The sequence below is a fragment of the Parasteatoda tepidariorum genome, chromosome 10, assembly GCF_982258835.1.
Source record: "Parasteatoda tepidariorum strain Cologne lab strain chromosome 10, Ptep-v5.0, whole genome shotgun sequence".
NCBI lineage: Eukaryota > Metazoa > Arthropoda > Arachnida > Araneae > Theridiidae > Parasteatoda > Parasteatoda tepidariorum.
In genome coordinates, this window is record NC_141764.1 from 97,619,337 (window position 1) to 97,907,694 (window position 288,358).

At 30.6% G+C, this 288,358-nt stretch overlaps 1 protein-coding gene and 1 long non-coding RNA gene across 2 annotated transcripts; both read left to right on the forward strand.

The window, feature by feature from the left end:
* Positions 1-50,632: 50,632 nt before the first annotated feature.
* On the forward strand, positions 50,633-217,225 carry LOC107442456 (calcitonin gene-related peptide type 1 receptor). The gene is made up of 15 exons (XM_087153455.1): positions 50,633-50,729; positions 157,748-157,850; positions 161,854-162,026; positions 164,819-165,012; positions 165,882-166,007; positions 170,406-170,500; positions 171,767-171,858; positions 179,357-179,507; positions 190,262-190,412; positions 195,719-195,779; positions 197,310-197,376; positions 204,041-204,126; positions 205,259-205,397; positions 208,037-208,078; positions 216,802-217,225. The coding sequence occupies exons 2-15, from the start codon at positions 157,773-157,775 to the stop codon at positions 217,036-217,038; spliced, it is 1,692 nt and encodes a 563-aa protein (XP_087009581.1). The 5' UTR covers positions 50,633-50,729; positions 157,748-157,772; the 3' UTR covers positions 217,039-217,225.
* A 40,627-nt stretch (positions 217,226-257,852) lies between these two features.
* On the forward strand, positions 257,853-258,521 carry LOC139426336 (uncharacterized). Its single transcript, XR_011637582.2, has 2 exons — positions 257,853-258,211; positions 258,295-258,521. It is a non-coding gene; the product is annotated as an uncharacterized LOC139426336 (long non-coding RNA).
* The last annotated feature ends 29,837 nt before the right edge of the window (positions 258,522-288,358 follow it).

The window sequence follows — 288,358 nt, forward strand, 5'->3', positions numbered from 1 at the left end:
ACGAAGGCGAGAAAGAATTACATTTTAACGAATACGATGTGCGATAAGGGGCTGCATTAATCAACTTCGCGTTAATTAACATTCTAACTTATGTGGAAAAATTAGCTCAACTTTAACCCTACAATTTGCTCATAAGCGATCAGCTGGCGCTGACTTATAAGTCGCATGTGTGGATATCCTTGATCTTCTTCTTGAAGTATAAGTACCCAATTAGCCAAGATTGATTTAATTTACATAGTTAAAGAGTTACGTATAAAAATGTTTATGGAAATTTGCATAGAATTTCATAAAACTAATATACGTTTAAATCTTATGATTAAGTAATAAATTACACAACTGTGCAGAAAACACTAACAACACATAGAACGCTACACAACATTCATAGAACTAAAAGACGTATAGTGCCGTAAGGATAAAAAAAAATCCAATTGTTTTGTATTTTTTTCTTCGAGATGATTTCACTGAATATAAATGAAACAAAACACGTTTTTAAAGTTCAGCTCTGTTTCATCTGTTTAAATTTTTCGAAATAATTTATAAATATTTGTAATCATATGAAGCAAATAATTTCATATCTATTTACTTGAAGTTATCTATTAAGTTTTATCTCCTTACGCTAGAAAGTGCAAAACATTTAGTTTCATAAAAGGGTTGCAAAAGCTTTACCTAAAGTCATAGTCGATACTTATTAACAATGAATTCGAGCATCAATGCAACTCTAGAACGAAAGTTGTATTTAAAATATTTGTTCAAGATCTATTCTCTAGAGTGGTGCAAGCAAACATCTAGTTTTCATATTGAAGAACGTCACAGAAAGCGACGAAATATTCTTTGGATGCAAAAATCTCTTGGGCGAGTTTAATTAAATATATGTTTACGTATCTTGCAAATCCTAATTACAATTCAAACTTTAGTCTCAGATTTATTAATGAATCTAATTTATCATTATAATTTGTTGCACAATTGTAACCAATAACCAAATGTTGTATCGGTTGGAAAAATCAAACAAACGTCGTTAAGTTCTAGAAAAACAAACATTTATTTATCAACTTGAAAAAAAAAACATTATGACAAGTAATAATAAATTTATTCTACGTTTGCATGGAAGAAAGATTTCAACATAGTGCTTAGTTTATAAGGAAATGATTTTTGCGCGAAGAACTATGGAAACAGTATTGTGTATATCTATACATCTTTTTCTTAAAGTATTGTTCATCGTCCACCGACACATTTTCATTGACTAAAATAAAATCATTTTCTTGAAATTGTGGAGACGGAGGATACCGTTTCTTCTTGGACTTAGTTTTCTTGGTCAACATGATTTTATGATAGCATTTTCGTTGCTAAAGCTTAAGAAAAAATATTTTGGGGGGCATTTTACATCTAAAGCTAAGTAAAGTAAAGCATTCAGCTGCCCGTTCTGGTCACAGGATGTCATGGAGATGAAGGCTCTTCAATTTCTCGACCAACGGTATGGTTGTGGCAATGTTGTCAGCACTGTCTACAGACCGCCTTTACTTCCCTGATAAGTTGGTACCCATCGATGCAGGATGGACTTCAAGCCCCACTACGTGGGATCGAACCCTAGTTCTTCACAATAACAGTTCAGTGCTTTAACCACTGGGCCATCTAGGCTCACACTTAAAGGAAATGAAGCTGTTAAGTAATTATCTTCTGATAAAAGGGGTCGAGCACTTGAGCTAAATTATTTCACGTGCTCCATCGAAAACACTGCTGTTTGTAAAACGCATCCTGTAATTCCAAGAAGGCAAGTGTCAACACCAACATCTGTTTCCATCTGTCTACATTAAAATTTCACTAAATTCATATTTTCTCTCGAAATATTTTTCAAATCCGACGATTAAATTCCATGACTTTTTATTTGTAATGAATTTTCTTATCAAGTTAATGTTACAGATGTAACTAAAAACTCATTTTCTCGTTTAAACTATGTTAATTTGTGAACTAAATTCTTTACACCTATCATCCATTAGAAAGCTATTTGTTTAGGTGAATTTTATTTGAAGAAACTTAATTTGGGAATCAGTTTTGCATCTTACAAATTCACAATAAAACTTAATTGTTCTACTCCAAAAAAATATTGAATTATCAAAAAACGTGATAGCATAATAGTACTATCGAAAATGAAAAGAGAGAAAATAGTAAACATGGAAATACATAGACATTGATACATATAGTATTGTTATAATTTCGCGGACAAGGGGTGAAGTAGGTATTCAAAAATTGCCTAAAACATTCTTAACGTCATACATGAACTGAAATGTTCTTAATTTTAGAGAAGTACGAGTTTAAATTTAGGTACAAAAATGATTTAGCTTGGGACATATTTTGCTAATAAATTAAGCATGTAGAAAAATGTTAAGGGTGAAAGAATACAAATTTGTAATTAATTTGTTTGTAAAACAAATTGTTTGTTGACTAAGAAAATTCTGGAGACCTGTGCAAAGAAAAATCTTAGTAACACCATTGGATGAGTAAATCTGGAATACGTAATATGCTTAGCGCTAAAATCTCAACGACAGAGTCTGCCTTTAATTCAACTCCTAAATTACTACAATACAATGAAAGAAATAAGTAATAAATTATGATAGCATTGCAAAAGTTATTTTCTCGGAATAATTTAATCGAAATCCATTTATTTAAAATAGACGTTTTAATCCCATTTCATTCATGTATTTGTTTCGACTTAATTGAATGAATGTAAATGAATCAAATGTTTCTGGTTTTCGTTCTGAAAAGAGCAAAAAATATCATTTCTTTTTAAGATTTCGGAATATCTTTCTGTATATCATTTATTTTTAAATCGAAAAGAACCATCTCCGGGGGCATTTATTTTATGAACGGTTTTAGTTTACATAAAAGAAGTTTTCCATTGCCCGGGAATTTTTCGCTTTGTTTTCTTTCCATTTGTTTTACCTCTATATTTATTATCGATTTACATAACTTGAAAATCGTCAAATACACATCAAAATCACAAATATTTTCTTCACGGGTTTCTATTTTTTTCTAGATATGAAAATTGTTACGTAGTATATTTATTTATATATATTTACTTGCATATTACATGACTGTAATCTATTTCATATATGCATATGGAATTATTGTAATGTGTGTACAAGAGTATCTATATTTAAAGCCTTTTTTCCTAACTTGTTCTTTCCTCAGAACTTACATATAATTAAACGCAATGAATCTCAAACTAAGTCGTTTTGTAATTATATATTTTGATTTCTTATATGGAGTGACTTGTAATGAAAGAGGTTCGATTTTGTGCCGAAATTTCTGTTCGATGTCCTATCAAGTTTAGAAATTTTTAAGTAGAACATTAAAATAATAATTTCTTTTAGCTTCTACTGTGGAATACAGCGATCAAACCTGAAATGTACTGGTTATTAACTCTATTGAATATTTATGCTTCTCTTTTAACTGTTTTTTTATCAATTTCATATCCATATATTAGGGATAATTCAGAATCCCAGGGAAACTCAAAAGTAAACATTTCATCTGTAGAATTATATGCAAATCACAGAAAGCCACCAAGTGGCGCCGTTCTTACATCACAATGACAAGAGTGTATGAGAGTATAAAAGGAATAGTGGTAAAGAAATAAAATTATTCACGAGTGTTCTGTAAGCCGCTAAGTACCCATAACCGAATAGTTATGACCTGACGACGCATGTGGATGATTTTTTATGTGGTAGAATTATCACTCCCTCTGGAATGCCAGCGTTCTCAGATGCAAGTCACCATCTTTTTTGTTTTTTATATTTTGCTTAATAAATGGGCTTTATGAATAAGTCACGTTTGTTTTGTTTCTGAACCTTTATTTGCCGGAGCTGGCATTATCCTTAATTTGTGGACCGAGTGTAAGGATAAGGTTGTAGTATACACTTTACTTTTTTAACTGTTTCAGAGCATACATTATTTTGGCGTAACATGTCCGTTTCTGGATCGATTTGTAGGACATCAAGTCCTACAAATCAATTTAATTTTGATCATCATTTAGACAAATTGAATGACTCACTCTAACAGCGAAGCTCAACGTGATCAATTGAAAAAGTAAGTTTTCAACAAAGATTAGATAGGTTCAAGTTTCGCAACTCACAAAAAACCTTTTACAGCTCGGATAGGATGTACTATCAACATCAATCACATTCTGCAGAACAGGCATTATGTGTACTTGTGTTGGTCTCCATTTTACAAATCTTTTTAAATGGCTAAATGGAGATTAAAAAAAAAATACTTAGATCAGTTCTTTTTGCCCATAAAGATCGAAAGTTAAGGAAAGTGATGTCTTTTAAATGCCAGAAAACTGACAAAAAGTAATGAATTAAAATGAAGGCAACATGCAATAATTAAAATTATAAATACGTATTAAAAAACATTAAATCCTATAAATAAAAAATTATTTTTCATTTTTACCAAAAAAAAAAAAAAAAAAACGAGACTACTTTTCCAACAGCTCAGTACATATCCATTCGTTCGTTCGTTGTAGTGGAACTGGGCGTCTGAGGCCTTACGGCCCTTTTCCCATTCATCTTGAAGTTAAACTTAGAGACATACATGACAAAATTAAAGTTTGGGGAGCAAATGGAGTTCTTGAGAAAAGAAAAATGGCACTTTGCCATTATTAGGCAATGACAAAATTATAAGTAATAAAAATGTACATGAAAAAGGTAAAATTAAAGTACAATGGGAAAATAAACACTAATGAATATTTACAGTTTGGAAATGCATACAAAAGGGGGGCGAGTTAAAGGATTGTGAGGATGTGTGTATATGTGTAAGTAAATGTGGCTCTGTTAAGTAGAGACCCGGCCGTCAGTGAGTGTTTGTGTTGTTAAATGTTAGTATGATATCAGAAGTGTAGAAGTGTGCAATGGGTCGAATTTTTGCATCCTCTTTGAGTCAGTACATATCCAGTTACAGTTGCCACTAATATGTATGTATTATGATAATAATAAAAGTGGTTCGTTCATTTTAGTTTTATTGGGTATTTACTTCGTATAATATGTTTTTAAATCTAAACATGTAAATAAATAAGCCAAATTTTAATGAAAGTGATGTTATAATAACAATAAAAGGAATTATGGAGGTTGAATGTTAAGTCAATACAAAAACTGAGTTATCAAACAAAATTACATCTCAATTTATAATTATTACATTTCTTTATTACATTATTCTTTAACTGGTTTTAGATGTACTTATTTATCAGTAAACCCCCCAAAATAATTCATATAAATTTAAAAATATATGATGAATATAACGTTTTTAACTGGTAATTTCAAAAATGTATCTCTTTCTGGCTAAACTGTCTGACTTAAAACAAATTTGCTTTTTTTTATTAAATTGTTTTAGGTTGTTGAAAAGAAATTACCTCATCTAACATGTGTCTGTGACATCTTTTCTAGAGTAATCGTGTTTTATAAATTCTATTCTGGAAAGAATATTACATTTAAGAAACCCAGTCGGTAAAATCAATTTACAAGCATAATTCCGAAGTTTTCAATTTCTTCATAGCTCTTTATCAATTGATTTCGTCCCTCTTCAATTTTTAGAATTAAATTTTTTGAAAAAAAAGAGGAGCAAAGCTAGTATTTTATTAACGGAATGGTGCGAATAGTTTTCGATTTCAAATGAAATTTACTGAAATATTTTTGAATTCAAGAAATAGTTTTATATTCAGAATATTTATACGATTTGTGAAATGCAGAAAATAATTTACTGAAATAAATAGTTTAACAGTGTTTCCTAAGTTTCAAAATGTCTATGACCTTATAACTGATTAGTTTATCTTTATAGATTTTTGTTTTAATACTTCTTTAAAAGAAAACTAATAGATTTATATTAAAAAAGTGAAAATTTAAAAAACTTTATTTTCATATCCACAAAAAAAGAATATTTTTGTCAGATATAAAATAAAATACGTAGGGCGCATTACTTTCAAAAGGCGTGTTGGAAGAATTCTTAGTGGTGATAGAAGTTAATTAAAGAAGTGATACGCCTATGGGTTCATTTCGTTCAGATTTCCAAGTTCGGAAAAAGTGTGAAGTTACCTAAAAACACGGCCATAGTCGTTTTTAATTTGTACAATTATTTGCTTTTTACATCAAACGGTATGGCTTGGCATAGATCAAGATAATCAGCGACCTTTACTAATTTGCCGTAAATATTTGGGGATATTTTGAATTTAGGGACTCGCGTATACGTCATCAAAATGAAAATATCTCCATCATACATCCCAAATAAAATAGTCTGAAAATGTCTTTTCATATTATCACCAAGTTTTTGAAACACTTTGGTAATGACGTTTTTATCGTTAACCCTATTTAGGGCTGAATCTGTAAAGAAAAAAAATCATTACTTATTCTAAATATTGTGTCAAATCTCATTATAAATCATTCAATGAACTTAAATTTAGTAATTGTGTATAACCGCAAAAAAAACTTGGTTGTGACGCACAACAAATATTCTGACTATGATTTTGGATCTAAAACAAGATAAGTAAATAGTTTTTAAATAATTAAACCAAAAAAGACATAACTTACTTTAACAGCTTAACCACCTCAGTTATTTGTGTGAGAAATATTTAAACACATATTTGTTATACCTCCCTGCTCACTACCTCCTCTATGCTAACTATCACATACGCTTTTAAAAAACTGCGAAGCTGAATTTAAATACAGTTATTTATACTATTTACATATTATGGTAGAGAGAACTGCGTTGAGATTAATTATAGCTATTTATATATTATGGTTGAGAGAGCTGCGTTGAAATTAATTATAGCTATTTATATATTATGGTAGAGAGAATTGCGTTGACTTTTATTATAGATATTCATATATTATGGTAGAGAACTCTCTCTCTCTCTGCGTTGACTTTAAATATAGATATTCATACTATTTATGTATTACTGTAGAGAGAATTGTGTTAACCTTAAATATAGATATTTATACTATTTATATATTATGGTAGAGAGAATTGCGTTGACTTTTATTACAGATATTCATTCTATTCATATATTATGGTAGAGAGCTCTCTCTCTCTGCATTGACTTTAAATATAGATATTCATACTATTTATATATTATGGTAGAGAGAACTGCGTAGACTTTAAATATACATGTTTATACTATTCATAGATTATGGTAGGGAAAACTATCTTGATTCTGCAAATTAAATCCAATAAAGAAACACTGGTGCGACCATTTTATTTTCATTTTTAGGGAAAGGAACTCACCTTTTTAAAAAGAAGCTAGGTATAAATGGGTTAGAACTATAGAACGTTGTTGTACTTAAAAGCAATGGTTGGCAAAAGTTGTAAACATTCAACATCGTCTAGCTTAATTCATACTTTTTCATCAAAAGAAAAAACAATTCGCCATAATGTGAGGATTACCGTTAAATAGCTTAAATTAAATATCACATTTTAAGCCTATCACTATTTTCTAATACCTGTATTGGATATATATGTAAAATATCTGTTTATTTTTAGAAATATATGTCAAAAAATTGGTCAAAGGAAAGGTTAAATTTAAAAATATTAGCAATTATTATAATAATAAAAAAATAGGATGAAGTTTTTTTTAGTTGCGAACTAACAATTTGGAATATTGAATGAAATACTTTTAGAATCTCTAAACTTTTACAATAATTAACGTTATTTTTAAAACATCGAAGCCCGTAAAGCAAAAAAATATTTTAACATGGGCGTAAATTCTTAAAAGTTATAAAAGAACACGGCTAAACTTAACAATATAAAAATTCTAGGGAAGTCATTCAGTTATGTAATGACAAGAGAATTAGGAAATAAAAATGTGAAACTCGTTCAATTTTTCTAATACAACATTTTTCTATAAGTTCGAAAAATAATGAGAATTTTACAGCAATGTTTATAACGCTAGATTTTTCTTTTGTCCTGAATATATTGGGTGTTTTAAAATTTAGTCTTTGTTTATTTTTTGAATAACGCTAAAAATTTTTAAATATAAATTTTTACTATTAATTTACCTGGAATTCTGTTCTTGACATGTTAGGATATGTTTCAGTAAAAACATTTCTCAACGATCAATGAGAAAAAAATTAAAGGAATCTTGTAGAATTTAAAAAAAGACAACAAACTTCAGCATAAAAAATTATATTTTTGAGCATTTGTGCAAAAATTTTAATTATCTTTAAACCGTTAGCAGTGTAGTAAAAAAAATGGATCCTGATGTTTTGAGATATCGTTTATAAGGAATAGGGCTGGTCCCCTAATTTATTGCCTTGGGGCACACTACTTTTCAAGATATTACTGTTTGAGGACTAGTAAACTTTAACAAAAAAATGCTCTATTAGAAAGATAAGATTCACTTAGTTTAATTAAAGGGACTTGGAGGGATAGCCTGTATTTTGTCGGGAGGTGTGGTTGATGGAAGGGCCATGTGGTGAAGATCATTCGCCATCTGCTTGTGCTAGATGTTGTATATCTCCATTCAAATGAAAAACACAGATTTTTGTAGACGAAGGCATTTATTCAACATTTCTATTTCATTTCGGTTTTGAGAAACATGTTCATTTTAGTAAGCGGCTCATCAATGCACAAGAGCCTAACTGCACCACGTGCATGCTGGATCCTCCCTGTGTGCTCCAGGGAGTAGATAGTAATTTAATTTAAGTCATTTGAATAATAATTGTTTTCTTGCTGAATTTACCTGATGCATCAAATAATTAGGAGATAAGGAAAAACTTATTATGGTAAAAATCAATGATTAAACTCTAGAGCACACAGGGGGATAAAAAACAAAAATTATCCTGCTGCTTAAGAAAGCAACCAACTATTCGAGATCCACGGGGAATACTGGTCTATCTCCAAAAGATAGCGTCCCCTCCCTAGCGGTTTGAAGAATCTCTAAAGACGAGCTATGAGTCGAGCCCTAGAGATCCTGCAAAGGCAATGAAGAGGGCGCTCCTGTTGGAGACAGCCCAGTAGGAAAAGTAAACATTGTGGTGATCCCATGATCACACCACAGCCTGGTAGGCACGTTTGGTGAGAACGGGAGTTCGATTCCAGCCGGCCGAAGACTCCTCGTGTAGTAAATGAAGATGGTGCATGTTAAACCCGTCGTGTTCAAAGCCCTCCATGTTCCCATAATAAATCAATACAAATGGGGGTACTGAATTGGAGGATTGATCGTTCTCTGGTTCAGGTTAAAATTACTATATGTGGACGAATGAATGGATGTATGAATGGGTCCGCCCTATAAACGTGTGAGACGTATGGGTGCATCAGAATTCGAATTCTTGACCATACGGCGCCAATGGAAAACAAGAACTATTGCCCCCCTCCCTCTGCCTTAATGGTCGACGAAAACTACAACTACTGGGAGATTGAGTGAGTAGAGTTCATAAATGAGACAGTCAATCTACAGCTTATCAAATGCTTTTTCACGATCTAGGAAAATTGCTCCAGTATGCTTTTTATTTAGAAACTCCTCGTGAATTAAATTCTGCGATTCCTTAAAGTTGGCGGCATGTTGAAAGTTTTGTTTGAAACCTAAATTGCTGGATAGTGATAATGTTATTGGTGGTTTAGTAGATTCTAATTCTATTGAGTATGACTTCTTTAGTATGACTTCTTTGCGATTTTACTTATGGAGGAGAGCAGGCCTCTTGGTCTATAATTATTTACTAGAGAAGGATCTTTACCTGATTCAGGAAGAAGTCTAATCCCCGGTTTTCCATGATTTTGGATAGTAGCCATGTCTGAACATTTCGTTGATAATTAAAGTGAGGAGAAAAATAAATTCAAGGAGAATTTTTTTAACCATATTGTTATTGATAGCATCTTTTCCCGATGATTTTTTATTCTTTGACTTTTTGGTGGCTGTTGTGATTTCATCTGGTAGTATGTTTCCCTGCGGATGATAAGGGGGGGGGGAGTTAATCGATAAGTTCGTTAATTGTTTGAACTTTTCAGTTTATATGTTGGACCCCTTCTTTATCGTAGCTAAGTTGTGAGATTAAGCTTTCCGCGATGAGGCTAATTTTATCTTGAGTTGAATGTAAAGTTAGGTTATAGTGCTTTGGATCAGTTAGAGGAGGGAAGTAGCTTTTTTTCGAATTTATTAACTGCCATTAAGATGGACCAGTCTTCTATGTTTAGTTTTTTTTTTTCTTTTAAAATTCGGCCCATTTCTCTTGTTGGAATTTATTTACTTTGGTTTTTACTGTCTTGTTGAGGATTCTAAATGTTCTTGCCTGGTGTGTTGCTAGTTTTTGCGGGCCCTGTTCCTGCTAACGATGTGCAGCGTTAATAGCAGCGGTGAGTTCATGTAGTCTATTGTCAATATCTCATCTATTAAGTACTGGTATGTGATCAGACGAGAGTTCATCCAATGCATTAGAGTGGACACTAAAATTAAAGTTTCAGTAAATACCGAAATCTATAGTATTGACTAACTTGGGGTCCAATGAGAGTATCTGGATAAACTATATCGAGATTGGCCTTAGACTTTTGCCATTTCTATTAGCTTTGGGAAAGTTCCAGTCTGGGTGTTTACAGTCTCCAGCTATAATGTATTTTGCTGTTGAGGCTTAATAATTTTTCTAAATCAAGTGAAGAAGTAATTTCGGCTTTTGGTTTGATATAGATAGAGCTTATGAGATAATTGGAGTTATTTAGATTATTGTCCATAACAGCAGTTTTACAGTGCCTGGGGAAGGTAGTGGTAACATGTCTATGTGGGATATAATTTTTAATGAATATCCCACTGTCCTCTGTTACTATTGCTTCTTGGGGTGTGGTAGAATGAGTAGTTGCTAATTTTTAGTGTATCGCTGGTCTTAAGTTCCGTTTCTTGTATCAATAAGATAACAGGGCTATGTTGATGGCCAAAAAGTTTAAGGTCGCTCATTTAGGCGTTCCAGTGGCAAATGGTTAAGTAATTGCGTTAATTTTGTTGCTTTTGTTATTTCCTTGGTTATTTGTATGTAAAATTGGTTAATTATAGTAAATAATCGATTAAAGGTTTTTCCGTCTTTTCAATATTGAAGTTAATGGTTTTAAGGTCTAGCCTAAAAATGTTTTCTAAGCTTTTAACAAACCTGACTAGTTTGTTCTAGGAAATCTAATTTGTTCTAGGGCTTTATCGTTTTTATCATCACTTAGGTGTTTTCAATTTGTTTCCTCTACAGTAGTGGGGGGAGATCCGGAGGGGGTAGGGTTTGGGTTCAACCGTAACCTAGACACAGCATAGTTTTGTTAATATGTAAATTTCTTCAATTTTATTAGTTTTTTCCAGGTGAATTTGAAGAATAGTTGGGGAGGGGGGGATTGGTCTGATGACCATTTTAGTTGGTTTGCTTTTTTTACTCTAAAATTAAGAGCTGATATATATTCAATCTCTTCTAGGGATGTATTTATGGGGATACCTTTAGCGTCTACTTTAAACAGTCTTTTCTTTAATTGTGGGATAAGAACAAAGTCAATATTATTAAGTATTTTCAAAGTCAATATTATTTTGTAAGGAATTTAGTTAACATACAATGGTGGTCTATGGATTTGACCTAAGCTTTAATATCTTCTCTTGTGGCTTTAAATTGGATATTTGCTAACCACTTTAAAGATATCATTACTTAGTGTTCTAACACTTGAGTTGGTTTTCATAATAATATTATAAGAACTATTTTATCATTATTACAAATAAAGAGATTGTTAACAGGTTAGGAGGGGGTTTAATTCGACTGCTTTTTGGCCCTTTTTGCTTCTCTAATAACTTTAAACCTATGTTCTAAATATCGATTTTGAGCAGCTGTGTTCTTTTTAAATTCTTTATCTTTGATTAAGCTCAGGGTTAGATTCATCTTTTTTTGCTTTTTTACAATTGTAGAAACGTTGGAAATATCTTTATTAACGAGAGCCATAAGGAACTTAGGATCATTAGTTGCTAGATTATCGTAAAGGTTTTGAAAACCACTGCTACATAGTTTTCTTTAGTATTGAACTCATTAAGAATATGCCCTTCATTATATGAATCATAAGTATCATATACGGATGCATCTGCTGAAACAACACATTTGTTGATAAAAAGACTACCTGAATTGTTTGAAACTGGTCTTATATAAGGGTGGTGATTAACATTATGAATAAAGTCAAAATATTTGATGCACCAGTAGTAAAATTTGGACTTAACCGTCTAAGTAGATGATCTTAGCATTACTTTTCGCAAGGTTTGTGGTGAATTTATTCTAGTAAAGGTAATGTTAATTCTGGATTAGAAAACATCAAAAATAAAATATACACAAAAAAATAACAATTATGCTCAGAACCTAAATCATACATAAAGAAATAAACTATTGCTGTTTGTCGTATCTTACAAGCATTATTAAATATGTTTTTTTGATGAGCTTCATTAATTTTTTTGTATGGTAAATTATTTTTTTATTATTTTTTCAGGAATTTTTCAAATACATCATATAATAGACCGTTTTTTCTAAACAATACAAAAGCAGTTCCGAATTCTTCAAAGGAAACTAACATAAAAAAGAGGAGGAATGTTTTTTTCTTTCTATTTGCACCAAAGCGTATAGATGCAAATATCTATTGAAATAAACTAAATGGCGGAAATAATTCTTTTCTTATGTATATATGTGGTTGTGTGATAAGTATTTTTTCCAGACTATATAGAATTTCTTTTCTTTTGCAAATAAAACTTCCTACATCAAAGATAATGAAATGAATGTGATAAAAACATCCCTCGGTAAAATAAAGCAGAGAAATAAATATTTGAATTTAATCTTGTAACAAAAGAAAAGAAAAACACTCTTTTACACATTTGATGATTTTAGTCATGAGAATAGATTCATTTCTATAATGAGTTTAACTTAGACTAGTAAGATTTGTTTTCCGGCTGAATTGTTTATATTCTTAAACGGATCCATATCATAATGTGTAATTAAAAGAATAGTAAGAAATTTGGATAAAGTGTAGAGTCGGGAGCCTTTCTGATATTTGGCAATTTTTTCGTTTTATTTAAAAATAAATTGGGTACCTAGGTCGGCCTCTAACCCATACATCATGAAGTAGAACATTGTATGAAAACATTTTGAAATTTGCAACATTATGGTAGCAAGAAAATAAAAAGAAAAATGACATAAAAATTAAATTAAAAAGAAATTACATGCATTGTTTGAAATTATGGTTGTGATTTTTCTTTTACATAGTGATTAATTCTATTGGAAAATATTTCTATTAATTTATACAGTACATTTCAAGATTATTATTTAATGTTTTGAAAGTTCTATTGAGTTCAGAGTTTGTATTTTTGATTTTTCAGTTGATCAGGATGCACTGCAGGTTGACACACAGTTGATGAAGTACAGGATGAATTGAGAAGATTGATGATTTGTGCACTATGATGATCTGATTTTATTTTGAAAGGATGGATGATTCAGAAGCTATTTTGAAAAAGTGTTGACAGCTGGGGTAGAACCTGGGATCTTTGAAGTTGTAGGCGGGTGCTCTGTCCATTCGGCTATGATTGTTTGTTTCTATTTTTGTTGATAGTGATGAAAAGAGGCATCTGATGTGTAGAAGGCTGCGATAGATCTGAGGTGGGAATCTTTATTATAATTTTCATAGGAGAGGATCTGGTTGAAGTTGGCTGCTTTACATTCTTCGGCTTTTTTGTAGAAGTCTGCGTTTAATTTATTGATGTATTCGGATAGGAGAGGAATTTTGAGATCAATATGAATATTTTTGTTTCTAATGAACCAACGGGCGAGGGTGATTTTTCTGAGGATTTTATTTTGACATTGATTTAGTTTTTTCATGAGGTGATCAGGTATTGTGGCCCAGGCAGGAGAGGCATATGTTAAAATTGGTCTGATCATACTAGTATAGAGGAGTTTTTGGTTTTGCAAAGATATATTTGGATTATAAATCAGTGGTTGTATAATATTTGTTGCTGCTATTGCTTTCTCAGTGATGTGTTTAATGTGGTCTGCCCAGGAGAGTTTATTATTTATAATTAATCCAAGATATGTAGCTTTTTTGACTATTGGTATGGGGGTATTGAGTAATTTCGGTTGACAGTTTTGCTGGATTCTTTTTCTTCTTTTTTGTATGATTAGGATTTGTGATTTTTCGGCGTTTACTGCTATCTTCCATTTCATGCACCAGTTTTCTATTTCTATTCATTGATCCTGTAGTTTTAAGAGTGCTAAGTTTGGGTTTCACGATTTGATTATTATTCCGGTATCGTCTGCATAATAAGCTGTGATGCTGTTGTAATCTTCTCTGTTTATGGGGAAATCATAAGTATAAAGAATATAGAGAATAGGTCCCAGTATGCTGCCCTGAGGGACACCCGCTGAGATACTTCTTTTGGTTGATTTTAGATTTTGGCAGTGATGGGCATCATTCACGAAAATTTTATTCGTGACTAAATTTATTCTGAATGATTATTCATATGAAAATTTAGTCATTATTCATCATTCATTATGCAAATGTATAAAAATGTTTGAATAATGATTGATGAATAAACTCATTAGTCATGACTAATTTTTCTGAATAAAATTTTGAATAACCAGCGAAAAATGCAATCAATATATCTTTGTCTATAACGAGATGCAAAACATCGTTTGCTCTTAAACGTCTTATTTTAGGAATTAAACTATAAAACTAAGACAAGTATGAATATTTATTTTAATTTTATTTTAAATTACTCCATCGTAACATAGTTGTGCTAAAAAGTAGGTTTATAACAGTTTAGTTAATTAAGTTCATTTTAAAAGTTTGTTCTAAAATCTATAAAACACAATTTCTTATAGTTTTTGAAAACAAACGATAATCTTATTCTAAATTCTTAAATAAAATTTTAACTTAAAAAATTAAACGCTTTTTTGCCATGTAACCATTTCTCAAAAGTATGCATTATGTGAGACAAAATTAATTTCCTCAAACATTATATAAATATACTTGAAAAGGATTAACGTTTTATACATAGTTGTCATAATCGTAGTCAATTAGAGTATTCCGTGCCCATTTTTGTTGATCAGTGAAATTATTCAGTTATTCTTGACTAATGAATAAAGGATACTGAATAAAGAATAATGAATGATTTATTCTTTATTCAAAATATTTCTGACTAATGAATAAATCTTTATTCATTATTCAGATTTTGAATAATTATTCTTCATTCTTTATTTATTATTCTGAATAACAAATGCCCATCTCTGGATTTTGGAGATTGACCTGAAAAGTTCTATTGGTGAGATAACAGGATAGTAGCTTTATGATGCCAGGTGGAAAGTTAAGTTGTATAAGTTTGCATATTGCTCCAGTATGCCAGACTTTATCGAATGCTTTAGAAATATCAATCATGATAAATACTATTGCTTCTTTATTTATTAGAGATCTGCCTGTGTACTCTATTATTCTTAGTAGCTATTTGGTTGTATCAAGTTTTTCACGAAATCCATATTGTTCATCTGGTAGTGCGGTTAAGAGTGGTGTTTATTCTGTTTTAAATGATTTTTTCGTAAATTTTACCTATTATGTTTAGGAGGCTTATTGGTCGATAACTCTCAGGGCAGCTTGGGTTTTTGTTTTTCTTTAAAAATAGGATGATTGAGGCATTTTTCCAGATGGTTGGGAAGTAATTATGGTTTAGGCAGCTGTTTATTATTTATTTGTAATTTTGCTGATATAGTTGGGTGGAAGTAACTTGATCATCAGATTTGTTATACCATCCTCTCCTGGTGCTTTTCTGTTTTTTAGTCTGCCGATAATGTTAAGGATTTCATTATTGTCCGTTGGTTCAATAGATTCGTTTGTTGGATGTTCTTCATGGAATTGGTTAACTGCTTCAACTATTATATTGTGGTGATTCATATCTGTATTTGTATTTGGTGAAAACTGGATTTGTAATGAATCGGCAAAAATTTCAGCTTTTTCTTTGGTGTCATAAATGAGTGTGGTTGGTCCTTTGATGGGTCTGTTGATTTGAGGTTCTGTCCTAAAGGTTTTGGCAATTTTCCATATTGATTGATCAGAAGTGCATAGAGAGGCGAGCTTATTTTTCCAGAGTTGGATTTTGTATGTTTTGCTTTGTTTTTTAATTTGCTTATTTAGTTGTTTCATTTCTTGCAGGTATATGGGGTCAGCTGTTCTTTGGATTGTTTTTCTGTAATAGTTTCTTAGCCTGATGATATTTTTTATTTCTGTTGGAAGTTTGTAACGATGGGCTATTTTGTTAATTTCGGAGGTTGCTGTTTTGTATGCTTCAGTTATTTCTTGCTGTAGTTGATGTTTATGGTTTTCAATAGTGAACTCGTCTTCCAGGTAGGGTGGGTTACTATTATTTGCTGTGAGCATGCTTTGGTATAGATTCCGGTCAGTTTTGAGTTTTGGTTTTTCGTAATGCTGTGTGGATAGTTCAATTGATATTTGTAGAGGCAGATGATCGGAGGATAGCTGGTCAAGTGTATAGGCTACTATGGGAACTTGGAGATTAGTAATGGCAAAGTCAAGAATATCAGAGCTGTTGGTTGAAATATATGTTGGGCTGGTTGGTGCTATGACTGTCAGATTATTTTTCAGAACTTGTTTTCTTAAGTGATTTCCATTGTGGTTGGTGGTATTGCAACCCCATATTGAATGTTTGCTAATAAAATTTCCGACGATTATTGTTGGTATATTTGAAGGAAAGAGAAGTTGAATATCATGATCTGTGAGCTTGTTTTGTGGAGAATTGTAGATACCTGTTATTTTAATATTTTGATTTTGGTGGTTTAGAAGTATAGATATTTGCTCGTATCCTCTGTCTGTAGTTTGGTTATAGGTAGTGATTATCAGACTGTTTTTTGCCAGCAGCGCTACGCCTCCTCCTCTATTATTTCTGTCACATCTATGCACTCTGTAGTTAGCTATTGAAAGGTTGAGTGTTGGGTTTAGATGTGTTTCGGTTATGATAATTATATCTGGGTTGTAGTCGAGGATGAAGTTTTTGAATTCATGTTGTTTATCTAGGATTCCGTTAGCATTCCATATTATGAGATTGAGGGTTGGTTTTGTTGTTGCTTTAATATTCATCCTGTTCTATATCTTCTTGTTCTCGGTTTCTGTCGGTGAGGTTTGTCATTTTTGTTTTGAATATTTTGAATAATTTCATTCCCTCGTCGTTCTGCACGAAGTTAACAAAGGACTTTAGTTCTGTAATTATTGCTTTTGCTTCTTTGATTTCATCTATGTTCATTGTTTGGTTGTTTGATTTTAGTGTGTCTGCATATGTGGTGAATTGAGCATTGGTGGGTGGATTATTTTTTCTGCGAGATATTTGATTGATCGGGTGTTTGGCACATTGTTTGAAATTGGCTGGATGTGGTCTGCCGCAGTTGGCCCAGGTCGCTGCTGTTCCGCGCGTTTTCTTACATAAATATGTTAAATGCTCCTGACCACATTTGAGGCATTTTGGCGTGTGCCGACAGGATGCCTGCACGTGATTGAATTGCTGGCACCTGTGGCACTGTATATAGTCTCTGCGTCCTCTGTAACTTGTAACAGTAACAACGAGGTCGATGAATCTTGTTATGACGTCAATTGGTGTCATATGGTGACGTCAATTTGTTATTTTCTTCTTCTTTCAGTTGTTACACCATTCAAAATAAACGCAGATGAAATTATTTAGGCAGGTTCACAGGTTTTTATAACCAATCTTCTCCACATTCTTCCTAATGTGAATGATTAGAATTTAAAAAAAGAATAATGATTATTAACAAAATAAACAGCAATAAGAATCTAATTTAAAAAATACTTTTATTGTTTTAATATGTAGCGCGATTTCTTTTATTTTATTTTCTAATAAGCTTTGGCAAGTGACAAAACTATGTTATCCATGTCTGGATCAAAACCTACAGGTTAGAACCTCTGCTTCATTTGATACACTGAATTTGGAATCACGTGTGAATCAATAATTAATCCAAATGACAAGTAACCAGCAATAAATAATTAAATCATTGTTGAATGATTTATTACAACTTTAAAAATTCAAGGAATAAATTAAAGACTTTTAACTTGGCTTTATAATCTAAATATTGATACTCTTATCATCAAAAGCAAATAAGGGAAGCTGTTATATATTTAGAGGAGAGCTCATTGGCTTCAACTAATATTTGATTTTCTAATAAACTAAATGTTTCAAAGAACTCCAATTTACCCTTCTGTGTACTCATTAAACACATTTAAATAATTAGTTGAAATGGGATACGCTTTAATATTATTATTTTATTCCTCGAGCTTACGTCAAAACTATTTCAATCGGAGTGGATTGCTCAGAAGGAATGAGAATTATTTGACTGCTCTTGACATACAGGCGCAAATTAAGAAACCGGCCACCCTGAATAACTTTTAATCTAATGATCGAATCTTCACGTTTTAGAACTCAATCTTAACCGTTCAAAGGGTTGACTTTAAATGTGTTAATTAACTAGCGCAAACGATTTTTAAGTTACGGAATCAGACATAAAAACATACTTTCGCTTAGCGTGCCTTTTTTCCGACAGATTCGGATTTCTGACCTCCAAAATATGGAATTAATATAGCATATCCTAATAATTTGGCCTGGAAAGCGCTTGAACCTCTTTACGTTAATTTTACTTATTGATTATTACGCTATATCTCGAGAACTTTTTAAACAAATTGAAAATTTTTTGCAAACATTTATAAAATTCGCTTGTCGAAAGATAATTTCTTCCAAAAAATAACTTTTAGTGACTATTCATCATTTAAATTCGTGTTGAAAGTCGAAAATGGTTAGAATTATAAATTTTTACATCATTTTAAAGAATGCAATTGTGTATGGCAAGATACAAAATTTGAGCGAAATTGGTCGAATAGTTTCTGAGAAATTTAATTAAGAAGTAGTACTTTTAAAATTCCATTTCTCAGGAACTATTCGTTCGATTTCGCTCAAATTTCCTATTTTGCCAAAAAAAAAATTGCATTCTTTAAAATGATAATAAACTTTTTCCGACGTATTTAAAAAAAATGATAAAAAAAAACTTATTTATTGAAAGTTATTTTTTGAGTGAAATTATCTTTAGATAAACGAATTTTATAATGATGTAAAAAAATTTTCCAATTCGCTAAACTGTTGGGGCCATGTTTCCAAGTTTGCCGCTACTACTATATTTTGGGGGACAGAAATCCGAATCTGAAAAAGGCATGTTTATTCAGCGAAAGTAAATTTTTGTGTCTGGTTTTGTAACTTATAATATCGTCTGCACTAATTAATTAGCATATTTGAGTTAACACCCTAGAACCAAGAAGACTCTAAAACCCCAATAATGTAAACAAAGTTTTTTTTTAATATGCTTATAAAAAAGCATAGCGTCAGTTATTAGCCAAACTAGCCAATCCCTTTATCTTAAAAGAAGTCAGCTATTCGCTACAATAACTTAAATATGACATATTTTTAAATCCATATTTAATAGAATGCTAGTTATAACCTATGAGAACTTCCTTAATATTCTTGCTTAAGAACAAAAGCTAATTATAAGCCACATTAATCCTTAATACTCTTATTTATTAAAAGTATGAGATAGGGTAAGATATTACCTTCGATTCTTTATTCCACAAAGTATAAAACATAAGCTGGTAGGATTATTACTATTTTATTTGGTTGTAATACTTGTTGAATTATTCTTTCCAACGCCTTACTTAGCAGTTTCTCCAAGAAAACTTCTTAAGCGAACTTTAGCGATTTGGTACTCCAACTCAGCAAAAAGAGAAAAGACGATAAAATAAATAAATAAAAATATTGCATTTTATTCTGCGAAACACGTCTGAAAACTCAAAAGAAAGCAACAATAAATAAATACTCGAAGGACATGATTATTACATTCCATACGCTTTAAAATGTGTTTCTCTAAATTTGATAAAATAAAGGCCTTCTATTTGTCTCATTGGATAAGTGTTTATATATTTCTTATATTGAAAGTTATATGTTATTTGTTTCTTAAATTTGTTCTGATCTCTTTTAAAACACTTTGTTTGGTTCAGCATATCTTCTTTTTTTTATCTTGTGCTATTAAATCATTCTAGTTTTCTAAATCTGTTTAAAGTAGATAGTTAAATAGTCTGCTTAAAATAGCTTTAAGATTAGTTTTTATTTATTACTAGGAGGTTTAGCCCCCTGTTCACGAATACTCACCAACTGGCTGATTGCTTCGCAATAATTGCTGTTTCTTCTCATGAAACAGTTGAAAACATAAATTATTTTTCTAAGTAATCATTTTTTGAAATAACACTTAAAATTAAAAGTACCTCCCAATTAAAAGTAATTGAAAGTACCAATTAAAATTAAAAGTACCCTCTAGATCAATAATGTTTAGATGCTTTTACAGTTGAAAAAATATGATAAATACATCTACAATAAAATAATTTAAACACATCCTTTCTTTTAATATTCTGGAATTCTTTAATACTCTATAGGCTCAATAATGTAAATATTTAATGTTCAGGTATTTTTTAATACGCTATAGCCCCAATAATGTAAACAAATGTATAAAGTTTCTTGACCTCATTTGAGATTTCAAGTTGTTTATCTTTCATGAAGTATTAAAGAAAGCGTTGCAGCAATGAAATAAATTTATTTAAAGTTTTATCAAAGATTTCTTGGAAAGCTACTTCCTCTGTGCTGAAAGTAATCCGTTCGGAAATCCATACCCGAGAGTCTTTGATTCATAACTGGTGCCATTCGAACTTTCATCTATCAAGAATTTGTATAATTGTCTACCAAGAAATATTTCTACTAACACGACGAAATAAATTGGCACACTCAGTTACTATTTTCATTTAAAAAGTAATCTTCATCATCCACTATGCTTAAAAATTTTATCATCTGACTACGAAATACTTTTTAATCAGAGGCCATCCTCAATTCTGACTTACAATCCGTAAATAGGAATTGATTGTCCGAAGAAGCAGATTTCATTCAATTTGAAATCGAAGATTTTTCTGATTTATCGTCATCTGCTCTGTTTACAACTTGGCTCACTTTTCGACTTCATACCTAAACTAAAAAAACTGGTAGTAAATTAGTTCATAAATTTCCTTAGTTCTAGAATTTTAAAAACCACAGCTTTATCATTCCAATTTTTAATATCCCGGTTAGAAATTCTCTAACAGAAATATCTTTTTTAAATAATTGGAAAAGTAAATTAAATCATCTTCAAGAAATTTTTCTAGCAGTGTTTTAGTTGTGTCGAAACACTGAAAAGCTTATATTATTGACTTATTCGGTAACCAAACAAAGCAACTCATCACACATGCAATTTTCTATACAAGTTTTTTGCCTATATCGTGCATTATATAAAATCTGTAACTCTATATTTACAGGTGATTTAAACATGTTTCTTACAATGCGGGGTTTTCAGAGAAAATACATCCTACAAGTTCAGTACTCAACTCTGAATGAATACCACCTATTTAGCTCTCCAATCGAATACTTTTCCGCTTAAGTTCATAAAAATTAGATATTTTTGTCAGATTCTAGGGGCTGTTTGCAGATTATGCAAAATCTCATCATTGCGTGACAGTTAATCATAATTAGTTTTTTAGATATTAATATTAATGGAATTAATATTAATATTAATTAGAGATTTTACACTCTTGCTTTTCTGGACACGGTGAAATATTAGAAAATGAAACAGCCGGATTTCACAAAAAAATCCTTGCACATACTATCTAAATAAGCTTTTTCTACTTTCTGAAGTAATTATCTCAGTAATTAATATCTATACTACTAACTGACAAACACAAACTAATGATAAGCTACACAAAGTCAAACCCTTAATTATCCTGCGTAAAATATTAAGTTGCTCCAGAAAAATTTGAATTCTGATAAAAAAGATTATGCATTAGCATTACAATATTTGAGCATAAAAAACTTTCATAAACCATTAAGCTTAAATACATTTTAACATAGTGTTTAACTAATATTTTCCAGTGACGTAGATATTTTTAAGGCGATTTTCCTCACACATCTGTTTTACTTAGTGAGACTTCACGTCTTAATCTTATAAGTATATTTCCAAATAATCTAAACCGGGCTTTTATTATTGATCAAGTGTTAGGCACGGTGTAGTCTTTTTGGGCTCAAGAGCCAAAATCTTAAAACTAAGATACATGGGGTGTTTTTTAAGTAAGGGCCGTTTGAAAATAAAAGCGAAGCGAAAGAAAAATTTCAAGAAGCAAATTCAGTATCTATATATGTTTCTCTATTTTTCAACATAGTTGCCAAGTTTGTTTACATACTTATCATATCTTACAAGTAGATTTAGAATACCCTCTTCATCGAAACCTGCACCGATAACCAAGAGGACACAGCCATTTTCACATATTTGTATGGTTGTAGAGGTTGCAACCAAAATGCTGTTTTAAATATCGGGAAAGATGAAATTCGCTTGGGGGGCAAGGTCTGGGCTGTAGGGAGGGGCAGATCAAAACTTCCTAGCCGAAAGAGTCCAATAAAGCCGGATCTGAGTTGCGGAGAGAGTCATTGTGATGGAGTGAAAAAATTCTTTGTCAGCATGGTAGTTTCGTAAACATCACAAATCGGCCGGTATATAAATTGGAGACTAAAAACTCTTCATTGACCGTACCTCGTACAGCTCTGACGGTTTGCAAATCTGTGACAGTTTAAAGACACAGAACTGACAGTACAGGTTGCCTACACCGTTGGAACCGAGGACAAGGAATACCGGGACACAACGTGGCGACTCACTCTCCACCTATTAGTGTACGAACAATGAAACGGCCTTTACTTAAAATATATCCCTCGTATTTTTGAAGGATCAATAACACATTAAACACAAAGCTAGTAAATTTTCTCAGAAAAAAGATGAAGTAAGTTTATTTAAATTCAGCGTAGGATATTTTCAGTGCACTTTTTGTTTTGAAACAGAAAAACTATATTTTCAACACTATAGTTAGCAATTAAATTTTAGTGAACTAAAGAAATTTGGAACCTAAAATCATTAAAAAAGAGAACGGTTTAAAAAATAAGTGTATATTTAGGTACATGTATGAAAACCCAAGTGAACAACCGCTATGCAATGTGTTTCCCTAAATTTGATTAAAAAAAGGACAGATTTGTTGCATTAGATAAGTTTTTTAATATTTTTTCCATGAAAAGTCATATGTTTTATTATTCAAAAGAGGTCGTACTAACGTACTTTTACGATTACTTTCTTTCTAGAATCTACATACTCACTGTTTTTACCGACTTTCTTCCTATTTTAATCCAATGTAGTTTTACGATTTTTTTTTAAAGTTCGTATTAGAACTTTTCATGAGGGGTAACAGCGAATTGAAAATTTGCTCTGCAAATTTTATTAAAAACAAGACGAAATTTTTTTATCTTTAATTTTTATATTTGAACATAGAAAATACTAAATAGTTATTTCATCTAACAATTCAATTGAAAAAGGGGTTGGAAAAGTATATTATTAAATTAAAATCAATCATCTTTGCTTCCTAAATTCATAATTAATATAAAATTATTTAACTCGTAATGTTTTTTTTTTTTTTAAATATTCTTTAGAATACGAAAGAATTTAACTCACACCTAAACTAATGAAATTCACAAAATCTCTTAAATTAACACGAGTATAAAATGTTAAATCTCTCTCTAACATATGAATAATTAGGTTTGGAATGAGATTTCAAATGAGATTTTGATTATCCGAAGCAACTGGGAACGGATATACATCGTATATATAATATAGTTATTTTTAAAAACCAAGTTCTTTTTTATCGTTAAAAGGTATTTAACTTTAAGTTTCATTTAATAAATGTGTTTTTGACAAAAAGTTAAAAAGATATATTTTATTAGCATTATTGCCAAAGATATTAAATAAACCATTTGTATATAGCATAAATATCGTCAGCTGATTTCTTTTACATTCAAAATTGATTTCATATATTTGTATTTCTCTGTAAAGGTTTTTTAAAAATTGCCATTATTGTTGTAGATCATTAAGACAAAGGGTGCTATTGTTCTTGTTTTCCAGTAGCGCTATCTATGGTCAAAATTTCCGCTCCTGCCACATCCATACGTCATACCCGTTTATAGTGCGGACCCATTAATTCATCCACAGACCATAACTTTGACCTAAACCAGCTAACGATTAATCTCCAAATTAGAACCCCAGAGGTATTGTTTTGATGTGGAGGACTTTGTGACCCGACAGATTTAACATGCGCCAGTCACCATTAATTCCAAAGTTCGTAGTTTTTGGTCGGCTGGATTTGAACTCTCGTTTTTACGAACGTGAGTCCGGAGCCCTGCCGACCAGGCTATCCCGGGCTTCAATTTCCATTTCCACTACGATATTATGTTGTTTTTTTGGCACACATAAATTAGCATTCTTCCGTATAGCAGAAATGGAAACTATGGCGATAAAACTAAAATACACTTTCAATAATAAAAAGATGGAAAAAAAATTACGAAATTTACAATTTTCAGATTTTTACAGCAAAGTCAACTAACAAACGTTTTATTTTTATTCATATGAAATGATAAATTCTATGTAGTACTGCGAATCTTTTTACTTTCAGGGCCTCATGTACAATAACATGCTATTGAAATTGCTAAAAAGAAATAAATAAGAACTAAGTGCAAGCGTTTAAATAAAATCTTCTATCAAAAAAAGCATTGTATTTCTAATATGTTGTAATTATCAGAGTGATGTGATGATTTATTATGTATGAACGTATAACAAATATTAAATATATATTGCAAAAAATACAGAGTATCGTTAGAATTGAAAATACTTAAAAATAAAGTCTAAATTCATTAGTGGTTAATGTATTTCTATAAAATTATGAATTACAGAATTCTACGTTTTTCTGAAAAAAGTTTTTATTTTGCAACTGATTGTTTTTTTCATCGTTGATAATTTTACCAATAAGTTCTTTTTTCTAATTTTTTTTTTTAAAATCTACATTCAATTAATTATCCTACCAGTATCGAACGTTGACCTATCATAATAAAATAATAAACTTTCAAAATCCTGCAAATGATTCAAAACAGTTATGCAGCCACGACAGTTTTTAAAACTTCTGCCTATCATCCAAGTAGAAACAAGGAAGCTCATAAGACTGTTATGTGTTGTAAATCAAATGTTAAAAGGATCAATTTAGCTCAATAATCTGCTTGGAACACCTGATAGAAGTTATATGTCCCATAAGGTTCGAAAGGTTTAACCTAAAAATGAATATAACTTTCCTTTCTAAATTATATCGGCACTTTTAACTTTAAATAAGGATGCTATTTAGGACTGTCCTTTATTGGGACATTCATTGCCTCATTCAATCAATGAATTGTATTTGGAAATGTCAAAGATTTAATCAGAGTAATTAATTAGAAACCACATATACTTGTTACGCTAGTTACTGTTGTAATTAATGATGAGAGTCATTAAGTTAATGCCTTTTTAAAGGTTAAATTAAAAAAATGCATTGTAGTTACTGAGTTAAAAACTTAGACAATCCTTAATGGACGTAAGATAAAAACAATTTATCGTAGTTTAAATTAGTCGAAATCGTTAATGCTGAAGAAATTATTTTAACTCGCTCAGTTTAAAGAGTAATTTACATTACACTTTGTATTTAATTGGGTATTAGAAACAAAAAAACATACGCGTAAGAAACAAAAAAAATCTGTTTATAGGCTAATGGTGCAAAAAAATGACTCAGTAAAAAATATTTTTTTAATTTTTATTTTGCTAAACAAAAATTATTAATACAGCATTTATTAGGTTATTTTTTTTCATGAAGAAACCCAAATAAATGAAAAATATCCACTCCAGAAGATGAAAGTACTCCAGGATTTGGGAGAAGCTAGCTTTCATGGAACACTTTTTAATAGAACTCACAATTTTGTTAAACGGAGAGCAAAACCTCACACGGTTAGTCCCACGGTAAGGTGATTATAACCCATGATCCGACTCTGAGAATACTTTACGTCAGTGGTCAGTTTATGGTTAGTGGTCAGAATTTGTATCTACCAGCCAGTGCTGCGATTCGAGCCAGTAATTTCGAGCCAGTCTATCCCCGCAGCCAGTTATATCTGATATGGTAAAATGATATCTAGAGTAAAGAGTGATGTGTGGTAATTTTGATAACAGGTTAATTGTGACTAGCGTCAATTTTAAAAATCTTTCCCTAGTGTGAGTTCAAATAATTCGAAAATACTGGACAAATCTTCGAAAAACAGTTTTAACGCATGTTGATTCAAAACGATATCAACTGTCGTAAAGAATGATTTTTTTAGTCATTGCAAATCAGTTTCTAACTGAATTCATGATAGCTTTTGCTACTTTTGATTATTTTCTGTTTGATTTTCTGTCAGACGGAAACTAAGAAGTCCAATCCTACCTCATACATTGGAAGGCAAACGAGTTTCGTTCTTGGTTAACCATCATATTATTAAAGTAGCATTTTCCATCAGGGAATGATGGAAGTTTGTTGGCATAACAAACACCATGAACACATAATGGAAAATGTTGGATGATGGTGACCATCGTGAACCATCGCATTGAAACCAACATAAACCATCAAAATTTTTTGATTCGACTATCAAGAATTTTGACTTGGGGAATGTTAGGTCAAGTTTAGCCTATCTAGAGTCAGCGTTGTCTATCATCGTTATTAGTATTCTCAGTATGTTTCTGTTTTTACGGATGGTTCAAAATCTCCAGGACACGTCTGATACAGCTGAATGAACGCTCAGTTATATTGTACCTGCCATTTGCTCAGTATTTACTGCTGAAGCTGGAGCCATTCTCATATCTCTACGACTTATCTCGTTGCCTATATTCTGACAGCCCAAGTGTTTTGCGTCAGCTAGGTCATGTTAACATTCTGATATGAAAAATCATATATGACAGTTTACCACGTCTTTGTGGCAATAACTCTGGGACTTAAACACCAACGCTGCATTATCTGGGTTCATAAGAATTTGCAAAAACTGAGAATAAGGCAGTGATTTTGATAATTTTCTTCTAGAAGGAATGTCGCGAAAAATTGGTGATTTTTAAAAACGTTTGCTAACATTTAAAATAGTTAAGTTATTTGTGCATTCTAAAGCCCAAATAATTCCTTATGGTAAGTAAATATATTTATTTTAAAATCATCGCTTTGTTTAGATCAGTGGTTCCCAAACTTTTTTGACCCATGGACCCCTTTTTATAGTCAAAACTTGCCACGGACCCCAAGTGAAAAACTGCATGTATATACGGTATAAAAATTACAAATTAAAAAGAAAAACATTTTGTTGAAGAACTATTTATTGAAATTATATCTTTTGTTTAAAACGAATTAATGACTTGGATGAACGTGATGATATTTTAAGAGTGTACTTATGTCCGGCTCAATGTTTTTGAGCACTAATTTCTAATCATTTATTTATTTATTTATGTTTTTTTTTGTGATGAGTTCATTACGGCACTGAAACTGAGAGAACAATATCCTCTTCTCAAGTTTTGTTTATACAGAAAAAGTTTTGCAACAAGCGCTGTTTTACAATTTTAATTTTGATTAAATTTAACTATTCATCTTGTAGTTTCAAATTAGTTTCGTTAAGTTTGGCAAATGTACTGAAAATACATTCGCTGCAGCTTGTTTTAAGTTAGCCAGAAAGCATCGGTATCTTCCTTCTATTGCCGGAGCACCATCAGTAGCTACAGAAATGATATTAGTCAAGGTAATAGCTTTTGATTCAGTCAATAGCGTTTCACCTTTCGTATCACTTTCCAAACCTTTAGCAAATAACAATTCTTGGTAAAATTTTTATTCTTTTACAAATCTTACATAAGGTAAAAGTAAAAGCTTCGTTTCCCGGATAAGTGCACTCGTCGAGCTGTATAGAAAATTCAGATATTTTTAAGTACTCACACAAAGAATTTTCTACGGAATGAGATATTTTCTCAATCCTTCTTTGTACATTAATATTACTCCGTGGAATTCTTTTTACAATGTTAAAAGCTGGTTTGTGCAACCCGGTGAGTATTCTCTCACTTACAGCTAGTAAAATAAGTTCTTCAATAGTGTGAGGCTTTCCGGACTTTGCAATCATGTAATATATAGAAACTATGAGAAACATGCTATCCATTGTCACCTCGCTTAGATGTTGTCCCTATAAGTTGTTGCAGTGACGGTATTTCTAGATATTTTTCTTTGACTGTTTAAAAAATAGTTAAATCTTTATATTTTTTGTCAATATGGATTTTAATCAATTGTTCGTTAAGCTTGGAATGTTTCATTGAATCACTTGTTATAGTTATATTTTATAGAAGACACATAGGTAAAGTACTATTTCCTGGTGAAGAAATAAAGACATACTTGAAATATTCAACACTGTATTTTCTTCGACTCATTCATACTGTTATCTCTTAGAAAGGGAACAAAAGATATAAGAGAATTTGTAAATCTACTGTTCAATTTGTTACAAACCACTGTAAATAATTATAAGCACCCACCTTTATTTATAGTTTACTTAGGACGTAAAAATCGCTACTATTTTATTTATCTTAATTTCTATAATAATAAAAGCCAATCAAAGTTTTATTATTTTATTTTAAACCTCACGCGGACAATTTTTTTATTTTATATTAAACCTCATGCGGACCCCCTGACGCTGTTTAGGGACCCCTAAATCAGTTCTTATTTTTCACGGACCTCCTGAATGGTACCACGGACCCCAGGGGGTTCATATGGACCACTTTGAGAAACACTGGTTTAGAGTGTGATTTTCCTTGCGATTTGTGAAAAAAACTAGGTTGATGTCCAAGAGGGAATAATGTTTTCCGATACCAAATCTGGTGCTAAAATCTCTCATATTAGAACATGTGAGTTGTTGTTACTTAACCTCCTCTGGCCTAAGGAAGTCAGACCAGATCTATGAACCCGTTGACCTGAATCAAATCGAAGACCAAAAGAGGAGTAGAGTAGATGTGAGACATATGTTTATGGTAATATAGTTCCAGATTCCATAATCTATGGTTCTACAGAAGAAAAATGTATTTTGCTGCAACTTGAAGCAGCTTCATTTATTACACATTTTCCTAATACTTACGAATTTTTTTAAAACACTATAAAATTTAAATAATTATATTCATTGATTTTTTTTAAAAAAATATAAAAACCATCGTAAGATAACTTACAAATAAGATGTGTAATAACATGTACACTGCTAAAAAAAAATGAACGGACCACCCTGAATAACTTTTGATCTATTGATCGGATCTTTACGTTCTGGGATTCAATCTTAATGGCTCGAGAGGGTGATTTTTAATATGCTAATTAATAACTGCAGAAGATATTTTAAGTTACGAAATCAGACTCGAAACAGTACTTTCTCTGAATAAACATGCTTTTTTTCTCGATGGATTAGGACTTATAATTTAGGGGGTAGCCGCAATCTGGGAAATAGGGTCCCAGTAGTTTGGTCAGGAGAGCGCTCCAAAGTTTTGACCCCTTAATGTTAATTTTACTTTTTGCGTATTTCACTCTATCTCCAGAACTTTTTACGTGAATTGAAAATTTTTTGCGCAAAATTATAAAATTTTTTGCATAAAATTATGAAATTCGCTTTTCCAAAGATGCGTACGTACGTGCCTAAAAAGGTACGTTTAGTCAGAGAAGGTATGTTTTTGTGTCAGATTTCGTAACTTCAAATATCGTCTGCACTTATTAATTAGCACAGTAGAGGTCTTCCCTTAGAGGCATTAAAGTCTTAATGGTTCGAGTCCTGGAAAATGAAGATCCGATCATTATATCAAAAGTTATTCAGGGTGATCTGATTTTTTTTGCGCACTGTACCTAATATAAATAAAACTAGTGAAACTATCATATTCGTTTGACTAGTTTATCATTTCGATTTGGCTTTAGATTAATTTTTTTATAATTGTATTTCCTTTTTCATAAAATCTGATTGATCTTGTAGCTTAGTTTTATTGTATGAACATGTTTATACCAAAAATTAATCTTCTAAAACTGTTATTATAATAACTTTACAGGTGCGATGAATATTCAGTTATTACCGTACATCCCGAAATATAAGTCGAACTTTATTTTAGATTTTGATCATTTTATACATAGCCAGTAACATAGACAGTTAATTATTTTTTTCTACATATTAGAAGTTTAGTCTCTTTAAACATTACTTTATAAATGAGATATGAAACATATCGAATAAAAAAAAAGTCTAAAGTGATTATAATTACCCCAACAGACCTTCATACATCTAAGTTGATAATCTAATTAATTTTTTTTTCTAGATCAACGTACGCACATCAATAATATCATAGCATTAGAAATCATTTGAAAAAATGGTGTAATTACACTTTCACTCCCGAGTCACACGAGCTCATAATATTTTTGAGCATTTTACTGACCTCTATTAAAGCCATACATAATAAAATAGCTGCTGGCACATTCATAGAAACTTTTTCACACCATAAAGGCAACTTCTCTCCTTCATAGGTCCAAAAGTACTTACTTTTTTTCAATATTTACTCTGCATTTTATAATTAAAACGTCCATGTTTAGATGAATGTAGTATTGTAGATATATAAGAATTACATTAACATATATAAAACTATAAAGTTTGCCAAATTTGTCGCCAAAATCAAATGAAAAAATAATGGCCCAACGACAGCAATATTCCCCCAAGTTTTGAAAAAAAGAAAATAATTATTTATAACCTTTAATGATTTTAAAGAATCCACTTAGTAATAAATCTTTAGGTAACTGTATGCATGTAAACCAAACAATTACCCAGAGAAAATTTCCCTAATAACTAATACTTTAAAAATAAACATTAAGTAAATTACTTAAAAAATATCTATTTTAGGACATTTTATACTTTATTATGAAACAAGATATCTTAACAGGATATTTCATCAGCGCAGACATTCTAGCAGCTCTTCATCGAAAATGCCCGGATTTTTTAGCATTTCTATAAAATTATATCATTTATCGAAAGCAAAGGTCATTAAATAAAAGAACATAAATAAGTTGACTCTTATGAAATCGGAACAATATTAATGCAAGTTTGAAACAGGACTTACTTTAGAATTAGTTATTCACGGTAGATGTTAAAAAGATTGTAACTGCTCCTGGCTATGTCGTCGCATCGTTTATTTTTACGTGAATGTTAATGATGACAATGGATGAAAGAAAAGCCAAAAAAAAAAACTCGGTTTTCTGCTCGAATAAATAAGGGATTTTAAATTCGGAGATCCTAGTTTCCTGAAAGAATTACCAGATCATATTACATTCCAATTATAGAATAAAATAAAACTTATTTTTTTCATTACTTTCTTTCCTTGTGCTGAAAAATTGTTTTATTAATTTAAAGAATATCTTGAATTAGTTAGAGTAGTAAAATAGGAAAATATAAAATAAAATTTAACGTTCACCATAATAATTTTTGCTCTAATTTAAGGCATGTATAGCATTAGACAACTTATATTATCTTTTAAATTTCTACATTGTTAGGTCTGAGAATGGTAGGTGCAAGTTAAAATGAAAAGAATAATTACTGTATTAAAAAACTAAATGAATGGAGAAAAGGCATTTATTTGTACAGGAGAACCGTTTTAGCGTTTGGATAAAGAAGAAAACTCCAAGAATTTTGACTCTTGCCTTTGTATATCCTTTCCATCGCATCTCGACCAGTGACCAATAACTGAAGGGTCAAATAGACATCGGCCAATCAGAATTACGCATATGTTTGCTTACTCTCAAGTGCACAAGAAGCATTTTTTTCCCCAAGAGGTTCACAAGAAGCTGCACTCTCACGATAAGCTCGGTAAACTTAATACAGCTCTTACTCCAAGTGCTCAAAATCCGGTGAACTTAACACAGCTCTCCCGGCCTTTCGCAAATACGGCAACTAGTGGTATCCATTAATCGAATTCTATCACTAATAAAATTCTGGTAGGAGAGTATTGTGGCGTAACTACCATTACCTATTGCTACTATTCCATTGAATCCTTTGATAGATGACATTGTTGATATCACCTTTACCTACACCGTAAAAAATTGATATTGTTAATGATGCCAGTGATGATTAATTAATTTTAGCAATAGGTACTTCTAGTATTGTGTTAAATGGTGGTTGTAATAGATACTAAATATTATATGATTAGTGCCTAGATACGTATTATGGGTGTTGGGGAAATAAGTTTCTAGCCGCCCTTATAAAGAAAATAAAAACCGGAGAAAATTGTTGATTATGGTAATTTTTAACCGCTGGGAACTGAAATCGAGCAGTAGCGTTAACCGAAATGAAACTGAATGTAATTAAACTTAATCTGGATGGAAGGAATTTAAAAAAAAACATGTTTTGCTTAATGTAATAACGTAAAGCCACTAAGAAGGACATCAAATAATAATAGACAAGAGAAGTCGGAACTCTTTAATTTAATGATTCATGTCGGTATATGTCTTTCAGTTTTGTGGGCATGATTCCGTAATGTAAATCAATACCGATTTATTGTTTATTTACTTTTTTCACCCAAACGAAGATCGGGTATTCAGCTAGTAGTTTAATAATATTGTATTTTCACATAATATTTTTTCATTTATTATTACGAATACCATGATTTTAAGTTGTGCTGGTTTTGTTTTCTTCAACTAAACTTTTCGATTTTTGCAATAACCAGTTTTGAAATTATTTGAAAACGCATCTGAAAAAAAGAGGTTGATTGAATTATTCATAACGAGTTTCATATGCTTTTTTTTGGGGAAACATTCTGTGCGACCGATATAAAATAAGTTTTTAATAAAATTCCTGCTTTCAAAACAGTTTTGCAAAATATTTATACTTTTTTAACTAAAATTTTTTTTAAATGTTATTTTTTTTCTCAATAGGAATACAAGTATGTTGGCTTGGCATAATAAAGAAATGTCTAAAATACCTATGATGAATTAATTAAAAAAAATTCATTTACGAACAATGGCACTAATTCATTTTAAAATGTGAAAATAGGTGAAAGAAATTGCAGTTTAGTTTGTTGAAATTAACATCACCGAATAAAAATATTTGTTCTTTTGAAAAATATAACTAAAAATCATATAAATTTTTAATTAAGAAAAAAAAACTAAAAATCATATCAACTGCTTTACGGTTCAAATTTTCTTTAGTAACATAATTTATGTAATGAATTTCATTCAGTAACATTATCTTTTTTTATATGTTTGTCACAGCATATATTTTTTCGAACATTTTGACATTAAATTCTAAATTCAACTATATTCTTTTGTTAAAAGCATACATTGTTAGAATTTTCCTTCTAAAATTTCAGTAAAATAATCGGCAGCATTCTGTCCATCTAATTAACAGTAAAGTTTACGTTAAGGAACATCTTTTAAATAACGGTTTTAAAACCGCTTACGACAAGTATGGTTGAAAAAACCGTGAATACAAAACTATACGGTTTTTAACCATTTACAACTAGCATGGTTTGAAAACAGTAAAATCGAAATTTAGCTGAACATTGGAGCTAGGCTTTTCGTTAGGACAGGGACATTAGAGTTGTTGAGCTGTGTTTTATCAAATGAACCATGGAATGTGGTTTAATTAGTTTATCTGGTGGTTTCACCTATTGTAAGAAATAGGAAATACTGGACTTTTTTGTGTTAAGCAGCTTTATGGTGCTGCCATCTATGCGTGAACGAGAGTATCATATTCTAATAGTCCAGGATCACTAATTGGGGAGTGTAGGACACTGAAAACTCTTTATGTGTTGAAGGGAATGTTGTGGTGTCAACGCTGGTATTCGAACCCTCATTCTGTCGGTCATGAGATTGACAGATTAGCCCTCTAGAGAAATAATATGTACTTAGCTACAAGGAACTAAGTGGCTTTATGGTGCTCTGGTTTATCACATATTAGGTGAAAGCAGTAAAACGGTTTTTCTCACAGTTATCTGTTTGAATACCATTATTTAATGATAATTGACTTTTGTTTGAATATGGTAAAATAATTAAAGAAATTGTTATTTAACAACTTTTCTGAGAAGTTTCTTACAGTATATATGTTTTACTGTTACAGTTTTTAAAGAAGAATATTTATGTTTACTCTTTTGGTAAACGTGCATTTTAAGCATATATGTTTAATATATGAAATATTTTTGGACCAATATATTAAATAATTTCATACGTCATTTGACAATATCGTGAAGTCCTATAACATTTTTAAAAGTGAATTATCGAATTTCCTTTTTTAAAGTTATAACTAAAATGGATCAGTTGTCTGAAATTCAATGGAGGGTAAGAAAAATTCTTTTATTTATTCGCTAGATTTCACAATGATAAATTAAATGAACTAATATAATGCTTATAAAATCATTGATTTATCGCTGTAATATTTTTCCTTCTTTCTGTTGTAGATCCTTAAACGCTGGTGTAGGATCAAATCTGGAACTTCTGGCTCATGGGTCGAATCATCATTTTTCCAATATTTATTTTCCCGATCATTTTCCAATACTGAAATTTATATTTTCTACTCGTTATTTGAAATGGTATTGATTGTCAGCCGATATATATATCACGAGGTATTAACTTGGAGGTTGTTAAAAGATGCGCTTATTTTATCTGTGTTAGATATAAATTTCGTAGGTTATAATATCATCATCAGCTATTTTTTAAACATTAACTTACTTGAACCTTAAGCTTTCTAAAATGATGTATGGAAATATAAAAAAATGAAATGAAATAAATTTCAAAACTACGATAATAGGAAATAGTTTTATTTTTATCTGAATTTGAAGATGCTCCACTTGTAGAATAAATTTTTATCAACTATTAATATTCACCACTTTACGTGTTTCATACAGAGTTCACTGTTTCAGATAAGTGACCTTTAATATAAATAAGTAAACTCAAATAAAGCAATTTTCTCTTTTTCAGTTTAATTGAAAAACATAGTTTTAAAATTTGGTACTTGAGTATTATCCAGTCAACCTTTTCGTGTTTTGGGATTATCCATTCAGCCATTTTCGTACGTTGGGATTATACCCGTAGATCATTTTCGTACTTTGGGATTATCTCGTCGACTATTTCCGACAAACCCGATACTATCGCCAAAAGGTAGCTTCTGCGCCAATAACAGCAAATTTTATCATATTTACTGTGTAATCCTTCAGTTAGTTTGCTTTAGAGTGTTGAAATATACTGTTTTTTTTATAGATGCAAAATGATTCGAATTTGAGTTTTGCCTAGCACCGAAGAGAGTGCAGTTTCATATTTGCAGGAGTGTGGAATCATCGCGGATCAGAAACACCGCCAAACTACCCGTATTCGTATTTAAACGAATTTATATGACGGCGACTGCACGAGGATAATGAATTGTTTGTTTACGCTTTAAAAGCTATCAAGGATTTATGGCCGCCGAAATGACTTATATGGTAGAATAATAAATTCAAGAATAATTCAATGAGCAAATATAAAAAAAATAGAAGGTTTTACTTAATTTTGATTCTTTTTATTACACTTTTTCATTACGTACATTTACATTTTTTTGTTATTATTATTATTATTGGATAAAATAATTGTGTTTAGAATGATTTTGGAAATTGCTTTTCATTATGATGGCGCTAAAGGATTTGCGCATTTTCGCGAGCAATGACAGGTCGGCGGGATAATCCCAAAGTACAAGTCACGAAGATAATCACGAAGTACCTAACATTTTTATTTTTAATTTAACAGATTTTTATTTAACAGTAATTTTACTAGATTTTTTTCCTCCCTGTACTAGTAAACTGTTTAAAATTTCGATTGACAATAAATGCCGTTCTGCAAAAATATGGTGATGTAACTGGGCTTTTAATATACAAGGGTCCCTCTTCGTTTGAAGCTTCATAGTTTTGCGTCATAAAATTTATATTCTCTTTTACATTAAAAAAAAGTAAAATATATTAAACTTTTTTTATATATCAAAAGAACCGGTCATATCAGTTTTAGAAATAGGCTCCTGACTTAATTTATATTAAAACTGACATTTTACTTAACTAACGATTGAAATTTTAATTCTTCGAAGTGGAGTATTAACGATCTTGTGAATCAAAACATTTATAAGGAAAGAAAAAAAAATACACGAGTATAATGGGATGCACAAAACAAAAATATCTCACTGTTACAATAAAATAGATAAACAAATAATCAATAAAAGTAAAAGAGGAGTACGAGAAAGATTTACATTTTTGTGATGTATTCAATTTAATTCACTTTAATTAACATTCTAACTTATGTGGAGAAATTTAGCTCAACTTTACCACGCTATTTTGGTTATTAACTAGATATTCAGCTGGAGCTGGCGTCATTGGTCACATGAGTGGGTGACATGTCTGTGAAATGCTAGTACCCAATAATAGATTTTTTTCAAAAATACCCTTTCGTCTGTATCAAAATATAAATACGCCGCATTCCTGCTCTCTTTGACATTCCGGTTCTCTTTCTCATAGTGCTATTTGAATACAGATTCAATTGAAATCTCGCAGCAATGTCACAACACTCGCGGCAAGCCTAAAACCTAAGCCTAATTTATCCAACGATGCTTCGCCATTACATAAGGGTTAAGATTAATGCTTTTAAAATCTTGTTGGAAGGGGAAATAAAAATATACATTCTCTATTCATAAGAATGGTAATAAGTATAAAGAATTTAATCAGAAAGTATCTCTTAAATTTATAATATGAAAATAATTTAAAAATGCGAACTGTTCAAAAGAAAAAGCAGCTTGGATTACTTATTAGTGTATGTTAGTTGCGAACAATTTTTTTTTGTAACCCACATTCATATATATTTATTTCATTCATATTTCTGATTCTTTTATTCACATAGTCCGCGGTTATATATTTGAAAACAGAAAATTTCATCAGAGTTTGATATCTCATTCTAAATAGTAAATAATTATTTTTACAAATTCAAATATTTAAATTCTTTTTTATTTCGTAAACTTCTTTTGACATTTCATTCTTTTCTTGACACTTCAGTTAGTTTATCGTAATAGCAGACGATAGAATGGTTATTAAACGATAAAATGATTCTTTTATTCACATAGTTCACGGTTATATATTTTTTCCGTTAAAGATATATTAAAAAAAATGTTTGAAAACGATAGAATATTTCATTAGAGTTTGATATCACATTCATAAATAGTGAATAATTATTTTTACAAATTTAAATATTTTTTTCTTTCATAAACGCCTTTTGACATTTTATTCTTTTTTTGACACCGCAGTTTGTTTATCGTAATTGCAGACGAAAGAATGGTTATTAGACGATAAGACGATTCTTTTATTCTCATACTCCACGGGTTTTTTCCCGTTAAAGCTATATATAAAATTTTTTTAGAAACTATGAAATATTTCTTCAGAATTCGATATCTCATTCATAAATAGTCAAAAATTATTATTTTTAAATATGTAAACTTTTTTTTTCTTATTTCATAAACGTTTTTTGAAATTTTATTCTTTTCTTGACACCTCAGTTTGTTCAACGTAATAGCAGACGATATAGTGAGTAATATTGTTATTTTATGTTAAATCGTTTAAGTATTAAAAATCCAATCTCACGATATCTAATGTTAACATTTAAATAATTTGCGAACAGGTGTAACCACAAATAGTTCTTTAAAGGATTATAGTAAATCTAATATCGAATGAGCTAATATTTAATGGGGTCGAAGAACGATTGATTAATTAGATATCTGGTTGATGTGACATTGAGTAATAATTAATGGAACACTTTAATAGAAATAAAAAACTAGCCATTGCATTCATTTAAAAATACGAAGAGTAAAAATATTTACATCGGCTCTTTTAGTGAAAATGAATTAACTGATTTATTTAATTAAATAAGGATTAGGAATGATTAAATATGAAAGTAAATTTGTGAAATAAAGGGAATTAAAAAGCTTGGAAATATGGAATGCCTATAATGGGCTGACTCTGAGTTCAAATATTCTGCTTGCAGTAAATCCTTAGCGAAGTTTAGAGTCAATAAATTTTTTTAACAAAATGCCACTTTCACGAATCGTTGCGCAGAATGCAGTTTTATTAAATACGGATGACTCTAGAAATTAAATTTACAAGAAGCAAAAATATTTAATTTAAGCCACGTGAGTTGTAAAAGTTTATTATCCTCGCCAACGAGAATTTTAGTAATTAAATTGATTTCCACATCAGTACATTCTTTCGGAGGAAAGAATGTGTCGTTAGGATTTTAAGGTTGCCAATACCACCGCCACTTTCAGAAAAATTAATAATCATTATGTCGTTAAACTTTGAGTTTAGTAAGAGTATATTTGTCTAGTAAATGCTCTATTTTTAACACTAGAAATCCTTTACGCCAAATGTCAGAAAACGACTAAAAACTATTTTCATTCACAATTGAAATTTACGGTTTAAGACAGTACAGCGTGACGCAAGGAAAAAAATATTTCTTCTTGAAAAATTATTATTGAAGTTATACTTCTTATGCGACTTCCAACAAGGTTGCGTTAAACGTTTAACGTTACACTTTTATTGGCCGGGAAATACGTGGTAGGATCCAGTTTTCCCTCATTCATTTCCATATTGTTTTAGTTCTCACTAGCATAAAAATAATAAAAGTCATAAAACTATTCGCGATCGCAACGCTCGAGTACGCCCTCTATCGGGAGCCTGTAAATATCAGACATTAATTTATCACGTTTTCATTTAGTTCCATCCAAATCATCGGCCATGACGGACGCCATTTTCTTAGCAGCAAATAAAAATCAAAAGTTCCCTAAGGAACAGTTGAAGAACTTGAAAAAACTAACCAGAACATGCCAAACATTGAAGCAGAACACGCCAAGCATTTGAAGAACAATTTCTCAATAATTTTAACCTTTCTATTACCAACAACATAACTTACAATTTCATGATCACTTGCTGTTACAGATGTGTATATTACGGTAAAATAATTTTTTCTGTCTTCAATTCATTACAAATTAAAATGAAGTCAACATTGCTTTCGTCATTCCAATAAAGAAATGTGAATTCAGAACGTCAAGAACTGCAATAGTTATAGAATTCTTCTTTGTTATAGAACAGTATATATTTCTGTATCTATATAATTCGGAAAACAACAATAAAGAATCAACCAAATTACTTGAAATAGTGTCATTTGTGCTGATGATTAATAAATTTTTTTATCGTTTTCTTGGTAAGTATTTCTTAGTTTTGAAAGAATAGATAATTTCAACTAGAATTCAGCTGTTCTGTTTTTAAGCTACATATTCAAATTCATATCGAGATCTTACAATTATAAAATTTTGATGTGTGGTATGTTATCTAAAAGTAATAAAGGGATAATCTATGCACATATTATTTGAAAATAAAACTTTCAAACAAAGAACATTTCATTTGGAACTCTACGGATTTATAAAGAAGGTAAGTGTTATGATTTTTATAATAAAAAAATTAGCTTGTAAAACTTTTTTTTTCTTATTTGATGATAGTTCTCTACAGAATGGTTTCTTACGTCTGATTAAGAAGTATAAGAAAAGAAACTATATGAAAGTTTTTATTTCAATGTAAAGAATTCTTAAAATCGTTTTTTTATCCTAAGAATTCGTTATTTTCCGTTTTATAGTTTATAATTTTTTGATAAAAATTGTTGTCAAAATACTTTTTTGAAAACATAAATGGTATAACATTATGTGTTTATGTATACTTTTTGCATATTCTAATGTTTCAAGTAATATGATTCAGAAAAGTATGAATAAAAATTCGGTACTTATGTATTAACGCCACAACAGCTACAGATTTGGCTGTTTTTAAGTGCCGCCAATCAACACCTAAAATTTTTGTGACAAGTCATAAAACGAAACACTTTATTTAAAATCAAAGTAGTTTATCGGATTTCGGTGGACAATGGGCAAAATATTTCGCTCCAGAAAAAATAAAATTGCATCTTGTTTTATTTTTGGCAAATCCCAAAGACGCATTTTCGTAGCACTAAAAAATGGTAACAAAAAGTGAAGAACAAATCATTTTGGAATTCTTCTGATTTATGAAGCAGGTAAGCGTTAATTTTCATAAAATAAAAAATTTTACTTTTAAGTAGTTTTTTTTCTTGATGATAGTTTTCTATGGAATGGTTTTCTACTTCCGATTATGAATCAAAAAAGAAAAAACATGAAAGTCGTTTATTTTAATATAATGAATTTTTAGAATTGTTTTTCTTATTTTTATTTTTTTGTATCGTAAGCATTCTTTACTTTACGTTTTTCAGTTTCCAAATAATGATTTTTATTAAAACTTAAAATTTTTTGATAAAATTACTTGTCAAAAAACTTTATTTACAAAATTAAATTACATAAAATTATGAAGCCTATGTATACTTTTTGCTTATTTTAATGTTTGAAGTAATATGATTCTTAAAACTATGGAATGTAAAGTTTAAATAGGCCTTTCAGGTTATATCATTAAATTTAGTAAAACTATTTCTCAGGCATTAGGTTTTAACTCTAATAAGAAGATACATATTTTTTTCTGTTATCTTCTGTTTACAAATATTTTTCAGATGTGTTTTGGATGTTCCTTCTTTAAAAAAAAGAGATACCATCTTGTTTTCGGTTGTATAAGAAAGGATATCAAACATTTTTATTTTTTAAATTTAATACGCCACATTAAAGAAGGAACGTTACAATGCTACACGCGACATTAAAGACGTCTCCAGTGTAACTGAATGACGGTTCATATAGAAATCGCAGGTATGCGTCTCATACAACAACGCCCCCTATAGTTCGTTGCGATCGCGAATTGTTTTTCTATAAATATTTTTTCAGTTTTATTTGATACACTTACAATTTAATAGGATAGTATTTTTTATTTTCAAATTTAGTGGATAACAATAGGGTATACTATAGCCTACGTCACAGGTCGTGTTATTCCTACTAAATTTAACTAGTAAACAGCATTTTCTGCGAACCTGATTTCTAGCAACAAGTAAACATTAAACGAAGTGTGTTGTTATAAGTCGCTACTCGTCAGGTTGGAAATGTATTAGCCTAGTTCCTTTTGAAATAATTTATTTTGTTATTTTATCCAAGTTTATGAATTTAGTAAACATATTTAAAACTCAGCTCATTAATTAAACTAAAATGTAAATATTATTCCTAGTACAATTTTCGGAGTGAAAGTAGTTGTATTTTTTTCATATTATACCCAATTGTAAAAAATGAGTGAAAACAATCCCACGGACAATGCGACGGACTTAAGGTTATGTCAAGGTACGTCTCTTGTGAATATCAATTGATTGTTAGGTTTTCTCTTTTGAAATTACATTATGACGCATTCACATACATTATTAATAAAAATACATTTTCCAGGGCGAGACGATGAGGCAACCACAAGCCCTTCCACTGGTTCAAGAGGACCACGAGGGAAAAATGCACAATATTACCGTTATTACAGAGCACAGAAGCGAGCGGAGCAAAAAAAAGAGTCGTTGAATAGAATTAGTGATCCTTCTACGACTGCTGATTCTTCTACAATTAACGTCGCAGGTTACGAAGTTTAACTTCTTCCATTGGGAGGGACTCCACGCACTATTTTTTTTTATTATGCTTTTTTTTTTAATATGTGTGTTGAATACAGCGAGTAGAAGATTAAAAATTATTGATAAAAAAATTTTCAAAAAATTATTTTATTTTTACATAATTATTAAAAAAATATTTTATTTTTTTGGAGCACTTTACGATGTAGGTGTAAAGAAATAGAAAGGATTTTTTTTTGGAAAACTGCTGATTTCAAAAGTAGAAAAGAAAATTTAGTCTTTGTTTAAAAGAAATTTAGTAAAAATTTAGTTGAAAATTCCGAGCCACGTTGCACCGAAAATTGGTATTCTTTTGCTGGCTACATAAAATGGAGTTCAATTTTACTACATTTTGCTATTTTCACTAGTTTCTAAGGTCAATAGAAAGTTGCACCAAGTAGATGTTTTGAGGAAACAAAACACCTATTTTCATTCTTTTTTTTCCATATAAAAATAGAGGACGGTTGCACCATTATTAGGTATTTTTAAAGCCCTCAAATACAGGCCAAGGTTGGCCTGTATTTGAGGGCTTTAACAAAACCATTAATCATAACAAAAGGCTCGTAACAAAACCATTAATCATAAGTAGGTTATTTTATGACACACCTCTAACTATTTTTACCATCAAATTTAAAAATGACAGCCTAAAAGAAAGGGACTTTATTTAATGCAAATAAAACGTTTACTTACCTCAATAAGTTAATACTTAAAACGACATGCATGAGTCGATCCGATTCACCGAGATCGTCGTAACAACAACATGGCGTCGTAAACAAATATCGTTCAGATTATGGTCACCATCAAAGTTTTGAGTCTTTTACCAAATTTTGGTGCAGTCAATTGCACTATGGAAGTATTTCTTGATCATACTTCCCAATTTATGGTGTAACAAAATAAAATGATCTTTCATTTAACTAAACTTTGGGATAATAAGAAACTTTGCACCAAATGCTGGTTAAATAATTACCGAATTTTTTTACAGTGTAGAAACAAGTATTTTGTCGGACCTAAAACGAAAAGTGTCGGGAGCATCACTTTCGTAATTTTTATGAAATTGATGTTTATCACTTTCGCAACAAATATTAATCAACCCCAAAATACTCCATTTTTAAAATGATAAGCGCTTTGCTTAACGATTTACGATGGGCAAAATTAGTCACTCAGTCTGTGTTAAAAACATAGTTCTTAAAAATTTTATTTTGTTTATTAATAATTATGTCACTTAGTATAAATTAATTAATAGTATGTTGTAAATATTGTTAAAGCACATAGTAATCACATTACTGTTTCGAGTAAAAAATAAAATTTTCTTCGTTTCAGTGTGGTTCAAAAACACATTTTTAAAATTTTTTTATTATTTTTTTTATTTTACTGTCCAATATTTAAGTCTTTCTTTAAATTTTATTTTTACTCAATTTTTACGTATAAGGGATTTTTTCTATATAAAAAAATGACTCGAAAATTTGATAACCATAATTTTATTAGAGCTCGAAATGAAGAAGATTTACCATAATTTAAAATAAAACTATGGCAAATATAATGTTCTGTCACATCATTCATAACTAAATTAAAAAATGGTTTGAAGTTCTAAACTTTCTCGATTCACTTCAAAGAACAATCGTAAATTGTTTGAATTAGTATTTTATTCAAACTATTTCCTATATATCATTGTACATTTAATCTGTATTTAAACATCCATTTAACATTGTTCACGATTTAATTTACAAATGCAATATCTATTCAAAAAGAGAACTGATAAGTATTGCATTTAAATCGCACCATTTGTTGCAGAACCTTAATTAAAAGCAAGAATCAATTTCTCAATTTAATTAAAGGCGTCTCTGTTTACTTAACTTATGTTGCAATATTTGACTAATGCAAATAAATATATTTTTATAGATTACTCAAATACACGATTTAATTTTGGTTGCTATTAAAACTTTTAATTATTTGATTTCTGGAGCGTACCAATGAAATGACTGGTCTGGAAGAATTAGTTGAAACAAAAATGTTTGAAACAGCGTTTTGTTTTTATTTTTCATTGGAAAATAACGCTTTGCTTAAAAAAATACTATACTGTGCAAATTAATAAGGACGAAGTGAAAAATCGAATTAGTTTTAAATAACAAAGGTTATATCCAACAAAAGATCAGATATACTTTGTGGTGTGGAGACAAAAGTAAAAAAAGAGAAAAAAAAAAAAAAAAAAAACGGGAATAAAGCACAAATGAAAGTACATAAATATCTAGGGGATAGTCGGGTAGCCCCGCTCACTTAAGGAGTATTGCTTATATTTCTGTATAATACTGAGTAATAATCAACATTTTTGTATGTTTCTATTGTTTTATCATCTAATTAAATAATGCAAAAAGAATAAACCAAGAAAAGAATAGTTAAACTTAAAAAAATAGAAATTTAAAAAAACATGTTTTTCAGCTCTTTTCAAAATGTGTCGGGTAGCCCCGCCCAGTTACAAAAATTATTTTTTTGACTGTTTTTTCAGGTGTAAATGAAAGTGACTAATGTATTGACAATAGATGAACCTCATTTATCATTTTTATCACAAACTTATTCTATTTATTACATATTTATATACTTTAGGTGAATTCTATCATTTAATAACAATCATTTAATAACAACAATGTTTGTTGCTAAAAATGCATATAACATTCAAATTTGAAGCAATAAAATAATAATCTTTGCAACCGTACATTTATCGACGAAATAAAATTGGGCGGTGATACCCGACATTCCCGAAATCCAATTTTTTTGTAAATTTGTAATTACTCGAAAAATTTTTCACATATAGACTTCTTACTTTGTGCAAATTAATCTTAACACTACATACTTTAATGCTGTATGTATAGAAAAAATTATTTTTTTAGTATTAAAATTAAAGTTTAATCTAAACATTCAACCAATTTTTCTTAATTTCATGACTACTGTATTCAACATATTTTCAAAACTATTGTTTACCATGTTAACATCTGCATAAATACTTGAAACTTTGAAAATAGTCTTTTTTTAATATAACAATTAATGTCCGATGGTCCCCTTGACTTGAAAAAATATTCTGTACATATGAAATTGACAGTGGGCGGAGGTACCCGCTGGGTGGGGCTACCCGACTCTCCCCTATATTATAGTTTCGGTATTACAAATAAGAGCCTACTTCAATGTCTAAACGTCAAAATGAAGGTGAACGTTTAGTCTCAGAAACTCAGATTTCTTCAGCATCCAATTTAACGTTTAGACACTGAGCAAGATTCTTGTTTACCCAAGTCAGAATTTTACATGGTTTTCCATGGATGGACCAACATAATCTTGATAATGACCATCAATATTTCCATTCTGAACCATTATATTCCTGATGGTAACCAATATAAGTGACCACCACTCCAATATAGGACTTATTTATGATGGTCCAACATAAAAATAAGAATTATTTTTGATGGTTTGTTCATGTTAAACCATCAGAAATTTCCATCACAGTTTCTTAGAAATCAAATATTGTACCGATCATGTACAATCATCACCCCAATGTAGGAATTTGGACTGATTTATGATGGGCCAACATAAAAACAACAACAATTGTTTTGATGGTATATTCCTGAGAACCAGCAAGATTTCCCTTTAAAACATCATGGAAATGCATAGTTGGAACCATCATGGACCATCACGGACCATCATGGATTTTATTGGTGTATGAGAATCAAACTTCTATTGATGGTTAACCATCATAGTATTAAAGTAGCATTTTCCATCATGGAATGATGGAAGTTTGCTCGCATATCAAAAACCATGATCGCATAATGGGAAATGCTTGATGATGGTAACCATCAAATGATGTTGGACCATCATGAATCGCACCGAAACCAACATAAATCATCAAAATGATTTGTAGGGACCATCAAGAATTTTGACTTGGGTATAGAACTGAAAACTATAGTTAATCCATTTATGTGCGTTTTTTATATTCACGTTTTTTTTTTGTTGCTTTAGTTAACAAATATACTTTAGTATCTTTATATACATTGATTATATACTTTTGATCTGTCTTTATATACTTTTGATAGAAATGAACTCTTGAATACGTATTTTCTAGGACTCAATTGATTATTGCAAATTCTTAATTTCATCGTTGCGTGGAAACAAACTAATATGACGTCATTTATCATGAGTTAATTTGCAGTGCAGTTCATCTTACCTAAACTAATCTCCAAAATATTCTGCAAGTTTTCGATTGAGTTAAAGTTTGGTCAGTTTTGATGAAAAGCGAACAATATTATTTTTTTTCTTCATTTAAGCCTCTTGATTATATTTGAATTCTGAGAAGGGGTCAAATCATGTTGAAATGTCACGTCTATAATTTCCGCATAATTTTCTAATTAAGTTTCATGTCGTGATATGTATGTGTAATTAGTTTAATTCAACATAGTATCAAAATTAAGTCAAGTGTAAAAAAGACCTAAATTATAAAACTTTAACTATTTTGCATATGCAGTTACAACTAACATGAGCTAAGTTCCTTTGCGTGTAGACATTGGAATCATTGGATATTGGGATCGATGGCGTGATTGATATTTTTAAGTGTAAGGTAAAAATGAAGTTTGAAACTTTTCGCTCGGCCTTTCGTAGTCCTTAACTCCAAAAACTAATCAGTAATTTTGTTTATTTAAAATTGTCAGATTAAAAAGTAAGTAATTTTAAAACGAATATCAGATTCGTTTTAAAATTAGGTTTTCCACATAAATATTGAATATAGAAATAAAACATTTAAGTGGTTGTAAAAAACGCCAAATACATTATACTCGCTACAAAGTTTATATTTAGGCTTTAGCAAAGCTACGAAAGCCTATAAAAAAAGTAGTGTTTTTGAAATTCAACAGACTTTACTTAAATTTTTTATTTCCTACATAAAATTAGATTCCTTAACGAATGATAACGAATGATAACACGAATATGATGATAACCGAAAAAATGATAAACGAAATTCAATACCTTACGACTCAAAAATTTTTGGCTATTATTAAATGAAATTATAAAAAAGATAATAAATATTTGCTAAATTTTTTTTGCTGCATAGAATTATCTTTGGATAAAAAAATGGTGTAATTGTGTGGAAGAAATGTTTCAATTCGCTTAAAAAGTTCTCGAGATATGGCGAAAAACATAGAAGACAAATTTAACATTTAGGGCCCCAAACTTTGGACCGCACTCCTGACTAAATTATTGATACCTTATTTCCCAGATAACGACTATTCTATATTTTTTGGGGGTCAGAAATCTGAACCCGTGAAAAAAAGGTATGTTTTCTCAAAGAAAGTACGTTTTTGAACCCGAATTTATAATTTAAAATATCGTCTATACTAAGTTATTAGCATATTTGAACTCAAAAGTTATTCAGGGTGGTCCATTTTTTTGCGCACTGTACTTAAGCATCTGCTTACATAATTATGTAAAAGCTGTACTGTCTCAGTTTACTTAACTATTTAAAATTTTTGTGATTTTACTTAAGTTTTAGTAAATAAATTATATGTTTTGAGTCATTATGGTTTTCAGAAGTATGGTTACATGATCGAACCTACATATCTCAATAGTGATGTTTAAAAGGAGTTGCACATATTTCAGAAAAACTGCATAATGCTATTTTGAGTAACAAATTCTATAATTAACTTCAAAACGACAACATCTTCCTTCATACTGAGGAAGAGCCTCATAATTTATAACTTAAAAAAAAAATACCAATATTAACTACATTTGGATTAATACTAATTATAACTTAAAAACATACAATTGGTTTATATAAAGAAAACTGTTAAATTTACTGGAAAAAAAACTGCCTGCTGGTGTGGCAGTATAAAATCGCTTATTTCACAGATAAATACTCTTATTTTATTATATTCTCCGTTATTTAAAAAAAAAAAAAATAATTTACTACACGCGATGATAATATGAAACACGCGACTGTCATTAGTATAAAATTAATAAAAATATCGCGCCATTCACCTTCTTAGTAGGTGTTATTTTTATCTGATAATTATATTAGGGGGATCGGAGAGCAATGTCGTTTCCGCGCATTAAATCGCTAATCTTAAAAACCAATTAATTTTTTTTCGTTCCATTTCGATTCATTTTCGATCCGGCATTGAAAGGTTGCTTCTAACGAAGGTGAATACATTATTGATTAAAAATAAAATCTTGATAACAAATATGAAATGCACCGAAACGATATCACTTTCCTATCCCCCTAATATTTTCTGACAATTATAGTATTATGTTTTTTTATAACTACATTGTTATGTTTTCATTAGTGATGAGTAAAAGCTGAAGATTAAAAATGATTCACACATCCATGTTGTTCAGAGATCCGGGAACTCTGCTACATGCCGAATCAAATCATATCCGAAATGTTTTCTGTAAAAAACCAACTTAATAATTGTAAAAAGCATTATATTATTTTTGCAAATATTTTTTCTTCCAAATTCAATCCTTTCATACTTCAAATAAATATTTTTAATCAGTTTATATATCATACCAGTTGCTGTATCATATAGTAACGATTTGTAGATTTGTTTTATTTTGTAATACAATTAAAGATAACTAAATATTCACTGTAGAATTCCAAAAAATAAAGAATAATTTAAAAAATGCATTATCTTGAATTTTCTTGCTTAGTTCGCAAACCACTTATAATTGGATACAATTGTTTACCTACGTTTGAGAAATATCGATCAGAAATTTTCCAATAAGTTTCCATTTCTTTATAAATTATTAGGTACATGACATTTATTATATCCTTTGCCATCGGATAAATTATTTGTCATTAGAAAATATTTGTCATCAAATTTAAATCCATTTAATTTATTGCATAATTTCCTGAAGTTAGAAATGACAGCATTCTCAAATTTAACTAAATAAATTACTACCATTAATATATCTAACAGTTTATTATTCTAACTTACAGAGAGATTTTATAAACACTTTAAATACATGATTAAATTGTAATTTTTGAAAAATATTTTAAATATAATTTTTATTTAAATTTTTTATCATTATTTTAAGTTTAATATTTTTCTCTGAAGGTTTATTCTCTAAACATTTTATATATTTTAAAATTACTTATTATTTATAATACGCGTATTTCTCATATTGTTAGCACTGCGTTCCAACGTTAGTTAAAACATTGGTTACTTTATGCTGGTCGATATCAGAATAACAATATCGTTAAATGTAGATATTTCACTATATTTATCGAATTTAACAAATTTATATTATTTTACATTTGTCGATATTTCCATTACCCAAATGAAATTCAGCACCTTTTACGATATTATCGAACTTTCGCTGTACCGTTATCAATAATAATCGATACATCAATAAAAATATATAATCATATACGATATTAATCAATGTCAATTATTATCGTGTATGCAATATTTATTATTAATGTGTGTGTTAATGATATAAAGAGATAATACTTTTTAAAACAGCATTTTCCCGATGCTTAAAAACATCGGAATTTCACAATATATTGGATGCTCCAGTCAAAACTATTGCGAACCTAATTACAATAATAAAGAATAATAATTCAACTTAAAACCGGAAGCAACCGAGTGTAAATTTATGATTAATAAAATGCGGCTTAAATATATTAGTACATCCTGCTGCAGCATTTCCGCAATTTAATTTTAATTATAGATTTCCCATGACAAAATGCTACCTATTACACTCGGTTAACTTCAAGTACACCGAGTTAATTGTGAACTCGTTGAAATGATGGAATGAAGTAATGAGCTAATAGATGCAATAATTGTTGGTAAGTGAATAGATTATTTCAGCAATTACAAACTATTGCATTGCAAGTCATTATTTCCAAAATCAATTCAGAATAAACATCGGTTAAGTCACAATGAATTTTCATTAATAATATTTACCCGCTAATTCCAGTTTATAATGCAAAATTCATTATCTTTGTCAGTTTAAAAGTTGCTTATGGGAATAATGAAACAAATACGGTTTCTTTAAAATTCAACAATTTTGTTGATAACATACTGATTATTCTTTTTAAGTAAGGTAAAGTGGTAAGTTAAGATAGGTTTTTTGGTCCCATGACACCGAAATGCAAAAATGATATTTTTCCATTTTATTTCAGATTAAAATTAGTTTATAGCACCGTATAAACGGCTAATGGAGATGATATAATGGAGATAACAATATAATGGAGATATATATAAAGTCATACTTTTGACACGCAATAGCCAAACTAAATAAAACATAAACAGTAAACTAGGTTAGTTATATTATTATTGTTCAATTAGTATATAATTTGCAAAATATGTTTTTAAAAGCACCTTATCGTACCAATTTCTATTTACACTGAACAGTTAATTTATTATTTATATAAATTAATTGAAAAATATAATGATGAGCACGAAACCTTCGATAATACACTTACGTTTAAACTCATTTGATAATTTCTTTTATTACCTAAGAGTTATATAAGAAACCACACTAAATGAATGCATAATATTTTAGATCAAACAAATATACATAAATGCATTTGCGTAAATGCTCATAATGAAAATGGTAGAAACGAGATAAATATTTCTGAAATTTTTATCTTAGAAACTATGAGCAATTTTTTTTTCTGCCATTCCATTCTGCAACGTACTTATTCATGTTTAGACTGATTTAAATAACTTATTTTTCTTTTATGTTTATCTTTTAAGTTAGTTTTTCTTAGTTTATAGAATATATCATTCCATAAACTATACAAAATTCCATAAAAATACAAAATCATCTCAATTAGGTGTAAGATAATCTCGATGAATTTAATCATTGAACCTTTTTCTCTTTTTATTTATTTCATTCCTCAAATTGAAGTTATCCTCTTTTAGATCATCCAGATATGATCCGCGCATCTTGCGCTTCTCTATCACGTGTTGATATCCCTTTGCTCCGCCTACTTTACGGAGAGTCCAAAGACTCTCAGAACAAACTGTCAGTTCTTACCTTGCAGCTCTGAGGGAGTATATAATTCACAACTTATTCGAAGATAGTCCCTATTTTTCTCCACTTACACTGTAAGTCAGAATATTATCAGGCTTTACTTATTCCTATGGTTAATTTTTTCTTCGTAATAACATTTCAAATAACATTTCTATTGCAGTATATTTTTCTTCTTTTATATATTTTAAGCTTTTTTTCTAGCGGTTATGCTGTTTAGATCTTATGTTTTGTTGCACAAAAGTTAAGGCGTTGAACTGTTAATAATTATTAGCAATCTAGCAATGTTCCATAAATAGTTCCTGCTTACTATATTTTTCCTTGATAGATTATGGGTCAAATTATTATAAGACTAAAGCTATAGCTAAAAAACATTTAGTATCTTTCTGATCAAGTAATTTTTTATTTTATATTTTAAAAATTTTTTTTCTAGTGGATTTGCTGTTTATATCATATGTTTTATTGCACAAAAATGAAGGTGTTGTACTGGTAATGTTAAGCAATCTAGTAATGTATTTCCATTAATAGTTCCTGCTTGCTTTATTCCCCCCTCCCTCATAGACTGGGAGTCAGATTATTATTTAATTAAAATGAAAACTATTTCTAGAGTTAAAATATAATTTTTGCATACAATGTAAATTACAATGTTTGTAATTTCATATTATTTAAACAATACTTTTAGCGTTATCATGTATTTCGTTGCAGCAAATTTAATCCGTTGTTCCGGGACTAATTATTATCAATCATGTTATGCATTTCATAATAAGTTCGTGTTTGCTACATTTTTTTTCCTGATGTAATGCAAGTCAGAATAATATTAGACTGTACTGCTAGGGTAAAAATACAATTTTTTTAAAAATAATATTTATAACAAAGTAAAAGTTTGCATATATGTATATTTTTAAACTTTACTTTTCACGGTTATGCTGTTTTTATCATAAATTTTGTTACATAAAATTTAAAGAATTGTATTGCATCGATGTATTACATTGCATTACATTAAGGTATCACATCAATCGATGTGATACATTAGTGGTAGATCAGTGACCACTTAAAATTAGTTAAGCCATTACTACGTATTATGTATAAAACAAATCTAACGTTTTGTTTTAATTGTTTTCCTTGTACATAATTTTTTATTTCAGTAAAAAAAAATATTTTGTAATATGTTTACCATTTATAACATAGTGCGAATATATAAAAAATAGTTTTATTCTTATTAATGAATAAAACACAGAGAACTATAATTTCTAATGTTCTCTAACGGGGAATAGTATTAGACAATTACAAAATGTTTTTAACGGAATGTTATTAACAGGTGAATAGTGTTAGACAATTACAAAATGTTTTTAACAGAATGTTATTAACAGGTGAATAGTATTAGACAATTACAAAGTGTTATTAATGTTAATGTAACAGAAAAATCAAACTGTTAGAAAATTTATTTCATCGTCAGAATAAAAATTTATGTCATGCCAATATTAGCTTGATAATAATACGCTTATCAACAATATAATCAAAATGCTTATAATCAATTATGTTGCATGCAAATATTTACTACTTCAACAGAAAAATCATTTTAAAATATGTTTACCATGAATATCTTAGGGCAGGGGTGGCGAACCTTTATGCACAAACGTGCCATTTTTTCTAAAAAAATGTTTAATGAGATCATAGACGTGCCGTCAAATAATTTTGACTTCGCGATTCTTGGGAAAATAATGATACAAAGTATCAACTCAAAACTCTTTATTTACTATGAAAAAAAAACATTTTGCAATGTTTCAGTTATACGCGTAGTTCAACTTAAGGCAACATCGGTGTGACTTCTGTTGTTGTAGATAAGATGACAAATAATTTATATTAGGTTGTAAGATGTTAGTTTAAGCAGGACTGTTATTTTTTTTTTTACTAGCCATTTATTGTTAGCTTGTTTTTTATGGTTATTAATTATTTTTTGGCATTAATTGTTAATTTTTTTGTTAATAACTGCCGATTTTGTTTCTTTATGAGGTTTAATTTAATTGTTAATATGCTTCATAGTGAACTGTGTAATCTCTGGCGAGCCCGAAATATTGTGTCGCGTGCCATTGGTTCGCCATCCCTGTCTTAGGGTGAATAGATATATAAATTTTTTTTATTCTTTTTAAAAAATACTGCACAGAGAATTATAATTTCTAATTCTCTCTAACGGGAAATTGCGCTAGAACAGAAAAAAATCTAATTGTTAGATAACTTATTTCGTCGTCTGGTTAAGCATTTATAATAAATCACTATTAGCTTGATGATGACATAGTACACTGTTTCTGTTTGGAATATTTATTACAACTGCAAATAAAATAATGCCGACTTAGCAAAGGAGCAAGTGGCACTTATAAAAGTTTTCAATTTAAGAATGTGTAACCATTGCGTGCAAGGGAATATCCAAAATCCTTTATACTATTTCTTAAAAATTTTAGTGGTGGCTAAGAGGATTTTATTTTTATAAATAGTGTGGAAAAAACGTTGCTTGATGGAAAAATATTTCATGCAGTTAATAAAAAAGAAAATGGGAATATAATTCTTATCCAAAAATATTAGTAACTGACTCAAAAGATTGAGTTATTGCTTTTATGGTTTATGAAAGATATACAATTCACTTCTTTTTAAGTTTAAGTATTTAAGATTAATTGGTTTCACTGAACTTTTTGATTGGTTTCAGAGAGCTTGAAGTAGCCATTACTTTTCACAATTGACCAGTGGTCAAGTTGATGAAGAATGTCAATTCTATCAGCATTCACGCTGAATATATTTAATGAACTCAATTTTAACTTTTATTCCTCTTTTGAAAACTGTTGATTATAAATATTATAGTACATATTTAACTATTAGAGTGTAATATTTAATTAAATATTCTGTATCAAACTACTCCGTATATACTATCTCTAAATTTCACCAACCTTATAACCGTCGTTGAACAGTCGACCCAAAATTTTGAGTTTACGACTACTTTTGATGGAAGTAACACACGTTTGTGTTACATGGAAAAGGAAACCACGAAAACCTCCCACAGTTAGCCTGACGACTCTAACCCATGAATCGTCTACCACTGAGGATATTTTACGTCAGCACTGTGGTCGGTCGGTGCGAGCCGGGTGCCCAAGTCAAATCGACGAGATCGCTGAGATTCGAACCCGGTTCACCTCACTAAAAGAACGAAAGCTTTATCTCTCGCACCACCACTGAGACCCTACCTTAAGACCCTATAATATTTTGTTTCATGACCGTCGTTGAACAGCCGACCCAAATTTTCGGGTTCAGGATTACTAATGTTGAACTCCGTAGCCTTGTAATTTTGAACCCAATCCGGAAGACAAGGGAACTCTGGATCAAGTTTTGGGAGAAATTTGCCTTCGTGTTAGACGTTTTGATGGAACTAACCCGGATTTGCGTTGCATGGAAAGGAAAACTTCTCCCTGTTATCTCGACGGCAAGGGGACCATGATCCATGACATGTCAACCATTGACGATATTTTACGTTAGCCGTATGGCTGGTGCGAGACGGGTGCGGAGTTCTTACCTACCAGCTGCCGCTGGCACTCCAACCTCTGGCACCTCATTCGTTGGCAAACTCTCTTTCTTCTGAGCCACAGCAGCTCACTTGCGTATATTGGACAAACTATTAAAATTCGACTCAACTTAAGGGGTTGAAAGACATGTTCAAAATCGGAGCATTAAACGATCTTTTATCACCTCACATAGCCATTCTAATCATAGGTTTGAATTTTTTTTGGCTCAAACCATTCAACACTGCTCTGCATCTGCTGAGTTTGATTTCTGAGAATTATTCCCCATTTTGAAAAATTTTAACAATTTACCCAATAATCTTTCTAGCATCCCATACTTTAGAATAAATATTCTAATATTAATAATCTTATTTTTTGCACCCTTGAGTTTCCGCCTAAACTCCAAACTCCTGTTCTCTATTTGAATGATATTTCTTTGTAAATAATAACGACTAAACAAATGAAAAATATGGGCCGGAATAGCCTGGTCGGAAGGGCGCTGGGCCCATGTCTGAGAGTTCATGGGTTCGAACCTTGCCGTCCGAAGACTCCCCGTGTAGTAAATGGTGGCTGATGCACGTTAAATCTGTCGAATCGCAAAGTCCCCCATGTTCCTATAACAAATCAATACCTATGGGGGTACTGGATTGGAGATAGATCGTTCTCTGGTTCAGGTCAAAATTGCGACCTGTGGATGAATGAATAGATGTATAAATGGGTCCACCCTATAAACGGTAGTGGCAGAAGTCGAATTCTTGACCATAGGTAGCTCAGCTGGAAAACAGGAACAATCGTACCCCTCTGCCTGAACAGGCATACAAAAGTAAGCAAGCAAGCAAATGAAAAATATATATCCTAATAATTTTTTCTAGTTAAAATATTACTTTTTAATACAAATTTGTGCTTTTTTATGTGACAATCACATAGTCGCTTTGGTAAATGTTTGAAATATATACTAGGTCAAGTTAACTGCCCGGTATACCTTACAATAATGTTTTTTTTTTTTTAAGGTTCATTGTCACATCTCAGCGGATTGCGCCTATGGTTTTCTAAATTCTGGTGGACTGCGCTGTTAAACTTCTACCCCCCTTTAGAAGGGTTGGTGTACCGCTCTTAAAGCAACCCTTGTGACCACCATATTGTAAAAAAAATTCTGATAAAATCGTGGCCCCGCCAATAATGTGCCGTTGCAGTGCGTAGTTGGGATAGAAATGCCAATTAGTGTTCCTCCATTTTTTGGTCAATTTTCAATTGATAGTTATTTTTTATGTGTTGTAAATTTTTTTTATTTCTACAATTTTAAAATAAAAACTATATTTAAACTACGATTATTTTTTGCTGTTCCTTATAAGGGGACAAGGGCTTTCAAAGCCTTGAAAATCGGTCTAAATTATTATTAAAACAATGCGATTTTTTCAAGTATAGTATGCCTCCTTGTAGCCTTAAGTTGCTTAAAAAGTAAAAGTACTGCGTGCAATACTTGCTGTTTTGCTACAGACTTGAAATACCTAATTTTAGATAAATTGGAAAACCTTACTTTAAAGTGGTTACATATTAATTAATTTTAAAACAATTTTAATGAATCTATAATAATAAAATTTAACATAACTTCTGCATAATATTAAAAAAAATATGGACATAAAATACTTGAATTTTTATTTTAATATCTGCTTATTTTAATGTCAACAATATTAGAATAAGCAGTTTTGTACTTGATTTTGTAGTGTTGATTAGCGCTGTGGAATCGATTGTTGAAATGTTCGAATCCGAATCCCCACTTTTCCTGTAAACTTGACTCAGATTCCGATCTATAATCAATTAAAATTTCCTTCAAATTCCAGTAAAGAAAGAATTGTTAAAAAATCATCTTTTATATTTTTTATAATGCAATTTAATATTATTTAACTGATAATTTGATTAATAATCAGACATTCTAATATTCTAGTGCTAATTAAAAATCTCTATCTTTGTTCTATCTATTTACTTTGTTGATAATTGAGAAAATAAGCAGATTTATATGATTTTAATGTTTTGAGCAAGTCTGTAGAAGAGCTGTTGTTTGGTAAAATTTAAAAGAAAACTATTTTATTCCTACTCTTAAGCAGTCTCGTGAATGGAACTGTTTCCCAATTTTTATAAGACACTGAGTACTACATTTATACAAAATAATTTGTTTCAAATTTTATCCGGACTGCAATATCTCAACTTTAATCCAGCATAACTTGGCATAATAGATTTTGATATAAAATTCTTGTCCAGGTAGAAACTTATAGCCAAGATAGTGTTTGATTTTTATATATTCAACCTCCTCACATGTCAATGAAAAAAGAGACTTACATAAAAGCACAATCATTAGGAGTGGGGGTTATAATTGAAGTAATTTGTGTGCGCAGTCCACAACTGCCCATACATTTGCCCTCCACTCCTAACACTGATGTTTCTCCTAATCTATCCTCAGCAGATATTAAAATATCGAATAAATAAAATAACGTCAACGAATAATTTAATATGAAATCGGATATATAGGAAAAATTTCGGACATTCACCAAAGTGACTAGGTGATTGCTGACATTCACCCCTGAAGGTCGACATTCTCTTGATTTCAGTCACTCACGGGAACATGCTCATATCTCTTTCAAGGAAAAAGCGTTTTTCTAATACCTTAAAAATGATGCAATTATCCTTCTAAATTAATAATGCACCTGTTTTAATTTTTATTTGTTTATTTTCTCTACTGACACGTTTAACTGTAATCTTGATCTGGGTATACTTCGTGCTGCGTACGAGTAAAGCAAAAATACACGCATAAAGCAGAAAGGAAGTATCAGAAATGGTTTATTTCTGTACCTTTATCTCTGCTTTATTCATGTTCTTTTTTTTATCAACACTGATCATATTCATTTGTTCTAACTATACCTTGAGTATTTCTAATTATTTTATTTGTTGCTTTACATGACGTGGTTTTGTTTCCTTTCATTTTATATATGTTTTAGTGTTCTTGCCTTGTATAACATGCTGATTTAGTATTTGCAAAACATTTTTTCAACCTTGATCATATTCATTTGAGTCTACTGTTCTTTGAGTATTTGTAGTTCTTTTATTTGTTGCTCTATACGACGTAGTTTTGTTTCCTTTCATTTCATAAATTTTTTTGATGTTCTTGCCTTGTAATACATGCTGATTTAGTGTTTGCAAAACAGTTTTTCAACCTTGATCATATTCATTTGAGTCTACTGTTCTTTGAGAATTTGTAGTTCTTTTATTTGTTGCTCTATACGACGTAGTTTTGTTTCCGTTCATTTCATAAATTTTTTTGATGTTCTTGCCTTGTATAACATGCTGATTTAGTGTTTGCAAAACAGTTTTTCAACCTTGATCATATTAATTTGAGTCTACTGTTCTTCATTTCTAAATTCACTACTTGTTGCTTTATATAATGTGGTTTTATTTTCATTTATTTTATATATTTTAAGTGTTATTATCTTTCATTAAATGTTGACTTAGTATTTGCAAAGAAACGTGTCATATTTAGAAAACACACATTTTCTCGGTTTAGTAGACAACTAACAATTTTCTTTTCTTTTGTTTCTATACTTCTGAAGTGGACTTCTTTTCCAATTATTTCATATGAAATTCCTATTTAGATTTCTTTTAAACAAAATGTTTTCTGTTGCCACAAAAATTAAGAATATCAATTCTTTAAAATCTAAAAAATATTTTTTAATGTCTCATGGGAAATATTTTAGCATCTTTTGTATAGCACAGCAATATAAAAAACTCAAAACAATGCATGTAATTTACAAAAGGTCACGATTATCCTCTATATAATTTATTAAGCTTTTATAATTATTAATATTAAATTTGAATTAAAACTCTCCACTCTTAAATTTAATTAAATTGATGAATGGAAGGGAGGAACAATAAAAAAAAGAACACTTTACGTCAAAGAAAACTCCTACGTCTTGCTGCAATACTTGAAAAAACGAAGTAAATGATACTGAGGAGAAAAAAGCATTCCTTTCATCTGATTAAATTTGAATAATAATGATTCCTGAGTTTCGCAATTGCTACAATAGGATATTAAAATAGTAAGTATAGATCAAATGTAATTAATAACTAAACGCATACACTTGGAAAAAGTAATTAAATTTCTTAATTTTACTTAGTTGATATCTTTTTTTTTCGGTTTGAAATGAATAAGTGCTGAATATCATATTAGTATTTTAACGTCAAGATTTTTAATCGTTTTCGTAAGAAGAGAAAAATTTCTTTCATCAGTAAAAAAAAAAAAGATTTTTTAGGTAAGGTCATATTTAAACTGAATTATAAAATTTAAGCTATCATTTATTAAATCAAATTAAGAATATGCAAGCAGAAACTAAACAAAGATATATAGGACGAAATGACCATTTATAGTTTTCAGTTTTCTTTGCTTTATATAGTTTCAATAGTTGTCGTTTTCTTTGACTACATTGTTTTAGATGCTTTCTAAACACATAGTTTAATTTTGTGTAAACGGTGCAAATCGTTGATAATTTTGCAATAGCTATTTATTTTTTTAGAATACGAAGCTAAAAATTGAGTCTTTCAAAAAATGCTGTAAAAATATTAATCAGAAATTAAAATGCATTTAAAGATGTCTTATCTTTCTGCAATATTATACTGTACCGAGCTTAGGAGTTCGTTTCGATTGGAGATAAATGAAACAGTTCTTAGGGGATTGAGAAAATTGATTAGTGGAATCTTCCAGAAAATACAGCTATTTCTAGCATTCAATTACAGCTCAAGTAACCGTGTAGTGCACGACAAATCACGCGCTTTGAAAGATGTAAGAAGCTTCAATGCGCTTGCAGGTCAGAACACTATTAAAATCATAAGCAGACTAATAATCTCTGCACACTATCACAGTCACAAGCAGACTAATAATCTCTGCACAATATCACAGTCACAAGCAGACTAATAATCTCTGCACACTATCACAGTCACAAGTAGACTAATAATCTCTGCACACTATCACAGTCACACGCAGACTAATAATCTCTGCACACTATCACAGTCACAAGCAGACTAATATTCTCTGCACACCAGCACAGTCACAAGCAGACTAATAATCTCTGCACACTATCACAGTCACAAGCAGACTAATAATCGATGCTTTGCGAGGCACACTCCTATTTTTATAGACTTGACGAATGGAACTAGCGACATGATTCTATACAATTCTCGCATAACTCAGTAAATATTGGTCCTATCACTTTGAAACTATTTTCGAAGTTTCTAGAACTATATTTTTGTCTCCAAAATGGTCCCCACGTCGGTAAAAATGTCGCTAAGCCGACTCTCTTATGTAAGAAAGGCGTTATATTCTAACTAAAGACAGTTAGAATTCTACAACTTTCTTACAAATGATCAAATTTTTTTGAGTAATTTTATTTTAATTATTAATGATCTAATTTAACTGCTTATTTTGGATCTGAGATATTTAGCCTCATAACAAAAGAATATTCACAAAATTATACACATATATTCATGCATACAAAATTATATAGAGTGTAAATAAAGCAGTAGCAAATTCTTTATCCTTTATCATTAATAACCATTTGAAGGGCACATATTCAACGGAAGCATAAAGGCGAAGAAAGTTATTTTGTCCCATATTTGTGCTAACTCTTTCGTTAATTCTTCAACTGTCTCCTTCTCTGCTCTTACAAGCTTATTTTTAAGTTATTTCAAACAAACTCTCCTGTGGGACTGAAATCAGGGGATGACTCAGACTAAGGTTGTTTTTCAAAGGCTTCGTCGTAACATGAAATGATGCTTTTTTGCGAATAAAATGCTATTTTTATAACTGCTGTGAGTTTGCAACTGTTACTCATGACCGTTTGGTCAAGTTTAGCCAAAGCCAACGTTGACTACGCTTATTTTGAATATGATGCAAAACATCAATATGGAGAGAAGCCACAGATTTGTGAAAATAAAAAGCCTTTGTGGTCTAATTTTTTTAATATTTAAAAACTTACTGGGGCTCATAAAAATTTGCAAAAACTGAGAATAAGGCAGTGATTTTAATAATTTTCATCTAGGTGGAAAATTTTGAGAAAAAGTTTATAACAACTTTCAAAATAATTAAGTTATTTATCTGTTCTAGAGCCTTGATAATTCTTCACAAAAAGATTTAAAATCATCGCATTGCTTCAAGTTGAAGACACTTAAGCTATGTTTTGTTTTTATTCTCCTTGGTGACAGAGCTTCAAAAAACAGTGTTAAAACACTAATTCCATACATTTTGTGGCTTATCTGGAAGTGTTAGGCCTAGTATGGCTGTCAGAGAAAAGTGTTTCCTTAATGGGAAGGAACTTTAACTAATTGTTCATAACTCCAAAATAATAATATTTTCTTGCTAAGAATGATATTCTATGCTTATCGTTTGCTGAGAAAATGAGAGGTCCTCCAAATCCTGGTCTTCTTTAAGTTTCTTCCTTATCTATTAGACGTTTTTTTTTCTATATTGAATTATCTAGCTCTGTTCTTTCCCATCATTTCCATCAGTTTTCGGAGGACATGAATAGCCACGTTTAAATTATTATGTTTTTTTTTCTCTTTCGGGCCTGAACACAATACTCAACTCAAATCAAATTTTTAAAATGAAATGTAACAAATGTTGATTTGTATTGAATGATTATTTTGTCGATCTCAAGAGTTCGTAACTTTCCCGGCTCTTTTCTTTTGCATTTGGTATGGCATTTTGATAACATGATAATTCAACAACAACTAGATAACTACCGGTGTTTAGGTGCACCTGTATGAAATCACCCAAACACGATTTAATACTAACTAAATCTTCTTAAATTTGTCTCTAAATTTAAACTTGTTGTGCTTTTAATATTAACTGATTTTGTTGGTGATTATATTAATCTACTATAGCTATCAGATTTTTATCCTGAATATATATATAACCAAAGAGTTACCAACCTTGAAAGAAAAATAGTTGTGATTTTGATAACTCATAAGACAAATAGTAAAAGCTCGATGTAACGAGTGCTGGCGACATAGTGCAAGATTTATTCTTGATCTTCTTTTTATATCTATTTTAAAAATTAAAGTTTTGTATTTGCAACAATAAACTAGCTTTCACGACAATTCCATCAGCTATTGAAAATTATTAGTGCATAAATATAGTTAATTTTATTACGTTATAATCAGTATTTTATCCGTTTTTCTATAAGTTTAGTTATTAATGTATATTATTGAGACGTACTGATTTTCAAAACATTACCAAACTCACTAAAATGTATAAGAAAATAAATAAGTATGTGGATTTCACAATATTTTTTCATTTATGTAGTCGAGTCCCAGTTTCTTTCATTTACTGCAATCTGCCATTGTTTGCCTTAATGACTTGGCATTATTTCCCAGCACGCTGGCGCAAATAGCCATTTTAGCTTTCGAGCCAATAAACTTCGATGCAGGCTAAACTAGATCAGTAACTTAACTCTTACGTATCAGACTGTCCCTAATATCCTAGATTGAATTGTCACAAAAGCAAACGTAGTTCTCTAGAGAAAGTCGTGTTCTCCATATAAATAATTGTCTGAATCAATAGTTTTGCTTCTGCTTTATCGAAACCTTATGGAAAATGAGAATTATACATTTTTAAACTATTTTATAATGATTCATCACGAAGATGAAAAATTTAACAAATTAGTTTTACTTATTCAAAAGTATTTCCATTTGCATTTTTATGAAAAGTAACTAAAAGTTAAAGAACTTTAAATTATTTAAAAACAAAAAATTAGTTTTCTTCTGACTTCGTTTCTGAGGCAACTAATAACGTCTATCTATAAAACTTCAAAATATAAAATTTCTTTATATTTCTTAATGTTTGAATTCAGTGTGTAATATTATCTAACAAAAAACGAAATTCTTTGCTTCTCAAAATAAATAACACTTTCTGGAACCACTAGAGTTGAGATATTTGACAGATTAAATTTAGGAACCTTGAAAAATTATGACAATCAAGTTACGTTTTGAACCAGCTGACTAACTGCAACACGCACACAGTTTTGCTACATGATGACGTCTGAGGAGACACGTGGAGGTTAACGCGACTCCTAAAATAAAAACATAATATTCAAATAGAGAGATGATCTAAAATGAGTAATTAAGTTGATTAAGAATAGAAACAATTAACAGAATGCCAGCCATAATTAAATAATAATAAATTTAATAAAAGGATAACAATTAAGGTTACAAGTTAAGTTCTAGATTAAACATCGTGGCGGACAGGTTGTCCCAGTAATATACACAGGCGTCGTCACAGACCGAACTGAGAAGAAAAACAGGTGCAGTTAGGTCTGCAATCGTGATTGTCCTTATCGCCAACTGGCGACGTAAGTTTGCCACATTTCGGCGTTTAGCTTGAAATTGGCTTAAAAGCAGCAGCCGCTGCATACTCCCTCCGCAGTGTAACGGTTAAAAATGGACATACCGTTGAGGTCTACGAATTGTTCTACCGGTACGAGTTGTGTTGGCTGGATCAATCGGTTTCACTGTCTCTGAGTTTTTTGCAGGAACGGTTGATTCAATCGACTCGACTGGAGAAGGATAAGTATGTTGATTAGTCTCTTTGGGCAGGAAAGCTGGTTTAAGCCTGTCTATGGAAATGGTATACTTTTTCCCCTTAAGTTCGATGTCGAAAAGTTTGTCACTTCTTTGCAGAACTCTATACGGACCATCGTACGGAGCTTGGAGCGTCGTGTCTGACAAATACATGTGAGCAGTCCTTTAAATGGGGATGAACAAATATTGTTCTGTGTCCATGACGAGACATCGGGGCTGGTCTCACATTTTCGAAGTGGGATTGCAAGTCCAGGATGAGTTGATTTTGGGAAGCACTGGTCGGTGACGGAACGAAGAGTTCGCCAGGTAGTCTGAGAGGTCTTCCATAGACCAATTCGGCAGTTGTGGCTCCTAGATCCTCTTTAAAGACTGCACGGAAACCTAGTAGCAATGTAGGTAGAGCTGAAGACCACTGCTCGGTATTATAGGCCTTCAGGGCTGCCTTTAGTGGACGATGAAACTCCTCGATTAAGCCATTTCCCTGAGGATGATACGGAGAAGTCCTGATGCGTTTGATGCCTAGGAGTTGTGACAGGGCCACGAAAAGTGAGCTTTCGAACTGCCTGCCTTGGTCAGTAGTAACACGGACAGGACAGCCAAACCTGGAAATCCAATGAGTAAAAAAGGTCTTTGCAACTGTGTGTGCAGTTATGTCAGGAATAGGGACAGCCTCTGGCCACCGAGTAAATCTGTCGATCATAGTTAAACAATAGTAATTCCCGTTGGATGGTGGAAGAGGACCCACAAGATCCAGGTGTACATGCTCGAATCTTTGTGACTGGTCTAAAAAATCACTTACTGCAGATTTTGTGTGGCGAGTTACTTTTGATCTTTGGCATGGGACACATTGTCTAGCCCATTCTGCACAATCTTTACGTATGGACGGCCAAACAAATCTAGATCGCATCAATTTTGAGGAAGCGCGAATCCCAGGATGGGATAAATTATGTAAAGTAGTAAAAACTTTTTTACGAAATATTTCAGGAATGTATGGCCGGGCTGTGCCAGTTGATAAATCACAATAAATTGATTTACTACAATCAGGCAAGGTTATTGCTTTAAATTTTAAGACGTCGGAATTTGTCAATAAATCATTTAGTTCCTCGTCGGTTGTTTGTGCCTGTGCAATTTCGTTATAGTCGATTGTGTTGGGCATAGATATTGCTTCGATTCTCGATAGTGCGTCTGCCAAAACATTATCTGATCCTTTTATATGATGAATATCGGTCGTAAACTGAGATATGTAATCTAATTGTCTCGCTTGTCGCGGAGAGCAATTATCAGAGCGCTTTCGGAATGCAAAAGTTAGAGGCTTATGATCTGTGAAAAGAGAAAATTCTCGCGCTTCAAGCATATGTCTGAAATGTTTGATTGCCGCATAAGCTGCCAATAATTCTCTATCGTATGCGCTATAAATCTTTTCAGCTGGGGAAAGTTTTCGAGAGAAAAAAGCAAGTGGTTGTGCATCATTGTTAACTATTTGCGCTAAAGCCCCTCCTATTGCGAAATCCGACGCATCCACGTGTAAAATTAATTTGGCATTCGGTTTAGGGTGCGACAACAGCACAGCGTTTGCAATTAATTCCTTACACTGTTTAAAATCATTATTAGCTTGATCTGTCCATTCAAGTTTCGTTTTGTCTTTCTTTTTGGCTCCTTTTAAATACGCCGTCAAATGTATTTGATTTTGTGCTATATTCGGTAAAAATCTACGGAAAAAATTTAAAATTCCTAGAAATCTTTGAAGTTCATTAACGGTTTGAGGTTGGGGATAATTTAAAATTGGTTTGATTTTGTCGGGTAATGGTTTTGTACCATCTTGAGAAATAAGGTGTCCTAAAAATGAAATTTCAGGTACACCGAAAACACATTTGGAAGTTTGTATAGTTAATCCATACTTGTTCAAACGATCAAAAACCAAACGTACGTGTTTTCTATGCTTTTCTTCAGTTTCACTGAAAATTAAAATATCGTCGAGATAAACGTAGCAAAAGGAAAAGTCACCAAGAATTTCATTCATAAATCTTTGGAACGTTTGAGCTGCTCCACAAAGACCGAAGTTCAGATAGGGAAACTCAAAAAGGCCAAATGGTGTACATACCGCGGTTTTCTGTACATGTTCCGGGTGCACTGGTATATGAAAATATGCTCTCACAATATCGAGTTTTGAGAAAATTTTCGCACCATAGAGAGAGTTTGAAAAGTCCTGTATGTGCGGGATTGGGTAACGATCCGGAGTTGTACACGCATTTAATCTGCGATAATCTCCTACAACACGAATACTACCGGAACTTTTCGGAACCACGTGGAGCGGAGAAGACCACGGTGACTTGGATGGTCGACAAATTCCCTGCTCCATCATGAATTGGAATTCTTTTTTAACGGATTCGTATAATCTAGGGTTTAATCGCCTAGGCTTACAATGAACGGGCGGTCCGGTGGTTTCTATATAATGCACAGTACTATGGTTAGAATCTTTTAGTTTTAATGACAATTTAGTTAAATCTGGGAATTCTTTTAACATTTTATGATACTCCGATTCTCCGGAGATGAGTTTAATTGAACTAATAGGTTTAGGTTGGGCAAACATACCCTGTATTTCTAACTTAGTTACACTGTCAACAAGTTTTCGACGTTTTAAATCAACTAAGAGGCCAAAATTCTCTAAAAAATCAGCACCTATAATGGGTGTTGGAATAGTTGCAATTAAAAAATGCCATTTAAAATTTCGTCGAATACCCAGATCAACATTGATTAATTTTGAGCCAAAAGTTTTAATTTTCGTGTTATTTGCAGCGTATAATTCCAAAGGCTCAGGTCTTAATTTTTTAGATACCTTAGGCGCGGGGATACAAGATACATCGGATCCAGAATCAACTAAAAATTTTAAATGAGAACGTTTGTCGTAAACATAAAGGCGACATGAGTTTTTGGCTATCGGGATTGCAGTCGCAGACACTTGTTTTTCGATAGCCGAATCTAGTTTTCCGGGTTTTTAGTTTGATTATAAGCACAAGGCTCTCTGCAATGTTTTGCACGAGCGCCAAATCTGTTATGGTAAAAGCAAAATTTTGGGTCGCCTCGCGATCTTGAAGGAGTTTGATGTCGGTAGGGAGATTTGTTATATCGTGATCGAGACTGATCTCTATTACGCTCGCGAGATAATCTCTTAACTTCTGCACTCAACGAAGCTATCTCGTTTCGCAAAACGCTTATTTCAGACGGAGGATTGCGCTGTGAGCTTTCCGTAGTGTGTTGCCCAATAGCAAATACGCCAGTTTCTGTCGGAGTCGTACGGACTTCTGAAATTTTGTCGGCCATTTTGGCTAAATTGTCCAAAGATTCAGAGCTAATTGATAAGATTGTTTGAATTTCTTGAGGCAGTCTCTGAAACCATAAAGTTTTCAAAAAATCATCGTTGACGCTTTTACCCCCTAATTCGCGCATTTTTCTCAATAAATGGGACGGCTTAACGTCTCCAAGATGCAATTCAGAAATTAATTGGCGAATTTGTTCGTTTTCCGAAGCAGAGAATTCGGCTATTAACCGGTCTTTCAAAGTGTTGTATCTATCCGCAGCCGGTGGCGCAAATAAAATATCGGACACTGAGGATAAAGTTTCAGGATCTATTGATGAAACGAGGTAATTATATTTCGTTAAATCATTAGTGATTTTAGCTAGCTCAAAATTACTCTCTACCTGAATAAACCATAGTTTAATTTTTGATTTCCATAACGGGGGAATTTTTACTGAAAGATGGGAGACCTGAGATGCATTTGAAGAACGTGCAGCATTATCTGCATCATTAACCTGCTCCACCACATTCGGCATTATTTTAAAGTGTTAGGGCAGCAAATAAAATTAAACAATTTGTATGATGTAGTGATAAGCGCAAAGATCAAATTAAACTCGAAAATAATGCAAATACATTTACTAAAAATGGTAAAAGGTTTAAATAATTATTGCAAATGAAAGTGATTTTCAAACATTTCGGAAGATAATGCAGTATGATAGCAGACTCCGTACATGCCGTAGATCAATACTAACAGTAAGTTTAAATCAAAGATACTAGCAGTAAGTTAAATTAATACATTAATTTAAACATATTAAAGCAACAGTAATTTTGAAAAGACCAATCACAAAAAGACAACAGAAATTCGATAACATACCCTTAAAATATCCATGTGTCCATCCATCCATATCTCCTTGCAATCACAAGTTTGTAAATAAAAAAGAATTTCAAAAAATAACGCTAAATTTTAAATTTAGTTCTAAAGGAGCAAAAGTTATTAAAAATTTTAAGCTGGTCTTCGCATAAATTTAGAAAGATTGCATAGATTCAAAGCCGGGTCACCAGTGAGGAGACACGTGGAGGTTAACGCGACTCCTAAAATAAAAACATAATATTCAAATAGAGAGATGATCTAAAATGAGTAATTAAGTTGATTAAGAATAGAAACAATTAACAGAATGCCAGCCATAATTAAATAATAATAAATTTAATAAAAGGATAACAATTAAGGTTACAAGTTAAGTTCTAGATTAAACATCGTGGCGGACAGGTTGTCCCAGTAATATACACAGGCGTCGTCACAGACCGAACTGAGAAGAAAAACAGGTGCAGTTAGGTCTGCAATCGTGATTGTCCTTATCGCCAACTGGCGACGTAAGTTTGCCACATTTCGGCGTTTAGCTTGAAATTGGCTTAAAAGCAGCAGCCGCTGCACGTCCTTTTGTGCAGGTTTCAAACTAGAACCTGCAACGTGGCGCAAATGCATTTCTTAAACTTCTCTGAGACTGATTTTAGAATCCATAAGAACCCACAACTCCTCTTTTCCTTATAGTTTTTTCCCGATAGACTTGCTTTAAAAGAAAGTAAAATGTTTTTGAGGTTATTTTGGGGTTGACAGCTGTAAAAGAAATACGCCTGTGGTAGAAAATAAGTTTATGTTTTGTACCAAAAATAACCTCCTTAGTAAACCTCAATTTCACCTCACAAAATCATCCTCATATATAACTCAGCAGTACTTTCCGTTGAGATTGGGTGAAATGATTTACACCTCAAAAATACTTATTCACTTGAAGTGTAGAAAAAATTAACGTGTACACCTCAAAAATAATATCTCTGAGCTGGTTACTCTAAAGTAGAATTCCAACAACCCCAAGTGTAACTAAAACAACTTCATACACCTTGAGAGGTTGATCTTTTAAGATGGTTTTTGAAGTCAACTTCAAATAAACCCTAAATCAACCTTGACGCCTCGAAACAACCTCAAAATCTCATTAATTTTTTGTGAGGGTTAGTTTATACCACAGTTTATCTCTGTTACTATGATTGTATACTGCTAAATGTATAGCCGATATGAAATCTTATTACATAAAATTCCAGTCATTTGGTTAAAGCATTGTTTAAAGTCTATTGTTTAAAGCAACGATTCCCAAAATGTGTTTCCCGAAATCCTAGCGTTGAAATGCTTCGGTGAGTTAGAACTTTTATTTTAATATAATTTATTTAAATGTAACTGCAGTAATGAGTTTTGAAACCTGTATTCAACCAATTATAATAAAAACCAAACAAATATTAAGGATACGCATGTTAGTACAAAGAGTACTTCATCAGGGGACACACTACTGCCATATTTTCGTTTCAAATTGTGTTTCTCTGGATGTTTAATTTTATTTTGAGGTATTGTATGCAGTATTTTGTTTATTACTACAGGCAGGCCTCGAGGCACAGTCAGGTTTTGGTTTAATCACTGACAACAGAAAGGCTCCAGAATGGCATGGCAGTGTGTCCCCTGATGAAGAAGAACTGTTTGTTTAACATGCGTATCTTTAACATTTGTTTGGTTTTTTACTTACAATGTTTACCTAAGACTATTTTGGTTGTAGCTGCTTATAGCGCTTTCCATTTTGACTTATTTTACTTAAAGTCAAGACTTTATTTTTGTTTAATTCAATTTGCATTCTTATATTAGATATGTATTTAATCACTAATTCATTAGGTCAATTATTTTAATGTAAATATTCAAGTATATTGTAAATTATGTAAATATTCAAGTATTACAATATATTTTAGTCAGTATATAGTAAGTATATTTTATACCTAAAAATAACAAAATTTAGCAACATGAAAGAAAAAATAATTCCAATTACAATATATTAAATAAATTACGAAAAGAAATTGCAATTACAAACAATTGCAACAATATTTCTCATTGAACTTTTCAATATAAATGAAATAACTAAAAGAAATTCAATAATGAAGAATTATGTTTCTCTGATAACCATTTTCACAACTGAAACTGTTTTTTGTGTGAAAAAAATAGGAATAATTTCAATTAATGCATTTACTTAAAAATACAGCACCAGACTAGAGGTCGTTCCAACAATATCTGATGTAAATTAAATTGCCTGATAGAAAATATTAACTCGTTCATAAAACAATTAAAATATTCATTTTTCACAATAAATATTTCAAAATTAATTTGGAATCTTTTTTGGTTAGTATATTTATAACTGCTAATGAACTTTGTTTATTAGTAGCTATGTTTCTAAGATTTGCTTATTTAATACTTTATTAGTCAGGGTTACATCAATTGAAGCTCAATCTTTTACGGTTCCACAGTAGAAAAAAAATGGCAATGGCTAGTTTAATATACTGGTAAAGCGGTTAACAGCTCAAACAGTTTGTATAAAAAGATGTTTGCAGCGATATTGCAAAAAAAGAGATAGTTGGTAGTTTTCAAAAATATAATTTTTTTTGTTTCTATAATAACTACTTGCTAATAAATAGTGGTAAAGAAAATAAATATTCCAAAAAACGTCTCTAAAGATTAAATTGAAATTCAAAAATAATGTCAATTGAATTAATTTGACAACACAAAATATATTGAAAGTAGTTTTTTATTTATTAATAAGTAAAAAAATTGAACAGAAAAAGTATAGTTTTTGCAGACGTGAAGAATAAATACCGGTTTATAATTAAATGTTACTCCATGCATACAAATATATGGATGAATATTCAGATTACAATCTTCCTTTTTTTTTAAAAAAAAGAACATAATTTTTTGAGCGGAGAGTTATATTAATTTTGAAACAATAGATAAATGAATAAATTATTTCTTCTGAGATTAAAACTTAGCCATCATAATTGAAGAAATTATTGATTATGTTTTGTAATATGTGAAAAAATATAATCAAATATCTATATTCTAAGAATATTTTAGGTTTGGCTGTAGGTAAAAATAATAAAATTTAAAAAAAAATAATAAAATAAAAAATATTAAATTACTTTTGTCTAGTAGTTTAAAAATGGGAAAATAAATTTATTTTTGTCGGAACATAATGAAAAACGGGCGTGTCACTATCGAAAAACGAAGAAGGGAGTTTTCGGGGGTGAAAAGTTAATTACAAATGATTACGAATCTCATATTTTTCGTTTTTTATGTAACAAAAGTAAGTTTATCGCTACTTTTTTCGTCTACTTGAAAACACAGATTTTAAAATTTTTATTTTAATATTTTCTTCTTTTTGTTCTGCATTAGTTTGTTCGTATAGGAAAACGGTCTCTAAGTAAAAATACCTCATTTGGAGTTGAAGAGTGGTCGAATTTTTCATTTCATTTTATTTTATAACAGTCGTTGAACAGCCGACCCAATTTTGGGATTACGACTACTAATGTTAAACTCCACAGCCTTGTAATTTTGAACCTGATTCAGAAGGCAAGGGAACTCCTGGTTCAAGTATTGAGGAAAATTTACCTTTGTGGAGGACTTTCTGATGGAAGTAACCATCATCTGCGCTATATGGAGAGAAAAACGACGAAAACTTCCCATGGTTAGCCTGACGACAAGGTACTCAAACTCAAGATCCGTCTACCACTGAGGATATTTTACGTCAGCACTATGATTGGTGCGAGCCAGGTACGGAATTCATGTCGATCAGCCATGACTGGGATTCGAACCAGGTTCACGTCATTGGGAGGTGAACGCTCTATCCCCTCAGCAATCACAGCTCTCGAAATTTAATTTAATTTTATATTTTATAACCGTCGTTGAACAGCCGATCCAATTTTTATGGGTTTACGACTCGACTACTAATGTTCAACTTCGTAGCCTTGTAATTTTGAACCCAGTCCAGAATACAAGGGAACTAATGGATCGAGTATTGGGAGAAATTTGCCTTCGTAGAGGACTTTTTGATGGAGCTAACTCGAATTTGCGTTACATGGTGAGGAAGATCACTGGAACCTCCCACGGTTAGCCTAACGGCAGGAGGACTCTAATCCATGATCCGTTTACCACTGAGGATATTTCACGTCAGCACTGTGGTGGTGCAAGCCGGATGCGGAATTCGTATCGACTGGGATTCGAACCCGTCTCACCTCATTGGAAGGCGAACGCTCTATCCTCTGAGCAACCGCGGCTCTTCGAAATTTAATTGGAAAAATCTCTCTATCACAGATACAGAAGCAAGTTAAAGAACTGTTTTTCATCATCATGTATCTCGCACGACAGCTCGGGGTAAGCCAAGGCCTTCCGCTGAAGATTCCACGAGAACAACTTATTCTTTGACATGAACTGACAGTCTTTTCTCCCCATCGCTCTAAATTCTGATTCCACAGAATCGGACCATCTTTGTTTTTGGCATTCCTCTTTTTCAACTAATGAACTGCTTTGACACATAAACTTTTTAAGACCTTGTGCCATTAAATCTTACATTCAATTCAATTCAATTCATAAACTTTTTAACTGGAATTTTTCCCTTCCATTCTCGTAATACGAGAAGGCCGGTTCAATCATTTAATTTTAATACTTTTAATAATATGGCTTTAATAATAGGCTCTTTAATAGAACGTTTTTAAAAAAAAATATTTCGCAAACAATATTAACTGACTGTCTAAAGTTCCTTCTAATTTAACTTAACAAGTTCTTCTGTTAAAGTCTTCAAACATATTGTAAAAAAAACATGCATTAAGCATATAAATTTTAATATTAGCGTGTAGCAAAATTGCTGAATTCGCGTTTTTACTTATATTCTACTACATCTTCTAACTATAGATCAAACGCATCTAACTATAGATAAGAATTTTTTGCTAAGCAACCAAAACTAATATAGAATTTAGAATAGAAAAGCTACAGGAATTATTAACTCGTCTCAGTTGCTTAGCAGCAAAAATGACTGTATTCGGATTTTCGAATAAGAATTTTTTGCTAAGCAACCAAAACTAGTATAGAATTTAGAATAGAAAAGCTACAGGAATTATTAACTCGTCTCAGTTGCTTAGCAGCAAAAATGACTGTATTCGGATTTTCGAATAAGAATTTTTTGCTAAGCAACCAAAACTAGTATAGAATTTAGAATAGAAAAGCTACAGGAATTATTAACTCGTCTCAGTTGCTTAGCAGCAAAAATGACTGTATTCGGATTTTCGAATAAGAATTTTTTGCTAAGCAACCAAAACTAGTATAGAGTTTAGAATAGGAAAGCTGCAGGAATTATTAACTCGTCTCAGTTGTTTAGTAGCAAAAGTGACTTAAAGTGACTGTATTCGGGTTTTCGAATAAGAATTTTGCTTAGCGACCAAACCTAGTATAGAATTTAGAAAAGGAAAACTACAGGAATTATTAACTCGTCTCTGTTGCTTTGCAGCGAAAGGAATTAAATTTTATAACTGCGGAGTGTCCCCTTGTCAGTGCAGTTTAGACATTTTAATTTTTCAAATAAAGCAATGACGCGAGTAAAGCACAATTGAAGGTGTATTATTTTACAGTGAAGAAAACAAAACAGAATTAGTAAAGCACGAAGGTACATAAAAGGAAAAAACAGCGTGAAATTGTGCTTTTTTCTCTTGTTTTATTTTACTCTCATGCAGCATAAAGTATATCATATCCTCAATTGGATTATAACATCTCACTTTTTCCTTCAAAATTGCGTTTTGATCAAATTTGGTATTCACACGCTATGTTTTTTCATTTAAGAAATCACGGTGCATAATTAAAGTACAGAGTGGAAAATTGCTTTGAATTGTTGTTATAACATGTATACGTTGAAAATAAAAAGAAAAAAAATTGTTCTTTGCCCTGATTTTCTTATCCATAAGCTACTAAATAGCAAAATTAAGTTTCCAACATTTATTTAAATTATTTGCTCTCACGGCATTTTAATTTGCTGTCGAAAGAGAAGCTTTCTGAAATTAATCATCAAATTCTTGTTGCCAATAATTTTCGAAATCTTCTTCTAGTAAAAAAAAAAAAAAAAAAAAACTAAGACTATCGCTTAGTATTCGGTGTGATCTTCAAATTTAATTACTTGGCAAAGCATTTGTCCGCAAGGTTTCAAATATATCGTTATCTATAAATCCCCAACATGCTTTTAAATTATTTGCTCTCTCGGCGTTATAATTTGCTGCCAAAAGAGAGAAGTTTTCGAACATTAATCGTGAACTCATTGTTGCCAATATCATTCGGATTCTTTTTCCAGTCAAAAAAAACTTAAGAAAAAACTTAGTATCCAATGAGATCTTCAAAATTTAATGACTTGGCAAAGCATTTTTCGCACACTTCCAATTAGCGTAATCTATAAATCTCTAACTATCATTTGAAATAATCGCTCTCTCAGCGTTTTAATTTGCTGCCAATACAGAAGCTTCCTAAGTCACCCGTCAACTCTATGTATCCAATAGCAATCAGAGAAACTCCCTCTAGTCCAATAAATATCTAATACTGCTCCCATCCTTTGAGATTTTACAAATTCGATGACTTGACAGAATTTTGCTTATAATTTAACTGTAATAATTTTTCAAAACTGTCACAAGAACCTTCTTCCACTTAAATATCACAATGCGGACAAAAGAATACGATTTGAAGACTCTCTGTTGAAGATTCTATTGTTATAAAAGCTAATAAAGAGTAAAATACTACATAAAAAAGTATTAAATACTAAATGTAAAAACATCGAATGGTATTCATAAAAAAAGTATTAATGTATATAATGTAAAAGTACAATACGGTATAAAAATACAAATAACAAATATTTGTGTAATCTCTGTGGGTTTACATTATTGAATTATAAAGTATTTAAAATGTATAGAATTAATATTTATAGCATAAATATTTATAATGGAATATTTTTCAAGTTTTAACTGTTATTCAAAAATATCTTACACATTTAATCATACCATTACTACTAGTAATAATAGTAAATTATAACACTTCGTTTTTTCATATAACATTTGTGAAAAAGGTCTAACAATTAACTAATTATATTTTTATTAATGTTAGTATTGAATTATTATTTTGTATTTATTCATACAATTTCCTTTGCTATACGCAAAAAATGTGTATTCTTCGAGTGGTTTGCTTTTATTTCTAATTTGATTTTTAGCTTTTATTTATTCTTTGTTTTTATGCTTTGCTTTGTTAATTATCAATTTTATTAGCGGAATAAAGATTTTTTATCTGGATAAATTATTTAGAATATTTTGCATTAATTATATGAAAAGAATTCTTTTAAATATTTCAGCTCTAAACGTAAGAATATTTTTATCGAAATATATTTTTGATGCTTATTTTTAATGTGCTAATAACTATTGTGATAATAACTGTTAATATTTTTATTCCTAAAGTTTTTCCAAAAAAAGTGATTTTAAACTCTACAAGAGTTTATTTATAAAATGGATTATATTACTTTCATTCCTATTTTTTCTTCTCCTGCCACATTTTTTAGGCGCATATACAGTAATGTTCGCCAAGAAAAATAGGGAAAAAAATTTGATTTATAACAAATTATGGTTTGAAAAATATTTAATTAGAATACTCAATTACGAAGATTTTATCTTCATCGAATTATTTACTTTAGAAACGTCTAAAATTAAATACCCTTTATATGTGACATTTGAATTTTAATGAGTTGCATACCAGATTAGTCATTTATGCAAGCAACTGTTTTATCAAAGGTAATAATACAAATAAACCCTTGCCCCTACATCAGGAAGTTAAATATAGTTCATGATGGTTCTCATAAGAATATAAATATTTAATTATTACTTTCGAATTAGCAATTTGTAAACTGATTGAAAACAATGAATCTATATAGCAGTAATGTATTTAATTGGTTTTTGAAAATCGTTTTAAGTTGTAACAACATGATTAATTGAGTTAGAATTAAAGTATATTTAAATGGAAAGTTAAGTAAAATTTATTCATCAAGGCTATATTTGGCTTCTACTCATATACGTAAATGGAACCCCCGTGATGAATTAGTATAAGTTTCTTCCTGAGCAGATGAAGGTAGTTAAAATCGCCATTTTCTACTAATAGGAAGTTTATTAAGAAATTGTAATAATTTACAATAGGGTTCCCCTCTCATTTTGGGCGAATTTTATGATGCCAAGATTGGTACCAAAAATTAGTAGATTTCTGTTATGTTTTTTTTTTAACCAAATCTTTTCAAAACAACCAAAACATTAAACTAAATGCTTTAATATTCAGGTTAATTTATTAACAAAATAATGACAAACAAGAATAACAAAAAATTAATAACATAAACAAGAAATACATTTACTAAACATTTTATCATTTAACATTTACTTTAATGTATGAACATACGTACAAAGAACATCGATATAAAATGGTTAAATATGAAACAGAGCAAAAAATTTTCAAATAGGAAACAACGCACACCTTACCCTATATCTCAATTAAAAAAAAAATTTTTTTTTGCCATGAATCTACTAAGTCTATCTATCTAAGACCAACATATTGATAGCAAAAAAGAGCAAGTATTGGTAAAAAAATAACGATGGTCAAAATTTGGAAATGAATCACTATATATAAAATTGAACCAAGAAACCAGTCGAAAAACGGTAAACAAAAGTTGAAGTAACCCGAAAGTGACGTCAGTTTAAGTAGAGAATGTCATAATAACCAGAAACGGAATTTCAGCAAAATTATACAATTGAAACTTGTCACTAAATCAAAAGTATACCGTTATCAATTTTTTTTTTGTAAAATTTTATGCTTACAAGATTGTAAAAATTTTATGGAACTAAAAATTTACTCGATTTATCGAAAAATACTTCTACAAATGCTTCGGTTCATTGACATGGTACTTCGAAGCTCTATCTCCTAGGAAAATTGAAACGTCACAGTTTAAGTGCCTTACACTCGAAGCGAAGCTATAATTTTAAACTATATATAATCTTGCCGTGATATGGGCTTTAGGACGAACAAGTGACTTAAATATTTTAAAAGTTTAGTTAATGATGATTGGTGCATGTTAAATCTATCGGGTCACAAACTCCTCCATTTTTCCGCAACAAATCATACCTCTGGGGTTACTGAATAGGAGACGGAAAGTTCAGGTCAAAATTACAATCTGTGTACGAATAAGTGGATGTTTGAACAGGTCTGCCCTATAAACGGGATGTGACGTATGTCTGTGGCAGAAGTCGAATTCTTGGCCATAGATGAGTCCACTGGAAAACAAGAAGTGCACCTCCTTTGCCTCACGCGATAACAACAACAACATTCTAAAAGTTATTAAAATATTTTTGAAAATCGCTGATTTGACGATATTTTTCCACCTAATTGACCAACTGATGAAGCACTGCTTTTTTCTCAATTTTCGCAAATTTTTATAAACTCAGCATTGGAGTAAATTTTTAAATATTAAAAAATTAGAAAAACAAACTCTTTTCATTTTGCCATATCTGTGGTTTTTCTCCATATTAACGTTCTGCTTCATTTTCAGAAAAAGCATTGACAGTGTTGGCTATTGGTTTGTTAAACTTCATCTAAAAGTTATAAGTAACTTTTGCAATGTCACAGCACAATCACAAAAATAGCATATTATTTGGGGGAAAGTATCATTTCATATGGCGGAACTTTTAGAAAGCAGCCTTATACCCTACTTGATAAATAAATTAAAATATTTTCATTTCCTGCATATTAAATATTGTTTATAAACTCAACAAAAATATGATCAATGTGTTACAGATCTATATTAAATCTTTTACCTCGCTGTAACTTAATGAATTTTAAATTACATGCTTAAATTAAAATTTGTTTCGCAATAAAAGAAAATTACGATCGGTGAAATATCTTAAATTACTTTTTATTGTCTGTACGTATTTACTATTCTAACTCCTTCGATTTATTAAAGTGATTTAAATATTTACAATTAATTGTTTCTGCATATAAGCCATTTTTTATGATCTAAGTACTAAAGATATTTTTTTTTGAATAGGATTTCTGCTTGTTTCAAATTTCCGCATACTAATTTCAAACGTTTCTAAAAAGATATTATTTGTATGCTATAAATAATTATGAGTTTCGAAGCCCAAACTGCGTTATAATTATTTGTAAACATTAACTATTACGTAGACTAGAATCTATAATTTGTAGGATATGGGCTGTTTGATGTATAGAGTCGTAATTATGCAGGTCATGAATTAAATATACCGAATAACTTCATTAATTTTACAAAATGTGTATTTTGTCATGAATTGTTAAATCAGGAAGAGAGAATTAACAAAGTCAAGGAGCTACAAAAATAAAATCTATTGTATTAATATTCAAAAGAAGTTTTTTTCAAGCATGATCATTGATCGCAAAATCATTTATCGTTTTTTTTGATCGCATTTTAATCATTTATCGTTTTTTTTTGTTGTTTTAACGAGCAAGAAATCCTCAGTTCGCTTAATTTTGAAATTAAATTGGGGTGTAGGAATTATAAATCACGTTAGTGCAAATCGCAAATTGAGAAGAAAAAAAAACTAATTAACACTAGATTGCCGAAGGAAGTCATTTTGACTGCTTTTAATTTCAATTAGAACAACAATGATGTATATAATGATACAATTTCTTAGAATTTTGTACAACATGTAATTTTTTTATTGTTAATATTTAGTAATAACTTGTTATATAACTGTAAATAATATAAAAGATATTAAAAATTAATTTTAATCAAATTTCTTTACACATTATTTATATATTTACAATCCAGTAATTTTGACTGCTTTTGGGCAATATAGGTATATACTAAGTTTCAGTCTTTCTAGTGTTAAGGCATTTATGTTGTGTCCTAAAGCCATTCGGTGCATTTGCCATAATTGCTGCTCAAGCAATTTGCCAATTCATAGACACAAGGCTTCGATTTTGAGCACTTCAATCGAGTCAATGAAGATTTTGTGATAATAATTTGGTATATTAAGCTTCTTTAATAAGTAAATAATTGGGTATGGAATATTTTTTCTAATTAAGAATTTAGAAGTTCCTGGTAATAATTAGGTATTCAGTATGATTAGCATTTGTCAATGCTTGTAGCATTGATAGAACAGAACAATCTTGACTGGAGAATGGTCGTCCAGTTCTGCTTTAAAGAGTGATGCATAGTTAGATATTCTAAATATGTTTGAATTGATTACACTGTTTTTTTTTTGCATGTATGGTAGTTTTTATTTTACCTAAATTGGATGTGGTGATTTCAAATTTGCAATTAGTTTTGTTCCTAAGGATACAGATGTTTTTAAAAATTATATTTTTGATTTAGTTTATTCTTTTGTCTGAATATACAAGTTTATAAAGAACAGAATGGTTTATGCATATATGTTACCGTGAATGACCGAAATCAAGAGAATGTCGACTTTCACCGGAGAATGCCAACAACCACATAGTCGCTTTGGTGAATGTCAGAAATACTGAGGCCACTATGAGACAAATATTTACATTAGAAGCAAAACATTTAAGAAATCTCGCCCCATTCTAGTTGTGTATTCCTTTAAATGCATCTATATATATATATATATATATATATATATATATATATATATATATATATATATATATATATATATAAATCGATTTTATTGATGTACACATTTTTGCCCTTAAATTTGTGTGTATTTGTATAGCCATTTTTATGTCTTCAAATGTGCTTTCTCTTTCATAGTTTGGATAGGTGATACATGTTGCTTTGAGATACTGTATAATGAGCTGATCAGCATCACCCAAAAGCTAAAAATAGCCAGCAATAGTAGCAAAAAAGCATTAAAATGCTCAATTAATTATCTACCAAAGAGAAGTCTCCCTCAGTGACAACACTAAAACCTTTCGGGTAGAGAATGAAATTACATAACTTCCTAGAAATGAGGGCAAATATAGGAAAATAGGAATTAAAATCATACGGATGGGAAAATCTCCCTCATTAACACACTATTAATATCCCATATGTACAAGAATTTGTTTCCGCTCTTTCATTTATATACAAATTTTGAGTGTTGAGAATTTCCGTTATCTGCCTCCAATTACTTAGTCTTTTTTATATTTTAGTCTAATAAATTCAGAGTTTTTCTTCAGAAAAACAAATATCCAAGAATTTTTTTCTTTTTTTACATAATGTTTGATTACGTTCTTAGGAATGATACTGTCCTGTGTACACCTTCCTCTTTTCATAGGGAAGTGGGGGTGGTTTGAAGGGAAGAATTGAATTTCATCTAGAAAGGAAAGTAAGGCGTGTTTCTATCAAGTACAGAATTGCACATTTTTAGACATAAAACCCTTATAACTTCTGAACTATTGATCTGATCGTCTCGTTATTGTTCTCTTTCGATTTAGTATGGAAAAAAATCAGAAACAATAACTCACTTGCCTGTATAAATGATGTACTATTCTTTCCCCCCAAAATCCCCACCCCCATTACCCCTAAAAAAAAGAAAAAAACGTACAGGGGGAGTAAGGTAGTTATCAGCAATTGTTTATGATGATATTGCAAAGCTTCCTGAGAAAAATAATCCTGGGTATTAATTTTTCCGAAGAAAGATCCTTTTTTTTGCTATAATTACTAGACTATATTAGCAATTATTAGAACTGACGAAAATTCACAACATTCTTTGAATTTTTTAACAAAATAAAATTAATATTTAAAGAAACTCGGATTCCCTCAAATATTAAAGGAGTTACTTTATCTTCAAATATATGGAGTGAAATAGCTGTTTATAGTTAACATAATTAATAGAAAAAATTAATAGATTACTCAATTAATAGAAAAATTAAGTATTAAAAAAAATTCAAAATTGAAATTTTCATGTCTTTGTAATTTTTGTATCATAAATAACAAATAGCAAAAAAAAATTTTTTTTAATTTTATTTTTTGCAATTCTAATTTAGCGTTCATAGTATTAGCAAGGGAAAGAAAATAGTTGTGCAGCTTTTCCACTAAAGTACTTACGCTTGTTTTTCAATTGCACGGCATAAATAATGAATTTCTTTTATGTTATCAAATATGTGGAATACCTTGCAGGTAAATAAAAGAAATTTCAGATCTTGTTACAACTGGATACATTTCTCAAAGAATTCCAAGGTAGTTAAGTTCCCTGAAAAACTCATTCGATTGCAGTTTAAATTTAGAAGCTAAGGTTGGAGTAGCTGAATTTTATTACAATCAGAAATACAAAGTATCGAACTGGTATTTGAAAGTAGCTCGTTCTCTGATTCTTTCAAGTATATATTCGATGATATTTGACTTACCGTATAAACTAATTCTATCGTACATTTTCTTTTTGATTCAAATTCGAATCTACAATGTGATGCGATGAGACGGAATTGTAAAAATGAGATCTTTTATTTAAAAAGATCGAGTCGAATATTTTCTTCGAAATTTAGAATTTTGTTCTCAATGATAGTGCTAAGCCACAGAAAGACATGTCGCCCTAAAAACATATGAGTTTGAAACTCGATATATTTTTTCTGACTCGTTGATTGATTGTAAAAATATCAAATCAAAAGAAAATTCATATTTTATTTTTTAAAAAATTTATTCTATTCATCAAAGCACAGTGAGAGAAAAAAAGACATCTTCCAGGATTTGTTCTAGTATGTGAATTTTCAGGTACTTTGTTCAAATCTTAATATCTTAAAGAATTAATCCTAAATACGCTATAGTCTGTGGCAAGTTAAGAAAAAACCATTATCCCTGTAGGGAGAGCTTGTTTGCATTTAAGTGCCCGCCAAACTAATGCCGCTAACGTATATCAACATCTCCAACTTTTAAAACTGCATAGCTTTTTTTTTGCTTGCATTCTTATTAGCAACAATAATCAATTAACAAGTAATAAGAATTAATAAAAATGATATCTAAAAATCGTAACAAATATACGTTTTTCTGTTCGCATTTAAACTGATGAAGAAAATAATTAATTCTGTTTCTTGCAGACGCTTTTCTTATACAACAAACAAAAGTAAACATTCTTTATCTCGTATGTGATTTGCTAAGAGCTTGTCGGCATAAGACGCTCCATTTTTAGTGGCCCAATCAAAGCTAATGCTCTTGCAACGTCATATAGTTTTTTTCATTTTTTTTTTCCTCGAATGAATGTCATCCTCATTCATCGAAATATGTCGCCAAGTCTAGGACTTTATGAAAGACTACGGAATTATAACACTTTTTTGTTAATAATTCTATCATATATATCGTAAGAGAGCTCGAATTAAATTTCTGTCTGGCGTGGTTAACTTTTAAAAGCCTTTATATTACTTTAAATGCATATTTACTCTATGCAATCGCATGATTACATAATTCCTCTGCACACAATGTTCTTTTCGTAACTTGCAATAGTTGCAATTAATTATCAGAAAAAATTAGTTATTTTCTTTTATTCTATTTTTTTTTCCATGGGTCATGAAACCTATGAATCTAGTTTTATCGGCATCCGTTTGACAGAAAGGACCCTATATATTAGGTAATTTGAATCATTATAACGAAAAAATAATTTTACATTGTCTAATTGTTCTTTTAGCAATTTTGATAGTTTTGAGATACTTAAGTGCTTAAGGTCCTTGTCATCGAATGTCGGCTAGTATTAGCAACATAGGTTTTACAAGTTGCGGCCATTTTAAAATGGCTATTTTGTAAAAGGCGTGTAATGCCATCTCAAAAATAAGTGAATGAAAATAAACAAAGCATCAGCTATTCTTAAAGTGATCTGTTATTTTGTTACCTTGCTCCGAATGAGAAAGATCATTTGCAAAATTGGTATTTCATTATGTGGAGTTTTGTAATAAAGGTAGATAGAATTCAAATTTGGATAAGTATAAGATAGCTAAAATGTAATTTTATGTATATAATTTAGTAATTTACGTTTAACTCCTTTGCCCCTAGTTAATCTTATTTTGTTTATTTTGTTTAAAACACTTTGAAACCTGTTATAATACTTTGCTAGTTTAAAATACCTATTTGTTACCACGAGTGCGTACAGTAATTTCGCGCAGTACATTCGCAGTTTCTGTGTAATTACTGCAAATATCAGTGGCCATTGCTTTCTTAGAATCAATATATATATATATATATATATATATATATATATATATATATATATATATATATATATATATATATATATATATATATATATATATATATATATATATATATGATCACCCTTTTGAAATGTGGGGAAAAAGGAGTTCGAAGGAAAAATGACCAGGAATTGCTGGGATTTGCGAGTCTCGATTATGGCCAAAATGCCACTGAAGTTTACTGTTCCATACTTCCGTAAGCAGGGGTTGCTTTATGGAGATTCATCTTCACTTTCCTCAGGGGTATCTTGACTACAGAACAAAGGAATAATTTATGTTTTCTCTTACCTATTTTCAAGACAGCTCTGTCGTTTTTTTTCTCTTGTCATACGAATGTATATTTAATACACAGGAGGCATAAATGTAAATGATTATATATATATATATATATATATATATATATATATATATATATATATATATATATATATATATATATATATATATATATATATGCAACATTATGAAGGAATTGTCAGAAATTTACGAAATTTGTTGCTCATATTACTGATAGTGATTGAAATAAACAATCAAATTTATGAAACGAAAAAAAGAAGAAAGTTGAAAATCAGTATTTTATGAGCCAAATGCTCTGAGCTATGTGAGCCAGTTCATGTCGTAGCATTGAATCAAACAGATTCTGAATGTAATCTTGGAAAACGGCATTTCATTGCTTTGAATTGACGCCCAAGTTCAACCTTAGTGTATGTCTCATCATCTGTAGGAGCGAGACGTCGATTGATGAAATACCAGGCATGCGCAATAGGGGACATGTCTTAGAAATAAGCGGGCCATGAAAGAAACAATACCTGCTGTTGACTAAAAAAGGCTTATGAAGATTTTGCAGCATATGCACGGGCAATATCTCTTTACAGCCCTTTATATACGTATGGAACAAGCGGTTGATAAGGAGTCGGTTCTCGTTCCAAGCATACGCAATCGTGTTTTGTAATTCTAAACATTTGCATGTCTTATCTGACCTCTTTACATTTCATGTAAGTTTGATTCAATTTGCATAACTCCTTCTCTTGGCTTTGCAGTTTTTGCAAACATGAGTATAAATCAACTTCAAAATCTGAAGTATAGAACTCTAATTCTTATAACAAGTTTGGATCTCCAGAAGAAAGAAGTCCCGACCTGCTTTAAGCAGTATACAGCTCCTGGCCAATTTATTAGACGCACTATACGATTCTAGTTAAAGTCTTAATTACCAAGTGTTACTATACAGATTTATTGTTTTTAGGTGACTGAAACCGGTCTGTACTTGTTTACGCTCGTGTATTGGTTAAATAAATTCGACGGTTGGATAAATTACACAATATATTACATAAATATACAATACTTATTATATCGTGTATTATATTATAATAATTAGACCAAATTATTAGGTGCACTGTAGTTTTTTAATAACTATATGTTTTGCAGCAGTTTATATACAATACTTTTATAGTTGGTCATACATGTGATGAGTTTTTATTCAGGAGATTTTTTTATGTACTTCCTATTTGCATTTAATTTTATATATTACATTATGATGCTAACCAATTGATACACGAATGTTAGCAGAAGTACAAACCGGTTTCATGGCTGTAAAAACAGTAAAGCTGTATAGTATCACCTGATATATAAGATTTTAACTAGAATCGTATAGTGCGTCTAATATTTTGTCCAGGGGCTGTATACTGCAACCCACAAACACAAATATCACTCTCAGTTTTTCCCATAAAAAGATTTAAACATTATTTGTATAATATATTGTTTGTTTTGAGGAAAAATATATCTTTCTTCAAAAATATGCAGTTTTAAAGTATTCTTAAAATTTTCTTAGATTATTATTAAAGTTGAATAGAATTATAATCAATTTTCTTAGATTGTTATCAAAGTGACTGAGTTTTTAATGGAATATACGTATTTGCGAAGGAATTTGCAAACCTACAAATGAAAGAATCTCTCCGAATTCCTTTTTATTTGGAAGAAAAGGAATTCTTTTAAACTCAATACAACTGTATTTAAAATACGAGAATAAAAATGAGGTGCTTTGAACCAAAAAAATTATTTCACTCTAAATTAAAGTTATAGTGGTTTGTGAATAAGACTAGGTTTAGGGATGAAAAAGAAGAGAGATATTTTTATCACCTTTATTTTTTTATTCGCCTTTCCAAAGGGCAATATACTCATGACTTTAGCTCTATTACCTTAAAAATCTTTGAGAACAATTTAAGGAATTTAATGCATCATTTAAATTTCTTTTTTTTTTAACATTGAATTACTTATTTATAAGTAAATTATTCATTAAAATATTTTATCTAACTGATTACTTTTCCCCTGCTAACATTCTCATTTATTCAGAGATTATACTGTTTGGCAGAAATGAAAGTGAGGATTTCAAATATTTGTATTTTCGAAACTATTGCAAATATTATGATTGACAATACTATCATACCATTGTAGATATTACTATGCTCCTAGCTTTGCTAATTCCTTTTATTTTATAAATTTGCATTCATATATAAATATTGCTAATCCCTTTCTTAATAAACAAATAAGTTAATTAATTTTTATTCAATCTCATACAATGAGCCGATGTCAACTTCCATTTTTTAATCTTTCAGTGCGTAAGAGCTAACTTTTTACTTCAATGCAAGTGTTTGAAACGCTAGTAATTATTCAAATTAATGAGTGTTTAAAGACTATTAATTATTCAATGACACGACAACCGGGTTTCAAAAATCTATTTTTAATCCTTCGCTCTTCAACCACAACAAGCATTAGCATATTCGATATTAGAGTTACATTTAGCAAGATTTTTGGAATTATGCTTAAGTTAATAAACATTAACATAAAATATCACAGGGTTCATTGACTTGACTTTTGGTAGTTTTTATTTTCGATAGTATACTTGTAATTGATCTCTTCTTGTATTTAAAAGTAATTTCGAGTACTTTTACTTTGTGTCCGAGTAGTGGATCGGTTCTCCGTAGATCACCAAGAGTGCAAACCCGTTTCAAGAACTTCTTCTGTTGTGCTTCTAACTGTTGTTTTTCCCTTTATACACTGGAACCACACCTCACCTTGGAGGACTGGTTTACATTATGTCTATGGAAGCTAGACTTCTTCCCCTATGTATATTTTTTGGTATAAATCCCCGTTACCGTAAAGTACTCGACCTTGCACTCAGGTCCTCAGGGGTATGAAAGTGAGGGAGCCATCCCCTCTGCAGAGGATCAAAATTGTGATGACATGTCTTCGGATCATTTTCAGGGATTTTTCCCAGACCGTTGCTTGTAATCCATTTTGCAACTCTAGTGTGGTGTAAATGAAATACAATTACTACTATTTTAACTTTGTTTCACATTTTTATAGTTTCCCGTCTTACTGTTGGTCCTACCTGAAGGCAAACTAAAGTTTGAAAATCTACAAATATATGTGATTGAAAGGGAGGAAATAATATAATTTATCAACAAAATTACAACTAAAAGGATATCGTTGCATAGGGGAAGACTGATGAACGAATTTAACAGCTTATAAAAGTTACAGTTTTAGATTCCTACTAGTGAAGTGAAACTGGATTTTGTGTTTTATTGCGAGCTACACATATTTCATGACAACAGTATTCAGGACACACGCGAGACATTCGCCACTTCGCCAAATGTAATAAAATCTTCAATTTTGCGAATAAAATTATGTTAGGACGAAAGTATTGGCGAATGATTTTTTCCACTGGAAAGAAAAATATATATTTTACTCGATCCACAAAATTACTTCAAAATGAATTTTTCTAACCAAATAAGTATTTTTTATTCGAGTACAGTAATTCTCGGTGGATTCGCCACACAACCAATTAGAATTGGGTGCAAATAATATAAGCCTGAAACAGATTACTGTAAAATAGTTTTCTACGGGGAAAAAATTAATCATAAATTTTTTTTTAAGATTTGCATTTGTCGAAGACTTTCGAAAATTGGCGAATGCGTTTGATCTTTGGCTAATTTACTAGCTAATAATTTGAAATCTTTAGAGCGGACACTGAGTATTATGTATTTTTGAGTCACAAATTCTGCATTAAACTTCAGTATGCCATCAAAATATTCATAAATATACACAATTAAGAAAAATAAGTTAAACTAAACGCAAATGCAATATACAAACATTCACTGCAGTGTCAATCCTGATTGTCCTGCTTGCTGAGTGGTCACCTATATCATCGCACGCCAAACTTCGGCGTCAACTGCAGCTGAATCTATTTCGTTTTGATTTCGAAGTGCACTTGGTCTGGGTGTCACGAGGACAGAAAATGTGTTTTTATTGTGCTCTTTAAACAAAAATGCGAATATTTACTGATACTATTTTAATGATAGAATTTATAGTTCATACATTCGTCAGCAGATGGCTGCAATTTGAATAATCTGTCTGATGTGATTTTAGGTTTAAAGAATACATTAAAATTTTTTCTTCATTTCTTGTATTTTTTTTAGCTATATCCGATTTGAAACTTTAATAAAAATTTATAATATAATATAAATTTATTTGATTGAAAAAATATTAAAATATTCCTAATTTCACAGTTATTGAATTTTGAAGTTCAATGGAAATAAATGACATACAATCGAAACAATTGAAGACAATAAACCATAAGAATGCTTCTGAAAAACAATTAATTTTGTGCAAGTATAATTAAAACATAAGGTTTGTTTGCACTCCTGCGGTGTTGAGGGCCTCATTCTAAGTTTAACGTTCGAAATGTGACGAAAAGTTTAATCAATTCTGTTATTCTGGAACAAGGCTGAACTGATCGTGACTTTGACTGTTTTAAAAACGCTAATGCTGATAATTTACGCCAAAACTTTTGAACCACTGTCGTTTGCAAATTCGGAAATTGTTAAAAGGTTACCTGATTTCAAAAGAAAGAATTAAACTGATTTGTTTTAAAGAATTGATTATCATTGCACATTTTTATTACGTTTTTTGATAGCAGATTTTCTTTTCTTTATAGAAGTTTTATTGTAGACTGATTGTTATAGGTCAGATTGTTATAGTCTAGTTAATTTGAAAAGTAAAGAAAAAATTGTTGTTTCTAAATTCTAAATTTAAAGAATTGAATTAGAGTAAAATAATGAAGCGAAAGTAGAAACAAAGGCCATTTAAATAAAATTTTCCAAAATTCAACTAGAAAAACTATAGTTGTAGATAAGAATTGTTATTTTATAAAAAAATACTAGTGTTTTGCAATAGACTTTAAAATAAACTTAAAAATAGTTAAATGAAATAAGCATCAACAATTTAAATCAATGTATTTTAAATCAAATTTAATAAAATTAAATCATATTAAATTTTCTTTTTTAAGCTTAAAACAGCAGTCACTTATAAGAATCTATAGACATTCATAAATATATTCTAAAGAATTATGAAAATATATACAGCAGAGTCATGCGTTTAGTTGCCATACAGCAGCTATTGTAAACACTGTTTTTGAACAAATGTTATTTAGAGAAATTGCTGGAACAATTTAAAATTTTTGAAAATAATCTTTTTTCAACTACACTGAATGTTTCACATGAATGGTAGTCTCTACCATCGTTCATATTTTAAATATAAAAAATAGAAAAATACCATTTTCTAGTATAAAATATATATTTCAGACAAATTATTAACATTTAAATTGGGTTTCTATTTTTACTGTTATTTATAACAGAATCACGAATCATTTGCAAATAGCACATTCAAGCTGCATACAGCTTGAATGTGCTATTTGCACTTTCAAGCTTGTCTATATGTGTGGTGCGCCAATCGGACTCAAATGCAATGAGATAGTTTATGGAATGCAATACTCAGACATCGCTCTAAAGTTAGACTAAAGGGTCAAACTTTTTTTCAAGGTAAATCTAACACGAATGCACGCAGCCATAGAAATTGGTTATGATGAATTCTTAACGTTAACTGCAAGGTTGAAAAATACCTTTCATAAAAAAGAGTAACCTCTTAAAAAAATTTTTATGCAAATTCTCTAAACTTATCTATTAAAAACGAATAATAAAAATTGCATATTGTTTAGTCTCATTTTTCACTTATATCATTTTTTTATCTGAAAGATAAAAAAAATTAATAAAAAATTTCTTAATTCATCAATCTGCATTTTTCACAGAATATATTAACTAAAAATCAATATTTATAAATCGTAACTAGTTTAGAGACAACTATTCTGTTCAATTATTATTTTGTATAAATCTAAAAGTCAAATTGAATGCACAATATCTCTTAGAAGCATTTATTATCATTTTATATAGCTATAAGCTGAAGTTCAGTCATTAAATAATTGAAACTCGTATCTATTTTTATTTTTTAGAATACCGTTAATTACATAAAATGGTTTAAATCATCAATCAATTGATGTTGTTAAATAATATACAAATAATAATTTGTATACCCTTACATAAGTTATGGGCTTTTTTATTCCACCCTTTCCCCCTTTTTATTACGTAGATTGTTTTAGGATTATAGTAATGATGTTCTTACTTCCTTTATCCGTATTTATATAAAACAATGAGCCAGAAAAAATACTAACAATAGTAGAATAACACCAATATATGATCTTTGAGGAGGGGGTAAAATATGGCAAATTATCTATGGAAAATAAATTATTCCGTTAACATCTCTTCTGTGCTCGGATTGCTTAGATGTTTAAACAATTTTTTGTTTAAATCATAGAATTTTATTTGCTATAGCTAAAACTAACATTATAGGAGCCCTAACATTATAGAACTAACAAACATTAAAAAAAATAGTTTCAGAAGTAAAACAATTCAAAAACATAAATGCGTAGCAATTAGCTGACTTTTTAAAATCGAAAGTTACTATCAATTTTTTTTTATTGTTCTAAATTAAAAAAAACAAACATGGCAAATTTCCAAATACAAATATAACTGTATGAAAAGTCGCAATTAAAAATGAACAACCATATGCATTTTAATAATTTATTTATCTCTAATTCAGACAAAGCAAGAAAACGTAACAGCAATATGTAACTTTATATAATTCTGCCAATTATTAATTATAATGTTTTCGAAAGAAAGATTAAGTCAAAATATGAAGGTAAAAAAGTCTGGAAATGTAAATATAGCTTGTTTACAAATTGCAGACTACTAACTGTTCTGAATCGTTCGCGAAGTCACTTTACCGATTTAACTCGAAAAGTTGGCGATCTTTTGAGGTCGCCAACGCCTCAGGAATACAAACGAAGCTATAATCTAGAACACTTACATAATATGCACTATTCACTTTTAAGTTCTCAATTCTTTCCAACTTATAGCTCAGTTTGTGTCAGATTTACGTCGAAAATGCGAGAAATTTTTAACCTTTAACAAATTTTTAAACTTGAACGCTTACTGTTTCATGCTTATGACAGGTCTTGCGTTTAATATTTCAATTCTTTGTTACCTACGCAAAAAAGAAATGAGGACTTTCTTTGTAACCGTGCAATATATATACAGGGTGTCTCAGTTAAGCGTTTCAGAACTTCTAAGAGGGGTAGGGGGCATCCTGACGACTCGAAATCATATAGCAATGTGGGGTCGGAAATGCTTTCCTGAAGCGGTGACGTACACAGAAGCACCATAAAGAAAAGAGACCGTAAGTGAAAAATCGCTATAATAATGCATTGAAAAAACTATATGGTACATGGGCCAAAGTTAGTGTTCGAAGTTTCTGCCACCGGCTACAATGTACACCTCACATCTCCGGCTCATGGACATTCGAACATTCTGCAATACTCCAGGCATACCTCGCAGGCAGCTACTGCGATTCTTGCGACCAGCATTATCAACAGGGGTGTCATAAACCAGTGTTTTTATATGACTCCAGAAATCAAGACATGATCGGTCGGGTGACCGAGGAGGCCATGTAATTTTTTCAATGTATTATTATAGCGATTTTTCACTTACGGTCTCTTTTCTTTATGGTGCTTCTGTGTACGTCACCGCTTCAGGAAAGCATTTCCGACCCCACATTGCTATATGATTTCGAGTCGTCAGGATGCCCCCTACCCCTCTTAGAAGTTCTGAAACGCTTAACTGAGACACCCTGTATATATATTAATGACACGAAGTCTAGTGCTGAACTAGATCAGTGCTCCACTATCATTTCAATCACCCGCTATCATTCGTATATATCTGATTGATCAGTGATAGTTTTTCAGTGGACAAGTAAATGAAATGACGTCAGCTTTGACATCTCTATAGATAAAGATTAAGTTATCGATATCAATCAGTATTCACAGAAATTTTTGCAGCAAGAGTTTTTAATTAGAACTTTATTGAATTGTTAAACTCAGAGTTTTTAAATACATTTTTTTGTTTAAATTCATAAAATAAATATCTGTTATTTTATACTGTAAATGTTCATTTTAAAGAATGCTTTTTTATTACTCTATTTACTTTTAGAATATGAATAAAGATACTACTTTTTTACACTTTCGAAAGAATTTAGCTTAAGCAATTAAACTCTTAGAATATCACCGAAATCTAAATAAATGCATGGTATTTACTTATTTATTTGTTTCGGAATGGGAGGGGGGAGATTTACTAGCATAGGTAAAAACGAGATATAAGGCATAAAACGTTAAGAACAACAAAGATAAACAGAGAAAAAACTTAACGTTGGGTGAATAAAGCATTAAATATTGGCACGAATAACAATTTCATGCTTTTAGGAAGTAAATTAAAAATTAAAAAGAGTATTCGGCAAGTGCAAAATCTTCCCACCACACGACAACATCCTGAATTTGCATTTTTTGAACTTAAGTTCCTTGATAGTAATTAAAGACTTCATCTTTTTTTCTTTCTTCATCTTCACAGAAATAATGCTACATAGTTTCAGCTACTGAAGATCGTGAAGAAAAGAAGAAAAAAACGGCACGTGAATTCTATAAGACTATTGACAAACTCTGTTTTAAGCGTAATAGGTTAAAACTTCCCCCAATGAAGTGCTTTAGTTAATGAAGGAACTCATTAAGATCTCCGCATCTTCGCAGTAATTGGGCGCATTTTCTAAAACCATTTTCACAAGCCTTGAAGAATGTGCCAATTTATTAATGCTGGCACGAACTACTTAATGCATAAAAAATAATAATAAATTTCGCTTTCAAACAAGAGGAAAATAATAGTTTACGAATATTGTGAGAAAATTTCACATTTTTATTTTACTTTATGTTTTTGCTTTGTTTACAGCATTATAAGTTTTTTCAAATCATGTACATTATTATATTTAATAACTTAACTAAAAGCATAATGAATTTTACTCGTGAATTTTATTGATGTTTAGCACTACATAACATAATTAAAGTTGCATTTTGAGTGTTGCAGAAGTTATTGATTTTGTGGCTAAAACGTTATCGAATGAAGAAAATAAAGAACCTGAAATTTCTTTTTAAGCAATAAATTACAGTAAGAAATTTAGTTGAGTAACGATAAAATTTTACCGGAATTAAATAAATTACCAAAGACTGTTACAGGCTGAGTTAGGGATCTGTCTCTTTGAAACCAAATATTCGAACTACCGAATCACATTTTGTTAACCTAACCGTACTTACTCAACGTTAAAACAGATAAACAATTTAGTAGAAATAGACACCTAATACTACTTGGAGTGATTTTTAAATTCATCTTGATCTGTGTATTGAGGTAAAACAATGTAGTAGTACTTCACGTTGCACTAGATTTGCACTATGGGCTATAGGTGACGGTCTGGGAAACATCCTTAAGGATAATTCGAAGACATTCAATCACAGTTTTGACCTTCTGCCGGGATGGCTCTCGGTGATCTACTACATATATTCAAAAAACTGTGCCATCACCGTAAGACAGAGAGCATTAGTTCATTGATTATTCAAAAATAAGGAAACTAAATTGAGCATTGAAGAATGGAGAATTAAGATTAATTAAATGATGCGAATAAAACTTGTGAAACGTACACTGTCTTTCAAAACTTGTAAGTTAAAACCAGTTTTCTTGTTTGTTGTGAAAGAAATTTTTTCATTGATTGATCAATTATAATTTTAAAATTAGATTTTACGTCAGACAATAGAATTCGCAAATAGTGGTATCTAGTTTTTCCGTGAATGCATAAACTAAAAATGAAATAAAATACACTGAACTATGGTTATTGTTGAAAGGTAATCGACTTGACAATCGATTGTTCGACTTGGTAATCGATTGTTTGACTGACTCCTAAGTGGATGCAACCCCTACAATAAGAGGGAACTTCGCCAAACTCACCCTTTGGCACACTTTATCGATGTTTTTGTCGCACTTACTGTTTTGGGACTCCTTACTCTGCATCATCCCTATTAATTCAAAAAATTTTAAAATATATCTAAAACAATAAATAAATAAATGAATTTTAAAAAAACATTGCGTGTTTGAAACTTAAAATTTCAGCTGGATGAATTAAGATGGAAGAATAATGCGTTATGCCCTAACCCGAGTGGTAAGGTGGCTCGGCATCATTGATACACCTATTGATACTATTTTTAGGTGTATCATATTAATTAGAGTTAAAAATCGATTACACAGATTAAAGTTAATTTAAATTTAATGCTTGAAAATGTCTTGATTTCACATTGATTCCATAACATTAAGTAACACAAGTGGGGGGACAAGCTAAGATCACTCACCAGGGCGTCATGTCTCCATCGATTCAACCTTCGTACTCCAAATGGATGCAACCCCTACAATAAGAGGGAACTTCGCCAAACTCACCCTTTGGCTAACTTTATCGATGTTTTTGGCGCACTTACTATTTTGGGACTCCTTGCTCTGCATCAATAACACTGAATGGAACAAAATTGAAAGATAATATGCGGGACTTTTCAGTTCAAAAATGACATAAGTCCACACAGAAATAAGTTCTTGTTAATCAAACCACTGTCTTAATTCCGGGACACACTGCAATAAGCTTAAAGTTGATTCCCCCGCTTTGTCCCGTATGGGACGTATGAAGACTGTAAACTACCAGATCAAATTACGATAAAAAGAACTGGCACTCAGGTTCCTGGTACCTTTTACAGTAAAATCGATTTTTACTGGAGCATGTTACGGTAAAAAAATTCTGATATACCGTATTTTTTACAGAAATATACCGTAAAATCACTGAATTACTCTAATAAAATAAATATTACTCTAAAAGGGTATTATTTTATGGTAAAAGTAGATTTTACGGTAAAAAGGATTTTACGAATAATGCACCCAAAGAGAATTTTTTGAATTTTTTACAGTAAAATTAATATATTCCCAAGCAAAAAAGCATTTTGTAAATGTGTATCTAAACCTGAAATATTTAGGAATATAAATACATCGATATAATTAATTTATATTCATAGAACACCTGCATAAAATTATAACGTCTGCTTTTTCTCCGACGTTGAATCATTCATAAGAAAATTCAGACTGATTGAATAAGTTTTCATGCATTTTTTTTAATCAGCCTAAATCTGATTATTCTTATTCTAAAGAGACTGTAAAAATCTTGAAAAATAAGAAGCTAAATAGAAAATACGGAAGATTTTTCCTAATTAGCCTGGCATATGGCAAAATGAAAGGGATTTTCGCAAAGAACTGAATTTTTCTATTTATCTACGAAATATATTAAATAAATTATTTCTTTCTAAATGTAATATCTCTTCTTTGTTTTAATTTGCTTTAATATAAATCTTTCCTTATTTCCATTTTTTATTAAACTTTTCCACAGGATAAAGCCTATTTAATCCAGTAACAGGAAATCTAAAATTAAATTATCCCAAAGAATAAATTGCTTTTTATCAAAACTAAATAAAAGGATTTGAATAAAAATTCTCGCAAAGGAAAATGAAATTTCTTGGTTAAATAATAACACAATCAAAACGTGGGAAATTCTTAGGAGATTTAGGAAACAGTGGTTAATTTTCCTTTTTATTCAGTTAAATAATTAAATAGAAGAAATACAAAACATTTAAAATGTCGATGTATCAAAATTAAATTAAATTCATTAGAAATAAATATTTTTCGCAGAAAGTGGTGATCTTTTCAGAATTAAAAGAAGCACCCAGAAGATTCGAAGTTTTATTACATTTCCTATTTTCACCTAAATCTGTTCTCTATCTGGATATGTACAATAAAAAAGAATTATAAGTAATTAACGTAGAATTAAAAAAGAATTATAAGTAATTAGCAAGGGTATGATACATAATATGATTAGTTTTGAAATAAGAGTACTTTTTTACATTCTAAAACTTAATAAAATTATGTTTTGATAAAAATTATACCTTTATTAGAGTTCTTCTCTCGAATTCATCAGAAATTATCTTAAAAACGAAAATTAATAATAAATATAATCAGTAATATTTGTAATTGGTGATAACTAAAGCCCGGAATTTCAGGCAATAAAAAATGCAAAAATAGGCAGGCAAAAAGGCATTTAAAAAGTTTGAAATAGGCACTTAAAAAAGGCGCTTAAAATTGGAGCAAAATGGTAGTTGGTAATGCCTAAAAGCCCATATAGGTATCCAAGGTATAAAAAAAGTTGCTAGAAGTATCCGGTATACCTACATATTCATTTCACTCGATTGTCGTAGCAGTAGTACAAAAGAAGTGGACATAATTGCACAAAAAAAACCCCTCAACTGCGTAGGTGCGAAATAAAAATTGAAAACTCGTACTTACAATAATATTGTATGCAGATTTATTCTGATGATTGGTTGTTGTTGCACATCACAACTAGATGCTTTTTCAAATTTTCAAAAGAGAAATTTTGTCTCCTGTCAGTCAATATAGTTTTAAACAAAGAGAATGATCTTTCTACTTAGACAGAAGTTATGGGCGCGTACCTAAAACAACTTGCCAAGGTAGGAGATATGGTAAGTTCAACTGTAGTATCACCAGAATGTACTTTTGCAATGTCCTTGATGCATTCAAAGTCTGTATTTGCAGAGATGACGTTTTCACATTTCTTCCTTATTATGTCACCAGATGGTCCAGGCACAGACATTAGTTCTTCAATAGTATTGTCGAAAATCTTTAGTGACTCGGACAAAGACATATTTCTTTTTTCCATGTGTTCAATAGCTCCAGGGAGATTCCCAAAATAAGTTGAAATAAAGTCAGTTCATTTTTAATTTTAGAACTGCTAAGCAGATTTTTACTTTTTCTTATGGATATTGCCTCTTCATCCGAAAAGCTGGTAAGGACTCGAGTAACTTCCTCAAAATTTGTGCAGTAGTATGAGACTGCTGAAATCCATGTTCCCCATCTCGTAAGGATCGGTTTAGGAGGTAATTGAATGCCTGGTGCAATTTCTTTGAACACTTGAACTCTTGAAGGGGCTTTCACAAATACTTTTTTCACACTAGAAGCAAGCGAGTCTACCTCAGGATAGAGACCTCTTACTTCCTCTGCTATCCTGTGCAATGCATGAGCAAGGCACGTTAGATGGATCATATTAGGAAATAAAACTTTTAAAGCATTTCCAGCTTTTTTCATGTAGGAGGCTGCATCTGTAAGAAATAATAGCACTCTTTCATGCTCAGTACCATTTGGCCAAAGTAAAGCCAGTGCATTAGTGAACAACTGTGCAATTGTAGTACTGTTAGTCTTTTGCAACTGTTCAGATGTCAACAAAAAGATTTTATGTTTTTCAAATGGGTCCATAACACCAACAATAACATTCGCAGCATATCGTCCAGTTACATCTGCCGTTTCATCTATAGATAGCCATATGTTTTTCGTTCCGATTTCATTTTGAATAGTTTTAAGAACTTCGATATAACAGTCATCTAAATAAGTTTTCCTTAAGGTTGATTCACAGGGCACACTTTGATTCGTATACTTTTATTTTCAAGTTTCCACAGCGGAATGCCGGCATCTACAAATGATCTGCATAAATCCATTGCAAATTCCGATTTGCGAGAAGATAATTGAAAACAGGTGGGAATCAGAGTCGGTGTTTTCCCATCTTTTTTTATCTTTTGCTGTTTTATGCTTAGATGTCTCCAAGTGCTGAGATATAAAATACTTCTTCTCAAAATTTACTGACTTCTCGCATGCCTTACAAAACAGAATGCTCCCATCAGTAGAAAACACATCCGACCCAAATTCTTTTTCAAAACTGTCCAGTTTTTTGCTTGTAAAGGCTTTTACTTTAGGCATTTTAGAAATAACTAGTAGTACTAGAAAACTTTTTCGTGCTCCTGCTACAATGTGCTCAACCAGCTTGGTGAATTCGTTTTGTAGATAAGAGAGCATACGAGTTATTTGATGGTGTAGGCTATATGGGCCGTAAGTAAGAATACATTCTATTGACTGTAAGTAAAAATAACTATCTTTTCACTCCCTTTCTCTCTCTCCTTGCAAAGCGCATCGGGCGAAGGTGACGCCACATTTTCTGACGCCACGACGAAGGTGACGCCATGAAGAGACGGAGAGAAAATATTAATAAGACAAAAGGAATAAAGTCCAAATCTCTATAAATGCATTACAATACGTCGGATGACAGTCAACCATTTCTGCACTTCAAAATTTCTTCATTTTGCGTTTATGCTCGGTCAAAAGCACAAAAAGCTTTGCAGAAAATTTTTTAATTAGACAGAAATAGGCATTTATGAACAAAAGGAACGAAAAAGGCATTTTCAGAAGAAAACGTTTAAAAAAGGAAGAAAAGGGCATTTATGGCATTTTGCCTGAACTTCCGGGCTCTAGTGATAACGTTTCAAAAAATTTCTTTTGAAGGATTTGAAAAATAAGAAAAAGTTAAAGTTCAAAATGTAAGCTTACTATTTAAGAACTCTAACTATATAAACTAGCTGCAGCCAAAGGTTGGTCTATGGACCACCAATGGTCCGCTAGAGTTTTTTTTTCGTCCTTGAAAGAATGGTTAACGAAAAAGGATTTCATCCTAAAAGCGGAATTTTATTTTAAGAACGAAAACAAATTATCTTAAAAACGGAAAATAAAAATAAATATAATCAGTAACATTTGTAATCTACGTAGTGTATTAAAAAATTCTTTCGAAAGCTTTTTCCCAAGGAAAAGGGAAAAAAATACAGTTTAAAATGTTACCTTTGCTTCACTTTATTTACGTCGAACTAGAGCTGCACAGAGGACTACGGGCGACGATCTGGGAAACATCCCTCAGGATGATCCGAAGATATGCCATCACAATTTTGATCCTCTGCAGAGGGTTCGGCTCCCCTACGTTGGCATCCCGAAGACCTGAGTGCGAAGTCGAGCACTTTACGGAAGAACAGTTTAACGAGGACTGATACCGCACACCCTTGGTCCCAACGCAGGCTGATCAAAATGGTCACCCATCCACTTACTGACCGCAGCCAGTGATGCTTGACTTCGGTGTTCTACTGTGAACCGTGTCTTTACGATCAGTTCACTGCGAGACAGCTTCACTCGATGAACTTAAACTGTATAAACCAGCTATAGCCGAAGGTTGATCTATGAACCACGGGTTTTTCGCTGGAGTTTTTGTTTTGTTTTTGTTTTTGAAAGAATGGTTAACAAAAAAGGATTTTTGCCGTGGTAAGATTAGTCAAGTTTTTGCCTTTTCACTGATATCAAGTTTTAAATTTACACTTATTCAATATTATCTCTTTTAGTTATTAAATAAACCTTATTCATTATCATTATTTGACTGCTCTTTCTCATTGGTGGTTGCCATGTTAAATAAAAATTTAGTAGAAAATTTACGTTGCACTTTTTTGAAAACTTGTCTCCTCTAAAAACCACCAAAACAGATAAATTTTGTTTTAGTGAGAGACATTTAAACACGCATTTTAATTAGTCGGTGAACTTTACATCACCTACAAAAATGGAGTAGTGGTCCTGGAAATTGAATATTTTCTGGTTGGTGGTCCGAGAGGATCAAAAGACAGGAAATCGTCAATATATACTATTTTGCCGGAAACAAGACTGTCTTGACTTTAAATTGGACACGTAGCTTAAATATAAAAATGCTTAACAATCATAAATCTGATGATATTTTTTCCGACTAGTTGATAAGCACTTAAATAAATGAATAATTTTTAATGTTAGTAAAAGGTTACGACCTCAGACAATGCTGAGTTGGAACAACTTATCATACATTAAGAAATTAGGTTACAGACTATTTTCATTTCCAAACACTATGCATTTTCTTCCTTACGATATGGAACCCCCATTTTCATAATTACTAGCATTAAAAAAGCTGAATGGAAGTGGACAAAACTTCAAATTAACAGTCATGAATAACAGTTAAAAAATCACAGTAACAAAATAACATATTATTTGCTAAAAGGCTTTATATTTGAAGCCTTTTAGAGAATATTTATTCCTAAAAATTTTTTTTTTTTTTTTTTTTTTTAATGGCGGGCACTTGGAGCTATTGTCCATTGGCCACAGAAAGTGCCAGAATTGCTAATTCTCTTTTCGTTACCCAGTGGGCACCTGTGGCGAAGCCACGGCGGTGGAACAGCGTCGCCCACGTCACACTACCACAACCCGTTTATAGGGCGGGTCACATTCACACATTCATTCCTAAAAAAATTCACAAAATGAATAATTCCTTCGAAAATAAATTATTTTTTTCTTCTTTATTTTTGGTAAAAAAAACCCTCTGTAGAACAGCCTTAAGGATAGTTTTACCAAGCTATTTCATATGAAAAAAAAACAGTTTCAGTGCTATAAAATTGAAACAAAATTTTAATTTCCTCAATGTAAACGATCTTGCTAAAAATAATTCATTATTCTTGACAATTCTTCTTAAAGCATAAGCCTTTTTTTAAAATTTTAAACCCTTTCTAACGCACTCTGTCAGTCCCGCAACACTAAGACTAAAAATATTACAAACCACTAGAAAAGCAAAACTATTTGCTTCTAAGCGGTCACCGATTTTAAAACGTTTACCGATTTCACATTATTATTTAAACAACTAAGAGCTAAATTACGTTGCTTCAATAATAACGTATTGTCTAAAGCAGTGGTCCCCGATTTGTTTCCGCTACGGAACCCTAAATAATCAACATTTTATCTGCAGAACCCAAGCTTTATAAATTAGGTTTAAGGTAATTGTGAAAGCTATAACCCATAAAAAACTATTTTTAAAATATTTAATTAGAGGAAAGAAGATTTTTCATCGTTTTATTATTAATAATCTTAAATTAGATTTTACGTCCGACAGTCAAATTTCCAATACTTCTACTGTATTTAGTATAGTAATGAATTTATTTTTTGCGTATATAAATAAGCTGGAAATGAATAAAATAAGCCGAATTACGGTTTATTTCGAAATGAAAACTTAAAAGAACTTCGATAAACGTTGAAAAGGACTATTAAGAAAGCATATTTCTCTATTAAAGAATTGAGCTATTTTATTTGAAAAACGCGATAAGAAATCCTTATGCAATATTTTATGAATGTCATAAGTTGTTCAATATATTTAGAAATTTCATATTTTCCTTTAAAAAAATACTATTTTTATTTCATTGTCATTTTACTTGAAATAATTTTATAAAGGCTACCGTAAGATTAAATAAATTACGAATTATATGTTGGATCTAATTATAATCAGAAATTTTAAAACTCTCTACGGAACCCTTTTAACGCTTCTACAAAGCTTTAGGGTTCCGTGGAACACCTTTTTGGAATCACTCGTCTAAGGTCACAATTACGAATGTAATGTCTGACTAAAATTTTCCATCGAAACTTAAGTTCCGGAAAGGGTTAAAAGAATCGCAGATTCGGCGAGAATTTTATGATTGATAATAAATTCTTCTTAACAATTTAGTTATTAAAAATACAAAACGTTATTGTATTATTCCATTGCATAGTTATTTACTGGTTAAATATTTAGTGTCTGTCAAACAAATAATAATAAAATCCCTTGTATCCTAATTAGTATGTACCCATATAATTTTTCTGAATAAATTTAATATTTTTAAAGTCTCTCCTTGTTATCGTTTTAAAGAGCAGTTATATAAATTTTTCGACTCAAAAGTCTTAAATTATGTTACAAATTTTTATTTTTCATAACATGTTTCCAAATTTAAATAATCCCTCACCTGTGTTCAGAGATTTATTCTAAGATTTTCGTTTCGATCACAGAGCTTTTGTTAGGTTAAGGTTTATTTAAAAATCAAACTTAGATGATATGAAATGTCGCCGATAAGTTCTTTTGTTATAAAAATGATTACAAAGGCTGATATTTACGGTGTTTTTGAAATTTTCGTATTATAAATGTTTCTGCATTTGACATCAAAGTAATATATATGTATCAATATACAGCAGTTGAAGTTTGCGATCCCCAAATCTATAGACTTTTCTTTTTTTGGAACGAATAGTAACAAATACCGAGCTTTGTAAAGTATTTGATATATATATATATATATATATATATATATATATATATATATATATATATATATATATATATATATATATATATATATATATATATATATATATATATATATATACACTAGCTGACCCGGCAAACGATGTTTTGCCATATGAATTATTTCTAGAGTATGAAAATATATCTTATTTATTGTAAATGTGTGCGTATGTGGTATATGAGTGGAAGAGGCATGGAGCGCTGTGAACGATGACGGAATGTGAAAGTAACAACTCACCAAATAATAATTTTTTTTAAATTTATTGCAACTTTTTTTTAAATAAATTTTATATACAACGAATTCTGAAAATATTAGTCAACAATATTAATCTCTTAGTGCAATGGAGTGTACAATATTTTTTGTCATTCCATCATTAGCTAACACAAATAAACTGGATGGTTTGCCCACTCGAGAGCATGCCACGTATCTGTGTGAAAAACATGGTGTGCTCAAATCTAAGACGCAAACAGACATTGTTTGGCCTTATCATTGCGAATGCCAATCTAATGTGGAACTGAATGCGTTTAAATTGAATTGGCACATCTGTGGGGGCATAACAGGCATAATAGGGATTGGCACATAATAGGGATTCGTGGAAGTAATATACTTTCATCCCGGAATTTGTCATTTAAAATAATGACTTCGATAACGTTGTTCATTAATTTTTTTAACGACTAATCGCGTGCCGTTGCACAGCCAAGGTGGGTTCAAATTACGAAGCAAAATAACCGGAGATCCAACTTTGAGTACTAAATTATGCGGTGATATGCCAGGTAAATCCAATGAATTTAAAAACTCTGTTGGAAAATTTGCAGCTTCAATGGGATCGCAAACTGCATCAACGGATTTGCATGTCACCAAGTTACCTGGCAATAACTGTTGCATCTACAGATTCAATTCGTTGACGTCCACATTTTTTGCTGCTAAAATCGCCCTTTCTGCCAGCCAGTCATGATAAAGGCATTGCGTGTGTACATCGGGAAATATTAGGCTAATGAGAGCATCTTGTGAATCAATGATTGTGCAGAAATCGTCCGGTAATTTAAGCATCCAGTCTCATGCTTAGTAACTTTTCCATCACCGATATCTAACAATTGTTTTGAGAATGTTTCAGCAGATGGATCTTGAAGCATTTGGACGCGCATATTTACTTTTAGTAGAACTTTTTCAACATTACGCCAAAGTGGAGATGATTTTAAGAAAGCATTGATCTCCTCAGCGTACATTAAACGCGGAATGTTTGTCTGAAATCACCTGAAAGGAGTAACAGACTGCCGCCAAATAATTTGTCATTATTTTTTAATATCTTTCAATGTCCTGTTCAACGCCTCAAGCGATTTTTGTGTGCCATAGTGTAATCATCCCAGATGATAATTTTACAGTGTTTTAACACTGTGGCCATAGAAGAAATATTTTTTATGTTGCACACTGCATCTGGGTTGTTTTGAATATTTAGCGGCAGCTTAAATACTGAATGAGCTGTTCTGCCTCCATCCAATAAAATTGCCGCAGTGCCAGATGATGCAACGGCCAACGCGATGCCATTATTTGATCGAATTTCACCGAGAATTAGCGAAGTAATTAATGTTTTGCCAGTTCCCCCTGGTGCTCCAGGAAAAAAATCCACATTGTCCTGCTGAAACTGCGAGCTTAATGCGGTCATAAATGTTCCTTTGTTTCTCATTCATTAGTGGAACATTGCGAGTAACAATCGCTGCCATTTCTATCGTATTGTATTGAAGTTCACGATTCATGTCAGTGTTTAATAAATCAGATGCACTTCGATTTGGCGAAAGCATACCAAAATGACTGAGTGGCAATTTGGCAATAATAATGCAAAGATCCTCATTAGCAATCAGTGCTTCTTTGTACATAGCATCGCTGAATACTATCGTTAGATCGTTGCAACGTGTGCGTTATTGATACCGTATATCATCAGTTATCGAATCTTTGTGATATTCTCATAACGTTTCTAACGGGCCGGGAAACATGTGGCTAATACTATAGCAAATAGTAGACAATTTTGCTTTGCAGTACAGTTCAATGCTGCTTCAGCAAGCATACATTCCCACTGGTTGTCGTCTTCCAGCAAGCCGAGTGCAAAGCATGCATTGTTATATGCTTTGGATGCTGATTTCCATCGACTTTACGCATATCTTGAAATGACAATGAGCCGGTGTAATTAACCAACAACAGTCGAAAATAAAAGCACTTAGTCTGCCTTGGATTGACTGTAAATATTCTCCCCAAGGCGTTTGATTTGAATAAATCGGGACATGCATCAACCGTTGTGCCTTGCTTGTGGTGTGTCCATTTTTTTTGAACCCATGTGAAATAGGGTGGTACTTCTGAGTAGAGTAATGTTCGTGCAAAGACGCCAAAAGCATCCGTACGATTACCCAATTCAAAAAATTTGGTGAGTGTAGTTTTTGGTGGATTTATAGTTCGGTCAATCGCTGTCTCGTTCGTGAAATATACGCTCTGTGTTGAGAATCGATTTAGTAGTTTTAATCGTAATCGTAATGTATTTGTTTTTATAAAAATAATAACCAGAATCTGGGTATTATGACTGATGTAAGAAGTAATAAAGAAAGGTTGTTTTGTTTTTATTGAGAACTAAACGTTTCTTTGCGTTGATTTAATTATTAATTTCGCCTTCATTGCTGATAATTTAGGCCTCGTTCGTGAAACGAAACATGGCGTCCGTGATTTAAAAAGAATTTCTGCGATTAAGATTGGAAATATTGCATTGTTAATATAACGATTTGTGTTAAGCCTACTCTGGAATTTAAAACTGAAAATGGCCGAAGAGAAAGAAAATGACATTGCAAGTAACGTAGAAGATTTGAAAAAAAGCAAGAACACAGTTACGCCGTGCTTTTACTACTGCTTGCAATCAATTTGCTAAGTTAGAAGAATCCGAAAATATTGAAAGTAAGGAAATATTTACTATTTATAATAAGATAGTTGATAAATCGACTAGGTTGTTTGATTTGGATTCTCAAATAAGTTTGTTAAGTAATATTTCTGACGAAGAATTTGATTTAGCTGAATCTTATAGAGAGAAATTTATTGAAGTGAAAGTATTTTACGATTCTTATGTTCAGAAAAATTTTGATGCCAAGTCATGCGATGTACAGTCAATAGTTGGCGCAAATTTAAAGCTGCCAAAAATAGTTCTGAAAGAATATGAAGTTGGTCCAAAAACTTGGGTAGCATTTTGGGGACAGTTTTCTCGCATTCACAATGATAATAATTTAAAAGAAGAAGATAAATTCCAATATCTATTGGCGTCTATTAAGTCAAATACGAAAGCAAGAGATATCGTTGACAGCTATCCACCATCCAAAGAAAATTATTTGAAAGTAATAGAACACTTAAAGTCTCGTTTTGGAAGGACAGATTTATTGATAGAAGTTTACATTAGAGATCTTTTAGCTTTAGTGCTAAATCGCCAAAATGTACGGCTTGCTGAACTTTATGATAAATTAGGTTCGAATTTGAGATCGCTGGAAACATTGGGGGTGACCACAAAAAATTACGCAGCAATGTTGTACCCGGTTGTAGAATCATGTTTACCCGTTGAAGTTCTAAAGGCGTGGGATAGATACAGATTAAATGCCAAAATTGGCGAAGAAGAGATGATAAATCTAACTAAAGAAAATTTGTTGGAAGCGTTAATGTCCTTTCTCTCTCATGAAGTAGAAGGTGAAGAACATAGGGTTTTAGCGGAAAATGGTTTTGGGAGACAAAAATACAAACAAGAAGTAAATAAACCATTTCAACAGGACGATCCAACAGCCGCTGCTTTAATATCATCACTTCCTGATAAATCGTTCGGAAAAACTGATTGCATATTTTGTCATAAACCTCACAATACCAAAGATTGTCGAAAAGCTTCTGATTTGAGTTTGGAAGAAAGGAAAAAAGCAGTTAAGCAAGCAAAATGTTGCTTATTATGTTTAAAAAAGGGACATTTTTTCCGAGATTGTAGAAGTAAAGTAAGGTGTTTATTGTGCAATCAACGACATTATGTGATATTGTGCCCTAATTTTAGCAAAGGATCCATGAATTCCCCTGACAAGGAACAAAGGCATGAAGAAGAAAATGCCACAGCACTGCTTTCTTCTCAATCGTCGCCAAGAGAAATTTATCTTAAGACTGTTATGTTAAGACTTCGTAATGATGGTAAAGAGGTTTGTGTTCGATCTTTATTAGATGATGGATCACACCGTTCATACATCGAAACTAGTTTAGTTAAAGAATTACATCTTCAATCTTCAGGTACCGAAATACTTTCGCAAGGTTTGTTTGGTGGAGGAACAACACCTGCTGCTAAGCATAAAAAATATAAATTGACTATAGAAGGTTTAGACGGAAAATGTTCTATGCCAGTTACATTCCTTGATCAGTCAAAAATTTGTACGGCATTACCTAGAATTCAAGATGAAAAGCTTATTTCCGAATTATCTTCCCGTGGGATAATTTTATCTGATGTAGGTAGAAATGCGTTGCCTATAAGAATCCTACTGGGAGCAGATGTCCTTGGCAGTATTTTAACAGGTAGAGTAGAAGTTTTCAAAACAGGGATAACAGCCATAGAAACTACAGTTGGTTGGACCATCATGGGTCTTGGAAAGAAAAAGGAAGTTTTCAATATGGTATCGTTGGCATTGAATAACTTTGAGTTGCATAACATTTGGGATTTGGAAGTTTTAGGAATAACAGATCCAACAGAAGTGCACGAGAAAAGAATGCTAGAAGAAGACACACTGATCCATTTTCAAGAAACTCTGAAGGTTAATAATGAAAATCGTTACGAAGTTACACTTCCTTGGTTGGTAGGACATCCACCCTTATACAACAATCGTGAAGTAGCCGTATCTAGACTCCGTTCTGTAACGAAGAATATGGTAAAAGAAAACACATTAAAATCATATAGCGAAGTTTTTTTGAATTGGAAAAAAGAAGGAATTATTGAAGAAACTAAGTTATCGGAAGTAAAGAATTCAGTCTACTACCTACCACACAGACCAGTAATTAAGTTATCAAGCGCAACAACGAAAATACGGCCTGTCTTTGACGGTTCATGCAAAACTAAAGGTGGTGCTTCATTAAATGATTGTCTTAGTACTGGACCAAGTTTGACACAGCAAATTCCTCCCTTACTAAACAGGTTCAGATGGGGTGCAAAGGGAGTTACTGCCGATATTAAACAGGCATTTTTGCAGATAAGTGTAAATCAAGTAGACAGAGATGTATTGCGATTCTTGTGGTATAAGGATTCTGATTGTTCAACTATCGTCGAATACAGACACTGCCGTGTCGTTTTTGGAATTACTACTTCTCCTTTCCTACTGAATGCAACGATACTACATCACCTTGGTCAGGAAAAATTTAAAGGTAAAGACATGGATTTTACAAGAAGTAAATTAGAAGACGGCTTTTACGTGGATAACTTGGTTACCAGTGTGGATGAGGAAGATCAGTTTCAAATTTTAAAAACTCAAGCAATCGAGATAATGGCCGCTGGGTGCTTTGATTTACGATGTTGGTTTTCTACAGGCTCTTCCGTAAATCCGATTCAGTCAGTATTAGGACTTAAGTGGAATTGTGAAACAGATGAAATATCATGTATTTTCCCTAAAACAATTGCTGACCTGAGTCCTTTACCGAGTAAAAGAATGTTACTTTCAGTAGTAAACAGCATATACGACCCAATAGGATTTTCATGTCCTGCAATGCTCGTACCGAAATTGATACTACAAGAGGCCTGGAGAATGAAATTACATTGGGACGAAGAGCTTCCCGAAGATCTTAAAGTGAGGTTTCTTAGGTGGGCAAAACATCTTGGTCTGATTGAACAATGCACTCTTCCAAGAAGAATGTTTAGAGGTAATGTCGATGATGCAACTTTACACATTTTTTCAGATGCATCAGAGAAAGCTTATGCTTGTTGTGCATTCTTGAGATGTAAAGAGCAAGGAGAAGTTTTTGTAAATTTGGTAACTGCAAAATCTAGAGTGATGCCAATGAACCGTCCAACGATTCCAAGAGCAGAATTATTGGGAGCTGTCATCGCTGCTCGGTTGCATAAATCTATTACAGAATCCCTGAAGTTGCCTCTTAAGACATTTTTTTGGAGTGACTCTATGGTTGTGTTGGCGTGGATAAGGAAGCAAGAACCTTGGAATACATTTATCGGAAATAGAGTAAAAGAAATAAGAAAGCTGACGGATATCAACGCATGGAGACACATACCAGGAGAGTTAAACCCTGCCGATTTACCATCACGTTCTTGTAATTGGTATGATCTTTTACACCAGAAATGGTGGGAGGGTCCTTCGTGGCCACGACAAGATGAAGAGTCATGGCCGGTTACAAATTTGTCTTGTCCGGAGGAAGCGCTGAAAGAATGTCGAAAGATAGTAACGAGTGCAGCAAATGTTCAAAGGGAAGTGGTCAGTGACAGATTTCTATATTTTTCGAAATATTCTATGATAGTGCGGATGGTTGCATGGATGCTCCGTTTTTGTGTCAACTGTAGTAAAGTTCGAGAAAATATTAAAGGAGCAATTACCAGTGAAGAATTTCAAATTGCTGAATTATGCCTGATAAAGATGATTCAAAACGAGTGGACGGATGTGAATAGGAAGAAGTATGAAACTTCTATGAAATTTTATGAAGAACAAGGTATATTGAGGGTCAAGACCCGTCTTATACTTGGAGAAGACGATGAGAACTTTCAATGCCCTATTGTTCTTCCTGATCATGAAATAACTCGGCGTTTGATTGAATATACACATAAGATCCTAAAACATGCTGGAGTTCAGACCCTTTTAGGATATTTAAGAAGCAGGTTTTGGATCCCCAGAGGACGGAGGATTATCAGGGAAATTATTTCAAAGTGTATTCCCTGTAAAAGACATTCCTCGAAACATTCGACTACGGAGAGAGCGCCATTACCAGTCGATCGTATCCAAAGAATTGCTGCGTTTCAAGTCGTCGGGGCAGATTTAGCTGGCCCTGTCTTTCTGCGAGGACGTATTAAGGCTTGGATTATTTTATTTACTTGCGCGGTGTACCGTGCCGTGCACCTTGAGTTAGTAACATCATTGTCAACCGATACCTTTATTCAAGCATTAAGAAGATTCATCGCTCGTAGAGGGAGATGCAGTGTAATATATACGGATCAAGGAACAAATTTTATTGGCACGGCAAGAGCGCTTCAAAACTTAGACTGGGAAGTTATTCAAGCAGATTCTACAGCATCTCAAATAAAGTGGAATTTCAATCCCCCAAGTGCACCGTGGTACGGTGGATGGTGGGAACGTCTTATTAGAGTTCTCAAGGATCTTCTAAAGAGAAACCTTGGCAAAGCAAGTCTTAACTATGAAGAGATGCTTACTATGTTAGCTGAGTGCGAGAGTACCATCAACCAAAGACCTCTAACCTATACATCTGAGGACCCTGAAGAGCCAAAGTCTTTGACTCCTTCCCATTTCTTGCGTGAAGTTACCACACCATTACATTGTGACACAGTCGATCTAGATCTGATTGATGGCAACCATTTGCGAAAAAGGCTGCGCTACCTGCAAAAGGTACGCGATGGTTTTCGCAAGAGATTCCAAAAAGAATACTTAGCCGCTTTAGTGAAAAATCCTGAGGAAAAACAACGCTACAAACTAAAGGAGGGTGATATTGTACTAGTGGGTTCTAGTAATTCCAAAAGAATTGACTGGCCCTTAGCACGAGTTGAGGAGTTAATCTCAGGCAAAGATGGAAAACACAGAGTCGCTCGGTTAAAACTGGCTCATACTACCATTATTCGGCCAATACAACGACTTTATCCCTTGGAAATACGTTTCGAGGACTTATCAGTTCCCCCAAATAATGAAACGAAAATAAGTAATGAAGGTGTCTTTGATATCTCTGAAGAGCCTCCTGAAATAAAAAATACACGAAGTGGTCGTCAAGTAAAGATGCCCAAGAGACTAGATCTTTGACTGAAAAGACACTTTTTCTTTTTTTTAGAGAGTTTATGTCATAAAGTAAATTTTAAACTAATTTATAGATTTCAGTTAAAGTACTTTACTTCAGTAACAGTTGTTTCTCTCAGTAGTTTGTTTATATTTCTCACTAACGTTTCCCCCTTTTTGGTTAACTTTATATGTTTATTAAGTTTTGTCTTGATTAAAATCAATACAAAAGGTGGGAGTGTTGAGAATCGATTTAGTAGTTTTAATCGTAATCGTTATGTATTTGTTTTATAAAAATAATAACCTGAATCTGGGTATTATGACTGATGTAAGAAGTAATAAAGAAAGGTTGTTTTGTTTTTATTGAGAACTAAACGTTTCTTTGCGTTGATTTAATTATTAATTTCGCCTTCATTGCTGATAATTTAGGCCTCGTTCGTGAAATGAAACACTCTGACCGTTTTCAAGATGGACGGCTAAATGAATAACGGTTGGATCCCGTTCATTAATTGGGAAACCAAAGATACGCCAAACAGCTTCATTGGAGCTGATGTACCGGCCTATTTGGTACAGCGTTATTTCATCGTTGTTATTCACTGGAAGAGCAGTCACATTGGTATTTTCAACTCGAAATACTGCTATATCATTGCCTTTATTCACATACTTGCAAATATATTTGATGCTCTTCTTTTAAGGGCATGCATAAGTATTAGAGTTTAATATGACTTGTTGCAACGTGCATGAATATTATTTTTGATTTATTATGTTTCTATGTCTAGTTTGGATCCGAATACAATTAAATGAAGATATATTTAAAATATACGTTAAATCTGTCCAAAAAATGAAAAAAAATTAGATATAAACCATTTTCGAATCCTTCTGAAGGTACACAGAAAATTTCATTTAAATCGGTCCAGCCGTTTAGGAGGAGTTCAGTGACAAACACACGCACAGAAGAAATATATATATAAAGATATATAATAAATAAATAAATACAAGAAAACACTAAGAAAGTTAAGAAAAACAATAAGTTTCATTTATTGCGCTTAAGCTGCAAGTAAACAGCACTCATTAGATAAGTTCAAAATGAAGAATAAAACAAAGAAAAATTATAGATATATGAAAAAAAAGGGGTGGGAAATAATAAGTAAAAGAAATAACAAACAACATTTTATTAAAAAAAATAAAAAAAAATTAAATGTTAATTAAAAAACCGGAAAAAAGCCGGAGAAAAAAGATATAATCTTTTCTTCAGCCCACACGATTATATCCGCAAATCAGAGTGCTTTCTGATATTGTATCAATAAAGCCAAAGCAAAATATATTAATACAATAGTGTGAGGAGCACTCAAATTTTTTTTTAATAAAATAACTACAAATAAAATAGATCGTAAAAAGTAAAAATAACATGAAAAAACAGATAATATATATATATATATATATATATATATATATGTAACATAAAAAGCTTTTATTAATCTTTTTATGTTAGTTTCTTTGCTATAAAACAACTCCTACTTTATTACTAATTAATTATTCTATTCCAAATTCTTTCTCACACTTTTAAAAGCCACATCCTGTTCTTAAATCTATTTTTGGCTCAACTATGCATTTAATTAAGAGCAGGACATATCTCCCTATGCTCTGTGTGGGAAACGCTAGATTTCTTTCATAAACCAATAGTAATCCTTATCACTTCCCTTTTCCCCTCAAATATAACAAAATAGAGGGAAATTCCTTTGCTACTTTTCCTAAGATAAAAACTTAAGCACACAGTTTTTGAGTGCGATTTTGAGCTCCGCCTTTGCTAGAAAATGTCTTAAATACACTATGTGAAGTTAATAAAATATTTTTTGCCTTCCAACTGCTATCTGCGTGGCCTAACATCACTCACCATGACTGCTACCCTTTCAAGCCTAGCAGGATAACTTTTGCAGTTAGTTTGGCACTTTTTTTTTTCACTGGCTCCATTAAAAAAAAAAAAAATGCTTTTTTCAAATAAGTAAAAAATATATAAATATAAAAGGAAAGAAAATAATCGAATGAAGTTTTAGGAGATGCCGGCGTTGCTCGTGAAACAGATATCCTGACTAAAAGAATGAGAATTTCGGGACTTTCCTTCATAATGGGTCCAGACGTTGCCTCTATCGTCGTTCCGGAATCGCCGTTAAAGAATTGATGTCTTCGCTGTTTTGGTTTCGTTTTCGCCTACCGTGTGTTACCATCAACAATTAGCTTCTTGCGGATTTACAGCAAGTGCTTGCTGTGTTGCCCTACTTGCTTGCTGCTTGTCGGTCTCATTGAGGATTGATAAAGGTTCATCATATGATCGAATTGATTTCGTTTTCTGGCGATTTTCTCGAGTGTTCTGTGTTTCCTTGAACGGAAGATGACCAAAAATGTGATCTCAAGTGGTAGCTATGATTCCGCTCGCGTGTGCGCGTGATTCATCAAATATTAGAAGTGATTTATTGGTGATTAATTACAGATGTGATTGGTATTTACTCTCAAAAGTTTAAGTTTTTAAACGTGAATACTTTTGAATCATTTACGCTCATATATTGAAATAGGAACATATAATTTTATGTTTATTGTTCCAAATATTTATTCCGGTAATATTATATTTATCTATTAATATTTATATTTTGATAATAGTTCCATTTATTGATGCTATTATTCAATGGTTTATAATATTATTTGTTTAAATTAAATAATGATATTAAAATTTAGTGCTATCACATATTTTTTTTCCACTTATGATTCAGTATGATTATAGTTTTAATTATTATTTAAGGAATCACTTTTTATATTGCATTATATATCACAGTGTATAATATATTGATTGTAGAAGTAAAATTTAAATTTTTATTTTATTATGGTGTTTAAGAAAGCAAAATATGTGCTATTCATAAATTTAACTTTTTCTTCTTCTAAATGTTATATTTAGTTAATGAAATTTATTTTGGTTATTTGAATGCGGAGTGGAAAAATTACAAATTAAAGATGGTAATCAAAAATAGTGCAACAAATAATTTTGAAAATCAATACAAATTTTTCAAAATTAGAATTTAAATGAAGTTAGACTCAGAAGGTTCAGGCATTTCCATTAACAGATCAAGTTTATTAGAGAAAGAGTCAAATCCAACATAAAGTGACCAAACCACAAATTGACAATGAATAGTATCCGGATACACTCAAAATACATTCAAAATAAAAATAATAAAAGTAACAACTACCCGATGGTGACTAAGAAAACTATCTTGTTAAATACTAACACAGGTGGTACTTTAAAAATAAACCCAACAAATATTTTAGAAAAGTTATGTGTCCAAAAAAAAAAAAGAAAAAGATAAATGAAAACAAACAAAAAGTAATTTGCAAATTAACCTAACTTGCACTTCAAATTAAAAATAAGGAAAATAGCTAGGTCAGTCAAATTTTAAAAAACTGATTTACCTAATACCATATTGAATTTGAAAGCTTTGTTTTGGATTTCAATTAATAATGAATTGTGTTAAACGGGTTGTAATGTAAATTCTGAGAAGACTGATCACCTTTTCTGATTGTAAAAGCAATTTGTTCTCACACATTTTTTTTCCTGAAATCCTGGTTAATGTTTGCAATAAAAAAAAAAAACCAAAAAAGAAAGCAGAGAGAAAAGAAAGAAAAAAAAATTCAAATCTAAGAAAAACAAAAAGAAAGGAAGAAAATAAAAATTTGGGCATAAAAAAAAAAAGAATAGTAAAAAGAAAAATGTTAACAAAGTGAGTTTAAAGAAAAATAAAATAAAAAATAGAATTAAAAATAAGGATTCAAATAGCAAAACTGAAAATAATTTTGAATTTTCAAGTGTTCTTGAGACTGATTGTGATAATGTGGGGCCGCATTGTCAAAATCATGTTGACGGAATTATGCAAATTCAAGATAATGAAAAAAATTTCCATCTTCAGGAATTTTAAGAAATTTTGCAGATATTTTTGCTAAAAATAAATAGTATATAGAGACAATAAAAGTTGAACCTCAAAGGGTAAAATAACCATCAAATTTACCAGTGTCAATTTTGTTTTGTTTCATGAAAATAAAATTAAATACCAAATATGACAATAATACACATAGTTCAATGGAACATGTGGACCCCTTTTTTCTTCTGGAAGATCCGACCTTTCAAATTTTTTTCTTAAAGTTCAACGTTTACCCAAATCTAGTAGGATATGGGAAGATAGTAGTTTTTGTATGTGGTGAAAACCAAAAAAATAAATATTTATGCATCTTGTTGAATCTAGGATCTTCCAGCACATTATTGTTGAGAATAGGGACTGTTTTCCTCCTTTTGGGGAATACAGCCCCTAATCCAACAAAACAATTTCCCCTAATAACACTGAAGTCTTAAACTTCAGATTAAAGACCAAGTGTCAAACTTTTTATTATCTCATTGAAATAAAAATACTGAAGCCTTAAACTTCAGATTAAAGACCATTGTGTCAAAAATTTTTTTAGATTTTATATTGAAAATTTTTTTGATAAAAAGTGTCAATTTGTATTTTTATATCTCATATCACTTGCATTTTCATATTTTTGTATCTTTCTTGTTATTGAATATGAATATTTACATCTTTTAGGAAATTTTTTATAGATTTTCTTGTCTTAAGTGAAAAGTTTATTTTAATTGTGTTAGTATGAGGAATAACTTTATTTACTGTGATTATAAAGAAGGACTGAAAAAACTTAATCACAAAAAATTTTTGAAAATTTTAGATCTAACACTTCATTTCGATAGTAGCGCTACTTCAAATTTTTTTTTCTTCCTCTAACACTGTATGAAATTTTTTTTTACATAGTGTGCAAATGTGTTTTTTTTTTCATTATAATTCATGTTACTTTATATCTTGTTGATATTACAAATATTAGTATTAAATTTTTTAATTGTGTCATCATAAGGAAAGTTTTGCAAAGGGATAATTTAAAAAATTTTTAGATATTAGTCAAAATTTTTCGGCGAGGGGGGATGTAACATAAAAAGCTTTTATATATTAGTATTAAATTTTTTAATTGTGTCATCATAAGGAAAGTTTTGCAAAGGGATAATTTAAAAATTTTTTAGATATTAGTCAAAATTTTTCGGCGAGGGGGGATGTAACATAAAAAGCTTTTATTAATCTTTTTATGTTAGTTTCTTTGCTATAAAACAACTCCTACTTTATTACTAATTAATTATTCTATTCCAAATTCTTTCTCACACTTTTAAAAGCCACATCCTGTTCTTAAATCTATTTTTGGCTCAACTATGCATTTAATTAAGAGCAGGACATATCTCCCTATGCTCTGTGTGGGAAACGTTAGATTTCTTTCATAAACCAATAGTAATCCTTATCACTTCCCTTTTCCCCTCAAATATAACAAAATAGAGGGAAATTCCTTTGCTACTTTCCCTAAGATAAAAACTTAAGCACACAGTTTTTGAGTGCGATTTTGAGCTCCGCCTTTGCTAGAAAATGTCTTAAATACACTATGTGAAGTTAATAAAATATTTTTTGCCTTCCAACTGCTATCTGCGTGGCCTAACATCACTCACCATGACTGCTACCCTTTCATATATATATAACTAATAAAAGTTCACTCTCAGAAATAAAATTCTCACTTTTAACGACACATCAATCCTTGGGCAGCATTTCGCTGGTTTTGAGAATCACTTCGTTACGAAATGAATGTGTCGAATGGCGAACTCTCAAATATATGACGAAAACGTTTCCTTTACTCGAAACTTCATTTTAGTGCATTCATTTCAACGTAGAAATTCCAGAATGGCGAAACTAGAATAAAGACTGAACAACCGAAAATGAAGCGACGAACTAAATAGAGTGGCTTGTATGGTGGTCTGGGAGTTGGCCACGAAGATCTATTGTTCAAATCCCGCTTTGGGCATGGGTGTAAATTGTGTCTCTATTTTATCTATCCTTTTCGTGCTGTGTCACCTATAAGTTCTTTTATATTCTTTGTATAAAGTGCCCACGTTGAAATGATTATTAGAAAAGTTAGATACATGAGGCACTACGGAGCTTTGTTTTTTTTTTATTTTGAAAAAAATTAAAAAAAGAATGACGAAATATTTCTTTTATTTTGACGGAATTCGTTTCTTTGGAGATGTGATGAGAGTTATTTTGTTACTTTGGCAACATTTCCTAATTATATTTCAACTAAAAAACGACATGTTAAAAATGGATTTGTTCTCTCAATTACATTTTAGCCAATGACAGATGCCAAAAGTGGTTTTCTCCCCCAACTGCATTTCAATTAAAAAAACGTGCTAAAATGAATTCGTTTCTCTGTTACATTTTAGTCAACGATAGGTACCGAAAGTTGATTTTATTTTCAATCACATTTCAGAAAAAAAAGATGCTGAAAATGGATTTGTTTCTCAGTTACATTTTAGCTAGTCACAGATACCGAAAGTGTTTTTTTTTTTTTTCAATTATATTTCCATTAAACAAAATATGATAAAAATGGATTCGTCTCACTATTACAATTTAGCCAATAATAGATACCGAAAGTAGATTTTATTTTCAATTACATGTTAGACAAAAAAAAACATGCTGAAAATGGATTCGTCTCTCTATTACATTTTAGTCAATGACAGAAACGGAAAGTGATTTTTTTTTTCAATTCCATTTCAGTAAAAAAAAAAAATGGATTTTCTTTTTTGTTACATTTCAATAATTTAGAAACTCTGAAAGTAAATTCGTTTTTTTATTTCAATCAATGAGACACTCTGAAAGAACGCTGTCATATTCAAGAAAGGAATCTGTTACAGCTGTTATCTAAAAAATGAATCATTGATCCACTCAATAAAAGGAACAATTAATGTGTTCAATATGAAACCGAGATATGTACCAATGCAATATATATTTAATTTAGTTTTATATCGTAACAGTTGTTTCTGCTGTTGTATGAATCGTAAATAAATAGAGTTAACACTAATAAAAGCATCAATCAGTGATGTTACCATACATCGATTGAACTCCATTACAATCAACATTGATTTGACACACTACCAATTTCAAATGACTAATGACCAGGAACAAATGCTGAAAGTCAAATGATTGGGATTTGAGGACTAATTTCCAATTTATTCTCTTCCATTTACAAAATGTATGCGAGTTTGATGGTACGTCCAAAATCCTTTTATATGGACAGCAGTTGCTTTATGCGGGTTCAACCTACTCTCAGTTCCCCCGAAACAGCTTTTACTATAAATCATTCTGAAAATCCGATTCAATGAGATTCTTAATGCGATGATAATGACATTTCTTGAGTTAAACCACGCATTAAGAGCTTTGACTTAGAAAGTCGTCTTTTAATGAAATTTATGTCATCGGTTTCATGGATCAATCGTATATCTCAGATCAAAAGTAGAGGAAGATTCGTTTCACGACCATTGGTCAGCCATTAGCATATATTAATACGTCTGGCTATTGTTTAATATCCGGTTGCCAAAGAAAATGATTAAATGCACCCATAGAAGATTTTCAGCTTGACTTATTAAATTAAATTTAACTTTCAAAATTTTAAAACTGAACATAGAACGTAATAGATATTAAAAGTTTGTTAAAAATTACTTTTATATAAAGATGTTATATTTATCTTTTTTTGGAATTTCACAGGTATTTTTAGTAATTTTTAAAACTATAAAACACTGGCTTTAAGTTCCTGTCGATGTTAGTATGTTTTATATTGGAAATAATTCTATATCTTTAACTATTTACTGCCATTTTAAGGCCATATGATTTTTGATCTAAATAAATATCTTCGTATAATTTCATATTAATATCATGTTAATATTTTCATATTAATATTGGCTGTAAAAATGAATAGTTAGTCAAAATGCATTGAAACACGCATAAGTGGAGCGTTACTTTTGTTGTAAACTTATAAGGGGGGGATTACTGTTTATTTTATTTTTCAATATTTTCTTATACAATGTATTCATTTTTATTATCAACTAGTTCAAATTCATTTCCTTGTATGGATTAAACATCGCTAAATATTCAATCAATCAGAACTGATTAGCCCTGTAAAGTGATGCACAAAACTGGAAGGCACCTAACTAAAAAGCCATCAGAGATGTCGAGCGTATGGCATGCGCGCTACTTGGTGGCACGCGCCAGTTATATCGTAATGACACACGTTATAATGATTACACACAGGATATCACGATCATGATATACCGTGACGCACGAGAAGTACAGTGTGCAAAATGATAAACGAACCCATCCTGAATAACTTTTGATCTAATGATCGGATCTTCAAGTTCTAGCCCTCAATCCTTAATGCTCGAAAGGGGGACTTTAAATATTCTAGATAATAAGTGCAGACAATATTTTAAGCTCGGAAATCAGACACAGAAAAGTATTTTCTTTGTATAAGCATACCTTTCTTACGACGGTTTCGGATTTCTGACCTCCGAAATATAGGTAGTAGCCTCAATCTGGGAAAAATGGTCTCAACAGTTCGGCCAGGAGAGCGGCTCAAAGTTTGGACTCCTTAAAGCTAATTTTCCTTTTTACGTAATTCGCCATCTATCGAGAGCTTTTAAGCGAATCAAAAAAAAATTTGCACAGAATTATAAAATTTGTTTATCTAAAAATCTTGCAAAATATAGCTTTCAGTGAATATTTATTATTTTTTAATATTTTATATTATAATTAGACTGAAAAATTTTGAATTGTAAAATTTTTTGAAAAACACTTTAAAGAATGCAATTTTACTTGTTAAATTACAAAGTTTAGGCGAAATCGGTCGAATAGTTTCTGCGAAATTTAATTTTAAAAAGTCAAATTCTTAAACTAGGTATTTAATTACTTTTATTCATTAACATTTTTTGAAAACATTAAAAAATAGCCTCCGATGCCTGAATCCATCAAAGAGTTTCAGGATTGAGGGCTAAAATTGCTCCTTTCACCCTCTGTCCACATTTCGAAACCCTATGGTTCTAGAGTTATAAGAGACACACACTGTAAAAAAAAGTCCGGATCAAATTATTGTAAAAAGTACCGGTAATCACAGTGAGTGATGGGATTATTTTATCGTAAAATCTCGTTTTACCGGATCATGTTAAAAAATCTGACATACCGTAATTTTTTCAGTAATAATTTCTGCAAAAAAATCACTGAATCACTCTAATTAAATAATTATTACTGTAAAGATGGATTTCACGGTAAAATCAATTTTATGGATGTTGCACAGTAAGTCCCAGTACTTCTTATCGTAATTTGATCCAGAATTTTTTACAATGCAAACACAGACACACAAGCATTTTAATTATTATAGATTAGAATACATAAATTTAAATTTTATTTTCTTAATATGCTTTTATAACTAGATTACTGTCTTATTTAGCAAACAAGTTTTCTTTATATGTATCACAAGAACGAGGTAATGCAGTGATTTTTTCTTCTTTATTTACTCGTTTTATTCATCAAATTTAGTTTACAACATGATTTCACTTCTTAATACCCGTTAGTCCGATTAGTATCGTTTAGTTTATTTCGTAATTTCGCTCGGTTTCGTGGATAATATTGTTGTCTTAATTCAATTCACAAACTTCTGTATAGCAGACTGCAATGTTCGATTTTTAATTTCAACAACACAGTAAGGTTCATTAATTTATTTTGTTGTCATTTAAAACTTTAATTGGTTGCTGCTCTTTATATTCAAAGATTCAATTACGACAGATTTGAAGCTTTAAGTGATTGATAGTTAAATTCAATTACAACAGGCTTCCTACTACCATATTAAATTCGGTAAATCTTGTAAAGAAATAGTTTTTAAGACTGTATAGGTATAGATTGTAGTTGATGAGTGTTGCACTTTATGGAATAATAAAAGTAAATACTATGAAAAAGAAAAGTAAATACTAGAATGAATTACTGCTTGATTAAAAACTTCATTCGTTTCAAAAATATATAAATTGGAAATAACAGTCGACACGTTTCAAGCACTCAAAAACAGGAGCCCATTTTTAAGACTTGACTAAGTCGGACTTGAATGAGAAGAAACAAAAGTTATCTGAAATGTAAAACGTAAAATTGCCAATTAAAAATGCTCTGGAATCTTGATTGATTCATATGAATGATGATTCCCTTGATAACGACATTAGTTCCTGACAACCTCTCCATAGCACCTGGAAATGTATTTTACCCTAATTTGCCCCTCTCAGATACTGAGGTTCTTTCTACTATTGCTTATCACCTTTATTTTTTCATTGTTCGTTGGTAACTTTAAATTTTATATTTCAAATCTTTTTTGTTTCTTCTTTTTCCCGTCTAACAAGTTCTGAAAATGAGCGCTTGTTTTTAAGCACTTAAAACATGTCGACTGTTATTTCCAATTTGCTTATTTTTAAGGCGAACGGAGTTTTTAATTAAATAATATCTTACCCCCGCAGTTTCCTGAAATTAATTATTTAATACAATATGAATTATTGAAGCTTTCAATTTTATTTGGATTAGCTTTAAAAGGCGAATTAAATTGTATGTAAGGTTAAAGTAAAAAAATAACTCTGACTAATGACCCATAACTCATTAAGGTTAAAAAAAGGTTAAGCGATAGAAAAGAGCATGTTTGCGAGAAGACGGAACTGAGGAAACAGCTGTTATTGACTTAGCTGTTGTTAAATTGTCTTAATATATGTCTAGCAAACATGAATGCTTTTATAATGTATTTATTGTAGAAGTTGTTGTTATAAGAATGAATATAAAATTTAAAATTGTTTTAAGTTTATTACAATACATAGAAAAAATTTTATTTCATCATTTTTCTGATAATTATAGCAGAGTTAATAAAATCGTTTAATTAATCTATTTTCTTATTGAGAGTCATATATTGATCGAAATCGTTTAATTCATCTATTTTCATTTGAGAGCCATGTTAAAAAAATCATTCATTTAAGAGCCATATTAAATGAAATCGTTTAAGTCCTTTTTTTTATTTTGAGAAGCATTTTTAATAAAAATTTTTTATTCCTCTATTTTCTTTTTGAGAAATAATGAAATCGTTTAATTCCCATATTTTCATTTTGAGAAGCCTATCTAATAAATTCGCTTAATTCATCTGTTTTGTCTTGAGAAATTAATGATTTATGTTTTAAAATTTAATGATCATAATGATTAATGTTTTAAAATTTAATGAATATAAAAATAAATTTACTCATTGTAAATGCTTGCATTTACATAGTCATTAAAATGAATTAACATCTGAGGGAATTTGTTATTAACATTAATAGGATTATAAAAAAATATTTTATCTATCATATTTTTAACGAATTTTATATTCTTGTATGTTGCCTATGTTCACAGTTCAATGACCTTTCAAATTTGAGAAACTGTTTGAAATAATTAGTTGAATTTTTTAATGCATATTTTCTTTATTTTTGTTACTAACTACTTTTTTTTAAAATATTGCTTGCTTTCCTGCTTTTTGTCCCCGTTAAGTTATTTTCCAGAATTTCATGAAATAGCGACGCTGTAATTTTTGACACAAATTACAATTTTTTTAAGCAATAAATAACTAACAATGTTTTAGTACATCATGTAAAAACTTAAAGGCATACTTTCTTGCATAATTGTGCTATCACGCATAAAAAAGTCTTAATGTCCACTCTGGAAGAAAGTATTATCAAAACTACCAGATTGTGGTAAAATTTTCCTCGTTATATTTCTATGGGAACACCAAAAAGCTTGGTAATTTTTACGGAAGTACTTGTAATGTTTTTGGTAAAATTAAAAGTTAAATATTGTTTTGTAATTTAAATTAATTAAAATAATTTAAATTTGGATATTTAATCATGATACCTTTGAACATGGTATAACAACTAGATTTATTCGATTAAATTTACTTTTTAGTTTCTATTTTTATACTAAATGAGTGGTAATAGGAAATATGATTTCTAAAAACCAGAATTTACGGTAATCAATATTCATATAAACAGAAATATTAGCATGTAAATAGTATAAGTACCATTTATTTTGGTTTTGTTAACCAGAACTATTCTTCTACTAGAAACTTTATTACCGTACAGTACGGTAATTTTTACCAGAATTTGTTTCTCTATGCATAAAAATTCAACTAAAATTAAATGCCTCTTTTGTGATGGTTTTGATTGAGTCAGCTAAATTTACTGTTGTTATGATTGCTTGATTCGCAAAAGTCTTATTCGTCTTAACTATTTTTAATACACAGAATTAAGTAATCTTTATATTTACGTTTTTCTAAACTACGTAAGAATTATCAATGGTATGAAACAATTTAATCGTTCCTATTATTTATTAATATTACTCCTTGATAATAATAATTGATATGATTATCAAAAAATGAATAATGTTTTTTTTAATAGTGATGGCAAATTTGCATTTAATTTTTAAACTTGTAATATTCTAGTTTTTCTTATCCTGAATAATGCAAAGCCTTGTTTTCAGTAATACGTTTAAAAATGATAAATTAGTCATTGGAGGGCAATTTTTGACGTAAATGCGATAATGACTTATTAATATTATTATTATACTTATTATTATAAGTATTTAGAAGAATTAATAGCCAACTCATGAATTTCTTATTATTTTGGCGAAGTTCGTTAGTTTCTAAAATTTACCACTTACATTTATAATTTTATGGAGGAAGGATATGCTCCATTGGCGATTCATCCTTTTTTTTCAAATGCTTGTTTTTTCACCGTTTTATCTTCATATTTTTTAAAATTATCACAATTTTTTATTTTATCACCATCTAACGATCATTAAAAGAAAATGAAAACATTAATTTCCCTTGATAAATATTTCATTCCCACTATATTCTATTTTGCTTTCAATGCATTTTATTCGAAACGTATCTTTAACGTAAAGCATCATCCACCTACGTCATCCTAACGTTAAAGAATATGTATTTTTTCAATAAATTGATTTTTTTAAAATGTAAATTCAGAATTTATCAGTATATTCCTTTTTCAGCTAAAATTTTTCCACCAACAACAAACAAATTATTTTTAACCATTAATATATTGAGAGTTGTCACTGTTTATTTTAAACGCTGCTAATCAAAACCTAAACAATGCTTCATTTCAATATGTTCCAATTTCCGTATCTTATCAGACATATTAAACAGTAAAGTAGTTTTATACAAAACATTATAACTGAAAATTTAAACAAAAACTATTAACAAATTTAAAATAAAAAATTAAAAATAACCGAAATTAATATTTTCGTTCCTGATATTAATAGCTGAAATATTCAACAATGAGTTAAAAGCCGCAAACTATTCCGATTACGAAAGTATTTAAATTAATTTTTTATTACAATTAAATTTACAAATCACAGAGATGAATTTCCACCGTTCGCCATTTTTTTTCTCTTTGATATTTTTCCTTTACGTAATCAAATGGATTTTTAAATTGGAATTTACATTTTGGCGAAGGATTTTGATAAGTAGAAAATCCTCGGAAGCGAGTTTTTGAAAGCATTCATGGCTTTGTCAAATTGAATTTATTGTCTTCCTAAATATCTTTCTTTTTTAAATAGCGTCTCTTTAAGCTCCCGTCAAAAGACCTTTTTATATTTTATCTTTACAAACTGCTTATATGTAGGTAGCACACGTCTCTCGTTTTGTGAGGAAATCTAATTACTTGTCTTTGATTTTTCGGGAAAAATGCGTGCCTCCAAGAAAATTGCAATAGGAACTTCATTAGGAGAGTGCCTTAACAATGTTTATTGCGGGACTATCGTGTTGATTAGATTGGATTTCTTTGTCTTATAAAAATGAACGGACTTTAATTGGGATAAAAGTTAAATTAAACGCTATGCGGTAAATTACATTCAACAAAAGTTATCTTCTTTTTTTTTATAACTAATTAGGTAATGTTTCTATCAATTTTAATTTAAAATTCGTAAAGCGTTTTTTGGTTTTAAATGAAAACCTAAATAATTCTTTAGGATCAGTAAAATTTAAAAACCATGTGGGTTGGATATTATAAAGTTTATAGTTAGTTATTTTAACTATCATAAATTGTGAATTATAATCGCGTTGATTAGAATGGATTTCTGTGTCTTACAAAAATGAACGAATCATAAATTGGGGTGAAAATTAAGTTAAATTTAACAGTGAAATAATTTATGTGTTGAATTACGTATCACTGGACTAATTTTTTTACCTCATTATTTAAAAGTTCCAATAGTTGTAACTTTTAATAACTAATAAGTTTAATTTTTAATTACAAATAATTTAAGACCAATAGTAACCGACCTACCCCCGAAGGAGTTTGCGGATAAGGGTTTCACCCGTTTGCACGTAAACTAAACACTACAAGACTACCGAAAATTACAAATAATTTAAATTAAATTTAATTTAATAAATTAAAAAATAATAATTTTAACTTAAATTCGGGATTCATATTTTTTTTTCTGTTTAATGAAAACCTTAGTACTTTATTTTGAAATGTTTAGCATTCAGGATTGTTGGCGAGTTTTGAAAAATCTTAGATATCTTAAAACAATTTGTTTCAGACATTGTACTATTGTACTCAGACATTGTACTATGAGACATTGACAATTTACTAGACATTTCTGCCCATCAGAAACTGTAAAGGAGTACCATTTTGAACATAAATAGCATGCGAAAGTTTATTTGTGTATATTAGTAAAAACTAATAGAATAATCGGTGTATATTACACTGTTTGAATTTTCCTTCCGGTATTACAGTAAAATTACGGCAGTTATCTGTCCATCTGATTAACCATAAAGTTTATGGTTAAGAAATTTTTTTTCCACTTTCGCGGTTTTGAAGCCATTTACTACTGGTGCCATTTGAAAGAAACCGTGAATACAAAACTATTCGGTTTTGTAACTATTTGCATCTAGTATAGTTTCTGAACCATAAAAATGAAGGGGACATTGAAGCTCTGGGGATGCTGTGCCATTTATGCGTGACTGGTAGTTTCGTATTCTAATGGCACAGGGTTACCGATTATAGAGTGAAATATACTGGAAACTCTTCATGTATTAATGAAAAAATATTTTAATATCACCACTGAGATTCGAACCCCTGTTCAGCCAGTCATGAGATAGATCTATTCCCTCACAGCAACAGTATGTACAACCCATCTGCACGGAACAAAATGTCTTTATAAGTTAGGCCTGGTTGGCGCGGATAGAAATTTGTTTGTTTAACCCTATAAGGAAAAAAAAAACAATCACTAAACGTTTTTTCTCAGTCTTGACAATTTGAATAACATATTTTTAATGGTTATTTGACCATTTTGGTTGCATATGGTAAAACAACAATTAAATAAATTACCATTTAACCATTTTCAATTATAAATTTCTAACAGTGTAGAAATAGCTCTGAAATGTTTTGATTTATAATAATATTAAAATTTATACATAAAAAATTCTTATCAAAACAAATTATGATGATAATAATGAATTAATAGTTTTTTAGAACAACTGTTTATTCAGCTTAAAAGAAATTCTTACTCTAACCTTACAACAAAATCCATAACTTATAAAAGCATATTCTATTATCTGTTATGTCACATAAAATAAAGGAATTGCTTTTTAGATTTATTTATTTCTAGAACGTTTTTAGTGTCTGTCATCACAAAATATCGATACTGTTATAAATTGAAAGCTTTTATTTGAAAGGTATTTATGATTAAAAGATCACGTCCTCTTGTTGCTCCTGCACTTACTTTTTGTTCGTGGAAAAAAACACTTTTGGATATATCGTATTAAACCGTAAAACGATGTACGGTCGCTCTAAATATACATTCTGAAAGATGCATTGTAGGTTTTTATAAATGGAATTAGATGACAAGTAGTATTTTTTTCCCTCTCTGACATTCGTGGAATTTGCATCGATTGTCAAGAGCATGCATTAAAGAAGTTCGAAAAATTGACACATTTATTTTAGAATAAAGTTTTATTCCTTAACCTTTCATTCACTCTTTCATGTCTAAATTACAAAATATGTAGTTTATATTGGATGCTTTTATTTTGATAATTATTTTTTAAAAATTGAATCGGTTTGAATTTGATAAAAAGTAAATAAAAACGTAAATTTAAAAATTCTTTTATTAAAAAAAAACTTTTGAACTTTGCGCACATTATATATTAATCATTTAATATTCATTCATAGAATTGCATGATTTAATTATATAATAGCATGAACCAAACAGTGAACAGCGCGCATTACACATTAGTAATTTAATATTCATTCATAGAATTGCATGATTTAACTATAAAATAGCATGACTTAATCAGAGAATAACGTACATTATACATTAATAATTTAATATTCATTCGAAGAATTGCATGATTTAATTATAAAATAGCATGACCAATTCAGAGAATAACGTAATAAAAACAAAAATTCTCCATTCGATAATGATCCTCGTTCATATTTAATAGAATCAAAAGGGATTTGGAGAAATGTTCTAATCTTAAAATAAATTTAAACTCTTCCTGCAAATATGTTAGTCAATTTTTGTTCACTCAGAGAACAATATGTTGAAAAGAAGCAATTGCATGACACCTCCACCATTCGTAGATATGGAGTTTTCCGAAAAAGTCGCAATCTTTTCTGTAATAAATCGGTGTTAATAATATCTTTCATAATTGGTAATATCTTTTATGTATTCAAGTTACTACGTGTGGTCCCTCCATCGATTTTAAGGGTTCCTTCATATGATCAACTATGAATCACGTAATCAGTTGAAACCACGGAGAAGTAGCTGCAACTGTTGACAAGAAGTTAGGATTTAATTAGTTAACAGGAGTTGTTGCAAAACAAACCATGGCACCCCATGGCATATTCTACACTTTTTGCTGTTTCAGTAACCTATAGTTGTCAGTGTCTATATTTTTAGCCAAGTGCTTGTAAATTTTGAACCTAGATAATGCAGCGGAGTTAACTTTTGTAATATAAAAAAATAGGTAACTTATCATTTTTTCAAAACTATGGCAGTTCTTCATGTTGACATTGCGCCATTTTTAGAATTAGATAAAAGGACACTGTCTAAGAATAGGATTACTCGGCTAAGAGTAAAATTAACTTTAACGCTTAGGATTACGCACGTAAGCTTATATTTTAAAATGTTGTACTCAATATAAATTTAAAAATGTAATAAGCAATTTTAAATTTTACTTTCCTTTTATAGATTCAGTAAGCCTAAGACAATATTTTGCTCTTTTGAATCTATACTTTCTTATTTTTACAGTTTGTACCACTATAGAGAGTGCAGTGGATCTTTTATGAATACTGTTTGACAAAAATCATGACGTTTCGATTCGCCAAGACATACGATACAAAGGAAATAATTTAGGTGAAATTATTTCTTATGCTTTATATTTTTTTTTTGAAATGATTTTGTATATAGAGAGAATTCATTATTCATTCAAATATATTGTTTTTGAATACCTTTACTACAGAAAGTTCTTTGAAGTGAAAGCACAAAATGCAGAATAAAAATTCATATTAAATATTTTTTTCTCCTAAAGAAAACAGGATATGAAATGTTTACGAATTCAATATTTTCTAATGCATGTTCACTTTGCAATATTAATCATGTTTTTGGTAATATTCTAGTAGTTTCTTTCTAAATATTTGAATATTTATGTAAAGAAATGCGACTTTCAATTTTCTCTCTCTTATTTTTAGCATAATCTTCCTAACTCATAGGATAGATTTGACGTATAATACCCAAATGGGGAGAAAGTTAAATAAATGGAAAAAAGTGTCGGTACTCCGATAAAAATAAAGCACTTGAATAATGGCTTCTCATTAGTTATTTTTAAGAGTTTGGATAAACTTTCTGACGTAAAATGAAGATAATGACTAAGATTTTCAAAACATCAAATTTTTCATTGCCATTCTGAAACGCGATTTTGTACCCTAACGAGTTTTTTTTTAAAAAAAAATAAGTAAATAAATAAATATTGGTTGTTAAGTACGGAAAACTGTACAATATTGTAAAACAAATTTTGTGTTTTTACAAATACTTATTTTCAGTTAAAAGCTAGGAGACAGTTAAAAGCCAGCAGTTAAAAGCCAGCCATATACTTTTATAAAAAAGCTGGGAGAAAAGTTTTGTGAAATCTGCCACTTAGTGTGGTGGCATATAAAATCTAGGCAAAATATATTATACTATATTACTATTATATATATTACCACTTAAAAACTTATTTCGCATTAAAAATAGTTGTTTTACTGAAAGTGATATAAAGTAATTACATTCAGAAATGTGCACATGTCATTCTATGAATGAATTATTGTTGTTGTCGTCGACCATCAAGGCATTTGTGGCTCTTCTTGTTTTCCAGTGGCGCCATCTATGATCAAGAATTCAACTTCTGCCCAACCCATACGTCACACCAGTTTATAGGGAGGACCCATTCATTCATCCACAGATCGTAATTTTGACCTGAACCAGAGGACGATTTATCTCCTATCCAGTACTCCCAGAGGTATATTTTGTCATGGGAATATGGAGGACTTAGTGACCCGTCAGATTTAACGTATACCAGTCACCATTTACTACATGGAGAGTCTTCGGCTGAGCGTATTCGAACTTCCGTCCACACGAGCGTGAATCCAACACCCTGCCAACCAGGCTATCTATTACACATTCTATTACTCATTCTTAATGATTCAAACGGGTAATCTCAAATATGCTAATTCGTTAGTACAGACGATATTTTAAGTTTCAAAATCAGACACAAAAATTTACTTTCTCTGAATAAACATACCTTTATTTTATATATTTTATTTAATATTGCCTTTATTTAATATTTTTTCGAGATGGACTCGTATTTCTTATCCCCAAAATAAAGAGGGTAACAGCTATTTGGGAAATAGGGTTCCCATAGGTAGGTTGGTCAGGAGCATAATCCAAAGTTTTGAACCTATTAATGATACTTTATGCGTCCAGCGACCCAATAAACAGGTCACGGTCATATTATGTCCTAATGCATTTTTAATTCAATCTTTCTAGCACTTGATAAATTTTATGAATGATTACCGATTATAGAAAATGTAAAATTAAAAGAAAGGTTTTCGTAATCCGATAAAAATAAAGTACTTGAATAATTATTGCTTTATTTTTAGGAATACATTTAAAATGACGCTTTTTATGTGGAATGTTTTCCAATCATATAATAAATTGAGGTAGCAACAATTTCATTTGCTAGGCTGCCATCTAGAATATTTATCAGTCACATAATACAGTCGTTTGGGGTTACTTAAGTGACTTTTCAAAAGCAGACATTAGTCAATGAAAGAACATTTATTTCTTGACCAGTTATAATGCTTGGGTCTAGAGATACGCTATGTTTTCACTAATGTAAATTTTCTAAAATATGTAGGTTTAAGACCTAAAATAAAACATTACGGCTTAAACATTCCTTTCATAAAGATAGTAAATAGAGTCATGCGTAAGAATTCGATTCTTGATTCATGCTAAAAATAGAATGACAAAAGGCTAAATTAATCAAAGAATTCGCAGAAAAAGGAAAAACGTTTGATCACAATGATCAGATTAAGACTCAATCTTAATCGTTCGAATGTCCAGCCGTTTTCGCTTTCCCCGGCGGATTTTTGATCCTCAAAATATGGGGGGTAGCCGAATTTTAGAAAATAGGATACTAATTTGGTCAGGAGAGCAGTTGGAAGTTTAGTCCCCTAATACTAATTTTACGTCGCCATATCTAACCTTATCTAACTTTATTTAACCTTATCTAACATTACTTACATCTAACTTTTTAAGCAACTTAAAAATTTCTGCACGCGATTTCAAATTTCGTTTATCCAAAAATAATTCTGCTCAAAAAATATATTTTAATAATTATTTGATACTTTTAGTATAAAATAACAAATTAATTCGACTATAATAAAGTAATAGCTCAACTATTATTTAAAAAAATTAAATTAAATATTAAATAAAGTTTAATTATAGTCGAAAATTTCTAATTGCTAGGTAGACTTATATTTTTATTATTTTAAAGAATGTAATTTCAAATGACGAGATATAAATTTATAAGAAATCGGTCAAATAGTTTTTGAGTTACAAAATTTTAAAAAAGTCGTTTCAGTTAAAATTCCATTTCACAAGAACTATTTTACTAGAACTATTTTATTTAGAAGGCTATCAACTCTGTTTTGAACTACTGTCTTAAAAGCAACTGCATATTCTACAGAGTTAGGGAGTTAAAAATTCAATTTTTTTTTAACATTTCCGCATTTGTCTCAGCAAAGAAATGCATAAAAAATGAAATTCTACTTTTTCTCTTAGTCTGTAGTTCAAATATGCTATAATCATTTGAATCAGTCTGTAGTTCAAAATGTGCTGTAATCAGAAACGCTCATGAAAAATTGCAGACAGTTATTTTAAAAACAACATGAGATATCGTGTTTAAAGTGGTGTAAAATGTGAAAAACTCTGATTTTGACATAAAAGCATTTAAAGACCTAAAAATCACTAATCTATCCACTGTTATCACCTTGAAACAAAAGCTGTTATAACTTTGTAAATAATTGAAATAGTATATTTGGAAGGCTAAGAGAAATTCTAAATTTATGATAAACACAATTTCAAAAACATTTGACCAAAATTATGCTTTTACACTAGTCAGATATCTTAATGAACTAAACCTTAATCGATCAAAACGCTGAAATCGACACACCTCATACAAGGTTCATAAACTTATATTTAAAACACACAAAACGTTGCTAAATTATGAACTTCAACGCTTGAAAATTGGCAAACTCAGCACATAGTTGTTAAAGTCAGCTCCCGAAATTTATCCATCAAAATGTGTTAATTACCTCACTAGAACCGTGGATGACCCTACAATTAAAAATGAGCTAAATTTGACAAATGTGTGGACTCATATTATGCAGTCCTTTCATTCATTCATTGGTGCAAAAATTAATACTTAAAAATTTTTCATCTTACTACTTTCTAACGTATTATTAAAAGTAAAGTGTTATCTACCAAAATAAGGTGAATTTAAATTATTTGTTACATAAAGTATTAACTATTCTTTTTCTCAGTTCTAAACAAGAAACTGATATACCTATATCAGTTAACTATTGAAATAATTAACACTATATTTTCGAAATATATTATCAATTTACTCTTGTAGAAAGAATAATATAAATATTAAGTATAAATATAATATAAATATAAAATATATAGAACAATACATGCTACATTATATCGATATCTATTTAGTTTTATTTTGTATTCTTTTACAATACTAATGTTGTATTCTATACAAGATCTATGTTACAAGACACTTATTAAAGACACACGACACAAGTAAATTTGCACAAAAGTTGAAAATGCAGTATCAGTTACTGTTGACATAATTGATACTGTATTTTCCAAATTTTGTGAAAATTTACTTTAATAGAAAGAAGAACAGGTATGTTTGAAATACATGCTGCAATAAATCACTATCTATTTAATTTTATTCTTTCTTTTAATAATAATTTGTTTTTCAAATATAACAAGAGATTTGTTGCATTATCAGTTACTGTTGAAAGATTTGATGCAGTATTTTCCAAATATTGTATCAGTTTTCTGTAAAAGAAAAACTTATGTAAAATATGCGAAATGCATGCTACAATAAATCTTTATTTCCACATAGTATCCTTGTTTAATACGAATTTGTTTCGTAAACAAGATAAATGAAACAAGACACTTGTTGCATTATCACTTACTGTTGAAGTAATTGACATTGTATTTTCTTAATCAATTTACGTCTGCAAGAAGAGGAACAGGCATGTTTCAAATACGTGCTACAATAAATCAATATTTATTTAATTCTACATTGTATCCTTTCTTAAAGCGAATTATACTGGATAAATGTAACAAGACAGTTGTTGGTACATTATCAAGATACTCTAAAAACCGTAAAAATATTTTTGAAGAATGCGAAATCAGAATTGAAGGACTGATTCGGAGCACTTAAACAATGGATACTCTCAACACAGTGAACTTAATACATTTATTTTTATCTTGCGCCCGTTCCATTACAAAAACATCGTGAACAATTGCTTTGATTTGTTTCTTTCAATCATTTTAAAAGCTTTAATGTTTTCCAGAAGAAAAAGAAAACATATGATCTCAGCAGTTTGAAATGATATTTCCTTCGAAAAATAAAAAAAGAAAAGATCCTTTTGATGAAAAGATATTAGTCAAAAGAAAATATGTAAATTCTGCAATACTTTCAGAACTTTAAACTATATCGAAGAAGAGATATTAATTTTGTCAGATGTTTTTTTGCTGTTGTTTTTTATTGAAGCAAATATTTTTAGTGCTGCAAAATATATTAAAGTTTTACTTTATGAGTTTTAGTGTCTTCAAGATATGAACGAATGATGTGAGTTTGATATGATATGAATTTAAAAATATCTGTTTTAAATATATAAGTAACCTTATGTTTTCAAACTAATTTATAATTGGAATTTGTGTCGGAAAATAAGGTATTGTACTAGGACTAGCTGCAATGACAACCACCTTAGTCACCTTTCAAATTATAATAGATCCAATTGAAATTAATTCTAGTAGATAAAGATAGATAGAGAAATATCTGAGTTTATGGTGAAAAAAAGACTTTTCCGTGAAAAAGACTTTTTCCCTCGACCTATTTAATAGACCAATTTTTTTAAAATTTTATTTTATGACCGCCGTTGAACAGTCGACCCAATTTTTGGGTTTACGACTACTAATGTTCAACGCCGTAGCCTTGTAATTTTGAACCAATCCGGAAGACAAGGAAACTCCTGGATCGGTAGCCCCAGAGGTATTAACTTGTTATGGGAACATGGAGGACTTTGAGACTCGACAGATTTAACGTGCATCAGTCACCATTTACTACACGGGGAGTCTTCGACCGGCGGGGACCGAACCCACGAACTCTTGGACATGGGCCCGGCACCCCACTGACCAGGCTATACCGGCCGCGACTTTACATATTGTCGACTCCCGGGCACTTCTTTGGCACCGTATTTTGAAATTCGCCAATCTTATATTCGCCAAGTCGGCTTTCAAATTTTCTCGCGAAAATCTTCGAATATTAATTCGCGCATGTTTCACTTACGACATACGATTTAAAAAACGCATGAGTGAACATGAGGTGTGAATAAATTTAGCTGCTTTAAAAGTTTTTGTGTATTATCATTCTCTTTTTATTCGGACTTCCTGAAACACATATTTATTTCTTACTTTTTTATTTCCTTTTTAGGATAAAGTTTTGTTGTGGTTGTAGGATATATGAGTAGGGTATAGCTTTTTAATTATTTTTATAAATTTATTGCAAATAATTTATGGTGTCTTTGCCAAGTATGTGGACACAATATTCAATAATGCAGAAGGGTTTTGTACCTTATTGTTTAGTTTTTAAAACGTTTAATTTAAGTAACTACACAATTTATGAGTTTTAAGCATTTTCTTTTTATATACGTGTAATGAAGAAGAGATTGTTGCTGTCAGCTTTATGCATGAATTTATTCTTTTTTACTTTTCTGACATTGATATCTATGATTAAATTTGATGACATGATTCCCATTTGCAGTGCCAATAATATTTGCGTCCAAAAAATTGTACTTAGATTTGACACTTTTTTGTAAATGTTATGTCCCAAACGATAAATTCCTTCATACGTATTCCTTCATGAGTCCACAGCTTTGGTAGCCAAGACTTAAAAATTTGTGGCAGTTAAAGTATATTTATGAGGTGAACACAATTTTGATTAAAGAAAACTTTTTATGATTTGTAAAATAAGAATATAATGTAAACAGTAAGCATCAACTTTGACATTCTCATATCATAACTGTATAACAATTTAAGGACAATCTGTTTATTTATTTCTGATTCATTAAAGATAAGATATTGAGTCAAATAAGAGACCCTTAACAATTTTTAAATTTAATAATTTACTTTAAATAAAGAAAGTAGTTTTAAAGCAATTGGGTTGAAAGGTTGAGGACTTACACTTTTCTCAAAAAAAATTAATCGATGTTACGATAATAAAACATACAAATAAACGATACAAAACTCAGCAAAAGTAAGATTTTTATTATCAAATAAGAAACAATTATTACCATTCTGCAAGGAACAAATAAAATAAAATAGGTCATACAGTTTTCAGACACACAGACTGCATGACAATCTGAGAATAAATATTTGAACTTTTGAAGCAAATTACATACAATAAAAGCTATTGTGTAAAAAAAATTAAAAAACAAGTTGTTACAAATGAGACTATTATATGATTCCAGCAACTAAAAAATTCTTTTGGAATTTTAAAGACTAATGAATACTATTAAATAATAACAGAAAAGTTTTCTGTGTCTCTTTTGTCTCATTTTTGAAGCAGAATATAAATCAAAATACACATCTCACTTTTTCTGATTCTGCTTTTCTCTGAATCGTTCTTATTAAAATAGATGAATGGTGTTAAATTACGTTACCTTAAGTTAGTAAATGTGTTTTCGCACTTAGGAGGAAAAAAGGCCTAATTTTAGATTGACAATAAATGCAATAATTTTAATAGTATTTTTTCCATATCTTATTTAGAAGCCCAAAAATTGAATAAAAAAATTATAAAATATATAGACCAATTGTTGAGTTATAGAATCTAATAAGCTAAAGTTGTTATAAAATTATGAATAAAAAGTGACAAGATGGATAAGTTATGAAATTAATGAAGCATAGAATGAAAGGATAAATATATATAGCAAAATATATGATAATATTAATTAGGAAACAATTAAAACGAAGGTGAGTAATTTCAGATATATGCAAATAATAGTGATAGAAGCAAGAAAAATGGAAAATATCGGAATTTTCCCTGACAAATTTAAGAAACATTAAAAAAAGTTAAGCAGCCACAACTTTAAGTTTTAATAAATATGATTTGATGTTATAAAAAATAAATTAACTATGCGAAAATATGAACTGAGTATGTCAGAGATTTGTTTCTTTATGTCATGGCTTTACTAAAAATATTTTTTCTCCTTGTTTTCATAATAGCACGCATTTTACAGAAAATATTTGAACAAATTTAATGAAAATATTTTCAAATTTTTTTAAAGACTCTCTTATGAAGGAAATATTGTCAATAAAAAGTTGTTTAGTATAAAATATATGCAATTTTTTTAAGTTATTGTAAGCATTTTGAAGAATACATATTTTTTCCAAAATAGAAGCAATTGAAAAAACCTGGTAAAAATGAAGGAAATGAAAATAATTATTTTTCAAACTGCGTAAAAATTTTTTAAATAGTTTTATCTTTAAAAATATGTACATTTAATAATGTGATGATTTATATAGGGGATTATTTTTTTAAACTTTGTTTATTAATTAAGATATTCAAAAGAAATTGATTATTCTGAAGATATAAATATTTTATCACTCCAGATTTTTATTTAATATACAAGAATAGTTTCTATTTGAAATTTTTTTTAACCGAAATATGTATGCAAATAACTGAAATAATTGTGTGTATGTAAATTTTTCTTCCTCTTTCTTTATAGAAGGACGAATTATTTTGTTCTCGTTATTTGAATTTTTCCAGTCTTAAACGAGGATAAAATTTTAACTTAATTCAACAAGCAACTTTTAAAAATATCCATGAGCGCGAAGATTCGTTTATGACTTTTGCGAGTGCTGTATTGAGGCGAGCGTAGGGTTGCCTCTGAGTGAGGGTTACTAGATAAGGCGGTGAAACAGTTGACAAATAAAACCGCGGCGAGTGGAGGTGCCCGGGAGTCGACAAGGTGTAAAGTCGCATACCGGCCTAGTAGCGACAATTTAATTTTACATAGATTAACTAGCAGCGTTACATTACAGACTCAAAGGATGGACATCGACAATAACAGTACAATATAAAATAGCTAGTCACGTCACAGGTATCTTTTTTTTAAATTATTTATTTATTTATGTATTTTAATATTTTTTTTATTTTTTACATTTAACATAAATGGCCATCACGGGTAGCTGAAAAGCTCCGGACTCACTGTCTATCCCCAGGGACTGGGAGCAGGGTCAGTGGTGAGGCGTGTGTAATGATCAAACACGTTGACTGCTATTGTGAGCCAGTCCGTGCAGGGGCGTACGCAAGGGGGGGTTTACGGGTTTAAACCCCCCCCCCCTTGAGCTCAGACAAAGTGAATTTACAAAATAATACAGACAAAAATAAAAATTTTAGTAGAAATTATGCGGGTTATTATTTTTTAAGACTATATATTTTTATTTGTCTTATGCCTACTTTTTTTTTCTCACGGTATTTCTCAGAATACTGATAAAACATTTACTATAATAGGGTTGTATTTTTGAAACCAAATTCACGTGATACTGTTACGGGAGAGCCCCGATCACTGGATCCTTTCTGACCTGCCAGTCGCGATAGTTTTCGAGACTGGCTGGCATTCGCGAGATCTGGAATCCTAGACGTTCTGTCGTCTTTGAGACAATTTGAGAATTTTGTAGATGCGGCTAAAAAAAATTATATGAAAGGGGGTTACATTTATTTTCGATTTTAGTCAGACTAAGAGTTATCTCTGCCGCTTGTCCTTCGGAACTTGTTTCTAAATCTGTTTTGTTTTGGAGACTCTGTGCTCGTTGAAGTTATTCATTCTAGCTCGAAACTTTGAGATCGTAGCTTAGTGGATATTTCTGTGCCAATATATATGTATATAATTTTGCTGTTCTTGGATCTTTAGGATGAAACGCAAGAATTTAACAATTTTTAATTACTTTGAGAAAAAATCACGACCTGAAATTAGTGAGGTGACAGCATCTAGTACCAATGTAAGTTTTTCTGTTGAACAGAAATGTGATACTTCCGTTGAAGAAAACGTTTCTAGCGTAACAGAATCTGATGCATGTGAAAGCGGCCCTCAAAGTGTTACTTCCCACCCACATGACATTGGACTTTTTTCAGAAGATAATACATGCGAGGATAAAAAACTGGATATACTTAAAAATGTTTGGGAACCAAATCCAGCATTTGTTTTTCCTGAAAAAGGAAAAAGAAAATTGAAATTTCAGTACAAATGGCTTTATCGCTGGAAATGGCTTGCATATTCAGAGGTTAAGGGTGGTGCTTTTTGCAAATTTTGTGTACTTTTCACCACAAGTGGTGCCGGTTCTGGAAAGCAACCTTTAGGCCAACTGCGCAATGTAAAATTTGACAACTGAAAAAATGCTGTAGAGCGATTTTCTGAACACGAGAAATGTCTTTATCACAAAAAATCGATCGAAACTGCTGGGACATTAAACGATATTTTATTTGGAAAGATGAAACCTGTGGATGAACAAGTTGACAGTGCAGCAAGCAGAAGAAAATTAGAAAATAGAAAAAACAATACTCCAATCATTGAAACCATCCTATTTTGTGGAAATCAAGGTCTCGCTCTAAGAGGACATAAGGATTCGGGAATAATTGCTGGACAACCAGGTGAAGAGAACGACGGAAATTTTCGGGCATTGCTTCGTTTCCGGAGTAAGAACGATTCGACTCTTAAGAACATTTTACAGTCAAGCAGGAAAAATGCTCAGTATACCAGCCCTCGATTTCAGAACGAAGTTATGTAGGCTTGCAAAATTTTAATCCTGCAAAAACTAGTCAGCAAGATTAATGATGCAACTTGCTTTTCCATTCTTGCAGATGAAACAACTGATATTGCAGATATAGAGCAATTATCGTTATGCGTTCGATATGTCGATAAAGAAAATTTTAACATCACCGAACAGTTTTTGCAATTCATTCCGGTGCATGACTTAACCGGAAAAGCAATAGCAACAACAATATTAAACCAATTACAGTCTATGAAAGTTGATATAAAAAAGTTACGTGGGCAGGGGTACGATGGTGCTGCATCAATGAGTGGAAAAATTAATGGTGTACAAGCCCACGTAAGAAGTATTGTCCCATCATCACTCTATGTACATTGCTCTGCTCATAGCCTCAATTTGGCTGTATCAAATGCATGCGAAATAACTGGCATTAGAAATTGCTTAGGGACAATTAAAACATTATACGACTTTTTAAATACGCCAAAAAGACAGTATGTCCTATCTTCAGCAATAGAGGAGATGGAAACCAGCTCTAAGAGGGAGAAAATTAAACAGCTATGTGCAACCCGTTGGATGGAAAGATACGACTCAGTAACCGCTGTGGTGGAACTTTTCGAGCCTATCGCCGAAACACTACAAAAAATATCAGAATGGAAGGATAAGTAATCAGCTACCCAGGCTAATTCTTTACTGTGTACAGTATCTAATTGTTAGTTCGTAATATCTCTTTTGTACATTTACAAAGTTTTCACCATAACAATCCATCTCTGTAGATACCTACAAAAAACAAGCACAGATTTGATAGAGGCAGTGAGTCTTGCAGAAGATGTCATTAAAGATCTAAAATTAATGCGTGAAAATGCCACTGAAACATTCTCTGAAATATTCAGCTCTTCTTCTCTTATGCTAACAAGCATTGGATCTTCCACTTCCATGCAAATCCCTAGAATAACAGGAAGACAGAAAAATCGCGATAATTTTCCCTCATCACCGGAAACACCGACACCTCGACACCGGAAACATATTTCAGAGTTAGTGTTTTTATTCCATTTATAGAAAATTTTATAACACAATTAAACTTAAGATTTGTATCGCATCGTGATATTTTGAAAGGATTTCAGTGTCTTCTACCTGCCGATCCTTTCATTTGCCAACCTTCAAACATAAAGGCTTTTGAAGCATTAGTGGAATTTTACGCTGGAGATTTGGATACCTGTAAAGAAAGCCTTAAGTCTGAACTAAAACTCTGGTATAAAAGATTAAAAAGGATTAGTGAAGACGGAGGTAGTGTTCCAAAAACTGCGGCGGATGCTCTTGGAATGTGCAATAAAGATATAACACTAAACATTTTCAAACTCCTAGAAATATTGGTCGTTCTACCTGTTTCAACGAGTGCAAACGAAAGATCCTTTTCGACTTTGCGCCGTTTGAAGACTTATTTACGCAACTCAACGGGAAATGGATTGGCGCTCTTAAGCATTCATAGAAAATTTACCCCAGCTGTCGAAGACATTTTAAACGAACTTGCAAAAAAACCCCGTCGTTTGGATATTACAGTATAAATCAATAAATTTTTAGCGTGTTTGTATACTGGTTTAATTCCCTATTTGTTGGTAAGTCATTTTTTAGTTAAATTCATTGGTTTTCTATGGAATATTCACATTTATATGGTTATTATTTAGGTAGCTGTTACAGTATGAGTAGTTTTTTCTGGCTTGATTTATTCCTACTTTTTAATAAAAATAAAATATTTTACCTCTTATTATAAAAAAAATTATATTCTTAAACTTAAAAAATAAAAACAAAATTTAACTAAACAATGTTGTCTAAATAAAAAGTCAAAATTGTCTAGCTGTCTACATTAGGGAAGTAATAGTGCTTTATTACATACTCGAATTTCTTTTAGTAATTTCTGAAAATTATGAACCCCCCCCCCCCTTGAAAAAATTCTGCGTACGCCACTGAGTCCGTGGTTGATTGTGTGGTATGTATGTTTTGTTTATGTTGTGTGTTTTACTAAACCTATTTTTATTATGAATAGTAGTTGAGGCAGTGTTTTGGCTGATCATGATATAGATTAGTGTATTATTGTTTGTGCGTTTATCGACAGTTAAACCATCTCTTGTTTGTGAGGATCGAGCTTGTGGTTTTTTTTATTTTTTTATTTTTTACTTTTTTTTAATGGACCAATTCCTTTATTCCTTAAGACGAAACATATAACGGATTTATTTTGCAAGATTTTCCTCAACTTTTATTGAGGAGCACATCGATTTTGGGTCACTTGGATAATTGCTCTCTAATAATAATTAAATAAATAGTGTGCCCTCTTCCCTGACCTAATACCTGTTTTTATTCTCTCGGCGACGGCATTAGAAGACGTCAGGATAAAACGATAGGATTGAAGAGGGTACATTGGGGGAGAAGTTATAGAATATCTGATTTAAATTGACAATTGAATAATGTTTATTTTCTTCGATGATTGCCAAACTTCATCATCAAAATTTTTTGAAGCACTACTTCTCTGGAACTACCAATTATTCTTTCAACAAATCACAACTTCCTTAATCAACAAAATTTTATGATGAATGGGTGCTTGCGTTTTATTTATGTATACAACATGTTATGCCCATACGTTCTAAAGACTATGAAGACTATTGAAGAGCTTCAATATTTTCACACTCCCCCCAGGAAAGAAAAATTGTGTCAGATTGCTGATTGCCATGGAACAATTTTGGGTTTACAAGGGACTTTCGGAAAGCGTCGATATGCCTCACCCCGTGGTGTTCTAGATTGTTTTGTCGGTGATTTGCTCTCACCCCTCCACATTCAAGGAGAATATTCATTATGGCTTGGATCGAAATATCTTAGAATAACAGAACATAAATTATTAGTTAGTATTTTTATCTTCTTCTGCCAACTTTTTTTGTTGGTGAAAGAAAGTTGTTTTTTTTTAATTGTATTTTATAAATTTGAGTTTTAAATAATTAATGGATAATATTTTCGCATTTAATATAAGTAATAAATCTATCATCAAAACAAAATTTCTGTTGAGGAAAAATTATATTTTCATTTTATTTACTAGTTGTACTATGTTTTAATTTTTTTTTCTCTCGTTTCAAATGCGTACTTGATTTTATATTTAGACTTGCTTTGAAGATATCGTTTTATGTGAAAAATGAAAGGTATTCAAATGAAGTGTCAAATAGATTTTCATGATTTTTACTCCAAATGTTTCACAGGAGTTTTATTCGACGAAATTGATATTAAATTGGATTCATTGTTTTTAAATTTTTGAAATAATTTTTTTCCAGTGTGCTCAATATTTTCTAAAAAGTAGTATGGATTTTCTAATGGTATTTATATTGATGATTATTGATATTATTTATTTTGATCTGTACTTTTGATTTAATAGTATTTTGTTTTAGTAATAATTAGTGCTTAAATTGCAAAGATAATTATAGATTTTGATTATAATTTTTGACAATTTTTTGTTCATCCTTAATGTTTTAAATGATAATTTTTAATATATATTGAGCTTACTCACATTGTTTAAAAGATTTTTTTTATTTTAACAATTTGAAAATATTTTAAAAATGTATTACAATTATTAAAAATAATTTTAAAGGATTTTTTTCTTTTCATTCAAATTATTATTTCAATTACCATAAAAAATTTTGGGGGGAAATATTTTTTAATTGTTTGTATATTGTACATTATAGAAGCTTTTATATTTTTTTTATTTGATCTTATGCTGTTTTTCTTATGTGAGTTTGATCATTTATGACTTTTACAACTCTTCATTTGAGATGTTTAAATTGATATAGTCAAAAGGTGCGTGGACATAAAATGCCGAATAATTTTGAGTATTTAAGACTCGCCCCACAAATCATTCTGATTGTAGTTTAGTGCTCAAAACTCCACTCTTTTTCTTATTTTCACACTGTTTCTGAACAATTTAAATTTAAAATGCTGACAAAAAAGTGTAAAAATTAGAGCAGTTTTGGACGATAGTTATTATGAAAATAATTAATAGTATTATATAAATGATAAGTTACGAAACTAATTATTTATATAATTCTATCGACAATTTTAGATGCATTTTGAAAAGGAATATTACTGTTTTAGTAAGAATATAAATAATTAATTACAATTATTATATTAAACATTACATTTTAAAAATTTGGATTAGTTTTATGAACCATTTCTTATGGCCACATTTAATTTTATATTGGGTTGTAACACAAACCTTCAATTGGATATTTAAAATTATGTTTTATCGAGATTAAATGCATTATCTTTATTTTTCCTGCCTTTTTTTTAAACAATGTGATTTTGCTTGCATTTGAAGAAGATGTATCTACGTATAAAATAATAGAAAATTTGAATACTGAAAAATTTATTTGAGTTGAGTAAATTTATTTGTTTTACGTTTGTTTTTCGAACAGTCTTCGCTTGTCTTTTTTTTTCACCAATCAGATTTAAAGGTTTTATTATTTCAAATCGTTTTAAATAAATTCTCAAGGAATCGAATTAAAAGTAGGAAAATAACTCAATTTACAAAAGCTTTGTGCGTCTTTTGTACGATTTGTTCAACAAAGGGAAATTATTTGAAATAATAAGATCTACGTTTTTAGTTTCAATGTTTTTAGACGTGGAAAATAATACTTATAAATCTATTTGTCTTTCATAAACCAAAAATTTATGTATTGCAAATGTGTGTTGTTTATCACTACGATTTATTTTATTTTCGTTTTTCCGATGTCTCGTTTCAGTTTGCTTTGTATCGGTTTTTATTTAGTTTTAGTTTTTGATGTGACGTGGTCTTACGTATTAGTTGTTTTCTTCGATTTTCCTGAATTGTTCAAAAAATTTTTCTTCGCTTTATTTTCCATTTATCTACGCTGACTTTGTATTCCCTTGGTAGGACGTTTTTCTTCTGGATAGAAACTATAAGAAAATAAAGTCTTTTTTCTTAGTCGAAACTAGCTGACTGTTGACAATTCTTGTGTAAAACAAAGTGATTTTACGGGTTTTATTTCCTCACTAACAATAGCTTAGGTACAATTTATATCGGATTGAAAGAACTTACTTTTTTATTTTTCGAACAGATGTTTAAAACGGTTTACTCAGACCCATACAACGTATCATTAAAATATATAAAAGTAGTTATTCGGTTATTTGAGCACAGAAACAAATGAGGGTTTGTGGTTTTGAACTCTCAAAAAATTGCTTCAGCTTAATAGCAGTATCTTGAACCATTAAACGATCTAAATTCGCTTAATAAGGAGTTAAATTTAATTATATATATTTTTTTTAAAATAGATATCTTAAACTTTGATCTGTCTTAAATGATTCTTCGATTGTCATTGATTCTATCATAAACTTTGAAATAGATATCTTAAGCTTTGATTTATACTGACATATCATTAAAATATATATAAGTAGTTAATCGGTTATTTGAGCACCAAAAGAATTAAAGTTTTTGGTTGTGTACACTCAAATTGCTTCAACTTTAAACAATACTAGCAGTATCTTGAACCATAAAAGAGTCCAAATACACTTTAACCGTAAAGTTAAATTTAATAATTTTTATGTATTTCTCTAATTTTTATTTGTTTCATGGATTGCTTTGACTCATACTGATTTATCATTAATATGCTTAAAATACAAAACGATTACTTAACGGTTACTGAAGAACTGTATCAAATACTTAAGAGCCAAAAAAATTACGCTAAAAAAATTGCTTCAACTTTAAGAGAAATGATAGTATCTTGAACTATTAAATTATCCAATTTCAATTCAACCGTAATAAGGTTATAGAATTGATTCTTTTTTTTTTTTTTAGAAAATTATGCTTAGAATGGTTAACCCTAACGCATGCTGAAACACCAGTAAAATATCAAAAATGAGTTATTGGTTATTTGAAAAACAGTACAAAATGTGCAATAGTACAAAATGTGAAGTGGGCTTAGCAGATTAAGGGATAAGGAATTATTCTACACGTGGTGAAACTTGAAGGTTTCTTGCATTTCTTTACAATGTTTGTGAAATTGCTGTCTACAATGCTTGAAATGTTTTCAAGGAATAACTTCAATAATTACTGCGATTTCATTCTCGTGTTTCTTGAAAAACTACTAATTAGTACTTTGCAGGTCAAATTGTCCCTAATTAATAAAATTCAATCTCTAAAATCTAAGAAACATGTCTTTTAATGTCACAAAAAAAATATTACTAGCTATAAGAAATGTCAGAAAACAATTTGTTGATGTTTTGTTGACATTTTTCCGTCACGTGATATACTATATACGTTCTACGCCAAACCCTAACTAACAATGATGGAACAAAAAATTTTGAAACAGGTTATGAGATGATGTGTATTATATTTATGTCATTTCTTTATTTTCTTATTATTTGCGCTCTTGCGCAAGAATAATCTGTAATATGTTATTATACTGTACTGTAATATTGTCACTGCGGTTAATAAAAATAATAATAATAAAGAAAAGGGAAAAAAAATTAATCTCAAAAAACTCTTACATATTGTATTTTCCTCAATGTTCAACAAATCACTTATATTAAAATAACAACAATTTCTTATTGATCCCAATTTTTTATTGATCTTCAAATTGATCCCAAATGGCGGCTTTAGGTAAGCCCAAAATTCAACTGTTCTAGTCTTAAGAGTAAAGTATCACGAAAACTCTCAAAAAATTGCTTCAACGAACCATAAGACTGGTAACTGGATCCATAAAACTGACCAAACCTCAACAGTAATAAGGAGTAAAATTTAATCACTTTTATTTGCTTTTGAAACAGATGGTTTAAATTGTTTACTTTGACTTATAATTATAAAATACCCATTAATTATTTAGTTACCAAAAAATTAAACAGTTAAGGTTCCTATAAGTCTTCAAAAATAGCTTCTATGTAGAACCATTGCAGTATCTTGAACCATAGAACCGTACAAAACATTCTGAAACCGTAATAAGGAGTTTAATTGAAATACGTAAAAACGTATACTTATACTTATACTTTAAATACGTATACTTATGAAATACGTATACTTATAAATTGAACCATATAGTATTTCATATTTTATTTTATAACTTTCGTTGAACAGCCAACCCAAGTTTCGGGTTTACTACTATTAATGTTCAAATTCGTAGACTTGTAATTTTGAACCCAATCCAGAAGACCAGGGAATTCCTGTTGGGAGAAATTTCCTTCGCGGAGGACTTTTTTGAAGGAACTAACTCGCATTTGCTTTATATGAAGTGGAAAATCACGAAAATCTCAACGGTTAGCCTGACGGCATGAGACTCTAACCCATGATCCGGCTACCACTGAGGATGTTTCTACGTCAACATTGTGGTTGGTGCAGGCCGGAGGCGGAATTCGTATCGAACAGTCGTCGTTGGGATTCGAACCCTGCTCACTTCATCGGAAAGCGAACGCTTTATTTCCTGAGTTGACACTGTTCAACCATATAGTATTGAGTAATTTAGAACGACTAAGTTGCATGATAGTTTTGTAAAACTTTTGCACCGGTTACAAAATTTTTTCTGGTTTTAGTTCAACGCTTTCTAAAAGTGCGGGTAGAGTAGCATTAATAAGTTTTCTAAAAATTTGTTATTTTAATTCAGTTATCATGGATTTAGATTTGTCACTTGAAATATTAACGATTGTATTTTGTCCAGCAATTGAAAAAAGAGTAACATAAGTACTTCAAGAGAGATTTCGAGGAAAGTGATTTAACAAGTATTTCTTTCTATTGTTAATGTTATAAACTTTATTTTAAAAAAAAACTGCTCGAGCAAAATTTAGTTTTGAAGGAAACTGTTTTCGAAACAAGTAGTTAATTAATACAAAACTGCCAAATATATAAAAATCTTAGTTTTTAATTTTTGTCACTTATATTGAGTTTTCTATCGCACGGCTGAGTATGTTAGCTGAGCATGGTTGTGCCTTACTCTTGTGCAATCAATTTTGTGATTGAAAACTTCATTCAATTCAAAAATAAATAATTAAATTAAAGCAGAATAAAGTTTTTAATCAGGTAATGTCATACCACTTCAGTTTCTTAGGATTATTTATTCAATTTTGTGTTTATTTAAGAAATTAAATGGGCGAGGAAAAGTTGAAATCATAAAAACCTCTTAAGAATTAAAAATAATTTTTATTTGCTTTTAAAACCACATCATTTGTTTATGAACATTAATTATGAGTCTGTTAACTAAATATTTATAAGTGTTTCTTTAAACTTTAAGATAAAATAATTTGGAATATTATTAAGAATAATTATTTTAGTAAGAACAAGAATTTTGACGATAATCAAAGAAAAAAAAATCTAGGAACAGCCGAATTCACAAAAGACCTTCTTCTTAAAATCCTTTGTGAATAATTTCCCGAAATAAATTAAAGAATAATAATATTCTCCGCAGAATGAAGAAAATAAAGATCATGAGTAAAATGAAGATCAGCCTTTGCTTCCTTCCTTTAATAGGATTTAAGGTGGACCACCGAAAGACTTGTCTCGAATTAAGAATAGACAAGCAATTAGATCAATAATTAAGGCTGCCTTCTTCCTTACAGCTTGACATTTTCACTTTCAGGTTATAATAAAAATAACCGCTCCAGAGATAGGGTGAAACGTAAGCTTTATAGATCAGCTGCCTCTTCTTGTTGACTTTATTAATGATAAACTCAGTTTCTTAATTCTATTTCGAGTAATAAAAGACGGGATAAAAGTAGACAGTATGCGTAAGATAGGGAAAATATAATCATTGCCTTGAAATATCGATATGAACGATGCATTATTAGTTGTTTTAATGGTGTTTGGAATTTAAATTTTCATTCACTTAGAACAAAATAGTTGAATTATTTTTTAGTTAATGTATATACATTAATCTATACATCTATACATAATAATAAACGCGGCTGTGTGTGTGTGTGTGTGTGTCTGTAATCACAATATATCGCCCCAGAAGCCTCGCCCGGGCACGAAACTCGGCCCATAATTGTGTTTTGACATAATAAAGAAGTATTTTTTTTCTTTTTCAAAAATTTTGATTAGTTATTTAGTTATCAGTCATTTTGTAAGTCTATGCTTTTCGTCTGCTTTTTCGTCTTCAAAGAGCCATATTCAAAAAACTATTAAAAAATACATATACTTTTCCCCACTCTTATAAATGTATGCTAATGCGAACCTCACAATTGAAATATTAATTTTCGACAACTTAAACCAATAATATACGAAGGAATTAATAATTTAACTGTAAAGTTCGCATTAGTTTACATTTATTAAAGTGGAGAAAAGTTTAACTTTTGTATTAAAAATGTGGCAGCATATTCGATACGTAAAAAGAACGCTTCGCTTTGATATATTTGTCGCTGTTCATAATTGTTATAATAAGTTTTTCTTCTTCTTTCCACGCTCTATTTTTTTTTTCTTAAGCGAAGACGATAATTTTTATAGCGATATTGTAGTACTTTGTACAACTAAAAATTCTTTTCACAACACTTTAAAAATATTTACTTTATTTTCTTTATATATACAGAGAACAGTCGGCAAGGAATTCGATTAGGTTGAAAAACATTTCGCTAAAAAGGAACGAATTCCAAAAGAAAAAATAAACAACTTAAAGAATAAAAATGCTGATGCCAGCCAATGTTTTGAAAGTTAACTTAGAAATAACAAACCAAACGATGTTAAATAACAAACCAAACGATGTTCACAAAATGACGTAGAAAGCGCAACTAGATCAAAATTATACAAGCACAACTAGATCAAATTATAATACCTGAGTGCTTGACGTAACAGATATAGAAATAGAATTTGATACCATAAAAAATTATATAGAAATAGAAATTGATACCATAAAAAATTTATTCGTTTTCGTGTTCTTTTCATGTATTTGGCATTTTAGTTTTTTTTTTCTTAAGCGTTGTAGCTATATAATTTCAAACATCCTCAAGAGCTATAACACATTTGCAGCAGAACTGGATATGAAGACAAAATTGCAGGACAGAAACAGTTCAATTGTCCACTAATCTTCAGATTTCCTGCTATGTTTTAAAAAACTTTATTTGTGAAAACCTTCAGCGTGGCGGACAGCTGGCCGCCTTAGGCGGCTAGTTAAAAATATAATAAGGTCGGGATAGCCTAGTTGGTATGACTTTGAACTCTTGTTCGTGAGAATGTGAGTTCGAATCCCGAGTCTGCCCTGTAAAACGAGCTGTGGTGAGTGTGTGGCTGAAGTCATATTTTTGGCCATAAATGGTGCGACTGAAAAACAAGAAACGCTCCCTCTGCCATAAGAATTCGCTTGATTTCCAAATCAGGCTAGCAGATAGTGTCAAGTAGCATAAGTAACAACAGCAACACAATTATAATACATTAATTAAATGCATATTATAAATATTATACATTAATTAAGTATATTAATTAAATACAATAATGTAATCCATTATATACACTCATTAAAAATATAATATTATTTTGCATATGTATATACGTTAATTAATGTATGTACATATGTAAAAATTATTATTATTTTTTAATTTCTGCTATGTAGTCTAAAGATATTTTGATTTAAATAGTACTGAACTTTCTATTATACTTACATAATTGTATGGATTAATGAGAGGGAAATACCGTTACAATACGGTAATTTCAGTAGAATATTTTTCTCCGAGCGGTTAAATAGTCAAAGAGTATGTGGAAAATGTTAAAAAATCACTCGAGATTATGGAATTCGTAAAGTTGACTGCACGGATCTGATTTGAGTTACATTCCTCAAAACTTTTACGAGGGAATAATTTTGTTGAACGAAATAGAATTTTTCTATTTTCTAATAAAAAACAGAATAAAGTCTACGAACCGAATTTTGTTTGGAGATGCGCATATAGATGTCCTTTCCAGATTGTCTCGTGATCGTCCCCCTTTTTCATATCTCTGAAGAAGGTGACATTGGTTTCGAAGATGATGTGAAATTGTGCAAATGAAAATAGATAAGTTACGGAAATCAATAAATAAAATTAAATTCAATAAATATAACTTATTTTTCATTTTTATTTTAAAGTTTTTATATTTTAAAAACTAGTGAGTAGAATAGTTAAAGGAATCGGAAGGAATCAGAAATGATGTTCTTTATTAAAAATGTTCAATCAGTAATTCTAAAGTGTTTATTTAGTCTACTCTGTTAAAAATTTATTGGAAAAAATGATTGGAAAAAAAAACGGTTGTAATTTCTTGAGAAAATTTTTTTATTTTTATTTCTTATTTTACCATACCCAAACAAAACAGTCAAATTACCGTAAATTATGATGATAGTTTGTTAACTGGTTTCAACTGATGCGGTTAAACAACCAGAATTTTATCACACCAACTAGGCCTACTTAATTAAAGTCACTAATTTCCTTGGAACTGCTTACACATTATAGCCGAGAGTCTCATGACTGACAGACTGGGGTTCGAGTCCTAGCGTCGACACCACAAAATATTTTCCATTAACCTCAACACATAAAGTTTCCAGTGTCCCTCACTCTGCAATGCTCAATACCAAACGAAAAGCCCAGATTCAGGTAAATTTCTTTTTTATGGTTTTGAAACCGTGCAGGTTGTAAAAGGTTAAAAAGTCGTATAATTTTGTATTTCATAACCATACTAGTTTTAAATGGTTTTAAAACCTTAAATATAAAAAGGTTCCTTACCGTAAACTTTAGCGTTAATTGGATAGACAGATTGCTGGCGGCTATTTTACCATAATTATAAAATAAAAAGTAATAATCTAGCCACGAGCCGGAATGACTTAGGGGATAGAGAGTTCGCCTACCAATAAGGTGTACCGGGTTCGAAGCCCAGCGATGGCTGGTCGATATGAATTCCACATCCGGTACTGCACCTAACACAGTGCTGATGTAAAATATCGTCAGTGGTAGACGGATCATTAGAAGCCCTTTACCGTTAGACTCACTATGGGAGGATTTCGTGACTTTCCTCTCCATGTAACGCAAATAAATGATGGTTAGTTCCCTCAAAAAAGCTCTCCAGGAAGGTTGATTTTTCCCAATGCTTGATCCAAGGGTATCCTCCTCTTTTGGGTTTGGTTCAAAATTATAAGGCTATGGAATTGAAGATTTATGGTCGAAAACTCAAAATTGGGTAGACTAATCAACGCCGGTAAAATAAAATAGGGAGGTGAAATGACTCTCTACTTTTTTTGTATAATACTGGATCCGAATTCTCTTAAGGAAGGCGGCTCCTTTCACCGTATGTTGTAGGGGTGTTGGGACTCCTGCAATGCTACTACATTTCCTAGACAAACTAGCACCAGTCTTTGTTTGAGTTCTTCGATCTACTTATGCTTGAACTGTATTAAGTGTGGGATTTAGTGACACAAGTATCATAAAAGGATAAACGAACAAGTGTTTTACTATAAATTTAATAGAAACAATAAAATTTCACAATTTAAATTGTTGCATCTTTATACATTGTTTTTTCCTATATTTGAAATTCTAATTCATTTGTGTTCCTTATTCAAGCTTATTTTTCAGATGAATGGGAAAAAAATTAAAACTTTCTAGCTAACTGAGCAGCGCCAAATAAATATAAGTCAAATAAAAAAAAAATGATAAATAGAAAAAGATAAAAGAGACTTGCATATCGAAATATTAAAAAAAAAAACTTCTTGAGACCGCGTTACGCAAGACAGGCTGAAGAATGTCTGAATGAAAAATAAGCAAGTAACAGATTTATATAAAGGTTTGCCAAACCAGAAAATAATTGAGTTTTGCTTACGAAAGCAGAAAATTGGGTAAAACACAGTCTGTGGATAGGTAGTGACAATTTGTCTGGGCTGTAAGAAAATTTACTTTATAAAAAAAGAAATATCTACTCTAGACATTGCTTGGAGGGCAAGTCTTTCAGAAAGTAGACACGATTACATTTATTTTTCTTCTGAAAAAGCATTTCTTTTTGTTTACACCACTTTGTGGCATTGAGACAAAAAGTATTGTTTAAAAAATAGCAGCGAAGCTGCAAATTAACACATTCTTTTGTGAACGAAAATAGTTAAATAGTTTATGCATCTGGAACATATTAAATGGTAAGGCTTACCAATATATGATGAGTTAAATTTTATTTTATTTCGCAGTGTTCCCAACTATGAATTCTATCAATGTTTTAGTGACATTATATTTTAGTATATTTGAATAGAATTGACCATGGAAAACCATTGGTACATAGCTTCCAACATAAAAATTTCTGTAGATTTTTCAAAATAAAATAAATTTTAGGCTAATTATTAGGTATCTAAAATATTTTGGACATAAAGTATTTTTAAAACCGATAAAAATACTGAAAAAATACACTTATAACTATAAAATCGAAATCATTGCAATATTTTCCAATTAAGCATCTAATCGACTTGATGCAAACAATTGAACATCTAATAGAGTTGAATCTGAAATGTTTACATATGTTAATTATATTATTTTTCAATTAACAATTGTGAATAGTAATAAGTTATGAATTTATTTCCTGATAGTTTAAAATATTGTTTTATAACCGTCGTTAAACAGCTGACCCAATTCTTTATTTATGACTACCTTTGTTCAACTTAGTAGCGTTGAAATTTTTAACCCAATCCAGAAGACAAGGGAACTCCTGGGTCAAGTATTGAGAGAAATAACTCCCATTTGCGTTGCAGGGCGAGGAAAACCGCGAAATCACGGAAAGCCTGACGGCAGGGGGACTGTAACCCATGACCCGTCTACCACTGAGGGTACTTTCAGTCAGCACTGTGATCGGTGTGAGCCGACCACAGTGCTGACTCGAATTCGCACTCGGAATTTGCATCGATGGCGAGCACACTAACTCCTGAGCCACTACGGCTCTTAATATATGGTTTAATTATTTCAAAAATAGAGAGTTCTGAATAAAAAAATTCTGATATTTATATAACACAAACTCAAAATTAATTACTATCAATACGGTATTTTCAATTGTTTAGTTTACCAAACTGATCAAAGCACCTGTTTAGAAAAGGATTTTTCTTTTCGAAAACTTTAGAAATGTTTCTAAAATGCCAAAAGTCAAGAGAATTCGATAGAGCCGGTAAAATCGGAGGAAACATGCAAAATCCTGTCTAGTATTTCCATTCTAATATTTTGATAAATTAGCTTGCAGAAGTATATCCATCCAATCAATCGAAATTTTACGGTGAAGAACATTATTTTACCTTTGCGGTTTTGAAACCGTTTACAACTAGCATTGTTTTAAAACCATGAATACAAGAAAATTGTTTTAATTATTTACAACTAGCATAATTCCTAAAAGTTATTCAAGATGTGTTCATACTCTCTTCATATCAGTTAAAGTCGACCGTTAGTTTAAATTTAAGTAGGATTAAGTTGCAAGATAATATGGTTTGCACGTATAAAATAGTTTGCAAGTATATGTATAGCATGGACTGTTCATGACAAAGTATCATAATGTTTGCGCAAAATTAAAACCTGAGGCATTACTGTAAATCTAGTTTTATAGCTCCATCACTAGTAGAGGCTTATAACCCATCCTGCTTTATCTAGGGAAGTAAAGGTGGCCAGTGCGTAATGATAACCACATTGTCTACTTAGACAACCACTTAGACATTTCCGATTTAGACGACAACTGGTTTTTTGTGGAAATGTTATTCGTAAAAACATCAAAGTTTCTTTCTTTTTACCGATTGAATATTGTTCGAAAATTTCTCAACAAAATGAGTTTTATGAAACCGAATATTTTGTTTAAGACTACTGTAGATCAGTTAACCTTTGACGCTGATGGGCAACGGTTTCCTTTTTATATATTTTTCTGACGCTGCATTTACAAGCAAAAATATATTTTCGATTTTTTCTTTAATTATAAAAAAACAGCCTAATAGTTATGTAAATAATCTGTTACATTATTGGAATTATATATGAATTAAAATATAAAATCAAAAACAGTAGCTTGAAAAGTTGTTTTTTATTCATATTTAAAGATATATAGATAATTGATTTTGGAAAAATTAAATAAATTTCAATGATGAATAACTGTTTCTCTTAGATCTAAATTACTCCAAATAAGTGCAAATTTTTAAAATCGTTGTTTGGAAGTTAAATGTGTTTGAACGACTTTATCTTTAACGCAAAAAAAGTGACCGGCATATGCTATATTTCATAACTAACTTATTAAAATGCTAAGTATAATGTTTTACTTATTTTGACCAAAATTAATAGAAACAGTATGAAAAATGTGTTTAGAAAAACACTCTGTCAAAAGGTTAAGAAAAATGTCTTCTTTATTTTAACATTTCCACGGTTCATAGTACATAAAAAAGTATTCTGATGATTTTGCAATGAGTAAACTTTCTTTGAATAAAGAAACTGAATGTGGAATAAGATATTATTGAATTTAGAATACGATATTATTGAACATATAAGGAAACAAAGGGACTCCTCCAGACTTAGCTCATAGAACATAAGACCCTTAAGGACAAACATACCCTTAATCTATCTGATTTTTCATGTTTGTTTGATGCACTTTAGAAAAGAAGTAGTTTTGCAAACAGTATTTCATTTGATGTCTTCATATGTTGCTATATTTACATTTTTACCAGAACAAATTCAAAAAATATTGTCAAAATATGTACGAAGAACTAAAGTAAAGCATTTGGAAAAACTTCAAATATTTGTCTTACTGTTAAGACTTCAAAAATTTCTTCAAATATACCTGTTTTAAAGTGCTAAAAGCATTTTTACAATATTTGATCGCATAGTTTAGGGGATTCACTTTTATTGGATAAATTGCTAAGATATTTTGAAGAACTCAGATCGAAGTATTCAGAGATTGTATTATTTATCTTAATATAGAATTAATATGGAATTTGTATGGGCCATTAATTTGAAGGAAAAAAAACAGTTATGGACATGTTATACACTGTTAGAATTTTCATTCTAAAATTACGACAAAATAACCGGCAGCAGTCTTTCCATCCGATGAACGGCAACGAACATTTTTTAACTTTACGGTTTTGAAACCGTTTACAACTAATATGGTTATAAAATAGCTCGGTTATAAAACCATAACTACAAAACTACACCGTTTTTTAGCCATTTATTACTAGCATGGTTTCAAAACTGTAAAAAAAATTACCAGGACGTAAGAGCTAGACTTTTTGTTAGTTAATGGGCGTTAAACACAAGTGCCCGATTAGTGCAGGACACACAAATCGGGGAGTGCAGGAGACAAGAAACTCTCCATGTGTTGAAGGGAAGGAAGGAAATATTGTGGTGTCAACACTGAGACTTAAACACTTTTCTGCATGGTCTTGAGACGGACACATTAGTCCTCTCGGCAATAATACGTGCGCAGTTGCAGGAAACTAAGTAGATTTATCAGATGGGCTTAGTTGTGCGATAAAGTTCTGGTTGTGTAGCCGTATTAGGTGAAAGTATTTAATCAACGGCTTTTCTCACAGTTAACAGTTTGATTACCTTATTTATTGTTATTTGACTGTTTTGTTACAAGTAAAATAACAATGAAATAAAATGTTATGCAACCATTTTTTTCCGAGAAATTTCCAACAGTGTATAACTATCCACTTAGTAAGAATGGAAGAAGACCGTATTGTGAAAAAGATTTTTGATGCCCGGCCGACAGGAACACGTAGAAGGGGCAGGCCAAATCTCAGATGGCTAGATACCCTGGAGAAAGATTTATCTATATTAAAAATAAAGAATTGGAAGTCCATTGCCAAAAGAAGGACAGCTTGGAAAAAACTACTGGAGAAGGCCAAGGCCCATCCTGGGCTGTCGAGCCAGTGAGGAAGGAAGGAAGCATAACTATCCGGATTTGCCTACCATTCAAGTTGAAGCAAATGTATATTTCAACATTAAGTTTATATAATAAGTTTGACTTGAAAGGATTTTCGAAATGATTGTTAATGGCACTCATTGTTTCTGGGATAATCTGGTTTCCACAAAATTAATCAGTTAAGTTTTGACCCTACTTTTTTCCTCGGTTTTAAGATTCCTGCTTTTCTTTCTGACGTCCAAAAGAAAAAAAAAAGGGTAATTCTTAATGGGTTTGTTAATGTAAATGTTAAGCAGTTTGTGTCTGTGCAAAATTGATCCCTGAAGCCCGGCTTAATGTTAATGCTATTGTCCCGCAGGGATTGGTAAATGATCTGATATATCCTATATTTTGAGTCATAACATCAAGGTGGATGTTTTGGCAATAAACAGTTATGTTTCTTTCCGAGCCGAATATTTGTAATGTTGTTTTCCCTTCGCTTTATATTTATTTCTTTTTGTCTTGGCCTAGGTGGAACATGGAGTATATTATTCACTGGGAATATGTATTTGTGTACAGACTTTCTTTATTTGTTATCATCGAAGTGTGAAAATGAGCTATTCTACAGATTGTCCGCCTAATATCCAGAATTACCAGGAGATACATATAGTGTCAAACTTTTTTTATATTTCTCAAATTACATACACTGTAAAAAATTACGGTACTAACAATAAGTAAAGACACTTTTTGAGAATCATCCGTAAAATCCATTTTTACCGATAAATAGTATCCCGCAATTTTTGCAGTAATATTTATTTAATTAAAGGAATTCAGTGTTTTCTTCGGTAATTATTACTGTAAAATCTATGGTCTATCAGATTTTTTGGTGTCTAAAACTTTAAGATAAGAATGGATTTTAAGATGAGTACCGGTAGTTTTTACCGTAATCTTTAACAGTGTAGGTAATATCAGCAATCTTCAAATTACCTCTCAGGCATTCGAAAGTGGAATTAGCTTGAACAATCGCAACGTTTCTATACACTTAAATTAACGTAATGCTACTTTTTCAGTTTTTCACAAGTCGAGTTATTACAATCAACAGACTATTTGATAAAGATAATCATCACAGAGATGCCAACTGCTCCGGACACGCCAAAATAATTAAAAAAACGGTAAATAACTACAAAGTAAATATTGCAAATATTTGACTATTTTTTCATGCTTTTTAAAAGGCATAGCATGATAGAAGTACTGTAAAGTGGTGAATTATATAAGCCTATGAATTATTTAGAAATAGTGGTGGATAAAAATTGACTAAATTAAATTTATTAAGTCAAGAATCACAATTGATAAACTACCACTTTAAAATATTTATTTGCTGTCCGGAGCAAGTTGGCATCTCTGTCATCAATCACTTTAATACAAAGAATCAAACGGTTTAGATGGTTATCACAATTAACCGCTTACCTGATTATCCCGAGATAACTCGGTACGCATATATTGCAAATATTTATCATCCCGAGAAAACTCGACATTAGCAGAATTTGTCTGTACATTTTGTTTTATCACGTTTTTACGCTGTCATAATCTGTTGTGATGGGAAGTTTGCCAAGTTTTATTTGGGAGTTATGATGTTGGATTGTGGGACTGCACACGTGTTTTGTGCGATTGTATATACAGTGTGTATACCTTCACTGACGTTTGAAAAGTATCACTTTGTTTTGTCCCTTGTTTTAAGAACTATCATACAAAGACTTAGATTGAATTTTTTTCATTCCTCCGAAATAACTCGCGATAGTGAACTGATTTTAAATTAAAGGTTTCTTACGCATACAAAAATTCAAACTTCAACTTAAGTTGTTATTGTAGTTCATTTACGTCGCACTAAAGCTGCTCAATGGGCTATTGGCGACGTACTGGGAAACATCCCTGAAGATGATCCGAAGACATGTCATCCCAATTTTGATCCTCTGCAGAGGGGATGGCATCCCCGCTTCGGTTGCCCAACGACCTGCAAGCGAAGTCGAGCACTTTACGATAGAACAGTTTAACGAGGACCAATACCGCACACGCTCGGTCCCTACGCAGACTGATCCAAGTGGTCACCCGCACACTGACCGCAGCCAATGATGCTTGACTTCGGTGATCTGCTGGGAACCGCGTCTTAACGATCAGTCCACTGCGGGACAATTTCAACTTAAAACTTGTGTGCATTATGTTTTGTTTTAGTTCCTTGTATTTATTAATAAAATTAAAAAATATGCTGATTTTTTTCCTTCAAAATAATTGGTAAAGGAAGTGGTTAAGGGAATCAACATAATGTCCTTTATTTACTTTTAAATATCTAAAGAATCAAGTCAATAAGTACAATCAAACCACTAAAAATTTTTTCGTAGAATGAGAGAAGCTAAATTTATCGACATGGAAATCATTAATATACACATTTCACAGGAAAACACTTGAGTCAACAATTTGACGAATTACCCTAGTTAATCTGCAGATTAGTTAGATAATGTGCAGATCAGGTTCTTAAGGTGTCTTTTTTTATGTAAATTTGCCTTTTTTTCTTCCCATTTATGACAAAAACTACATTGACTTCGTTATGATGCACTGTAAAAATGGATACTCAAATTTCACGAAACTTTCTTCGCTTCTCACGTTAACGCTTCCAAGTATATACTCATCACAAAAACTTCGTCAAAGTGACGAAATATTTTTACTTTATTTTATTTTATAACCGTCGGCGAACAGCCGACCCAATTTTGGGTTTACGACTACTAATATTCAACTCCGTAGCCTTGTAATTTTGAACCCAATCCGGAAGACAAGAGAACTCCTTGTTCAAGTACCTCACATTGAAGAAAGAAGACCTCAGCACGGATCAATTTAGTTGTACGACGTAACGAACACGACCTGCGTAGCGGATGCAAAATAAGAAAGATTTCCCTATGTTTAGGCTAATAAGCTGCGCAGTGGTAAATACGAAATGGATCATTGCGTTTGGAAATTTCTTGTTTATGGTTTATGTTATGTCTTGCTCTAACCCGTGCTGATGGCTGCTTTGTTCTAGAGATTTGAACCTAAACAACACAAAAAGGGTAGACAGAACAGAGAGGTAAATTGCACCCATTCCCAAAGTGGGACTCGAACCTGTGATAGTCCTAGTTCAACTCCATAAACTTGACCACTCTACTGGTCGGCTTGTTCTTTCACTTTATTTTCGATCGCCTAGTCTTCATTCTAATTTTGTCCTTCTAGTTAATCTCCCACAATGCACTATGATAAATGAGGTTTCGATTTGAGGAAACATTTTCGTCATATAGTTGAGATTTCGTGTTTTGTCACAAATGTGATTGCGTGACGAAATGATTCTCAAAATTAACGAAATATAGCTCAAGGATTGCTGAATCGTCAAAATTTAGAGTTTTATTTCTGAGAGTTCGCACCTTACACGAAGTACTTGGAACAAATATAATGAAGTCAAATCTTCAAATTGGTCAGGAGAACATTTCGTGGAAGTAAGCACCATGCATTTTAAAATAAGCGAAAAGATAATTCTGTAACTTGTAAGTATAAATTAACTTTTAAAGTACCTATCCTGAAACAACGCTAATCATTAAGTTAAATACAGATTAAGAATTTCAGTTTGAAAAAAAAATGTGACCTATCACTATATTGCCCTAAACGTTTTGTACGTAAGGGAAGGAAATGTAACTAAAGAGTATTTATTGTACTTACATAAACATTTTTTGATGCTCGTAGCACATCGATTGCATGCTCGTAGTACATCAAAAATCAATTTCCTCAGATATTTCTTGGGGAAGCTTTTTTTTTAAATAGCAGGAAAAAAATAAAACGTTAGAAAATCTTTCCTTCTCTTTAAAAAACACAAATACACTATATTTTATGTCGTGAATTTTGTCATCTGACTGCCTGAAACTGCAAGATAGGTATTATTTTTGAAGATTTATTGTAAAAATGTGATACATAAATCATATCTGGAACTGAATGTTTAAACACTTGCAACGGAAGTTTAATAACAAATATCATTTTTTAAAAACTGATTTACAGCTATTTCAGATTTAATATTTTGTTTATGTTCTTTTAGACTTTTCCATCATCCAATCATATGAAAAATTGTTTAGAATGATGATGTTAAGAGTTTGTAAAATAAAATGTTGCTCTTGGGGTAAAATATCTGTGATACTTTTAAGATTTTTAATAAATTTATACTATTCAGCATAACTATTATAGTTAACTTAACTGGATAGTACATTTAGACATTACCGATTCCATAAGTTTTGTTTAAGTCAGTTGTAGGCCTTGTTGACAGGGAACTGGACTCACGTTTGTGAGAACAGTAGTTCGAATCCAGCAGATCGAAGAATCCCCGTGTAGTAAATGGTAACTGGTGTACGTTAGATCTGCCGGGTCACGAAGTCCTCCATGTTCCCATAACGAATCAAAACCTCTGGGGTACTGAATTGGGGATTCTCTGATTCAGGTCAAAATTACGATCTGTGGACGAATAAATGGCTGTATGAATGTGTCAGCCCCATAAACGGGTGTGGCGTATGGGTGCGGTAGAAGTTGAATTCTTGGCCATAGATGGGGCCACTGGAAAAAAGGAAAACAGGAACAATCGCACCCCCTCTGCCTTAACGGCCGATGACAACAACAAGTCAGTTGTAATAAAAGAAAAGACATACTTACAATAAACAGTTACTATGTATTTATTGTTTTTCTTTCTTTTAGATTTTTGCAAGATATCGTAATCAGAATGAATCCTGAACTGAGTTTTTATAATTGTAGTCGGAGTACAAAACTGTTGCTGTTTCTTCTCCTTTCAGGAATTGAAGTGAGTAATACTTCAAAAATTCCGTTTGCTTTAATGAAATGTTTGTTTTCAAGTCCAAGGATAATTTTGTTACGTACGAAATTTCATTAAATCACATTTACGACGTTGATTAAATAAATAATAAATTACGATTTTAGTTCTGTTGATAAATTACGAAATTTTCCAAGAAGCGGAAAATAAATACTGACCTTTTATTTTGTGTTAGTTTCTGGCGTCAAACTTATTATAGTGGTCATCAAATTTTTTTTATCATGTGTAAAAAAATTTATAAGTTAAATATAAAATATATAGAATTTGTTTTGTAATTGAAAATTGGTTATTGTTGATTGAAAAGTTAGTTATTTTTGATTGAATTACTGTTAATTGAAGAGCTAGTTATAAAATAAATAGAAAGATCAATAAAGTTCTCGTTGAAAACTGGTTAACTTTGTACAAGAAATGAATAAAGATAAATAATGATAAAAAAGTACTCATAAAGCCCCATAAATGTACTAGAATTTTAGTTTTGTTGTGTAGAAGTTTCTACATTGTTGAAACACTACATGAAAGAGACGCAGTTACACAATGTTTCCTTTCTCCTTACTTTTGTTTAATTTCATTTTTCACGCTTTTAACCCCCCCCCCCCTCCTATTTTATGGTTCCGTTTCTCATTGTAAAAACTCTTTTGCAATTTTTTTCTCCATTTTCTGAGTTTTTACTCTTTTATTCGGTGTTTCGATTGTGAAGAATGTTCTTAGTTAAGAAAAAAAAGATACTAAAGAAAGCCTGTTTTTGCTGTATTTTATGAACTATTTTTAAACTTTTTAGATTTATTAATATTAAAAAGCTGATTTCGAAACTTCTCAAAGAAAACCGCTATAAAATGCATCAGTTAAAGTTTTATATCAATGTAGGAAAAACATATTTGAGTGTCTTTAAAATATTACTTTAAAGAGTGTTATCTAAAGCACTAAATGGTCCAAGTAGGAGCCTCCATAAAATATTGCATTTGTTAATCATTCTTTCTCCCGTTTATGTAATGAAATGGAAAAGTATTAAATAAAAGTATCGATCGACGTTAAAAATGTAGTTAACATATTTAACGAGTCATAAAATTTGTCTTTTTAACATCGTCACTCGTTTCTAAAGATAAAAAATAAGAATCCCAAATCTATAGAATAATATGAGATTTGTAATTAAGCCGATCATGTTTCATAGATCTCGCACATGTAAACGCCACTTTTTTCGTTTAATTATCTTATTTTTGTAAAACATTTTACAAGCACGCGTTAATGAAACAAAATTTTTAAACAGCTAGCTGAAGAGGGAAAAAAAATTGTGTGACGGTTTAATTACTACCTTATCCATTTTTATTATTAACATCGTGTAAAAATCGAGATAAAAAAGGAATAAAAAAAAATTATTTCATTTTATTATCAGTGATTACCAGTTTCTAAATGTAATGAAGTGTTCACTTCTTTAAGCGTTTTTATTTTGAATCAAATTTAGAAAATGAAACAACTATGGGTTGAAGTTTCGATAAAATATATTTTAGTTGAAGACACGAAAAATAATGCGATCTTATGTTAATTGAGAGGAGCAGAATGAGTTTTAAAGTTAACGAATTTTTAACAATATTCGTTATATGCAGCACATATGAATTTTTAAGTTCCAACCGAATTTCCCAGGAGATTAATTATTTTTACTAAACTAAGCGCGACAGTCCATTTAGGGTCAAGATCTACTGTGCCCATCCCAGTTTTCTTGACCTTGAGTTCTGGGATGCAAGAGTAGACATTCCAATTGTGTGGTTAGAGCCGTGATGGCTCAGGGGATAAAACTTTCGACTTCCAATGAGGTGAAAAGGATCGAATCCCGGCAATTGATTCGGATACCACACCCGGCTTGCACCGACCACAGTGCTGACGTAAAATATCCTCAGTGGTAGACGGGTCATTGGTTAAAGTCCCTTTGCAATCAAGCTAACCGTGGGAGGTTCTAGTGGTTTTTCCTCACCTTGTAACGCAAACGCGGGTTAGTTCCCTCAAAAAGTCATCCACGAAGGCAGATTTCTCCCAATACTAGATCCAGGAGTTCCCTTGTCTTCTGGATGGGTTTCAAAATTACAAGGCTACGGAATTGAATATTAGTAGTCGTTACCCAAAGAATTGAGTCTTCTGTTCAACAAGGGTTACAAAATAAAATTTCTCCGGAAACCAATTTTTTTTTACGAAACAAAGCGCGACAGCCCATTTAGGGCCAAAGCCAATTGTGCTTATCATAGCTTTCATGTCCTGAGTCTGGGGTGCAGGAGCAGATATTCCGATTGGGTGGTCAGTCGGACGTGGAACCACCTGTGTTTAGTTCCCAAACCTTTTTATCAATCCACTGGAGGGATGAATTGATTGGTTGTTCGGTTTAAGGATAGAGCCCAGAGAGCACGGAGCGATACCACTCAAGCACAGGTCCTCACCAATTTTTTAACATACGTTAAAAAATGTACACCCATTAGCTAACATTTGAGCTAGAAATTCGAACTATGTAACGAAATGTTAACCCGAGGTATTAACTAGAAGATTGTTCGCCCATCCTCTAAAAAAGCTTATGGCCAAAAAAAAAGTTAACTTTTGAGCTTGGAAACCAGTACTCGAATTTTGCATTGAAACGTTAACCATTTGAAGAGAATCGTTAGTCCACACACTACAGAATGTCATGGCCAAAAACTATTAAACTAACTTTTCAGCACTTCACGAAGCCTATACGAAGAATATACATAGGGGAAGGATACCAGATATCGTAGACATATTGTAAACTAGTCCCACAAAGTATTAGAGGCACATAAGCTGAAGTTCGCAAAACAGGGTTTCCACACTCCTCTCCTCCCAGCCTCTACTGGGGTTGGTACCTGAGAAGAACATTTCTTTCTTTTTATTTATTATTGGCCCGCTCTACATTTTTACACTATTGATAAACGGTGCTGTACTGGTAATAAAGAGGTTCTTTTGAAAAGCCATTTATATCATCCGTGGTGATTAAATCTGCTAACGCATTTTGACATAGAAAGAAAGAATGAAATGACTGTTGGCGGGAAGCAGCGAACCTAGCAGTGAATGTAGAGTAGTTCAACAACTCGTTCACAGGTGTTGTACTGTAAGATTGACTGTCATTTTGCTTCGTATGCATTGCTTTGTGAGGTGCATCTTAGTTCAAATGAAGCTCTGCAAAATCTGAGCATGTTTGTTTGCATAGTTTGACCCTGTAAGTTGTTTTTCTAGTATAATGCGAGCAGTACCGAGCAGTTGTCGGCGTTTGTTACGAATTCTAAGATTTGGACTTAATAATTAATAATTAAACAAAAATATTCCCTGACCTAAAAATTATTGATCAATTTTCCAGGATCTAAGGCAAGGAATTTGCTACGATGACTCTATGGCAAAAGCACTGAGGTTCACACATTGTAGGGGTAACAACGGTGTTTAGAAAATGTACATGCGCAAAAAACAAAAAATAAATATATAAACGGACCAACCTAAATAACTTTTGAACTAATGCTCGGTTCTTCGCATTCCAGGAGTCAATCCTAATGGTTCGAGGGGGTGACCTCAAATATGCTTATTATCGCAGACGATATTTGTAGTTACGAAATAAGTCATAAACCGTTATTTCTCTGTATAAACATACCTTTTTTTCAACGGATTCGTATTTCTGACTCTCAAAATGTAGGGGATAGCCGCAGTCTGGGATATATGGTATTCATTGTTTGGACATTAAAGCGGTCCAAGATTTGAACATTTAATCGGTACTCCGAACACTGATGTTTCTCCTAATCTATCCTCAGCAGATATTAAAATATCGAATAAATATAATAATATCAACGAATACATTAATATCAAATTGTACGAGGCAAATATTTTGGACATTGACCGGTGAAAGTCGACATTCTCTTGATTTCGACCATTTGCGATAACATATCTTTTATTTATAACCAGTCATAAAAATGAATAATGATTTTTGTTAACTTAGATTCTGATGTGTGAAGGTGAAAGTAATATTAGTCTGACTATAGAAGAGGAAAATCAGAATGTTGCTTGTCGAACAGAACGTCGTTCATACCTTCCCTACGACCAATACAAAATAGATACATGTGCGAGGTGCTACCATTACATGCCGCACAATTCATTCAAAAATAAATTTAGGTAAGTATTTTTAATCATCCCTCGCATTCTAGTGTAACGATTTAAATGCATTTTTTGTTTACTTGGTAAGGGATAATAACGTGAACCAGTGGTCAATGTACTTGAGAATGTCAGAAGTATGTTTATCTGACATAATTTTTTTTCCTTTCATTACTTGTGAGAGATGGGATAATACATCAGTTCTTAAATAAAAGATTTATTTTTCCAATAATCACCCGGATATTGACATTCGGGAATCAGAAGTGCAGATTTGTTGACCACTCTTTCAAGGACACCATAGTAGATGAGCCAACGTTACTGCCACAGTAAGAACGACATATAGTGCAGAGAAGAGAAGGAAAGAACATCCTTGCCTTGTCAGGAATTCTAAACACGGGACCTTTTTAACATGAGGTCACCATACAAGCTGTTCGTCTCTTAGTTAAAGGAACTGGAGTGTTTTCAAAACATCTTTATCTTGTCTCTAATATTTATGATTGTATTCTTAAAATAGTCACATTTTTGGAAGCCGAATTTTTTGATAACTTATTTGCGGTCATGCTTTTTGTAATCCTTTAATGTAATTTTAGTTCATTTCATGAACAAGAGATTTGTTAAACAGTTTAGTGCCCTTTTCATTTGAGAACCTCAGACATGAGTAAACAAAACATTTTATACAACTTCTGTTATTACTTTGAATTGGGATATCATATCCATGTACTCTATTTAAGTTCTTAAATACGTGTTTTCAGAACTTCTTTTTATTTTGATTCGGCATTTTCAATTGTGTTCTAAAAATAGTCACATTTTTGCTAAAAAACTTATATATTTCTATAGTGTATTTTTGCTCATGTTTCTAATGATTTCTGGGTCATGTTTTTAATGATTTCTTGTAATGATTTAGTTAACCACTCGACAGTCTTCTAATATATACACTCTTTGTATTGTAATCATTTATTCAAGGTCTATTCAAATTGAATTCTGTCACATTTAACTCTTGCTGTATTTTCAAATAAATTTATACTAGTACAATGCTCATAAAAAAGGACTGTTTTGAATAACTTTTGATCTAATGATTGGATCATCACGTTCTGGGACACGATCATAATGGTTCGAAGGAGTCACCTCATACATGTCAATGCATTAGTGCAGACGTTATTTTAAGTTACGAAATCAGACACAAAAACGTACTTTTTCACCATAAACACGCCATGTTTTTCAACGGATTTCTGACCTCCAAAATATGGCCGGAAATAGGGTCCCATTAGTTTGGTCTGGCGAACGCTTCAAAGTTTAGACCCTTTAATATTACTTTTATTTTTTGGGTATTTCGCTATATCTCGAGAACTTTTGAAGGAAATTGAAAACTTTTCCACACAATTATAAAATTTGTTTTTCCAAAGATATTTCGATGTAAAAAATAAATTACTCTTAGTAAATATTTATTATTTTTTATCATTTTAGTAAAGAATGGTCAAAGAAATTTGAATTCTTTGGAATAAAATTTTAGCAACATTTTAGAGAATAATTTTATATAGTAAAATACGAAATTTGGGCAAAATCGGTCGAATAGTTCCTGAGAAATCGAATTTTAAGTATCTGACTTTTTTGAAATTCGATTTCTTAGGAACTATACGACTGATTTTGCTCAAATTTTGCTACATAAAATTACATTCTTTAAATGAAAATTTGAATGGAAAATTGTATACCTTACATTTCAATTTTTTTTCGATCATTCTTAAATAAAGTAATGAAAAATAATAAATATTTAATGAAGTTTACTTTTTACATGGAAATATCTTTGAATAAACGAATTTTAAAATCATATGTGTAAAACTTTGCTAATTCGCTTAAAAAGGTCTCCAGATATAGCGAAATATCCAAAAAGTAAAATTAGCATTATGGAGTCAAAACTTTGGAGCTCTCTACTGACCAAACTATTGGACCATACTCGCTACCCCCTTTATTTTCTGAATTATATAATCTATATAATCCAAATCCGTTAAAAAAAAAAAGTTATGTTTAGTCAGAGAAAGTACGTTTTCGTGTCTGATTTGGTAGCGTAAAATATTGTCTGCGCTTCTTTTTTTAGCATATTTGAAGTCACTCCCCTCAAACCATTTAGATTCAGTCTCAGAACGTGAAGATCTGATCATTAGATCAAAAGTTATTCAGGGTGATCCTTTTTTTTTCTCGCTCTTTTTGTTATCGAACTATGTCATGGATAAAAATTAAGAAAATTTAGTCAGTGGTTCGCAGATGCCGTAATTAGGAGATATTCCTGTTTTGGTCCTAATATACATGGTAAAAGATATAGGCCAGTACCCGATTTTTAGTGGTGCGTTTACATTTACTTGTCTTGATTAGATTTTAATTTTAAAAAGTAATTAAAGTGAATTTTTATTTAAACAGAGAACGTGTTATGTTCACAATTATGATATATGCAATTTTGAGATCAAAGCAGATTGCTTCCCCTTTACATTGATTTCTGGAGTAAGAGACCACTCAAAATTTATTTTATGGTGATCCATGTCAAATTTCAGTATTCTCAGACAACGGATACCACCGTTAACTTTCGGATCAGAATAAACTTTAACGGTACTCTGGCGAAACCTATCACTTTGTGGATGTGTAAAGTAGCACCGGGGAAAACATCGTGATCAATAAAAGCATAAACGATTTAAAAGTTGAATTTAATTTGTACAGGACTTACTACAAAAAGTCTCTTTTAGGTTTTAAGGACTGAGTCCAATTTTCATAAGAATTAAACTGCTGTAGATGGTATTGAAGAAATGAACGCTTGTATTCCTTAGGTACAGATGGCAACTTTTAGGTCTCTTAAAAGATGACGTCACAAATAAATCGTTTGAAGCGGACCCTTTTAATGCAAGCACGGCCATACTGGAATCATTTTCCGAAGAATCATTTATTTACAAATGGAGAGGATGTTGCGTAGCTGCTATGGAATGTTGCGAAAGGATGGTTTCCATGCCAACATTAGTTTCAGGTACCTGTTCTTACATTGTTTTACCCTAAAAGAATACATAAAACATTCTTGAAAACAAAACTATATTGTAGTAATTGTACAGATTAGCTTATAAAAAGAATTTTTTAACGTATAAATGAATATATTTTTACAACCCTTTTGCAAATTTATTTTATCATACTTTTGTGTAAGAGTTGCTAGAGGACTGGAGCTTTCTGTTCGCTGCCGCACACCAACTCCGATGATTGCGCTCAATAATTATTTCTTGGCACAAAGATTTTTTCCTCTTAAAGTTGAAAATATTCACTTAAAATATTTTTAATATAAACAATCCTTTTTGCTCATGCGTTTGCCCTCATGTTTAAACATTTTCCTAACAATAATTAATTAAAAGTGAGATACTCTTATAAAAATTTCAATTAAAAATATTAGGAAAACAGATTTCATATGCAGTAAAAGCTCCAAGTTAAAGCGTCCAGCTCAAGGGACACTCTAGCCTGCACGCCAATTTATAAGTACGTAGTAGTGTGATTTACACCAAAAAATAATAATTATAAAATGGTTTACATAATTTATATTTTAAACTGTAGCGTAATAAGATAATATGGAAAAATGTGTTGTACCATAATATTTTTATATTATATAGAGCTGAAAGCTATATTTCTTAATGACTTGACTTTATGGCTATTATTCTGCATAGCACTACTTTATTTATCTCGGCATAATGTTATTTTTATATATTATTAATGGAACTAATTTAAAATTCAAAAATTCCTTTCTTAAAAATGTTATTTATTCCTTTAAAATTCCTTGTTTTTTTTTAAAAAATTCTGTTTAATTATTTTATGATCAAAGAGGTTTGAAAAAAGTATTTTTTTTTTCTTCTTCAGATTCTGCTTATTGTCCACGTACATGGGACGGATGGCAGTGCTGGGATGACACACCAGGGGGTACCACGGCCGTGAACGTTTGCGCTGGGCACATTTATTTTTTAAATGAGCCTCCATCATGTCCAAGTGAGTGTTTTTCCTCAACGTATTTGTCTCACTCCAGGTAAAAATCATCAAGTTCACATTGCATAATTTTGTAATAAAGACAGTGGACGCGTTTCAGTGTTTTGGAAACATCATCAGTACAAATGAACATTGCATTAATTTATGGAATAATTATTTGATTATCCGTTCGTCCAGAAATTTTATCAAATGAGCATTTTCCTCTTAAACAGAAAAAATCACATTCGTGCTTAACATCAAAACTTTATTAACATTTCATTACGTGCACGCCGCCACACTACGTTCTGCTATAGGGTAAGACGTTCTGCTATAGGGTTACATTATTTTTTTGTCGGCTTGGCGATGCTTTTATTTGCCACAGAGTAATGTATTTATATTTATAGTGGTAGTTACGCCACAAATTCTTTTGGGTGGACATGACTGTCTTCTTGCACACTTGTTTAAAATTGAACTAGGCTATTCTCCTAATTGTATTTTATGTAACTCTAGACATCCTATCCACTGGGAACATTTGGACACATGCACTTCAATGTATTCACTTAACTCTGTTGCACAAAAATACTGAGAAGCTAGATGGCCAATGGCTTAGTTGCTAAACGTCTGGAATTTGTAAATAAACAAATTAATTAATTAATTCTTCTAGGTATTACAGTGTTATAATATTTCTGGCTGCATTTTTTTAAAAAGGAAGAGGTTTAAATATGCATCGAAACGTAATTACTATTTTTATTGTAGTTAATCGAATTCTATATATTTATTTTAAAATTAAATATCTTGAAACGTTATTTGTACCTAAGATTTTTAGATTTCAAAGAGTTATTTGGCTTTGTACATTTGTATTGAATAATTTGTTTTTTATCCTATACTAATGAGCGCGATAATTATTTTTATCATAAGTAGCTGTGCTATTTTTCCATATAAAAAATCGCGTATAATTTTCATTTATTTCCTAAATAAAATCTAAAAAAACTTTCTAAATTTTTTTTTTTTTGCCCTTTACTTTTTCAACTTTTTAATAACTTATATTTTGCTTTTGCATATTTTTCTATTGAAATGGTTTTCTATCTACAAAAGCACGGAAACATTATTTTTATTTTATAAAGTTTGGACACCCTCTTTACATCAAGCTGTTTTATAAACCTTAAAAATAATATTTATCTGTCTTTTGTCCTCAATGATTTTAGACTTATAATAGTTTATATTTAAATTCAATATTTCAAACAAACATAACTTAAAAGTCGATGTTAATACCAGTTTGATGCATTTTGGTTTCTATTTTGAATTATTTAATACACTTTCATAAAATCCTATAATTAACCCTTCAATCTACTTTATGAAATCCTAAGACAAAATTTTATCTGTTTTTTGTCCTCAATGTTTTCATATTTTAAATAATTAATATTTAGTTTGAAAACTCGGAACAAAGTGCGTTACGGTAACTTAAAATCGATGTAGAGGCAACTTGCACCATTTTGATTTCTATTACAAACGTGAACTTCGACCAACTATAAAACTTAGATCGAACGCTTCAACAAGCGCATTTAAACTATAGCAACCTAATTTACAACATTCAGATAACCGAATGTAGGTAAATTGTACCCCACGAGAGAATGCCAATGGTTGAAACCAGATAGCGACTTGGAAAAGCCATAGAGCACGTTTAATGAGAGTTTCGCACAATATGTTAATTAGGTTTGTATAGGAAGGCAAGGCTATAAAAGCGCACTTTAATGACGTTGTTTAAATTTGTAACTTTACTAAGTATATCATAAATGGTATATTTCATCCATTCGTATGTTTGCTAGATGAGTAAAACTCGCAAACTTATCGAAAGAAAAAAGCTTGTTTCTGAATCCTTATGCTTTAAATTCTACAGAACACTATACGGTCAGAGTGTACACTGAGAGGGGTTCTGAGGTTACAAATTTATTCTTTTTTATTTCTATATATATATATATATATATATATATATATATATATATATATATATATATATATATATATATATATATATATATGGTGTCTCAGTTAAGCGTTTCAGAACTCCTAAGAGGGGTAGGGTGCATCCTGACGACTCGAAATCATTTAGCAATGTGGGGTCGGGAATGCTTTCCTGAAGCGGTGATGTACACAGAAGCACCTTAAAGAAAAGAGACCGTAAGTGAAAAATCGTTTTAATAATACATTAAAAAAATTATATGGTACATGGGTCAAAGTAAGTGTTCGAAGTTTCTGCCACCGTCTACAATGTACACTCACATTTCCGGAGCATGGACATTCGAATTTCTCCGGCAGCTACTGAGATTCTATCAACCAGCTCCTCAGCATTGTCAACAGGGGTGTCATAAACCAGTGTTTTCATATGACCCCAGAAATCCAGACATGATAGGTCGGGTGACCGAGGAGGCTCATATAATTTTTTCAATGTATTATTAAAACGATTTTTCACTTACGGTCTCTTTTCTTTATGGTGCTTCTGTGTACATCACCGCTTCAGGAAAGCATTTCCGACCCCGCATTGCTATATGAATTCGATATATATATATATATATATATATATATACTATATATATATATATATATATATATATTTATATATATATATAATATATATATATATATATATATATCCTTGGTTCGATCCTTGGGCCGGGCAAGGCCGACTCAGCCTTTCATCCCTTCAGTGGGGTCGATAAATGAGTACCAAGCATGCTTGGGAACTAACACTGGGGGTTCCGCGTTCGGCTGACCACCTGACCGGAACATATGCTCCTGCACCCCAGAGCCCAAGGTCAAGAAAACTGAGATGGGCACAGTCGGCCTTGGCCCTCTTAATGGGCTGTCGCGCCACTGAGTTAGTTAGTTTATATATATATATATATATATATATATATATATATATATATATATATATATATATATATATATATATATATATATATATATATATATATATATATATATATATATATAATGAGCTCTTTGCGATGTACTATATCTTTTAGGGCATAAATTGATATTTAACTCTCAATCTTTACGATTCGCCCGAACTTTGTTCCTAGTGTGTATGTGCAGTTAAGAAATACCCTGCATACGTTTTTAAAATTGACGAAAAACTTTTATAATCACTTAAGGAAACAAGCGTGTGTATGATGATTTTAAAAATGATGTAGCGAAAAAATTTGCCTAGGCTTAAGAACAGACAAATAGCTTAAATACTTTAAAAATTATCAAATTTTTGTAATATGACTAATCTGGCGCAAGAATTACTAACCTGGATGAATAATTATTGAATAATTTTCAACTCTTGTCAATTTCTGTGAACCCAGATAATTTAACCCTGTAGTAACGTTTCAGGTATTAAAAAGTTAGGTCACAAGTACTTTTAAAAATTTTTTGTTTTTGAAACAGTGACTTTTCTTTTATTTTGCGGCGTTAAAGATCTAATCTCACTCTGTTACAAAGTCATAGCAATTATAAAAATTGCATACCGTTTGATCTTCGTTCGTTGTTTGCTGAATCTAAAAGAAGATGAAGCTTGACGATCACAAATGCAGCATAGATTGTAGAAAACTTAACATAGCTTACTTTGCTTTAAAACAGCTTTAAAACATAATAGTTGCAGATTTCAACAGCATTACAGTTATTTAAACTTTTCTCGCTGTAAACTTTGCCTAAATCTTTCTACAAGAACTCAGTCAAACTATCACTTTCTGGGATACAACTTTCAAAGAACAATTGATTTATTATGTTATTAATCAATGAAATGTTTATTAATAATATAATAAACAACAGTTACGTAAATTAAAAGGTACTGACAAACTTGGTAAGCTTTTGGTATGAACAATGGAAAGTTATGTAAATTAACTGATAATTTATTAACACATAAAATATTTCCAACATTATTTTTAGCAAATAATACGCTTATTTCATAATAATTTTCAGCTTGTGGAGTGCTTTATGTTAAGACTTCTTGAAAAAGTCTTAATTTTTGAAGTCCATTTGTGATTACAAAGGAATTTTATTTTATTTTTTTTATATCCGTCGTTGAACAGTCTGTCTAATTTTTGGATTTATGACTACTAATGTTCAACTCCGTAGCCTTGTAATTTTGAGCTAATCCAGAAGACAAGAAAGGTCCTGGATCAGTAACTCCAGAGGTATTGATTTGTTATGGGAAAACGGAGGACTTTGCTACTCGACAGATTTAACGTACATCAGTCATCATTTACTACACGGGGAGTCTGTCTTCGCCGGCGGGGATCGAACCCCCGAACTGTTGAACTTGGGACCAGTGCCCTACCAACCACGATATTCTAGCCGCAAAAGGAATTTTATTAGCTTTTTCAATGCAAAATGTCTATCAAATCTACCCCTGTATATATATTTTTTTACTTTTAGAGTACGCTTACAAAGTATGTTGGCCAAATGGAACTTGGTATGAAAATTACAACAGACGAGAATGGACAAATTATACGAAATGTGGAAGAACAGATGTAAGCAGATATATTATATGTTTTTTTAAATAAATTTTATGCATCACTAAAACACAATCGTCTTCAGAATTGCTACACTCATATCAAAATTTACTAATATGACCAATTATAGGAAATGTGGAAGAACAGATGTAAGCAGATATATAATATATTTTTTTATCACATTCTTCTTTAGAATTGCTATGTTTATATCAAAATTTACTGAAAAACAACATCCCTATATCTCAGCATTTAAAATAGTTAATAAATGTAACCCAATTTCTAACTAAATTCTTTAATATTTTTCCTTTTTACTTCTTACCATACAAATGATTAGTCTTCACTTTTTGGTTTCTAATTCGGAATAAGAATTACTTAAAATATATTTTTCATGGGAAAAATAATAACATGCGATTGTTAAATTGTTATAGTTTACTAAACGCTTTTATCCTGTTGTTATTGTGGGCTATTAAGGCAAGGAGTGCAATGGATATTGTTTTCCGATGGCGCCATCTATGGTCAATAATTCGATTGCTGTCACAACCATACGTCACACTCGTTTATAGGGCGGATCCATTCATTCATTTATCATAGATCTTAATTTTGACCTAAACCAGACGTAATAATAAACTTTAGTATGATATATGTCTACACATAATTAATTGTGTTATAAAACTGGTGTAAACTACATTTATTAATTTTTCACCAGTTTCATAATACTATTTTTCGCTAAAAAATTGTTAAGCGGGGAGTTTCTGACTTTATTTCTCAGTTCAAAGAGGGAAACGGAGAGCAGAAATTATCTCTGTGTTAAAAGACTTCCCATGTTATCACATACGAATTTGAGCAACATAGTATTTTAGGTCATGATTTTATAAACAAGAACTTGTCAAAAATTTTAATTTTTAGCAATTTCTTTTTCACGTTAACGTTTTTTTTTCCTACAATTTCCTATTATGTTAACAAAAGTCGTACCCCATCTTTCGAAGATTGGTGTCAGACGGTGAGATATAACTTTTAAAAAAAATGGCGTAATGTCACAATAACTCTTCGATAATGAACTTGTCATACTGAGATAAACAATGAATATTTATTCTTAGGGATAGTTGGATCTGGTAGGCATTCAAATAATAGATACTGCAGGATCGATTATGGTTACAATATTTGAAAAATTGAAAGTTTAAATGGATTATGAAATAAAAATTACAATTGTTTTAATTAATTTTAGCACGAAAATAGTTCTCTTTCAATTATAATTTTTTTGAAATGTGTATTTTTGTTATTTAGGAACACAGACGCCAGCTGTACTTTCATGTTGCTACTTATTCCATATCTGTCATTTCTATGGTGCCTGCTCTTATTATATTCTCAGTATACAAGTAAGAACTAAATAAATATTTATCTAACGAAATAATAAACAACTATATATAAAAATTTAATGACAGTGTTGCAGTTTTTCATTGTTGTCCGTACATTTTCATTTGCCAGAAAAATCACATGGTAGGGTGCAATTTTCCCACATTAATTTCCATAATTCTTTGGTTGTCATCAGCATAAAATAATAGTGTTGTAGTTTTTCATTGTTGTCGGTACATTTTCATTGGCCAGAAAAATCACATGGTAGGGTGCAATTTTCCCACATTAATTTCCATAATTCTTTGGTTGTCATCAGCATAATGTTTCAGTTTTTCATTGTTGTCGGTACATTTTCATTGACCAGAAAAATCACATGGTAGGGGGCAATTTTCCCACATTAATTTCCATAATTCTTTGGTTGTCATCAGCATAATGTTTCAGTTTTTCATTGTTGTCGGTACATTTTCATTGGCCAGAAAAATCACATGGTAGGGTGCAATTTTCCCACATTAATTTCCATAATTCTTTGGTTGTCATCAGCATAATGTTTCAGTTTTTCATTGTTGTCGGTACATTTTCATTGACCAGAAAAATCACATGGTAGGGGGCAATTTTCCCACATTAATTTCCATAATTCTTTGGTTGTCATCAGCATAATGTTTCAGTTTTTCATTGTTGTCGGTACATTTTCATTGACCAGAAAAATCACATGGTAGGGGGCAATTTTCCCACATTAATTTCCATAATTCTTTGGTTGTCATCAGCATAAAATTCATAAAAGTCATGGAAAATACTTTTTTCCTGTGAAATAGTTTTGTATCCCAAATTTAAAAGTAACCTGTAATATTTCTTTACTTATTTTATTCCGCTATTATTACGTTTTTGATTTTGATTGTTTTTTATGAGTTCAAAACTAAAAGAATATCTTTATTCCACCGTAATTCTATAATATTAGCTTATTTCACGACATTTTAAAACAAACTTATTTAAAGCGGTGTTTATACAGATGAATCATTTTACAATTAGTATCTTTTGGTGTAAATTAAATGAATACGCTATTATAAATTATCGTAAAAGAGATTCGTTCGATGATTTAGAACTTAACGATCAGCTTTCCCGCATAATGTGATCTATGCAAAAATTGCATTTTAATATATCAGTCTGTTTGGTAAGCGAAAATATTAAATGACGCTTGTGAACTCAGCAAATTTGTATTCACCTTTTGTTATTACTTTTAATTTCAAATATTATTTTAATAAACGGATGAAAAGCAAAATTATTAATGTTCACGAATAGATCTTGATAGATAAGAAAACATGTGAATGAAAAGCGTAAGCCAAAAGAATTCATTTATTTGTGTTTTAAATTTCGAAAAAATAATATTTTATGCCAAGAAAAAACAATTATTGCGAAGCCCTCTTAAGGTTTAGTGAGCGAACAGGGGACCTAATTATGTGTGCGATGAGTTTTATTTGAAAAATTATCGAAAACTGGGGATGTAAATTTTTTTTTACAATCAGAAATTGGTTGCTTAGCAACCTAGTAAAATTAAGCACTCCTCTTTTGAATTAGTCAATGGGTTATCTTAAAATATTTATTTGAGCAGGCGACTTTTTTTGGCGGTTTACTGGACTATCGCCAAATATATAAACCTTTATTGCGGCCCAATTTACCACCCAATTTTTTTCAAATTTTGTCTACCCCCCTTAATTCAAGGGTCTAGATTCCAAATATGTAAAAAAAATTACATGTTTATTCAGAGAAAGTACGTTTTTGTGTCTGATTTCGTAACTTAATTAATAGTTAGCACTAATTAATTAACATATTTGAGGTCACCCCCAGGAACCATTAAGATTGACACTTAGTTCGTGAAAATCCGATCATTAGAACGAAAGTTATTCAGGGTGATTCGTTTTTTTTTTGCGGACTGTACAGTTAGTGATAAATTGCAAAATATGAAGAAAATAGGTTTCCATCTTGAAAGAACATGATGCAATGTAACTAGCGATAGTTATAATGCTGGGGAATAAATTTAATATGCATTGAGTTGAAAAAAATATACAGTCCCTGGCCAAATTATTCGACGCACTATAAGATTCTATAGAAAATCTTAATTATCAGGTGATACTATAGAACTGTGTTGTTTTTACGCGGTTGAAACCGGTTTGCACCTGTTTACGTTCGTGTATCGATGGGTTAACATTGTAATACCATGCGTTAAAAATAAATACAAATAGGAAGTACGTAAAAAATCTCCGGAATAAAAACCCATTACATGTATGTTTAAATATAAAAGTATTGCTTAGAAACTAGTGCGAAGCATTGCAATTATTATAAAAACTACAGTGCGTCTAATAGTTTGGTTTCATTGTTATAATATACTAATATAATACCTGATATAACAAATATTCTATATTCATATAATATATCCTCTAATTTATCCGATCGTCGAATTTATATTATATATAGTCCAATTTAACCAACTGATACACGAAAGTAACCAAGTGCAAACCGGTTTCTGTCGCGTAAATATAACGAAGCTGTATAATATCACCTAATAATTAAGATTTTACATAGAATCTTAGAGTGCGTTTAACAATTTGGCCAGGGTTAGTAAATCATAAATGTTCTGATTCGAAAGAGCTCTAGAATGCGCCCTATTGAGATAGCATTTGAACTGCGGACAATTCAAATGGTATATTTAAAAGTTAATAGAATACTAAACATTTTAGTTTAAAATTCTTCTGGTAGGTGGGCCGGGCCCATAATAGACATAAATACACATAATAAGCGTCATAAATGTTAAATTATATGAAAAAATAGAATTGAAATTGCTCAACATGTCCCTCTTCATGTTTTAGAATGCGCTTTAATTCCAGAACTATATTTTACTCATCGGTTACTGAATTCTGCTGGTTCTGATAGAATGATTTTTTAAAAAAAAGCTTTTCATTCAATGTTGGCATACAGAGCTGAACACCAAATAATAATAGAATCCTCATTTCTTTTTTACCTCTAGGGTATGGGTAATAGCATACTTTCCAACTTTTATTTTGTCTAAAAATAATTTTTCGAATGGTACTATTATAGTACCGACTAATGGTACCGAATTAATGGTACCGAAGTAGTACTAATGGTATAAGATATATGAAAATTGCCATTTCAATTGTGGACAAATACATTTTTAAATTTTACCTATGCTTAGACATACCAATGCGTGATTTTTATGTATATATGTGTATATTCTTAATTTATTCATATGTAGTGACAGTAAAAACTATTTTAAATTAAATTCAGAAATTCAAGAATGAATTAATAGCGAAGCAAAAGTTTTCGTACCACTTTCAATTAAAAATAAAATCTTGTGAAAATTCGGAAAAAAATGGCTGAAAAAAAAAGGAAAAGAAAAGAAGCTTGCTCCAAAAGAACAAATCACATTTTCAATACAAGCAAATAATTACCGTTTAGGTTAAAGTCTCATCTGTCAGAGGATTTTTGTACTAAAATATTTATTTAATAACCCGCAATTGGAATTATCTATAATTCACATCTTCTCTTATTTGGACTAATCGCGTTCTAAAGCGTTCGAACCGGGAGATTTCTTTCTTGCTATACTTTTGGATATACGTTTATTTTGTAAAAAAAAAAAGTTAGCAACAAAACTGAGATTTTAGTTTCATCTAAAGTCTTACAGTTGACTACTTTCATCATTTTAATAAATTCAGACAAAAGATCAGGTCTAAAATTTTCAAATTGCCGGCAAAAACATCATGGAGGATACACATTATTTTTTTTTTCAAATGTAAGTGAGCAAAAAAAAAAAAAAAAAAAAAAAAAAAAAAAAAAAAAACAGAAAGGAAGGAATAAAAAACGGACCTCCCTAAACAACTTTTGATCTAATGATCGGATCTCCCCGTTTTAGGACTCAATCTTAAAGGTTCGATAGGGTGACCTCAAATATGCTAATTAATGAGTGCATACTTTCTCTGTATAAAACATAACTTTTATTCAACGTATTTGGATTTCTGACACTCAATACATTGGGGAAAGCCGCAATCTGGGAAATGTGGTCCCCATAGTTTGGTAAGGAAAGCAATCCAAAGTTTGGACCCTTTAGTGTTAATTTCACTTTTTGGGTATTTCGCCATATTTCCAGAACTTTTTAAGTGAATTGAAGAATTTTGCACGCAATTATAAATTTTGTTAAATCCAAAATTTATTCCAAAAAAAATTTTTTTAATAATTTTTTTTTTATTATGTCATTTAATAATAGTTGAAAATATTTTGAAAAATAATGCATAAACATTTTGACGCAATTTTAAAGTATGTAATTTTACATGGCAAAATATAAAATTTGAGTGAAATCGACTAAATAGTTCCTGATAATTCGAATTTGAAAGAAGTTGTACACTTAAAATTCGGTCATTCAGAGTGGTCCGTTTTTTTTATTTATTTTTTATTTGGCGCACTGCATGCAGTTTAAGGCAAATACACTCTATAACAAAAAAATCGACGCACCAAAAAGGAGTTGTCCGATTGAAACGGAAATTGGTGGATAGGAAGACAATGTACAGAATAGTAAATGATTAGAATTTCAGAACAATTGAATTATTTATTGCAGAGTTACAGTAACAAGTTCAATAAGGTGTTGATCCGCCTCTAGCCTGGATACAAGCTGCCACACGGCGTGGCATAGACCGATAAAGCTCCCGGATGGTCTCTTGCGGTATTTCCTGCCAAATTCGATCCAATTGTCGAACGAGATCATCAACATTCCGTGCCAGATGCAATCGCCTTCCCATCATATCCCAGACATGCTCAATAGGAGAAAGATCTGGTGATCTGGGAGGCCAAGGAAGAGTTTGACAAGCTTGCAGACAGTTCATAGCAACACGTGCCGCATGTGGTCTGGCATTCTCCTGCTGAAAAACAAGTCCAGGGCGCTGCAAAAGTAACGGTGGCAAAACAGGTCTTAGGATGTCGTCGACGTACCGCTGTGCAGTAAGTGTACCTCTAATGACGACCAAAGGGCCCCGCCTGTCAAGGGAAATGGCACCCCAAACCATAATGCCTTGCTGAGGGCCGGTGAGGCGTGCAATAGTGAAGGCAGGATCCCCCCCCCCCTCTGCCCTGTGCGTCTCCAAACACGTCTTCGATGATCGTCAGGACACAGTTGGAAGCGGGATTCCTCGCTAAAGACTATACGTCCCCAGTCGGCATCATCCCAGCCATATCTGTTCAAAACATTCAAGCATACGAAATTTCAAAGCAATCGGATGATTGCTTCTTGGTGCGTCGATTTTTTTTTGTTATAGAGTGTACTATATCCCATTAATAATTCAAAGCATAACAAAGTGATAAATTTTAAAATAATCTTCTTTAATCTCTCTTTTTTAAAATAATCTTCGAAGCATTAAATAAAATACATTTCAAAATATTTATTTCTTAAGAGGAATATTTTTGTTAGGAAGGAATAGAAGCGATTATTTTATCTGAAATGATCATTACTAACGCTCAAATATTGTTCTAAATCGTTTCCGTTTAAAAATATATGCTTTTCTGTTACTGAAATATATTTTTAGACTGCATTACTATAATCTAATTTAACTAAATGGCTTCTTTATTTCTCTCTTTGGAGCAGTTTAAAAGGAAATAGAATAATTGCTGCAATTGAAACAAACTTTGTAATGATTGCAGTTTAAAGCTTAAATTTATTTGCTTTAGATTGCAACAGAAAATAAATGGTTCAATTATACGATAACCATCTTGCAAAGGTATTGCTTTAAGAGTGAATTGATATAACTTTCATGATTTTAAACTTGTTAGAGTTTTTACTGTATGTATATATTTTCTCGCGTTCATTATGCTATTATTATGCTATATATTCAAGCTCATTATGCTACATATTATTATTATTTTGAACAGAATTATTTGGGTATCATCTTTGTAATCAAATATTTACCTTTTAATCAATTGCTATCTTAACTATTATAGTTTACTTATTGTGCCATGAAAAATATGTGAAAATGCGTAATTTATTTTAATTTTTTTTAATATTATAGTTAAACTAAAATGACTTAAACTACTGCGTATTAAAAAATAAAACTTATTGTCAGTATAAAGTAGTAAAGCTTTAATAGAAAGCTATTTTATAAATTAAGAACATTTTCACGAAGTACATGAAAAAAATAGCCGTAATGAATTAACGGCAATTTATTTTTAAAAAAAAACTAATCAAATTACTAAAATGCGGGAATAATGTTCTATAGTTTTCAGGACTGTTCTGAATGTGATTTGAAGTTCATAGCGATTGTTACGAAATGTAGTAACTATTCAAACTAATAAAAAAAAATCTATTAGTTGAAAAACTTACAAGTCCTGCAAATAGTTTATTAGAAAAAAAAACTGAGGTATAATTTTCTCTCTCGAATTGTTTCTAAGCATAAGTGCGAGATACAATAAGATGTGTTTTGCGTAAGCAAATTTTGGGTTGTCTAACTGGCCTGTCACATGAGAGTGATGTTAAGAGATATAAATGATATGAGGCATATCGAGCGTTATTTTTTATAACCGTCGTTGAGCAGTCGACCCAATTTTGGGTTTACGATTACCAATGTTCAACTCCGTAGTATTGTAATTTTAAACGCAATCCGGAAGACAAGGGAACTCCTGGCTCAAGTATTGGAGGGAAATTTGCCTTCGTGGAGGAATTTTTGATGGAACTAATTCACATTTGCGTTACATGGAGAGGAAATCCACGAAAACCTCCCACGGTCCTTGCATTCTGGTATTATTTTATTTCTCTTGGTATTTAACCACACTTAATTTTTTATGCACCGTGCCGCCCTTTGTAGTCCGTTCTTAGTAATTGTCCAGCAGTGTACAATAGAACTAATTTACACAACCCGTGAAAGTTGTTAGTGTTCTTAAAGTGTCTAAGAAAATGTTTTTAGATACATCAGTGCCATTATATACTCTTCTAAATTTTTAACTGATTTGATAAAATATTACATTTTCGTTGAGCGTTAATTTTTTTTAAAGTATTCATTCTTGTTAAGCGTTATTTTTTTGTATTCACGTTGAGCGTTACTTTTTTTGAAATTATAATCCCGTTTAGCGTTATTTTTTATTGTATTCCAGTTGAGCCTTTTTTTATTGCATTCGTAAGTGTTTTAGTAAAATGATTATTCGCTCAACACACAGGCATTTTGTCAAAAATTCAATTTGTCAAAATTTCAATTTGTAAAAATTCCAAACACAAGAAAAACTCATTATACAAGCAATTTATTAATAATGATAACTATTTGTTTCTGTAAGTAAAATGGATCTTGTAAAACGTCTTCTGAATCATCTCATATCATCGATCATGCACGCCCTTGGGCACTTCCTATCCTAACTATTTTAATTACAATTTATAGTTATGTATTTTTATTCCTTACTTGTGAGACAAACCTCTCAAGAGCGACAAGAATAAATGATGTTTTAATGAGGCAGAACATATTTTCTTCTTCTTGTTGACAGGCAGTTACAAGTGCATCGCATCTCCATGCACAAGAACCTCTTCGTCTCATTCTTCTTCAAGGGATTGGCTGTCGTTCTCTTCAAGTTCTTCGTTGTCATCGATGAATTCAATAGATCACCCACTTACGTCACCATCATGGCCTACAACAGCGTAAGTAAGGAAATTAACACACTGCAATTAAGAAGTAAATTACGGGATCTGCCTGTAAAATTAAAATGTTTCCCTTTAATGTTCGCTAACGGTAAGTTTAAGGTAACTTCGAAAAGATTACCTGACATTTAAAGATACAAGTCTAGAGGAAAAGTTAGTACAGTTAGCCATGAAAGTTAATATTTTATTCCTTACATATATTTCTGAGTTCAGCATCTCCCAATTTTTTTATGGCCATGGAACCCTAAATAAGCGGTTCCCAAATAGTGTTCTGCGGAACACTAGGATTCCGTGGAAGGGTTCCGAGAGTTAAAATTTTATTGATCGGTTAAGAATTTCTGAACCTGTAATTAAATTATATCCGGTTAATAATCAATTACTTATTATTTCCATTGTTTTTATGAAATTATTATGAGGATAGATTAAGAGAAACATCAGTGTTCGAAGTACGGGTTAAATGTATAACGGGCAGTGGCACTTGACTTAAAAAAAATATCAGTGTAGGATATACCGGGCAGTGGCACTGAAACGTGAAAAAACATTGATGTAGGGCATACCGGGCAAATGCATGTCGAACAGTGGCACTTAACAAGACTTAGTATGTATTTCGGACATTTACCAAAGCGAACTATGTGATTGTCAACATTCACCGGTGGAAGTCAACAACCGCCCATTTCGGTGATTCACAGTAACATATGTACTTGGCGAAAACTTGAATTTAAAAGAAAACTAGTATAGAGTATACCGAGAAGTCTTCGGTTAAACTTCTCCATGATTATTATTATACGTCTCCATCATTATAAAGAGGAAAAGGTCATGTGAACAGAACCCACTCGATTGGTTGTTGTAGACTTTCTGAATGCAGTAACTAAAGAAAGACTAGTTATTTTGAACATATTTAATGTGATGAATAAAATACTTTTATTGCTTTATCAGTGAAATTAGATCATGTGTAGTAGAAATAAGTCAGGCCAATAATTGCTTGCAGCGACTTCTGAATTTGTTTTGAGTGTATGCATAAGCTGAAAATGAATTATAGTTTTCGAAAAAGGTTTGTTTTAAGCATCAAGAATAGTTATGAGAGAAACACAATTCCTTATTCGTGAATTTGGTAATTTATTATGAAATTAGAATTTTAATGAGAAACACTGATGGAGTTTTTTTTATAAATGCATATACTGCTTATAATTTATTCACTATATATTTTTGTAGAAAACAGTATTTCATTTAATTTTTTCATTTGAAGAGTTTCATAAAAATAGCCTAAATATTAAGTAAATTATGGATAAATATAATTCTGGATAGATATAAATATAACTACGGATTTCAAAAACCATTAATGGTAACTTTGAGAACCTTCCACGGAACCTTAGAGTTCCCCGGAACAAACTTTAAGAACCACAGATTTTATTAGTATTTTATTCCTAGAAAACAGCATTTTCCTTGTCCATTAGATAAGTTTTATATTTTAAAAGGTTAGGGGCAAAACTTTCAGATACTGAATTATGATGTTATCACATGTGGCGGAATTGGAATTTAATCCATCCTTTGGAACTTTCAGCGGTAAAATGCTGTAATGTAAACAGAACTTTAAATACCACAGCACTAAAAGCAAGATAAAAACAATAAAATGACTAAAAAAATGTTTAAAAAAAATGACACAAACAGAACCAAAAAATTAATATAATTGTTAAGAGGTGAAGAATACGAGTGCTCAGTACATGAGATACCTTGTTATTTAATTTCAATGAATTATATGGATTAATTACCAAATAAATTTCATAATCATAAAGTTTCTTTAAGTTTTTAGCATAACAATTTAAATTGTTTTGTTGTTTTAATTAAGAAGAAACTTTTTGAATAAATTTCAATTTCCCCCCCTTTATTTTCAGAAACAATGAGCAAAACCAACATAAACCTTGTTTTTACATAGAATATATAAAAGAAATTTTTTAAACTGCTTTAATTAAATTATCTTTAAAGTTTTCTAAAAATAGCATCAAGTATTGACGTTCATCATATAAAATAGAAATAGCGTTTCTCAAGGAATTTACACAACTCTTTTCTAGTACCTTATAATTTTTTTTAAATTTATTTTTTGAACAAATAAGATAAAAGAATGTTTGTGTGAAAGATAAACTAAGCTCTTAAATCCAAAAGAAAATATTTAAATATTTAAGGCGAAATGTTGGCGGCGATTCTTTTTCAAGTGAATTGTAAACACGGTTCTGAAAAAACGGTATTTACTTTTCTTGACTGAGCGTTCAAAAATTCCTCGGAATACTTCTCGTCACTTCAAGCTCTTCTTTAAATTTTCAGAATGGTTTAAATAAAGTAAGGTGTTAGGAAAGCGTTTGAAAGTTTCAATTGTTTTCACGAAATGAAGTTAAAACAAGAAGATATATTTGAAATAAAAAACGTTGCTATAATTTAGATATTCTACTTTAGAAATCGGTAATGGTCGTTATATGTTAAAGCTTAAAAAAGTTAGAAAACTCTTCAATATCAAAAGCGATATATTTTGTGACTTTTAGAATAAAATATTCTACTTCACGTCTGTCAGAATTTCATTCAATGTCAATTCATTTTAAATAAGGAGACGTTCTTAGATATTTTTATTTAAAAATTACATTTTGTTTCAGTAACATTTTAAAAACTAGTTGTTACAAATTATTTATCCTATGCTTTGATAATTCATGTACTATAAAATCCTCCGAGGATAATTAAATATTTTTATACTTATAACATCATAGTGTGCATATTTTTATTAACAATAAAGAAGTTTAACATTCGAAATTCGTGAAATAATAAAGATATTGGTTTTCATGCAGTAGTTTTTTCGTAAACCACATTTTAATTCTGAAGAAACATTTTAATTAAAGGAAAACTTTTTACATTTATAACGTGTGAATCAATCACAGTTTTCATCCAGAATTTTAGCATTCGAAGTTTTTTAAACAATAATACGTTGAGCGTTCTTAGCAATATTATTTTACAAACTAAACATACAGCACGCAAAATAAAAAACGGACCACCTTTAATTACTTTTGATCTAATGATAGGATCTACAAGCTCTAAAACTCACCCTTAATTGTTGGAGAGGTTGACCACAAATAAGCTAATTAATCAGTGCCGACGATATTTTAGTACGAATTCAGACACAAAAACGTGCTCTCTCTGAATGAACATTCCTATTTTCCGACGGATTCGGATTTATCACCCCCTAAATGTAGGGGATGGCAGCAATCTAGAAAATAGGGTCAAACAAATCGAATAAGTCGAGCTGATAGTCTCTCGATTTAAGTTAGAATGTTAATTAACTTGAAGTTAATTAAATACAGCGACGAATTGCACTTCGAATTTGTTTAAATATAATCATTTTTTTCAACGTCTTTTACTTAACTTAGATTATTATTCGTTTATATATTTTATTGTGACCGTGATATATTTTTGTTTTGGCAATTTCAATGCAATTAATGTGTCTATGTTCTGAATGTCTGTCCTTGTGTTAAGTAAGAAATATTCAGCGGAAGAATTGAAATCTTTTGTAAAGAAGAGAATTAATTTACACCCACTTAATTTTTGACTGATTTTGATTAATTTGACCACTTGATTTTCCCACTTAAGAAAATTAATACTTCACAGGCTTGACTTACTTGAAATAGAATGAAAAGAACAGTTGATAACGTAAATGCCACGTTTCAACTAACATCGAAATACCCACATTACGTCACTTGCAGGTATCCCACTATAAAATTCTTTAACCCATAGATAATTTCGAGCAAAAAATAATTTATAATAATTATTTTTTACCATTGTATTTCATAAATACCAAAAATAATTTGATTTTCAACTTGATTACATCCTCTTAAAGTACGTAACTTTAAATTGCAAAATACAAAATTTGAATGAAATCGGTCGAATAATTTCTGAGTGTTAAATTTTTTTTTAAAAATAAAATCCTACAGTTAAAATTGTATTTCTCACAAACAATTCGTTCAAATATTGTATTTTACTATGTAGAATTGTGGCTGGGTGGCGCAGTTGGTTTGTCGTCGGCCTTCTGAGCCCAAGTTTGCGGGTTCGATCCCCGGTCCGGGATGCAGAAAATCCTCAACGGCCATGTCGTATGACTATGCGGCATGTAAAAGATCCCTGGAGTGCCTTATAGGATCTTGGCATTTCCGGCAAAATTAAATTCCTAGTGCACTTTAGCATCCAAATAGAGTCTCGGTGCTGCCATGTAGTGTGGCAGAAACTAGACGTCCAAATTAACACGACTAACGGTATCTCACCCATTGCGGTGGTCCTGAAAGAGTGGATACCACCTCTGGAAAACGCACTAGGTCTGCTCATCGACAAGACCGATTGTGCAGTTCATTGGAAATTTAAAAAAAAACTATGTAGAATTACATTCTTTAAAGTGATGTAAAAATATGTTAAACTTACAAAAAAAATTTTTTACTATTGCTGAATAAAATAATAAAACATACTCATTAAAAATTAGTTTTTGCGTGAAATTATCTTTAAATGAACGTATTTTATAAATGATTGCAAAAATGTCATGATTCGAACCTAACATATGACGAAATACGCAACAAAAAAAATGACAGTAGGGGGCCCAAACTACCGACCTTTCTCCAGTCTGAGATATTGAGACCCTATTTTCCAGATTGCAGTAACGCCATTATTTTTTAAAGGTCAAGAATTCACATCCGTCGCAAAAAAAAATGCATATATAATTTAGAAAAAGTACGTTTTTGTGTATGAATTCGTAACGTAAAATATAGTCTACACTAATTAGCATATTTAAGGTTAGACTTCCGAACTATTAAGATAGAGACGTTAAAGACGTGATAATCTGATCATTCGATCAAAAATTATTCAGGGTGCTCCCTTTTTCTGCGTATTGTTAAAATATCTTAATTGATGGAAACATTTTAACTTTCATAACTTATTAATTGTGTGTATTTATAACAATCAAGTAATAAAACATTAAAAATCCTGGAAACAATATTGCGATTGGTATTAATGCAACAGTTTTTCATTAAGTTCTAATTACATAAAATTTTTTCATTGATATGATTTCAAGTTATTGCTATGGTTTTCCTCTATTTCTAACCCACAAGTGAAGCTAAGGATAAACTGGGTTTCTGATTTAAAAAAAATTAAATAAATCATTCCACCTCAACCCGTTGTGGGCCAGGAGGATCATTAAGGCTTTAGATTTCGAGATCAGCAGCATGATTGTGGCAGCTTTACTTCGAAAGCCGCTTTTATTGCCCAGACAAGTTGGTGCCTATTAATCTGATGCTGGGTGGGCTTAAAGCCGCTATTTGGAATCGGACCTCAGCTCTTAACAACGACAGTTCAGTGCCTTAACTACTGAGCCATCGTTGCTCAACGGCTCAGTGCTTATCAGTCAAAGAGGCTCATTTAAAATATTAAACACAATAATTTAGTCCTTATCGCCTAAATTTACACGTGCTTTAAATTAAGCAACTAAGAATTCAACTAAATAAGTAATTTTCTTTTCAATTTAAAATAGTTGTTTCCTAGGATTTGTAAACTTTTTTTAATTTAGTAAATGATTAATAAGACTACTTAATTAACAAGAAAATTCCTCTTTGTTTTGATAATAGAATCATTTAGGATTGAGATAAAAAAAAAGTAATAGAAAAAAACTCTTTACTTTTTCTATGTTCTCGTTTCCCTTTTTTATACTACTCTTATTATTTTAATTTTCCGACTTTTTATGTCAAATCTGTTTTCTTTTTCAAAGTGGTTTAGATTTTTTTCTTTATAAAAGAAATGTTTTCTTGGTAAGTATCTTTGAATTCTGATGTTTTTTCTAACGTATTTAAATATACACAAAAAAAAAAACGATGCTATTCTTATTGTTCATGTTTTTTAAGGCCTTGAGACTTCAGACATGTCTGTTTTATTATTTATGAATAGCATAAAATCATTGTTAATGCAGAATTTATTAGCATACATTATTTTAAATATGCTTCTGTAATTTAAAAAAAAACTAGTTGCAAAAGTTTTGTAAATTTTAATATTTTTTCCTTAATTATATATTTTTATGAAATTTTTTAAAAGGATGATTTCAATACAAATTATTTTTTAACGTCGATGAAATAGGAGTAATTCATATACAAGTTATAAATAATTTTTCATATGCAAAAACTAAACATTGTCAAAAGTGTTAACGTGTATTAAATTGTTGCAGCTTCTTTGTGATACCACAGATAAAGATTTTTAACACATGGCTGATTACGTTGATTATTTGAATAAGTATCACTTCAAAAAAGAAAAAAAAAAGCATATAAATCAGTAGCAAACCTATACACCATATAGCATAAACAACCTATAGTTGTTTTTTTACGTACTGTAGTTTTGATATTACATTACTCTAGTTATGATATCATACAAAAATTATGTTAAACCATAGTTTATACTTACGGTAGCTCTTATTTTACTTCAAACAAAAAATGTGTTCACCTATAGCTGTTTATACTTACAGTAGTTGTGATATTCCTTGATACAAAAAAATATGCTAACCCATAGTTGTTTATAAGTACTGTAGTTGTGATACTATTTTATTCAAAAATATTTTTTTTAACCCTTAGCTGCTTAAATGTACATAAGATTTTACTTCCTGAGAAAAAAAGTACATTAACCCGTAATTTGTTATTTATAATGTAGTTGGGATATTATTTAATACGAAAAAATATATACAAATACATAGCTCTCAAGTTATACCGTAGTTGAGAGTTTAATTCACACGTACAAAAAATATAAGTCCATCATAGTTGTCAGCTTGTACAGTACTTGGGATGGATTGAAGAAAGTGGGAGTAAAATATTAATTAATTTAGGGAGAATATTCAAAAAATTAAGTTAAGTAAATTAAAATTAAGTTAAGTTAATTAACTGTTTAACTAATACTTTAGGGCCGTGGAAGTTCAGTGATTAGAGAACCGGACTCTGTTCCGAAGGACCCGACGTTTGATCCTAGATTCCACTAAGATCCACCGAGTAAATGTACGTGGTCGTAAAATCTGCAATACGTGGTCGTAAAATACGTGGTCGTAAAATCTGTAGAATCGAAAATCCTGTGGTCGGAAACTTCAGCAACACCTCAAATACAGGGATCTGGAGAAAATTTTAAGAGGCGCGATGGCTCAGTGATTGAGGTACTGGGCTGTCATTGTGAAGAGCTGAAGTTTGATCCTCAGAGGTGGCTTCAGACCCACACAGCTTTTTTTCGATGAGTACCAGCTTGTATGGGAAGCAAAGGTGGCCTGCATGCAGTGTTGACCCCGCTACCACAATTATGCCGCTGTTCGCGAAATTGGGGAGCCTTATTCTCGATAACCCCCCTGGCACACTACGGGCTGTTGCGGGAGGGAAAGTTTTTATGGTCCGAGATAGTATGCTCGGTTAGGGTGTTGGGCCCAAGTTTAAGATGCCGTGAGTTTAATCCTATCCGGTCTTTTTTTTAAATTTTATTTTCAGTAGGAATAATTGATACAATTTCAATAATACACATATTCATGCATGGAGTAATATTTCTCAAATAGACATTTTATAATTATCAAGCAATTACAACTTAAATGAAGATAATAAAAGTATTTATGAAATGCATCATTATATCTTCTTGAATAAAATTGTAATATCAACGATGATTAAGTGAAATCGTGTTTTGATATTTTGTCACTACAAACAGAAGAGTTGCCGAGTACGAAGTCAACATTAGTAAACATCTTAAAATTTCTCAACATGTTATATCATGTCTTGAACGTCTTAATCTTAAAGTAATGTTCTTACACCTAGTAATGTAATTACCTAACTATGCGTGCTTCACGGGACTATTTCACCAACTATTATATTTTTTTCATTTTTCAAAAATTTATTATTTACGCTACCTTATAGATCATTTTTCCGATAATATACTAATCTATTTTTTTAGCATTTTAATTTAGGTTTTTCTTGAAATTAAACACCCGTTTTTTAAATTATTATTTTAAAGTTCATAATAGAAGAAAGCCTAGAATTGCTGGTAATCAAACTTTCTGAACATTCATTCAAAAAACGTTCTGAAAACTAAATTAAGGAGAAAAAAAAACATTCTGCTGCGTTAAAATTACTCGATGCAAAACAGCTGACTATTCATTTAGCATACTATTTTTCGAAAAGTGAAGATAAATTATTGATTGGTTTTTCATTGCTTCTTATTTATTCGTGCAACGAAAAGTAAATATATGTGCAACGCGAAAAATAACAACGCACAGGTAGCGTTGTTTTTTAAATGGGCAATTGCAGTTTCATTTTGGCTTTCAAACTCTCTCTAATTTAAAGAAAGTTGCCGTTTTAAAAAAGACATTTTGTTGAAAGAATTTGCTTAATAAAGTAGTTATTATTATATCCTAACTTGACTACCGATTAAAAAAAGTATTGTTATGTGAAAAAAATGCTCAATATGCCTTATTTTGTTAAAAATCAAACACTGAAAATAGAAAACTGTAAAACGATCCCGAAATAGTGCTGTTGTTAGAATTATAATCTCATAAAGTTATTTATTTTTCTTCCTAACTTTAGGCTTTTCTTAATTCTAAAATAAAGTAACTTAAAACGTTTCTGGACTGAAACTTATTTCAGAGCTGTAATTTATGTATAATAAGCAAATAGTTTTTGTATATTTTTCATCTTTTTAGAAATTATAAATGGAAATATTTCTTATATTTTGCTGTAAGGAGACAAGAAAGTGAATATTTTATTGATGCTCAATTGAATCGTGACAATGATTTCATTAAACCCAGAATTGAAATATGTTTCCACAAAACATTTTATTGCTTGAAACAAAAAGAAACAATTAAACTACTGTTTATTTAAGCTGATTCCTTTATTTTGTTGAGAAGAGTGAGGAAAGAAATAAGGGGAGGGGGAAGCCCCCGATTATCATCATACTCTTTATAAATTATAAATCATATAACTTTAGTATTTGTAAGCGCAAAGGAAAAAAGATAATAAAGGGTGTAAAAAAATAAACTCTATCGAAATAGGCTTTGAAGTATATAACCTAAAATATTTGCAAATTTTGGGTCGTGCTTTTTTAGGAAATTAGAAATATATTTTCAAAAAATTTCAAGTGTAAGGGGGACATTAATTTTTTCAAAGTAATTGGTGAGATGGTTCATTCCATTGTCTCATTCAACATTTCGAAATTTGAATTGTGCATGGAATTGTTCAACATCCTTAAAAATTGTTTTTAAGATTAGCAGTCAAAAAAGAATGTGTTACATTGATTTTTTAAGATAGTTAAGACTAATTTTATATTTTTTATTTTTTCAATCTAAAGGCCATAACCATTTCCTTATGTATAACTTATTTTAATACCGCTTTCAGTATTTTAATTTTATATACTGTGTAACTAGCGCTCAAAAATTAAAGCCACGAAGTCATTCATGTTTGGCAAACCTTGAGAATGGGTTCTCATTTTTAAGCGCTTGAAGCATGTAAACTTGAATTACCATCCTCATTTTTAGAAGCAAATGTTTCGTGAGCTCAAAAATAGGCACCCATTCTCAAGATTCGCAAGATGTGAATGAGGAAAATAAAAGTAGTTTGTTATAAATGTTTCTAAAGAAAAATGGAAAATAATAGTGCAAAACAAAATTAGAAAACCGCCTTAACTGAGAGGCAAGCAGAGAATGAATATGTTGCTAGTGTAACCTTGGCAACATCGGGCATAACAGATGCACATTAAAATTTCGACTAAAGGATTATGGTAGATAAATCCGTTATCAAGAATGTGCTAAATCGTCTGTAGCCACGCACTCTTGGAATCTTGGGGATAAATTCAATATCTTGTCAACTAAAGTTGCGTCCGAAGAAACAGATATGGCCTAAAATTTCGATTTAAAGAGAACAATAGCACAAAGACACAATCCATTATAAAAATTGTGGTAAATCATCTACTAACGCACAATTTTGGAATCCACGGTATAAATCCAGCTTCAATAATGTCAAAATTCGTACCACCCCTATCACATCAGCTCATCTTGATGCCCGAGAATCTTGCTTTTTTTCATAATAAAAGCAGATTCCCCTGTTAACGCCATGAGTTCCTCACCAAACTCTGGATAGTGCTTGGAAGTGCTTTTTTCCCTAATTTGCCTCTCTCGGTCATCGCGGTTTATCTAGTTTTATTTTTTTAACCTTAATTTTGTATTTCACTCTCGGACACTGCTGTTTTTCCAGTTTTATTTTTCCTTTTTCATTCGCATCTTCACATTTTCTGTTTGAAATCATTTTCTCTCCTTGATCACGTTGTCAGGGTTCATTCGCAATCTCATGATGTGCCATGATTCCCCTAGAAGTTTGTCGCAGCATTTGTGCGATTCCACTATAATATATAACGTTTTACAAACTTGATCATTTCAACAAAATATAGACTAAAAATGTCATTAAAAATGTTTCTTGAAGAGAGAAAGCAATTGCAGATTTGAAATCAGCGATGAGAAAGTATCTAAGATCTGCTAAAAATTCTCATGCAATAAAAATTTAATTAATATTGCACTTCTTTTGCATGACCAGGGCAATTAATATTACAATAACCAGTGTAATTAGTATTATATAAAATATTAATAAGAAATTGCAATTTTCTGTTAATGAGTTAATTTATTTGTATATTTTTTTCTGTCCAAATCATTCTGATAATTAATATGTTTCCTGTTTTCTCTTTTCTAGATAGCGTGCAGAATTTTGCTTATCTTTACAAAATATTTTAAAATGACAAACTATATGTGGATGTTCTGTGAAGGGTACTACCTCCACAAATTGATAGCAGCAGCGTTTGCTGAGCAAAAAAATCTCATCATGTTCTACATTATAGGATGGGGTGAGTGTTAACTCATTTCTAATTAAGTATTAACTGAAGGTGAGTGTTAACTGATGGAGTGGGTGTTAACTGATGGAGTAAGTGTTAACTGATTGATATTTTAAACCAGTGGTCTCCACCCCCAGGGCCGTGCACCGTTTACAAGGATCAAATAGTACTTAGCTTCACAAGGAATTTTAAATTATTTCCTTATTTATTATACTGTGGTGTATTTCTCTCAGATTCGTATGATTTTCCATGGTGAAGGGTTAACCGCGAACTGAGAGACATTACCTAAAGCCATAATTGCATTTTAGTTAGTAATAAAGTCAGTTTATTTAGCAGTTTAATTAGCTAAAAGTAATTGCACTGTATTTTGAAGGCTTTTTCTTAAAATAAATTAAATTAAAAGTAATCAATCAAAATATCTAAAATATGAACAATCAACTTCCCCTCCCCCCCTTCAACGTGTAAATCAAAGAAAGTAATTAAAAATTACATCACAATTTTTCTCAAACTTTTAATAAATGCCAATCTCGATGCAATATTTTTTTAAATATTGACCATCAGCCTCAATCACATCTTGTAATTGGATTTACAACTATTTTTTATTTTATTTGTAGGTTTACTATCAGCAACCCCATCACTTGAAAAATTTTTGAACTGGAGCCCAGAATAGGGGAAAAGGCGACATACTGCCCTGCCGAATGAATTCACAGCAAAAAATAATTTCTTTTTTTATTAAACCATAGCTCCATTCCAATTAACCATATAAACCATTAGCTGTATACTTGTTTCTTGAAAACTTTCAGCCTTGTTTAAGACACTTTAAATATGTGTTCAAAGAGATGCTCTTTTTGCATATTCCAAAAATTAGTTTCATTGAAAAGTAATCACTAATTATTATTGCAATAAAAATAAACAATTTAACATTAAATATCAAATAATGATTCCATATTGTTTAATTATCAAATCATCCTTAAATTACCAATTATCATTAAATATCAAACAAAAATTCCATAATATTTTATGAAAAGCTAGGAAGGGAGATTTTCAAGTTTGCGGCATAATTGAATACTGAATTGTGTTTTTGTTTCAGAACAACAAGTTGTTCGGAAACATATTGTATTTTATTAAAATCGGTCTTATTTATTGTTGTGGCACAAAAAAATTAAGTTCAGCTAATACAACTGACAGGAAAATACTTTTGAACACCAAATTCCATGCTTTATCAAAATGTCACATGGTATCTTCATTTATCTTATACATTTTAAAATTGTAAAAAAAAACATCTTTAAACGTATCACGTAAAGCATATTTGTTAATATTTGCTAATATTTACAAAGAAATGATTATAAAAACAGGAAGTAAAAATTTAGTTCATTTGCTAACATCTGTATTTATATATGAAATAATTTTCATTTTAAAAATTGTGGTAGAACGTATTTGTTGTTGTCAGATTGATATTTCATTTTGTTACCTGCCGTTTTAGCTTCAAGTTAAGATCAAAATATAAATATTTTAATTATTGTTATTTTGTTGTAGAGTTTTTCATAATAATGAAAATGAAACTATAATGACATCAAATAATAATGAAACATGTAGGGTGCCTTTTTTTTTCTTTTCAAAAAAAGTTTTTATAAAAGGTCACTAGTTAGTACAAATAGTCAAAAGTGAACTAATGAATAATAGTCACAAATAAAATAATGAAAAATGGTCAAAAATTAAAGAATGAATAATAGTTACAAATGAAATAATGAACAATAGTTACAAATGAAATAATGAACAATAGTTACAAATGAAATAATGAACAATAGTCACAAATGAAATAGTTTAAGGTAAATTGCTTTAGGTTTTATCTGAAATCCCTAAGTAAAAATCTTATTAAATTTTTCAGAAAAAAACGAACGTTTTTGTCTGTGTGATTTCGAAAGAAAATATAATTATAGCGTAAAGAAAATATTCAACGTGCGTCGTATATCTTTTGATTCGGATTCTAAATTTTCATTTACATTTCAAAGCTGCATAAATAATATTTATTATTCAAATTTGAAATGCTCGGTTTGGGAAAACAAACAAACCAGTATTTAAAGACGTGTTTAAAATAACCGGAATAAAATAATTTTTCTCACTTTACTCTGTCTGCATGCGCATGTAGAAAATAGAATTATGAAACTATTGCATTCGCAAGTGATCTTTCAATAAATAATCTTTTGCGTCTTTGCAAAATAAATAGAAATATTTTTTCATATAAATATATGCCCGATTTTAGTTATAATCATTCTTGTGAGTTTAGTAAATTCCTGAAAATATATGAAAGCTTTACTTTAGATTAAATGAAAATAAATTCTGTAAAATTTGCGGAAAATTTCGAATAGTTAGCGAAAACATGAGTATTGAATAAATAAATCATTCTACTCTGATTTTCATGTCTTGTAATTACAAGAGAAAACTTTCTCGTGCATTTTAACAGATAAAATAAAATTCTGTTGAGCGACAAATTATTTTATTTTATAACCGACGTTTAACAGCCGACTTACTTTTGGGCTTACGACTACCCAAGTTCAACTCCGTAACCATGTAATTGTGAGCCCAATTCAGAAGACAAGGGAATGCCTGGATCAATATTGGGAGAAAATTTCCTTCGTGGAGGCCTTTTTGATGGAACTAAACCAAAATTGCGTTACATGGAGAGAAAAACCACGAAGATCTCCCACGGTAAGTCTGATGACTCCAAGGGAATTCTAACCCATGATCCGTCTACTACTGGGGATATTTTACGTTTTCACTGTGGTCCATGCAAGTCGGATGTGGAACTCGTATCGACCAGCCATTGCAGGGATTCGAACCCGGTTCATCACATTGGAAGGCGAATAAAACTTTCCAATTTTGAATGGGGAGTTTTATGCTTCCAATTGTACAGTTAATTTTGCTTGCACCAGTTGGTTCCGCCCTCCTTTTGCTGACGCTCCCCAACCCCGAATATTGCTATTCAATCTTATATTATAATTTCAATTTTATATTTTTAAAAAATTACTCGCCTTGATAACCATTAAGTTAAACCAATTTAAAATGTGTTCAAGCATAGAATTTAAAGAATTTAAATCAATTTTAAAATCTGTAAAATTAATTCTTCTTAATTGTAAAAAATGTACTGATATAAAAAATTATAATTTAAATGAATGATACGCAATAGAAAATCTTGCAGGAAAAAACAAATAATTAAGCCTTTAAAAAATTAATAATAACGATTCATAACTTCATTAAAAACATAATTATAAATTTCAGAACTTTGAGACATTACTATTAAGCTGTGAAATGATCCTACTATCAGGGAGTTAAATTGAAATGAATGACATACAACAGAAAAACTTAACATGAATCATGCTTTTGAAAAACAAAACAGCACGAATAATACTCATTTTTCAATGAATAACAATGAATAAAGTTATTATTGAACCTGCATAAGTATAATTAAAACGCAAAAAAGAACACTTTGTTGATAAATTAAGATAATTAAAATCGAGATTATTGAATCTGGGGAAAAATATTTTTTCTTACTCTCTCCTTATACAAACTCTCAAAATTTTGTCAGAATATTGATTTATGCTTAGTACTGTATGTTTATGCTCTGTTCCTTGCTCCTGTTAAACGGAACAACAGCAGGAATAAGTAGCAGTCGCTGCAAAAATTTCTCAGATTTTTTTCTTTTTTTTAAAGTGCACGATTTAGTGAGTAAATACTAACTCGTTATATTATTAACGGTTCCGTGACATTAGTTTAGCGTTTAACATTATTTGTTATCGTCATTTTGAAACGTTGCGTCTAAAATTGTATTTCTTTATGAAGTTTAATATTTGATTCAGATTTATAAATCTAAATGAAACTATTTTATTTAATTCACAGGTATTTTATACATTTATGGATCTTTTCAAAAATCGTTTTTTATTACTAAGATATTAAATAATTTGTAAACATCACATGCGAGTCAAACGACGAAATTCCTCTGATGTATGATCCTCTCATATTGCCAGTGAGCGTTTTATTTAAGGACGCATGTCGAAGTGCGTGTTTAAGAAAATAGACACAACTCGAAGTGCGAGTTTAAAAAAATGGACACAACTTGAACTACAAGTAGATAGTTTACGAAAATGAACTCAGCTCGAAGTGCATGTTTAAGAAAATAGACACAACTCGAAGTGCGAGTTTAAAAAAATGGACACAACTAGAACTACAAGTAGATAGTTTACGAAAATGAACTCAGCTCGAAGTGCATGTTTAAGAAAATAGACACAACTCGAAGTGCGAGTTTAAAAAAATTGACGTAGCGGAAAATGCGCGTTTCTTATGTTCAACCCAGTATTTATTGACTAAAAAACGAAGAATTTCGCTTTTATCTTTCTTTTTTTTAACCCCTAAGCATAATCATTACAGGATAATATTCCGGATTTCAGGGTCTGTGTGGCTGGGTAGTAACTTTTTAGTCTCTCTTCGTATTTAAAACAGTAAACAACAAAATGGTTTCAAAAAATCTAAATTTGTAAAACCTTAATTTAATACCACTATCATAATTATGTAAGATCCATGACGAACTTTTAAATAGAATTCTTGATTTTTAACATCTTTAAAAAAAAAAGACCAATTTAAAAACATATTATGCTAAGTAATTTAGGCAAGTGGATGATATCACTCTGCTAATTTATTTGGATCCGTTTGTTTATAAAGTTAGATATTAACTTTAAAAAATGTTCTTCTTAAACTTTTAACTAAAATATTTTTAATGTTAACTTTAATGCTCTAAACATTTACTTTAAAAAAAATTTAAAAAAAGGAACAGTTTTATTTTTTTAAATACGCATTTTGAACTATTCTATTTTTTTAAACATGCATTTCAGACCATTTCTTGAATGCGATTGCCCGTTTTTTTTTAATTCGCATTTTGAGCTGTGTCCACTTTCTTAAACACGCATCTCCACAATAAAATACTTCCCAACTGCATTGTACAATTCTCACTAACATAACTGATGAAATAATTTATCTTCAAGTTTAAAAATTAGATTTTAGTCTCTTATTAGTTAAGTTACAAGAAAAAGAAAAAAAACTGTTACTATTATGGGCACATGTCAACTCAAAGCATTTCAGAACGAATTCAAATTGAAGTTAAATTAATTCTCGTACTATTTTACATTTTCTTCTTTTTAAAAAGCATTTCACAGTCAGGTCTTTGATTAAGTTTTGAATTGGATTACTCATTCGTTATTGTTAAAAATGAAACATAATTTAAAAGTAGAAAATCTATTATATTTTTTCTTTTATTCTTCTTTTAGTATTCCCATTGATTCCCGTGTGTATCTACGCTGTATTAAGAATAACTCAAGCAAATGAAAAGTAAGTATGATTGAAAAACTCTCATGCCTATTAAGAATAAATTATGATTGCAAAACATATTTAACTTAAAAATGCAGCTATGCTCACGTGAATTAATTTTTCTGTACGAAAAAAACGCATAAATAGAAAAAAATCGATTTTTTTTTTTTTTTTAAATGTCAAAATATATTTTAAAAGTTTTTTCATCAACGATGTTTTTATTCTGAAAAATCATGAGTTATATCTCTTCATAACCAGGGCTGGATTACCCATTGGGCCAGACTAGGCCATGGCCTAGGGCCCCCAATGATTAGGGGCCCCCTAAAAATGGATTCTTTGAAAATAAATTTTAAAAAATTAAGAAAAACAATGATTTTCAAATTTTTTAAAATGTTACGATTATTTTTTAGTCCTCATTTAATAAAATAAAGTAAAATTTAATTTATTATTATTTGTTTTAATTTTAAATATGCTTTCTTAAATGAAAAGATATATTTTATACAAATATAAATACTTTTATATTTGAATAAATAAAAAATATAAGAGAAAAAAATTTAATCTAAGGGCCCCAAAAATTTTAATGGCCTGGGGCCCCGCGAGCGCTTAATCTGGCACTGTTCATAACCTTCCTATGTGGTGATTGAAAATATGTTGCGATTTCTTTTTTTCTTCTTAAATTTCAGACTCTATTTTATACTATTAAATTTTTTTTTTCTGTTTGTTTCTTTTCATCATACACTTCGATTTGCTTTCAATAGTTAATTTTATTCACTGCATCTACTTAATACTCATATATGTATTCGGGATATATAGAAACTGAGTGGCCAAATTATCCTCAATACACTGTTGGATCACGTTAAGCTCGTAATACTGCTCGAAATCTTCTTGGCATAGAATCTATGAGATGTTGGTAAGACGAATTTGAACCCCATATCCGATGCACTGCACTTTTCAATTCCATCAGATTGGATCCAGCTGTCTGATGCCCCGTTCGATTTCATCCCACAAATTCTCAATTGGATTGAGATCTGGTAAATGTGTGGGCTAAGGAAGCAAGGTACCGTCATAGTCATATTCTTTGAAGAGGAGTGAGATAAAGCGTGACATCCGACATTTTGGTTAAAATTAAAACAATTTGAAATCAACAGATTTATTATTTTGGTATTTTACACCGAAAGAAGTACTCATCTAATAATTATTATTATTATGCTTGCATATATCATTAAAAACCCTAGTCTAAGTTTAAAAATAAAATTTGAAATATGAGATATATTATGTGTTTTGTTTTTGAATTGCTAGCGTTTGTTTATATTATATAGAGTGACATATGACATAGGAAGTAGGGATATGGTAAATTACTGGGGGGGGGGAATGTGACGTCATTTAAGGACATTCCCAGCAAGTGAGAAATATATCATCTTAAAATAATAATGATAAAAAGTGGATTAAAATTTAAAAAAAAAATATTTATTGAAATACATTTATGAAAATATAATGATATATGTTTAAAATACTGCACAAGGAATAATTGTACTTTATTTGGATGTGTAGATGTTGGGCCTATCCGATTGAAAGTTATGAATGGATTATGAATGGACCAAATATGTTGAGTCTAATGGTGAGTTCATATTTGAAAATTATTTTAACAACTATAATCAATGGTCGGAAGTAGAGCGCTACAAGTAGCGAAACTACTGCAGCCGCTACTATTTTCAATGAGTCTGTAGCAATTCCTGGCAACTACTTTTAACGTTAGTTGAATAAAGAATTAAAGTTTAATCACAAATTTTTTTAAAAATCTGATTGGTGCAAATCCTTCGCTGACCCGTCAACGTTTGCAATGAGAATGCCTCTGAGGGAGAACGTTAATAAGATCTACGTCTGATGTTCGGAAAAATCGGTCGAGTTGCTCCTGAGAAATCAATTTTTTAATAGCTGACATTTTTAAAATTCAATTTCCCTGGAACTATAAAGTACGCATTTGTGTTTGATTTCGTAACTCAAAATATCGTCTGCAATAATTAAACCTTCTCAAACCATTAAGATTGAGTCCTAGAACGTAAAGATCCGGTTATTAGATCAAAAGTTATTCAGCGTTGTCCGTTTTTTGTTCTTTGTACTGTACTTTATTTCTTGGAGGATATAAGAAAGCATTACAATCACAAATAGTTGATAACCTCCTAGCATTTCTTAAAACACTGTCGCGAAAAACATAGAGTTTGAAAGTTTAAAGAACAAATTCGTAAAAGTGCTTTAGAACGAAAATCTATTTCATATAAACATGAATTAAAACTTCTTAATATCTCCTCATTATTAACTAAGCCAATTTTTTCTCCAAAATCATTTTGAATATTGGAGAAAATTAAATTATCCAATTAAGTAATAAAGTAGCGAAGTAGTAACTACATTTCGAAAGTAGTTTGTAGTCGCTGCATTTAAAAAAAGGAGTTGCAGTTAACTATAATTGTAAAAAAGTAGTTGTAGTTAACTACTAAAAAAATGTAATCTTTCCGACCACTGACTATAGTACACAGTACTATATTTTAGATGAATATTCTTGTGATACATCAATGAATATTTTATCATAAAACATATTATTACAGATATATGATTCGTTTTTAAATCGGAAGTTTTTTAATTACAGTGATATCCAACTACGCACTCAACTATTCTAGCGTTTTTAACCATAGTGATTTTTTAAACTTGTAACTGTAATTGTATTCGAACAATGAAGTATAATTTGTTTAATATTTTGGGTATTCTTATAAAAATATTTAAGTAAAATAAAATTAAAAATTATTTAAGTAAAATAAAATTAAAAATTATTTAAGTAAAATAAAATTAAAAATTATTTCAAAATTTAAAAAAAGATATCTATGTATTCCAATGACAATATATAAAATAAATTACGAAAACGATATGTATTCGCAAAAAATACATACGTATTTCTCATAAAAATTTCCTATTCAAAATAACCGAATTCAAGAATAAATAATTACGTTTCTCTGATCCAACTACGCATTCAAACTATTCTAGCATTTTTAACCATAATGATTTTTTAAACTTGTAACTGTACTTGTATTCGAACAATGAAGTATAATTTGTTTAATATTTTGGGTATTTTAAAAAAAATATTAATGTAAAATAAAATTAAAAATTATTTCAAAATTTAAAAAAAGATATCCATGTATTCCAATGACAATATATAAAATAAATTACGAAAACGATATGCATTCGCAAAAAATGCATACTTATTTCTCATGAAATTTTCCTATTCAAAATAACCGAATTCAAGAATAAATAATTACGTTTCTCTGATAACCGTTCTCACAGTTATAACAGTTTTTTCTCTCGAAAATCTCGTAATGATTAACGAATCAGCTTATTTAATTCAAATTTAACTTATGCATATGACAAAAAGAAATCAACGGATTGTCATTTAACCTAATTCTAAGACTGTTATCTATAAAATTATTTTTCGTATTAGTACTTAAATAAAATTTTTTTTGGAAGTATATTCATTGCTGTTGATAAACTTTATTTATAAAGTCAAGGTCTCGTCGGAAGAAGATAGATCAGTTGGAGTATACTGTTAAAACACTTCCCAAAAATGAGTTAAAATAACTCTGAAACAAAAAATAGTAGAATTTGAGAACCCTCCCTTCCCAATTGAACCATTATTGAATATGCTCAAAATTGAAACAGCTCTGAGATCTAGTCTTCATTTGTAAATAAACAACAAGGTACGAAAGTACCGATTCTTTCTTTAATTGTGACGAAAATTTGGAATGAAAACAAATGAATCTTGTATCGAATTAGATTTATTTCCTAATCTAATTAGATTTAGATTTACTTTCTAGTATCTAATAAGAAGCTTTATCTAATTAGAACTTTTATCTAATTAAATTTTTATTCCGAATATTTGATCGTTATAAACTAATAAAGATTGATGTTCGTCTCATTTGATGTGTATATGTCATTTTGTCATGATGAGTCTTTTTTAAGAATTTCCTACTTTGAGCATGCGGCTATACTCAGTATTGAGTACATAGGTTTTAAATTTCGACTATGTATATGTATTTTTTTTAAATTTCATAACCGACTTTGAACAGCCGACCCAATTTTGAGTTTACGACTATCAATGTTCAAGTCCGTAACCTTGTCATTTTGAACCCAATGCAGAAGATAAGAAAACTCCAGCATTAAGTATGGGAAGAAATTTGCCTTCGTAGAAGAAATTTTAAGGATCTAACCCTTCATTTAGCATTCATGAAAAGTAAAACCACGAAAACCTCCCAAGGCTTGCCTAACGGCAATTGGTCTCGAACCCCTGATCCGTCATGGGTATTATCAGTAGTAACTGAAACATCGTCATCAATAATAGTAATAGCAGTAATCAATCAGCAATAAATGTTCTCAGTTGTAACGGAGGATGTCTTACTTCAGCAATGTGGTCGGTGCAAGCCGATTACGGAATTCGCATTGATCAGTCATCGCTGGAATTCGAAGATAGAACATTTCATTGGGAGGTATGAATATGCTGTAAGCGATAGTACTGCTTGGTAGTTTCACGTGACTATGTTTCTTAAAAAAAAATGATTCTTGAAGTGAGATCGAATAAGTAAGTGACATTAATGTGGAAAGCGATGTGTTGTGAGAATAAGTTTTACACTTAAAGATGATAAAATGGAAACAAAATTCACGCAAACCTATGGATATAATGTTTTGTCGAAAGACGGGTTTTTACAATGGTGTAAAGCATTTTGTGAAAATAGCCACAAAAAACACCACAGAAACCTCCCAAGGTTGTTTAATTCGTATCGACCAGCCATCGCTGTTATTCGAACCCGAGCCACCTCATCGTCAGGCGAAAGATCTATCCCCTGAGCCACCATAACTCAATTCAAATATATTATTCAGAGGCTTTTTTTTAACACATTTTTGTTAAAATTTGGGAATCCCTTTTTTCTTAATTGCTGAAAAAATTGGGAACCGCTTTATTTAATACAAAAAAGTAACTTAGGTTTTTATATTTCTTTAAGCGGACTGTATATAATAGATTTTTTTTAATCTCCAATTGATCCTCAGATTTGGTAGTAAATAAATAAATGAAAATTTATTGAAGAGTTTTATTTTCATGAAAAGTTTGATATTTTTGTGGCAAATTTTTTTTACAAACCAAAACAATTTTTTTTGTGTCATTTTAAACCTTTTATTTAAAAGATGATTTTACTCCAATTACCAAACTATTTATTAACTATCCAAACTATTATTAACTATACACCACCATCCATGTTATCGACATAGTTTTCTTTACTTAGTTAAGCTAATTAACTGTACAAAATGGTTTTTTTAATGTTTTGAGCGAAAAATTAGGTTTCATCATTTATAAATCTAAAACCAATTATTTTTCGTATAGAAGCCTCCACACGCTTGCTTTATGAGTTTCATAAGACAATTACGCTTTTTTGGAGAACACTAAAGGAATTTCTTAACTAAAAATGAATAAATAAGAGTTTATTATTTATCTCAAATTATAAAGGCGTTGAACGAAATTGTGTACCATTTTGGCAATAAGGATTTATTGTCAAATAATCTAAATTAATTAAAAAAAACTAAGACTCTAAACTTAATTATAAAATATCTATGCACCTTCTTGTTTTAAATAGAAGTTATTAACGTTCTATTTCACGTAACATAACGCATTTTTATGGGTCCTAGGAAAATTTTAATTCTAATTCTTTAATTTTAAGAAAATTTCACACTTAAAAATTTTAGATTTTCTTATAATACATTTTAATTTTAACATCAAAAACAATTTTTAATGAGTAATTTTATTTATAAAAACAACTAATTCAGTTAATTTCATTAATTTCAGTTAATTAGGTTTCATTTAAAGATTTGAGTTTTTTAAAAAACATAATAACTTTTACTTTAACTAACTTAACATACCATATACACTAAACAAATTCACCTAACAGAACGAGAGTAAAAAATTAAATTTAATGCTCGGTGGTTTAAAAATTCTCTTCTGTGTCATCTTTAACATCGTAACTCATTGAAAATATCGGTTTCGCTCGTTCATAAAGTCTTTTATTCAAAGAAATAAAAGATATTCTTCAAGAATGTCGGCAGTTAGAATTTTTGAGTATCGTTAAAATGCCCAGTGTAGAAAAATGCAAAGCGAAAAGGATGTCTGATTGAAAAGAAAAAAAGTTGGAACTTCTTCAGGCACTAGAACGGAATAAAATTTCTGAAAAAAAGTGCTATCTGATATATAGAATTTCTTTCTTCAATAAAGGAAGTATATTTTTTTAAGGTAGAAAAAGTTAGGCAGTCCTTTTTTTACTTTTTCTTTTTCTCAGGCATGATAAAAAAAAGAATTCTACACTTTCTTGACTATATTTCCCTTAAATTAGTTCCCTTGACATTTTATTTTGAATATTAAAGGAGACAACAGAATATTTTGGTCGAAAACTGATATAATAATATACTCGCATATTCTGATACGAAGAAAAATTGTGGTGAAATGGTAAACATCTGCATATAAATAAACTGTTAAATAAAATAATTTAGTGTAGGTTTACAATGGTGGTAAAAACGTAAAGTTAAAAAAACTAAATTAAGAAACTTAATACATAAATATATATATATATATATACATATATATATATATATATATATATATATATATATATATATATATATATATATATATATATATATATATATATATATATATATATATATATATATATATATATATATATATATATATATATATATATATATATATATATATATATATATATATATATATATATATATATATATATATATATATATATATATATATATATATATATATATATATATATATATATATATATATATATATATATATATATATATATATACACAAATAATAAAAAGAGAAAACTAAAATCATGTATAAAGCAGTAAAATACTATAATTCCAAAAGAAAGTTACGCAATGCAGCAAAAATTCCATAAGAAAATTGAAACCAATAGGAAATTTTAACGAAGAAATCAATGAAAATATATTTTATTGTTTGATTATTCAAAATGAAGATAAAACAAAGGAAAATTACAGGCATATGGAAAAAAAGGGGGGAAGAAAAATAATAATAAAATTAAAAAAAATAACAAACTGAGAAAAAAAAACAATAAAATTTTTTTTTAAAAAAAATTATTCTTTCTTTTCTACCTTTTTTCTTCTTCACCAGTTTTTGTTATTTTTTTTTCATTATTTTTCTTTCCCCCCTTTTTTTTCATATGTCTGTAATTTCCCTTTGTTTTATCTTCATTTTGAACTTATCTAATGAGTTCTGTTTATTTGCAGCTTATGCGCAATAAATGAAACTTGTTGTTTTTCTTAATTTTCTTCGTGTTTTTGTTTTTTTGAATTCATTTATTTTGTTATATATATATATATATATATATATATATATATATATATATATATATATATATATATATATATATATATATATATATATATATATATATATATATAATAGAGAAAACGTAGAAAATAATAGAATAATGATTAATGAATATTATTAAAAAAAATTGAAATGCTGGAAAACAAAATACTGAAAAGATATAATCCAGACCAAAACATGAATACAATAGTGTGAGGAACACTCAAAAAAATTGAAACGAAAATGGAACACATTAAGTAAACGATGTATGAGATAAAACATATTAAGAATAAAAAAACAGAAAATAAAATGTAAGAAAAATACAGAACGAAGCACAATATTTAATCTGTAATTCGAATAACGAATTCAAATGAACTTGCACGTACCAGAATTTTTCAAGAATGATTTAAAATATTTTCGTTATAAGTCTGCCAGGTTACAAAATATGAAAACAAACGCGCAAATAGAGGTTAGATGGGTGAATTGAGGGATCTCTTATGGCGCTTTCTTACTGGAGTACTGTTACCTTCGATTGTCCTGAAAATGAATGTGCGAAAAGTAATAATATTGCACTAGACAGTTTAAATGTATGATAATAAGATTGATGTTTAATTATATAATTTTGGTGATTTTAGAAAATTAAATTTTTTTATTTTAAGTATAGGTAAATAATACTTTGGAATGATTATTAATGACGTAATAATCTTACTTTGGGTTAGTTATTTTATTTTTTAACTACTTATCTAAAGTGTAAAATTAGTTACTACACCCAATTTTGTAAGAATAATTAGAAAAAAGATAGCTTATAAATTCTGAGTAAATGTTTTTCCTTTTTCAGGTAAATTTAGTTTTTCTCTGCAACATAATTCGTGTTCTAGTTACAAAGCTACGAGCAACACATTCCAACGAACCCAGTCAATACAGGTGAGGCAAATATCATGTCCTCCAGTGTACAATTTTAACATACCTGTGCTGTTAATATAGTTGTTTGTACTGTTAAAACACGCCATTTTGATTTAAAGTGTAAAAAAACATTTGACCTATTCATCGAATAGTTTTGTAATAACCTTTCATACCCCCACTTTCCTCTGAGCTAGCCTCAAAAATAAAAATATTAAAAAATACAACTAAATAAACGAAGGGAAAAGGCCGCCAAAATTCGGTCTACTACATTTTAGCACTAAAATTAACAAAAAAGGTGATGCATTAATTATGAATAATTCTGTATAATCGTTACGTCATGGTTAAATTGTGGTAGTTGTACTCGGTAGAAGGTAACTTATATGTTACTTGAATTTAAACTTTAAAATTTACTTGGTAGATAGTTTAAAATGCATAAAATTGGTTTCTAGAATTAATGAAATGGAATAATTAAGATTTATATGATGCTTTGAGGGAAAAAAAACATGCTAAACGTTCTTTTTAATAGTAAATAAAACTAATTGTTATTTCAAGAAATGACAAACTAATTTACCTATGAGATATATTAACTCCTCCTTTAACAAATTTTTCTGTACAACCAAATGCAGAATGTTGAACCACTATATCTTAAGATTTGTATATTTATTTTTTATCACTATATTTATATTTTAAGATCACTATATTTTAGACCTTAAATTCTGATTAAATTTTTATTTTTTATTTTCTTCCATCGAAATAACAAGGAGAATCTGATGATAGAAAATTTTCCTCTCATTCCGCCCTCCTGTCACGTGGTTTCATTCTGGGGATAAAAATTATCCAGCAGTGCGAGCTCTACTCAATTTTACCTCTATGTCGTATACTATCGGGACGTCAAAAAAATATTACTTTCATGAAGTAATAAACGGAATATAATATAACGGTTCATTTTATATAGCCTCAAACAATTTTTATAAATAAACTTAACATTAACAAATTTTATTAATTGGATTTTGGATAGTAATCCCCAGGAAATACCATTTGTTAATTTACGTAATATTTTCTGCTTGTCTTTTAAATTGTTTTTTGGTAATAAGCATCTCTTTTATTTGCCGCATATCAATCAAATTGATTTTATGTTAATTTTATTTTTCAGGAAAGCTGTCCGGGCAACACTTGTTTTGGTTCCGCTGTTTGGTCTGCATTTTTGTTTAGTAATATACAGACCACAGTCAGGTCCATGTGGTCTTATCGAGGCATATAATTACTTCAGTCACGCCCTCGATGGATTACAGGTAAGACACTTAGTTTATTTTTAACCTGTTTCGATCATTACAATTATTTAAAGCTCTCAATGATGATGTGAATGATCGTGTCAATGACTAGGTCGCACCAATAAGTAGTTTTTTCTCTTAAAAATAATTAAAAAATAATACGTGCCACAAACGAAGCTCTATGTCGGCTTGTTAAATAAAAAATAAATTTTCTTAAAAAGTAATTAAAAAGAATAAAAATAAATAAATCTAAGCTATGATGAAGAGAAATACCTTTTTCTAAATAAATGGATTCGTCACATACACGAATGAAAGTGATACGTATAATTATAAAAAATATTGTTTTAATTATTTGGCCTTGTCACATGATATCTATAAATAGAATATAAATATTTTATTTACATAGAGAAATTTTTTTTTAATAAATGGTCTTGTTACACTCTTATAAATGACAACTAAAAGATGAAATATAAAAAGCTTTTTCGTAAAGAATAAATAGTCATATGACACGAACAAAAATGGCAGTTAAATGTCGACTTATAAAAATAAAATTTTTTATTTAATTTATTTATTCATTAATTTTTTTTCTGGCCAACGTGTTAAATAAAATAACGTTTATATCCAATCATTTATAATATTCAATCATGTAATATTATGACTATATATCTAACACTGAATCTTTTTAAAATCTAAACTCAAATTATTTTACCATGAAACGAAAAATAGGATTATCTTATTTTCTTGATTTTTTTAACGTTTATTGCTTAAAAAATTTTAACACATTGATGAGAATAAATTAACATTTTAAAGTTACTGTATGACTGACTATACTTGCAGCAGCAGTATACATAAAGCAGTTCAAGCGTTAAATTCGTTTATGTTTGAATATTGATGTTAGTCTTATAAGGATTACTTATCACCGTCGTTGAACAGCTGACCCCATTTTAAGTTTCGTAAGATATACTGTAGCTATTAAGCTACATCCGGGAATGATTTTTCATTTTTTTAAAGTTATGGCGCAAAAATGCAGTTACTCAAATGGTCATTGAAAACTCTAAGAATAATTATGTTTGTTAATTGTATTGTTGGAGAAAGTAATGCAGGATTTTTTCCTTACATATTAATATCTTATTAGTGTGAAACTAATTAATTTGTGAAGTGTATGTGAGTAAGTAATTTGAGTACCTTAGAAACTTCATAAAAAAAACCAGTCAGAAATACCTAATAAGAATTTCAGTTTATTTATATGTGTGGATTACTTATTCCATAACTACGAATTACGAGTGTTCAAATCTCTAGCCTTGTAATTTCTAACCCAATCCAGAAGGCCAGGGAACTCCTAGATCAAGTATTGGGAGAAATTTTGAAAGAAATGTTTGAGAGACTTTTTGATGGAACTATAACCAGCATTTTCTTTACACAGAGAGAAAAACCACGAAAACTGTCCATGGTTAGCCAAACTGCAAGAGGACTCTAACTCATGATCCGTCTACCATTGAGGATAGTTTACGTCAGCACTGTGGTCAGTGCTAGCCGGGTGTAGAATTCTTATCTACCATCCATCACCAGGATTCGAACCAGGATCACCTCACTGGGAATCACCATGGTTCCTTATAATAGCCATTGAAATAATTTGAGTAATACCTTACCCACCCGTTCACTAATTGTCACAACAAATCAAAATGAGTAGCACGCAAATATTGTCACGAGCAGGGAAAAGTATGCTGCTGACATTCTTACTCGTGATCATCATTATTACGAGTAATGAAGAAATGAAGATGGAAAAGGGAGAAGAAAAAAACTTTTTAATTGATCCAAGACCCCTGACTCCGGCTACTGTCTGCTTTACTGTGACGCACTGAGTGATTCACTGGTAAAAAGAAGCAAGTTCCGGTTCGGCGTTGGATATGACAATCAAAAGCGTTTTGTCCAATAATAAATTATCTACAGCTGCATCACTGCAAGTGTGTTTAGTTGTTTTCATAAAGTTTAAATGGATAACAAAAACAGTTGCATTTTATCTGCTAGTTTAGCAATTTTACTTCAACTGACAAAAAAGTTCGAAAACTGAAGTTATTACAACTTATCATAATATTGTTATAACTTTTGAAATTGATAACAAATTAAATGAGAAAAAGGAAATGCAATGAACACAAGCAATCTATAGAAGTAAACAAGCTTTAGATTGCCAGATCCTAAAAGTACGATGGCGAATAAGGAAAATCACCGGACCCTTGCCAGATATTTTAACCTTGCTGAATATCCAAATCTGTCACCGATCCGCCCACTTCGGTGACGGAACGTCATCAGTGGCGACTCCCAGTCGACACCGAGTCAGGCACGGTGGCCCGAATCATCTCGATTACTGCCCCCCTCCCTTCTCTCGTTGAAACTCTGTATGAAGTTTAAATTTAATCCTTTTACACTCCGATGTCTCCACTGAGGCACTATCAACAATCACCATTGTAAAATTAAGATATTTTACATCTTATTAATTAATAACAACATTATTTTAAGAATTTAAAAATTGTATAATAATACTATAGTGTGTATTTTAAATGATATACAGCTGATATAAGATCAATCAGCATTTTAAAATACTCGGAGTGTGAAGGATTAAAAATATTAGATAACTGATAATTATATATTTTGCCTTTCAGGGATTCATTGTTTCCCTAATCTTCTGTTATATGAACGGTGAAGTAAGTACCTTTATCTGATTGCACATACTAAAACATATATATTTTATTACGTATTAACAGTACACAATAAAATATATTTATATTTTGGTACGATTTTGAAATAACTTTCGCAAAATGCGTTTGCATATTGCTTTTTTTTTTTTAAACAAAAATATATTTTTAATTTAACCAAATTCTGAGAAGGCGTTTTTTTGTTTGTATATAAAAGAATCTTTAAAATGATGGGCCGTAACTAATAGTGTTAATATGGTTATTCGGCAGATTCTGAGCCTGTTGGGTCGGTCTGTAAGCACCTACAGAGCTAAGCGAGAAATATCTCCTGCATGCAGCAAGCGTCGTTCCACCTGCATGGTCTCCCTTGCATCTCTAAGGGTCCGTCGCCTATCCCATGACCTATAAGAAAAAAGTACGTTTCCCTTCTTTTTTTGTTTCATCTTACCCTCCATGTATGTTTATTTAGTTTAGTTTACTTTGGTTTTTGACTTAGAATGAATAACTAGAATGAGTTTTCAGATAAGGTCGTAAAGAAACTTAAATGGGTCGAATTTTCTGTATTGAGTAGTAACTTTACACATTTTACAATAGCACAACGTACGCTAGAAGGCCTCCGCATTGAGTAATTGAGTAGTCCGACGCAACGAACCTACAATGCCTACTAGGTAAAAAAATTAACAAAAGATGTCACTAAGTTTGGATTTTAAACCGCGCTGAGGAGAAAAATACTAAAGATGTCACTACATTTGGACTACTAAAGAATCGGATTTCCCGTTTATAGTAACCCATAAATAGGCCTTCTCTTTTCTAGGAGATATCGTATGTATCTGTTAAACAGTGCAAAACTAAGCAATTGGTCATTCTCACAGCTAAATGCAAATAATGATAATAATAATAAAAATAATAATAGACGACTAAAGTTGCATTTCAAGCATGCAATATTATCATATATCGATCAATATTTAATAGCTATTGCGTTAACTATATATCTTATTACATTGTTTGTCCTTATTTTGTCCTTATTTGTGACATTAAATCACACATTCAATCAATAAATTCAGTCTCATTTATGTAGCATTTAGAAATGTTAAATTGCATCCGAATGGTTCTCCGTTTGCAATAATTTATGAGCCCATATCGTAAACATATTGTTAATTTAGATTTTTAGGTCATCGCTTAATAAAGCTCGTTCTAGTTATTTATGTCTTTTAGAATTTGTTTAATAATGTTTCAAAATTAAATGAAAAATTACTTCTTTTTATTTATTGTACACCTTTTATTAGTTTGTGAAACCCACACTACTACATTGCCTAACTTAAAACCCTAAGCCTTTTATTGTGTTTTACACTAAACTAGACTTACATTGCTTGATATAGTATTGCTATGCGAGAAAAACGTTTAGAATATTTTTAATTAGGCACAAGACTTGCATAAAACAAAATGTATTTATTTATGGTAGTGTCATCATTAATTGACGCTACCAAACTTTTAAATGATTATTGATATAGTTTATAGATCCTTTCATCTAAATTGGGCGATTCACAATTCAATTATAAAGAACGTTCATTTGTATATGATTGTTCCTTTTTGTTTTATATGATTCCAAAAGCGCTCAATAATTTACACTTTACCTGTATACCAAAAATCAAAACAGAATATCTCAACACCTTCTCAAAACTATACTTGTCATAGCTCCACACTATTTCAGGTGGGCTATAAAATGAAAAATATCTGAAAATTAATCGAACTAATAAGTTCGATTTTATTTTCAGATATTTCTAAAAGCTAATATTGGGAAAACCGAGGTTAGTTTGCGTACTACTTCGGTTTAATTTTTCCTCTTTTTAAACATATATCACGCAGTATGATTTTTTTATAAGACAAATCATTCCCCCATTCATGTTTTTTTTTCTAAATGCTTAGTTTTTTGTAATTCTTTTTAATAATATTGTTTTAAAAGAAAAACCATGAATAGAGGATCGGAATTCGACGGGAGCGATTTTCATATCCAGCGGCGTTTGAAAATTCGTTCTCTTGTTTGGCCTTTTCTTAAATAAAAACAATATTTTGATTTTTGTCTATTTTTCAGTTTAAGTAACACATTTTGAAAGAAATAAAGGCTTGTATTATGATGTGCATCATCTACAGCCGAGAGAAAAATCGCCGAAAAAAAAAAGGCAACGAAAAAGTCGCCCCCACAATTAGCACCCCATTGAGGGGGCATAACTTCATCTACCACATGGAGCACGTTGGACCATGAAATACAAAAATGTTATCCATGATAATATTTTACAATTAAAAATCCATTTATAAAGGTTAAAAGATTAATAAAATAGGCAAGTCTTCAAATCTAACAAAAGCAGATATATTGATTCTTACCGTAAATGATTGTTTATTAAATTTCATTAAGACAGATTTTTGTGCTTAAAGTAATTCATTTTGGATTTAAAAAAACATGGCATGAAACCATTTAAATTATGAGATAAATCAACATTGAGACATTAAAAACATGCAGACACAATCTCAAAATTTCCTGCCTTTATAAATTTTGTTTTTAGTCATAATTTCGCAAAAATAATGTCATGCTTGATAATTTTTTTAAAATTAAAACACACAGCAAACTTCTTCCGCAATTTTTGTGAGAACGATATTAAATAGTCTGTTTAAAATGTCTTTTTCGTCCAAGAACAAAATTTCAAATTTTGTTCTTGTTTAACGAAAGGTAAAAACATTTCTGACAAATTTCAGTATTTAATGCGAATAAAACTTATTTAGTGAAATCTCTGTTAATAAAAACATGTTTGTAGGCAAGAGGAATTTAATGAACTTCTTTAAGTAATTTTTATGAAATATTTGTCAGCTTTTGATTTTATTATTTTTTTTCAAAACATGTGCAAATTGAATTATTTAAAAGAAATATTTATGAAAGACTTTTCTAATCTGAATATATATATATATATATATATATATAAATTCAAATAATTATCATTAACAGTATATCTATGAAAGAAATTATTAATTGTAAAGCTCTAAAATAGCCTACGGTGAATAGCTCGGTCACCTTTCAAAATTATCTTATTCAACATGCAAACTTCAGTGATAACCAAGCATAGCACAACTGTATTTCCATTTCCTCCATTTCTAACACCTTAATTACTTTTAAAACAATATAATAACCTAATTGTTTCACCGTCGTTGTCCGAGTGGAATTATTTTGATTTCAATTTTAATTATTTTCAAGAGATGCCCTCAATATTGTCTTTAGATATTAAAATTTAGTACTAATTTTTAAATCTGTCCGGAGGCTAATAAATCACGCAAATCAGAATAGGTATGAATTGTGATATTTCGGCATTACAGAATATTACAACTATTTCCATCGCTGTCGTGAGATTACATGGAAAAATTATATTATATTATATATATATATGTATATATATATGCATGCATAGCACGAAAAAGGCAAGTTCCGTCGCCAATGACATTATACGGCAGTATAGCACCGCTTACGCTTAAAATTTTAACAATCATTTTAATAGGAACAAAAATAAATTTAAATAATGACTTCATAACTAAGTTTTTATTTCGAAAAGAATGCAAAATTTTTCTAAATAAATACATATTTTAACGTATGACTAATTTTTTAACAATACTTTAATTATTATAAAAAACAACCAAACAAAATGAAAAATAACTGTGTTGCCATTACATTAAGAAATACCCGAGTTTATGGTGTCACATAAGAGAAATATATATAAAGTTAACATGAATTATTTACCTACCTCGTCTGTTACAATGTACCCCATCTCTTAGAGGGCCAACGTACTCCATGTTCTAAGTTTCCATATTAATTTCTCTCTTTATCATATAAACTTACATAGTTGCAAGTAATTATTAAATTAAATATTTAACGATGTAAAATTTGACAGTTTATTGCTCTGTTCTTAAACAATATATATAGTATATATATATATATATATATATATATATATATATATATATATATATATATATATATATATATATATATATACTTATTAATGGAAAAAAACATATTTCATAGGATACAACAACCGTGCCTCTAGGTTCAACCTGCATCGCCCCCCCCCCCCTTATAATCTGTAAAAAAATTAAAGCTTAATACATATCAGTATAAAAAAAATTTTTTTTAACACTTTATCGAATGTGTGTGTTTATCACAAATAACTATTATAACTATTATCAAATAATACAAACACACGACTTTGTTCTAATAAATTTAATCTTCCGAATCGAAAAATTTAAACATTCACTTTTTATTATTTGTGTATTAAAAAGGAATGAAATGAAATTCGATACATTAAAAAAAAATTTGAAGCAAAATGCAACAATGAAATTGTAGCAAAAAAGATAGTTGCTTTTTCATCGCAGATTTCAATAGTTCATATATTTAAAAATGTTAATTTCGCTTACAGTTTTTCTTTAATAAAACACAACTTTCTCAGCTTTAACCCGCTCTTATTTATTTTAAAATAATTATTCTTTAATTTCAATTTCTACTGAACTCTTTCAAGTAATTTAAGTCAAACAATAAAGCAAGGCTCGAAAAAACTCAGAAATTTTACCCGTCCCCGAGGACGGCTTGTCCAACAATGCACCCGTCCTCCGTTGAAACTAACCCGTCGCTTTTAAATAAATAAAAATATAATTTTCTATTTATTACAAACATATATATAAATTGCACAATGAATTAGTCGTTACTAGGATTACATTATACAGTAATAAAAGAAATACTAGGTTACTAATAGTAACCTAGTATTTCTCTACTAAGGTTACTAATAGTAACCTAGTATTTCTTTTATGAAATTATTTAAACGACAAGGGTCAAGTTATCTGGAATGTCAAGTTATCCGAGGGTACTGCGTTTTTTAAATGAATAAATATGACGTTTGCCAGTTCCACAATCAAGCCAATGATTTACAGAGGTATCTGAACATAAATCTGAAAGGGGTTTTCCATTTAGGTAGATGTTCATAATTGCTTTTAAAGTTTCTTGTTTAAGACCAGTACGTATTGTGTTTTTTTTGTAAATTTATTGCTGCAAAGCCCCTTTCAACCGCTGCAGTATTCCCAGACAGAGAAAACATCAATATATGCTCAGTATGTTGCTGTATTGTGGGTCATTTTGCTGCCCTGTAACTTACAAGACTCTTGTAAGATAACAAAAATTGAAAATGTAATACGAACATTAACGGGAAAATGGCCGTCCGCGCGGACGTCGGATTCGAGACATTCGTTGTCCGCGGAGAATTTTTGACCGTCGAGGACGGGCGGACGGGCTGTTTTTCGAGCCCTGCAATAAAGTTTGAAAGACCACAAAGGATTTTTTTTTAAATAGACTTCGGCTAATCTCACGAATGGCATAAGTATGAGATGCATTTCTTAAAATCATTTCTGCACAAGTGTAACCAATACGGTCTAATCTCATCAAAATATTAAAACATCTTCATTTAAAGTTAGGAGCAAATGGTTTACCGTTTTTTCCTTATCATTCTAAATATAAAATCCGAAAAAATTACGGTAAAAAATATTGGAATACTTTTTATCGTTAAATTTTATGGAAAAAAATCTGATGCACCGTAATTTTAAGTAATATTTGCTTAATCAACAACATTTGCTGAACTATAATTCAACAAATATTACCGTAAAAAAATACGGTATAAAATTTTGCGGTAAGAAGTACTGCATTCCGAGTTCTGTTACTTCTTACTATAATTTTTCCAGATTTTATTTTTTAAATTTTTTTTTTAAAAATTTAGAAGAACTCTTTGTAAGACTTTTACGAAAAATGCTTTTTAGCGAATACGAGTCAATTTATATAAATGTTATGACTTTTACTGCAATTATTTATGATTGTTAGGTTTTGTCCATATTTATTCGTTACCCATTATGAATATATCAAACTTTGATTACGAAAATTGAGCAAAATGTAAGCATCAAGAAAAACCTTAAGCAAAATGTAATGAGTAAAATGTAAGCATCAAGAAAAACCGTAGTTTTCTGAAAATGGAGAGGTGTTAGGTTTGTGAATTAATTTCTTAGTATTAGAAAAGTTGTTTCAATGCTATATTGTTGTTTTCATAAAAGTATGCGAAAATCGAGAATTGTTTGAAGATTTTATTGATTTGTAGTAGTAGTTTATTGATAGTAGTACTTTATTTATCTTCGAGGTGGGCAAGTTTCGCCAACTTGGCGATTTTCTAAAATTTATATCGAAACTATTACAGCTTTATATCTGCAATAATTTTATATATACTATTTAAATCAAAATTGTATATCAGTTTTAAGGATGTTTATTTTTGTTCAATAATCTATAAACTGGTGACTCAATCATTTCATATTTTTAAATTTATGTCTGTGAAACAAAAAAAATACTTGCTCATCAAAATTAAATTAACAATAGCGATAGTTATTATTGCTCATAAAATATGACATCGCCATATATTGTTTAAAATTAAATTGATAGTCAGGCTCATTAGAAAGTATCAATTTTTCTAATTCAATTATTTTTTTACTTAAAAAGATATTTTTACATCATTACTAAGCTTACGCAACGCCATAAAGAAATGGGATGATTTTTTCAAGCAATGATAGATTTTACATGTATTTTAAACGTTGCTTCCAAATTGCTTCTTAAAAAATTCAAGTTGAATGAAACTACAAATTATGAAAAATTTAGTAACAAGTACAATTTAAATAAAATGAAGATGCAATCTATTTACAATTATTTCAAAATTCAAACCGAGGATAATCTTCACGCCATAAACAAAAAAATTAAGCGAACTTTTTAAATAGAATTTTGATGTAAAAACTCTTAAACAAAACTGCTAAGGGAATAAGTACGCGTTTTAAAATATAAAACAGTTGAATATATTCATATTGAAACTTATTTGACTGTAGTAGTTTAGAATTGCTAAATTTTGAAACTAAAATTGTTAACTAGTAATATTAATTTCCAAACTAGTACACAGTAGATGAAATTACAATACAATCCGCTAATTTTCAACTAAATTGTATCTCCCCCTATCGTAACGTAAGCGACTACTAATTGGACTACTAATTTAGAATTTAAAACTACATTTCAGAATTGAAATCAGTAAGTCTGCTATGTATACCAGCTTTCCTCGGGATATTATTTACATTCTAGAAAGCTCATTATTATCTGCCGAGACTTAATTATGTCTTAAAATGTGAAAATTAGCATAATAGAAAGTTAATTAAAATTTCTTTGTCTGAAGTTTTTGAAATAAGATCTAAAAGCATACAATGTAAACATTTTTAATTATAAAAGCAAACTTAATTTCCACATCCAGTTAAGAAAATTGTCAGCTTTTAATAAATTTTTCATTTATAAAAGTAGATGTCATTCTAATAAATATATTTTTCATAATTTATTAAATAATGACTAACAAAAGTTTGATTTTATTACACATTTTACAAATTTTATAAAAACGTAATACGATGGAATTTAATATCAGTAAAAAATAATTATTTAAAAGTAAAACAATGACCATGAATCAGAAAAACTTGTATTTAGTTTTATTAGATTTATTTCTTTCAAAAATCAATATAGAATCATGCTGATACACAATTTTTTATTTCTTCTAAAACAGTTATACTTTCGATTTATGGCACGATTATGTACTTTCGGCTTCTAATTTCTTATATCTGGACGATTGCGCAGTTAGTTTTAAATCTATTAATTGTACGGTTAGTTATTATTACATGAATTTAAAATTCTAAGAAACTTGTTGGAAATTGAAACAAAGGTGTTTAATATAAATAAAAAAGATTTAAATACTTAAAAGTTCTTTGTCAATTGTGGATTCAAGTAACTCACATAATAAAACAACCACTTGGATTCAAAAAGAGAATTTCATAAGTGTAAAATATAAGAGATTTTCTGCACCAGATACTGTTTACGTTGCAGAAAACTGCAGAATTGCTACAACTCTGTCTAGTATTTATTTTTGGACGACAAAATCAGGTAGCTCAATTATCTCAATATTTTTTAGAAATTATTTGGGTGAAATAAAAACATTACTTTTTGCTAAAATATCTGAATCAGTAGTAAGATTTTGATGTGAAATGTTGCTTTTGCTAACATCTCAACCCACTGTCCAAATATGATATTTTTGTATGCGCAGTATCTATCGACATTGTTATAAATTTCGCAGCATGTTGAACCATATCGTACTGATTATCAACAATTTTAATACGATACCAACTTGAATCATATCAACGAGCAAATTAATGCCTTTTAAAATTAACTACACACTGTGGTTAAATGGTACAGTTCGGCACCTTTTTATTGTTATTGCGATTTTGCATGGTATTACAGTACAATGTTGAACCAATCTTTCTGAGAATTGAATTGAATTGAATGTAGGGTTTAATGGTACAAAGTCCACAAAAGGACATGCTGCGCCAGCCAATTTTTCTGAGAGTATGAGTTTTATATTTAGTGCAACATAGTTTGAGTTAGTAGATTCATGAGTTATTACATAATTATGTATTATTTTGATTACTTAAAAAAAAATACTTTTCCAATTTTTTTAAAATAGTGCATGCTTTGTTCCACTTATGGTTAAACTTTATTAACTATACTGCGTATTTTATCTAATTAAAAACTAAATAACCACTGCTGAAAAGTAAAATATGTATCTTAAGCACTTGTAATGTTTTTATAGGTTTTGTACTTGTTGAAACGCTCTTACAAGCGGTACAAACTGAGTAGTAGCCTCCATGGACGAGGCCAATCCAGCATGATGATGCATCCGGTCTCCTGTACACAAATGACGTCATTGAACGAGAGTCAGGCAGCCGTACCCAAGCGTGGTTTGCATTGGCGAAACAGCAGAAACGGCGAAAGACCGAGAGAGGCCACTGCTTCTGAGAGCCTCGAAGATGACATTGTATCTGTGTAAAACCCCTGCATTTAAAGATCAATCTTCGAATATTGAAATAAGAATTCACATGTCAACATTTGTAAATATTTCTGTAGAACAATAGAAAAAAAAACAATCGAAGCACTTTTGTATCAAATTTTATCGTCAACAATGTGTATCACTATGAGGTAATATCTAATCAAATAAAAATTATTTAAAACAAAAATTGAAATGTCATTATTTTTACTACATGCATAGGGCGTTAAATAAAAAAACGGACCATCCTGAATAACATTTGATGCAATGATCTGATCCTCACGTTCTAGGACTCAATCTTAATTTTTCAAGGGGGCAACCTCGAATATGCTAATTAATTAAGGCAGATGATGTTTTAAGTTGTGGTACGATATGTAAAAATGCAAGAAAGTCGAATATCTAAAATTCGTTTTTTTAAGAAATTATACGTCCGATTTCGCTCAAATTGTCATGCCACCGATTTCGTCATGTAAAATTACATACTTTAAAATGATGTAAAAAATAATATACCTTACAATTCTAAGGTTTTTAATATTTATTAAAATATATTTTTATACGTGGAATTATCTTTGAAAAAAGGAATTTTATAATTGTATTAAAAAAATGCTATCCTGGCCAAACATTTGGGACAATATTTCCTAGATTGCGGCTACCTTCTGTATTTTGGGGGTCAGAAATCAGAATCTATCGAGAAAAAAAGACTTGCTTATTCAGGGAAAGTAGGTTTTTGTGTCTAATATCGTAACTTAATATATCGTCTGCGCTAATTAATTAGTATAATTGAGATAACCCTCTCAAGCCATTAAGATTGAGACCTGGAACGTAAAGATCCGATGATTAGATCTAAAGTAATTCAGGATGGTCCGTTTTAATTTTATTTTTGGTATAAAATTGTTCCCTTTGATGCTATATATTACATGAGCGCAATTAAAAAAATGGGAACTAACTTCCTAATAACTTTAGAATAAAACTTTAATTCTAAAAACTACCATCCTGTGGCTTTAAACCTGCATTCAGGATCTTTACTAGGTTGATAAATTGTGCAATATTGCAATGAGCATTAAAATATATAGAAACAGTTCAAAACTTGCAATATATAAAAAAGATAGATGGCGCTAGCATTTCTATTCATGGAATGGCTACACAGGGTACTTGCAAGAGATGCAAGATCTTTAACGAAACTACTATATTATATCACGTTTTTACGAAATTCTTATTACAAAATGATAATAGTAGGATCCGAAATGATCAGTTAGGCGAGAGAGTGTTGGGATTTCAGTTTAATGACCTGCTGGATCACCAGACTTACCATGTCTGAGCTTTTGTTGAAATCAATTAAAAATTTCGTTTTACTCGCAACCCAGTTGTTTCGATTGAAGACCTTATAACCGTCGTTGAAAAGCAGACTCAATTTCGGTTTACGATTATCAATGTTTAACTTCGTAGTCTTGTCATTTTTAAACAAGTCCAGAAAAACAAGGGAACTTCTAGATCAAGTATTGCAAGAAATTTACCTTCGTGGAGGATTTTTTAGTGAATTTAACCAGCATTTGCGTTACAAGGAGTGGAAAACCACCAAAAACTCACTGTTAGCCTTATGGCAAGAGGACTCTAACCTACGATCCATCTCCCACTGAAGATAATTTGTGTCAGTACTGTGGTCGACGCGAGCAGGGTGCGGAATTCGAACCCGGTTCACCTCATTGGAAGGCGGACTCTCCTGAGCCACAGCTGCTTGCCCATAGAGAACCTTGTCGCTGGAATCTCTGTAGATCTAAGATTCGTTAGAAATCTAAAACATTAGGAATTTCGTGTCGCTATGAAGTGTTCATTTCATCCGATCGGAATTTAAGTAGCTTTGAATAACATGCAGCTATTGCCTAATATTAAACATACCATTAAAATCATTTATATTTCAATACTGTGTAGCAGTTACTGTTCATTTTCCTTTTTCGTTGTTTCTTAGTTAGGGCAAAACTTATTTCGGACCCTGCATTGCAATTTGGTTTAATTTCTTTTCCTGTGAGCCCTAATATATGCTTTCTATGAAGGAAAAACCCTTGATACTCAATGTTTATAACACTGTAATAACAGTTTCCAATATTGTTTTTAGATTGTTGAAATATAAATAGTCGAGAATTTTTTTGCGAAGCCCTGACTTTATTAAATAAAATTCATTGGCAACTGTGAATAAACTAACCGAAAAAATGACTTTACTCAATATATTAATTATTGGGAAAAATGTTTTTCAAAAAAAAACTTAGCTTAAATAATTTCATATAAATAACCGAAAGAATAGATCATGAATTATTGACTTAATATAAATAAAACTGCATGCTTCAAAAATCATCATAGTTTTTTTTTAAAAAAGAAGTCCAACTATCTGTGTCCTTGATCCCACAACGGAACCCAGGGTTTCCACAAATTGAAAAGTTTGGGAACAGCTGCTGTATAACACTAAATTGTTAAATCGTTGTCTAGTTTAATCATGTTTTAATGATGAAAAATTAGAATTTTTTCTCGTGTTTTTTTTGTTTTTTTTTCTTGTACCATGGAATTAATTTCAATTAGGTGCAAAAACGAAAAACAGATATTGCATGCAGATATTTATGCATGTAGCATCCCAAATTTATTTTAAACTTATAAATGCCAAATGAAAATCCTAAGTGCAAGGGTGTCACGCGTGCTTAAAAAAGTGAAAATTGTTAAAGCTTAATTCATTTTTAATTATTTAATTTATTTAATTACATTAAATTATTATTACTATTATTTAATTATTTGAAATTAGACAATTTACTGTATCATTAGGATAATCATTCTTTATTTCGAAATGTCTTTTTCGTAAAGGAATGCATACTAAAGAGAACCTTTACAATTTATTCCATTCAGCAGTTCTTATTGTATTTATAACTGTTGTATATATATATATATATATATATATATATATATATATATATATATATATATATATATATATATATATATATATATATATATAAACTTTTACAAAATTTACAGAATAATGAAAAAAGGGGGGCAAGAAAAATAATAATAAAAATAACAAGAAACTGGGGAAAAAATCCGAAAAAAGGAAGAAAAAAATAATACAAATCCGGAAAATAAAAGATATAATCTTTTCATCAGCTCACACGATTATATCAACAAAAAGGAGTGCTTTCTAATGATGTATCAATAGCCAAAGCAAAATATATTAATAGAATAGTGTGAGAAGCACTAAAAAAAAAACTTTTACGAAAGAATTATAACAAATAAAATAGAACACAATGAGTAAAAATATCACGTAAAAGCAGAAAATAAAATATAAAGAAAAATAGAATAAAACATGAAATGAAATCTATAAAGCGAGCAGCGAATTCAAATGAACTTACATGAACGGGAAATTTTTCAAGAATGATTTAAAATATTTTCGAAACAAGATTGCCAGATTGCAAAATATGAAACCAAAAGCTCAAATTGAGGTAAAAGCGTAAATGGAGGGATTTTGTATTAAAGTGCGTTTTCACTGCAGTACTGAAGTGCGTTTGATTTGTTAGTTACCAAGGATGGGCCCGAAAATGGATGTGCGCAAGGTAATATTATACTGGATAATTTAAAGAAGTTGACAATTAATAATTTTTGAAAATTAACATTTATTTAAGAAAAAAATAGGAAATAGGAAATAGAAAGAAACATGAATTGCCTGTTTTGCACATAATTTCAACCTCGGATTTGCCCGAAATGGATTTGCACATGGTAGAAATTATATAAATTAACAAAGAAATTTGTTTAGTTAATTTATTTACGATAATATACAATTAACTCAATGATTTTATCTAGAATTTAGTTACTTTAGTTGGGTAACCATTGTTTTTTTTTATCAAATTTTGAAGGAGTTTATCTATTTATTTTTTGGATAAATGAGCATTACAACATATTCTTTTAATTCTATTCATTTCATAAAAAGTGGTATTTAAATAGATGTTCCTAGAAACATCAGAATTCCAAGTAATTAGTTAATTTATATTAAAATTAAAATCATTTCTTTTATAGTATAAATCAACAAAGCAGATATTTTCTTCTTTTATAATACCCAAATCCAAAAAAATTAAAATTAATATTATCATCATGATTACGAAGCAAGATTAATTCTTCGGGGTAAATATTATTTAATAAAATAATACAATCTTGAAAATTAAAGATAATTAAATTATCAATAAATCTAAAAACAAATTTAATATTAAAAGTATAATTTTTTTCATAATAATGCAAAAATAAGCTAGCTAAGAGAGATGAATAATTAGATCCTAGCGGTATTCCATCAGTTTGAAGAAAAACATACTTTCCATTGTAAAGATAACTATTAAAAAGACAAAAATTAATTAGAATTTCCCAATAATCAAAATCGTAATGAAGGATACATTTGAAATCATAGTAATAATTCGAAAGTACATCTTTTAGTTTAGAAAGGGGAAATTCGTGTTATATATATATTTAATACTAAAAAAATATGTTAAAAAAGTTTTTATCGCAAGCATTTTTTATCTCTTTCAATTTGTTTAGAATTAGCCACCACTTTTTACAGTTTTTGGCATACGCTGGATCCCTGTAGTGTCGCTACTCAATACATTCCAAAAAAGTAAATTTTTATTATGATTACTACTTCATTTCATTTTATCACACTTTCATAAAATACATGCAATGTTTTAAAAAAATGAGAGAATATTTGCAGTTGTTAGATAACCTAAATGCAGAAGGTAACCTAAATGCCTAAGAGAAAGGAAAATGCAAAATAACTTGCATTGATTATTTTATGTATTCACCGAACAAAATAACATAATGAACTACGTGATCTGAAATACCATGCCAAAGAACTGCATTTTTAACTAGCTCTGATTACACATAAAACTTTCTACAATAAGTGTATACATGCGCATTAGAAATTCACCAGTTCTTTCGATCCATGTTTTAAATAAATAATTTTTTTAACTCTTCAGGGTACTTTTTGTACTCCTTAATTTTTTATCTTTACTGAAGTAAACATTTCTCGGGATTATACTAATACTCTATACTACAATATAAATTTGAAACATACATGTTATCTAGTATGTATTAAAAGTTTTTTTTAAAAAATTATATTGCGATTTTGTTTTTTTATGGGATGTAGTTTACTTCTTAATGTTTTATTTATTACAAGTACATTTGAATAAAAGTAACGAAATATAAAAATTAACTTGTACTTTGAAAATGTATCACAAAATTTGCATTTATGGTCTTTCAAATTACGTAAGCACCTGACGGATACAGGGTGATAGTAATTTCTTACTTTTGCTGACAAAAGGGGAGGAGTACGTACAACACTTAATTAAGGTGTGGGGCGGATGTTATCGACTATGTCAACCTTCATCTATGAAAGGGTACTCCATAGACTCGAGTTAGCTTGTCTTATATACTAGTGATTTGGAATTGTATTTCTTGCAGGGGTAGACACAGTACAGTACTCCCCCACCAGAAGTATATCTGTGATAGAATTCGATGGACGGATACCCCTAGTTGATTCATTGCTGTTTTAAGAGAAGCCGGGAGAGCTGTATCAAGATTACCGGAATTTGAGAGCTGTATTAAGTTCAGTGTCGCGGCCACTCTTGTGTTGCCATTAGTAGTCGGGTGTATGCAGGTCAACGTGGTGTATGATCGAGACTGAATAGCAACAGCGTGAGGAGGTGGATTATGTTGCAGTCACGAGTAGCAAGTCAACTTTTCAATGTGGACCATGCATTGAAGTAGGCGTATAGAAATCAATGTGGAAGTAGGTGTGTTAACATCACGTCCGGGTCACCAATGTGGGGCGTATGTTATCGACAATGTCGACCTTCATCTATAAAAAGGTACACCAACATAGACTCGAGTTAACGTGTCTTATATACTAGTGAATTGGAATTGTATTTTTGTAGTGGTAGATAAACTACATAAGGTATTAAAATCCCTCCTTTTTTTATTTCTTTTAAATGTAAAAATAATGTAGCAGAAAATTACACTTGTAAAAATTTCAAGTTTTGAATTAAAAACGGGGAAAAATGAGTGTAAAAAGGTAATTTTCAGAGGGCAAGAGTTTTAACACAAAATATTCCTAAAGAATATTCTACTTAAAGTTTTCTAAAGTGAATGAAAGTGCAAATTTTGTGCTACGTCTTTTATTAGAATTTAGTTCTAAAATTAGATTACTAGAATAAAAGTCAAAGTTGAAATAAAAAAAACTAGGGGGTCTAGCGACTTTTTAAAAAAAGTATGAACAGGGTTTGTGATTTGCGTATTTTAGCTGTCAAGACGGGATATTTAAAATTGCCAAAAACATGTTTACGTATTATCTGAATTTTTATGTTTAAGAAAAATGTTCAAAATCTGAAATATGCGTTTGAGGAAAGAGGATTTTACTTAAAAGGTCAAAGTACAGTGCTCAAAATAAAAGACGGATCACTCAGTCATTCAAAATACGACTTTTTTAAAATCTCAGGAACTTTTAGTCCGATTTCGCTCAAACTTTGTATTTTGCTACGTAAATTTGTATTCGTTAAAATACTGTAAGAAAATGCATACCTTAAAATTCAAAGAGTTTTTGACTGTTATTTTTTGCATGAAATTATCTTTGAATAAACTAACTTTATAATTTTATGAAAAAATTTATCGATTCGCTTAAGAAGCTCACGAGATATATCAAAATACGCTCAAATTAAAATTAACATTAAGGGGTTAAACTTTAAAATGTTCCTCTGACTAAAATATAGGACCATGTTTCCCAGTTTGCTGTTACCTCCTGTATGTCGAAAAAAAAGTATGTTTATGCAGAGAAAGTGTGTTAATGTGTCTGATTTCGTAACTTTAAGTATTCTTTTGCACTAATTAATTGGCATATTTGAGGTATTGAACAATTCCTTTAGAACAATTTGTCATAAGTACGCCTAGTGTAATCGATGGTAACTTACGGAAATAATAGAAACTTATATGGCAAGATACCTCAAGCCTACGGTAACCATAGAAATTCGTATGTACATTTCTATGACAAGACATCATACGTATATAGTTACCATAGAAATTTGAATGGCATTCATATGGCAAGACACCAAAAACCTATGGGTCTGGGTGGTGGTCTGGGAACCATCCCTGAGAATGATCAGATGACATGCCATCGCAATTTTGATCCTCCGCAGAAGGGATGGCATCCCTGCTTTGGACGACCTCCGCGTGAAGTCGAGCACTTTACGGTAGAACAGTTTAATGAGAACCGATACCGCACACCCTCGGTCCCTTTGCAGGCTGATCAAAGTGGTCACTCACTCACTAACCGGCCGCTGTCAGTGATGCTTGACTTTGGTGTTCCACTGGAAATAAACTTATGGTGACCATAGAATTTGTGCATTATTAGATGGCGGGACACCAAAGCCTTATTGTACGATTAAAGGGAAACACTATAGGTATATGACAAACCAATGGAAACACACTATACGCATGCGTCATTCATATGGGAGAGTGTTCATGGTTGGTGAAGGAAGCAGACTTGTTTTACTGCAACTCCGACAATCCAGGTATAGTTCGCGTTAATTAAACTAATCCATCAAAAATAATTGTACTTTTCAATCACGTTCACACCCACCTTATAGAAATTTATATTTTTTTGAAATTATTTTCGGTTATTTCAACGAAAGAAATTTCCACTGTCGATAAGTCGACGGCAGGGCATTCGTGGGACGTCGATACCTTGACTGAGCAATATTCGGCCAAAAAGATTTGAAAGTTTGTTTGTTTTTTAAATTTATTTATTATTATTTTTTTTTATTTAATTTCTGTACTCATTCATTTTATTATTTCTTTTCTAGTATCTATCTAAATTGATTTTTAAACTTCTTGAAATTAATCAACACCCTACTAGTGTCGACAACGTTTTTCTAAATTTCTGAACTTAATCTATTCTATAAGCACCTTGATAATCTAGAATCAAATTAGCTCTCGCAGTTATAATAATGTTGTGTAAATTTTGCTAACAAGAAACGTTGGATTTTGTGACTTTCTACGATATTGTGTTCAATCTTTGATGTTGTGATTGATTTCGGATTAATGAACAGCAGACTATCAACAAATCTGTAAGTCCATTCCATTTTTTTTCATTATCCATATTTCCTTTATTATTTTCGAAATATTTTAAGATTTAAATTATTCTGGCATTGTCCTGTTCATAAGCATTGTTTTTTTCTCATTTAATAACTTAATTTCTCTTATTATAATTATTCTTGTAGTATTATCATTGTGAAAAGTCCGGAAAGCTCTCTGTAATTCAATCACTCGATCTTGTCTATGCATAAATCTCGCTATGTTTAGTTTTATGATAAACTTCCATAGGACTGTGAAGAAATGTTGCTGTAGCCTATGGAAGAATTAAAGACTTCATAATTTTATGGCTAAAATTTGCTATACAAGAAAACTACCTAAAGGTATCCCAATGCGGTTTTACCTATGGTAAAATTTTACCAAATACTTTTCCTATATACCTATGACCAAAACTTAACATGCACTTATGGCAAAAAATTTGCGATGCACTTATGGCAAAAAACTTTATCCTATGGTATTTTTTATGGCAAAAGTATGGAAAATTTTTCTAAGGGTTATTATTAAGTCCTAAACCGTGAAAATCCGATCATTAGATCAAACGTTAATCAGAGTGGTCCGCTTTGTATTTTGCGCTCTGTACATAGTAAAAAGAAATTGGACATAGTTTGGAAGAGAAAAAAAATAGACATAAATCAAAATTCGCGTTAAAGGAATTAGAAGTAGCACAGAATTCGCCTTCTGAACCTTAAACGAACGATAAACCCAAAATATTTAAAATCTATGTTAATTTTGCAAAAGATGAAATACCAAATAAACACAAAAATTCGATGTGTGTGCTTTTTCATTTTTTACATACACTGCGGATAATCATAATTAACTAATTTCTTCTTTAAGAGTGTCATAGTTATAACAATAGTTTTAGAGATGTAATAAAAGCTGATGTCTATTTTCTTAATCACGCATTTTAGGCTATGCCTATTTTTTCAAACGTGCATTTTCCTGAACAAAACTCAATAAAAAGCTGAATAGATGAAGGGTATAAGTGACATTTTTAAGAAAAAATCCCGGTCAAGTCCTTATTTTTATCCTTATTAAGCGATCCTACTGAGATTTATCTTGTTAAATCTTTCAATTTCAAAGCTTGATCTAAGTCACTTGGGGTTTTTGGAGTATAAGAATGATTTCGGCGCATTTGGCAACAAATAGAGGCGACAAATAACCTTACAATTCCTGTCTTTCGGCAGCAAATTAAAACACCCAAAATAGCTAGACTTAGTGTTAATAGTGCAGTTTAAATAAGTTATGGGGATAATATATTTTGAGATTCCGCCAATTTCTAGCTGGCAACAAAGAAATTAAGGCACGGTCTGATTTCCCCTTCCTACTCTTTAGCTCATTTACTCAAATTCACTAAAATGCTTTTGAGATCGACTCATCTCTTCCATTTTATTTTATTTTATAACCGTCGTTGAACAGCCGACCCAATTTCATGGGTTTACGACTACTAATGTTCAACTCCGTATCCTTGTAATTTTGAACCAATCCAGAAGACAAGGAAACTCCTGGATCAGTACCCCCAGAGGTATTGATTTGTTATGGGAACATAGAGGACTTTGAGACTCGACAGATTTAACGTGCATCAGTCACCATTTACTACACGGGGAGTCTTCGGCCGGCGAGGATCGAACCCACGACCTCTTGGACATGGGCCCAGCCGACCCTACCGACCAGGCTATCCCGGCCTCATCTCTTCCATTGTCTTAACCATACATTTTGAACTTCCAATGCCCATCTGGGTTGACCTTTCGTCAATTCAGGTGTATTAAGGTATATCTGTTGACCGCTCTTTCAGGGGTACGGTGGGTCAACCATGCTCCCACAGTAGGGACAGATAGTACAGAGAAAGTAGAATCATCCATGCCTTGTCCAGGATTCGAACCCAGAACCTTTCTGATACAAGTTCCCTAACCCTACCAAATGGGTCGGCATGCACTTTGAACTAAAACAATTTTTTTAAGCACGCATTTTGAGCAAGGTAAGTTATCTTCAACGGGAATTTTGAGTAATGTCTATTATCTTCAACGGGAATTTTGAACTATTACCAATTTTTTAAACAAACATTTTGAGCTATGTTCGTTTTCTTAAACGAGCATTTTAAACTATTTCCATTAGCTTAAACGGGCAATTTGAGCTTTGTCCATTATCTTAAAATGGCATTTTAGGCTATGTCAAAAAACTTAAAGGGGCATTTTTAGCTATGCCCAGCTTAAAAAATTACCAATGTAATCTTTACTTATAAACATTTATACTTATACTTAAATCTTTACTTAAAACATAAACATTTGCATATTTAGCCTGCAGGTTACCGAATTTTATATATATATAAATTTTTTTTGCAGTGTAATCAAAACAAATTGCATAAAGTCCAATTTTTATAAATTTATAAGCATAATTAGCCCTCTAAAATCCAATTAAAAAGATAAATATTTAATTACTATTTTAGAGTAAGAGATATTTCAATCTCACCTATTTCAATGAACCTACAAAACTGTCAATTCTGAAGGGAGTACAAAGTAATTGGGAAGAACTTATTTACTTCCTAGATGTAATCAATCACTCCTTTTTTGAAAGAGGAAAGCAGTCAGCATGTGGAGAATATAAGTGCCACAATTTTTTTTCACCCTTTTTTTATTAATATTTTTTAAAAATTTAATGTTGGTTATAAATCACAAAAGTGACAGGAGAATTTTTTTCATTTTAAACATGCTTTTAATTTTTATTTTATTAAAACAATTATAACTGCGAAATTTATCTTAGAAACTTTTATCGTTTAAGTCTTAAAAACAAGATTATTTTCATTAATTTTCACAAAAAGTTAAACAGAAAATAGAGCTTATGTTAAATTTTAATGATAAAACTATTTAAGCTTTGCAACTATTTGATCGAATCAACAAATTTTTCACGCAATTTTTAAAGCCTATTTATCCTAAGATGAAAAGGGGAAACAATTTTTCTGTTTTCTGTTTCATGATATTTTTGAATAGATTTTAAATAATTTCGCGTTGCTGGTCTGCAATATTCTTTAAAATCCTTACGAGTGAATACTAAATGTCCCAACTTCTCTTCTACACATGGAATGGTAGGAAAAAGATGACAATAAATATCAATTTATGATGCGAAACGTTAAGGTCTTATGTTTTTTGTCTTAGAGTTATTTTTAAAACATCAGGTAAGTGTACATGTACCTATATGAACTTGTGCATTCTTTACATACTTGTAAATTCAGACAAAAAATATAAACTAAACTAAAATTATAATTTTGATAAAATCTATACCTTTCCGAACGAAACTAATTTCAAATTTGAAATACCAGCATCCGATTTAGGTAAGATCATGTTCTAGCATAAATGGAACAAAAAATTTGTTCTCAAATAAATTTCTATATGAAGTATATTTTCCTAAATATTTTTTATTATATAATTTACAATTCATGGAGAAAAAAAATAATAATCAGACATGCAAATTTTTAAACCAGTTTAATTTATGTAGTTCTCAGTGATAAAATCGGTCGAACAAAATTTAGTCTAGGAAAAACAAAATCTAAAAAATCGGTGTGAAATAAATATTAAAAAGTATGGCTAAAGTATTAGTTGGTTGTTTAGAACTCATTGGTACTAGAGTCAGAAATAGCAATACTGCTCCAATCAAAGTTATAAAAGAACAATCGAAGGACAAAGGATTAAAAAGTATGAAAGATTATGAAATATAATAACAAACTACAAAAAAAAAATAACATTAAGATGCCCAAATTTGAAATTTTCTATTGCCTAAACTATTAAAAAAAAAGCAAATTTTTGTAATATTTTAACTTTTTTGAAACAATTAATTCTCTCGTTACGTAAAATATCTGCCTGCTCTAATTTATTTACTTGTTTAAAGTTAAGCCTCCGAACTACTAAAATATAGTTTTAATACTTGAAAATCCGATCATTTGATCTAAATTTGTAAAGGTTTTTTGCTTTTTTAACTCACTGTATATCAGAAAGCTACATGAAGTTTGGAATATTATATAGTTTAGTTATTTTACTTAAATTTGCCCACAGAAAAATCTTAATAAAAAAGAATTTTTTTTTAACAAGGAAAGCGCAAAAAATCTAAAAACATATTATAAACGGACAGTTTTATTGAAAATAAACAAATTTTTTAATATTGAAACGTGATATCTTTAGTTGTAAATATGGGCTGTTGTAGCCTAGTCTTTAGAACATCGGTCTTCGGCACAGAGGGGGGGTTGATCCTCAAAGTTGCTAAGACCCTCCGAGTACATGGGTTGTTCCTTAATCACAAATTCTGTGGTCGGTCGCTGAGTACAGGGATCTAGAGAAAAGTGACTTCCCCTTCAAATCTATGTCAAAATTGAGGAAGTGGTGTAACGAGTGAATGGTGCTGCCCTCTATCTGAGGATTCTGAGGTAAGTCGCACATTCACTCTAGTGGTGCTTTCTTGTCATTTTGGTAAGGCTTGACTTATTTCATAAGGCCAATATGTGGCTAGCTTGACTTATTCAAGTGTTATTAGAAACCACAACAGCATTTAAAAGTATCAAAAGAAAAAATCAATGTTTTAAAATGTATCTTAAAATATTTGTGTACTTTTTGTACGACACAAAAAGCCAAAAAAATTGTAATTAGACATTTATTTTTAAAAATGTTTAGAAAATGTATCCCGTATATAAATGTACATTGAATAATGTTTATAAATACTCATAATGTATTTAAATGTATATTAGTTTATGTATAAAAATGTGCATAATGTATTCAAATGTATAAATGCATATTGAATAATGGAATTTAAATTTTAGACGGATTCCAACTACGCACTAAAACATAAAACAATTTAATTATGTTTATTTTTTATTATTTATTTTTACAAAGGATACTTTTAAACCATTAAAGACTCTAATACGACGTTTGTTTTCTGAAATTTCTAATTTTTTTTTCTTTGCAAATTTGCACAATGTGTCTCTTACAGTTTATGTCAAATGTAGAGATTATCTATACTTCTTGAAATCTTTTAAATTGCTTGTGGCGATCTTTTGAGATACAATTTGTAAATTGAAGTGAGTTATGTATAAAAACGTTATTGTTTGTAAAGCATAAAATATTTCGATAATATTTAAAGCCATGCTTAGTAAATAAAGTCAAACATGTTTACTATAAGTGACAACAATTTTCAATAACGGATGACAAGAAATATTTTTCCTTAAGCAGAATTATTTATGAAATCCATTTTGAAGCTGAATTTTTCGCTAAAAGTTATTTTTCAAATAGCTTGAAGTTATATATTATTTATATTATATTCGGGTGATAGATAGACTCCAAAATTTATGTAAGAAATTACTCTAAAAGTAATGGGTACTTTTCAAAATGGTTTGTTTATACTAGATTGAAATGTATTGCAATACATTTTGAAACTATATACTTATTATATTACTTTATCTTTGAATGCTCCGTGTTTATTTTTATAATATAATATTTGCAGTATAATTATTTACCTCAGTAAATATAGTGATCATAATCATTACCCTAGTCAAAAATAATGTCAGTTTTTTTCAAAAACCTGTTTAATTGCCAGAAAATTGCTTGTTTAATTGTTGAAATTTGAATGTACTTTTAATAATCCATTCTGTTTTTTCACGAATCATACTCAGAGATGTTTCCTTGACCGTCGCCAATAGCTCTTTGTGTAACCCTAGTGCGAAGAAAATAAAAGTACTGTGACTACTACTTCTGTTTACTTGTGTAGCCAAACAGGATAATCACATGAAAATGCAAGAATCAGCGGAATAATGTCAGGGCAAGGATTTTTTTTCCTGCAAAGCATTGTAGTTTTTGAAGAACAGTAAATCAATCTCGGTGAAATTAGATTTTGATCAAATTGAGCAGTAAGCCAGCAAATGTCATGGATGATAATCTATATATATAAAAGTGAATGTGTGTCTGTCTGTCCTCTATAGACTCCTAAACCAACCGACAGAAAGCTATGAAACTTGGCATACAGATAGTTCTAAGCACGAGGAAGGTTTCTGTCGACATTAGAACATTCTGCGACAAGCCGTTTCAGCGGTATGAACGAAAATCGAAATGGAATTTTCTGATTGGTTAAAAGCTAACCATTGTTTTAAATTTTGCTATAAACGATTCAGTTTTCAAATATCTTGAAGATAACTACAGTGACATTTTTTATCTTATAACTCTATTCATTTAGAAAAGTAAATTAAAATAAATTGCATGTACCTTAATTTTTAATTCGCGCGTTTCTTTATGTCAGGTGAGCACAAGCAAGTAAAATCAACGAGGATAGATTTCTTAATTGGGTATAATATAAAAAAAACACAACTACTTCCACTTAGTAGGAAAAACATTTACCATGACGCAATGCTAAATTCTATGCCACTATCCACATAAATGCCACTATCCACATAAATCAATTATTAATCAAAAATAGAATATCAATTGCTTTTCTTTATAATGCAATAAAATTTGGCGAGCAGCTATTTAAACGATCAAACACTTCGTTTGTTTATTTGTGGCTTGAAGTTAGGCTCGCAGAAAATGCCGTTCATGGGTTAAATTTAGTAGGAATAACACAACCTGGACGTAGGCTATAGTATACCCAATTATTGGTCGTATCACGGATTCAGTATTGTGAAAACTGTTTAATAAATACAAAGACAAAAGCAAATTTCATTCAAATTGCACGTTTTCAAAAATATTTATATTTAGTATGTAATTTTAGGTTAGCACGATTAAATATAGTTTTCGAAGATTTCATTGCTGTGACAGTTGTCATTTGAAAACTATTAGTTTGTTTATTTATGCAAAATTTTCGAATTCATCCATTTTATTTCTTTCATTTATAAAATATACTTTTGTTTTAAATTTTATAATTTTCATATTTCTTATTCATCTCATTTTTATTGCTCGTTTTATTATTTAAAATAAAAATGTGATATTTCGGTTTAGCAAATTAGCTACCACTGTCAAATTTTACATTTCTTTTTGTTTGTCAGAAAGAATATTTGCAAAAATATGCCGCCTAAGCAAATCGCTCTTAGTCGATCGACATCTCAAGCGCGCAAAAAGAGAACTACTGTGTTTCAGAAACATCGGAGCAGCGGGAAAAAAGACTTGAAACTAATCGAGAACAGAATGCTTTTGCCCGTTCCTTAGAAACGTCTGAGCAACAGGAAAGAAGACTGTCAACAAATCAACTACACACTACGCAAGCCCGTTCGTCGGAAATATCACAGCAACGGGAAGCAAGAATGAAAACCGATTGAGAACGCACAACTTAAGCCCGTTCGTCGGAAGCATCAGAGCATCGGGAAGCAAGAATGAAACGCCGCCAGAAACGATTCAGACGCTGCCAATACTCTGATTTGAATCTCAGTGCATTTCACTATGATCCGACAACAAACTGCAGTCTTCCCCCAAGTGTCATCATCGTAGAAATAGATCAATTATGTATGTTTTGTAATGCTCTCAAATTTAAAAGTGAAACAGCTGGAATTTGCTGTTCTAGAGGCATACTGGAACTACACGATTTTACATCGCCTGCCGAGCCATTTATCAACCTTCTTATAAGGTCAAACAAACCAATCGAAGCATTTTTTGGCGAATATACGCCGGTGCATTTCGTGTTTCTAAATTACTTCATTCGGTGCTAGATGTATCGTGAACGAGAATTACATGCCAACGTTCAAAATGTAAGGCCAAATTTATCATCGTGCAGGATCACTTCTTCCATTGCCTGGCGCAGATCATAAATTTCTACAAATTTATTTCATGGATAACGCAAATGATCAAGTCAATCAACGTTGTCAGGTAAACAATGGCACTAAACGAGAAATTGATACCGCATTACAAAAATTTTTCGATCACCATAATCAGTTAATTAGACTGTTCAGAATTGCCCTTGACTAAATGCCATCCGATATTTACAAAGTTGTTATTATAGCTGAAAAAACACCTGTAGGCCACCACAAAGGAAAATATATTGCGCCAACATTGGATGAAGTGACTATTGTTATAGTTGGCGAAGAATTTGCCTCCCGCGAAACAGTTCTTCATCGCAGAAATGGTGACGTTCAAAGAGTTCTCAGAAACGTATCGATCCTATGATGCATTGTAATATCCTATTTTATTTTGGTGAGGTGAGGAGGGATATTATTTCAACATAAAATTGTGAAATCCGCAAGCAGGCGAGAAAACCAATACGAAAGCAAGTGCAATGAGTTTCTATGCATGTAGATAAATAATTGCCAAAACGCTGATAATCATATTTTAAAATGTCGACAATTATTTCATCAATACATTGTCGATATGTATGCGAAAATTGAAACTGAACGTCTACTGTATATAAAATTAAATCAAACCAAATTACGTTCAGAGGAATACATTCATTTACGGGATGCAATAATTAATGATATTAACGTTAATCCTATTGATTATATTGCCGACTACATTTGCAGCGAGTCCAAGGTACATGTATGAATACTCACAGAATGCAATGAATGTTCGCGCATATGGGCTCCCAGATTTATTTATTACATTTACATGCAATTCTGCTTGGGTTGAAATTAAAGAGCTTTTGTTACCAGGACAATCATCATCGGAATGTCATGATATTACAACACGTATGTTCAAACAAAAATTAAAATCTTTACTTGATTTCATTGTGAAGCGTCATGCTTTTAGAGAGACACGGTATTGGATGTACTCTATTGAATGGCAAAAAAGAGGATTGCCATAGGCACACATTTTGATTTGGCTTATTGAAAAAATCCCACCATGCCAAACTGATCAGATATCAGCAGAAATTCCTGATGTCGCCATAGATCCAGTCTTATTTCAGATCATTGTCCAAAATATGTTTCATGGTCCGTTAGCATCACCATACATGTCTGTTTGAAAATGCACTAACGATATCCTAGAGAATTAACTACTGAGACTATCACTGGTTTTTTTCACCATTAAATAAAATTTGCATTTCAAATCACAATCGCAAATCTCATTTACACACTTGAATACAATATTAAAATTCAAACTGAAAGCGTTGCAACGCACGCAGGGTACAGCTAGTTCATAAATAAAATAGAGAAACAGAATCATCTACAATTCATTATTTAAAACTCTTATTGAGGTATTTTAGATTCTCTATAAATTTTTGGGGGAAAAAATTATTCCAATGCGATTCTGCAATCAACTATATGGGACAGATAATTAAATAGTACACAGCTGCCTGTTTTTATGCAATTAAAGTTAAAAGAATTTTTCTGCGTCATCCAAATCAGTTTTCATCAGTTTAAAGTGTAATAAAATTAGTTTTTTCTAAATAACTAAAAGCTGAGACATGTGAAATTTCGTATTACTTTTTCAAAACCACAAATAGCATCATTTTATTGCTTTAAATTGAGGAAAAATTCTTAGTAGCTCTGAAGATTAAAAGTTCTCCTAATCTAATCAATCGATCCCTTTACTTTCTACCTTTTTTATAAACGTATTGCGCTGTCTAATGATACTATATCATCAAAAGTACAAAAAAATATCTGAAAAATACAAACCAAAAACTTAACATAAAATCCAAAATGGCACTGGCAGAGAACGTGAAACTTCTATTTTTCAAACGTCATTTCCAGTAGAACGAATTAATTAAAACTTTTAAACGATTTTTAAGTATTACGCGTACAATTAAAATGCCGTATAGTTTATAAATAAAGTATATTATAATTTTATATGCTAGTTTCCTTTCTAATTAACATTTCTATTTTATTTTTACTTTGCGTCGGATATATTGACTGGGCCGCAAAAATGTTCATCTCGGGCCGCGAGTTTGACACCCCTGTTCTAGAATTTTCTAATTTGTCATTTCCTGTTCCGTTATTTAGTCCTAAAAGATCAAAGACATCTCTCTTACACACTCTCCTAAACACAAAGTTTATTCCGAATGCTTTTTTATCTGGATCGACAGGAACTGCGAACTGATTTTCTGTATATGTTACTGTGAATGACAGAAATGAGTAGTTATTGACTTCCACCGGTGAATATTGACAATCACGTACTCGCTATGGTAAATGTCCGAAATATATACTAGGTCTAATTAAGTGCCACTGCCTGGTATACATTTGTCCGGTATGCCCTACATCAATATTTTTTAAGGTCAAGTGCCATTGCCCAGTATGCATTCAACCTGTACTTCTGTACTGATGTTTTTTCCTAATCTATTTTTAGCAGATATTAAAATATTAAATAAATATAATAATATCAACGAATAAAGTATCATCAAATCGGTTGTAACAAATAATTTGAAAATTCACCAAAGCAACTATGTGATTGTTAACATTCATCGGTGAAAGTCGACATTCTCTTGATTTCTGTCATTCCCGGTAACATATATAACATTGTCACTTATTTTTAATGGTAAAGACGATCATTCAAGAAAGGCTGCATTAACAGAAATTGTTATTTGGTGGTTACACTGACTGCTAATTATGTTTCTAAGAAAACAGCTATTTTTGAACTAATATGTGAAAATGCTTCTTTCACCTATTGTTCAAAATCGAATTCAGGAGAGGCTAAAAAATTGCACACTAAAATCTAAACAGAAACTAACTATCCTGTCGCCTGTACATGCCTCTTTACAGTTTATTGAAAATGTCAAGATCTTTGATTGTTTCCACAAACTATAAAAAATAAATTAAAAAAACGGGCTTTAAATCAATTTTTTCTAACATAAAGATATACATATTCTTATTAATAGTATAAGCTTTAGAATGATTCTCATGGGGTCCTTAAACTTCTGAAGTTGCTTGTTCGCGTATTGACACTTTAAAGAAACTATATTAAAAATCTCAATGTTTGAAAAAAGTACATTATTTAAGTATATTATTAAGAAAAAGTACATTATTAAGTACGAAGAAAGAAGCAAGCATTCCCAAATGATTTTAAAGAGAAAAGTCTTTATTTTCTCCCGATTTTACTACAAGAAGACTAAAAAAGAAGAAAGAAAGAAAGAAAAAGAAACGCAGTCTGAGAGGCACTAAAGCAGACCTAAAGATAAATGGATTGATAGAAAAGGAAGCAAATAAGGAATGCGGTTACAGCCAATCGTTTCCAGTTATGGAACAGAAAAAAGTCGAGCAGATTAATGTGATTCGTGCAAAGACGTTAGTCGGGAAGAAGGTGGTATCTTGGAATCTGTCCCCTAAAATGGGCCGGTGATTGACTAAATGAACGGAAACATCTTACGATCTCTACAAAAAGCTTATTTGACACGGATAAGAAATAAACCTACCTTAAGTGCTGGCGATTTTTATTAATTCTCTTTCCTAAAGCTAATTTTACCAATGCAATTTACTAGCTGTTTTTGCTGATCAATTAAGCGGTTTCTTTCAGTAGAATGAGATTAAAAGCATTAGTTTCGAACAGTAGAAGAACATGTAAACATTACAATAATGAACTTGAAAAGAAAAATCAGTTTTAAAATTTATGCAAGCAAATAACAAAACTTCCTTCATTTACTTTTAACAATAAAAGGATGGAATTTTGAATTTGTTTTACGATAAATCTTAAAATTTATATTCTAGAAGGTTTTATAAATAATTGAGAAATTTAACAGAAATGCATGTTAAAGGTCGTTTTAAAAAGTTTCATATATTCTGCTTTTGATTGAAAAATTATAAAAGGAACTAAATAACAGGAAAATAACACAAATGAATTTCTATATTTTGAATATTATCAACCATTTTGACAATTTATTTGTTTAAACATCAATTTATGTAGAATATAGAATAATTTTTTTAACGCTATATCAGTAATAACTTATAAGAAAGTCTAAAAACTAATAACAGTGGTCTAAAAATTAATAATCACGTAACTAATAAGTAAAACTCTTGAAAATTGGAATGATGTCGTTAAATCTTAGACTTTGGTCTGAAAATAAATCGAAAATATCTGTCCATAAAAGTCACCCTGATTTCATTTCGCCGTTAACTTCACCCACGTGACAGTTAACCATCCATTTGTAGTAGAAGAGAGACTATTATCATTGTAATTACTTTAAAAACACATTTTTTCCTAAAACACTAAAAGAATATATACTTCACTTCTATTACTTAAAAAAAAAACTATACAGTTTACGGCTGTATTAGAAAAAATAAATCTTTTAACTATTTTGGTCGCGGAAAGAACTCTTTCACAGATAATTTTGAAGAGAAACCTTTATTTATTCCGGCTTTTAGCCCAAGAATACTAAAAAAAAGAAAAGAAAAAACGCAGTCTGAGAGGCACTAAAGCAGGCCTAAAAGATAAATGGATTGATAGAAAAGGAAGCAAATAAGGAATGCGGTTACAGCCAATCGTTTCCAGTTGCGGAACAGAAGAAAGTCAAGCAGATTAATGTGATTGGCGCAAAAGACGTTATTCGGGAAGAAAGTAGTATCTTGGAATCTGTCTCCTAAAATGGGCCGGTGATTGACTAAATGAACGGATGCATCGCGCCACATCTCTACAAAAAGCTTATTTGACACGGATAAGAAATAAATCCACCTTAAGTGCTTGCGATTTTTATTAATGCTATTCTTAAGGATAATTCTATTAATACCATTAATCAATCCATAAAAAGTTTTGCATTTAATCAGAATTAGATCAAGTGTAGAAAATAGTTTTTACAGTGGAAGTGCATGTTAAGTACAATTTTAATAAAGTTGTGAAAAAAGAAGCTTTAGATTGTACAGCACATTGTTTTTCTAATTTACTTATCCATAATACTCGTATGTTCGTTATTTATAACACGTGTTGTGTCATAAAAAAACACAATGTTTTCTCAATTTAATTTTTGGTAATGAAATAAGGAAATTTTGATATTACATTTAGAAAGTTTAGTAGCTTATTTTTTTTTATTAGTAATGGAAGTGTAAGTTGAAGATAATTTGAAAAATTAAAATAATATTATAAGTTACATTTAACATTAATATAATGGATTTATAATGAACTTTATCAAACCAAAATTTAAATAATTTAAAAGGAGTTGAAAAGCTTAATATGAGCGCATGTCTAGGAAACCTTTAAATGTAATTGGGGAAATCATCTTTAGATTGTTTAACATGCAAATAGAAACATGCTTTTCTAATTTACTTTAAGTAATTGAATTTCGATGTTACATTTAGAAAGTTCTGTACCTTATTTTCTGGATTAATAATAGCAGAGCTAGTAAAAGATAGTTTTAGGAAGAAAAGTAATGTTATAAGTCACATGTAACAGTAACATAATGGACTTATTATGATCTTTAACTAAAATGAAAATGATTTGTAAATAGTTAAAGAGCTTAATATGAGCGCATGTCTATGAACCCACTAATGTATTTGGAAAAATCAACTTTAGATTGCTTAATAATCAAATAGAAACATCAAATCCATTATTTCATTACCTTCAGATTCAGATTACTCTCAAATTCAATTACTATAAGTAATTGAATTTTTATATTACTTTTAAAAGAGGCGACTTTAGAGAGGCCATTTTAGGCACTCTCTCTTTTAATTTCATAGGTAAAACTTCGTGCTAAATAGTACAGAAAATTTGTATAAAAAAATGTTCTCTTAGATGCACAGTCATCAGCATGGGGAGGGGGACTTTGTTCAAACAGTATGTTGGTAGCCTAATAGTACTGCTGAGCCAAAGGGTACTTTGAAAACTGACGGAAAATTCTAGAATTATTATCTTTATTCTATCTACCACTTCTCCATAGACTAATTGTGACAGAAAAGACACCATTTTGACGTAATTGTCTGAAAATTCCATGAAATCGAATTTCAAAGGAGACGTATTTAAGAAATCTGATTCCTCATAAACTATTTGACCGATTTTACTTAAAGTTTGTATTTTGCCATGTAAAATTATATTCTTAAAAATGATGTAAGTAATTGTATGTCTAATAATTCAAATTTTTTGACTAATATTAAATAAAATAATAAAAAATAATGAATATTTGTTAAAAGTTATTTTTTGTATGGTATGTATAAAGGAATTTTATAGTTGCGTACAATTTCTTTTTATAATCGCTAAAAAAGTTCTAAAGCGAAATTTTTTCCCACATTTTGTCATGTTTATATGATGAACTCGTTCACAGATAAGGCGTGTTTTTTGATGATCTATGTTTTTAAACCAATCTTATTGGCTCATAATTTCGAGATTATTCATTAATCTTTAAAGATTTATTTATTAAGCAATATTAGTTAGGTTTAGGTTAGTTGTGTGCTAAGGTTTAGGATACTAACTGAGACTTAGAAACAACAATCATTTTGTGAGGTTTTTCTGATGAGCTCGTGCTCAGATAAGCCGTGTTTTTTGATGATCGATGTTTTTAAACCACATAATGTCGTGATTTATTTAAATCACGACAAAAACTACAAATTTTCGAATTTAGCATTTTTTGTAGAATATTTTTATGGCGACAAGCTTGGCTTTAGTAATGTATTTGATCATGAATCTACATCCACTTCACATTTTGATCATGAAACTATATCCGCAATCCAGGAAACAGAGAACCATCATTTTTACGTCAAAAATGCGCACATTTCCCCTTTAAATGTTACTAAGCATTTATAAAATTTAAGTAAAACCGAAAGGTAAAATTATTGTGAAAAACGGTTATCCAAAATACGTAAATGTTATCTAAAATTATGCGTAAATAAATTCGTTTGTTTTTTGTCAATATTTTACCGACCACTTTTTACTATATAAGAATTCGTATGGTTTTTATACACGTTATTAACGTCAAGAACTTGTCAAAATTCAAACGTCGAGTTATAGCAAAAATTGGTCATAAAAAGATACGGAAAATTTAAGTAGAAAAGTGTGTAAGTACGCTGTAAATATGTAAGTGCGCTGAATTGTTACGTAAACAAATTTTTTTCTTTTACGTCTCTTTCATCAACCACTTTTTGCTACGTAAGAATGCAATATTTTTACTTAATATTTTCATCAACAATGCGTCAAAATGTAAGTACGCTGAAATGTCAAATTATGCAACAACAACAAAAGAAAACGGTTATGAAAAAAACAAAAAATTTGCGTAGAAAATTTCGAACCAAAATTTACCGAAATTTTAATGGTAAATTTATTTTGGCAATAACACATAAAATACACAGAATCATTTTTACTAAATCTAAATAGTAAATATTCTTTCGTCAATCTTACCGAAGGGTAGTTGGTAAAATCCATTCCGCTAATATTACATAAAATATACCAAAGTTCTGCTTCCGAACATTTCAATGGTAATATCATGCCGTCAATATTTGCAAAAATGTATGTTTAAAGCTCATTAACTTTACCATTACATTAAATGTACCATTACGTATACCTTTACTAATACGAATAGTAGTTTAATTTACGCATCATGTAACATGGGTAGACACATATAATGAGATATTTTTTATTTGAATCTAGTGGCTATTAAAATAATAGATGACATAAAACAATCCAAAAGTTTATTGAAATATAATATATTACTTTTTTTGTAATTTTTCATCGTAATTAAAAATTTCGACTAACAGGAAAAAGTCTCGAAATATTTTTTTAACGTGATAAAATTGCACAAAATTTTGCACTGAGTAACATTTATATACAGTAGGTTAAACACTCAGATACAAACTAGAAATGAGAAACCGATAATTTAATTTTAGGGAACTTTTGTCATTCACAAGTACAACCATAAATAATAGCTAAAATTCTCTAGTAGCAAAAATTATAAAAATCAGCAGTCCAGGAGACGAATGATCATTTAGTTACTTTTCTCGATGGTGCTGAGCTTGTTAACCCAGAGTAATTAATCAATTCTTAAAAGACAGGTCCTTGCTGAAACGGTCGATCGCAAAGGTGATCTCCAAAGAGAAAATACAGCGTTCGAAAATTGTAAAAGCCTTTAGAGAAAAAGTTCGCAAGTAGGGCAAGTGAAATCGAAAAATCAATATCTAATAACTGTCACTTAAACTAAAATTCCCTTCGAAAGTTTAGTTAGGACAACGTTCTTACTAATAAGGTGATCATGATGGGGGGGGAGGGGGCATTTTGTCTAGAGAATGTATGTTTTACTTCTCTTTTAAAATCTGATTGCTATTTATAGCAAATGGGATTAAAAGTCTTACTCGAAAATTTCAATGGAAAATAGGGTACAGCTGAAAGTTTTAAATTCGATTTTTGAAATTCCATTCTTCTTAATGGAGGAGAGGGTAGAATCATTCAATTTATAACTAATGTCTTTAAATTTAGAGTATAAATCGAGGCTTGAGACGAAGACAAAAAAATTATGGTAAAGTTTCATCAAATGGAAGAACAGAATTTAACCTACTACTTAGTTTTTATCTCATTTCGGAAAATATCTGTTAAAAACATTTATTTCAAATTCAAGTAGAAAAAAAAAAGAAATGAAAAATCAATATTTTTAGAACTATGCAATTCGGAAATGATTGATTGGATTGGTGTAATACCATCTCTGGTAACTATGAAATTGGAAAAAAAATTTTTTTGAGAAAACTAATTTTAAAATCTAAATTTTATTATTTTTTGTAACATTCCTTTATATTATAAAGCGGAATGTACAATACGCAAAATAAAAACCGAAGCACTCTGAATTATTTTCTATCTAATAGTCGGATCTTCACGTTCTAGGACTCAATCTTAATGGTTCAAAAAGGCGATCTCCTATATGCTAATCCATTATTGCAGACGATATTTTAAGTTATGGAATCACATACGAAAACGAACTTTCTCTGAATAAACATAGAGATCAAGATCCGAAATCCAACACAAAAAGGCATGTTTATTCAGAGAAAGCATTGTTCATATATGTTTATTCAGAGTTTTTGCATCTTAATCCATAACTTAATATATCATCTGCACTAATTAATTAGTATATTTGTGGTCGCCAGCTTAAACCATTAAGACAGTGTCCTAGAACGTGACGATCTGATAATGAAATCAAACGTTATTTAGGGTGGTTCGTTTATTTATTTATTTTTTGAACACAGCACATTTATGAGTTGAAATTTAAATTCATAAATCAACTATAATTATAAAAAGTTGATCTTCTTAAATATGTTTCGAAAATCCTAAATTATTTTCCGCTTGGAGGGAATGTATTTTTGTGCAGAAAGCAAACAGTTCAAGCTTGACTTATTACACCCTAGAGGTGTGGTGGGTTGAGTTCAAAATTCAGACGAAAGGCTGTGTGGCTGATCAAATTGCTCTGCCTCCGATTATATCAATGCACAATTGGACAGTCGAGTAACGTGGTGCGGAGGCCAGGTGACTATGACTACTATCTGCCCTTCGGTTTGAATTGTGTAATATTGTAATGCGCAAACGCGGCAGTATTGTCTTCGGATCATAATTAGAGATGAATCCGAAGCAGTTGCCAATAACCCATTAATGTAGCTGTATTACATTGTTAACAAATAATCATAATTTTAATCTTTCTTACTTTTTAAAGCAAATTTTCCTAAATCACTGAACTCCTGGAAAATACAACATACGGTAAGGCAGGTGACCAGACCTTCTCAAATTTTTAAAGCATTTCGATTTGCATTGATTGCCCTCTGATTTCTTTGAAAACATCTCAAACCTTTTGGCAGTTAAATATTTGTTTCTTAAATAATGAAAATTTTCTATTTTTTTTAAAATGAAGTTTTTTGAATTAATTTACGAAAACAAGTAACTCATCAGCAAAACAACTTGGGCCCCTCATTGTACCAATATTCATGAATATTGACTAAATAAGGGTTCAAAGGGCCGTTATTTTCCGGCCCTATATAGAATTTTTCGATTCACCCGATATTTTATATTCATTATTCAGCTATTATAGGCCCCATAAAGGCCAATATTGGCAGTATATTGGACCAATTAAAAAAATCTAGATATCCCGATATTGATCCCTCAGTGCGTGCTCATGTAGGACCTATATTGATCCAATTTGGAGCTCAACTGGGGGTGAGGTAAACTTGCTGCTAGGGAATTTTGTAAACCAAAAATTTAAAAAAATAGTAAGTTGATATGCACTCTAATTTGAACTTCTAAATTCTCTACAGTGTAAATACTGAATAATTTCTTTGCCAGGTAATTTTAGTTAGTTATTAAGAGCATATTTATGACTACTGAAAAAAAAATACACATTAAATATATTTAAAAAAGAATCAAAAACTAATAACAAAAATTTGGAAGTAAGTATAAATCAAAATTTGCCATGTCGGCGAAATGATCTGTCGACGATGTGAGCTCTCGTCAAAATGATCGCATCGGCAAAATATGCTGACGGCTAAGTGATCATGTCGACGAAATGATTGTCGGTGAATAAAAAATTTTTAATAATCATATACTCAATCATTTTTCATGTGCTTAACAGATGTGGAGTATTGTACGATAGTTCGTAACTGCTTAGTAATGAAATCAAGTTTGATAAAGATGGCCCTGAATTTGATATTAATTATCAATTTTAAAAAAAAAAATCTTTGATCTGATATAAATCAATACTTTCCATAAATATATGGGTGCCCTCAAATCATTGTTTAAATCTCTGGTCACCTTAATTTTGGTATATACTGGATTAGAGTGAGTTTTCAAATATATTTGACAAAATTTTTCTAATGATTAGTTTCAGTGAAACTTAAAATTGTGCATTGTTGCAACTTAATAAAGTCCCGCAGTGGACTGATCGTTAAGACACGGTTCCCAGCAGATCACCGAAGTCAAGCATCACTGGCTGCGGTCAGTGTGCGGGTGGGTGACCACTTGGATCAGTCTGCGTAGGGACCGAGGGTGTGCGGTATTGGTCCTCGTTAAACTGTGCTACCGTAAAGTGCTCGACTTCGCGCGCAGGTCGTCGGGCTACCGAAGCGGGGGTGCCGTCCCCTTCGCAGAGGATCAAAATTGTGATGGCATGTCTTCGGATCATCCTCCGGGATGTTTCCCAGACCGTCGCCAATAGCCCATTGTGCAGCTCTAGTGCGACGTAAATTAACAACAACAACAACAACAGCAACTTAATAAAAAAGATGTTATCTTAATAAAAACAAAATCAACTGTCAATTTTAAACCATAAATTGCCTCTAAATCGGTTTATAACTTTCTCAAACACCTGGGCTCAAAACTTGCACTTTAACGAAATAGAGTTAGTACCAGCGTCGATAATAAATTAGACGTAATACTTAATTTCCCTTTAGAAGTTTATCAAATTCTCGAATAGTAGTTAATTTGAAATACAGAGTATCATTCTTCTTGTTTTAATAGCAAGTAACTTTCAGTAACAGCACGTCGCGTGAAGTAGTATCATGTCTTTGACAATTTCGCGGAAAGCAATTAGACGCTTGTTTGGGGATCTCAAACACTCCGCAAATTCTATGGAGAGAGAGTTAAATGTGTCACATTAATTTCAGGTTTCTTGTGTCGAGAAGAAGGTTTTAAGGGCAGTGAGAAATACGGTGAAAGCGTGTTATTTTAGCCTCGAAAAGGACACATAAAATTTTAGGGACAAGAAGCTGTTTCATTTTTGATTTCCCAGATAATAAATGTTTTTTCAATTCTACTTTCGATTTCATTATTAATTAAACTACTATAATTTTCTAATATGATTAACCAATACTGTTTCAATTTTCTTAGTTTACTACGAGGAGTGTAAATTGAGTAATAAAACAGGTGACGTAATGTTCGATAGGGTTTCCATCGACCTACAATTTGACGTAGCTCATATCACATATTAGCCTACCGTTTCTGTTCCACCAACTTAACTGAGTTTTATTAGTTTTCGTTTTTATTACCCGCGGTGGCATGGTCACCCTTTTATTTTTGATGATTTCCTTCGAAGTAAGTGTAACCGAACCTAGCTTAACTCCGATCCACGTGCGTCTTACCATTCATTCCATTATTTGATTTCTTAAATAAAGGTGAGACCTTCGTTGTAATTTTTTTTGTTATTGGTTCTTCTCTCTGCTGTGTGCCTAGGATTTATGTTCTTTTCAAGAAGATTAAATGTAATATTCTAATATGTAACTAATTCTTTTTTTATTTATTGCTGCCTTTAGTAAGTTAAAATTAATTTGGATACAGCATTTGGAAAGAGAACGTGGGATCGATGCTGGCGTCTCCACACGTTGGTGCATTCTGCTCCTGTATGGAGATTTCTGTAGATTTTAAAATTAAATTAAGATGTATGCTATAAAGGATCAATTATAAAGAGGATCTGCAAGTTAATTTAATATCCATCAATCTCCTGACTGAAAAATCCTGGGAATTTCCAAATCTGAAGATCTTTTCCTAAATAAATAAAAATTTGGAATAAATAAAGTCAAGAATAGTGCGATTACTTCATAAAATCAATTTCACTTTGGGCACAGACCAAAAAGGTTCAGGGTTGAATTTGATCTGTCAATACTGATGGATCACTGGTAACTTCTTCTCTTAACAACTTCGCTACATAATTTTTTTTATTCAGTTGAACTCTTTTACTGACAATATATTAAATTAATAATAATTTACGATAACAAAAATATCCAAATTATCTCATAATTCACATAGTATTGATTATTATCTTATTATATATATACACTGAAGAGCCATTACATTATGACCACCCTCCATCTATAACAATGGGCTCGCCCAGGTTTTCATGGTTTCTCGTCCAGGTACAATGTTTTCGTGAGCACATTAGGACCCATAATCCTCATAGAACAATCCCTGACGTCTGTAAGCTAATTGAACATAGTTGCAGACCAGATTCACCCATTCATGGCAACAGATTTTCCTGCGGGGGATGGTGTTTACCAACAGGATAATGCACCATGTCATAAGGGTCGAATCGTCGAGGAACATTCCAGTGACTTTCAAGTCATGTCTTGACCCCCAAATTCACCTGACCTTAATCCAATAGAGCATTTGTGGTCCTACTTGGAAAGCCAAATTCGTGCTGCCACGCTACCCCCTCGCAATGTGAGGGAATTACAGGACCAGTTGGTGAACGCTTGGTACCAGATACCTCAGACTGCCTATCAGCACCTTGTGGAATCAATATATATATATATATATATATATATATATATATATATATATATATATATATATATATATATATATATATATATATATATATATATATATATATATATATATATATGCCCATTCTTTTAATTTATTCAAAAAAAATGTGATATATTTTTTTAAATGGTTATTATATTATGAAGTTAGATCAATATCAAAAATGGCTGAAAAGATATATATTTCAATATTCCATATTCCGGAGATAATTCTCCTGAATGGCTTTTAGATCATCTTAAACAGTTGCACCAATGGAACTGATGAGACCACACTATTATTTTTAAAAAGTAAACTGTTAGGTAATGCTAAAAGTTCTTTTTATCTAACTTCACCTGTGTTAAAGACTGCAAAATTTTCTGAGGTGATCAAAATTTTTACTGATTGTTTTACTGCTTATAGTAATGTTTCAGCGAGTTTTTTTTTTACTCTTGAATTTAACTCATACTGGCGAGAATATCTAAAATTTTGCTCATCACCTCGATACTCTCGTAGCTAAAACTTATTGTTCTGCTACTTATTCCTCGGCTCTTAATCAAATTAAATATGTTCAATTACTGAACACATTATCGAGTGTTAATAAATAAAAACTAATACTTGAGCCAACTAATGTGTATAAAGTTTCAGTAAACAAAGCTCATCAGATAGCTTTTGCTCAACTTGCAATTAAACATGGTGAAGCACATAATACCATGCTTGTGCAACCTACAAACACTGAAAATATTTACAGATTTTAATATTTTAAAAATGTATTGTATCAAAAGTGAATTGTCTGGGAAAGAATATTTCAATCCTAGATCATCGTAAACCGGGCAGATAGTTAATATATGCTGCAAATCCTGAAAAATATTGCATAATTTGTATTTCGAATTTTTTCCGAGCATTCTTGACTGATAGCTACCCTGGTCTTCGTGGTTGGTTAAAAATTGATTAGTAGTAATATAAAAGTTGGAATATATTTTTCTATGGTCTATTTTTGGGATTAATTGAAAAGTGTGGCGACTCTTTGCATTGCTGTTTTCCCATCCTTCTTGCCAAATAAATAGATTGCTCTTCATTAATTGGGTTCTTGTTGACTGTTTTGATGGAATATCTTCTAAATCTATTGTAATCTTCTGACATATACTTATTTTTTCTAAAATTCTCATTGGATGAAAAAAAATCGCGTAACCGTTAATAGACGAAGAAACGTCTAAGCATCTTCGTCTATCATCAGCATATAATTAACAAAATTTATAACGATATTCATTTGCAAATTATTTCTTTACACTTTATTTGATATATGTTTAAAAATTTCTCAAAAAAGTTGTCGAATAACAATATATTTAATTTTTATTTGACCATATTCAAACAAAACAGTCAAATAACCCTAAATAAAATGGTAATCAATCTATTAACAGTGAGAAAAAAAATTATTAACTGTTTTCATCTAATACGGTTAAAAAACCAAAATTATATCGCATTAATTAAGCCACTTAATTCCTTACGACTGCGCTCATATTATAGCAGAGAGGGCTAATCTGTCTATCTCATGAGTAACAGGACTGAAGTTCGAGTCCCAGAAGTGACGCCGCAATATTTGTGTTTTGCTCTTTCCAATGCCTATGGCCTACTGTTTGTCAAGATAGGTACTCTGCCAGACATTCGTCTGGAGCTGTGGCGGTGACTATCGTAACGAGGTAAGATTATTTCAAGTAGGGGTGCGGGATTTCTTTTTAGGACTGGTTTCGGCGAGAGAAAAGGAGACCTCTTCATCGAAGCTACCCTCCCTAAAATGCCCTCTTCTTGTTTCCATAGCACCAGACTGCCGCAGACTTAGTGGCGGTCAGAGTACCTATCTTAGACAAACAGTATCCTATCTCCTATGCCCAGTTAATTTTCTTTTTTACCGAAAAGGTGAAAAATATCCATTAAAGTAAACTTTACGGTGAATCAGAAGGACAGATTTCTCCATAATTTTAGAATGAAATTTCTAACAGTGTAGTACTTACTTATTTAACTTCCTTATCTACTTAAACAAATAGTATGCCGATTTTAGTTCGACTATTAAATGAGCCGCTCAGAAGCCAATGCGGTTAAGTCCATTTTTTGATATTTACTGATTTTCTGGAAATTTTGATGAAATAAATAATAATCTTCTTAGTTATTAAAGGATTTACTCGTTGGTTACTTTTTTCTAAGCTAGACAGCCCTTTTTTTAATAGCTTCTGAATATATTGTATAATAATTTCAGAAGTCATTGTGAATAAGTCCACCTTTTATCAATATTTTTTTACATAAATTTCTTATCTTTTTCAGCTGCCAAAAGGTATAAGTCCTAAAATTTTTAAGTTGCTGTCATTATTTCAGTAAATACTTACGTTTTTATTTACACATCCTGTACATATCTTGTTTTTTTGCAGAGTTTACACCTCGAAAAAAGACTTTAAACACTTTTCTAATTAAATTAATAAACCAAGAATTTTAAAAACTAATGTATCAGAAAACATTAATTTTCTCAATTTTTGTGTCTTGGACTTAACCGCATTGGCTTCTGAGCGACTCAAATATCTATCTTAAAACAGAAAAATTTAAGACTAATTTTAGTAATGTCCACAGATGATTTTAAAAGCAACTCGAAAATATATTCTTAAACATTTTTATATTTTTAAACATACATTATATTCTTAAATATTCTTGAATGAAAAAAGAAAGAAGAACTTTTAAGACAATTTTTTTTTTGTAAATAATGAAAGAACTAGACAAAAATTTTCCTTTAATGGATTAATAATAGAAAATTGTTTTAAATCAGCACATTTAATCCTCTAATTGTACAAAATGATAAAATTGTAGGCTTTTGAGGATTACAAAAATTAATCAAAGAAAATTTAAATGATCATTTTTTTAAATTAAAACTTTGATCAATTCAAGGATTTTATTAAAAAAAAACACTATCTTCAAAGGAATTTCAATAACTTCTTTTCAGCGAAACTTTTCAAGAAAGAATCTTTCTTCAAGTGTTATTTTAGCCGTCGGGAAAATCAATTAACTGAAAAATCTCTTGATTTCAAAAACTTAATTGTGTAATTAACTCTTTTAAGCTTCCATCGGCTGCATTCAGACCAAAAGAAAAGTAGTAGAACTGATAAAAAAAAAAAGAAGAAAGAGAAAATTTTAGAAAAAAGGCCAATTTAAACCGTTTGGTATTTGAAAATACATTGGACAAAAAATTTATTTTTCTTTCAAATAGATCTTCAGAGTTCTAAAATAAAATTCCCTCTTGATTTTTGAATAAATAAAACACGACCAGAATAAATTAAATTTATTTATGGTACTAGAGTAGCAGTTTATAGCTTGGGGAAGCAATTATGTTCTAGGATAATTAAATGAGCTTATATATTGTTTAAAGTATAATTGAAATCAAAATGTCCAATGATTTTATGACATCCATTTTCGTTATTCTTTTTTATTGATAAGAGAAAATAGTCGGATTGCTAATGCTTGATACTTAGTAATTGGGTATTAAATTATTTTAATGTTCCTTTATGCGTAATTTAAATAATCTAGGAAATGTATTTTAAGAAATAAAAAGTTGAACTTAAAATTTAAATTAATTTTGGCAATTTTATAACCGTCGTTGAATGGATATAATATTGACTAACCTGCATTTGCTATATGAAGAAGAAAATCGCGAAGTCCTCTCACGATTAGCCTGACGGAAAGGGGACTCTAACCCATGATCCGTCTTGGATATTTTACGTCAACGCTGCGTCTGAAGGCGGAATTTCGTCTCGACCCAGACATGGCTGGGATTCGAACTTGGCTCACCTCATTGGGAGGCGAGCGCTTTATCTCCTGAGCCAACACAGCTCTGTTATATTAGGGCAATTAAAAGGCATTGAGGTGTTAGTAATTACTTCTTAAAAAAGCAAACATATTTTCAGTCTACTAAGGCCTCTCGCCCTGTTCGCGCTACTCACCAACCCCTGTGGTCGCTTCTCATTCATCGTTGACGATCAAGTGAAATGATCGGTCTATGTTCATTTTTTGTAAAAATTATGATTGGATAACCACCTGTTGCATTGTGGGGATTATTAAGTTCTGACAAATGCTTGACATAGAAAATGGGTTCACCTAGAGAGTTATTACACAGTGAAGATAGGCCCTGCTGTTGAAAAAAACTATTCTTGCCAGTACGCAAATTCGTTTTTTTTTCTTCCTCAGAATCAGCTTGCACCGACGTAAGCGGTTCCTAAGCCTTGATCTTTTTAAGAGTTCTTTTTTCCTTAAAAGTCGATAAAAAAAAACATAATTTTGTTCATAAAGTATGCAAATAAATTTCAGTAAAATGCATTTATTATTGTGTTTATCGTTACAAAAAGAAAAGATAGTTGGATTTGTACTTAACTTAAACGCAATCTTAGGAATACAGAACGAGTGACACAATAAAAAAACTTTCGATATTAATAAGATAAATATCTAGCAAACACCTAATCTCTCTCCTATTTTTAATTTATTGATTTTTTTTCTTCCTTTTTTTTAATTTTATTTTTATTTTTGACATTTAATTAAGCGCTAGCTTATAAAATGAAAATCGCGACAGGGATTAATTTATTCAACAATCAATAAATAATTATTGTTTAAAGATGAAAATGCGAAAAATAAAATTGCAATAACTTTCGAACAAATAGAAATTAAAAAAAAAATTTTTAACTGTGTCTCCATCAGGAAAGTGGACCCAATTAAGTAGTTACTCATTTCGGTGTTTCAGACAAAGTCAATATTTTATGAGATTTTTCAGTCATCGTCAATGTCTGAAATCAAGAGAATGGCAACTTTCACGGGGGAATGTCAACAATCAGATAGTCGCTTTCGTGAATATCCGAAATATTTGTTATATCCGATTTGGTATTATTTATTCGTTGATAGTATTAAACCTTTTCGATATTTTAATATCTGCTAAGGATAGATTAGAAGATTAATGTTCGGAATACCGATTAAATACCTACCGGACAGTGGTATTTTAAAAAAATATCAGTGTAGGGCATACCGGGCAAATGTATACCGGGCAGTGGCACTTCGCTAGACCTAATACTATGCATTTCGGATATTTAATAAAGCGATTATGGATCGTCAACATTCACCGGTGGAAAGTCAACAACCACCCATTTCTGTCATTTACAGTAGCATATCGACATGAGGAGGAAAAGAATATGACCCCTTTTGCTCATTCTATATTAAAGTTTTTATTTCCGGTTGTTTCATTGAGGAATCTATATAAGTAAACATTTTATATATGTATTTAAAATATATACAAACTGTGATGGACAAAATATTTTTCAATTTATTAAGATAGATTAGTTTTATTGCAGCTAGAAAAAATATGTTCTGAAAATACGAAATTTCTGTAGTAGTTGATGAGAATGCATTCTTTCAAATAAAATTGTATGAATTTATTTTAATCGGTCGAGCTGAAAGTCGCTTGAGGTCGTTACACGGCATCAAATGGAGCGTTTTTGTGCTTGCTTCCATTCATAACTTTCAATATTTTTAATTTTCAACGCCTTCAAGGAAGTCCTTAATGATTCCAAAATTAAATATTCTCATGAATATCCGAGTAATTCGTAACTGTCTCTAATCTGCATAATGTTTCCATACGATATCACGGTTTGTGTTTACGTTTAAATCATTTTAAACCCGAGCTTCTAGAGCAAACTAAATTAAGATTTATTTGTGTAGATAAATTCGTCAACCTTGCACGCGATTAGGGAAGTGTAATAACACACCCGATAAATTGATTTGAATTATAATTTGCCTGCCATTTCATGCCCTAATTAAAATTTATTATCATGATGGAAAAGAGAACGACTTAAGTTGAATATATTTTTTAAAAAATTAAGTCTCATAATAAGCTCCAAATTATTTGTAATTTTAAGGTGTTGCTGCTTGCATAACCTTGAAAACTCAAACGAAAATCTACCGCTTGAGTATGGTTCAACTTTGTTATCATGTAAAATACATCTTGTTTCTTAATTATGATATACATCTTAACTCGTTTGTGTTAATCTTTATCATTTGAAATAGTTCATGTTTTATAGTATTAAATAGTTGTACTTACATAACTTTATATGAACACTGATTTTTGTTACACAAAATATTTTACTTCATCCCAGCTACATCACCATAAAAAAAATATGCAATGATGTATAACAATCTAAAGTTTTAAATATGGGAATTATAAATGCAGAAGTAGTTTTCTCATCCCCATTGTTACCGTGAATAACCAAAATCGAAAGAATGTCGACATTCACCGGTGAATGACAATATATACCCGATACCCGGTTATACCTCTGGGGTGGAGATCGTTCTGTGGTTCAGGTGAAAATTACGATTTGTGGAGGAATGAATGGATCCACCGTATAAGCTGGTGTGACGTGTTGGTGTGGAAGAAGTTGATTTTTAGCCACACATGGCACCACTGCATAACCAGAAAAATCGCAGGCCCCTGTGCCTTGCTGGCCTGTGACAACAACAACAATGGCATATTGCAAATCAAAGAAGAGCGTCCGCTTTCCAATGAGGTGAACCGGGTTCGAATCCCCAGTGATGACTGGTCGAAAGTTCTCCACGAAGGCAAATTTCTTCCAATACTTGATTCGAGAGTTTCCTTGTCTTCTGGATTGGGTTCAAAATTCACAAGGCAACTGAGCTGCACATTAGTAGTCGTAAAACCAAAATGGGGTCTGCTGTTCGTCGACGGTTGTGAAATAAATTAAAATGAAAGAAGAGCCGCATGGGATTTTCAAAGATTTAAAAAAATCTAAAATATGACAATTCTATATAATATAGATACATATTTTCGTATTTATTCTGGTGATTTATATTCAACCTGAATACATTTTCAAAATATACTTTACTAAGGAAAAATTTGATCTTTACTTCGGGAGAGAGTGGATTAGTACATCGGTTTGGAGGGAAGTATAGAATAAGGATGAAGATAGAAATTTGGATCATAAGGATTGTAATAAGGATAGAAATGAAAGGATAAGGACATCATAAAGATTGAAAATTTCTTTGCAATCCGTGATGGTATAGGTCATCCAGTCAGGACGCTACAGGTGCATCCCTAATTTGGATTAACTGTTCGTAAACTGGCTCTTTTATCTTAATTATCATATTTGTATATTTTCTATAACATTCACATGCGGCCATATTTATTCAGTTAGTAACGACATTGGCAAGCTCTGCCAGTAAGTAGCCAAAACACTACGGTTCAATAAAACTGACAAATCTAAAGAACTTTCAACCACAAAGATTTTATTTTATTTCAGAACCGTAGTCGAACAGCTGACACAATTTTGGGTTTACAACTACCAATGTTCAAATCCGTAGCCTTTTCATTTTGAACCCAATCTAGAAGACAAGGGAACTCCTGGATGAAGTATTGGGGAAAAGTTTCCTTCTTAGAGGACTTTTTGATGAAACTAACCAGCATTTGCGTTATATGAAGAAGAAAACTATGAAAACATCCAACGATTACCCCGACAGCAAGGGGACTCTAACCCATGATCCGTCTACAACTGAGGATATTTTACGTCAGCACTGAGGTCGGTGCGAGCCACAGTGCTTACACTGTGGTCGGTGCGAGGAATTCGTATCGACCAGCTCTCGCTGGGATTCGAACCCGGTTTACCACATTGGAAGATGAACGCTCTATCCCCTGAACCACGAAGGCTCAACAACAAAGATTAGGAAACATAAAGTAGAAACACTTTAGATAAACAAAAGTTCTGGTTCAAATATGCACGAGCAGCCGATCTATAAAAGAAACACGGGCCGAACGGTGTATTTCCATCTATTTGTTGCTTTGCAATTTTCGATGCTTATGATATGTCCTAGTTTCCTTTCTAAATTTTAACAACTGTACTGACTTACTCTGTTTATCATGATTGCATAAGCACCATTGAACCTCGATAATTCGATAGATGATGAACTGAGCTGTCTGTCTGAAGAACTTGGGTTCGATTCCCAGTGTCGGTGAGCTCAACTAGCTTCAGATCGATAGGTACTAGCTTGTCTGGGAAGTAAAGATAACTGTTACGCAATGTTAACCACATTAAATCCATCTTACCGTTTGTCATAAAATTGTGGAGTTTTAACTTATGTAAACCCCCAGTTTTACCTTTTTTCCCCCTATTTATATTTAAACACAAAAATGTTACAGGAACCTGCTTTAAAAATTTTAAATCTAAATAGGGCAATTATCGCTGCTCCACTCAAGTCCTTAAAGTAAGCGCAATAAAAGTAATTTTATTCTATTTTTACAACTTTTGAAGTACAAGTAATAAATAACATAAGCTCATTACATTATATTTTTCACTAGACAAAAGTATTCTCTTCGTCTATTACTGTTTGCATTTTACGTAACATTAACTACGAGATGGATTTAATTAAAATGTCTTTTGCACAATGTCTTTTATTTAGAACAGCCTTTTCTGTCGAATATTTGAGCCAAAGTAAACATTCAATTATGAAATGAAGAGATCATTGACGATGTGGAAATGGAAAATTAGTTATGATATGTTTCGTCAGTTTCAATTGTTTTGGTAATTGACAAATTAAATGTGGAGTATATTAAAATAAGTTTTCATAAAATGTAATGTTGCGTCCAAAAATTAATTCAAGCATTTCGAAGCTCCAATTTAAAAAAAGAATAATGATATTTAGTATTGTCATTAAGTTTTTTTAATTTAATAAAATGTATACGTATAAAATTTGTATTTAATAATTAGAAATACGTTTTACGTGTTCATACAATTCGAGTAAAAATACTATAGTTTAAATGCTATAATTACGCTAATTAAGTTCCTAGTTTCCAAGTTTGTGAATGTTGAAAATATTAATAATTTTTTATACATACTTTATTACTATAATACCAACTACTAATTTACTATCTTAAAATTAAACAATTTTCAAAAATGTTTTTCTTAATTTCTAAATTAACAAATTTTATCTAAACGTAAATTAGTTTCATTTAAAAAAAAGATTATAATTTAAAAATAAAGTGACTGAGCATAACCAATATTTAAGTTAATTTTGTAAAACATCACATATAACATGTAAAGTTATATCAATTATCATTCGTGTTTTTTCCCCCGAAATGCTTGATTTGAAAACTTTCCAGAATAAATATTTAAAACTGAACTGTGTCAGATTTTTTCATGTGTTTTAATTATTTGATATACTTCATGTACAATTTAATGTGTTTGGCAGCAAAGTTATAATTTTGTGTGATCTATATTTAAAAAATCTTAGGCGACACCACCTCAGTGTTCGTTTACGTTACGTTTTGTCTTGCTGCGCAAAAAGTATATAACTTTTATACTTGATATGACGAAGTTATGTAGAAAAATGTGCAGGTAGTACGAGGAAGTAAACAAATTTTACATTTGATATTTATAATAGTTCTAGAATTAACTGTTAAATTTGTAGGAAAAAATACCATGTGGACCACTCTACAGAACACAAAAAAGCAACTAAAGAATGGGAATTCAACGTATTGAAAAGGAAATTTTTATTATTCAAGAATTCAACGCGATTTTTTTTCCTTTCAAAATTGAGCTCGAAAGGTATTGTAATTTTTGTGCTTACTGCATGATTTTTTTCTCACACTTTTTTGTTTTACATAATTTAACGTTATATTTTGCTACATTGAGCAAAAATTATAAGTCCTAATGATTTTAAAATTGCAAAGAAATGAAGAAATATTTACAGGGAGTACGATGAAAGAAAGAAAATTTAACATTAGATGAATATTTCGAGAAATATTAAATGTTAAACATGTAATAAAAATTCCATGCAGGCTCGCTAAAATAATACTACAAAGTAGCAATTTGATGTGCTGAAAGAGCCATTTCTATTTGTATTCGAGGATTTCAAGAAACTGCAATTTTTTTCAAAACATATTGAAATTTCAAGATCTTAAATAATGCTTATTTATCCATTGTTGTAGGAAAATTATTTATCCCTCTCGAGTTCTTTATTTTATAAGCTCACACTTGAGTTGATGTTGAAAGTAACAAAGAGAGAAAGAGATGTCATGAGATAAAATTTAACATTTATATAAAAGAATCTTTATACACGAAAGATAAAAGCCGTTTACTATGTGAAATGTTTTAATGATATATTTCTCGTTGACGAGTAAGCTTCTTATAGAACCACGCAATACGTATTCCTTAGGCTTATTACTTTTTCAAGTTCGGTTGATTTTTTTTTAAATCCAGGTAATTGTTCAATTCGTTATCATTAGTATACTGACAAAATGTTTTGCATGAAATTACTATAAATCTTCAGTTCATTAACAATATGATCTTTGTTCTGTTGAAAAATATTGTATTTTAAGGAAAAATAGCAGAGATTAATGTTAAATACAATGAAACACTTAAATTAATTTTAAAAAGCATTGAAATCGCACAATACGTATTTCTTAAGCTTATTATTTTTTCAAGTGTGGTTGAATTTTTTTTAAAATCCAGGTAATTGTTCATTTCGTTCCCATTAACATATTAACACAATTTTTCGCATAAAATTACTATAAATCTTAACTTGGCTAACAATGTGATGTTTGTTTTTGTTGAAAATACTGTATTATGGGGAAAAATAACAATGATAATGATGAATACAATGACAAACTTAAATTGATTTTTAAAATCAAATTAAAATGAACTTGACCTCTCATGCCTAACATATTATTTCTTACATTTTATTAGGCAGCGCACTCATCTTTTTAAGCAAATAAAGAAAAGAAAACGCAGAAGGGGAAAAAAATAAAACTTTCAAAAGATATATTCGATGAATAATATTCTGAGAATGAAAATTTTAAAAAAAAAATGTAGAGGGGATGGGGCAAAAGTGCCACCAGGAGAAATTAATTTACTAAAAAAAAATATCCCGAGACCTAATTTAGTTGAAGGCTGTCAAGTTCATTAGAAGCTAATTTCATAAGGATGAGTGAAAATTTATCGTTTAATAACTCCGCCATTTTCTTTTTTAAAGAACTGACTTCATATGTTTGATTAATTTATAAGACTCAACAACTTTCCAATTTATTTTGAGGTTAATTGAATTACACTTTTCTTCTGTTATTTCTAAGAACTTGAATAATAAAATTAAATAGTATGTACCTGAGACAAAAAACTCAAAATATTTTTCAATTCTGAAATATTTTATTTTGAATTTAGGAAATATACTTTAATTTTTTCTTGATTAGTTATACAAAGTTATTCAAATATACAAATTTGGAATGCGGGTGTTGCAGAATAAATTTTGAGGATTGCATAGCCACCCATTTCCGGAAATGTCACTGTTAGTTGTGCACATTTGAAATGTTCTTTTACAAAAATTATCTTACTTTTACGGTAATTCTACATTTTTTATTTAGAATCAAAAATATGTATTGAAATAGCCATTTTGTTGTGATATAATGATCTGTTGACCAACATATCGAACTTGACAAGTTTTGTCGTCAAATCATAGAATTATCTCAAATAACTATTTCTGTGTTTGAATGCCAACATTTACAAATTATTTTTTTTTTTTAGAAATGCAGAATGAAGATATTTTGGATAAATGCAAGTACCGTTCTATTTGTACATGAGCAGCTAATTCTAAATAGGGAAGTGTCTCTATTGGCGTATGTTGACACTTCCGGACATGGGTTGCTGAGCAATTTCTAAGCCTTATGTTGTGCTCAAAAGTTCCTCCAAGTCACCACTCACTTTCCTATAACCACTTTATTGAAAAACTTTGTATTTCTTACTGTCAACAGACTTTTTTTACGAACACAGTACTGGACCGAATTCTGTTACTTTCTACAGAATAGGTTTGTTGCAAATGAGAATTTTAAGAAACTGGTGAAATGGATTGGCATCCATTTTTGTCGCTTTTCCCTGATGAGAAAGGTGATGATTTTATTCTTTTCTTATCTTTTATGTAAATATTTTTTTAATCTTTTTTTTTCTTTCCATAATCGATAAATGTTCAGGAAGAAGAACTGACGTCGCTCGGTGAGCTGAACCATCATAGCTGACTGCGTCTTGTGAAGAATTCTGCATGTATGCGAATTCATTTTTATGGAATCATTCAATAATGATAAATATTCCGATGACATTTCGATGATGATGAGTGACATTCCGATGTTGGGTAATCGCAGGCAGTATATTTGTACAAGTTATTAAATGTGATTAAAATTCTGATTGAGTTTTTGTTTTATATCTGTCTCTTAGTTCTATCCACAGTCCAGTCTCTCTATCTTTCAGGTTAATAATTTAATATTCGTTGCTACTAAATACTTCATAATAGTTTAGCTCGTGGTGATTCTGACAAATTAAAATGAAAATTCTTGAAATCTTCAAAAATTAATTTCAAGTAATAGGGAGATTTCGCAAATTTACATTATCTTCCGTACTCTCCCGCACGTAAGATTTCAAGTAATTGCGCATGCGTCAACTCTGGGGAACTGCGCATGCGCCCGTGAAAAAATATCAAACTTACGTAAGTGAAAATAAGAATTTTTGCAAATATCCATAAGTTAAAAACGCTAGCGTAGTGGAATATCATTTTAACTTCCACCACAAAATTAAAACAAACATTTACAATGGACGTAGACTATCTTTTTAAAGCGTTGGTATACGATTCAAAATGTGTCGCTCAACGTGTCAAAAAAATTTGGTATATTATAGATTTTGATGCATTCAGCGATTATGGATGCAGCTTCTATTATTAATACTTTATAAAAAAATATATATATTGAACTTCGATTGCTTATTCAACTTTTTTTTAACTAAATTGTACAGTTAAAATAAATATAATTTATAATTTTAAAATGGCGAAAATATATCTAGTTTCTTATGAAACTAGTGCAATTAGACAACCATAATGTTAAAAGCCAATAAATTGTTTTTTATTGAATGAACCAATTGTTGTAAGATCACACGATTCCTTTCTAAATTTCATCTTTTTAAATTCGCATTCCACGTTTTTAGTTTTAACGTAGACTTAAACAGAAAACAGCTATTAAACAGCGTGCATGTAGCTTTGTCTTTGTAGTGTAAATTATACCAACATTACATAGAGATATACAGCTGTGGGGAAAAACCCTTAGACAATGCCAACTTTTATCTATCAAAAGGTACCTCCAGATTGAGTCAAATTAGCATGTCTTATACACTAGTGAATTGATGTTTAATTAGTGGTAGTTACGCCACAATAGCCATGAGAGCTGTATTAAGATCATGGTCGTGTGTGAGATCACTTCTGTGTTGTTATTAGCAGTCGAGTGTGTACAGAAACCAGTTGTGTGTAAATGAGACTGAGAAGCAACAACGCGAGGAGGACGATGACGCAGTCACAAATAGCAAACCTCCTGTTCTACGTGGACCATCCGTCGAAGTAATCGTGATCATATCACGTCCGCAGGTCACCAATGTGTTTAATTTTCGCAGTGGTAGTCACGCCACAAGTAATTTTAAATATTACATAATTTAGTTAATCTGAAAATAGTTTTTTCCCTTTAACTTCATAGTTCAGTGGTCTGTATAAAGCTTTGAAATTTACATTTATTTAATATTTAAAAATAATACAGTCGGGAGCATTCAGGTCTACGTATGTGTACCTTAGTATGTATGGCAAAATGCCGAGCGGTTAGCGTGCCTGATTACGAAACCAATTGCTAGGGGTTCGAATCCCGCTCAGGCCAAGAATGTTTCTCTCTGTGCGTTGCCCTATGTTGTAGGTGATGTGCGAATGTGGCCCACCCTATGAACGGGTATCTGTGACAGTGTGACGTGGGTAATGTTGCTCGCCTCTGTGACTTTGATCACAAGGGGCTCACCAGACAACGCAAAATGAGCATCATCTCCAGCATTCTCCATGGCGAAGAACAATACGTTTAGTGCCTGTCGCTAAAAAAAATGTATGGCAAAATGCCGCTAAAGGATGTGTGGCAAAATGCATGACAGCGTAGTAGTCAATTGAAGTCCCACAGTATTATGAGTATTTAATTTTATATCTTCGCAATATTTTAATTGATTGTTTTATATTAAATACATACATTTAATACAAAAAGTTAAATAACTTTAACTTTTTGTATTTTGTCCATAATTTTGAAAATTTACCCTAAGAATTCAAATTTTTTTTTATTAATGTTATATTCTTTTCAATAATTATTTATTTCGCGAGGTTAGCATAATTAAAATAGTTTTGAGATTGAAATTTAATGCAGTGCATTGTACTTTTTTACAAAATTTCGAGAAAACAAAATACAAAGTTTCGTATTTTTCAAAATTCATTTTTTCTTCTTCAATAATTGTTAAATCTATTTATCAGTGTACTTAAATAAACCATAATATAATAAAAACTACTTTAATACAATTTAACATTCGAAATATTTATATTCTTTTACTTAGTTAAAAACTGAGGTCCATGTATGTGTAACTAAAATTATTTGCCCCCTGGCAGTATAATTTATAATTTGTTTATCTTATTATGACTTATGGTAGAATAATTATTCGTAGAATGAAGAATAATTAGAAGGTTTTGCAATTTTTTATTAAACCAGATAATGCATCATTGGGGTTATTTTTTTAAATATTAAAAAATAAAATAATAAACGCTTCCCGTTTTCATAAAAGTGTGACCTTTCTTCCTATTGACGTTTTTGAAGAACTATCATAGAGGGCGCTGTCATAAGATAGACGCATCTTAACCTAACAATCGTGAAAAACTGTTGCAAACTCAAAGCAGTTATGAGCACTGCAAAATATCCGCAAAAGAGTGTTATTTCATGGGTAAAAAAACTGTCTTAACAAATATAGGAAGATTGTGGTAAAACCGGGTACAACGATTGTATGAAAATTAATTTTGTTTTCTAACAGTTTATTATATCGTTACCGTTTTAAAAATTATTTTCAGTCCAGTTTATTATACGTTTGCTAAAGATTCATACCCTAACAAACAATTAGGATATAACTCCATAGCAGTACTCTTCTGTTTCGTTTTGGTGATCTCGGCTCACGTAGAAAGATCGTGTACTATCCGGATTTGTCACCACCCCCTTGATCGGATTGTTTGCTGGGCTCACGAAAGCTGTAGTTCAGCGGAGGAAGAAAATAGCTACTACCAAGGTTGAACAAAGGTTTTACGGGCCCCAGGGCAAAATTTATTACGAGCCTCTTCCTCACAACACAAAAAGCCATGCTTTCATGTTTGGTAAAAAAAAAAATTAAAACACTTTATACAAAATTGTAGTTTTCATAAAGATTTTTTTTGTAACCGTCGTTGAACTATTGTTCAACTCTGTAGCCTTGTAATTTTGAACCCAATCCAGAGGACAAGGGAACTCCTGAATCAAGTATTGGGAGAAATTCGCCTTCGTGGTGGAATTTTTGATGGAACTAACTCTCATTTGCGTTACATGGAGGGGAAGACCACTAGAATCTCTCACGGTTAGCCTGACGGCAAAGGGACTCTAACTCATGATCCGCCTACCACTAAGGATATTTCACGCCAGCAGTGTGGTCGGTGAAAGCCGGATGAGGATTCGTATTCTCCAGCCATCGCTGGGATTCGACCCGGCTCACCTCATTGGACAGCGAACTCTCTATCCCATGAGCAATCGCGGCTGTTTATATAAATATTGAGAAGTTTTCTGTCATTTAAAAAAAAACTTCATATATACTATATGTTTTTGTAAGAAACTTTGGTCAGGCCTTCAACAGACTTGGTCCCTGGGACATTTGTCCTTTTCAACCCCCACTTTAGTACGGCCTTCACTACATCCAAGGAACATTACATGCATAATTTTCTTAAATTGTTTTACAATATAAATTGCTTGTTATTTTTTCACTGAATTTCTTAGTTTTTCCAAAATTTCCAAAGAGTTAACGGTTTTACCCAGTGGTGTAAGACCGGCTGGTATGACTGGTAGAATTTATCGATAAAATTTACGTAGAATGTAGAAGGAACTTCAAAAAGTTTTATACATGCGTCACAGATTTTCTATGTGATTTCCCTTGGTCAAACGGACAACATCTAGGCGGTAGTCCATTTGTGCATTCACTGACTCAAACACATTACAAATGCACAAACATTCCGTTTCTTCAAACATCCTATACCATCTGCGTGTGTTGTTCCCATTTGGAGGCTCTTGATTGTAACGCTGACGAAATATTCTCTGCACTGTGATACCAAAATGACAATTCTTAAATTCTAACACGCAGAATGCTTTCTGCATAGGACTCACCATTTTCTTTTACTAATGAACTCGCGCATGCGCAAAATTCCGCTTCACTGCGCTTGCGCCTTACGTAAAGACATTTTGAAGTTCCAACTACATTCTATGTTAATCTTATCGATAAATTATTTCATCAATTAGTTATAGCATCAAGTAGTTAGAGCTGTTTACAATTATATTCATTCTGAATTACTATTGTTTAGTTGTGTATTGTTTAGTTGTGTATTGCACACAACTAAACAATTAATATCTCTATTGAATCTGACAGTTTCCTAGACCGAACAGTTTAGCTCCATATCGAGTCTTGGAATTTTAAATACCCGGTATTACCCTACTTTACAGCCTTCGGTTTTGAGAAACTCAATTACTAAAGTTTAATAGTGTGCAATATAAATATAAAAGCTTGTGTATTTTTATAAATTCAAAATTGAACGATATAAGCTGAAATAAATGTAAGGAACTTGTTAAGCAGCTAGAAAGTGAGGTCAGCTTTTGATGCGTAACGGGGCATGTCTAATGAGATGCGTTATAGAACGTTAATTAAGTCTGGTAAACGTGTTGGAGCCATGAAGTGAAGGATTTACGACGTAAGGCACTTTCCACTTTAAATGACTCTGAAGTGAGATATTAAGAGGAGTAAATGGAAATAGTGTCTCTTAAAATAGGTTCGGAAAATACTATAACTCACCCTTGTTTGAAATAGGTGAATAAATCTAAATTAAATTGAAAATATGTAGATTTTTTAAAACTGCTCTATGTATCTTGTTAAACACTAGTTTTTAATGCAGAGTTAGCGCAGACTCCTGTTTATAGTTTTTTGTATAATAGTAAGTTGATTGTAATATTCGAAATAACCAAGAAAATTAGAAAAATGTAGTTTTTCAATTGTATCCAATTCATTACCTATTTCGTGCTTTCACAATTTTTCATTGGATTTCTAGTTTGGAACGTGATTAAAACCAATAATTTTTAATAATTTTTAAATGGTTAGGCTGTAATAATTCTAACAAGTAATCCTAGTTCCAAAAAATACTTACCCAATAAATCAATCTTCATAAACTCCGATTTCTTATCTATCTCAACGCAGTAATTTAAAGACTATTGATTGGGATTAATCTAACATGCTTAAAGCAATATTTGCATTTGTAAGGTAAATAAATAACAATTCATGTCGTAAAAAATTTAGATTGCTATAGTTGGAATTTCATATTATAATACTTTGAAAAAAATCATATAAGATCTATTGCAGCTTAAAACCACGCAAATTTTTTTTTTTTAATTTTTAAATTAGTTTAAAAAAATTATTAAATCTTTTGATTGTCAACTAGTTAAAAAATTAATTTAGAATTTTTAAAAATTAATACTAAACTAAACTTTACTCAGCCCATAGAAAAGGCGAAGTCTACTGTGCCAATCTCTGTTTTCTTGACCCTGGGCTCTGGGGTGCTGGAGCAGATGTTCCGGTTAGGTCAGGGTTTCTTAACCTGTGGTTCATGGACCCCTAAGGGGTCCATTTGTCATATTTTGGGGGTCCGCTGACTACTCCTAATTTTTAAAATGTTTGGAAGCCTACCCATTGCTTGTAAAGCGAGCTATGGCAGCTATAATCCCATTTGCTACAGTGAATCTTTGCGAAGCGGGATTTTCCACACTTGTGACAATAAAATCAAAATATCAATATCTATTGAATGTTGAACATGATAGGCGAGTTGCTTTGTCGAATACCATCCCCCAATCCAATTTATTAATTCGGAAAAGCAGCAGCAGCCTTCACATTAAAAATTTAAATTTTAAAAATTTTGTATACTAGTATTAAAATAATAAAATTAAATTTTTTCTAATAACTGATGTTTTTTGCAATAATTTTTTTCACGGGGTGGTCCGTGACTTCTTAAAATTTTTTAAAAGGGGTCCATTATACCAAAAAGGTTAAGAAACACTGGGTTAGGTAATCAACTGAACGCGAAAACCTCAGTGTTTAGCCCCCAAGCACGCTTGATACTCATTTTATCGACCTACTGAAGGGATGAATGGTTGAGTCAACCTTGCTCGGCCCGATGATCAAATCCTGGATCTGTGGTATGCGAGCGTGAAGCGATACCACTGTAGGGACTCAAACCTGGGTTATCTCATTAGGAACCGAACGTTTCCAATGAGATGAATCAGCTGGGCCCAGCATGGGCTTATCCCTTTTCTTTCATCAAGGAGGCTTCTTTTACTCTTTTTTATTTTTTTCTCATAGAAATATTTAACCGTTCCGTCTCAGACGTTTTTCCTTTAACAAATCTGAAATTAAAAATATCTGCGGACCCTATCATAATCAGCAGCGCCCACTGCCGGGCTAGAATGTTTTTGTTACCAGGCAAGTCACTGAATGAACTTTGTATTTTCGTGAGAAAAGAATTTTCATTACATAAAATTACCGAAAAAGTTGTATGTTTTAAAATTACTTAATTACTAAAAACACTTTGAAAACGTCTGATCTAAGATTTCAGTAATCATGTTATTTTAGGGCAACATTTGTGCACGGTAATAACATGATATAGAAATTAAAAGTCTGTCACCTTCTTGAAGAATAATAGTTATGAAGAATGGGTAACCTCGCTTTAGACATGTATAGTCTTTAGTTTTACACTAGTGCGCAAAGTTAGCAGTTTTGTAACTTCACTTAGCATTCCTTTTGAAAATGGAAACTTAAACCCATTACAAATCAATACAATCCTAACAATACAAATAAATGTATTCTGAAATACCGAGAATTTGATTTGTGTCCTTAAATATTAAGACATTCGACAGTTACCTTAGTAATCAGATACCTAATACCTAAATTTAAATAAAATCATCAACAACGCATGAGGAGTCACCAACAAATACTGGGAATGCAATTTTAAAGTAATAGAAACCAGAATTTTTTGTATTCATAAACATAAATTTAAGTGAAGTCCCTTACAAAATTACAAACTAAAACTTAACGTGAAATGTTAAAGTTATGAACACAAGATACGACACAGTTCGCTTGCATTCAAAAACACAAATTTAAATGAAATAACTAACAACGCATAAAGAATTAAAAACAAAATTTTAACACTCTAACTTGAAGCAATAGAAACATCAGACCAAAGTATAGCCTTGAGAGAATGAAGACCATATTTTACTGAAATCCTATTAGAAAACGATGAAGCGCACTTAATAGGTGATTAAACTGACACCAATTACTTTAGACAAGATGAGGGAACAGCTTCTTCCTTTTTCTCTGATTTGTTCCTGATGCTCAGGAAATAAGGATTTGGTGAAAAATACCTCACTTAATTGTACTCTGAAAGAGAGAGAGAAAAGCTCTGTGATTGGCAGTTATTATGCTATAGAACATTCTCTTAAAACCCCCTTTTGAAAAAGATTTCGTTTATTACTAGACAGGCATAAGCCTTGTTAAACGCAGCGTTCGCTGAAACTCTGTTCAATCTCCTAATTTGTTTCGATTAGTTTTAAACTGCTAATGTTTCGACGTTAAATCTATCACTTTATGATGACGGATTTTTATTATCTGTTTTGAAAATTGAATAATTACCGTTTGATGATACATTAATGATAAAGCGTTCCTTGAGAATGAAAAAGATTTCAACATGGATTACGCAAATTAAAGAACCCCGTCAATGTTCTTAGCAAAAGTTTTTAAGTAAAAGTAATCGAACTCATTATCGAGATAACATATTTATGTGATATTTTAGACGATTCGATGAATAAATTTGAGTTACAAATTCTTTTATGCGGTTTTACATGGAACAAAAATTCTGAATTAAGCACATCGCTGATATTTAAATTTAATGCGTAACATACTCTTTTGACGTAACATTATTTGCTTACGGAATTAGAGCTGTACCTAAGCTAGAAAAAAAAAGCTTGCAGTAAAATTATCTTTTTAAGCTTGTTTTTGGGCGAAGCAATATTCCTGTGACTTATTAAGAGTTATAACGTAGGCAGGGTAGTTCCAAAATCATGGCACAAACTTTAAGGGGTGGTGGAGCCCCAAAACAAGCAATTATTGCCTAAAAAATGCTTCCAGTTATACTTGAGGAATTTGGAAGCCAAATTTAAAAGTTATGCCATGAAAGTACCTCCGGACACCTTGGCGTAATCAAATCTAAAGACAAGTACGCACAATATTGCTTTTGGCCTAAATGCTATAAAGAGATGCGGAACTGCGATAGTTGTTAAAGATCGGGGACATCAAATTATATACAAAGGCTCTTTTAAAAATTGTGCCTATCATACAGCAAATATTCTCAAAACTAAAAGCTGTTGCAGTTGGTCCTCTACTAATCATGCCAAGTAGAAAATACTTGATTACTGCCTTTTGTATGGTGTTAAAATATCCAGAGGCAATCCCAGTGTGATCGGTATTTGCGTCAGTGATTGATGTCCCTCTTTATATTATGCTGGATCCTGCAACAGACTGATCGTAAAGACACGGTTCCCAAGTATCACTAGCTGTGGTCAGTAAGCTGGTGGGCTACCACTTTGATCAGGCTGCGTTGGGACCGAGGGTGGGCAGTATCGGTTCTCGTTAACTGTTCTACCGTAAAGTACTTGACTTCACGTGCAGGTCGACAGGCAACCAAAGCGTGAGGGCCATCCCCTCTGCGGAGGATCAAAATTGTAATGGCATATATTTGGATCATCCTCAGGGATGTTTCCCTGACCGTTGACGATAGTCCATTGCGCAGCTCTAGTGCGACGTAAATGAAGTACCTACCTAATATTTTTTGTAAAATTTTTTACCCATGAGAAGCTCAATGGGATCAAGGAATTTCTTTTATGAAAATGGTAACAGCCGAGTGTTTGGATCAATTCGGCATAAAAGTTTGCCAGTTCTGTACATCACCCACAGTCTAACTTCATAAAAAGTTTTCATAAACCTATCAATCAGATCTTAAAGGTACTTTGTTTCGAATATCTTTCTGACTGAGATACGTTTCTACAATTTTTCTCTTTGAGAACTATAATATATGAAAATAAATGATTCCCCTTTCTTCCACGGAGTTACTATTCTGAAAAAATCTACGTAACCCTGAAACTTTGTTGTTTTGTATGAAATAATGTTTAAAACGATGTCAGGAAATTGCAATTGACAAGATGCAAGATACGGAAAAATCATATTACGATATCAATAGAAAGGAAAAATCATATTACGATTTAAAAAAATACTATTAGGAGAAAGTTCAGTCCGGAAATTTAGTTTTTGTTCAGGTAACGTCTGGAGCTAATGAGTTATCTTTTCAATGGATTGTTTCAAGAAAAGTAGAATGTTTAAAACTAGCTATTTAGTGAATATTCCCAGGAAAAGAATGAGTTCGCAGATTTATCACCTAAATACGCTTAAACCATACTATAAATGGCGTTAGATAATTATTTTTGTATCCTATGTAGAAGCCGCTTCTTCATTCTTAGAACAAAATATTGGTTTTCTACAAGTGTGTATTACTCCAGATAAATTTAATTTATCCCAAATGAAATATCTGATCAAATAATGATCACCTGGGAGAATGCCTTAACGAACAGAAAAGTAAACTTATTGAGTAAGATTTTTAAACGATATTCAAAAAATGTTACTAATTATCGGGTAAAAACTAACTTAATTGAGCATGGCATCAAATTTAGTACAAATAAGCTAATTTACTTTACCAAATTTTATCCAGTTAAACAAAACACCGAAGTACGAAAAATTTTGGACTACTAAATTATTGAATAAGGTGAGAGTGATTATATTTCTCCTGCGATCCTGGTAGAAGTGCTAACTATAATGATACCAGAGAGCTATAATAACCAGAGAACTATAATGATTCTCAACGAAATACAAGTGACGCAATATTTCCTATTTCCGAACATAAAATACCTGATTGAAAGGCAGCCAGGGCAATATGTATCAGCTTTTTAGATTTCGCTAGGGTTTATTAGCAGATTAAATTTAGTCCAAATGCAAATAATAGCGCGCTTTTGTTATCAGTTTCGAGACCTTAGAACATTACGACTTGGGTTCATGAATGCATCTTATTTTTTTGGTCAAGTTAAGGGTACGACTACAAAAGGTTTTGGAAGAATTTACAGTTCCCTACCTTGCAATTCACTTGGATATAGGGTAGCACTTTTTTAAACATATGATGCGTGTATTGAAGCGGATTAGAGAAACGGAATTAACCATAAAACCTTAAAAATGCTGAGTTGCACAGAATCGTGTTCTTTATCAAGGGCATTATTGATGAACAAGGTTATAGAAAATCCTCCGATTTAAAGATATGATTGGTAATGAATTCCCTTGCCAACGACCAACATTAGAGCATTTTTGGGACTAGCCAACGATACATACCAACCTTCTCTGTTTTAGTTGTGCAATCAATTGACTTCTTAAACTGGAAAGCTTAAAACGAAAAAATTATCTGGACTACCGAATGCGAAGAAGCTGAAACATAATTCTTTCTTGCCTACGTCTTTCACCTAACTTAGATTTATTATTTGTTTTTATATTTAATTAAAACCGTGATATATATTTTTGCTTTGTGTACCTGGTAACTTCGATGTTTAAGTCGTTTGTTTGTGTTCTACATGGCTTTATGTTAAGTAAAAATTATATAGGGAAAGAGCCGGCCGGGTGGCCGACCGGTTAGCGCACCTGACTGCGAAGCCAATGGCTGCGGGTCCGAATCCAGCACTGGGCATGGATGTTTCTCTCTCTTGTGTAGTCCTCTGTTGTGTGTGATGTATGAATGTGGCCCACCCTATAAACGGGTTGTGGCAGTGAGGCGTGGGCAATGTTACTCGCCTCCGTGACTTTGGTTCACAGGTGCCCATTGGGTAACGCGAAACGAGTAACAACTCTGGCATCTTCTAAGGCGAAACGAATAAAGTTCAGTGCCTGTCATTGGAAAAAAATATATATAGGGAAAAAAAGGAAATATTTTTGAAGGAATCACTGTGAAAGAATAAAGAAAGTGTCACTTGAGATAATTGGTACTTGACGGGCTTGGTTTACTCGAAATAAAATGGAAAGAACAGCTGCTAACGTAAGCAAATATCCCATTTCAACAACCAATCAGAATCAAGATACCCATACTACGTCACTTGCAGGTATCCCATTGATGGGAGGTATGTGTAAATATTGTTTTTATTCTTATTGATGCTTTGTGCAGTTTAGTCTTATTTTTTTTTATTCATATGTATGATTTACTTTGAAATAAGAAAAAAATAACTCATAAAGAATTTAGTTCACTATTGAAATTAAGTTTAAAATGTAAATATTAAACATGTTTTTTTTTTTTTTTTTTTTTTTTTTAAAGACACTTTTACTCAGACTAAAAACTAATCAGGAAAAGCTCTTCAAGGGGGAAGGAATTGTAAGATGTCTAAAAATATCCAGCTTTAATAGAATACTTTAATAGAAAAACAGCGCAAGGAGATAAAAAAAAATTCAACGAAGCAGAAAATTTTGAAACGTCTTATTTTAACGAGTTATTTTTTTAGACTGTTTTTTTTTATTTTAATGTGTGTACTAACCTATTACGGGAATTGGAAATGATGCAATCCCTGTCGATGTTTAATAATGAATGTCGATTTTTCATAATAAAGGCAAGAAAAATAAAAGACAGGAGGGATTAAAGAAGAAAATTAAGAAGAAAAATAATAATAAGTTACATTTACTGCTCTCAAGTTGCAAGTACATAGAACTCATTAAAAAAGTTTAAAAAAATCGAGAACACAGGGATAAAAAATCGAAAAAATTTTGGAAGAGGAAAAAAATAATTAAATTTAAAAAAAATTGGAAAAAAAAAGATTCAAAAAAATTAATAATAATATAAAAATAAAATACGATGATAATTTAAAAAGAAAGAAAAAGAAAATTAAAAAGTCGGAAAACAAAACTCTTTTCCTGAAATTTTTTTATATTTTCTGCTTGATAGATTTTATGTTGCATTTTTTGCTTAATTTGTTCTTTTCTTGTTTCCAATTTTCTTGGGCGTTCCTCACACTATTGTATTGATATATTTTGCTCTGGGTGTATTAATACAATACTAGGAGGCTTCGCCCCCTGCTCGCTGGCGCTCGCCATCCCCCAGAACTGCTTTCGCAGTTCATTTCGGATTGCTTCGCAATCCAATGCTCGCTTTGCTCGCTCATTGGATGCGTTCTTAACGTCTAGCTTTTGTATACTTTTTTGAATTCCGAAAACTTTTCACTGTAGAAAATTCTAAACCTGTACATTTCAATATTAATTTGAAATTGCAAACAGTTCACACATTTTATTTCATCACACTATTCTAAATTTCAGTTGTTGAGAAAAGTAACTGTTGTAAGTTTTGTTTTAAAGTCTTCCCCACCAGAGGGCTAAAGCCATGTGTTGTAAAACAATATGAAATAGTAGTCTGCCACTGAACGCCGGATGTAAAGCATCGGCTTCGATGAAGATAATTTTGTATTTTTAATTCTCTGAAGGGCGCCACCCTAATAATATGGAATTTGTAAAATAAATGTATATATTTTTAATTGTTGATGAAGCCCATCATTTTGTGTTTTCATCAGTGTTCAGAAGCAGAACAATTATAAGTTTTTTATTTTATCACAAAAATTTAAAATGTATAAAAAACAAAGAAAAGAGTAAGAAAATGAGTATAGTCATAGAAAAAGTTAAAATTATAATATAGTATTTGTCAGTTAAAATAAAACTTCTTGTTTAAGTCATTGTTAACAATTCAAATTTCTCCGAGGCAATTCTAAACCTTAATTTTGTTCAAAATGTCAGTAAAATTAAGGTAGTATTGTTAAGTTGAAACACAATATTTTTAGTTTTGATGTCAGCAATACAATTAAATTTTTCACAAAAACGATTGTTTCCATTCAGTGTCAACAATTCAAATTTTTCTGAGACAACTCTTAACCTCTAAATATGATTTTTTTAATGTACACATTTCTAAATGTCAGTATTCAACCACAAAACAACTTAAAGTCCTCAAATTTAGCATGAAGTTGTAAAATGTAATGAAAGAGGGTCAGAGCAATAATGTTAGTAGAAGTAAAGTTAGTACTGTAAAATTAAAACAATATTTTTAATCAATGAGCCAAGTTCTTCAAGAAGCAGTTGTAGAAGTAGGTTGTTTATTTAAAACTTTTTATAGAATTTCTTTAAAAACACAAATGTTAATCTGGGCATTTGGCGATACAACACTTATAGAATTGAAGGATTTGTCACGTCAAGCGCTCAGGTATCATAATTTTGATCTAGTTGCGCTTCTATGTCATTTTGATTTATGTGCTAAGTTAACTTTCAAAAAATTCTATGGCTGGCAACAGCATTTTTATTTTTTAAGTTGTTTATTTTTATTTATTTTAGAATTCGTTCTTTTTTTAGCGAAATGTTTTTTAACCTAACAGAATTCTTTGCCGACTGTTCTCTGTATACATGAAGAAAATAAAGTAAATATTTAAGTGTTGTGAAAAGAATCTTATTTAGTTGCACAAAGTACTTCTTTAAAAATGAAAACTGTTGCCACCAGAGGATAAGAAATACAGCCAAAATTTGGGAGCCACGTAAGAGAATTATACATATTAGATTATAAAGCGTGATCGTGTGAGATGATAACGAGATTATATATTTTCGTTTTTAATATTTTTTAAATTTTAATGTTTTTTTTAAATTTTAAACTCTTAAGTATTTTTTTAAAAAATTTTATAATTTTTTTCTTCTTAAAAAATCTTTATATTTTTTCCATGCTTTCTCTATACTTTAACTTACATATATATGGACCCTGTAGGTATATTATATCTAAGATAGAGGAACTATATAAAAATATATTTTCGAAAAAACATAATCTCGTCATAAGCTCACACTATTATATCCGCAAATATGGTGCTTTCTAATATAAAATTAACATAACCGGAGCAAAATGTATCAATACAATAGTGTGGGTGTAAAAATCTATTTCTCCTTCAACAAGTTCTCTTTAAAACCTACCATTTCATTCTTTGTTTTCTTTGGCATTTTTATGTATAGATGACACCTTTAAGTATTCGATATCTTTTCTGTATATTTTCATTAATCTGCGTATTGTCCATGCCGCTGTCATGTACTGTCTATATATTTTATGGCTCTGAGACTCAATTAATAGTTCTCCTTTGAGCTGATTACTTAATCTTGTATCTCATTCGCGCTTGAAAATACAACGTAGCTATTTTCACGAGATCAATGAACCCTTTATTCTAAAGACACAAATTTGGAAAATAAAAAAATAGAAATAAAAGTAGAAGGCATATACTGTAATCAATACTGTTTATGATTTTAATATATTCATAATGCTGAAGAGTTATTTTGGCGATAAAAATATAGAAATTGAAAAAATAATTATATGCTCGAGTTTGTTCTTAAAATGAGACAAAATCTAAATTAAGTTGTGTTAAAGAAATAACAAAAGACTTATCATGTCTTCTCTCAATATACATAATGCATGTATTAAAAAAGAAATAATAGAGTCAAAAATGGTCTTTGGGATATGTTTATCAAGTTTTGTAAGAAACTCTGTTTTGGAATCTTTTTTTTTCCTATCCACTTTTTTTTGTGTTTTGCAGCCCTTTAGGCGTCAAGAAATTGCGCCATTGTGAACACCATGATATCATTTACGTTTTATGATCAGTTTATAGCATGGAAAAGAGTTCTTTTTTCTTCATATTCTCAAAGGCATTCAAGACGGGCGATGCCTATCTTCACTGGATATTATTCTCCGAGCAAATCTTTCAATTTTCTTCTCTATTTTTCTTCTTCTTCTTTTTCCACGTTATTCAAAGTAGAAAAGCACATACAAAAATTCTCAAACTAGAAAGTTTTTAAGGCATTTAAGATCCTATTTTACGAAAACTATGATAACATAAAAAAATTAATGACATATAAACTAAAAGAAATTTTTTCTCGTTCATTTGTTTGTTTGTTTCAGAAAAAAAAGATTTAAATAGAACAGAAGTTTACGAAAAGGAATTCTAAGAAAAAAGAATAAGAGATTGAGTAATATATATATATATATATATATATATATATATATATATTACTCAATCTGTTGACTTTCCCCGGTGAATGTTGACACACATAGTCACTTTGGTAAATGTCCAAAATATATACTAGGTTCAATGTCACTGTGCGGTATATATTTGCCCGGTGCTCCGAACACATCATTCCGAGAGTGGACTAACCCGTACTCGGAGAGGAAAACCTCAAACGGTTAAAATGACAGCACGGATTTTAAATCATGAACCGTTTACCACTGAGGATATTTTACATAAGCACTGTAGTCTGTGCGAGCCTGATGCGGAATTCGTATCGACCAGCCATCGCTGGGAATCGAACCCGATTTACCTCATTAGAAGGTTAATATTTTATGCCTAAAATACTATTTTTTTGAGATGGTGAAATACTCAAAAAGTGAAATCAGTATTAGGAGACCCCTATCTTTCGACCGCTCTTTTACTTGAATTATCGAGACAATATGATTGTGGCAACTATTGGCGTTAACAGGAAATTCAAATGCTCATAACAGAATCGACTACAATTCATTGGAGGCCAGTGGCGTACGCAGAATTTTTTCAAGGGGGGTGTTCATAATTTTCTGAAACTACTAAAAGAAATTCGAGTCTGTAATAAAGCACTATTATTTCCCTAATTTAGACAGCTAGATAATTTTGACTTTTTATTTAGACAACATTGTTTGGTTAAATTTTGATTTGATTTTTTAAGTTTAAGAACATAATGTAATATCTTCAGAATAAAGTCCAATGTCATATGGGTGGGAAGTAACACTTTGAAGGCCACTTTCACGTTCATCAGATTTTGTTATGCTGGAAACGTTTTCTTCAACGAAAGTATCACATTTCTGTACAACAGAAAAACTTGCATTGATACCAGATGCTGTCACCTCACTAATTTCAGGTCATGATTTTTTCTCAAAATAATTAAAAATTGTTAAATTCTTACGTTTTGACATCCTAAAGATCCAAGAACAGTAAATATATATATTGGCACAAATAAATGCTATGCTCAGGGCCGGCGTGTACCTAGGCCATTCAAATTTTTGGCGCCCTTCGATTAAGTTGTTTTTCTCGTATATTTTTTATTTATTCAAATATAAAAGTATTTATATATCTTCTCATTTCAGAAAGCATGTTGAAAATTAAAATAAATAATAATAAATTGAATTTCACTTTATTTTGTTAAATTAGAACTAAATTTTAATCATAACATTTTGAAAAAATTTTAATATATATTTAAAATTGATTTTTTTTAAAAAAAAATCACTGCTTTTCTTAATTTTTTAAAATTTATTTTCAAAAAAATCCATTTTAAGGGGACCCCTAATCATTTGATGTTACATCATCCACTGTACTCCGTTCCCCCTTTTATATGATTTTTCACCGCATCTCCAAAATTCTTGAATTGTCTCAAAGACGACAGAACGTCTAGGATTCCAGAATCATCGCGTAAAGATCTCGCGAATGACAGCCAGTCTCGAAAACTATACTGGCAGGACAGAAAGGAACCAGTCCGTAACAGTATCACGTGAATTTGGTTTCAAAAGTACAACCCTATTATAGTAAATGTTTTTATCAGTATTCTGAGAAATACCGTGAGAAAAAAAAAGTAGGCAAAAGGCAGATAAAAATATATTGTCTTAAAAAATAATAGCTCGCATAATTTCTACTAAAATTTTTATTTTTGCCATTTTTTCTGAGCTCAAGGGGGGTGTTTAAACCCCCAAACCCCTCCCTTGCGTGCGCCACTGGAGGCCTTAAAATTATCGATGCTGTATAGAAATAAAAAAAATCATTCTAGTTCTGTGACACGAACGCATTTTTATTTGTGATGATTCTCTGCTGACGAACTTATTTGCATTATTATTATTGGTTATATTTTCTTAACAAAAGCATATTGACGTGCGTGGCCGACGTGACGTGATTTTTCCAACGTAAGATATTAAATATGCTTTCTATCACATTTACCAAAATATGTAGATATTATTGATAATCACCGCTGTTTCTTATAATTCTCGGAATAAGCGGAATAATATCCCAAAAGGGATGCGTGAGTTATTGCTCATTTTCTGGTATATTAAGGTTAAGCACCATTGTTTGGTATACAATTGTCTGGTATTTTATCCTCTAACACTTTTCTTTCACACTAAATAGCCTGTTCAAAACAAAAAAGGAAGAAAAAAAATTCAAAATTAAAAAAATCCTGACTTTGTAAATAAATGAATGCGTATAATATCATTAAATAAGTAACATTATACAATGTAACTAACTTGAAGCATCAAAATGCTTCTGAATGCATTCTACTATGAGAAAAAAAAATTTTTTTTCAAAGTTTTGAAACCGTTTATCTCTTTAATGAAAAAAAATTCAAATATGCATTTCTTGCATACAAGAGAAATGTAATATATTTCATTTCCGTCGCATAGGTAAATGTAATAATCCCGTAGAGAGAAAGCTTTTAATTGAAGCAATAGTATCGATAAAGTCGCTCTGGAAGTACAACAGACAAAAGTCAGTTACGGTTACAAATAATTTATTTTTGTTTACTTATGAAAAGCTTCGCATAAACCAACAACAGAACTCGTTTCATTTGTGTACTGGCACCGTTTTCCATTAGTATCGGCGCATTTTCATTGGCCGGAAAATCACATGGTAAGATCCAGTTTTCCCATATAAATTTCTACATTTTTTTTATTGTCATCAGCATAAACTTAGTCATAAAAGTCATTAAAAGTCATAATGTAATAATTATTTTTCTTATTTAACGGGATACCTGCAGTTGATGTAGTGTGGGTATCTTAATCGTGATTCATTATTGAAACGTATCATTTGTTTACGTTAGCAACTGCTCGTTCCATTCTATTTCGAGTAAGCTAAACCCGCCAAGTATCCATTCTCTTAAATGACAGATTCTGTATAATTTCAGAAAGATTTTAATTCTTTCATTATATATTTTCTACTTAACGCAAAGACAGGCATGAAGCCGTGTGTAACATAAACAAACTGATTATGCATCGAAGTTGCCAGGTACACAAAAAAAATGTATCATGGTTATAATTAAATACATAAACAAATATTAAATAAAAGTTAAGTAAGAGACCTAGACAAGAAAGAATTAATTTTTAGCAAATTTGCGGTGCTATACTGCATTTAATGAACTTAATGTTAATTTACATTCTAACTTATATGGAGACACTTAGCTGAACTTTAACACGTCATTTTGTTTATAAACGATCAGCTGGAACTGACGTCATTGATCATATGATATCCTTTATCTTCTTGAAATGCAAATACCCATCTCTGTTATTATTACGTTTTTTATTTTGATTGTTTTTTAAACTAAGAAATTAAAACTATAAGAGTAGTTTCCTTTTTATAATGTAATATCTCTATAACGTATTTATATAAATCCCCATCACACCGAAATCAACGTTCGATCCATGGACGGAATGAAAGTCATAAAGCATGGTTGGCATGGTTTAAACCATGGTTAAAACCAAATGGTTCTTTCCTCAAACGGCTTCAATGGGTTTTTCCTAAACTTGTTTTTCAATGGTAACAAAAGTTTTTCTCTAAACTTTTCCTGTTTTTTTTTTCAACTCTGTATTTAAATATAAAAATTGTAATAAAATTTAGTGCTGTTTGATATAGTTGCTTGTTACTTATTTTAATTGCTCTTGGAAGTAATTTTAATTTTTTAAGTATGCATATTACTTGAAAAAAGAATGTCGGAAAAACCTGGTTTAAACCGAAAAAACAGGGCTCAAACCAAAAAAAAACGGGTTTTTTGGTTTTTCCCCAAAAAACCTGTTTTTTTGCCAACCCTGTCATAAAGCGCTTGAGCTTGAGATATGTTGTGTTACAAAATGATGGGAAATGAGACAGAGATGGAACAGCCAAAAATTGCTAATAATATCTAAGCGACAACGTCTTCTGTAGAATCCTAGGTAGCACCGTTGGCTTATCATATGACTCCATTTTTGGCTTATCATATGACTCCATTTTTGGCTTATCATATGACTCCAGAAAAGTCCAGACGTGTCGAATTGGGTGCTCGAGCCAGCCAGACTTATCCATTTGCCCTGGATATATGATATCTGAAGCGTTACGCTCATCTACACTGCAATGGATGGAGCCCTATCGTGTTATAACCACATGCGTCGCGTGAGATGAGTGCTGGAACGTGGTTTAATAGTTTTGGTAACACCTCTTGCGAAACAAAATGTATGAATCTCCAGTTCGTTGTAATGCATGAATATCCAGCATGAATCTCCAAGCGCGTTTGCAGTAGGTATGACCCCTTCAGATGATCATCCAAACATTTAAGGGCAAAACGAGCATGAAAATTGTGGATATAAAATTTCTGATAAAATTAACGAAAGTGCAAATTACTTCAAGACAAGTTACTACAAGAGAGCACTATATAAAATTTTAAAGTGAGAAATTGCGAGTAAATGAATATATTTTTTAGTTTAATTTTTGTTTCTTGTAACTTGAAAGTAAAAGTATCGTCACGTTTGAAGTACAATGGGCTAAATTTGTGTCATGGTAGACTGTACCTAAAATCGAAAACAGCACTTCGATATACTGCTGTTGCCTATAAAGTGAAATAAATCTTTTTTTTTTTTTAAATAAAACCAATGATGAAACTGCACGTAAAAAGTCGTATTTCAACCTACAGTTTGCTCCTCATGGCTAAGCCGGTTTTTATATTAGATAGGGGATTGTTTCCCAAAGTGTGGTACGCGTACCCCCAGGGGTACGGGAACAGTTTAGCGGGGGTACACGTTCTTATGCGATTTATCTTGCAACAAACAAAAATTTAAAAAAATTTCAATTAAAAATAAAGCTAGCTATGAAAATTTACTATTACGTATTTTTCTATTGTCTATTTTTTGCAGAGTTAACAGTTAATAATTACTGGCATCAACAGTCACGTTTGATTTTTAACTTTTGTGCAATTTTTTATAGTAAAAAATAAATTAATTTTTTATTAGTGGTACACAGCGTTACGAAAAATTTAGAATGGGTACACAAAAGTCATACGTTTGGGAAACACTGAGATAGGGGAATAATGTATAGGGGAGAAACGTTCTCCCAATTTTACTCATTTGTTTAACCGCCAGTGGATTAAGTTAATATTTTAACTTCGTACTTTACAGACACGCATTATCTTCTAAACAAGTAAAGACGAGAAAAATCATCGATTATGGATCGATTTTTGTATATTTCCTCGAAAATAAAGAAAAAGGACGAGAAATTCGGGATCGCTTAGAATCACTCTACAAAGAATAAAAACAATTTGCTGGAGATCAAATATTGACTCACGCGAAAAAGGAATGAGCCGAAAATATAGTTTCTTTCGTGTTGCCAATCGAAAGAAAAAAAATTATGTTGACGAAATTATAGGAAGAAAATATACTAATTTATTAAATGTTATAATTGCTCTCTCTTTTAAAAACATGTTTTAAATGGAAACATCAACAAAATTCTTTAAAGGCATTCTACGAAGCTCTCTCAAGAAATAAAATTTAAGACTCAGTTTCAGTACTTAAAATTCTAATTTTAATTTATTCTATGTTGTACTAACAGAATTAGTACTAACAGAAAGGAATTGGTATCTAGACTTTAGGTCTCTCTGTCAAAAACATGTTTTAAATAAAAATAGCAGCAAAATTCTTCTACAAAGCTCTTTCCCCACAGAAAAAAAAGACTTATTTTGAGTACTAAAATTTCTAATTTAAAGTATATAATTTATCGAAAAGAAATGAATTAGTATGTAGAATTTAGGTTTTTCTTTCAAAAACATGTTTTAAGTAAAAAATAGCAGCAAAATTCTTCTACAAAGCTCTTTCCCCACAGAAAAAAAAAGACTTATTTTGAGTACTAAAATTTCTAATTTAAAGTATATAATTTATCGAAAAGAAATGAATTAGTATGTAGAATTTAGGTCTTTCTTTCAAAAACATGTTTTAAGTAAAAAATAGCAGCAAAATTCTTCTACAAAGCTCTTTCCCCACAGAAAAAAAAAGACTTATTTTGAGTACTAAAATTTCTGATTTAAAGTATATAATTTATCGAAAAGAAATGAATTAGTATGTAGAATTTAGGTTTTTCTTTCAAAAACATGTTTTAAGTAAAAAATATCAGTAAAATTCTTCTGCAAAGCTCTTTCCCCAAAGAAAAAAAAGACTCATTTTGAGTACTAAAATTTCTAATTTAAAGTATATAATTTATCGAAAAGAAATGAATTAGTATGTAGAATTTAGGTTTTTCTTTCAAAAACATGTTTTAAGTAAAAAATATCAGTAAAATTCTTCTACAAAGCTCTTTCCCCAAAGAAAAAAAAGACTCATTTTGAGTACTAAAATTTCTAATTTAAAGTATATAATTTATCGAAAAGAAATGAATTAGTATGTAGAATTTAGGTTTTTCTTTCAAAAACATGTTTTAAGTAAAAAATATCAGTAAAATTCTTCTACAAAGCTCTTTCCCCACAGAAAAAAAAAGACTTATTTTGAGTACTAAAATTTCTAATTTAAAGTATATAATTTATCGAAAAGAAATGAATTAGTATGTAGAATTTAGGTCTTTCTTTCAAAAACATGTTTTAAGTAAAAAATAGCAGCAAAATTCTTCTACAAAGCTCTTTCCCCACAGAAAAAAAAAGACTTATTTTGAGTACTAAAATTTCTAATTTAAAGTATATAATTTATCGAAAAGAAATGAATTAGTACGTAGAATTTAGGTCTTTCTTTCAAAAACATGTTTTAAGTAAAAAATAGCAGCAAAATTCTTCTACAAAGCTCTTTCCCCACAGAAAAAAAAGACTTATTTTGAGTACTAAAATTTCTAATTTAAAGTATATAATTTATCGAAAAGAAATGAATTAGTACGTAGAATTTAGGTTTTTCTTTCAAAAACATGTTTTAAGTAAAAAATAGCAGCAAAATTCTTCTACAAAGCTCTTTCCCCACAGAAAAAAAAAAGACTTATTTTGAGTACTAAAATTTCTAATTTAAAGTATATAATTTATCGAAAAGAAATGAATTAGTACGTAGAATTTAGGTTTTTCTTTCAAAAACATGTTTTAAGTAAAAAATAGCAGCAAAATTCTTCTGCAAAGCTCTTTCCCCACAGAAAAAAAAAGACTTATTTTGAGTACTAAAATTTCTAATTTAAAGTATATAATTTATCGAAAAGAAATGAATTAGTACGTAGAATTTAGGTCTTTCTTTCAAAAACATGTTTTAAGTAAAAAATAGCAGCAAAATTCTTCTACAAAGCTCTTTCCCCACAGAAAAAAAAAGACTTATTTTGAGTACTAAAATTTCTAATTTAAAGTATATAATTTATCGAAAAGAAATGAATTAGTACGTAGAATTTAGGTTTTTCTTTCAAAAACATGTTTTAAGTAAAAAATAGCAGCAAAATTCTTCTACAAAGCTCTTTCCCCACAGAAAAAAAAAGACTTATTTTGAGTACTAAAATTTCTAATTTAAAGTATATAATTTATCGAAAAGAAATGAATTAGTACGTAGAATTTAGGTTTTTCTTTCAAAAACATGTTTTAAGTAAAAAATAGCAGCAAAATTCTTCTACAAAGCTCTTTCCCCACAGAAAAAAAAAGACTTATTTTGAGTACTAAAATTTCTAATTTAAAGTATATAATTTATCGAAAAGAAATGAATTAGTACGTAGAATTTAGGTTTTTCTTTCAAAAACATGTTTTAAGTAAAAAATAGCAGCAAAATTCTTCTACAAAGCTCTTTCCCCACAGAAAAAAAAAGACTTATTTTGAGTACTAAAATTTCTAATTTAAAGTATATAATTTATCGAAAAGAAATGAATTAGTACGTAGAATTTAGGTTTTTCTTTCAAAAACATGTTTTAAGTAAAAAATAGCACCAATTTTCTTCTACAAAGCTCTTTCCCCACAGAAAAAAAAAGACTTATTTTGAGTACTAAAATTTCTAATTTAAAGTATATAATTTATCGAAAAGAAATGAATTAGTACGTAGAATTTAGGTTTTTCTTTCAAAAACATGTTTTAAGTAAAAAATAGCAGCAAAATTCTTCTACAAAGCTCTTTCCCCACAGAAAAAAAAAGACTTATTTTGAGTACTAAAATTTCTAATTTAAAGTATATAATTTATCGAAAAGAAATGAATTAGTACGTAGAATTTAGGTTTTTCTTTCAAAAACATGTTTTAAGTAAAAAATAGCAGCAAAATTCTTCTACAAAGCTCTTTCCCCACAGAAAAAAAAAGACTTATTTTGAGTACTAAAATTTCTAATTTAAAGTATATAATTTATCGAAAAGAAATGAATTAGTACGTAGAATTTAGGTTTTTCTTTCAAAAACATGTTTTAAGTAAAAAATAGCAGCAAAATTCTTCTACAAAGCTCTTTCCCCACAGAAAAAAAAAAGACTTATTTTGAGTACTAAAATTTCTAATTTAAAGTATATAATTTATCGAAAAGAAATGAATTAGTACGTAGAATTTAGGTTTTTCTTTCAAAAACATGTTTTAAGTAAAAAATAGCAGCAAAATTCTTCTACAAAGCTCTTTCCCCACAGAAAAAAAAAGACTTATTTTGAGTACTAAAATTTCTAATTTAAAGTATATAATTTATCGAAAAGAAATGAATTAGTACGTAGAATTTAGGTTTTTCTTTCAAAAACATGTTTTAAGTAAAAAATAGCAGCAAAATTCTTCTACAAAGCTCTTTCCCCACAGAAAAAAAAAGACTTATTTTGAGTACTAAAATTTCTAATTTAAAGTATATAATTTATCGAAAAGAAATGAATTAGTACGTAGAATTTAGGTTTTTCTTTCAAAAACATGTTTTAAGTAAAAAATAGCAGCAAAATTCTTCTACAAAGCTCTTTCCCCACAGAAAAAAAAAAAGACTTATTTTGAGTACTAAAATTTCTAATTTAAAGTATATAATTTATCGAAAAGAAATGAATTAGTACGTAGAATTTAGGTTTTTCTTTCAAAAACATGTTTTAAGTAAAAAATAGCAGCAAAATTCTTCTACAAAGCTCTTTCCCCACAGAAAAAAAAAGACTTATTTTGAGTACTAAAATTTCTAATTTAAAGTATATAATTTATCGAAAAGAAATGAATTAGTACGTAGAATTTAGGTTTTTCTTTCAAAAACATGTTTTAAGTAAAAAATAGCAGCAAAATTCTTCTACAAAGCTCTTTCCCCACAGAAAAAAAAAGACTTATTTTGAGTACTAAAATTTCTAATTTAAAGTGTATAATTTATCGAAAAGAAATGAATTAGTATGTAGAATTTAGGTTTTTCTTTCAAAAACATGTTTTAAATAGAAATAACAGCGAAATTCTTTAAAGGTGTTTTACGAAGCTCTTTTACCAACGGAAATAACATATTCAGTTTTGGTAGCAAATATTCTAATTTAACCTACATACATTATCTACCAATAAGTATTTGGACACCTGAGTATTTGGTGATCCTTAGATACGTCACACCCTCCTGGTTGGATTGGGACCCTTGGTCCCCTATTCATTAATAATTATATTAATTTATAAATGATAACAAATGGTTAAAAAATTAGCAACAATATGGTTTATTCAAAGTGCGTATACGTTAAATGAAGAGCAATGCTGAAAAGGTGTTAAAAAATTTTTTTATGAAGTTTTTAGTAAAAGTGTGAATATTTCCTATTGGCTCTATGAGCTTATACAATGTACAAAAATATTTTGATAGTTAAGTGTCATTGTACTTTATCTTAAAAAAATAATGAAAATCATTGAATTTGATATATTTTTGTATATGTATGTATACTTGAATATTCACTTCAATTGAAAAGAGCTTAAGGGTTTTGAACTATAATTTCTTCTTAAAAAAAATAATTAAGAAATAATAAAATTATTATTTGAGAGAGGTTATAAATGAAATATTTTTTCGATTCTTGCGCAGTGATACTGAGATTTTTTGGTGCAGGTATTGTTACGGAAATCCAGCTATTAAATTGTAGACCTTTTAAAATTTATCTTAAATGATTTTAAAGAAATATTCAATGCTTTAGAGTTTTAAATTTACTTTAACTAATTTAATGTTTTCAATGTAAAGTAATGTAGAGTTTTAAATTTAGTGTTTTCTATGTAAAGTTTAACTTTTTTCTCTTATACTTTTAGTTTCGTCTAAGGTTGCAGGATAACGCAAACGGAAAATGACATTCTGGTAGAAGACGAGAGCCCGTAAGTTCGATCCTGACAGAAAACAAAACAACTGGTGTCTATACGCTGTTAGATTCTCTTTCAATTTGCCGGAGCTTAAAGTCCTCTTGTTGTTGTGTAGAAGTTTGAAGAAAGGCGTATCTCTGTGTGATTCATCCGTGCTGTGTGTTTGTGTGGTTTACACTATGTTTACTGTTGCTGACAATTTTATAAAATCTTTCAATAAAGCTAGGTTGATCAGTTTATTGCTCTGAAATATAGTTGCACATAGACAAAAAATTGCAATTAAAGGGAAAAGAACTTTGAACTGCATGAAATAAATGACTGTTAAGTTTTGGAATTCTTTTTATTTAAAAATAATAATTAAAATGATAACACATAGTTCAAATGTTGCTTTTTGCAATAAAAATAAAAATTTTTTTATTTAATGACAAATATGTGTTTTTAAGGATTATCGATATGTTTATATTAAACAATGATGGTAAGAATATACTGCTTTTATAGTTGAGTGAAGTTTATGTTGTGTATTGTTTTAAAATAAAATAATTAAATTGTGAAATAATGTTTGTCATGATTTGGTTTGATTATTTTTTTTATTCTTAACTATTGCATTGTGTAATTTATACTGCAACTTTGTAATAAATCTTTGAAATTTTAGAAAATGGGGTAGGCAGATATGTCTTCATTAATAAAACTTAATTGGGTATAATGTTGAAATTTTTTTTATAGTCATGATAATAATGTTTAAGCAGGTATTTTGAAATTAGATGTAGTTTAACTTCGGTTTCTTTTAAATGTTCAGCATATCGGAAACAATTTTATTTTAACACCATTGTTAAACATTAAGTCTAGCTTATGAGCATTTATACTGCTATCATTGTATTTTTACTTTAATTTTGAATTATTTAGTTCAAATTTGAGATAAGAAGTACATATATTTATATTTTTATGATGTTTAAAATAATGATAATAGTAAAAATTTCTTTGGCTTAATATTTAAAATTTAGCTGAACATTTATTTACATTATTGTTAAAGCAAAAAATTTAAACCAACATAAAGTAGAATCTTGTTTAAATTTTCATCAGTACCAGAAAATTAACTCTAGCATCTGCTTAATTTTTTAAAATTTATTTTCTGAAAAGCTCTGTTTAAAATGTTTTCATATTACACCTGCTTTTTTCTAAACCTATTTATGTCACAACGCATAATCTTTAATCAGCGAAATTAAAGCAATAAATTTTTTTATAGCAACGTTCTAAAAGAGTCATGGATTGCAGTCAAATTTTGATCATTCATACTAAAGGTAACTTTTAAAAGATAATGTTAAAAATGTTATTATTATTTTTTTTTGTCTCATTCTTGTATGCAATTATATGTTTGTGCAAATTTAATTTTGATTAAAGATAATATTTACTGACAGCTTTGAAATTAAAATATTATGTAAATTGTTTGCAAAGATTATTGGTTTAGTACATAACACCTTTAAATAATTATCGAATTGATGAAAATTTCTGATGTGCCCATAAAAGTTATTTTTACATTATAAAAAAATAATAGCAATTTTCATAAAATTAGTTGCTTTCCTGGTTTCACTCCCTGAAAAAGTTTCTACGTTACGTTTGGGATTTGTTTGGGGTGTTTTGTTAAATAAAATTTCAGATACTAAAAGATAAAAGCTACGTAAGTATTTCACCATTTCATTTCTGTGAAAAAAAGAAGGGGCAGAAAATGTGTGTAAATTTGTTGAAGTAAGTAATTTGAATATTTTTAAATTTTGTTCTTTATTGTGTCAATCAACAAGAAATGACCACTTAAAAATTGAACAATTTTGCTTTAATATTATACGGAAAAAAATTTGTAAGTTTAAGCTTCCACTTAGTTCAAATGTAAACATATATAACTTTTTAATTATGTAGAGTGGTTTTTATTACATAATTTCAGAATATAAATAATAAATGTTAATTGTGAAATTAAAAATGGCTTAAGTTACAGCTTTTACAAACTAACAAATTCAATTAAAATTTTGATAAGAAAGACTCATTTCTAAAAAAAATTTAAGAATACATTTTTAAATTAATGATTTTAAAATTATTAATGATATAAAATTCATCAGAAAACCCATTGTATGAAAAAAAGGGGAAAAAAACAGTAATAAAAGTTGCAATATAGTATTATTTCTTACTTAAATTTGAAATATTCAAAAATATCAGCAGAACATAAGATATACTTTAGAGTAAGAAGGAGGAAAATGGATGGTTAGCAGAATTCACTAATATAATTTCATTTAGTATTTCTGTATCGCTCAGAAAATAATGCATGGAATGACATTATAAAACTATTGTTCTATGCTTTACTGCTTCACAGCAATACAGTAAAATTATATCGTCCAATTCCACTACCATCCATATCTCCCTCTTGCTTACTCCAAAAAATAAAAAGTAATGCAAGATAATATCAGAAAATATGTAATATAAATATAATCTAATATTGTATATCATCAAAACTAATGCAAAATAATAATATGGTGAAAGCTGGATAATATTAGTTTGCATAGAATCTAATGTTATATAATGCAGAGCAAACAGCGACCTCTTGTATCTTTCTAATATTAGAAGTTGAACAAGATAACGTTAGATTTGGCCAATTTTCTGATATGATCTAATATTAGGTGCTACTTGGGATATGTTACTTTTACATGAAATTAATATTGTAAATGCAAGTAAAAATTTTAAAAATATCGACTTGCATCGTCTTTGCATATTTTAATGTTTTATGAAGTTAAATTAATGAAAAAAAGCCTAGATTTTTATGCATAAATATGTAATTTCAAAATAATTTTTGGAAATAAAAACATGAAGATTGAATGTTTTTTATATGAGAATAAAGTATTTTTTAATAACAATAATTAAACAGTTAATAAGACTCAGGGTTTAGAGAACTCATAAAGTTCATTATTGCTTAAATAATACATTGCTTTAATGAATTTTTTTTTTCATGTATTTTTCTTATATCTTCCTATGAATATACTATTGAGTCAATGAAAGAGGAGTGAGCAGTATATTATGAGTAGTTATGACATGCAATGACAAAGATCAATTTTGAAATGCAATGACAAAGATCACATTGACTGTATTTTATATATTTTATAAATAATTTTTCTGTGTGGCTGGTGGCGCAGTTGGTTTGTCGTCGGCCTTCTGAGCCCAAGTCTGCTGGTTCTCAGCGGCCATGTCGTATGATTATGCGGCATGTAAAAGATCCCTGGAGTGCCTTATTGGCTCTTGGCATTTCCGGCAAAATTAAATTCCTAGTGCACTTTAGCATCCAAATAGAGTCTCAGTGCTGCCATCTAGTGTGTGGCAGAAACTAGACGTCCAAATTAACATGACCAATGGTATCCCACCTATTGTGGTGGTCCTGAAAGAGTGGATACCACCTCTGGAGAACGCACTAGGTCTGCTCATCGGCAAGACCGATTGTGCAGCTCATTGGAAATAAAAAAAAAATAATTTTTATACTTCGTATATTTTGCAAACTGTTTAGTAATTATTTATTTTACACAAGAATATTAATACTAATTATATTCATATGTTAAATTAATTTTTAAAATTAAATTTTTTGTGCACTCAGTTATTGCATTCAGTTATAGGTAGTGTGTATTCTTACCTATGTCTACTAACTATAAATTTATCTTGAAAAAATAAATAGTGCCCGCCATTCGACCAAAATTCTGGTATTTGCTCTTAGGTACACAAAGGTTGGGGACCCCTGCCCTTAGGGTTCATGGCGGGGGAGCATGTTTATGCTTAAAGTAGTTTTAATAAAATGAAATATAGATATCAGCACAAAGTCACGTGATTAGTAAATGTTTAATTTTTCTTTTATATATATGTAGTTTGGTTCTCTATGTGTTTTGTCTTAATAAAGTTGTGTTATTAAAACCGGCAGGGTAATTTCAAAGTGATTAATCTCCCCGAGAATAACCACCAACAATAACCAAGAATAACCTCTTGCTTTATAAACAAGCAGGAAATCGCGATAGTCCACGCTTGTTGTGGTAGCCATTATAAATTTTCAAAGGATATATTCTTAAGGATGTTTCTTATAAGAAACTCACACCGAAATTTCAATTTGGAACTACTTTTACACTTGCTACAAATTTTTACTTCTTGAAAGAAACTACCAGGTGACTGGAATACCCGTATTTCAAGATTTAAGAAAGTCGTTTATTATTATTTCAACCACATGAATGGACTTTAGTGTGACATTGACAGTGTGTTCTATTCTTGGAACAAAACTGTTGCCTTCAAGATAAGAAATGAATGGTCAGCTGCAAGGTCATAAGAAATGAATGGTATATTTCAGAAGCTCTGCCCCAAGATTCCATCCCTCATATCACCCTCTGGGGTTAATTACAGCTTTAGTCATTCAATCCGTGCTTCTTGTCCGAGCCTCTTAAGGTGTTGCTAGTCTCGTATTTTAAATAAAAGTTTTGATTATTTGAAATGTGCTTTATCGGTATTAATGATACGAGATCACAAGC

Bases quoted from the DNA above. Each gene is read 5' to 3' on its own strand.
- LOC107442456 (XM_087153455.1), top strand. From the start codon at position 157,773: ATGAATCCTGAACTGAGTTTTTATAATTGTAGTCGGAGTACAAAACTG. The intron at 157,851-161,853 runs GTGAGTAATACT...TTGTTAACTTAG, and splicing joins TTCTCCTTTCAGGAATTGAA to ATTCTGATGTGTGAAGGTGA. The intron at 195,780-197,309 runs GTAAGTATGATT...TTGGATGTGTAG, and splicing joins ATAACTCAAGCAAATGAAAA to ATGTTGGGCCTATCCGATTG.